General features: G+C 35.8%; 2 protein-coding genes across 12 annotated transcripts; one reads left to right on the plus strand and one right to left on the minus strand.

The window, feature by feature from the left end:
* Positions 1–24,184: 24,184 nt before the first annotated feature.
* PUDP (pseudouridine 5'-phosphatase) lies at positions 24,185–91,728 on the minus strand. Its single transcript, XM_021540951.4, has 4 exons — positions 91,527–91,728; positions 64,390–64,608; positions 50,812–51,041; positions 24,185–24,849 (listed from the first exon to the last, which is right to left on the minus strand). Exons 1-4 carry the CDS (start codon positions 91,603–91,605, stop codon positions 24,673–24,675), a joined length of 705 nt encoding a protein of 234 aa, XP_021396626.1. The 5' UTR covers positions 91,606–91,728; the 3' UTR covers positions 24,185–24,672.
* STS (steroid sulfatase) lies at positions 90,873–199,789 on the plus strand. Of its 11 annotated transcripts, none has more exons than XM_085584015.1 (13): positions 90,873–91,557; positions 92,498–92,675; positions 103,715–103,966; positions 108,640–108,696; positions 114,992–115,144; positions 116,844–116,965; positions 119,822–119,944; positions 125,390–125,813; positions 135,408–135,544; positions 159,368–159,505; positions 168,428–168,587; positions 171,145–171,266; positions 196,464–199,789. In XM_085584015.1, exons 4-13 carry the CDS (start codon positions 108,644–108,646, stop codon positions 196,844–196,846), a joined length of 1,815 nt encoding a protein of 604 aa, XP_085440141.1. In that variant the 5' UTR covers positions 90,873–91,557; positions 92,498–92,675; positions 103,715–103,966; positions 108,640–108,643; the 3' UTR covers positions 196,847–199,789. The 11 variants fall into 11 exon arrangements, with proteins under 11 accessions (XP_085440141.1, XP_085440152.1, XP_085440210.1 ...); XM_085584037.1 differs by lacking the exon at positions 90,873–91,557 and adding an exon at positions 91,658–91,703; XM_085584026.1 differs by lacking the exon at positions 103,715–103,966.
* Positions 199,790–288,358: the final 88,569 nt, after the last annotated feature.

A 288,358-nucleotide genomic window follows, 5' to 3' on the forward strand; every position in this document is an offset into this window, starting at 1 on the left:
CAATAACTTTGCTCCAGTTCTGTGCTGTGCATTGTGCCAGGATTTCTTTGCTCTGTTTATTGAGCTGGTGACACAGGCAATGCTAACTCTGGCATTGCAATTCTGTTTGTAAGCAAAATTGGTTGTTTCAGTCAGAAAAGCCAGGCTGAGAATGTAGCAGCATACTGATCGTCTCTCAATAACTTTTCATCCAAATTTCCTCAGGGAATATGAGGGAGGAAGGAGACTTTGATCAGAAAGCCACTTCCTGAACAGTTGAACCTGAAAAGCAAGTTTTCACTCAGCTCAGCCATGTCATCTCCTTTTAATCTCGATGTGTGTGATGGATTCAATATGCTGGACCAAAAAGCAGTGGCAGTGGAAAAATGCATGTGGGAACACTCAAAAGAACAAGAACAAGATCCTTGTTGCAATTGGTTTTCTGTGTCCTGTTATACCATATGCAATTATGCAGAGAACTAAAACATATCTCAAAATCCATTCAAGCTAATCTAGGCAGGAGCAGTAGTTTATTTCGATTTATAGAAAACATGTTAATAAAGATATCTGGATGTCAACTAGTCCATTCCCTGGCCCAAAGGCAGGGTCCATTGAGAGGATGCAACAGGTGGAGCTGGTGTAGCAGTACTGAGATGCCAAAAAAAAAAAAAAAATTCTTCCTGCTGTTCCTGCATTTTGTTCTTTCTTGAGACGTACAGTCCCTCATCATATTGGTAAACCTTACTGTCACAGCAGCTTATTGTTAGTTAGATCTATCCTAGGAAATTAAATCTGGCAGAAGCATGGTCTGAAGTAAGGCATGAAAGCATCTCATGCAGAGGTCAGCTTGCTTTCAGGCATGGCTGCAGCTTGTGCCAAATAACCTCTGCCTGGCTCCTGTTCAAAAGATAGCACAAGCCAGAGATGCTTCCCAGTATGCAAACAGCAAAACCCGAGGAAACATGAGGGTTTAGTCACAGACACAAACTCTGCTCTGCCAGGGCCACAGAACAGGATTTGCAAGGTTTTCATACATTAGTGCAGTTATAGTCACTTAGGAACTGAACCAAAAATTTAATCTTCCTTCACCTTTTCCCATCTTTGGTGATCTGGGATTGATCACTTCTTACTTTTGGGTCAGATTTATGTATTTACTGTTAAAGAAACAGGGCTATGTTCTTGTCCCTCTTCCAACACATATTTCTGGCATCACAGAATTCAGCAGTCACAAATTTTTGGTGCTTAGACCATAAGAAAATGAGGTTCCCAGGCAAACCTGAAGTTGGGTCCATTTTCTTTGAATTCTGTACTAATTATTGAATCTCAGGACTGTCCTTTGTGTTACCTAACAATGTTTACTGTTTGAGTCTGTCTTCATGGAATTTTATTACAAAGGTGATGTTGCATTTTTATCCCAAATCCCTTAGTGCATTCTGAAATCTGTCAAATGAGTCGTGTTTCCACATTCATAGCATGTTACAAACAATGCAGGCCAGTTTGATGAATGAATTACATGCCAAAAGAGCACAGTAGAGTCACCATGACATGAACATAACATTGCACCCAAAATTGACTGTAAACTGGATGCAGGCATAGAAAAAATGCTTATTTGTTTTTCAGGAGAAAAGAAAACTATGCCTTGGGATAAAGAGATTGTGCATTGGGTATATTATGTGCAATATTTATGTTACCATTTGAATCTGTTCCAAGGAATTCCATTTTACACTTGCAAAAGTCCTTTAGGTCTGCCATAGCCCTCTGAATTCTTCATAATGTTGACTTTTTTCTACTCATTAATGACTCAAATACTCAAATGACCACCATCAAAATACAATTATATAGCATTACTATGACAAATGAAACAACTGCTCACATGGAAAATTAATATTAGGAGATAAACAGATTTTTTGCCATCTTCTAATACAATTTTGCTTCTGGAAACCTGCAAGGAAAGGTACCACTGTGTGCTGGTGCAGGTCCTTGTGGCACAGAAAGAACTGTTCTTTGAAACAGAAGACTACTATGTTAAGTGGCCACTAGGAGCCTAATTAACATTTTCACTCAGTACTGCTTTCTTAATCTGAGAGCCAAATCAGATTTCTCTTCCAAGGCATTGCATCTAAAAAATAAATCAAACTGAAACACTGCTTGGCCATCTTCCAATGAGCTGCTAAATGCTAGTTCCTCTAAAAACTAGAGATCAGAATCACTATCAATGCAGGAAAAAGTATAAGCTTTGATCTGTGAGTATATTGTCTCTACCTATCTGCATTTTATTGTCTCTACCTATCTGCATCTTCCATTCTTTCTTACTGTCATAGCCATTTTCAAATGTCTTGAAGCACTGCTGAAGAAAAAGCAACAGAGAAAGATGCTGAGTAATTTTAATCTAAAACAAAATTCATTATTTTTCAGTGACTTCAAGACATTAGTCCTCGCACAAAACCCTCCAACCAGACTTTGTATGTGCTGATTTGGCAGCATTGTGCCAATTTGCACTGACATCTAGTGCATTACTCTTGGCAAAATTTGGGGTGCATGCCAGCCCTGATGTGGAGTAGACAAGTATATGTCTCATGTAACAAATTGTAATCAGTATTTTTGTAGGTTTTTTATTACCTAGTATCTAGGCAGCTCAGAAACTCAAACATTTACTTTATCATTTAGGAACAGCTTTTAGATTTGCTAGTCTCTAGAGGACTTGGAGTCTTCTAAATTAATCAAGTATTTATGATAAATAAATAGTGTATTATGCCTGTGATAGATAATTTTTCTCCCCACTAATGGTCTTCTGGCCAGTCTAGGAACTGAGGACTGCTGTTGGATGAAAAATAGATATTGCAATATGTTGCCTGAAGGAGGTTATACCAGAGGATGAAATGAGAGAGGACCTTTTCCATGGATAGTCATAAAACCATATTTTTTTTTAGCATTCTTATTGTGGGTGCTTATTCAGTTTTGAATCTTATTAGAATTTGAATACTAAGAACATTTCTTTCTTCCATAACTTTCTTACTTGCACAAAATTCTACATTCCATAGAATATCTCAGGAAAATATTAAAATCTTTAATTAATATAATAAAGCTCCATTGCCATGGATGAAGTCACAGTGGTTGACATCAACTGAGAATCTATCACAGAAATGAGATATGGCTAATGGTTGTGAAGTGCACTTCTTTTTGCAAATTGTGGAAGACAAAAATGTGATATTTTTAGAAGAAATATTGTAAGAGACAACTTATGCATGCATGATATTAATGGCATAAGACATTAAGCTCTGAATGATTACTTTTCCTTGTGTGCATACCAATGCATTATTTTATACTTAACTGATATCTCAGATGGCTATCTCTTCTTCCACTCCTTTATTTATGTAAGATGTTTACTCCTTTTTCTCTTTTGCACATTTTGTTTCTCTTGCTATTTTTAGGGCCTGAACATTTATTCTGGGAATAAGTTTTGTCTGTTACAATGAGTCATGCCCTACCTCTTTCTCTCATCCATACAAGCACACAGGCGGAACTGAAATGTCCCTCATGTCTTCAGAGCATGAAGAGTGTCTCTTGGTAGCATGCAATTTATTTCATATAATAGAGCTTTTATCACAGGTATACAGTGAACAGCAGCTACTTTTGACTTGTTTACAGATGAGTTTGGTTTTGGTTTGTTTCCTTTTAAATCCCAGTGGAGATTACTAGAGTCACACTTATGACCTGCAGACTAATACAAAACTGTTGGGTTCCTTGCTGTTTAGTAAAACTCATACTTATTTATTCCTATATAGTTTTCCCCTGTTTCTCATATTTTGATGTCAATATTCAGTTCATGGCTATACATTATTTTATATACAGTGTGTTTTATAGCTCCATTGAGAACTTATTTTTCATGATTTTTGTTATACCAGTGAAGTTTTTGGTATCACTGTACATTTCCTTTGTAGGCAAGTAGCACTGCATTCAGTTGCATCTTTGTATTTCCTTTAAGCTGAGGTGTGTTCATTATGGCCATCAGATATATGGTAATTATATTATGTCTTGCAATTAAGCTAGTGATCCTTTTGCTTCCTTGACACACACTCTCACATGTGATGCGTTCATATGCCATATATATAGAGAAGTGGCAATTCCAAAAGAAAATTTATTGGAATATATTTGATATATTTTATAAATAATTGTAGCTATTTTAATCAGAAATATTGCCTTTTTTAGATATATATTTATGGATAAACCCTCACATTAAAACTGGAGCTATTAAGAAGAATTAGAAAGTAGGTTTCTTTGAATAATTATATCAGCATAACCACTGTAAGCATAACTTACTCTTTTTTAAATTTCAGTCATGGCCACAATATGTAAGGTAATAATTTTTGTTCCTCTGTCAACTCCCACACTTCACTCAATTTTTCTTCTTAAATTGGATTAGAGTCTCTTGAGTAGAAGCAATTACCTTGATTCCTTAGATTCTCTGTCAAAGAAAGAAGATCTTTGAAACACAAGGAAAGAACAATCTTCAGGATTGTTTTTCCTGTGTTGTAAAATCTGCCAATCACTTTCCAGGGAGGAACTGAAAAGAAGAGGAGGAGATGAGGAGGAAAATGAAAAAACATGTCAGAAACAGTACATGCACTTCTGTTTGTATTTTACATGTTTAACTTTATGGTCAAAAGTCCAAAACTATATTTATTTTAAATCTGAATAATTGTAATCTTTTAGTCCTTTTACTTTGTCTGCACAGATCTTTGTTCTTGAGAACATTATGCTCAGCATGTGTAAATTGTAAGAGTTCCATAATAGATGCATGAAGTTTGTAAACAATTATATTTTTGGACCTTACACTGAAATAACAGGCATGTAGGGAAATATAGCTTGTAGATTTCTAAAATATAAGATTTGTTCAGTGATTCTAACTGAACTTGAGACTAAGTTTGCATGAACTGCATACAGAAGGATCAAGAGAGAGATGTAGAAGGCAAAGCAAATGTATAATGCATATGCAGCAGTTCAATGCACAAAAGGAATCTGATGAATACTTTATAAGCCTAATTTATAAGTGCATCCTGACTCCCTCAGAGTGCACTGTTTAAATTAAAGGTTTGTATATCCTGTATGGCATTCTCAGATTGCACCAACACCTCAGAGTGCTTTACTCCTAGCAATGGAACATGGGTTTGTGCACATTTTGCAAAGTAAAATGAGCCCCGATACTAAGATAAACAAAGAGAATGTGGCTGTGAACTTTGAAAGTGTGTTGGCTCATTACCTTCAATTCTTCTAATTGCTTATAGATCTAATACATATGGGAATCTTTGTTAGCTTAGTTATAATGCTACTGCTAAACACTTGATGTCACACACAGCTAATGTAGGCCAAGACAGAGTAGTTGAGTTAAAAGAACTACATCAATGGGTGTATGATAATTTAGACTTACACTGCCTTCTCAAATAATTGTTCTGCAAAGTAAGGACAAGGATAGAGATCATTTGCTTTCTCTAAGTGACAGAATGAACATCTGTCTTAATGGAAGAGTGATACTTCCAAAAATCTTAGCTTTAGAACACCTCCGTTAGAAATGGCATGTTCTAAACTCAGAGTAAGTGAATTTTAAACTCCTCATCCAACAAAAAAAGCTTAAGTAGTGCCTGGAAACTTACAGGTACAAAGCCTTTAGCAGGTATGATAGTAGATTAATTAGTTACATTGATTTTCAGGTCAAAAAGAATTAATTATGTATTGAGAAGGATTCTTGTCTTCTCAAGCTGAATCATTAAAAATTGTCATCACAAATGCATAAAATGCACCAAGGTAAGGATACACAGTATTATGAGCAAGTCTATAAATCCGTACATTTATCAAATGCCTGAGTTTAGGTCTAGACATGTGATGAAGGAAAAAAGGACCATGAAAACTATGGACTATCACTGAAGGTAACTAGTGTGTTTACAAAAGCACAGAACCCCATCTCTTTTACTAAGCAGATATTGTGTCAGCAAGAACGACCAACAAAAGTTACCCCTTTTATGCATTGAAGAACATATTTTCCAACTGCAACATACTATTATAATTACTTTTAGATTTAACTTCTGTAAACTTGGGCACACCAAAATCTAATTTCTTTTAGCTTTCCAATCAAATTACTTTTTAAAGATTTCATACCTTATTTTTTTTGCTATGAATTCTATAAATAAATTTTATCCTAGGAAAATTTCAAACCCTTGTTATCTTTTTTACATTATTAAAATAATTTCATAGAGGGTTGTTTTATCTTGCTTTCTAGTGTCTATATCTTCAACCAAATTTGCAAATATAGCCTCTTTTCTAAGGAAACACTGAAGAATTAAATGCTTCATGGGAATGTTACTATAAACTCAAGTTTATATATTTCAAATAAAGCATATTTGATTGTGAATCTGTATTATTTCAGTAATATAAATCAGCAATAACACTGACTTTTTTATCTTTCTTCACTTTTAAAGAATGAACAGCATTGTATTAAATGAGGGTGGTTTTACTTAGGAAATGTAATAATGGGAGAAAATGCAATTATTTTAATTGCTGAAGCATTGTCTGGCTAGTAGAAATTTAGCTGAAGATTTGGGCAAATATGGGGTATCTGTCACCAGGAAGGGCAAGATTAGTGGTGGTATCTCTAAGCCACATGATTCCCAAAGCACAGATTCAGATCTCAAATCTCTCAGTTTAGAGAGTTACGAGCAATGAGGATCTTGTAGCTGGTTTGGACCCATGAATATTCAAGCTGACAATTCAAGCACCTCAAAAAAATGTAGATCTTAGAAGATCCACTAGAGAAAGTTATATTTTATGTTTCCACTGGTGAGACTAAAACCAATAATTTCTATTTCATCAAAATGTGGAGAAAGATCCCTCACCTGAATGTTTTTGAGTCCTTAGCCTTTTGGAGGAAGATGACATTTTCTATGGAAATCTGTGTTACACTATTAGATTAAAATACATGAGGCAGGTACGTACTGAAGACATAATGTATGCATGATGGAATAAAAGAGAAATGTCACTGTAGCACAAAGAGGTTACTAGAGGTTATTCTCTTAAAATCTTTCAATCTGGAGGAGGTGGAGTGGGAGGCAAATTTTATATCAAAAGGTCATTTTGGTCTAGCAGTCTAGAGCTATTCAGCTAGACAATCTGTTTTTCTCTCAGTGTTTGTTCCATTCTTTCAAGTCTATATCTTTAGCACTCAAAACTGTCTGGAATGAAATGTTTACTTTTGAAAGTCCAATAATTGCTTTTTTCATCTTTAATAAATATGGAGAAATATGCATATATATATAGATGCAAAATTGGTATAATATGAAAACACGCATAATGGGTATATTATGAAAACACACATGTATATAATGCATGCCTATATACATAGAATCACTGAGTTGGAAAAGACCCTTGAAATCATTGAGTAAACCCAGAAATGCAAGTCCACCACTAAGTCACATCCCTAAGTCCCACGTCTGTGAAACACCACTAAGTCACATCCCTAAGTCCCACATGTCTGTGAAACACCTCCAAGGGTGGCAATTTTACCACTGATCTGGGCAGCCTGTTCCAGCGCTTGACAACCCTTTCAGTGAAGAAATTTTTCCCAATATACAATCTGGAAGTCTTCTGGCTCTAATTGAGTTTGTTTCTCTTGTGTTATCACTTATTACCTAGGACAAGAGATTGACCGTCCAGTTCAATATGTCCTCCTTTTACGTAGTTGCAGGGAGCAATAAAGTCTCCCCTGAACCTTCTTTTCTTCAGCCTAAGAAAATCCCAGCTTCCTCAGCTGCTCCTCTTAAGATTTGTGCTCCAAACTCCTCCGCCTCCACTACATTTTTCTGCACATGGTCCAGAGCCTCAATGTCCTTGTAGTCAGGGGCCCAAAACTGAACACAGTACTAGAGGTGGGGCCACAGCAATACTGAGTATGAGGGGATGATCATTGCCCTGGTCCTGCCAACCACTCTGCTTCTGACACAGGCCAGGCTGCCTTTGGCCTTCTTGTCCACCTGGGCACAGCTGGGTAATGTTCAACCACTGTCAAACAGCACCCCCAGGTCCTTTTCCACTGAGGATCTTTCCAGCCACTCTTGTGACTTGTTGTGACTCGGTGGAAGGACCTGGCTCTTGGCCTTGTTGAACCTCATACAATTGGCCTCAGCCCATTGACTCATCAAACCCTTCCTTCCCTTCCACAGAACAAACATCTTTGCCCAACTTGGTGTCATCTTCAAACTGACAGAGGGTTTGCTTGACCTCCTTGTCCAGATCATTGATGAAGATGCTAGACAGGACTGGCCCCAACACTGAGCCCTGGAGAACATTCACCACCACTTTCTGGGCCTGAGCATCCAGCCAGTTTTTTAACCAGCAAAAAGATTGTCTAAGCCATGGGCTGCTCGCTTTTCCAGCAGCATGCTGTGGGAAAGAGTGTGAAATACTTTACTAAGGCTATGTAGATGATAGTTACAGCCTTCCCCTCATCTATGAAGCACACCACCCTGTTGTAGAAGGAGATAAGGCTGGTCAAGCAGGACGTGCCCGTCTTAAACCCATGCTGGCTGGGTCTGATCCCCTAGTTGTCCTGGACATGCCATGTGACGACACTCAAAATGATCTCCTCCATGACCATCCCTGGCACCAAGGTCAGGCCTTTAGTTTCCAGAATCCACTGTTCCACCCTTATTGGAGGTTGTTGTCACAATTTTTAACATCCAGTTAACTGACACCTCCCCAGTCAAACAGGATTCCCGGTAAATAATGGAAAATGGCTCTATGGCACTTACACCAGCTTCCTCAGTACCTCAGGGTGGATGGATCCCATCCATTCCCATAGATTTATTGGATTATGGAGGTTTCATGCTGGTCCCCATCCATTTCGTTCCAGCTCAGGGGCAGGGTAACCCAAGAACAGTTGCTCTTACTGTTAAAGATTGAGGTAAAGAAAGCATTAATTAAATCAAGCCTTTTCCTCATTCTTTGTCACTATGTTTTCTCCCACATCCAATAAAAGAGGGAGATTTTCCCTAGTCCTCCTTTTTTTTTTTTTTCTGATGCATTTATAGAAGAGTTTTTTATTGCCTTTTATGCCAATAGTGAGATTAAGTTGTAGTTAAGCTTGGGCCCTTTTAATTTTCTCCCTGCATAATCTCTTGATATCCTTGTACTCCTTTCAAATTGCCTGGCCCTTCTTCTAAAGATTGTAAAATCCCATTTTTTCCCCTAAGTATATAGATAATATTTTGAACTATGAATTATTTATTTAATTGATGAATTATTATTTAATGTTATGTTAACCTCACTAATTTGAATACAATACTGTGAATTTGATAATATTGAGAAACAGGTTTCCAAATTCATCAAGAGTTTAAAAATCATTGTGGATGTGCTAGACAAAATATTTTCCTTTTCTCAACAACTATTTAATGACCTTCTAATGTATTTTTAAATTATATCTACTGTAATAGAAATAAATAAGAGGTTTGGGAGATTTTTGCTTTTAAGCAAAATAAGAAAATTATCCCTGGAGTCTTTGCCTTCCCTCCCTTGGGTCACACTTTTCAGATTTTGTTAACATCCTATTAAAAGCAGCAGCAAAATGATTAATATTTTCATAGTGCTTTTATGTTAGTACTTGCATGAGATCACTATGGGGGCAACTCATTCATTTACCTTTTTATTTCTTTCTCTGAACTGAGAAAATAATGGTTTGTTTTTCTCTAGGAAGGCAAAGTTGATGGTTGCATTGCCACCACTGTTCTCAGCATTCTAGTGAGAAGGGGTGTGTCTGAAATTCCTACTTAGACAAAGAAACCCCACAAAACCCCAAACTATGAAAATTCATTTTCAATACACTTCCTGGGAGAATATGTTTGACATATTATACCTTTCTACCTTAGGAGATTAAATACTGAATCAAATTTGGAAAAGTGAGATTGTACTTTATAGTGAAAATTTCACAACAGAGCCATATGTCCCTAAAGTCCTTAAAGAATGACAGTTGTCCTGATAGCTATCTTATGGTTTCTAAAAAATGATGAATTGCTTTTGAGATTTATACATCGGGTACTAAAAATGCATGAAATGTTATGTCTGGCTGTTTTTTATTAAAAGAAAACCCTTCACGTAGCAGACCTGGACACAATGTAAAATGATATTGCAACTCAATGTTTCAATGGCATGAAAGACTGGAAGCATTTTTCAGCTAGGATCTAACAGCTCCTAAAGCTTGTCTTCACTAAGTACAAGGCAATGTAAAATTACCATGGTCTTCACATCCTAACTTCTTTTTGACAGACAATGAAATATTTCCCCGAATTAGGTCTCACATGAATTAAGCATTAATTAAAAACAACAACCACCATACAAAAAAAAACCCAACCCAAAACCAGCCACTGATCACTGGAGAGACCAGTACTGCTCCTCTGCTTCCCCTCTTGAGGAAGCTGTGGACTGCTACAATGGCATGTTCCTAGTTCTGCCTCAAAATTTAACATGTCTGAAATTAACTTGTCCAGACTGAGGATATGGTCTGGGTGTGTGATAAACTGTCTTGTGGGCAACCCAGCTGTCTAAGCCCAGCTGTGGGAAAGACCCTCAATGCTGACATATATTTCTATATTCTCAGCAGCCAGCCCTCACCTGCTCAGGCAGACTGGGGCAGGCAGGCTGAGTTGCTTGGCGCTGCCTGTGTCTATGTGAGGCCTCTATGTGTCTGTCTGCACTACCTGTGCAACTGAACAATAATGTTTACTGAACAATAATGTGCTGAGCAATGTGCTGTGCGTGTGAGGCCTGCAGGCACGCACACTGCTGGGTGGAATACAGCATATGCCTCCTGTCTGTAAGATTTTCCAATTCCAAACAAGCATTATTTGCTTCTGCCCTGGAAACTCATTTCCTGTGGACTCATCCTGTATGTTTCCAAGTATTTTCAAATTTCCAAGTATTTATTCCATGTGAAAGGACTCCTTATGTTTAGGAGTCACTTTTAGTCACTTTTGTTACTGATTGGTGCACAATTCTCTCACTTTTCTCTCTAAGATATAGTCAATAAAATATAATGCACATGCCCAAGGGAGGAGTGGTTGTATCCTGAATGGGGGTAAGTTTGGGATGGAGGTGTGCCTTGATATGACTATTAGGTTACAAAGAACCAAGCTCATTGGGGGACAGCGATTTCACCACAGCTGCAGGCTCACAAGCAGGACATCTGCCCTGCCTGCCCTGGCTGACAGGTGCTGGGCCACTTCTCAGCTGCAAAGCACCATCGAGTTGCCCTCCCTGCAAGGATTTCAACAGAGCCTGGCCATGGTGTCTCCACTCTGCTCCCCTCTCTATTCCATCCCCCTTGGCAGGTGCTATGGATGCAGGGTGTGAGGAATTATCATGGAATAGCTTTTGAGCATGCCAACTGCATTCCATCCAGAGAGCAACAACTGCATTTTACCCTATAATTCCTGTACCATTATAACTTATGTTAAGATGCAAATATAGCTTCTCAGTTTCCTCTAATTTATCCCCAGTCCCATACCACGAATTTAATTAAAACAAAAAATATTATGACAAGCTTATACTAAATAGGTTATTCTATTTAATCTTTTTTAATATATTGGCATAACATTTATTTTTGTTCCAGATGTTTCCTGAATATTCTTCACGTTTCAATACTTTTGAAAATCAACCTTGACAGTGTAGGGAATTCCTCTGATAATTCTGTTATAATTCTTTGATGCAAATTATACAGACATGCTGATGGTACATCCAAATGAGAGGGAGAGCTAGAGTTTAACATCCTTCAGAGTAACTTTTGTAATGGAATTTTTTTATTGTGAACTATGAAGGGACTATATTATCTGGATGTTTCCCAAAAAAGAACACAGATACTGAAGGAAGCCTTTTACTTTGTCCACTTATAATCATTGTGGATTCATTATATTTTATTTTATTTCATGTTCAAACACAAAGAAGCCATGCCTCAAAGAGAAAAACTAACCCCATCTTTTCATTGTTTATTTGCTACCCTGGAAGCTTTGGGTCCATAACTTGGGTCAGTGTGTTGAAACAGGTTTTCCATAATGGGCATGGATGGGAGGATTCCCAGGAGGCCTCCTGATGCTCTCTCTACAGCTACATTAACTCAAGAAAACACATAACAGGAAAAGGCATAGAGATATTAATTTCACTAAGTAGCTGAAGGGTTGCTATTACATATTACATTTTACTATGTCCTTACTTTTACATGGTGATTGGTCACATTTACACGAGAATAAAAGTGAAAAAGAAGCAGAATCAATAATCCAAACAAAATCTACTTGATGGATATCTTAACCCTATTCCATACAGCTTAGACTTGATGTGGCTATTGCTCTCATCCACAGTGTGCAAAGATAGCTCAAAAACACTGCTTCCACTTACTCTGGCTTAATGTAGGGAAATTTTTTTTTTCTCTGTAATACTTGTTTATAATTCTGAGTTGCTGACTTCTTACTGTATTGATCAGAGGGAATACACTTAGTAATCCTGAGTTATTAAGCTCCATATTTGAAGGGATAAAAGAGAACAACAGAAAAAGAGGGATAAAAGAGTGGATTCTTTTTAAAGATAAAATGGACAGCTAGGGCTTAATGTGTGTTCTACTCAGAATCCACTTTTTTGTTTGCTATTACAGGTTTGTTTTACTTTATTTTGTCTTAATTTTAGATCTTAAACAGAAATTTTTATTTGTAAAATTTACAGCCATAATTGTAAAATTAAATAGGAAAATACTGCATTTTAGTAGATCTGACATCTTCTTTTCAATGGTCATTAAGTTGTGAAGTTACAGATATAATATTTCTGATACTAGTGGTCTTATAAAAATAATTGCAAACCCTTTGCTTAAAATATAATATAATAATATTAAAGAAACTTTCCTTTTAAAAGCTGAAATGCATCACTGATATGTTTCCAATATTTCAAATGTTGTTTGCACTCTGTCTTGTAAGTTTTTAATTTATCACAGGTATACTTTTATGTTTGTGTTTTGTGATTAATTTCATCTGCAAAGCTCACATCTGCTGATTGTTTATATCGCTTATCAGCTGTGCAATCAGACATGTAAAAGAATTGAATAACTCAATTAGTTTGCAAGCATTTCCAAAAAAACCTTCAGGTATGGGGTGGGGGGAGTAACATCCTATCAATTAATAAATGATAATTGAAGACTTGTCAGCTCTGCGTTGGACTCTAGAAAGGGGTAAGGCTTTGCAGTGGTGATGGTGCTTACTGCAAGCATTTTGAATACACAGGCAGTTCTGCATTGCTGGTGCAAGGTGCTCTGGGCACTGAAGGAGGCTCCTGACACCAAAGGGGATTCAGTGAGGTCTGAATTTCCATCTGCACTCTCTGCAACTGTTACATGATCACTGTTTATATGCACATTTTGTTCGCGGCCATTGATACCTTTTTCCTATCTTTCCCTTGGGATAACGTGATTAATGTCAGATACTTTATGTCACAGAAGCTCTCCTAGCTTACAACAGTTTAGTTTTTAATTCTAAATGTACATGGTAAACATGATCTGTGCAATGGGTTGGCTTTGCGTTTCAGGAATCCCAGTGAATTAGCTTTAATCTTTAACATCAAAATGGATTTTTGTTCAAATCACTAGTGATAAATGTGTCAGCATGCTGGCCTGTAAACTGAGAAATACGAGGATAAGATTCACTGTAAAACAAAGATCTAGGTGGTGTTTCCCCATCAAAATCCTTGATGGGGTGATAAATTTTACCTTTTGACAAATAAATCTCAGGCTGTTTTTAATTTAATTAGTAGAATGCACATTTTCCCTCTTCACATTTGAAGTAGCTTGTGTTTTCCCTGGGTAACTTTTAGGTCAGAGTCTGTTATCAAAGATGAGGATTCTGCCTAATTAATAAGTCCAAACAAGCATGGCAACTCAGAGTTCTTGAACTTTTTGATTTTGAATGGATTATATAAAATTTTATCAGACATTTGTTTGGATATTTTAGTTTTAAGAAGAAAAGTTACTGAGCAAAACAGATAAGAACAACAATTGTTTGCTTTTTCTGTGGGCACAAACCTCAACTATTAAAATAATATTAATTTGGCAAGAACAGTTGAATATTTTCAGTTATCAAGGCAAACAACATTAATTCAGATCTATAGCCATATACATTTGAAGACAGCATTTATCTTATTTCTTTTTATATAAACCTAACAGAACTTAAAGATACCATACCAACAATGACACCTCAGTCATGAAACCCAGCAAGGATGATGGTATTTAATCACCAGTATTAAAGTAATATATGTACATGTTGATGACCTCTTTTCTTCAAAGATGAGCTCATATGAAGCATAGTGTTCAATCTTGCCAAATATATTAACCTATTGTTAGGAGTTTAAGCATATATTAGTCCTTGCATTTAACTTGAAACACATGCTAAGCCCAAATGTTTTTACCTGGTAGGGGGATGGGAAGAGGAAGGTAACAGGGGAGAGAGATGGGCTAAAAGGAGATTGCCTGCCTATACTTGTGTGATGTATAGCCCATTTAACAGAGGATTTTATGAGCTGCAATTACCCATACCTCTCATGAGAGACATTTTTCCTTCATTCTAGCCATCCTACTCAAACAAAAAATGTGTGTGGCACACTTTTAGTCTTATCACTGCCACCAAAGCAGGTAGGAAGATGCTATTGTAATTTGCTATAAATCATTATATTTTGCAGTATTTTTTAAAATTTTCTATAGAATTGTTCACATCAAATAATTGCTGATGAACGTTGCCTAGCCTGATGGCACAAAGTGGATTGGCTACTTAGCTATATAACAAATTCAGTGCACAGAACTAATGGAAGTCCTTCAGCAAATCACAACCCTCCTAAAGCCAGATGTTTTTCTAGTCTCAAATGTTAATTTGTCCTTATCAAGGTCTTAGAAAAAGCACATCTGGGAAAATAGTTTTATTCTGTCCTGGTTCCAAACAAGACAGCGTTAATTTTTGCAGTACCCAGGAGGGGGCATGGCTGAAACCCACCTCATGTTATTGCTGGGGGCAGGAGGAGAGGATTCTCTCTTCCAGGGAGAAGGTGTTTTCTTCCGGTGGAGAAAATGTGGCAGAGGGAGACATCCAATATTGTCAATTATCAGGGAGTTCTGTGTGAATAATTCTTTTTCTTATACCATCTGTTATTAATACTGTTGCTGTTACTGTTTGTTTTCTTGTCTCATTGTTGTTGCCAGGAAATTGCTCTTATCTCAACACACGATCTTTACTTTTTGTGCCTCTAGTTCTTGTCTCCCACCCTCTAAAGGAGAAAGGGAGGAAAAAATTGGGTGGAGTGAGTGGTAGCATGAGTTTAGTGGGAGCACTAAATTGGAGAATACCATTCCTAAATCATGACCACTTGCATGTCTCTGAAGTGACTATTCTGTTTGGCAGTTACTTAACTTGGGTAACCAAATGCCAAAAATGAACCAAATAACAGCAACAAAAAACAGAATAAAACAAAACCAAACCCCTCACAAAAAAAAGAAACCAACTTATACGCCTATAAAAAAGATATTTTAATAACAACCAGGTTTAAGGTAAGGAAAAGTGCAAGCAAAAATGTTTGTAAATTAATGAATTAAGAATGCAGGGTATTGTGTAAAAATAACAGGAAGACTAGAATCAATAACTGTGAGAGTTCCCAAAGGATGGTCTCAGTCACCTTTGTAAGAACACATCTCAGATATCCAGTATGCATTCCCTCCCATACAGGCAGTCCTAAATATGCAATTTAATTTCTGGTATGCTAAATACATCAATTAGAAGCAGATACAATAGAATTACAGATTATTTATTATTTACAGATTAGTTATATTGGGTACTGATACTACCACAAAAGATTAGAGGTAGAGGTACCTGTGAATCTTAGTCCATGACTGACGTAAATGTTAATGCAGTCAGCTTTCTCTGCATAGGATACTTAATGTTGGGTGCTGTTATTTGCTAAACATCAGTCTAGGTAGTCTACACCTGGAAGTGCCACCTACACTATCACTGGAAAAGGAAATGTAAACCTCCCCATGGAGTGTTCACACTGTTTAGTCATTTAAGCAGTGTCTCTTTAAAGCAGAGTTTTCTGGGGAAGGTTGGTAACCTAAGTATCACAGAATCACAGAATCACTAGGTTGGAAGAGACCTTCAAGATCATCGAGCCCAACCCATGCCCCAAGACCTCAAGTAAACCATGGCACTGAGTGCCACATCCAGTCTTTTTTTACACACATCCAGGGATGGTGATTCCACTACCTCCCTGGGCAGACAATTCCAGTACTTTATCATTCTTTCTGTGAAAAACTTTTTCCTAATATCCAGCCTATATTTCTCTAGATGCAACTTGAGACTTTGACCTCTCTTTCTGTCAGTTGCTTGGTGATAGAGACCAACCCCACCTGACTACAGCTGCCTTTCAGGTAGTTGTAGAGAGTGATAAGGTCACCCCTGAGTCTCCTTTTCTCCAGGCTAAACAACCCCAGCTCCCTCAGTCGTTCGTTCCTCACAGGGCTTGTGTTCCAAGCCCCCCATGAGTGTTGTTGCCCTCCTCTGGATGTGCTCAAGCGTCTCAAGGTCCTTCCCAAACTGAGGGGCCAGAACTGGACACAGCACTCACAGTGCAGCCTCACCAGGGCCGAGTACAGGGGGAGAATGACCTCCCTGCTCCTGCTGGCCACACCATTCCTGACACAGGCCAGGATGCCTTGGCCTTCTTGGCCACCAAGGCACACTGCTGGCTCATGTTCAGCTGGCTGTTGACCAGTGCCCCCAGGTCCCTTTCTGCCTGAGCATGTCCAGTCAAACCACTCCCAGCTTATAACCTTGCAGGGGTTAATTGTGGACACAATGCAGTCAATAGTAAAAGTAAATATCATTGAGAAATATCCAGGTTTTAAAGCTCGGATGAAGAAGAGCCAAACAGACCTTATAATGAGAAATGTCTTCCACATTAATGCAGTGAATAGGCTGGCCTTATGATCCCTTCCTTCCTTCCTTCCTTCCTTCCTGCTTTACTTCCTTCCTTCCCCTTCCCCTTTTCAAAATTTCACACAGGTGTGAACTTCACTTAAGGATACAGCAGTCTCTGCTGAGGTCATAAGGGGTATTAATTTCCTATCAGATAGAGAATTGGCTTTAAGAAGAGCACAGATGACAGCTGTGCACCAGCTCCCTTCATGTAGATGTCAGAAAGTTCCTTTGTAGCAGAAGAAGTTTGCAACCTGTTCCTGATACTATTGAGTCTTCACTAGAAAGTCAGCACTGAAAGGACCTGTGCCCTTTAGACAATTTTGCAAACCAAATTCTTTCAACCAACATAAATAACAATTATTTGATGAATGAAATGTGTTTAGGATGCACGGAATGTGTTTAGGACATGTGGAAAGTATTTAGGACACTCCAGACAAATTAATTAATTTCAAACATGGATTTCAGTCACATATGTACTCCATAACATTGATAAAATCATTACTAAGAGTTATATAACATAGGTTAAGGATATATGACAGGATGAAATTACATTATTAATACATCTCCTTACAGTGAGATTTGCTTTAAAGAGATGGAAAATCCACCATGTTTTTCTGTCTCATATTACACCAAAAAACATAAAATCAGTTACCTAATATGTTTGATCTGAAAAAACCAAATTTTTTTACAAAGTTTCAGATGCAGCCATCTGAAATAAGAACAATGTTGAGGGCTATAATGGATCAGTTTACAAGGCTGCAGTCATAGGCCTCCAGGAAATCCATTTTTACTTAATCAGCTTTCCAATTTTTCAGGTAAAATGTAGCAGTTCTGGATCATGTCCAAGAATGAAGACATAGTAATAAAAAAGATTCAATACATTTTGCATAGTCTTCACAATTTTAAATCAAGATGGTATTTTAGCAAGCATTAACACTTGTTTTCCCTCATGTTCCCTGTTCCACCCCATTTTTTTGGGTACTATAATGAAAATTCTTCTCTCCATGCTTAAAAACAGGTTATGATATCTTTGTCTCTGCAGATATTATGCAGCTCGTTAAATACATGAAATATTTCTATGCCACAAAACTGGTGTTTACTGAAATTACATTCTGCTACAGCAAAAAGACACTTCCCAAGGTGCAGCACTATTGAACATCTTTCAGCATTTTCTGAAAAGGAAAATTATTCCCTAGAGTAGCACCTACCTTCTCTTTCTTCAGCACAACTACCATGGTCCAGTGCTCAACCATGTTTCAGCTGATTAACTCAGGAGCATGAGAAGCAGCAGCTGAGATAACCTCTGAGAAAAGCAGATGTTCTGGTACGTCACAAAGTCACTTCTCTGTATTTCTGGCAAAGTTTACAGAGATTTTTCTGCAAATTAAGCATAACCGCATTTCACATATTTTTGTTTACCTCTAATGTTCATGTACAATAGGTAAAACTGAGAACTTGTGCGTTTCTGAATTTGTTTGGTTAACAGCTAGAATGACTCCTCTTTTTCATGGTCTCAGGCAGAGAATCAGAGGAGGCTCAGAATGATTGATCTGTGTTTATCTTCCCCTTTCCCCACATGTTTCTATCTACTCTACCTCTGGAAATAGTAATTGGAAATAAAACTATTTTGTAGAAATACCATATTTACATTCTTCCCCAAACAAGTTGCATTATTTTGTAAGGAGCTGGTGGCAAGAGTATTTTTCTATCAGTTGTAGATATGTGTGATCTCCTACCAAACACTTCCTTTTCACAGAAAGTAAGATGGTTATCCGAGCAAAGAACCTCTAGTTTGAAATTCCTAATGTTTATTTTATCACATTGGAGAGTAAGATAGCAGTTGTACCTGCAGGCATATAGTGATTTGGATTAGATACTGTTACTATTAGACACATTGCCCACACTCTAGGTATATAGGTAGAAGTAATTAATTCAATTACTAGCAAGACATTGAGATGATACAGTGGGAACTGCTTTGTCAAATTTACAGGAAACTTAATTAACCTTGGTTATCCAGCTTCCAAAGTTCTCTAAATGAGGAAAAGTTGTCTGTCAAAGAGTAGTCAGGAAGACCAATATAATACATTTTCCTTAAGTAACCATGATAGCATGGATGAAATGCAGTAAAAATCAATATCGCCTCCTATGGGCAAATTGCTCTAGTTGCCATTGGGGGCGACTCTTATCTGTAGAAACCTGTGTTTCATAACAGAGTGCCTTTGTGTATGTTTTTGAGTTGAGTTTTGCTTCCGTTAATGCAAAAAATTCCTGTCATAATCACTGCTTTTACAGTTTTGCTAAGGACAAGTGGAAGGTTTTACTGTTTCTCTTCTTTCATTTCATTGGAGTGCTAGGTCCTAGATGGCTTCTATCATGGATCAAGCCCTGGTCTCCAGCTCCCTTCTTCTACCATTCTGTTCTTCTCCACTAAATAATGCCCTCTCTGCTACTTTTTGAATCACAGGAACTTTGGATATTAGTAATGATCCTGTTAATGTTTTATTTCATATTCCAGTTTCATATTGGAGATATTCTGGAGAAAGAGCCACAAAGAGAGAAGAGAGTTGGAAAGTGCTCACTTTCTGCTGAAGCTCATTTTAATCACCAGTGTGAGCCAGCACCTAGCATTTTGAATATGATTGCTTAGAGCCCATAAATCAAAGCGCTGAAGAGCAGAAGAGATCAACAGATTTTCTTACACTGCCCCTGCCCTCTAGTATATACATATAATTTTTTTACACTGAGCTACCTGGTGTAAACACAGCCACTGGCACATGCAGTGAGCCCTCCTGCTAGAGATGGAGCCAAGGCTTCCTTGGCTCTTGAAGTTCTGGAAGGGGTTTAGTTTGAGACCTTGACCTTCTTCTGTCCTTCATCGTAATATGGTAATTAGACCTACAACTTAGACTTGTTGGCCAAAGGGAAGATTAAAAAAAAGTGTTGATGAGAGTCATGTTTCCCTTGGGACAGAGAAGTGTTCTGAGAGAACTTGTTTTCCTCCATTCCACTATTTCCATTTATTTTCATTAGTTTTACAAAAAAAGCAGTCCTACCTTCTCAGTGTCAGTAAATTCAGTAAAGATACAAACTGGTTAAATTAGGAACAAATGTATGGAAACAAATTAATTAGAAAAAAAAAGGGGTTGCTAAATTTTTGTTGTTTAACATTATTCTAATATTAAAAAATTAGTAGTAAATTTTTGATATGGCCTGTGGAATTGTGGAATTTACTGCCTAGCTAGTGTTTTTGGCATCTAAATTTATCTAGATTTAAAAAAATCAGATTTCTGTATGGATAACCAGTATCTAGAGCTAGCAAGAAAGCAGCAAAATTCAAGCTTCATTCTCTATTTGTTAAAGACACATAGGAATTTTAAAGTAGTAGAAAATAATTGCAATTTTTCTTATGAATTTTCTTATAATTATTTTTGCTAATTTGGATTCTACTGAAGATATTTTTTTTTTAATATATGCAACATGTGTGATTCTGGGCAGAAGTTTCTTTAGTTTAATATAACATTCTTTAGAAAGATATCCAATCCAAATGAGAATGAATATCTGAGCTTTTTCTGATCTTTATTTGTAGAAGGCAAATGCCAAGCTTCACAGAAGTCAGACTGCATTTTAAAATTAATCCTGTTTCAAGGCAATGAATTTTTATTTGAATATATTCAGTGAAACTCCATTTATGTAGATCTTTTCAACCTGGAAATTCTAGCAAAATTAATCCTGTTGAAGTTCCAGTAAAATGTAAATCTTAATTCACTTGTGAGGTAGAAAGAAGTTTAAGTTTCAGTACAATAGTTTGTACATCAAAGGCTTTTTTTTTTTTTTTTTAAATTTATTTTCATGACTGAATTTTGCTCCATCTTGTTGCACTGATCCTATTTTCCAATGGTAAAAACTTGGTCATGAATTTTTGCCTTTATTTTCTGGAGGCTGGAATCCTTGTCAGGATATGCCTAAAGCACATGTTCTATATTATGCCAAATAAAATGAAATCTATCCTTAAAATTAAGCTGGTGCTTATTCTTTGCTTAATAAAAATTAATTAAGCATGTGTTAATTATTTACTGGGATTGAAGTCTGCTTGCTGAGTTAGAGGATAGACTTTTTGGATTAGTTTTTAACAGTCCTCTTCATAAAAACACAGATGGAGCATTCAAATGTCCTGATTGCTCACATGTTCTCATGATCTGTAGCCAGGATCTGTTATGGATTTTTTTCAGTTCAGTCAGAACAGGACTTCATCTGGAAAGCAGCAGATGGAAGGAAGGGAGGGGATCCAAGTTTTTAATCCTTTTTTCTTTTTTTTTCTTTTCTGAACAGATGTTGTTGAGATGATCGAGCTACAGAGCCACAAATCCAACCAAAAACTGGGTAAAGAAATATATACAAACATATGTTGATACTTGGTACATGGTTAATCAGGCAGTCTACAGTCATCTACTGCTGACATGAATATCTCCCTTGCACATAATGGAGATGACAGGATTTTTAGGGCTACGTTTTGTAGAAACAGCTCTGTTTTAGGGCTATGTTTTGTAGAAAAACATTTCATGTGTTGTTTTGATTTTTCATTTAGTCAAGAGAAAAGCTACCAAACACAGTGAAAATTTCTTTAGTAACAGTTAAATGGTTCAGCACAGGACAATAAGCTGAAAAGTATGTGGAAGAAATTTTAGAATGAATGATGGAATGATTTTAGAACCGGAATGATGGGAAGGTTATGGCTTATGGCTCAGGTACACAGACTTCAGTTTGGGGCCATAATTTCACTGATAACTGTCAGGTGGGATACTAAATAAATGGAAAAATAATTGTATACAATAAGATTTGCTGATGAGTTGAGGAGCAGTGTTTTTCTGATTAGTAATTTTCATAAAGATAAGGCTATTAAATTAGAACTATGCTGATCTTACCATGGTGGTCATGATGAAGTAATTCTGATTTTGCATCTACATCTTTAAAAAAACCAAAATTCATTACTTTGATGGCAATTCCTTCAAATTAAAGTATAAATGAGACGTCTCACTGTATTTTTTAGCAAAACTCACCAGTTAAATTAAATATATGCAAAACTTTGATAAAGTTACTAATTACAGGTTATTAAAACTTCTTCTGCATAGTAACTTCCTTGTTGAAATACAGTAGTTATGAATGAAGGGGATCCCAACAGGCACCTGTTTTACACTTGAAATCTCAGTATTATTGCTCTACATTAAAACATTCTGTTGTGAAACGTAAGTCAGGAGGAATTATACAGCAGTAGTTCTGTTATCTTGTCTGGGAAGATCAGAAACGGAGTTCAGGTTGGATGGGACAGCTTGTTGCCACTATGCAAACAGTTCTGACTGCAATATCCATGGCCAAAAGAAACAACATAATATGGAGAATACTTACACTAAATCAAAATTTACTCTTTTTTGAAAAAAAAAATGCCTCTAAATCCTTAGAATCAAAAGCATTTAACTGCAAAGCATTATACTGTATGTATGAAAAGATTCTGGTATAATCTAGCTCATATCTGACTGACCATATAGAATAAAATGTCCTTAATTTCTTGACGTATAAACAGACAACTATAAAAGAAAATAATAACAGTCTACATAAAAGATGTAAAATTTTGAGGTTTTTATAAATACAGAAGGAAGAAAATCTAAGGAAATTCACCATGAATACTGAAGAATCCATAACTCATTAATTTCTGTTCCTGAATAAACACCCTTAAATCTAAAACAGTTTAACACCAGGAATGCCTAGAAAATATTTTTGTGAGGAAGATCATATATAAACATATAATATTAAAAAAACCCAAGATCAGAGCAGCCTTCTCATAATACACGGAAATTATCTGATTTGACATATTTCAGGCCTCTTGTCTTATTGGAGTTTGGTATTTTACCAAGACTGTGAAGTACCTCATGGATATTCACTAGAAATGTAGGGATTTAAGTGCTGAATACAATGATTAATTTTATAAAACTGTCATAAAGCTACATAAATACTACACCTTTCTTTAAACAAGGTAAAAGACACTTCTTCCATCATGTCATACATGAAACTGTGGACTCCACCAAAACCTGTCTATGTATCTAGCATTTTATAAAGAGGCCCTTACCCTTGTACTGACAAAATACCAGAAAGAGACAGATGTAAGGACAGCTGACAACATAAATATTTAGTGGAAATGATGGTAGCCAAAAAAAGAATTTTTAAGTATTTATCTAAACCAAATCTGAAATTTCTGCACTTTAAAAATACATAGCAAAACTCTCTGTAGGAAAATTGGTGAAAAACAAGGACTCACAGACAAGGTAAGATTGGAAATTAAGACAGCCTACTGAAAGTTATTTGGATAAAAGAGTTAGGGCCATAACTTTATCAGAATTGAAGCACAAAGACAGAAAACATTTATTTCACAAGAATGAAAGAGAAGGCTACATGACACATGGACTACAAGAAGGATATAAGGAAATGAAAGAAACAAGATGCAAAGCATTTTCAATTCTAAGATGATATAAACTTGTATAGCTCCTAGTAGGTGATCAAAATATCAGAAAATATAACTACAGAATTACAGAATAATGGAGGTTTTGAGTGATGTCTGGAAGTCATCTCATTCAATATCTAAGAAAACAAAAAAACACAGAAAGTACAACAGAATCCCTGTTGCAAAGGAGAGGAAAAAGGAAAAAAACAACACAATACAAGTGGAATAGATGGGCAAGTATGAAGTATATCTAAACTTCATATAAAGTGTCAACTACTATCTTCACAGTGTGGTCAGACAAAACTATTCCTCTGGGCCTGGCATTTAAGGACACCCTACAGCCACAGGCTCCAAAAAGTATAAACAAAAGTGAATAGGGGGGGAAGAGGGGATGGAGAATGAGCTGGGAGAATATGACTTCATTACCTGAAGCTGGAATTGGACAGTTAACCCCTGATATGCATAGACCAAACTTGTATCTGTCTGAAAAACACATGACTGCCATCCACCTTGGGTGTAGCCCCTGTGTGGCTTTTGACTGTCCAAGGTTTATTTTAGATAAATAATGGATATAATAAATAATGGATACCCACTTTATTTTCTTAACTTTGTCTAGCCTCTGTTTTAGGTAATCACTCCAAGGCATCAATGGGAGGAGAAAAAGGATAAACATACAACAATAACAGTATCAAAAATATTTTAATGGAATAAAAGGCAATACAGAACAGATTTCTGATTAAGATGTAAACAGTAAGTAATTCAAGTGGAAACAGAAAAAGAAGCTTCCGATGCTGTTATTGTCTAAATAGTTCCATAATAGTTCCATAAACATGATGATATTAATAGGATAAGGCTGGATTCATTTAACAGAAAGATTCTGCTTTAATTTTGCATTTATCAAAAGGACTAATCATAAACATTCCAGATAATTTATCAAAGGTAATGTTTAAAAGACTAAATGTTAACAGACTGAGTGTATTTTAACTGACAGTTTAACTGACTGTCTTTTAACAGCCTTTCAGAATGTTAAAAGACTGAATGTTAACAATGTTTTGTGCTCTAGTTTTGAGGAAGAAAGTAGAAGATGAAAAAAAATCATAAAACCAAAATCAAATTTCATTTCACTTTAAATTTATCTCCAGCCAAGAATATGCTCATAGGCATTAGGCATCAATCATATGCTGGTAAACCAAACAGTTCTGGTTTGAAATCTTCCATGGACTTCAGCACCAGTGTTGCATCCTTTTTAAGATCTGGACTTAATTGTTCATCTGGAATCATAACCACTTGCATTCCTGCTTCCAGGGCTCCTCTGACTCCCTGTGGTGAATCTTCAAACACAAGACACTGAAAAACAAGAAGGTGAGGAGAAAAAAATAATTATAATGTTACTATGAACTTCTAATAGCTCGTTTTAAAAGAGAGAATGATCCTGAATGAAACTTAGTAGGACAACTAAATTTTGTTCTTGTCTTAGACACCCCTAATTAGAACAAGAGCAAGCCCCTCAGTTTGAACATCTGCATGGTAATTAACCTTTAATTAATTTCAATTCAAAAAACATCAATACACTTAGTTAAATCCCAGAAAGTGGTTATCCAGATGTTGCTAAGTGCTTTAATAAGGACATGTTTAATCACAAGCTTAAAGTAAAATTAAGCAAGTGCCTAAATAAGCAGGCAATTTAACTTTTCCAAACCAACTTTAAAACTAGAAAAATGGCAAAAGCAGTGTTTTTACTCTCTGGTATGGCATTTCCTATATACACAAGATATGGGGAGCACTAAACTACCTAGGTAAACAGTAGAACTTCAGATTAGTGGAGACAGACACTACTTATCAGAAGAGTGCTGTCAAAGTCATACTCTATTTACTTAATTCTTCCAAATCAATGATGAGAAAGAAAACAAGCAATTATATTCTAAGGTTACATTTAGAGAAGAAAGAGTTTACTCAGGTAGAACTTCCATGCCTTACAATAGTCAGAATCATTCCAGATTGCAGTTTGGAAGCACAGCTAAAATTGTTAATCATACATTATTTATGTGGATTTTTAAATTTAATGTCAGAATAATGAATAATAAATAAGATAAACTTATAAAAATCATATGGTCTGAAATTTTATATAATGAAAGATAATGTTTCTGTAGTTCATTCCAGAATTTATATAATGAAGCATCTCTTCCTACCTCTTCCTTCCATGACCTGCAAATTCAGTTTGGACTTTTAGTCATGGATAACCCAAAGCAACTTTTGGCATCCAAGGATTCTGACACATAATTTTTAACACTTCTCCAATTCATTCTGCATTATCAATATTATTAACACTGCTACTTCTACTAATGCCAAAATTACTGCATCAAGCAAATTTAGTAATTGAAAACAGATGCTGGGATGGTTGGGGCAATTTTCCTTGCATCTAGTAATCAATGCTCTCAGGCACATGGTGTGATTCCTGAGCCTGTCCTGTGCAGGGCCAGGAGTTGAACTTTGATGATTCTTGTGAGTCTTTTCAAATCAGAATATTCTATGATTCTATGAACATACAACATCCTACTGTACCTTTTAGGTTCTGAAACACACAACTATTTCACTGTAGAACATAAAGAATGCACAGTGTTTGTTCTGGCTGTGCTCTAATGGAACCAAGTTGCAACTTGCAAAACCCTTATTACATTCAAAGAAAAAAATTTTGCAAGATGTATTAAATGTCTGACCTATAAACATTCATCTATGGTAGATATGGGACTGTAGAAGGTATATATGGACTGTGGAAGGAGAAAAATGAAAGAACCCTCTCCTGATTTACTTTCTTTTAAAAATATTGATTCTTGCCTTTCAACATATCAGCAACACCTTGGAGTCTGTGAAGTGAAAAGTAAAAGGTACTTTCTACCTTGCATGTAATAAAATAAAACCTAATTAATAATTTCTAGTGAGCCAAAGGAATCATACCAATCTCTTTTGTGCTCATTTCCTTCATACAGTCATTGCATTCCTGTTTGAACAATGTGATACTTTCAAAAGTTGATCATTGTTACTATTACTAACTACAAATATGTAACCAGCTTATCCTGGAAAGCTTCATACAATTGCTATTAGAACGGAAGCATGGCTCTGTTTATAGGTTTTTTTTTTTTCAACAATAGCTTAGTTCATGACCTTAAGCACTCTGAGAACAATAAATGAAACTCTGACAGGCTTTGCTTTTTGAAGAATAAGCTTAAATGTTGCACAGAAGAGCATTATCAAGGCCTTTCAGAAACCTTTTCTGATCCAGCTCTTACAAAAGAATGTACTTCACTGCTCTGCCTTGAAAGACCTAATTGACTTCCATGATGTCACAAAGCTTACTGTATGAGAGGAGATGATGGTTATGGAAGGCAATATGCATAACGAAAAGCTTAACTAATTCCCTGGAACTGGACACAATTAAAACTCTTAATTACCAAAGAAACCAGGCAAATGACCCATAATTACAGCGTCTTGCATGTTACAGGAAGTAAGTGAACTAGGTCTTCCTTAAGTCTTTCTTTTTACTGAAACTTATTGTCAACAGCACAGTCACATTTTTAATGGATGATGAAAGGTTTACAGAGGTTCACACAAAAAATGAATTTATTAATACATAGAGATGTTATAAAATCTTCACTGTCCTGGACCACCCAAACACTAAATTTAGAGATATGAAAGCAGCCAAGTTCTTTCCCATTTTGCATAAGTATTGCAACATCAGCATCATTCCAACTGAGAGACAGATGAGATTTATACAGACTTCAGCTGAGATTCTGGCTGCTTCTGTGCATTATTTCTAAAACTTGTGTCACTGATCAATACTACTTCTATAAGATCTCTCAAAAGGTCATACTAATATAGGACAGTTCTCACTTTGGAATGAACTAAATGCTTAAAAAAGTATAGCAAAGTATATTAATTTATAGTTCACTCTATGAATCTAGAAAAGGAAAGATTAATCATGTAACCAGAAAAAGAAATAATATTTCTGCAGCACCTCATTACCTCATCCTCCTACATTAAATGCACGAATATAAGAAAAAAGTGTTAGGCACCTGGTATGTACAGCAGGCCCTCTCTACCCTATATACAGCAAGTCTGGATGGAATAATTATGTGACTAACAGGGATATCTGTAAGTGTTACTGCAGTTAGTGATAACCACGAAGGCTGGAAGGATGAAAGATTAAAATCAGTTTTAAAATTAAGATTTCGGAAGACCAGTGAAAATAATATATATGCATAGGGACTGCTTATCTAACAAGTATCCTTGACCACATATGACACTACTATATCAGCTCTAAAACAGACTGAAGGATGAGACTAAAGATGCCATGATTTATATGTACAGAATTCATCTGCAAGTTTAACATTACCATCTATTGTTCTGTAAGGAAAGAATGAAAATAAAATTTTCATCACCTGTCCTCAAATGACACAGAAACATTTGGTATCAGAATGTGAAATACTATGTTTTGGGCTTCTTATGGATTGCACCTCATACTCTGTAACTTCTTAATTTTAAATTGATGTTTTCCTCCTTCCTAATCTAATCAACTGGTCAAAAGCATGATGGGTGATTTGTAAAATTTGCACAGTAGAAATATTTGGTACCCGTATACATTACTTTATGTATATATGCACAATACAGTCTTCTATAAATGTTTAAAGACTAATTTAAATTTCATTATATCTATTAAAAAAGCCCCAAGACTGCAGAAGGCTGCAGGAAGAAATTTGCCAAGCACAGCCAGGTCACATGGACATCAGAATGACACTTGACTTCTGTAAACCAAAAGGTGCTCAGGCCTTTAATTTCTACAGATAAATTGCTGACTGCCCATTGCCAGAAGTGTTTTTATTATTTTCTTTGTGAAAAACTAGCCCATAATATATGGTTAAAATTCAAAATGAAGTAGCATCTAAGAAGTATATTATCAGTCTGAAAGGTATTACTACTGCAATCATGGTTTGTGGTTTGTTCAACAACCTTTGTAATTTTCCCTTGCTCAATTTTTTTTTAGATTTTCAACATAATTCCAGTACTAACCAATTGTGTTAGTCATGTGAGGACCTATACATTTTTAAGAACCATAATATAATTCAGAATACAACACAGATCCATTCATATCCCATACGAAATACTGAGATGCTTAAAAGGGGCTGTTTGTCATTTATGGGAAGTAGTGGAAACTCACAAAAAGAGAGAGGAAACAACCATTTTAACATCATAAAACAGATGCTGGGTTATTTTTTAACTCAACTTATATTTTCTTTTTTCCATTGTCCAAATACCTGGGAACAAGGGGAAAATGTATTTCCGGGTGACCCATTTGACATCAGAGTTACTTAAACATTATTGAATGAATCCATTTTAAGCAGCTGCATTATGTGCAGCTTTGGTCTCCTCCTGTGTTAATTCTCTGATGAATTAAGAAAAAACCAATAATGAAATAATGTATTTAATGTTTCTCTCCTAATCTTTGGACTTACACTCCTTCCAGAAATAGTTGGGAAAAATTCCAATAGTGAAGACAAATAATAAATTAAATTTCATTTTATTTTAAGGACGTGTTAATTTGACCATGTGCCAATATGATAACAGAATCATAATATGCTGTTAAGAAAGTAATGCAGTTTACAGCCCCACAACTTAGTTCCATTAAGGAAAATGAGAAGTAAGCCAAGATATTTTTAAATTCTATAACAAATGAATAAACTGGAAACTAAAAATCAACTTAATTAAGCACCAGAATATTCAGAACACTAACTACAGCAACGATTCTTTATGAGTCAATGATTCATATTAAGAACTGTTTGGAAATTACATACACATATGCTTTTTAATTCAGATTTTTATTAACTCACTACTAGGAGTATATTGCAGACCAATATAAGAATCAAATTATTTACCATAAAACATACAAAACAAAAAATCATTAGCATAATTTCAAAAAAGAAAAAAAATGTTACATCTGCACATAATTAGATTACTCTGGGTTTCTAGCTCTCACAAAAATGCCATTTTACATTTCAGACCACACCAGCAGTTCCTATCTCACAAACCAGTTCACAGAACATTATCTCAAGGAAGGCCAGAAGGAATAAAATGGTTTGGATGGAGAAGGAGGAGAAATTTCGTATTTCTTGTTTTCAAGACTTGATCAAGTGAACGAAAGTGTTTCTGTGAGTGACAGTCAGCCCCAGACACAGTGGCTCTGTGAGGCAGGGAGAAGGTCACATTTACATGCAGGGTTACTCTGATCATTCCAGATGGCTGGAGCACTCTTTTCACAGAGCACTGTGTGTTTAGAGGACAGCACACTGGGAACTTTGTATGGTAACTTGTGTTACAGGACTCAAGAAATTCTCAGGCGTTTCTGAAACAGTGTCCAATTATCCCAGCAGCAGAAATCTAACTCAATCTACTGCAGCTTGGGTTAGCCATAGAAAGGTTTTGTTCTTTTATGGAGAACACAAGGCAAATACTCATGATATTAGCTACTGAGGCTACTCATATTGTATAACATGCTGGAGTTTTATGTCACTTATCTCTAAAACTGGCCTAAAAAGTAATTCTATACAATGAAATAGTTAATTTGTTCTGCCTTCCCTTCCACAGAGAACTATATCACATGCACTGACTTCCTTGACATGCAATTTTTCCTTGACACAGCACATTCAAGGAATGCAACTTGCATGCAGATTTCAGAACTGTAGGACCAAATACACTGAATGGATGCCTGAAGACCATTTAGAAACACCCTATTCAACACATATCCAGCCAAAGCAGGCTGCTCAGGTCCTTGGCCAGGTGAGATTTGAGGGCATTTTCAAGCATGCAGATTCCACACACCTCCTGGACACCTGTTCCCATACTGTGGAACCATATGGTGAAACCAGCTCTATGGTGAAAATGGTTTTCCAAGAATCTAGGAATTTCTTGTGTTCCACCTCCAGCCTGCTGCCTACTGCACAATCACTCTACACCTTGGAGAAGAGGCTGGGCCCATCTCATAGCAAACATATCAGAGATACAAGCCAGGTACACCCAAAGGAGGAACTGTTTGGATGCATCCAAATTTTAGGTCTCAAACTGAAACTGCAAGTAGGCACCAAAAGTATTTCCTGAATAAAAGCAATGAACTTTTTGCCACAGGGAATGTGGATAAACCCACAGGTGCAGGCTGCCAGAGCTGGTACCCTTCCTGTTTGTTTTGGGTAACTGGACATCATCACTTGCCTACAACTGCCTCAGGCAGCACTGCAGAAGGCACTTGATTCTCATAGAGCAAGCTAATTTTTTAAAAATCTATTTTGGCAATAGTTTGTTCTATAATGCCTCCTTGACCAGTGTTATTTTCCAACACAGAAATATCAGCTTGCATAGTGAAATTTAGATGAATTTGATCTAAACATTATTTAATGTTTGTATAATCTCTGATGGAAGTGTTAATAACAGCCCACATATGCTTCAGACATAAGGTCATTTCCTAATTTCTTCAGTAAAGAGAGAAAGAGTCAGAAAAGGCATTAACCTTTAAACAGGTTTTCATTGGGAGTGCAAAAACATCATGGAAAAGATCCTTTCTATCCTATTCAGTACAAGCTTCTCACTGAACTGTACAAAAGAGTGTCACCGTTCTGGAGTGACTTGGTGAGATATAGCTGCATTACAATTTAACTCTTCCTGAGCAGGAAGACAAGAGCCTTTCCTTCAAAGTTCAAAGCTGAAAGTTATTATAGAAAATATTTACAATTATTAGCATAAAAGTCCAAGCACAAAACCAAAAACTACCACCTTAAAATAAAACAAACAAAACATTAACAAAATTCCAATAAATATTTTCTATGTATTTCAACTACAGAAAAAAAACCCCAAACCTCATAAAAAATGGCAATTCTCTCTTCTCAATATAGATTTTCATAGGAAAGTGGAGAAGAATGTACAAAACTAAGTTTTAAAAAATATTTACTCCTAAAGTTAAGAGGAATATAAATGTTCCTGTTGGGCAGTATCTGAATCATACAGGTTCATCCCTTTAACCTACCGTCTTATACTTGGCATGCCTAAAGCTGATTGTACAGGTAAACCCACAAAACTTATGAACGTGCTCCTTCAACAGTACCCCACCTGTGGCCATTGAGTTATAGTAAGGAATGTCATAATTCCACAATTTATTTTTGCAACATCTGAAATGAAAAGTCTCATTATATCAATAACCAGATCTGTTTAAGCAATGGTTTTGTGATTTCAAAGGATGATTTCTCAATCTCTTAGATTGTAAAGCTGTTTTGACTCTGCAAGAAAATGAAACTCAGAACTCAAAATTTCTTTTGTAATTCTCTTTACCTGAGAAATTATTTCTGTGTTTTAAATACAACATTTCTAAAGAATATGAAATCTACCACCAAAAGTAAAAGAATTCATTACAAAACCCCTATTTCTACATGCACTACAAATGATATAGGACTTTTTGGAACTATTTATTATGAGAAATAATTAATTCAATGGACCCACTCTCCTAACCCTGAATGAGGGATTAACTGTAAGTGCACTCAAGTTCTACTACAATTCTTATTATTGGTATTATTTATTTATTTATTATTTACCAATTATTATTGGTAAAACCAAAATTTTTAATAAGAATGTATTATGTATTAAGAGGAAAGTTTTAAAAAAAAGTAATATTTCTTTTTTTTTAGATTCCAGTAGAGAAGTTGTATTTCTGACATTAATCTCTAGCTTGTTTTTATCAGCTTCCTTTGTTTATTTTAGGGAAGCAAGAATTACCTAAGTATTTTGATCTAAGAAAAATGCAGAGAAGAAAAGCCAGTGAATATCAACCATTACAACAGACTGCTCCTCTAGAAAATTTCTTTCTACTGTAAACTCCAAGCCCACATATTTCTGTAAATAAGAAAATTAATATACTCTTAAAAATGAATTCACATGTAGAAAGTTGTCTTAACCCCAAAATCTTTCAACATGCTTTTGTTGAAATTCCCCTGATATGATCTAGCTATTTTATATACTATATAGAAACACTTTTTAAAATGCATTGATGACACAGTTATCAAGCTGTCCTTATTTTTCTATTAGACCAGCTCTACCAGATAAGGGAATGCTAACAGTCACTTCAAGGGCTCTCAGTTCTTATTTTTGACTCAGGCACGCTTATAGGAAGAGTAACAGGTCATTTTCCATGAAAGGAATAAGGTGTGCATATAAAGGAATGCATAAGAGTAAACAATGAATGAAAATAGCAAAACAGGTTTATTTAACTCTGTGTTTGTATATGTGTGGATAAATACATGGTGTATATAATCTCCATACAGATATCTCTCTCTCTGTGGCATAAGGCTTATTCAGTTTACAAAATACATTAGATCAGTAACTAACAGAGCCATGACACTGGCTTAACATTAACATTATTTTGGGAATACTAGCCATGGTATCAGCAACTCGTTACTATGCTTGTCACACAACTTCTGCCCTAACTTCTTTTCGGTACTCAGTTTTTCAATGAAACAACTTTATCATTATCTTGTTTCTCATTAGCTTTTCTTAATATAATTTTTATCTAAAAAACCCTCCCATTCTGTATAGTTCAGCCACAAATAATGTTCAGTTTCAACAGGGTATAAAACTGACAGATGGCAGACTAATTCAAAAGGAAAACTACCACATATTTGCCTGTAAAACAACCTCTCATGGGCAAAGTCCCCAAAACACTTCATCAGGACATATGCCTAAGTGAAAACTACTTGCTCATCCTACATAATAATGACTTCATATAAAAAGTAAGAATCACTAAATGAAACTGCTGATCTGAAATATCCTGCATTTGCTGACCTTAAACAGTTTAAGTGAGTCTTTAGAAAAGGGATGAGGGTGGCTAATTTCCCATTTAAGCTGCCCATGTCTCTGAAACTTTTTGAATCATTACTTTAAAGCTTGTTGCCTTTATTTTGCTATGCAATCATTACCTAATAATTGCTTTTTAATGAACTCCACATAAGAGACATGTATATACACAGAAAATGTGGAAATGATATATAAGTATTGTATGGGCTCAGAATCACATGATTCCAGGATGGTTGGTTATACTATGGTGTTAATAATGCCAAGGTTGTGTGTTTGATCCCTGTATGGGCCATTCACTTAAGAGGTGAGCTCATGTTCCTTATGGATCCCTTCCAACCCAGAATATTCTGTGATTCCATGACTGAGATTGGAAGCAACCTCTGAAGCTCACCTGGGCCAACTTCCTGCTCAAGCAGGGACCCCTAAAACCCAGGACAAGCTCTAGACAGTGTCTGAGGAGCAAGACTCTGGCCCTCTCTGGGTAACCTGCAACAGTGCTCAGTCAACCTCATGGTGAAAAAGTGTTTCCTGATGCTCAGAGGGAACCTCCTGTCTTTCAGTTTGTGTCCATTGCCTCTGACCACTAAAGAGTGTCTGGCTCGTTGCAGTGTCCTTTCAGGTGAATTCAATTACTTGCATTAATGTTTCCCTGAGCCTTCTATTCTCCGAGCTCACTTTGCCTTTCCTCAAATGCAATATGCTGAAATCCTTTAATTATCTTGGTGTCCCATTGCTGGACTCCCTCCAGCAGGTCAATGTCTCTTGTACTGGGAAGTGTAGAACTGCTCCCAGTATTTTCCATGTGTGGCCTTACCAGTGCTGACTAGAGAGGTAAGATCAATTCCCTCAATCTGCTGGCAAGATTCCTCCTCATCAGCCACCTTTGCTGCAATGGCACATTGCTGGCTCATGCTCAACTCAGTGTCCACCAGACATTGTAATTACCTTTTTTTTCTGACCACAGGAAATAAATCAATTGGGTTTTCTTTCCTGTTCAAAAGTGTGCAGTCAGATTCATTGCAGAGACAGACGGCACTGTAATGGAACTTGTAAATTTAAATGTCTGAATGAAAAATGTGCAAAAAATACAGACAAAACTTAATGCTAAGTGACCATTAGGAACCTATGATGAGAATACAAAGCACTCCATTAAGAAGTGTCTCAGTCACCCCAACACTGATATAAACACATTTCTTCATAGTTAAAGACAAATTGCCTTCTCTGCAAATGCCTGCAGTCAAATTACAGAGAAGCACCTGAATGAGAGTTAATGTGCTTATAAGACACACTCCTTTGGAAAAAAAATCTGAGTTTTCTCTGTATAAACACATGACCTGAAAGAAAGTACCAAGAAAGTACCTCTAATACACTAATACAATCAGTTCAGAGATGCTGGATGAATTGATAAGCAACTGAGTGATAGAAACATCATTTTAGTGATAACTTGGAAGCTTCAGCCCCCAGACATTATATAAAGATTCCCTAGGGAAACCAGACTGCGGCAGGTGTGTCAAGGTGAAAAGTATCACTGCCACCATACAGTCCACTAAATTATATGTTCTGACTACCATATGCTGTGACTAAAAAAAAAAAAAAAAAAAAAAAAAAAAAAAAAAAAAAAAAAAGAGGATAGGCTGCCTGTCAGATGAACAAGCAAAAGAGAATCTTTTTTTTTTTTTTTTTTTTTTAAGAAGTTGCAGTGGTCCATTATATTCTATTTCTATTATATTTCAAGTCTTTGCTAATTGATTCCAGCTGCTTCTAGTGAGCTTATAGAATGAAGAAAATTGATAAGTCAAATAGCAAATATGTCTAAAGATTGAGGACTGAAAATCTCATCCACACATAAAAACTGAATCTGGGATTTATGTTCTGGGTCTGCAGGTCTTGAAGGTGAGGTTAAAATATCTGTTTTATAGTCTTCAAAGGTTTATTATTTCTAGTCTTAGCAAGCAGAACATTGTGAGAAAAGACACTAAAAATTCTTATTTCTCCACTGACCACTTCAATGCTTTTAAAGCCATAGAGAAAAGCCTCCCCATTGACAACAAAAGTAGGGTTAGGTACTTCTACTGGATATTTAGGTGATGAATTAAAACTGGAAAGAAACAATTACTCTGTCTAGAAACACTATTATTATATGCTCAATTAGGTCACATTTTAACTTTGTTACAAAAAGTAACAAGAAGAAAATCTTACAAAATCAAGTGACAATTAACCTTTTGAGGGAGTTCACATAGATACCCAGTATCTTACATTTCAATGAAAAGTGACAATGTTGCTCATGACACTCAAAATGTTTTTCTAAATCAGATGTTCCTGTGCTTTGCAAAGCTAGTGCTGCAGGCTTCCAGCCAAGGTTCTCTTGCCATGTTTTTCTACTTTCCCTATAAACAAAAAAAGTTTTCTCTCTGCTTTGGTTGCCTTACTGACTACCTTCCTTGAAGAAAAGAAAAGTTCAGGTAAGCTGATCTTAATTAATAAGAATCTCTCCTTCAAAATACTCTGTGGTTATGAAACATATTAATACTATTTTCAAAGAGCATGTACGGAACATAAGCACTTAAAATTGACAAGATTCTACGGTGAGGGATCTAAACATTTGCATATGCAGAAATACATACATATATGCACACACACATTAGTTTACGTGATAGAACTGAACAGGGGAAGTAGAATAGCAGAAACAAGGGCAGATGGGGGCAGTTTGAAACACCCTGCACCAGCTGCTTGCAGACACACCCCATCAGCCACACACCCCATCAGCCAACCAGAAATTCACTCCTGTGCTGCCTGATGGGGCAGGGTGAGCCCCAGCAGCCTGTGAGGCCCTGGTCCAGCCACTCCTGGTGCCACAAGGCCAGAACCACAGAGACCAGTCAACAGGGGAAGCTCCATGGCACCCTGTGGGAATGTCAGATAGAAGGGGCTGGTGGGGTGTCAGTAGGGGCCATCCATCCTTGGCCATTCTTGCATCACTCTGTTAGTCTGTCCTGTCTCCTCCAATTAAATTCCATTTCTAACAGTTTTTGAGGGTAAGGGCTTACTGTTGTGCACACACATGTGCATGGAGTGTCAGTCCTGCCACGGGACCAGGAGTCCCATGTGCCCACAGTGCAACAGCGCGGTGATGACAGGTGGGCAAGTGAGGGTATGAGGGCTAGCAAAGAGCATTCTGGAGCAGCTGGCAAGCACGTGAAGGATCCTGAAAGCCAGGCATGACCCTATGGGCAAGAGCACAGATAGTCCAGCCTTGGCCAGCTGCTGTAAAGGTTGTGGCATATGGGGCTTTCCAAGAGATCTGTCTGTGTGTGCACAGGAGAGACTCTGCAGAATGACGGAAACACAAGACTGGGATCCAGGGACAACTGAGTACCTAAATCTAGCTGCTGGAAGGATCCTCACTGCAGGGGGAATATAGGGTAGACTTGTCTAGTACATCTATGCATGCAAGTGACATAACAGTAATCCCACAAGAACAATGTAGGCATTGTTTTGAAAACACTGATTTAAATTCTCTAAAATTCTTAGGCTTATTCATAGCTGCAAAAATTAATGGAAGGTGTCTACACCATGCACATGGGTACTTTTTGAAGAAATACAGCATTTTAAACATTTGCCAATTAACTTGATTTTGGTTTATGTTTTCCATACCAAACAAACAAAATTCACTCGAAAATGCCACACAAATGGTGGAAGACCCACAGAAAAAGGCTTTGCAAATACAATGAGAGCCATGGTCAATCTAAATAATACTGATCCCTTTGCTGTATTTATAAAGAAATGCAAAAAGATGGTTGGCTTGCTTGGTTTTATCAGGCAACACAAGCTTTTAATATCTCTAGTCATTCAGACCTTTGACTAAGATTTATTAACCCATAAAACAAAAGTAATTTTATAACATATACAACTGCAGTTCATTTCAGAACATTTATTGCTCTGTAAACAGAAAATCCAGATTCTGCTTAAACAATCTATTCCTTTTCTTCCTCTTGAAGAAAGAAGGAAGGCACGGTAGTAAGAGAAATTCTAAGTGAAAAAGAAAGAAGTATTTACAAATTTATATTCACAAATATATAAAAACCATAAAGTTAGAAATTAAAATAGACTTTTATGGTGACTACCTCAAATGAGAAAACATCCCCAATTTTTGGTAGTATAGAGAGGGGAAGGGCAATCAGAATAGGGGCACAGCTCCATGCTGCTTTGCATATTTTGTGCTATGCAGCTCAGCTCAAATGGCTGTGAGAGATGTTTAGAAAGGAGGCAGTTCATTAGGAGACTGAAACAGAAGGAGCATGATACCTACCTGGAACACAACCAGGTTATCAAATATCCCTTTATAGAGAGAAACATGTGATGCTAGGGAATAGGTTACTGCTATTTGGGGATAAAGCCTCCTCTAATAGCCTGACAAAGGGGAGGCAGCCACAGCTCCATGCCCCCAGACCAAACAGCAGCAAGACTGGGCACATTATCTCCCAGCAGACACCAGAAAACACATACATAAATATATACACACACACACACACACACACACACACACACACACACACACACACACACACACACATAAGGCTAGACACACAGATTAATAGTTATACTCCCAAGAACCCACAGGATCATTCAGTTGCCTCTTCTCTAGTGCTCACAGTCTTGCACTTCAGCCTGGCCACTGGCTCTGCAGATGCCTGGGCTGGGCCCCTGTGACCTGCAGTCCCAGGCTGTGGGCTGGCACCTCATTTTGCCCAGTTGCCAGCACCCAGATCTGTGCTCACTCCAGCTGCTGGCACCATGAGCACATGGGCCTCTGCCTGGGTCTGGCTGCTGGCCACACACACAGAGGCCACAGACTCGATGCCCTTCAGCCAGAAAGGGCATCTACACTACACTGGTAAGGAGCTGTGCATGGCCAGACAAATGTGTCACACATCCAATGCTTTTTGTTCTCTTATCCCTTTACCTCCCTGTAATAAATCCTAATGAAACCCCAAATTCTCTTCCTCTGCATCCCATACTGAGTGCCACACCCTAGGCAGCATCTCTCCTCAGTCCAAAAGGCATGGTCCAGCACTGATTTACCTTCATAGCGCTTCTGGGACAGCTCTGGGAGGGCCTGAACAGGCTGTCCCTCCTTTAGAGTTCTTAATCTGAGCTTCTGTCTACCTTTGGGACTCTGTGCTGCTACCATGTGGAGATGGATGATGACTTCTGTGACAGATGTGGGAACTGTTGGGAAGGTGTGACTGGGGATCCCCCACCTGCTGTCACCTCTCTCAGCTCTTTTGTGGGTCTGCAAACAAACTCAACACAAACCCCAACATCTGCATCTGGTAGCAGGTCTTCCTTAGGATCCATCCAACTCTGTGCAAGTTTATGCATCACATGCTGCTTGATTCCTAACATGCAAGACCAGGTATCCAAGTACTTTCTTTTACATGTCTTTATAACCAGGGCTTGACATGCCATCCACTATGCTAATTATAGAAATCAATAGAAGAAAAAATGATGCTCAAATCAGACATCCTATTTTTCCTTTCTTCTCAATGCTGCTATTATTCCAATGTTCAGTTTGATCCTAAAGCAATACACCACAGCATGTCACACGCATTATTATGTCTTTATACTGCCGAGTAACTGAAATCCTTTTATTAAAATACAGCATTCTGTGATGGATTTCTTCATCCTTGGACTGACATTGAGCCTGAAGCTCTTACTAGTAATCACTTTACACAAAGCCAGATCACATACTCAACTCAGACAGAGAAGCTAAGGATTCAATTGACAGATTTTTAAAATGGTGTGAAAGCTGGTGAGACTGAATTGTTCTAGCAAATAATAGACACATTTCAAAATTTGTGAGAAAAATTACACTTAAGGCCTTTTCAAAGTATCCTACTTATGGAACATTTTATTCACCATTCATTAGCATTGTATTATTTAAACAAAATCAAAGAAACAAGAAAGTTACTGCACTAAATATTAATCATCTTAAAGAAAATTAAGGCTGACAAATATCAGCTACAAAGAGGAGCTGTAAATATGAAGATATCACTAAAACAGTCTTCCACCAGCCTACTTAAAGTCAACAATAATTATTTAAGCATACTTGCTCTTCAACTAAGATTGCTAAGATTATAAGGGAAAAAAAAAATCAATTTTCCCAAAGAAGAAAGAGAAAGAAATAAATTGTCCAAACACTTCAGAATTACTAGTTAATGCAATGAAACTCTGTCATCAGTGTTTCTAAAGAAAACTTCTTTACTTTGAGAGACATGCCAAAGTGCACATTTCCAGCTGATTATTCTTTCCACTATCTTCATGAGGTTTTATATTCAGACATGTAGCATCCTAAATATTTGAAGAGTTTTTGCTGTAATGTTAGGTCTGTCACATCATCATTGGTAAATCCTCATGAGACAGAATGCTTAGCCTCAAAAAGGAAAATGTTTCTACTATTTCAGTATATACATCATTAACTTATAGACTATTTCCTCACACTTCAGCTACACTCCCTAAAAATGCTTGAGAAAGCCATAAGGACAAATGGGCTACTGCACAGTATTAACTCTTTATTATTTATAATGAAGGTATATAGATTACTTAGTGCAGTTACAAATTAAAGTTTTTATTTTCACCTTCAAGGCCCTATATTATCTTACCTACAATTACTTATGTCTTGCTTTTATTTCCTTCTACTCCCTAGACATCTTCTATTCTTTCACTTAATTGCATTTTTTATCTCTTTCTCCCACTTCCAGCTGTATGTCTTATATCATGCTGACCTCTGTGCCTTGCACAATCTTCATGCCTACATTCTTCATCCTTCTCCAGCAGTGTATTTAAAAATACACTCTGGAATCATTGGTACGTGCTCTTCTTCTTCCCTTTCTTATTGCTGGGCTATTAGCTAAAATTTATCTTGCTTAAATCACTTTTGCTCCTTGTTGGACCAGGGCAGAAGAGAACACAGATGAAAGCAGATTTGTCTGATTTCCTTCTCATTTCTATTAGGAATGACCTCTGTTAACTCTCACTCTGAGGAGATTGAGGGACAATACTCATTTGCCATCTAAAATATGAAATTGGAATCTTGCTCACTAAAAAAGCCACAATATTCATTAAAAATTTGCAATCAGTGTGTGCTTATAGTGATGCCTGTGATCCAGCATACATGAATATGATGCTTTTTATCCCCTCATGGTTTAATGTGCACTTAAGTGTAAATATGATGACCACCCTGAGCAGCACACAAACATCAGGAAACCAGGGAAGCATTCCCAGATGCAGTATTAGTCATAGTATGGTAGAGTCATAGCATTACTCCTGCCTTCTAGAACACCTGACTACAGGAATTACACCTTTCCAAACTTCAAACACCTACTCTACACAATATAACTCTTCATGGAATTATCATATGACCATTGTACTAGTTATTACTACAACTGAAAAAATATTACCTTCTGAGGAACACCTTAAAAAAAACGCAAACTTTTTTTGCTGAAATTTTAAAAAAGTCCTCACAATTAAAATGTTTGGCCTGAAAAATTTAAAAACTCACAACTGTTATCAGTTTTCAAATTATTTACTATAGCTTATCTAAAGCTTGCAAATGCCTTCTACCTCAGATACATGATCATTCTTCCTAAAATGAAAGGTTCTGGTTTAGTTTGCTTGGGATAACTGCATTACTGAAAGTGAAAAGCAGTAAGGTGGGTTACATACTATTATGCTAAAAGTGCCCATGTCACTTTTTTGAATCAGAAGTAATTTGAATCTTCAATAGTTCTGAAGTTCAGGACAATAGGCATTCTGTAATATCTCCAGACTGAGCTACAGGAAGAAATAATATTTTCTGGAGACAAACTGAATAGATCACTGTAACCAGATATCTGTTCAGGAGAAATAAGATAATTTCCTAATGGAAGAAAACATGTTCTGTAACAGAAGATATTTTCAGTAATGGATGAAATCTCATCAATGACTCTATGCTACTCAGCAAAACCTTAAGGCTTTGAAGCAACTTACCTATGAAGGAGTCACTAATATCAAAAACCATTTCCATTACCATGCCACTATATTAGAAAATAGTTACAGTTGTATTTTAAAATAATTCTGGTGCTATTCAGGGAAGTATTGACTAGTAATCCTTATCTCTATATTTAGTAAAATCTGCTGATAACACAAAATTTTGTAGATCATCTGGGATAACATCTGTAAAAACTTTGGAGTGACAAAGTAGCTACTAGGCAGTCAAGTGTCAAATTAAATGAAATGGTCAAGAAATGTGGCAGTACACATTAGCTGGAAGAAAATAAATTACATATACATTTTCTAATATTTGGTTTAAATACTGGACATCACTGTTATCAGCTCAGTGAAAACTCAGGACTAGGGAGACCAGCTCAGTAAAAACTTAGAGCTTGGCTGATATTGTTTATATTCACAGATATATATAAAATGGTCTTATCTGAAATGCTCTATGTACTATATCCCACAGACATTATTCTATGTTAAAAAGTCTGAAGAAATGCAATCAGAATGCGTATGAAGAGAAAAAACCCAAACAAACAACCATATTACTGCCTCCACCCCCACAAAAAATCCCAAACACAACCCTTTCAGATAAAAAATAAGATGTGACAAACAGCATTTACAATACTGAGTGGCAGATCAATTACTTCTTATCTTTCTCACTCATAATGTATAAAAGCTGACACTGGAACATATGCAACATATACAGAATTCATTGTCCCAGGCACACATCAGTATAAAGAAAAAAACGCAGATCCTGTGGAAGGGTTACTATGGCCTATTTTTTGTCTGTTTTTGTTAAAAGCAACTTGATATGGGAGCAATTGAATTTAAGTGGATAAATTAACACCCACTAGCTAAAAGGTGATTATTAAGCTGTGATTATTAGCTGTCATCAGAGATGGTACCAAATAAGCCAGACACTGAATCTGAGCATGAAGAGCAATTCCTGTATTTAGTATCATTTAGGCAAAAATTAAAAAGGTTTTTTTTTGTTTTGTTTTGGTTTTTTTTGGGTTTTTTTTTTGTTTGTTTTGTTTTGTTTTTTTTTTTAATGGAATAGAAGGGCAGCATTTCTACCATTGCTTGGAATTGTATTCTACTTTAAATCAGAATCACTCCAGTCTTACTGAAGTTTAACTTGAACCATTTTCTTCTTGGCTTTGAATTATGCTACTATGCTAAGATAAAAAGATGCTGAAATGGAAATGCCAAGCATCCTTTTTTAGCGACAAGTCTTCATATTTTCAGTTCTTTTGTATACTACAAGGTCTTTTATCTTGATAACACCTATCACAATAATAATGAAAAAAAAATCTCCAGTACTGCTTTATGGAGTACACTTTGTAATCACCTTCTAAGCACAGTTATTTGTGATGCAGCAATCAGTCTGAGCAAAAAGCTTTGCCCTGTTTAGACTATAAATAATTTACCAGTGTTAATTGATGGTTCTATATGTAGGTTTTCTGCAATCGTGCCAAAAAGACAGACTCTTACAAATTCTTTATCACACAACAGAATGAGAAGAACCCTACCATGTAATACCAGCTCTCTGAAATTTGCCTACAACCACATCTACACAAAGAACAAGTAATTTAAACAAACTAAGTGCAAAAAAAACCCAAAAACAAAACAACCAAAAACCAATGTACCATTCCCTTGCCCTAGTGCATTAAAACAACACATAGCTAAATGTAGTCTTTCAAAGGTTTCCAGAGGTTCCCCTAGGATATTAATTTAAAAAGAAACAACCAAAAAATATTGCCAACAATGCAATTCCTTCTTTCAGTCTTCATTCTTTGTTCTGAAATGGTTGAAAACCACTTTTACAACAAGCTCTGGATGATTACAAAGGTAACTCCAGATACAGAGAAAATCAGTGCACTAGATCTTATTGAAAGAGGATTTATTCATGCTTGCTATAACTCAAAAGACTATAAAAACATTTTTTGTGAAAATTCTTGTTAATTAAAATCTAATTATTCAATGACTGCTGTTTGGCATCTCTAAGAAAACGCTCAAGGTCTTGAATGAAAGAAAAGATAAATCAGTGAGCAAGTTATCATAAAACAAGGATTTTCCCCCTCTTTTTTCCTACTTACCATGCATAATTATTATGTGATAATACCCATAATGAGTTCCCTAAAACAATTAGCAACACATCTCCAGTGACCTGCTAATCTGAATATAATGCTTTTTGAATTTGGAGGTGCACCAGCCTTTTTGTGTTTACACACTCACCTCACGTAGAAGCAAAGAAGGCTGCAGAGCATAATTTATTATTCTGCATCACATTTCATCAAGTCCCTTAGCAGCTACTTGATACATTATCAAGACAAATGCAAGGAAAAAAAAAAGTATTCCTACCTCTCCACCCTCCCAAGTAGAGTACCCCAAAGACTAAGAACTAATTATAATCCTTCTTTCCCCTTCCAGTCATTAAGATACTTCTAGGGAAAGCAAACCTTGACCAGGTTACTTTTTGCATGGAATTTCAATGACTTTTTTCATCTCCGTAAGACAAATGCATCTATAAATAAACATGCACTGCAGTAACAAGGACAATGTCTGGAACACTTAAAAGTTAAATTACTTGCCAGCCATACAACATCTCATTTTTCTTCCACAAATATATAATAAAGACTGCCAGCATGGGGAAGGCTCTGTTGGGCAAGTGGGTGAGTGCATATGTGAATACACAAGTAACACATGCTTCAGAAGAAAAGGGAGGGAGTAAATCAACCATAGGAACTGAGAGCACGATAATTGAAAAAAACCTGAAAACAAACAAAAAATCTCCTTCCTTTAATTATCTTTTAAGTACAAAATAGTGGCTTATTATGAATTTAGGGAAAATATGATTGTGTATAGTAGTGTAGAGGACCAGGCCTAAGCCTGTTTTGTCTCAAATATTCAGAGTATTGCTACAAGAAAGGTGATCAGAGTAGAGAGTCCCATGGAGGTGTGGCAGTTCTGTCCTGAGCCACCTTCCTGCTCCCCTTTCAGACTTGTGCTCAGTTCCCCCACCTCAACCCATTACCTTTGTGTAGTGGTGTGGTGGCTTGTTTGTGAGCCAGCACTTTATTAAGATGTTTTTGTGGGAGTTGTGAAGTGTACTGTGCAAAACTAAGGGCTTGTTAGCTGATACTTTTTGTGGAAATGTATTCTATGAATTTAAGGGCATTTTAGCCAATACCTTTTGAGTACAAACATTGGGCTGGTTGCCACAGTTAAGACAACTGTATAATAAAACATAAAAGTTTCCTGATATGTGGTCCAGTGCCTTTGTCCCACCTGACAAGAACCTATAACCAACATCACACCCTCTACCCATGGGTTGTGACAAGTAGATCTTCAGAAGTTCTAGACTGTGAGACATGATGAAATATCTCATATTCTTTTCTCTACAGCTGGAAGACAAGCTTCCTAACAACAGGCTTCATCATCCAGCCTGGAAGACACAAGTAAGGGCTACATGCTTAGACTACGTAGCAGCTGAGGAAGGTGCAGGATTCAGCCAACCAGCTGTTCACCAGTAGAAGTACAATAGAAGTACATTCCACTGGAGTGCTGTTTTCTTTGCTTCCCAAGCTGTAAAGCTTCTAGAAATGGATATAAACTATATTGTTTGATACCTAATTGCTTTAAATTGCTTAGTACACAATTTAAAAGTATGATTTATTAATAATTTATTCCTTCAAATTTCTCCAGTGTTTGTCTGATATCAATAGCTTCTCCAGCAGGGAGAGGAACCCATTAAAAAAATTATGCTCTTTATTATTTTCCAGTGCCTCATAATAGCAGGAATTCAAGAACTAACCCAGCAACATATACTAATCAAAAAAACAACTTGCCATTTAGAAATGCCTTCAGCACATTGAAGAACAAGAAAAGTAAAGGCTTCAGTAATTCAGGAAAATGTTCTAGCCAAGAACCTTTCTGAGCAAAGAGCTGATATATCATGTGGTAACTAGGACAATTCCCAAGGAAGCAAAAAAGGTTGGAAGACTGAATTTCTCAGGTTCAAAAGTATGCAAAAAGATGTTTTCCTCCATTCTTTTCAGGAAGTGGTCTACACAGCGGACAAAACAAAGATAAAATTCTCTTCTGATCTTCTTTATAAAGAATATAGAAGTTCCTGTTTGCTGTTATGTTCTCTGTGGAGAATTATTCTTGGCAGTGTAGAAATGTGCTGGAACCACTTTTCCAATTATGCTTTACAAAAGACTAACTGCTAGATATTTTTAGTTCCTGATAAAAAGACACAAGCTGCTAAGACTGGGCAATTTTGGGTGCATACATAGAAGTAAAAAACACCATTTCTCCAAAAAGCTACAAAATCAGGAAAAGGGAGGTTCCTTGATCTTAGCACCTCACCTTGGTTAGAAGGCAGACAATTTGAAATATTCTCTTCCCTAGTCCATGGATACACCCTTTCAGATTTCAACTACTATCCACTTTCAACATTTCAGGGCATGTTTTACATGACAGAACTCAACTAATCTGGGTACACAGAAATGCTAGGACATAGTCTATTTGCCTTTTAATCACTTCATGTACAATAAGAACAAAACCTATGTAATCTATATTTAATCTGTAATTCATAATCTATTTTAAGGGAGTGAACTCTACTTTTGCTGCAAAACACTTAGGTGAGGTGTGTGTACTCAGGAGCAGTGGTTTCAACCTCTCATGGCACTGAATCAGTTGCTCAGCTGTCCTCCCATCTCCCAGGATATACCATCCCCAACAGGACACACTTCTGTCATGGGAGAATCCTCTCTGCTGTGTTTGGAAGCTGGTCACTGTGTAGCACAGTATGCAAGGCTAACAGGGACACTGACAGATGAGGGACAACAAGAAAACACACTCCAGGAGCACTCAAACATCCGAGACCTTCATTCAGTCTACTAACCATATGGCTACACTGGAGTTAGCATCAACAGATCAGACAAGGCATAAAGTTCTTTATTGACCCTAACCCATCAAATGCCTAATTAATTAATGAACTGTAATACATAAGTAGAGACAAGAAAGTCCAGTGGCTTCTGAAAAGAAAGACTAAATTCTGCTTTCTACCTCAAGATGCACCTTCAGCCAGAAAGAGTTGCGGAGTAACATTGATCACTCTTCATAATAAGCAGCCACTGGCCTGCGCTGTATCTGCCTCTGTCAGACCACACTGTCTGAGAAGAACAGTGATCATCTACAAATTCTTTGTCATCTCTCTTCCTAAATGCACCCTAGCACTTTATACTCTGACAATTACCATCACAGGTTATATCCACTGGAAAAAACCAAATATCTAACAGTATGCTAAAACAGCTGGTAAGAAATGTGAGCCCAAGGAAATAAGACAGCAGGGCTTGGATAAATCAGAATGGTTTATACAATGAACAGCTATTTAGAAGGTTGTTTCAGGTGAGAAAAAATTGGTAATCTAGGCCTATGCAAAGGAAAACTAGAGCCAAGCTTGAAGAAAAAGCCATTGATGTATATTTGAACTAAGCTCAAAAATGTCAGTGGTTTTATACTTAATGTCTTTATTTCTAAAATAAAAGATTTGTGAATTGCAAACATTCAGGAAAGTGTATAAACCAATAAAATTGAAAAGTGACAGATTTATGGTGACTAAAACATTTGATTTGAACAGCAGGGATTCCAATTTACAGCTCACTGCACCACTTAGAATGGTCTTCATGTCTGTAATTTCTGTACTTTAAATAAAATACTCCTAATACATTCAACCTCCAGGTATGCATAAGGAATAACAGCAACATCACTAATTAAATACCTGCTTGTCTGAAAACCAGAGTAAAATATATACACTGCATGCATACAGCCAAAATGAAGGAGTTGAGTGGGGGAAAAAAGTAGAAAAAGTTTAAAAATGAAGCAGATAATACAAAAAACCAGTTTTAGCATCCTTTTTTTACAAAAGCTCACAATAACAATGGTCACATTAAGTGCTAAATTAGCCTTCTTTATCCAGTTTTAGTTGTAAAATATAGAATAAAATCACAAAATATTTGAATGTCATAATGTTCTGAATCTACTGTTCTTTCCTTATATCTTCTAGAACAAAAAAGGCACAGAAAATTTCTCTTTGAACTTCTCCATTCTATGACAAAATGCCCACTGAGACTCATAAATCCTAATGCCATTTAATCAGTCTGAAAAAATTTTAATGAGCTCTCTCTAGATTTGGTACAGAGATTATTTGTAACTATGGGATCAATTAATTAATTAGAAATGGAAGAAACTGCAAAGAAATAGTGTTTTAAATTAAGGCAATGATTTACGTCACTTGGAACTTTTAAAATAGAACAGATTGATTCTTCATAAGAGAGTTACGGCCATTTGTATTATTACCATCTATCCCTCTTTTTAAAAAGTGAATATAAGTGGATTTATTTGCTCTTAAGCTACTACTAAGGTCCCTTATTTTACAGAAAAGCTAAAGGCAAATCAACCAAAATACTGGAAAGAAATGCCTTAGCCTTCACCCCTTCATCAGGAAGTTAATTAATCTGTGCAGTTTTGATAAGAGAAGTATATCAGAAATATGTATAAATGTTGGCATGCAGATGTTAGAAACCCTCTGATTCAGAGCCATATTTAAAATAAATTTATTCGCATACCATTTTTGCTATTGTGAAACAAAACTTCTTCAAGATAGCACTGAAAAGTTATAGTTGATATACAGATATATGTATAAATTATAAATATATTCAAGAACACCATAATTTCTACACATGTACAGCTCCAGATAATTTTCATATGTTTCATAATTTTCATAAGTTGAATCTGTGCATTTGACAGAAGAATTTGGAATATATTTAAAAAGTAAATTTTCTTAAAATACAAACTTTCTAGTATTTAATTTCCAGATCATATTTTGATTAACTGACTGATTTAATTAATTAATTATATATCTGTGCATTGTTACTAGTGTTGGAAGATCATATGATGCTTCATGCAGCACAAGATAGGAGACACAGGCTGAATTTGCAGAGTGTACCTTTTTTGAAATTCCTGTGCTATCATTTCATCATTATGCTTATTAAGTTCCTAGTTAAGCAAAGACAGCAAATCAAGAGGTCAACATTTAAGAAATTTAAAAATGTATATTTATGACATCCTTCACTGATAGCAAAGAAGATATCATATCCATTTATGTATCACTTAAATAGTGGTCTACTTGCAGAAGTATCATATGATTATGATACTTCTGCAAGTAGCAGAAGCAGTAGCCACTGGCTGATATGATATGACAGCTAAATTCTGGGTTTGGTTTTCTCTATGTTGAGGTTTGGTTTTCCCTATGTCGACATTGTACTTATTTTTAACAGCAGCAACAAAGTTTTGAAGCAAACTTGAAAGTTCTCACTTTCTCCCTGATAGTTCGTTGTGTAGTTTCGGTATGTACTGGGTTGCTCTAGCCAGCAGCTCCGGTGAAAATTCCCTGCAGGCACTCATCAAGCAACCTCCAATATTTAAGAATACATAAAGTTCCAAAGAACCTTATCTCAGCCTGGGATCACAGTAAAATCCAATGGAAATATATAGCACAGATATATGGGCCTAAGCACTACCTACTGTACTCTAACAATCTGTTTTGCTTGAGTCCAAATATTTGCTTATGTAGACATTAGCTTTACCTCCTGATACTTTGCTGCAGCCTTGCATGTTAATAATTGTTGGCATGAAACCCAAACCTGTAGCTCTATTAGTTCACTGCTTGGGACAAAACACTGCAGATGACACTATTACACTGCAACTGGTCACAAAAGTTTTGGATAGTTTCTCATGCACTGTTTTCACTTCCTTCCTCTTGAGAATTCTGGGCATTTATGAATTTCCCACACTTTAACATTTGTGGCTTTTGTAGATGAAACAAAAGTAAAAGTTCACCTGAATTTTCTGCACTAAGGAAATTTGATGCTGTAAACTTACAAAGGAAAAAAATGGACTCAAACATGTATGCCCCTCTTCATAGAAAAGCTAACAAAATTAAAAATATACAACTACTATTAACGATCCGTGACTTTGTCTAACATACCTTTAAAGTTTAAAAATATTAAGTGTCATACAGATGCTACTATTTCTTAATATATTTTTTTCAATGCTAACACAACTAAAGAATACAAGTATCTACACAGTGTCACTGGTTCACTGGTTTTGTTGCTTCCTTTTGGTTTGGTTTTAAATTTTTTATTCTTTTTATCTATTACCATCCTGTGGGTTTTCTAAACTAGAACCACATAAACTAAGAATTTTGGAAAAGCTGTCCTGCTCCTCCCATGAAATTATAATTTAATTTGCCATTAACACAGCTGGCATTCAATTTCCTTGGTTATGAACATTTGATGTATCATTTCTGAACATGCAAGCTTACAAATGAAGCAGATTCATACATACAGAACATCAAGATAAATTGCAAGAAATCAAACCAAACCAAAAACCCAAACCCAGTTTGGTTAACTGCTCAAAAGTAAACCATACTGCACCAAAATTAATTCATTTTGTATTCCCAGGCAAATAAAAAACTATTTAGACTCTGGGTGAGAACTTGAAGTATGAAAGGTTATGAATCTTAGCTAGTAATTCCATATGTACTTGTGTAGCCTTTTTTTTTACCTGAGAGGACAGTAATCACAGTCTAATCTACCTAAATTTCTTCCTTAAAATTAGCATGAAACACATTTTTCTGCAGTAATGAAAACAACTCCAAAACTTCAGAACTTGCATTCCACTTGGGACAGAGAAGAAGTGAGAAAAATATTCTGAGGATAAAGGCAATTTAATTTAAAATATAAATGAAGACATTGTTTTAATTCTCAGTTTACGTGAACTTTTCTCCCTACAGATTTCTACTTCAGAATAGTTTGTAAAGTTATATATAAGACAGGAAAAATAAACACATCTACTATTTGGGAAAGATTGCTCAAACTGATAATTTTAAATTGGAAACAAGGACTATAATCTCAGAGATTTAGACTGCTAGGGGAAAGATATAGCTTCAGATGTATGTCCTCATCACAAAGAACTATACTTAATGATTCTACATATAAGAGGTAAATCAGCCGTGAATGTGTCCAAACTCTGAATAGTGAAGTTAAGCTTCCAGATTTATTTATACAGCAGAAAATCATTACACTTTTCTGTTACTGCATGCTACCAGGTAGCAAATCAGAGCAATCTGCATAATGAACTCTAGATGCAGTGGATGGAAATTCCTCTCTTTGATAGCACAAACATCTTTGAAAATGGGGCTTGCTGATTTTAATAGTGCTTATATTAATCTAAGTCTTTATCACATTAAAAAAAAAAAATCCTTATATAGCCCAAACAGAAAATTCCTAAATTTGATTTGTGCCCTCCCCCTCTTACCTTCTCTGGTGGTGCAGGAGGTTGAAATCTCTTTGCACAAAGTAAAAATGGATCAGGATGTGGCTTGCCACGCTTCAACTCAGGATCCTCTCCCAACACAATATGATGAAAAAGACTAAATAAGTCTTTGTGTCTGGTTGTTTTTATCTCAAATGACACAACACTCGCGCTGGTGGCAACACCTATGGGTATCTTGTGTTTGTGTAAATGATGGATCAGCTTATTCACTCCTGCAAAACAAATATACACATTTTAGTTTTTATAAATATGCATATAAATTGGTATATGTATTAACCTTTATACCTAATTACAAAGCATTTACTTCAACAATGCTGTTTTACTGAATGTAATAAACCTATTTCAAACAGCCAGTGTAAAAGAAAATTCTTGCTATATCTGAAATGTTCCTTCTATACTCAAAAATCATGGAACATTCTGTAAAGTTATATACATACATTTTCTGTTATCAAACAATGCTTTTCTCAAAATCTGTCAAAAATGTAATTAAGATCACTACATAATGAGACCCACTAGAAAATCATTAAGCAATGTCCCGACATTATGTAAGTTTATTAGTTAAAACTCCAAGAGTTTGGGAGAACATTTTCATTCATACACAGTTATACTCCTGGGGAAAAAAAAAAAATCAAAGAAGTATACTCTTCTCACTGGATTGCAGAGTTTTAATTCCTGAAGTAGGTATGCAGCTGGCTCAAACCAGTCCATAAGAGAGCTCAGTTTCTCTCTTTTGCAATTACTAAAGCAAGTAACACTAGGCAGAGGAGAGCAGCTGTCAATCACAGTTCTTAATACTAGAGCTTTATCTATTGATGCTGTGAACCCAGAGTAATGAACACCTCAAGCCTAATGGGCAGAAACTTCAATCTGATCCAGTCTTCTAGGGAAGGTTAATGCAGTGAACAGTGAAAACACAACCACTCTGTGTAAGAGGGAAACATACTTTGTTATTCAGCGCATGTTTTGTGTTTTCGCTGAAGGGGTTTTAATGCTCCTTTGCTGAAGCATCCTAAGTGATGGATACCTTCCCCAGACAAAACAATTAGCATTATCTTATGAAGAACAAGTGTGGATGTCTGGTCTTTATCAATTCCCAAGAGAAAATCCTCCATAGCTGTAAAATCATTTCAGCTGTGCTTTTGGCATTAATCCCAACTGTACCAGACACAGGATATTAGTTTCAGGTAGTTTAGGTTCAAGTAGAGTCCAGTGGAATTTTGGCTCCTTGAAACAACTTGCGCACAATTCTATTTTCATGTTCCAACTACATTAATTCTTATCCTATTTTTTATGCCTGGTTATACAAAAATAATCTTATTCCCTTCCTCCTGATTCACTGTCATCGTTATAGCTGGTCTCCACTCCCTTAAGCCATTCCTACTCCTCCTTTGCACCTCAGCACCTCTGATTTGTATTTCCCTTTTTATCCAGCCATTCAATTCTATAAACAACCTGTTATCTGCCATACATTTTTCCCAAGTATAGTCATATGCTCAACTTTGACAAGCTGTATGTACCACTGATAAAAAAGTGTGTAGATTAGTGAATAGGTGCAGTAAGTAATCTATCTGGAAATAGGACCTGTAGGTATGACTCTCTGCAGATTTCTCATTTACTCTCCAGAATTGAATCAAACAATTAATAACTGACATTTCCAGCTCCGTGCTTGTATTTGAAGATGGCCTTTAAACTTTAAATACATGCACTTCTCTAATGTTAGATTTTGAGATGGCCAGATATAACAAGCACTACTGTTCCTCTAAGGTCAATACATCAGCTGTTTAAAAGCCTTCTTATGCTCCGTTAAGTGGTTATGCTAAGCAAGTGCACTTTTTCCCAAATGATGCTACTATGTCCTCTCAGTAAAATACGATGTTAAATACAAGCCAGTTTTTTATTCCAGATCGTTTATATCTTCATTCTGAATCATGTGAAGTAAGTCTATATTACATTAATAGAAGCACTGATTCCTTAATGTAAAGCAGTAGTATAAGTGTCTTTTCCCTAAAATAAAATGCATTCATTCTAAGAAATTTAATAAACTGGGATGTTTAGCAAGGCTAGCATACATAAATGTTGTAACATAAAGTAGTCCAAAGATTACACAAGCAGAAGACTCTTCCTATCTCCTATGCCCTTGCTATGATATGGTTAATTTTCTCTAAAGCTGTGCTCTTTTCAAATAGCTAATTTTCTTCAGTCCCACTGCATCACAGCTTCAGTTCATCTCTCACTGGGTATGCTTATTCTATGTTTCTATTGAAGGTAGCCAGCTAGAGAGAAGCACTGTTGCAGAAAGGTTATTTCTCCAGGGTTCTCTCATGTATTCCTCGAGCATGCCATGATTTCAGTGTGTAAATGTGTATGCATGTGTGTTTGATTTCTCTTTTTGGCTTCCCTCAAAACAAGGGAGCTAAAATGCAGTTGTCCCTAATATCTCCAGAGAGAAAATATTTATATTATTCAGAGAAGATGCCACTTAAAAAAAAGTATTATTTGCATACATGTAAATAGAGCAATATAGAAAAAAAAAAAAAATCAGGGGCCAAATCAACTGCCCAGAAAAAAAATTAAACTGCATTTGGAAGAATAGCTAGCATAACTTGACAAGCTCAGAACAGTAGCAGCTGAAAAAATATTTTAATTTCATGTTTGCTTTCCTCTTTGTAAAAGCTATAGATTGGGAAAATCCATTTTTGTTTGCATCAATTACCACCAGTTTAGTTCTAGACACTTTGCCACCACATCAAATTACTGAGAATTATTTTACTAATTCAGCATATAATTCTTCATTAAGAAGATAATATCTTCCTTAGTATCTTTCTAATGCTATTTTTTTTAAAGAAAACATCACCAGAAGGGGAATTGAAGAACTTTTTTAAAGATCTGTAAGAAACTTCCCCTGGAAAGTACTATGTCATTATATCTTCTATAGCTATAAAGATTTTTCAATGAAATGACAATCAAAACCAACCAATTCAAAACTCAATGGCAATGAAGAAGTATAGTGAAAATTCCCATGATCTCCCTAACTTCTAACTTACTTGTGGCAACATGTAAGGGATCATGGCCCACCCATCCCAGAGGGACCCCTCTGCTAGACTTGGGACTCCCTTCCTCCACTCCTACTGAAAGCTTAGTAATATAGAGCAAGAATAAAAATTCAAGAAATATAAAAAGAAATAAGGTTCTCTGTTTTTTTTCATCATAAGAATACACTCCAAATGTGGCACACAGGCAATAAATATGCCCACAAGCAATAAATATCTTATGCAGAACAACAGAAATTCTTCAAATAGTTAGAAAAGAATTAGGAATAAATATCCCACATTACTATGATTTTTCTTCCAAATGCACTTTTGCTTTTAGATAGTAAAAGAGGTAAGTACTGTATCTTTACACTACCTCTTTAAATAAGAAGTTTTAGATTGACACAGAACCTTAATATACACTAACTGCTAGTTTAGCATCAGTGACTGTTGCACAGAAAAATAGGTGAAAAGAATTGTAAGCAGAGTTTTGTTACAGAAACTGCAAAGAAGGAGGATCAACTTTAAATATCAGAATCTTTAAATCACAATTAATGACAAATGTCAATGAAGTTATCAACTTTGAGGGAAAAAAGAAAACAAATTAAACAAACAGAAAGGACCCATTTCTTCTGAGACCACAGACATATTTAAAAGAAAGAACATGGCTTTTTTGTTCTGAAACTTGCAGAAAAGCATATACATTTTTTTTTTTTTTTTTGAAAAATGAACTTTTATCCTTCCATTAGATTCCAGATGTGGTGTTCTCCTTAGGTTCAGCTGATATCATGGTGACTAATGCACTGGATCAACTGCCAAACTAAAAATAAGACTTATAATGAACAACAAAACCCTTGGGCTAACTGTCACATTTTCCTTCTAATTGACTAATACATACATGTACACCAAGAGTTTGGGAAATCAAATAATGTTACACTAAAATGATCTAATGAGAATCCCTAATTATTTACAAGCTATTACAACACTGTTTGTACATTATTCCTTTTAAGCTATCACATTTTATAATCAAATGACATTATTGTTCATGAAGTGAAAATTAACAAGATGAAATTCCTGAAAGCTAACTCAAATTGATTGAAAGCAAAGGGAATTTTTATTTTCCTTTTAGCTTCATATAAACATAATCTCTGTGTCATGCACAATAGTTCAGAACAGTGAACAGCACATACATTTTTGCTACATTTCATTTTATATTATTTCAAAATTTTGTACTATCCCTTTTCTTGTATATAGCTATGCCTGAACAAAACACTGTTCTTAACTTGTACCACTTCCGTATATACAGAATCAGATTTATTTATTTTAAAATGCTTTCAGATAAAGAAGGAAAGACTATAAAAGCTCTTCTATTTTTTTCAAATGTTAATTTCTAACCAAACTTTAATCTATTAACATAATACAGTAGTATATAAGAATGCTTTTCAAGATAAACAAGAAAGTGATCTCCACGATAAACTGGAAGAACACATGAGATTAGGAAAAGAATTATACACATGACTTCAGGACTGAACCCTAATTTCAGTTTCCTGTGTTCCCCAACTGAATGTCTCTTGTGTTGCATGTTGGTAAAACCTTACAAAGGGAAGGCCTTGTAAATTCATGGCTCAGACCTGTTACTTTGGCTAAATAGAAAAGGACTGAGGGAAAGACTCAGCTGAATTAGGGGTAGAAAAACAAGCTATGTAACCATGGCGTGTTCACATCCTGGTGTATGGTGGTTGGATTATGTTTAAAAGTTTGCAGCTGATAATGGGCTAACTGCTTAAAAAGGCCTGGTTTTTGCAATTCAGCAGTTCTCCTTTGCACCTGCCTGGAGACTCTGTGTCACTACAGACCCTCGCTCACCCACACTGGTGTTTATATTTCTGCTTGCAGTTGATTGATTTGAAGGCAGAACACCATCATACAGACAATCACACAGCAAGCTCTGACAGTACCTTAGCCTGAAAATCCACTGTTTGATGTTTTATACACACAGCTGAAGTCCTGTAGTCTTCCAGCTTCAGGAAAACAGCTGTTTTGTGTACTGTCAGCACAGAGTGCAGGAGCACATAAATACTCAGACTTAAACAGACAGCCCCCCTGTCTTCTCTAATGCCTCAATCCTAAAAAGATTAATATAAGCTATGTAAATGAAAATAAAAATGAACTTCACAAGACCTTTTCTCAAGAAAGTATACATTACAAATAGGACCATAATAAGTCAAACACCTAGCATTTATAAGGTAGATTCTATGAAAACTAGGCTTTGAAATTACATTGCAGGATCTCCTACATGGCTGAGAAGGCCTCAAATAAACAGTGTAATTTTTAGTGGCATATGCTTTCACAAACACCATAGTGTACTATACCCCTCTTGCCACTGCTTAGTTCTTTCCCATTTGGCACCTAGGTACCAATTACATCTTATTTCTGATAAATAGTATTTTATTCACAATGCAATCTCAGAAAGAAAGCCAAGAAATCAACAGGAAATTGAGAAATAGCAAATGTGTGTCCATGCTGCTGCTCTTAATTTATCTGAAAGCTAGCACTCTCTGCTAGGAAGAACATGTAGCAGACATATCCACATTTTCCCACCCTTAAACAAAATCCAAACAGCTCACAGGGCTTTCAGATCTGCCCCAACTATCATACATAATATTGCTTTATAATTTACAAATAATTTAGCTAAAGTGTTAAGCAACTGAAAAACATTTTGAGCAGGCTGGAAGAGAGAATCATCATATACAATAATACCTCATATTCTTCTAAATGATCACTGTCCTTATTAAAGTAATTACAGTGTCAGACATCTAATAATCTAAGAAACAATATAACATAGGATTATTTTAGTTCAAGACAATTAATAGTAATATTATTATTAATAATAATAATAATAATCCCATACAAACAAAACACCACAAATACAATATATTTCTTAACCTAATTAAATGCAAGCACCAAGTAGTCGATGAAATCAGATTATATGGTGAAGTTTCCATAGATTCTGTGTATTCTTCAGAATTCAAGTGGAAATTCTTATTAAATTGTTACAGAAAGCAAAAGGCTACATGTATGGAAATAATGAAAACTTTAGGTAGGCTTAGGGTGAGTATTCTGTGTCTTTCTCTTCATAGCTGTTTTTCTTAGAAAGTAAACACATGTGTTCTCTGAAAACTCAAAATAGAAAATGTGTATTTTAAAAGTGAAATGAAGATGACTTAATATGCTCAAAAGTTTCTCCACACTTTAATTAGTTTAATAAAAATACTACTTCTCATTTCACAAAATAAGCTGATTTGGAAGAGTTCCACAAGGATCATCGAATCCAACAACCTTTACTCACACAGGCCTCAAATAGTCATGATTAAAGTAACAACTTTAGTGCTACCCACTGCTGCTAGGTATCCTTTGACATAGTTTTGGGGTCTACAAAAATACTTCAGAAGTGAGGTATTTAGGAAATTTTACAGATGGTCTTATCCCTCTCCCCATGTAGTTACTGGTATCTGGTAAGTGATCCAGTCACAATCCTGTGCTATGTTTGTATTTTATAATCACAATCATTTGGTTCCCAGTTAATTTTCATTGTTGAAAAGATACTCATTCTCCTTATTTAAGTTTTGAAGATCACTTTTGTTTGTACTATGTACTAATAAATATTATTAGTCATATTTATTTTAATGTCAACTGTAATTATAAACCAAACAAAAGGTTTTCTTTCCAAACTTTTTCATAAGAAATGTAGTGGTTTGAAAAAATAGAGTATGGAAATATATTACAAAGTTATTTTTAATAGAGAACAAAAACTGTATTTCATAAGCAACCAGATCTTTCCTTCTGTATATTTTATCTATACATGCTTATGCTTTCTTGGGAAGAGTATCTGGGGGTAGTGTAACTTATGTATTTAATCTGACTTCTTACTCTCATTCAAAAAACACAATTGTTTTTATTTTTATTTTCATATCATCTTTGACTAATCTGTTAGTCTGCTACCTCTTTTATTCAGTTTCCCTTTTCCTTTGCTGATGTACATGTATGGTTTGTTTCTGTTTCCCTACTATACTTTTGGAGCTTGTCTACGCCATGTAGCTCATGCTAATACAACTACACTTGCTAAGTCTTGTAGCTGAGATGCAGCGTATTCTGAAAAAATGGCTACAGACTTTTAAAAAGAACACAGTATTAATAAACAGATTTTCAGACCTGTGCACAGAAATATTTATTATAATAACTGTACTGGTCACCATAGTCTTTCCTCATGTAGTTTGTGCACAAATTTGTATAATGTTTTTCATTGGAAAGGACCTTGAAGATCATCTAGTTCCAATCCCCTGCCATGTGTGGGTCAACTTTTGTTAGGTCCTTGTAAAAAGTCCTGGTCCAGATTCTTTATGAGATACTGAAAGGTGCTATCAGGCCTCCCTTAAATCTTCTCTTCTCCAGGCTGAACAACACCTATTCTCTCAGTCAGCCTTCAAGGAGAGATGCTTCATTCCTCTGATCAGATCACCACTGGTCCTCCTCTGAACTCATTCCAACATCCTTCTCATGCTAGGTGCCCCACAGCTGGATGCAGCAGTCCAGGTGGGGTCTCAAAGACAACAGAATAGAAGGGCAGAATCGCCTCCCATGACCCACTGGCCATGCTCCTTTGGATGCAGCCCAGTTCACAGTTGGCTTTCTGGGATGTGAGCAGACTTTGCCAGCTTGTGTTGAGCTTCTTGTCAATCAACACCTGCAAGCCTCTTTGTTAGGCCTGCTCTTAATCCATTCTCTTCCCTGATGCTTGGGATTACCTCAACTAAGGTGCAGGACCTTGCACTTGGCCTTGTTGACCTTCATGAGCTTTTCCTCAACACAACTCTCAAGCCTGTCCAAATCCCTCTGGATGGCACCCATTCCCTTCAGCATCCTGACTGGGCCACACAGCCCAGTATCATCAGCAAATCTGTTAAGGGTGCACTCAATCCCACTGTCCATGTTGCCAAAAGAAATGTTAAATGGCAATGGTCAAATACAACTTTGTGCTTGTCTCACATTGAGTACTCCCACATGTACATCTATCACAGCATTGCTCTTCATTCACCACTGTGTAGATACAGTTACTTTTCTACTCACACTAAGCAGCACAAGAAGAGAAGACACCTGACCTCTGTGCCAAAATCAAGGCTCTTTAGACACACATATTCAAGTCCACTTCATTTTGCTGTAATGTTGCACAAAACCAAGAGTGTTTGGTGTATATCCAGAAGAAAAGATTTACTGCTGAGAAAAAGACTAAAGGAAACCAAAGTGGTCCATGCAGTGTTTAAATTAACTGTGCATACATTATGCATGTCTTGATAATTTATGTCCACTTGTACACAAATGGAAATCTCAAGGATAAATATATCTTGTGTATTAAAAAGACTAGTCCTTCTTTCCAAAATCATTTACAGTTCCCACACTAATATTTACTGAATACAACATTTACTGAATGTGGTATGTGGTAGAGCTTTTCAAGATTTCATCACTTTCTTTAATCAAAGAAAAGTTAACATTAGCACTCAGCTCTGTCACGTTGATCAGATTTCTAACCAATTCAATGATAACCCTTAAGTTCACAAACAAAAGAAACCTCAGCAGCCTCTGAACACTAAGAGCACTCAGCAAAACAAAACAACCTCACTTAGGAAAAGAAGATGCTGTTTCTTAAGTAATAAAATTATTAAAAAATATTTTTATGAAGTCTGGTGTGCTACAACAATGGCAAAGCCATCACCAATGTTATTGATTTTATACATTTGCTCTCAATCCTCAGATGGAGCCAGGATTGCTGCTATGAAGGTGACACTGTGACAGAGGTGGGGTTATCCACAGCTTGGTTTAATTGTCAAGAATGCTTTAAATTGGTCAGCCCTGAACAGGCATTTGGACTAGATGACATTTGTAGGTCCCTTCCAACTGAAATAGTTCTATTCTACTCTATTCTATTTCTAAATCTCATGAAACTATGGAAACACAATTCTCAGATCAACCTGCTTCATTATTTGTTATGACACACTATTTAAAAATACTTTTTGCAATGGTATAGCATTCTTTCATTAAGCTACAACAGTGGAGGTGGGAACTACCAGCCTACCTCCTCACTTTGGAAAACCATGACTATTAATAAGAAATTTTGTCTTCTCATTTTATTGCTCCCTAAAAAGTATCAGAGACCTTCTGATCAGAGAGATTTCCTATTCATCAAATTATTATTCTCACTTGAATCTGGACATATGACACATGCATGACCATAGAAGGAACATAAGTACTAAATTTTACATAATTAAAAACCTGCATCAAATTTGTTGCTGATTTCCTGCTAAAAGCATGTTTGGGATGCAGTCTTTTAGGACTTGATGTAAAGGTCAAATGTTTGATATCAGCCTAACAGGAAGTATCATTCCAAGTTTGCAGCTAACTGGCTAATCTCTAGGGGTTACGGGCTCACTGAGCCCAGCATGGACTCACTAGAGTTTGCTACCATTAAAACAAAAACAACAAGGAAAAGAAAAGATCATGGTAGGAAGTCTGTTTAATTGTCAAGGGCACTATATGAATCAAGGAAGAAATGGTTAAGCAAACTAGACATTTGGTTGAATTTAACTGTTCAGGAAAAAAGAAATTTGGAGTGAGTAGCCATTGACATTTGAATGGTTATCCTTTCTTCTCTTTTTGTGCTTTCTGGCTCACTTCATTTGGTCCTAAAATTGAGGTATGAAATTATCTTCTCATGGCTGCAAAGGACAGTCAACTGTACTTGAACTGGAAAATAGTTTGCACATGACATTCCACACTGGCTAAAGAGGAAATGCAACAACTAAATCCCAGTTATCATGAAAATGGCCCAGGAATGGAAAATGTCTGAAAGGCATACACAGGCACACAATCCTTAAAGATCTGTGCTTTGTGATAATGATGATGAGCCAAAACCCAGAGACTGCAATGAAAGAATAACAGTAGTTTTATAATCCTGACATGATTATAGCAGCTGTTGGTAGTTGCATAATTTGGAGTTCAGTTTTTCTCACTCTGCATATATTCTAGGTTTATGCAAAAGCATACACATATATGTATAGGTAAACATACATATGCATGGTTTTCTTCTGTTCTGCTGGTCATTCCCTTATCTTCTGACTAAGCAATTCCCTGCAACATAAAAACACTCAAAAGGCATTTGCAGAAACAGAAAGCCTACTGCATTACTCTTGTAGATAACAATGTCTGTACTCTGACAGAAATATTTAGAAAAGCAGCACAGTGGCAGGTCTGTCATTTTTTTAAGTGTCATCTTGGATTAATTTCATTCTACATGAATCAAAATTACCATTCCTAAAGATTCTTTCAGAACTAAAAATAAATCTAACTGTGAAAAGGTCTCATATAGTTACCAGAAAATTCCACATTAGAAATGGATGCTGCTTCTTCTTAAATGAAATTTGTATTTTGACTGCAGCCTGATGTATTGAAGCTAGTCTGTCAGTTTGGCCATACTGAAACAGCCCAAATTCTGTCTTTAGCCACTTTTGTCTCAGAGGTGTTATACTCTAAGTGGTATGCCTGTCATATAGCCTATGCCATGGTTTAACCCCAGCAGGAAACTAAGTACCACACAGATTCTCATTTTGTGTGTGTTCCTACCTGGTGGATCAGGAAGAATCAGGAAAGAAAACAATTTGTGGGTTGAGATAATAACAGATTAATAATAAAAACAACATAATAATGATAATATGAATACTACCAGTTATAAAATTAAAGGGAGAGGGGGAGAAACCGATAAAATCTAAGAAGGGTGATACACAATACAACTGCTCACCACCTGTTGACTGATGCTCAGACCATCCTCAACCCACAGCTGGTCCCTCTCCTGGGTAACAACTCCAGTTTATATACTGGGCATGATGTGCTATGGTATGGAATATCCTTTTGGCCAGTTCAGAAAAACTGTCTTGGCTATGCTTTCCCCTGGCTTATTGTGCACCTATTCACTGGCAAAGCATGCAAAAATGAAAAAATCCTTGATTTGGGGTAAGCACTACTTAAACATCAGTATGTTATCAACTTTATTCTCGTACTGAATCCAAAACACAGCACTGCACCTGGTACTAGGAAGAAAATAAACTCTATCTCAGTGAGAACCAGGACCAGCTTCCAACTTGTCAGATGAAGAACTGCTTTGCCAATTAAATGTTCGTTCAACTTCCACACTATCCTTAACCATCACTGACATACCTGTAATTTACTTGATTTAGGAATTTACAGACTATCATCTTTGGCAAGATCATGTGCATAGCTCATCCAGAAACATGTGTCACTTTGTTTGAATCACTTCTTCAAACATCATTGGCCACTGTTTAAAAGTGTTTCCACCAAATAAAATTTCAATCCAATTTTTTCCACAACTTGTAGAAACTGATTGAAAAATAGAACATCACCCATCTATTGACTGTCAAAAGATGACCAGAGACACAGCACTTAAGAATCCTTTTACACTGTTAATATGACAATTAACTTTCACTTTCCTGTATTTACCTGTAACCATCTGAAAGATCAGTTTAGTCAGAGAAAAATTGGCAAACTCAAAACATTACCACAATCTTACATTTTGCACAACACGTGCAAGAAGCCCATTCTTAATTTAAGAACATTAAGTGACTGTAGAATAAATCCACAATCCATTAGTAAACATCCTCAGAAGATACAAAAAGACAGAATTTGATTAAAAAAATCTGGTTAACTGGAGAATAGTTCTTAAAGTAAATAGTAAGTAGCTGGAGACATTTCCCTCTAGCTCATTAGCTATAATCAACCAGGTTTCCAAAAATTCATGGCAATTCAGCTTGTATCCTAGTTCACATCAATTCCACTTTAGAATATGGACTGAAAAAAGTTATCATGTCTATTTAGTTGAACAGAAAAGATAATCAATTGAACAATTTTGGTGATGATGAAAATGTTTACTTGCTTCTCCTAGTTTCATCTCATAATCCAGCTTCAGTAAGGACAAAATTCCCTTCCTAAAGGCAGGAACAGTAGAAAACTTCATGTTTCCTTTGACTAATCTGTTCCATCACCTTTCTAACTCCTTTCAAGCCACCTCAGCCACATCACCACAGTCTTCAGCAGGCATGGACTATCTCCTCCATGCTACCCAACACTTTAACAGTCTGTTCATCTGGCATTTTCTAAACGGATGCAATGTTTTTTTTGTTTGGCTTGCAAAAGATATATTTGAAAAGTCAGTCCCAGAAGCTTGAGATAAAAAGCAAAAACCACATCAATCCAACTTTCTTGTTTTTCTGGGAAGTTTAACTAGGCTTACAGTGTCAGGTGGATCTATAAGTGAGAAAGATACAATTTGAAAAATCTTGCCTAAAAAAGACTAAGAGTGAGAACTAAGTTGGACACAAAATAAACTAAAGTTTTTTAAGCTGCTGAAAAAAATCACACTTTTTTATTTTTGCTACTTGTTACTTACTCCTAACATATCACATATTTTTAACTTTTATCTTCTTAATGCATTATGAAACCAAGTATAAAAAAATTGGTCTAAAAATTAAAATATTAATGCACTGTAGAAATTGTCAGAACAAACAAGCACATGTTCAAAGAGAAAAAAATGTAACTGTTAAACATGTACAGTGGCATGCAGTTATTTCACTTCTAATACTTTTTTTTATAGTTCATTCCTTCTGTTTTTGTTTTTTCTTCCCATCATAAATTATTGATACTTGCTCCATAAAGTTATATACATAAAGTTAGCAGCAATCCTAGATTTAGGTACTGATAGTGTTGAATAGCTGAAGATTTCTCTCTAAGCATTTCAAATCTAAATGTAATTCAATACAAAAGAATGCATTCACACTACAGGTAAGATTCATCCTCTTGCTTATCTTGAGTTACCTCATTGAAGCTACTCACTTGAGCATCATACACAATCACTGTTAAAAGATATAGCTTCAGCAGCTAAGGAAATTCCCCTGTCTTAGGATAACCTGAAAAATCCTCCTTCTCCACTGACACACTCAGACACTGCACTTGAATTACAATTTTTGGGTTAGGTGAGAATAGTTCCAACAGAAAGAACCCATGGGCTCACATACTTTTATATGTGCAGGCAAATGCATCTGTGCTTAGCAAAGTCAGACTATGCTCATAGCCACGTAAGACACAGCCGACAAAAACAGTTACAAAAAATGTCTAGTTTACCAAATAGAATTCATGCACAGGTATCTAGTCTTTTTTGTTCTTTTAAAACATGAAAAAAAGCTTTTCTCCAAACAAACAGGGGAAAAAAGAAATATGTCAACTTTAATAGGCAAAATATCATAAGAAACAGGGAAATAAACAGGTAGATTTAGTAAATTTTCTAAAACAAGAGCAATGAAACATAATCTGTAAGACTGACTGCTTTATGAAAGGCAGATAACAAACTTTTACCTTGATTAGCATTTAAATAATTCCATAAAGAGTTTACAAATGCTGCAATGAAACATACCTGGCATTAACCCAGCAGTATGGAATACCTTCTCCAGCTTTGTTTTACTTTCAAGGAATAATTCTTCTTTGGTTATTGGAAGATTTAGAGCATCTCGAATAATCCCTGCTGCTTCTGGGGCTTGTCTGCCTAGAACCATGGATTTCACATCCCAGGTATAGGACTTCCCATAACGCCTGCAGATCTCATCATACACTTCTGTATAGAGATTCTCAGTATCTGAAAAGAAAAAAAAAAAAGGAAATTTAAACCTATGTACAAACAAGTAGGCAGCTGGTCTTGCTAAGAGACCACATAAAAGTTCAGGGCATGAGCTGCCAGGAGCCAGAGGGCATGTAGCAGAGTGGATAAAATGCCTCCCTTTATTTGCAGGAGGGGACCAAGGCTTCTACCATCACCTCAGAGCTACCTCATTTTTCAAGCTGTCATTTCTACATTAAGAAAATGTATCTTAGGGCCTCAACAAATAACTATATGGACCTGCTCTTTCATCACCTTTCTTCATTATCCAGGTTAGCAAGCAGTGTCTTAATTTAAATACTCTATTTTATGCTTTTCATGAAAAAAAAAAATAAAAAGAAAGGAAGGAAGGAAATCTGATACTTTGGGGGCATGTCATTCCATATTCCATGTAAAATGAAAAAAGAAAAAAGATTTAATTATTTAAGAGTGTCTTTGAGAGGAAGTTTCTAAGTGCCTTCAAAGACATTATGGTCATTATTACAGAGCTGCTGGCACTACTGCATTTACAAGAGATTACTCAAGCAAAGCACACTCGTATTTCCAGTGGATTTCAGACAAGAGCAAACTTCAGACTGAATTTTGGCAATGATGCTATCAGCTTATATGTTAAAGGTGGTTTTTGGTTTAAAGCTATTTTTTGCATATAAACAAACAATTCATCCTTTCCTTCCCTCCTACCCCTACAAACTTTTTAAAAAGAAGGTCATCAACATTGCTAATATGGGGATGACATGTACTTCCAGCTCTTGTCTTCATTTCAAGAAAGATGTCAAACACTGGCTTTTCTGCCAGTCTGTTTATATTTTTAAGTAGTCTCCTCTGAAAAGCCAGCCACTGCTGTTAACCATGCTTTAATTTCCTCCTCAGGCATGTCTCTGCCTTCTGGATCTCTAAAGATATGTCTATTGCCATCACTTTAGAAATAAAAGGCAAAAGCAAGGAAAGAAAAAAGTTGCTCTTACGAGATTTATTTAAACTAGGGACTTCACTTACATGTCCTTTGCCATGTAAAATATTTTTAATGGAGATAATAAAATAGTGAAATTATTCATGCGGATATTGTGTCACTTTCTGAATACATAAGAATTATGCAGGAATGATTAAATGTTAAGCTTTAACAAAGATATTATGGAGAACACAGTCTGAAGAAAGAAGCACAGAGCCCATGACTACAACAGATGCCAAGATCTTCCCTGCAGTCTGACAAACATTCCCTCCTTCACCACAGTAATGTCATCCTGAGATCAGTAGATGAGTCTCATCTGAAAGCAAATAAGAAACACAGGGGCCATTTCACCATTGTGTGAACCTCCAGCAGTGCAGAATAGATTCTCTGTCACCTGTCAGAGTGCTCTAGTCCATGTCTCCTCTCAGTAACTAGAGGGGATGTTGGTCCAAAAGATCAGATGACAATCCAACATACTTGTCAGGAATATTTAACAGAGCACCAAAGGGTTCACAAAAACCTCTTACCTTAAAAATAGAGGCAAAAACACCTGTACTACTCTTTGTGAATGCTCCTTAAACAACTACACATAAGGGAAAAAATTATAAGGGATCTTGGAGACCCCTCGAACACACAGGAAAGGTATCACAACAGAAACGCAGGCAAATGGGCTCTGAAAAGTGTTAAGCTGGCTGACACAATAAAGGAGAAAAGAAAAAAGAACAATAACAAAAATTCCTCAATTTTGCTTAAAAATGCCATCTGGTACACTGCAAGCTAGGAATGTAAATTAAGAATACAATTTCTTAAATTCACAGCTCTCACTTTCTTTTTTTATTTATAAACCAGTTTTTCTTCTATATCTTAGATTCACCAGGTGAAGGACATAAAATTCTTATACTAAGTTTAAATTTGAAACTGAAAATCAATCCTCATCCTATTCAATAGTACAAGCTAAGTAGAATTAAATCAAGGAAATAAAAAATTCTTGGACATGAAAATTTTCCTATGGGTCTCTACAATAATTACAAGTTAATCTATTTGATGTGAAAAGTTCAACTTTATAGCTAAATATACTACTTTAATAGTGTCCTGCATTTTAAATATTACATAGCTGACTTTTAAATGCAATTTAATTTATTTTCCTTAAAAAAATCGATATTATTTTTATTTTCATGAGTAGATGACAAAAGCATGGATGTAGGCTTTTTACTTGCTCAAATAGACATGCTTCACTACAGTACATGAATAAAATCTGAAATCCGAGGAAAAGGTTATGTACACATACACTGTAAAATCCAACTGGAATCTGAGAAGATCACTGCTGATAAAGCTGCATTTCCTACACAAATGTATAACAGATAAGAACATGTTTCTTTTGACTGAAGACAAAGGAAGATCTATATGTTTCCTTAATAATTAAAGAGCATTAAATTAATACTAAATAATATAACTTCAGATTTCTTATTCCTATTGGAAAGGAGCAATCTCAAAATAAAAGGCTAGCTTTTTCACCATTGTAACAGGAAAGAAATCACACACAGTTCAAAGGACTGATCAGAGTTTATCAGTGAAGTATAATTTCATACTGCTATAAATCTACTATACAAACCAAACCATATCAAGCTCCCATACATGAATAAAACCCATTGATGAAATGACACAAGCAAGAAGAATTAGATGTTCAATTCAAGTACCTAATTACAAGCACCTACTGGTATTATTTACTCTGGTATGTCCAAGACATCCACACACATCTAATGTTAAAAAGGTAATTTGGGCAAGACTCACACTTCATGGCATAAGTAGCCAGATGATGTCCTACAGCATCCCAAGTGTGTCACACTAACATATTTCAGCAAGTGAATCCAGCCCCAGCTGCTAGCCTCCATCAAGAATACAAACTAAGGACACAACAGGACATATGTGGCAGTGGCCTCATCTAATAATGGAAAGGAAAAGCAAGAATTCTTAGCTCCTGCAATGCTTAAGTTTTCAAAATACTCTTTTTATTTCTAGCTCTCATCTCTTGAAATATCTTTTACATGGACATTATCAGCACAATGTACTGTCCATCTGCTTGCTACATTTCACTGGGAATGAGTAATATTCAGTCCCTAGTCACATATCATCTTCTAGTCATTTTTATAGTGACCCTTCTTCAATATAAAAGCACAGTCAGCTCCACTGGTGTTGTTTAGAGTGTGTAAAAGCCAGCCACAATAAATACAAATAAAGTGACCAAAATGACAGAGGCACTGGATGATTCAATTTGTGATCTGGCACAAAAATATGCTGACATGTATTCAGGAAGAGCTGTGGGTCACTTGGAAACACCTCACAGTAAATATATGGAGTGCATGATCTGCTCTGCAGAGTCACAATTAGATGTGCAGATCTAGCTAAGCTGGGGGTACAGCAAACATCAAAACAGTATGTAAGCCTCACATTTATCACTTATAAAGAGAGTTTAAGACAGAAAATTACAACTTCATGCATACAGAACATTTTTTTAGAAGGCTATACACCTTCTAATTGAATATTATGTTATTGTTATTCTAAAATAATCTCTAGTTTATCAAGTAGATGAGATTTGTAGGCATGAAACCTCCTTCTAGCCATAGCTCATCTTAATCACTAGTTTTGAGTTCTTTGTTTGAATAACTCATCTCAGTTTTGCACTAAGCTTCCCAGATGAAACACACCTATGACTTATCCTTCTGCTAGAAGCCTAAATCATCTTAAAAAGAGTTTTAATTGTGTGCATTCAATATATTTCAGTAATTCAAAACCAGACCCCTGACAACTAAATGGCAGGATTTTTTTTTAATTATTATTTTTATTTTTGATAGAAAAGTATCCAAAGAGAAGAATTTTAAGTTAAGCAACAGGTTTCTTGTGTCCATACCTGTGTGGCAGATTTCTACTCACATGCAGAATTTTCAGTATTCAATTTAGCCAAATTTAGACACAGTCAGTCATTTTCACCAACATTTTGGCCCAGGACTGAGAAAGACTCATTAGATTTTGGCACCATCAATACTGAATGAATACACAGGTGTTAAAAACTATGATTTGGCTTTCATATCAGTCTTTCATATTATTCCAATAATCTCTTTAGAGTATGCAACAGTGTAAAAAAACATACAAATTACTAAAATGCTCAGCTTTGGTACAAGAAACAAATATAATCACAAACCAGAATATAATTATAGAAGTGTGAATTTTTACTTTCCTTTTTGCAACTAATTTGGTGGTATTTAGTACAGTAGAAACTGTTAACTTGCAAACAAATCTATACAAGGGATGAAATGGGGACAACTGGGACTAGATCAATCAAGATTAGATATTTCCTCTACATATAGACTTATAGTAATGACATTTACATTTTCTCTCACTTCTGGATTAGGATATAACAGAGGCCTTTGTGTTGTATGTTTATTCTCCGCATTGTATCAACTGAACAATGTTAAAGAACATGGGATTTAAACACAGCAGAGGCAAAGCTAAATTAGTGACAGGTTTCCCATCAGAAACACTAGGTTTGTCTAGTTCAGAGCATCATGTGCTCAGTCATTGATCCTTTTGCCCACCTGTTTCAATATCAGCAAAATCATGTACTCAGAGTTCTTCTTCCTCGCCCTCTCCCAAGCACAAAAGACACAGCTGAGTAGCTCATGGACCAGTTGTGTCAAGTCTGTGAAACTCAGGAATAAAAAAATGCTGCAGCACTGCATGAAAGCCAGGGAATGGACGTCTTTTAGCTAAGCCTCTGTACTTTAGAGAGATCTCTCATCAATCTTCCCATTCTACAACCTCTCTACCCACAGACAGTACCTGTTCTTAGCTCATTCAGTTACACAAATGAACCAGTTCTTGAAATACATGGATTTCAACAACTGAGGATGTGAGTATCAAACAAAACAATGAGCCATTCAACACATCTCCAAATGGTATGTGGACTATCACAAATTTTAGGAAGCATCACTGGCAAGATAAAAGCCACATGGATATCCACAGATTTGCAAGATTCTACTGGTGATTTTGATAAGCAGGAAAAGAGAAAAGAATGGGAAACCAATGGCCTCTGAACAGCAAACTTAGAACAGAACAAGGAACATCCTCTCAACACAAAGAAGTAGTCATTATCCACAATTTATAAATGACAGCTCCATCTCAAAAAAGACCCAAAAACCCACAAAACCAAAAATGGTCACTGAGGAACCAATAGTCTACATCACTGAATAAAGGTTTGTTCATAACTCATTCCCCATTCTTTTTTTCTCCCTTATTTCTTTCAGAGAGAATCTGAGACTTTCCTCTTACAGTATCAGTGGTCAAATAAGACAGATAAAACCAATATGATCAGTGCAAAAGAGTAGCAAGCATACAACTGCTGCCGAAACAGGTCCGAAATTGAAAAAGTTAGTTTAAACCACCAGAATCACTTAAGAATTAGAGCTGAAGTTTCCTGATTAGCCAAGCAAACAGAAAATAAAGGAGGTTTCTTTTTTTAAAATAAACAATCTGTAGCTGACAAGTGTCTTGCCATTTGTGTCAAAAGGTCAGTTTTGAACTTTCCCCTCAACATTCTTCCATTCACACCTTCATTACTTTGAAACCTAGTTTAAAATGCATGACTATGGTCACCCATGATGGTTAAAAGGAAAAAAACCCAGCAGTTTTACAGCTGACCTCAAAATCACTTACAACAGCCCAGTAAAAGTAGAGATGAGGAAGGCAGGCAACAGAAATTACCTTTTAGCCTAACTGTTAGAGCACTAACTCAGAAAATGAAACTTAGTTCTTCAGTCCATCCTAAGGGCGTATGGATGTTTTTCTAACATACCCTGACATTTTTATGCTATTATGTTATGTACATACATACACTTGTATACAGATAAACCATTTATTTGCTTGTACATATATATATATAGAGCATACAGGCATTTATTTTTTATATATTTACTTTTATCTGGTGTATGTATAGAACTGTGTTTTACAGCAAAAGTGTCCTTTAAAGAATGAAACTCAAGATGAGTACTAGCCAATTAATACAAATCAACCTGGAGCCTCTTGACTTAAAGGCTCATTAAAGGAATGTGGTTCAAAATGTTTAGCACTGAAAGTACACAAGGAAAAGGAATGTTCAGTTCTTTACTGTTGTATTCCCCCATTTCTTCCATGAACTTTTTTAGGAAGAAAAATGTAATCTAAATTTATCATCTTAGACATACCCACTTCACTGCCACAGGAGGAAATAAGTGCTGCTTTCATACATACAATCACAGAATAATGAGATTGGAAGAGACCTCTAAGATCATCAAGTCCAACCTATGTCCTAACACCTCAACTAGAGTATAGCACCAAGCACCATGTCCAGTCTTTTTTTAAACACATCCAGAGATGGTGATTCTATCACCTCCCTGGGAAGACAATTCCAGTACTTTATTATTCTTTTGGTGAAAAATTTGTTCCTAATTCCAATCTGTACCTTCCCTGACGTAGCTTGAGACTGTGTCCTCTTGTTCTGCCAGTTGCTGCCCGGTGGAAGAGATCAACTCCCACCTGTCTACAACCTCCCTTCAGGAAGTTGTAGAGAGCAATAAGGTCACCTCTAAGCCTCCTCTTCTCCAGGCTAAACAACCCCAACTCCCTCAAACGTTCCTCATAGAGCTTGTGTTCCAAGCCCCTCACCAGCCTCATTGCCCTCCTCTGGACGCACTCAAGCATCTCAATGTCCTTCCTGAAGTGAGGGGCCAGAACTGGACACAGCACTCAAGATGTGGTCTCACCAGCACTGAGTATAGGGGAAGAATAACCTCCCTACTCCTACTGGTCACACAATTCCTAATGCAGGCCAGAATGCCATTGGCCTTCTTGGCCACTGAGGCACATTGCTGGCTCATATCCAAACGGCTGTCGACCAGTACCCCCAGGTCCCTTTCTGTCTGGACACTGTCCCCAGTTTGTAACGTTGTAGGGGATTTTTGTGGCCAAAATGTAGAACTCGGCACTTAGACTTATTAAACTTCATGCTGTTGGACTCTGCCCATCTGTCCAATCAATCCAAATCTATCTGCAGAGTCCTCCTTCCTTCCAACAGATCAACACAAGCTCCCAGCTTAGTGTCGTAGTGCAAATTTACTAATGAAGGATTCAATGCCCTCATCTATGTCATCTGTAAAAATATTAAATAGAACTGGTCCCAGCACAGACCCTTGAGGGACACCACTGCTGACCAGCCCCCATCTGGATGCAGCACTGTTTACCAGCACTCTCTGGGCCCGGCCATCCAGCCAGTTCCTAACTCAGTGAAGGGTGCTCCTGTCCAAGCCTTGGGCTGCAGCTTTTCCAGGAGTATCCTATGGAAAACAATATCAAAGGTCTTGCTGAAGTCTGAATAGACAACATCCACAGCCTTTCCTGCATCCACCAGTCAGGTCACCTGGTCATAGAAGACCAGGTTGGTCAGACATGACCTACCCTTTGTAAACCCATGCTGACCTGGGTCTGGGTCACATGCTCAAGTGAAACATTTAACCCATACCTAAATGTCAAGGCTGATGTACCCAACCAGGCAAACTGAACCTAAAGGCAGTCTGGACCACCAAACCAAGGGAAATGCTGCTGTCATATTCATGTCTTGTACCTTTCCACTCTCAAAACCAGTACCACTTAAATTCATCTTACTGTTACCTGGAAGTTAAAGGATGAAGTATCTATTAAAATAAACATCAAGCACCAAATAATGGCTACTTCAAAATCATAAGCTACTTACAAAGAACAAGTTATTTATGAAACCATTTTACATGATTGATAAACCATAACTTCCAAAGATACAGAAAAAAAATCGCTGAAAATTAAAATTACTGCTTCCAATTTTACTGAGTAATGATTTGTAAACCATTACATTTTTGATTAGCACTTAGAAAAACTCATTGAAAAGATCCATTATTCATTTTAGTAAGAAGCAGGTATACAGCTATTCTGGAGCTTTAATTTTTGCAAACCTGCTTCTTATTTTTCTTGCATTTGCATGTTAATATTAGTACACTCCAAGGTAGACAAACATGTTGCATTGTGATTACTTTACTAAGTCTAGAGAAACATGTTGCTACTGGCTAATTCAGAGCTGTCAGTCTGCTTGCCCTTACCTGAGAGATCCTACCATGAATTCAAGTTATTGCTAAGCAGTTTAAAAAGAAAGTAAATTTGATTCTCAAACAACAGCAGCTTCATGAAACTGTTCCCAAATGAGTATCAAGTATTTCCCCTGGGGGGCCTATATTTCTAGGAGAATTTTTCAATGGCAGCTACAGAGGAAGACAATTTCTAATTTTACAAGCAGAGAAACATGGTACTTCTATGGGGAAAAGAAAAAACTTCTGAACAAATTCAAAAGCCTTTTAGTTTACATTTATACTGCAGACATATCTTAATGCTATCTTGCATTCATATATACACCTTATCCTTCTTTTTTAATGCCACAGTGAAGTGAAATAAACAGTTCACAACTAAAGTATGCAAATTTTTTTTATGTGGAGCTGTAAACAATACTCTGGCACCAATGCAAAACAACATATGAAAACATAAGGAGAAATCTGTATTTCCATTCCAGAGCATGAGGGAATCAAATTTTGAAATATAAAGGCAATATACATGACTTAATACAAAACATTCTAAAACCGTACTTATTAAGCATCATCTATGTGACAGCATCTCATTATTTTAAAAATAGACAAGCTATTGATTCATAGAAACTGCCTGATACACTTTCTTAGGCTCTTAACTATTAAAGACAGAACTGTGCAAACAGCACTTGATGTGGTGCCTGCAAAACCCTGTTGGGTGGAAATCTACAGTTTACAGAGACACAGCTTCTTAAAATGTGTTTGGTGAGACTCAAGTCAGGCAACAGCTACACTGTCATTAGTATATGTGCTACTGTATCATGGAAATTTATGCAAGCAATGGTCTCAACCAGGGGAGCAATTACCAGCTCTGAACACCCTATCAGTTTATAGCATATTCACAAGGAAGTTTGCCTTTCACCAAGGGAGTACCTCATCTTCTCGAGATGTTGGGGAAAACAGCAGCTGTTCACTGGCCCAAGGAATGCAAAACAAGGTTTAAAAAGTTGTTTTGAAATTAGATGCTCCAAGGTGTTTCTATAAAACCACACCCCCTCAAGGTAGATGAAACCGGAACGGTCACTGTGCTATCAAAGTCAGCAGAAGAATAGCTAATTCTTCTTTATTAAGTCTGATGGGTTGGCCCTGGTTGGGCCAGGCAGCCAGCCAAGCCCCAGTCTACTCTGTCATTCTCCTCCTCAGCTGGACAAGGGAATGAAAATATAATCGAAGATTCACAGGTTAAATGAGAGCAGAGAGAGATCACTCACCAATTACCATCAGAGGCAAAACAGACACAATTTGGGGAAATTATATCTAAGCAGAGGAATAAGAAATAACATCACATTTTAAAAAACCTTCCTTTACACCATCCCATCATCCTGGGCTTAGCTTTATTCCTAACATCTCTACCTCCTCTCTTACAGCAGCACAGGTGAACAGAGAAGGGTTGTGGTCAGTTCATCACACATCTCTTCTGCTCCTTCCTCTGCAGGAGTAGGACTCCTTCACCAACCTTGAAGCCTGCAGGCCTGTTTCTCTCACATATTCTAGCTCCTCTGTCCTAGCTGCTGTTGTTCAGCAGGTGTTCTTCACCTTCTTAAATCTGTTATCCCAGAGGTGCTTTCACTGTCACTGATGAGCTCAGCCTTGACCAGAAGCATGTCTCTCTTGGATCTGGCTGGCATTGGCTCCATTGGACATTGGGGAAGCTTCTGGCATCTTCTCACAGAAGCCAGCCCTGTAGCCCACCCTTCCACACAACTCCTTTGCTACCAAAACCTTGCCACACAAAGCCAAATACAAATACATACTTTCTCTGGGAAGAGCTATCTATAAGAAACATAACCTTCCTTAAACAGACATCCCAGAGCTGTTCTGTTTAACCCACAACCTGAAAGAGCAGAAATGGAAAAAAAAAAAATTGTTATGAAAGGGGAAAAAAACAGGTCAGAAAACTTTATTCCTTCCTCAAAAAGAAATTCAACAAAATGAGGCCATAGGGAAAATTCTCTTCAGCACACGACAGGTCTCTCCTAATACCAATTTCCTTATTCTCAGAAAGCTTTTGTCTTTCCAAGAATATATACATATATTCTCAGAGAGATTTTATATATATATATATATATATATAGACTTGATCAAGCTGCAAATTCAAGATGTTTGACTTTCAGTGTTACATGTTTCTAAACCACTTTCTGTAATACTTTCAAAATGTCTGTTTCATCAACAGTGGAAACATTTTAAAAGACAGAGTGACTTCAACAGAAAAAAAACCCAAAACCAAAACATTACATTTTTACTGTGGCCTTGGACAATGTCCTAAATTTAATGGTGGCAATGTATCAAACATACTACCACAGAGAAGGCATAGAGAACTACAGATTAATAAAGACAATCTCTACTTGAGTCCACCACTCAAGAATGCCTAAAATTTTTGAGATAAATCTGTTGATGGAGTGATTTCTCTGTGGTAATAACACTAAGAGAAGAAAACCACACATCATCAAAATGCTTGGTTTTCCAAGACCGAGGATATTTCATAATGGTTATCTACATACAAGAGCAAAGTGACAGAAATACTGCAGAAGACCTGGTCACAATAATTCTTTAGTAGTTGCATACTAAGCACTCCTTATACCAAAATCCAAAAATTACTCCATAATCCAAAATACACAAAAAAGAATCAGACCTTTGAGATTCATGAGGCAAGTATGATACAGTTAACTGAAAATTGTTTTATGAGCTGCAATGACTGGTTGAAAACTGTAGAAGAAAATTCTAATCCATTCTATAGATACAATAAAAGGAACTTCCAACACAACACAACAGGGAACTTCCATGCAGGAAAGCCATAGGCTTCTCTGAAGATGTGTGACCACAGCCCTCACTTCCCATGTGGGACTGAGGATCAGAATAGAGGGCTAGTCTCACAGAGTACTCAAAGGCCTCACACAACAGCAAGAGTTGTCCTGCCTCCAGACTCTGACAGTAAACCAGAGGCAAGTTCTAACCGAGTCTTAGATCAAATACAGCCTATAGTCCAGAGAAAGACCACCCAAAATTAAAACTGTCATAAATGATGGCCTCTTTGCTTCCCAACACCATTGGTAAAAGCACAGAAATACTAGAAGACTGCAATTTGCTTTAGAATGTAATTAGCTTGCTTAAGATTGGATGAAATAAAACTTATATTTGGTCATATAAACTTTTAACTAAGCCCTATTGAACCCAGTGAGAGATAGGTACATAAACCATAGAATGGTTTGGGTTGAAAGGGACCCTTCAAATACAACCTGTTCCAATCCCCCTGACAGGGGCAGGGACACTTTTCACTAGATTGGGTTGCTCATAGCCCCCATCCAACACACAATGCTTTTGTGCTTCTGAGGAAAATACCATTTGTACTCCAGAACATAAACCACAGGCTGGCAGATGCTGTGCACTGAGAACACCTCATATGGCAAAAAGAATGTCTGTTCATAGGAAATTAGGCCAGTCACTCAAGTGCAGTCACAGTGTCAGTACTAAATCTTTGTAACAATATTCCCCAACAAACTGCCACTTCCAGAGTTTGGTACACAATAACAGATTTTTAACAGCATTCATTTTCTTCATGAGTATTTACACACTAGTTCTCAGTCCCAGTGCTGAAGAGCTGCATAGTTTTCCTCACAGTATGTATCTGAAATTTTGCTGAAAAGCTTTAGCCTCTCTGCAGACATGTTTTAGTCTATAGAACTTATCCTAGTTATTTATTAATCTTAATTCTAATTACAGTTCTATAGTGAGAACTACAACTAGTTTAGGTATTACATCACTAAAAATAGATTGAGTTATTTTTCATTAACTAGAAAATTTTACCAGATTAACTGGAATATTTTACCAGAATATTTTAAGTTAGCCTTCTGTCATGAAAAAAAATTACTACCCAAAATTTTTACCCACCATCATATAAAATATCTACTTAATACAGCAGATGTAGATTGATTAGGAAGCCTGAAAAACAATAGCAAATAGCATCAACTACAGTTCAAGTAAGTGATGGAAGAAACATTTCAAAATTAAATATCAGATGTAAAATACCTGTGAAAGGATTCCAAATCACCTCCATTTCAAACCATCCCAGGGAGATTCATCTGCAAAAAATTTAATCAACCTCCATGCTGCTGTAAGGATTTAAAAATTTTGGTTGCCTGCCTCAAACAGTTATCACTGAAGGACTTCACCCATTGTGGCAAACTGTGTAAATAAGTAAATGCTCATCTGCAGCCAGTGAAGGTGTATCCCCCAAATATACCTGCATTGATTCCTGGAACTTGGATGGTAAATTAAGCCACCTGACAGGGACTTGAGAAAAGATAAAGGTGGTACTGTTGTCTGAGTGTTATCTCAGACTATAGGGAGGTAAAAAAAGCTGGAGGAGAAGACTATATCACTGGTAATGGACAAGGAAAGCCAACTGAGCAACACTGCTAAAATCAGCTCAGACTAAATCCAGCAGGGGGATATTAGAACCCACTGACTCAAAACTCAGAAAGATTGAGCATGAGATTAATTAGCATTAGAAGTGAAGGAATCATTTAACCTATAGAATAAGAGGAACTATGTAGCCAATGAACACCAATTCCTTTGTTTGCTAAAATGTATAAATAGTGAAAATTTTTCAACAACTTTGGGACCCTCACCACCAAGAAGCCCAGGATGAAGAAGGACCAATGAGATGATGCTGGATTCATGGGCCACCACCCATTTTACATTCTGCTTAATCTGTCTGTAGGTCTGTCTGTCTCTCCCTCCTCTCTTTTTTATCTTTCTACCTCACATTTCACTGTTAAATAAAATTCATGCTATTGATTTGGGTGTATGATCCTGCTTGCACCTTAATTTGGATAGAGGTATCTCTCAATAATCAGATCTTAACAACTGCACACAATTATTTTATTGTAGAGAAAGTGACACAGACAACACTTAAAAGTTTGGCCTGTGTCAGGTACTTAAAGGATTAAATACTGGATCCAATCACCACTTTCAAGTAAAATACTTTAGCTTTTAAAGCTTTTCTGAGAGTGTCCCTTTCTTGGCAAAGAGGAGATGATCAAGAAATCTTGACTCCCATGCTTGCGTCAAACTGACCTTGTATTATTTTAGCACATTATGAAAACTTTGAAGTAGCATAAGGTGTTCAAATATCAAAATGCATTTAACCTAAATACTACTATATTTTGTTTAAACTGGAAAAAAATAATAAAACAGTATCAAAGATGTTTTACACAAAGACATAAAACTTATTTACAGTATAATCCTGAAAGAATACTGTAATTACAAAAAGGTTCAGAGAGAGAATCTCACTAACATGTCAGTGAACCCAATTCACATGAGGACTACAGAAGAAATGGAAACCTAGAAGGAGACTCTGACAGTAGCTCTTAGGGTTACATTTTTAGGTATCTCAAAGGGGAGAGGCTGAATCTTCTTTTGGAAAGAGTGGTTCTGGGCATAATGGAAATATGATATGATTCTGTTTTGAGTGAGAGCTTAGAGTTACAAGAAACGCTGCTGTGTATCCTACTAAATAAAATTTAAAAAATGTCTTCAGAGACTGAAAAAGTGCAAGAAATTTCAGTCCATTATTTCATTCTTCCATATGAGTAATGTGACAAAAATAAAAAGAGATACTGAGAACTGAACTAGAAGTCATTCCATTTCCCCTCAATCTTTCTTTCCTTCTGCCTCAGTTCTGCAAGCTGAGGTGCAAGTCTACACCTTGAGACACAAACAGCTTCACTCTCCAGTGGCTGAAATTTTATAAGCCTGACACAGGAGTTACTACACTGGGGTGCTCTTAGTTTCACTGTAACATTGCTTGCAAAAGACAGGCTGGGAAATTATATGCTCAATAAGCAGATAGAAGAGACTTTTTTACTTTATTTACAAAAATAAAGTAAAAAAGCTTCACTCTATCTAAAAACTAAAGAAGGAAAAAAAAATCCAGTACCTTTCTCCCACAATCAGCAAAAGGAAAAGCATCTGATTTATTTGCTGAATACATTCAACTGAGCCACTGAACTTAATGACTTTTAGATAAAAAGTCCTATACTTTTTGACCCATTATGTTTTTAAACTGTTAGAATACATCCTAGGCATATAGTTAGAGCTGCATGACCAGTTAAAGAGGGTAGCTTACATGTTTCCTAAATGTAAGGAAAAAATAACTATGAGGTGTACAGATTCAATAATAATAAAACACTTGGTCAGCCAAAGACCTTTATTTTCTGCAAGAGCTGCACAGACTCTAGGCCACATCTTTCTAACAACCTCTGGGTAGTAGTTTTCAAAGAGATTAAGAACTTTGCACAAAAAGGCAAATTTGGTAATCCATCAACAAACAGAAATATCTTTTTTTTCTTCTATTTTCTGAAAAGCAAATCTAACGATTAATAAAATAATCCAATTGTATAGAGCATTGCAATCAGGGAAAAGAGAACTACACACTGCTGACTACACACTGCTGTCTACACTCTCTAATCCAAAGGGTTGCTTTAGTCATTGACCTTGTCATAAGCAAGGAGATTGGAGATTTTCTCCTTGTGTTAGGTTGACACAGACCATGGTGGTATTGCTACAGGGCTGTCAGGCTCTCACTTCTGTTATGAACTTGTGTTCTATACAAGTTTTAAATCTTTCCACTAACAAATAAAGTTGAAATTACAGAAAAAATAGAGCTGTTTTCTTCAGGACAGGGGTTTCTTCTTCCCATTACTCTCTACCCTAATTATTAATTATAGAAAATCTAGCACGTCTCTTGAGATTTTAACTCCCTAAACTAGGCTCACAGAGGAGCTTAAGTAGCTCTTGAACTGGGAATAGGAAGCATCTATACTGTCAGTACTAAAGCGATTAAATTGCATCATGATCATTATTCTGTGAAAAAATAATTTCTTTGGTAGTCTGCAATTGTTTCCAAGGCTCCACTATAGACAATTAAAGTGGATAATACATTTTCTAAAATTAGACTGCCATTAAATACAGTTATACAATAGCTGTAATCACAGATAATTGTAAATTATTTTGTTGAATATATGATTTGTGCTTCTGGGCTTACATTATCAATACCATTTTTTAATAGATTGAAAGAAGGGAGTAGCTACTGTTATTTAAGCAGAACTACAGGATATTGTAACCAATTCCTTTACTTCTACCCATGGAAAATGAAGCATCTGTAAGGTACTCCATATTACACCTTGGATATCCTACACCACCTAGATATTGGGCACTTTGTAACGAGTCATAAATAAAATCTTTATGAATTATGTATTTTTATGATGCTCTTCTCTAAAAAAAAGAATGGCAGAAAGAACAAGGGATTTGGGAAAAGTTATTTATATGCACTATCAAGTCAGCTGCCAAATCAAGATGACCCAGATAAAATGAGAATTTCAAGATAGTAGTGAGAATAATTTCTAGGAAAATCAGATCAAATCTCAGTTGAACCTAAACTTATAGAGGTTTTTTTGTTTCTCTAAATCAAGCCTGTTTTTAATTCACAACACAAGAACACTTTAAAGGAACAGGATGAAAGAAGAAAGGTACACGTAGGATCCAACACTGAAAGAATGAATGGGTACTGAAAGTATTTTTCACATTTTAAGTCTCCTGAGCCATATTTAGGAATTTTAGACTATCAATGTAGTTTCTCATACATAGAATTAGAATGTAGAGCAGAGAACTGACACTCACAATTTCAGTATGTAAGATAGTATGAAGAGAAAGGTAAACTAAATATCTACTGAAAAGTACCCAGGGGAAAAAAGGTACTATGCCTTCTTTTTTCTTACATACAAATACAGAAACATCTGGATCAAACAGGAATACTCACATTAGTCCCTGAAAGCTGAAATTATAACAGAACAAAGAAAAAGGAAACATTAATCTCTTCCATGTTGATCTACAGTATTAGAAAAGGGAATGCGTTAAGAGAGGAGTAACTTCCACAGTTTTGTGATAAAGAATACTGTTCCCTTTTTCTCCACTTAATAGAAACTTCTAGGTTAGAACATAGAGCCACTTCTCAATGAGCCAGGGGAATAAGGAGAGAAAAAATATGCTAACACATCTTGCATTATTGCCTATGGGAGAGGCAGGGTATTTACATCAAGAGCACTTTAACCAGTATAATGCAGACAGGTACCAGCTACAGATCCTGAAATGTCAACTCTTGAGGCCAGGAGTTTTGATTAGGGAAAAACAAGGCCTGGTTTAATAAACATAATCCCTATAATCTAGTTTTACTGTTAGATCTCCACTATGCTAAGAGACTTCTTCAACAAATTTTTGACATATCTTTAAGGCATTTTTCTTTGACAACTTCAGAGTTACTGAAGAGCTCCTCATTATCTCAAAATTTATTTAAGTTGAAAGAATCCTGTCCTTTATATACATTCACACACATGAAAAGACATCCCCTGTATCTCTAAAGCTTTAAACAGGAATTGTAGGGTTTTGTATAGCACTGGAAAATTTCCAAACATAAGGAATATTATTTAAAAAGCTCTAGAGTGTGTAAAAGAAAGAGATACCTAGAACAAAAAAGGAATGAACAATATAGAAAACCTAACTCTATAATGAACATTTCAAAGACCTTCTATTTTTGAAAAGTATTTGAGACAAAATCCACACTAACATAACATATCCAAGGAGTGATATCCATATATCCATATCTAATAACTGTAGAATTTAGAGCAATCTCCATAAAAACTTAACAATAAATATAAAATTTAAAAAAAAATCTGATGTTATGACACCTCCCAAGAAGCAAGCAAAGGCAAAACATTCCCAAGGAGACCAAGATGCCATATGAAAACTGCTGTATAAAGTATATTTGCATACATGTGGAAGTATAAACTCTTAAGACACTTAACACTGCCATTACTAAGTGCAGTTACTCCTTGGGGTCCAGTGTATAGATTTTGGAAATCACAGGCTATATGTGCACCCTAGGACCTAGAAACATTCACATCACATGCTATTTCAAGTCTTCTCCCAATATCTGTGCAGACTGCCACCTTTCTCCACCATCCTGCTTTCCCTAGGAGAGGGGTGGTCAAGACAGCAGGAGTGGTGCCACAGCAGACTGCAGGAAGCTCTCCTTTGACAGCAGCTCAGGGGCCAGCCTGGGCCAGGGAGGCTGTGTGTGACAGGTCACAGCCACCCAAAAATTTTGCAGTGGTACAATGTGAGGTTATTGAAAGATACAGATGTTTGTAAAGGTATGAAGACTCCTGTAATAGGCAGCTAAATCATACATCAAAAGTTCTTTAAAACTTAGAATATAATTAGGAAGTAAAGCTGTTTTTTTTTAATCCCTAAAATAGAACTCTTTTTTTATTATTATTATTTTTAAATAGTACAATTGACACTTTATGAGAAAAGGTATAGATGCAATTTTTTTAACCTAAGAACTTAGAATTTTATCTTGTTGCTGTTAATTCCATATACTCACTACCTGCTCTCTAAAACAACTTGCAAAAGAATGAAGGGGAATAGTTCACTTCCATTTTGAGAAAGGCAAAGCCATAATAAGCAGTAAACTATGCAAAATGAACTCTGATTCAAACATTACAAGGAATTAAATTTTGCAGTACTCTAGAACTTGCAATCAACTGACACATAAAACATTTGACATCTTGGAATACACAAACCAGAACAGCAACACCTCTTCTTGCTCTTTACTCCTAGATGCCTTCATCCATGAAAAACAAAAACATTTAAATTAAAAATGGTAGAAGGATAAATATAATAAAAATATGATCTACAACAATAATAACAGTGAAAGTTATTAGGCAGCAGAATAGCAATTAGAGAGACTACAATACCTTAGTGGCCCAAATACTTTCATTTTCCCCATGAAACACTGTTTTTAATTTTTAAAGACTAGAAATTTATTACACTGTGATAAGCTCTTTATGGCTCCATCTCCCCTGAGCCATAAAGCAAAGAACATTTTGTTAGCCCAGTAGTAATATAATGCTATGGAGAAGACTCAGTCCTAGCATGAAAAGTTCCACCATTTCACATGGTGTAATTTTTCCTAATAATGATCTTGTAGTGGAATGCTGACTTTATCCAAGGTTATGTCACTTTACAGGCATGCATGATTATACTCTTCTGCCCTGAAGAGATAGCTGAAAGGAGGTTACTATATGTAAATGACAAAACAAAGAAAGAAAAATATCTTTACCATAGAACAATTTATTCAAATGAAATATATCTCAGTATACTCATGCTCCACCTTAACCCATTAATTTCTTGTACTTCAAACTTTCTGATACACTATAATCCTATTATTGTCATTAAACACACATTATCTTTCACTTTATCCTTCTAGTACAATTTTTTTTTGCTTGCTTAGAAATGTTCCCAAATGACCGGTACCAGTGTCAAACTCATAAAACATCTCAATCCAAAAAATATAATCCCACTTATTACTAGTCAGTAATCAAAGAAAGGAATATTCTATTAGTTTGAATAGGTACTCCGTGTCAGCTTACATTAAAGACAAATGCAGCAATTAAAGCAGAAGATAATTTTGAAGACACAATGTTTCAAAAGATGCCCTGACATAAACAGGCTATTTTCTGTACACTGACAGTGTGAAAGAGAACCTGAGTGAACTCATTTATGCACAGCAGACAATCCATGCCCAGGGCTGAGCAGCTTGGCAGCAAACCCAGTGAGTGCAGCACGTGCAAGCACAGGGCTGCTGCAAAGGGCTAGAACGAGCCCATCCTGTGGAGAGCAAAGGTGACACGGGCCCCTATTACAGCAGGTCAGAGAGCACACATTAATGAGCTGGAAGAATGAGACACTGTGACACTGCCCATATTATATAATGACAAAGGTCATGAGCGCATTCACATCGATGTTAGACAGAAAGACTGGACTGACAAATAATAAAGTGGGCTTTCCTCTTAAATGCCTTACATTACCCTGAGACAAACTGTGAAACTTATCCAAAAGAACCACACACAGGCAGAGGCAATCCAAAAAACAAGCAGCGGAGAAAAAAGCAATGTTTGGAGTGCTAACCCGTAAGTGGTGCCCTGTAACAACTGACGCATGGACCCAGACCGACAGGGAATCTGAATCCTTTATTCAAAGAAACAAGCTGGTTTTGTACACTTTGTCAAGGCACAGTATCTCCTTACATGGTAATTCTCACTATGTGACTTAGCCTATGTTGCCATGTCAGCAGCACACTTTCCGAATGTCCTTCTATGGAGTGATCATGTGCTGTTCACCCGTCTGTCAGCTTCTGGCAGGCTCCTCTCCATAGGGCTCTGCCGTGTGGCACCTACTCCCCCAAGGTCAGGTGGAGAAAGCCTCTCTGTGCCACCCTGTGCTCCTTTGTGCCACCCTGTGCTCCTTTGTGCCACCATGGCATTCTGCAGGCACGTGCCACAGCATGTAACTCAATTCTATCCTATCTCTTCCCACAGTGCCCAAAGGAAATAATTCAAGAACTAGAAATAAACTTGCTTCATGAGACACAGTCTATCAGTATTTATTTGATGATTTTTACAAAAATATGTCATATATCTCTAAAGAGAAAATGGAAGAGGAAGAAAAGTAAGAATACATTTTAACAAGAAATCAGCTATTATATATAACAATAGTTTGGAAAAGTACATGAGAAAGAGCAATGTATGCTAGATGAAAGTTTTTTAAAAATGCAGCATCAGATATATTGCCAAACTACTACTGAATATGATATTCATTATAAGAGGAATAAAAAGATTATTAAAAGCTGCACAAGAACAGGAAACATACATAGAGACAGCAACAATTGATACTGTCAACAGGTATGCAACCCTTCAAGAAAAAAAATATTGCTTAAAAAAATTCAAAAAAGTTTTCAGCCATTAAAAAAACGAACTACAAAAGATACATTCTTCACCAGTTATTGAAGCAAAAGAAGCAAAAAACAGAGATTAAAAAATACAGGATGGTTTTCCCCTAAATACAAAAAAATCTTGATGAAGGTTAACACTACCTCAAGAAACTTCAGGTCAGAACGATTTTTTTATTATTATTATCAAAGGCAAAAAGGGATAAGTCAAGGTCAGAAGCCTCTGAGAGAACCACCGTAAGCCACAAAAATTATCTTGGTTATATAATTCTCAGTAGTCCTGTGAAGGAAATTAGTATCAATACAAAGATGTACATAAACATATAATAGGAGCAGCAACAATCATTAGCAGTATCTACTTCATGCCAAAGATGTCCTTAATGAATGCAAATAAAGTTTGAGAGAAGATATTTGACTTAATTGCTTCTGTATTTTTAGTTAGCATAGCTCCTGGCCTTAAAAAGAGCAATGGTCATAGTGTGAAAATTATCATCTCCATTAATGTCTGTTGCCAATATAGAAGAAAAAAAGATAAAAATAATAGCAACCACAATCACCCTTCCTCATCCTCTATTAGAAGCATAAACAGCAGTATTGAAGAGCAGGATTGTGTCTCAGAGAAAATATACCAACAGAATTCAGAGACCAGAAACCACCTTGCCCAAATTAAGATGTTCTGAAAAATTCCACTCTCAAGAGTCCAATTAGCCAACTCACAACAAGGCTACATAAATGAATTACAGCTACTCAGAACAAGAGCTGCAGAACTGGGTCCAAGATGGTACAGAGTATAACTCTTGCCAGTATGTAGAATAATAAATCCTGGGTTGTTAATGCTGTTTTTCTTCTTAAGTAAAAAGAAAATTGGAATACAGCAGCTAGAAATTGTGTTATTATAATGGAAAATTCTATGCACCTTTTCTTTGTGTGAAATTGTGTTCCCTTTATGACACCTTATTATTTACATTCAAAGCAAAATAATTGGAACTTTATACACATGACAGTTTACGTATGCAACAAATCCTTATCACCTACAAACAGATTTGAAAATCTTTTAAGCATAGGAAGAAACTAATTTTTATAAATGGTCAAACTGCTGCATGCACCTCTAAAATCACTAAACAGAACCTTTACACTCCCAGCATTTTCAACACATTCCTCTCCACTTACTACAGGCTCTCTATATAATTTCAGGTGTGTAACAGAAAACAATTGAAAGGGAAATTGGAAAATTCTTGGTATTAACTTGTTTGGCATGCAGTTTCTCTTTTTTATTTATTTTTGTTCTTACTTTACAACCAAATATTTTGGGTCTGGGGCAACTCATAAACAAGCACCAAAAATACATTGCATTTGTGTGTAATTCCTGTACACCATTAAAACCAAATCAATGATCTTTCATCTTGGGAGCATTCCTTGGTTAATTTCTCAAGAAAAAAAAAAAATCATTGTTAATGCTGCCCATGGCATTTTGAAATGTGGTAGCCACTACAGAAATCAAAACCAAAATCCCAGAAAAAAAACCCTGTAGAATGCTGAGCTTACTCTGATTCTGGATTTTTCTAACCACAAACAACAAGCAACCATGTGGACAGGCAAATCAATCACGGGAATAAGAGAAGTCAGACGCTGGGTTAGTATGTTTGTTATGTTCTTGCTGTTAAAATGTTAGCTTTCAAGCATTATGACAAATTTTATTTACTGTATTTATGGTTAGTTAATTCTCAATGAGGAGTTGTTTTGCTTATGTCCAAGATTTGATCATGAAGCATCAATAGGGTATTCTAATCCAATAATATCATTAATCTCTACTTTTGCAACAAATTTCAAATACTGAACACAGGGGCAAGAGAATATTTCCCTTCCCTCTTTGTTCCCAAAATCAGATGGTAAGTGAGAATGACAGGAAAGTAAGTTTCCATTACACAGAAGCAGAAAATAGGCTTACAAAGATTGCCAGGTTATAGCCTAAGAAGGTTAATTCCTGCACTTATGGCATAACATAGATCAATCTAGAGAGGAGTGACGTTTAATTGAATTGGGGTTATTTGCTTGGATGAAGAAGAAAAAGAAAGTTGTTTTAAATAAAAGAGAGGATTCACATAAGCAAACTCCACCATGGAACTCTCATCAGTTTTCTTGTAACAGCCATCTCCTAGGCAACGTGCAATAAAATGAAAGTAAGAGTACATTTTTGACTTCTAACCTTGTGACAATGAGTAGGTAACACTGGGGAGAAAGAAAACATGCTGAAATTCTTCTGAATCTCACAACACTACAACAAATTTAACTGCAAGCTAATTTCTTCTGTATTATAGACCAGAGATGACCTGTCTGGCCAGCCATGCAGAAGTGCCTTAGAAGTGGCACAAAACACAGCAGTCTTCACACAAAGGAGACAGTGGCTACAAAAGTAGCAACTTCTGATCTCAGTTGCCTTAACTACTTTTCATCCCTCTGGAAATGGTCACAAGCTGGCATATCTGTGCCTGTGCAGTCCAACATGACTTTGAGTTATGGTGAAGCTATCTTGCAAAACTAAGCTACTTTAGGAACCATCTCTCATATTTGAACACACTGATTTTTCTCATGTAAAGATACACTTTTCCAACACTAAGGGGCACTGACAAGTATAATAATTTACATTAAATGATCCCTACTCCAAAGAGAAATTTAAACAAAAATAAACACATGAGTAAACTTCCTATACTAAAGTGTCATGCTCATTGCATGTTAGTTTAGCTCTAGCTAAGCTTTAAGCATAATACTAAGAAATATCTTATCTTTACAGCCATTTTCCTAAGTTCATTTGTCAGTTGGGAAAGGTTAATACTACACATGTAGCTTGTAGAGAATTTTAAATGTTTTCAGACCCCTATAAGTTTAAGCACTGATCATCAAAGGCAACATTCAATCCTATTTGTTTTTTGATACTAGGGTAGCTATTGGCTACAAGTATATAACAAAACTACTTTTCATAGCTTAAAAATAAACCAATGCAGTAAGTTTATACGATAGATCCTGGAGGGAATTACTATTTATTTGTATATTTTATACAAGTTAAATAGATTTTTCCTTCTATATCTTTAGCACTGATTTTTTATGCTTTTACAATATGCTAAAATGCCAGGATCTAAACCGTACAACTGTAACAATAGGGTTTATTTAGGAATCAAATATCTCTAGTTGTTGTTGTTGCTATTATTATTATCTGTTATCCCTGCACTATGTGTTGGATAAGTGCATAAGTAGGTTTAATATATTTAATATTATTAAATATTTAATTATTTTTATTTAATTTATTTATTATTATATTTAATTTATTAAAATTTAAAATATTTTAATATTTTTAACTATACCACACACTAGCAGTTAGAACAGTACTCTTCTGTAGGAACAGACTACTACATTTTAAGAAAAAGCAATCTACTATTCTCAGCATTTAATGTCATTATTTGCTGTAGGAAATCAAGTAGAAAATTTACTTAAGAAATGTAATGCTTTAATTGAAGTGCTGAGAGGTTTTGTTGTGGTTTTTTGTTGTTGTTTTGGGTTGTTTTTTTAAAAAGTACAGCAGTACAACAAAATTTAAGAAGTAGTTATTCCCTTTCCTCTGATTTCTACTACACAATGCACCACTAATCAACTATGATAATTAATGAAGCTGCATGAGAGGGTGATCAGTCACTGGAACCAGCAGTCATCATGGCACCAAGGCTGTTAGAGTACAAGGAACATTTGGACAATGCTCTTAGTCCTCTGTTCTAGCTTTCAGAAGTCCTGTGAGGAACTGGACTCAATGATCCTCATGTTGTGGGAAGAGATGGGATGGAGCTGAGCTGCAGGCTGAGGCATGCACCTGCAGAAGCACATGGCAGCACAGAGCTGACCTGACCTTGGGAGGAGGTATCAGACAGACCCTTACAGAGTGGAGCCTGCTGGTAGCTGACAGCCGGGTGAACAGCGCGTGATCACTCCTAAGATTCTATCCGAGAGCTCAAAGGGAAAGATTAGGTAATAAAAAAAAAAAAAAAGGGAAGGGTAGATTGCATTGATTAGAAATGCAGAACAAGGCGGCTGACAGACGGGTGAACAGTGCGTGATCACCCCTAAGATTTCATCCAAGAGCTCAAAGGGAAAAATTAGGTAATAAAAAAAAAAAAAAAAAAAAAGAAGTGTAGATTGCATTGATTAGAAATGCAGGGAAAAAAACAGTGTTAAATAACCTTTGAAACAATGATACAGAAGGACTCTGAATGGAAGGGTTGAAGGAGTTCCACAGGCAGTTCAGAGGCAGTAACTTCTGTGTTGAAAGCAAGCTGATACATCAAGGTGCAACTCAAGGACAACTTAATCAGCCTCAATTATGTTATAGAGGGAGGGGGGAGATTAAATATCAGCTGATCAGACTCAGTAACACTTTCACACAGATAGGCTGCAGGTTTTATACGGTAACACTTGGGATTGTTTCCAAAGTCAGAACCTTGTGAACACCTCAGACCTCGTTTAAGGACTTGACACTGACAAGGATTTTGGAAATCTTTCTATCAGAAGATATCCTACCTCCCTTAATCAGAAGGAAGTATGTCAATTACAGAAAGCAAGTTCATGGCACTTTACATCATGATGCATTTAATGCTCAATTTTTCTCATTATTTATAGATAATTTTATATTTGTTCTGTAAAATCAGTATGGTTTAGGTAAAAACATCTAAAAATAGTCACGTACATTTGCAGACACTACTTTGTTCAGAAAAAATTTTGCCAAACCTGAAGTTTCAGATTCTAAAAATTGCAATCAGATTTCTAAATTTGATTCTAAACTATGCAAAAAACCAACCACTAAAAAAGTGTCATAATAGATATTCAATACCAAAACTTTTATTTGTGCCCTTTGAAAGGAAGTACATTTGGGCCATTTCTGTAGCATCTTGAAATATGTATGTTATTCATTTTATCACCACCAATGTGACACATTAAAAATTTAATAAGAAAATTATGGGGTTCTTACACAGGTTAACATCAATATGAACATTTGTCTCATTCAGATGATTTACAGTAGGAAGGTTGGGCAGAGGGAATCTAATTTGTGTATGTCTTGTATCACTCTTTCTCCCAAATTATTCCAAATTTCTTGAAACATTTAGGCATTTTGGGAAAGTCCAAGCAGTCTCCTGACTGCCTATTTGCCTCCCAAGTGTCACTGCTCATCATGAAACAAATAGGCTCACCAAGATTGTTAAACATTTCATAGTATTCAGAGGCTGAAACATACTGAATTCCTCTGAAATGAAGCGCACATAATGAAAATCACCAAGGTAGTGTCGCTTTTACACCTCTGTACTGGAAAGTACTTGAAGAGTATTTTTAGTCTAATTCCTAGCAGCTGAAAGATTTCTGAAATACAATATATACTTTATATGTAACTTTTTAAAGTAGAAGAAATCACATACATGTATCATTGTCATTACTGTCCTGTTAAGGTGACTATTGTCTGCGTGAAGATGATTTCCAGCTTCTGATAAAGAGCAGCAGTAACTAAAAAAAAAGCTTCCCTGAAACTTCTAAGAACAAAATTAAAATAACTGGTTCTAGATTATAAGATTACACACACGTACTCCCAGGCTGTTTGAGATTTCAGTGATTAAGTTAAAAATGCAACTAAAATCTAAATGCAAATCACTCACTGTTTTGCATAGCATAGCCATTTTTGTTTTAAAAAGTAAACGTAGATGACCTTCACCTCTTATAGCCCTGAAGGAGGGAAAAGCTCACGTTTCTTGGAAACACAATGTAATTCATCAAACTTCACAGCAGTCTTCAGGTGCAACAATTGTTGCAGTTCTGCAACAATTCAGGTTTCGCAGAAAGAAGGCACACATTTCACACCTTTTAGGGATTCACCTATATCCAGAACTGTTTCCTGTGTGATAACTCACATTAACTATTTCAAAAACTAAGTCCCATGCCTAAATATTCCATTATTCCTCACCAGAGAGTTCTGATTCAGCAAATAGTTAAGAGCAGACTTAAAAACTGTCCTAGTTATAGCGACTATCCAAACATCAAGATCTAATCGAGCTGCAGCACGGGAATCATCAAGCTACAGAGTAACCCTGCAAAGCAGAAAGTCTACTGATACCAAAACTAAGAGAAAACTATCAGAGTGGTTTACAGGCTCATCAGCTGGAGAAGGCAGCGCTACAGGCTGCCGAGCGCTGTCCTGCCCTCCGAGACACGCTGCTCCCGGCCCGGGGGATTCTCAGCCCCACGCTTCATGCCCGTCCTGCTCCCTGCCCGCTTTCCCTGGCTCTCAGCCCCACGCTGCACGCCCGTCCTGCTCCCTGCCCGCTTTCCCTGGTTCTCAGCCCCACGCTGCATGCCCGTCCTGCTCCCTGCCCGCTTTCCCTGGCTCTCAGCCCCACGCTGCATGCCCGTCCTGCTCCCTGCCCGCTTTCCCTGGCTCTCAGCCCCACGCTGCACGCCCGTCCTGCTCCCTGCCCACTTTCCCTGGCTCTCAGCCCCAGCCTGCCCACGGCCACCCCCGCCTCGCTCAGCCTCCGCCAGCCAGAGCAAGCTCTCGCTCAGCCCCGGCTCCGCTACTCTAAGGCGAAATCTGCCCCCGCAAGGCAGCAAGTAGCGGAAGCAGGAGAAGGCATTAACTGGTTTCCTGTTGCTTCAATCCCTTCACTCTCCTTTTAGCAGCGCCGCCCGGGGCGTTCTGGCTGCTCGCCCGGAGCGGGGAGGCCGTGAATGAGCAGCCACAGCCGGCGGGAGGCGGAGGGGAAAGGGAAGGGAAGGAGGCTGCCCGCCGCCAGCTGCAGCCCCTCGCCGTCGGGGCGGGCGGGCGGGCGGGCGGAGCGGAGCGGGACCGGCCGTGCAGGGGAGCGGGGTTCGCGCTACGCACCCAGCAGCAGCCCGTCCATGTCAAAGATGACGTGAGTGACCGGGCGCAGCGCGGCCGCCGAGCAGGAGGAGGCGGCCATGGCGGGCGGAGCGGGCGGAGCGCAGCGGAGCCGGGGCGGATGGAGCCGGGGCGGATGGAGCCCTGCGGGACTGGCCAGGCCGGGAAGCTGCCGGGGAGGTCGGGCTGGGACTGCGGTTTATAGCAGCACCCGGGGCGGGCCGGGCCGGGCCTGCGGGACCTTTGTTCTGGCTTGTTCTGCTTTTTAAGCAAAGTCCATTGTTCTGCTTTTTAAGCAAAGTCCATTTTTCTACTTTTTTAAGCAAAGTCCATTTCTCTTCTTGGGGCCTCGTCTCTTGCAGAACAGCGCTTCTTGCCCAGAGAGGTTGTGGAGTCTCCTCTGAAACATTCAAGAACCATCGGGATGCAATCCTGTGCAGTGCGCTCTGGGATGACCCTGCTTAAGCAGGGAGGTCGGCCCAGACGACCCACGGTGGTCCCTTCCAACCAGACCTATTTTGTGATTCCTAAATCCTATTTGGTGCTGCTGGCAGGAAGTACAGAACAGCTGCTCTCAAGTTGACCTGTTAGGCAGTGTCTCTTCTATGTGCCTGTGTAGAGATTTGCAGGCGTGCTATTACCACCAGGCTATAGTTGAAACAAAAAGATGTAAATCTGTCTAAAATTGCGAGGGAAGAGTAAAGTAATGGAGAGAAAAAAATCTGTGAGGAAGAAGGAAATCTATCTCTTTCTTACAGGCTGCTGAGTGCAAGAATGGTTAATTGAAAGATGGTTTGGGTGTTGTATGTTTTTTTCTGAACATTCAAGGAATTCTAAAGTTCAAGAAACAAGACTGTTCTTAAATTGAAATAAAATCTTCCTGCATGGACACATAAACCGATTTTTACTGGGCAGTTGGGAGGGAAAGAGGGCACCTACTGCCTCAGTTTTCCCTTTTGTATTTTTTCATGCAGGTAACTATCCACTGGGCATCAAGATCATTGAAGCAGCAGTTGCAGAGGCAGACATGAAAAGAGCAGTATCGGGCTCCCAAGGTGACATACTGGCTTGAAGATGTGTACTGCCATGCCATTCTGTGTGAGGGCAGTGGTTAGTTGCAGCCTCACATGGGGAGTCCTGTCTCATTTGTAGGTAGGCCTTGCAGCAATTCCTTTTTCCTAACAGTGCCTTCATTTGGATTGGCAATGCTTCATCATTCTATCATTTAGTGGGGGCTTTGAAAGCCTTAACTATAGGTGTCACGTAGCTATATTTGAATTTTAATTTAGGCTTGTTAAGCATCTTACCTACCCCCAAAACCTATCCCTTGCAAGTACATTCACTCCACATATATGTGAAATGTAGATACAGAATTCTCCTGACACCTTCTCCTATTTGCGAAATAAGACAAAACATCCTTAGCCTTTACTTGTAACTTTTGAATAATAAAACTTGACTTTCAAACAATATTTTTTGAGCTTTGGGTTGATTTTCTCTTTCTTGTCTCATTCTGTAATGATAATGCTGCTTAGGCCATGTCTGTGTAGGGATAGGAAGAGGATTGTGCACAGTACCTTCAATGTCTTTTAAAAATTCCGTGTGTAGTCATGAAATTGGTTCCTGTGTAGATTTAAGAAAATGGCTTCTGAGCTTTGAGGGGTTTTTTTTTGTAACCTTACAATATATGAGTGTTAAAAATGCCTACGGCTGTTTTGTTTCTGCAATAAACACTGTGCAACAAGTCAATATTCCAGTTTTGTTTCCAGCAAACATTTATAGTTTCTTTTGTAGCACACTTAGGTGGGAGCATAGCTAGAATCAATAGAGGTAAAATCATAAATACAGTAGGTCAAAAAAGGTGTTAACCTCTTAAAGATAATTAAAAATCAGTAATTTTGATAGTTATAATGGTATTGTGCTGTCCTAAGAAAGAATGTGAATCTGCTCTAAGAGACAAACATTTAAAGAGGATGGGTAATGATGTTGTATGACAATGATACCTGAGGTAAATTTATTAACTTTCTAATTAGCAGGTATTCTAAAAATCTGTTTTTTAATTGTATATGTGGTGACAGAGTAAAACCTTTATTTGTTACTCAACAGAGTAGATTTTTCTTGTTACCTTTATCTATTATTCTAATTAGAAAAAAGTATTTGATCACAACTTCCATTGCTTCTAGCTCCTAAAAAAGGGGAAAAATCACTATTTTTAGCATGTAAATTCCCAGTTCATCTGAGAAAACAAGGGTTTTGCAAAACTTTTGAGTATTTACAGTGGAAATAAGTAATAGGCAATCTATGTGAAAGTAGCCCACAAAATTAAAGTATAATACATAAGCCAAACATTTTTAGGGTTAAATGGTCTGGGTTATAAATTCTGAGGTACACGTTTCAAGACTGTCACATTGCTGACAGGCTGATGACCTCAATTTGCTTTCCTTTGCTCTGGCTCATCAGTGATAATCAGTGTAATGTTAGCTTACTTGATTCTTCAAAGCTGTGTTCAAACACAGGAAAATCTTCCCAAGATAGAAAACTGTTTAGGTTTACTCTATGTAATTAAGTCTTTTTACTAACAGAATGAAATGAAAAGTCCAAGCAACATGGTGGAGCATAATTTTCTAAATTCATAAGAAATTGTGCTGATCTAAGTTTTGTTTCAGCTGTCTTAAATATCTGTATCTAATGACTCACTAGCAGTATTTTGTTTTCTTGTTATTTTTTTTCTTGAAAGGGAGTGAAAATTTGATTTTGAGACTTTGATATTAAGAATTGTGGAATTGACTTTTTGTTTACTACCGTTTTGTATTACTTATTTGAAGCTGACTTTGAGTTATGAGGATTTCAGTAACTTTAGAGTTGTGGGAAGCATATTGTAGTTGAGGTGCAGTAACCATGAACACCAATAATTAATTATATTCCTACAAACCTGATGTATGCCTATTGAGAAGAATGAACTTGGATGCAATAATTAAGATGTAATTCTATAACTAAACTTGAATCCTGGAAAGTCTGAAGAACACAATTTTAACTTCATGTACATTTTTAAAATTAATGTTGCTGTCTGGGCATACAACAAAGCAGATATATGCTGTTGTAAGATACATATATATCTGGATGTCCAGGTTTTTAAACACCTGTAAATTAGCTGCCTGTAGGTAGCCCTACTTAATGCCAAACAAGTCTATTTTCTCTGGTTTTGTAATAATATGCTAAAATCTCACAGGTTTATTGTTCTTGAATGTGAGATAAAGGGAAAATACTCAGGTGCTGTGGGGTTATTAAGTACTCAACACAGTGTTTTATGTACTAGGTTCTCTTAACCATTTTTTAACTTCTATATTTGTTTGAGTTTTCTTTACTTTGAGACTGGAAGTTTTGTACCTTACTGAAATTTATGTGACTGTGTTCTTGGAGAGTAAAAGCTTCAGAATATGCTTAAGTGTTTTCATAGGTAATACATTTGATTCAATAATTGCAGTTTCCTTTTTCACTATTTCTTATAGTGCTCAAAGCATGGATTCACTTACCTGTTTTTTTATGCCATATGCCATTCATAGGAGCATCATGCACTATGTGTTTCACACAGAAATGACTGATTTTATTTCTCTTTTTCTGCAGGCACCTTGACAAAGAGAATAAACAGATTATAATTGTTTTGGTTTGAATATTAAAAAATAATCTAAAGATTTGAATGAATCCACTAATTTAAAAGCTTTCATAATGATTTACATAAACAGCTGTTAAACCCACTATTAGTAACAAATTACTTAGAATTATTTAGAATTTAATGTAAAATCAGTATCAGCTGAGATTCTCAACAGTTGCTATAGTTAAGCCTATAAGCCTTAAGAAAATGAAACCCCTCTCAGTGCTGGATATCACCAAACATGAGCTTTTGACCTTAAGATTATGACTTAGGTAAATTGTATTGTTTCAGTTCACGTTTTTATAGGTACAAAATGGAAGATGACCATATATCTTAAAGCAATTAAATAGTACCATGGAACTTCTGATCTAGTTCATGTTTTATTGATTACATAAGTTAAAAGGGTGTATATGCTCTTTTAATCAATCACATGTGTCTTCTCTCAGCCAAGCAAGCAGGGGTAGGAGAGCCATCTGTTTTCTAGATTTTGATATTGACAACCATTTACAAGTGAGATAGTTACAAAGGCAAGGAAGATGATGTGTTATGCTGCAGGAGAATGAAGTGAAGATATGTGTTACTCACATGTGTTCATCTCAGTAAATTTAGATGAGGCACTGTTCATTTTTATGTGCCTATTGCTGTACTTATTGGTGGGATTGTACAACAGAAAAAAGTTTCTGAATCTGGGAAAGGAAGCCTTAATATCCTGCTTTAGGGCCATTATTGCTTTTGTTAAGGTCACTGAGAACCATTTACTCTCCTTTATGGATTGTGATTTAGCTTGTTGACATACTATTTGGTATTCTAATAAAATATTGGCTGCACACAGGCAAACTTCAGGTAATTAGCAGTGTCATTGTAATGAAAATCCTAAAGTTCCTAATGGCTAGGTTCTGCTTAGCTTTAAACTATCAGAAACATTAGGTATTATATGATATGAAGTATTGTATCCTGCTTTATTTTTCCTGTGATATGGGTTTGCTGTAACTTTTTTTTTGTTATGGTGCAACTTTATTTATCTAACCTCTCATTGTTTCTGGAACCTGAAATATTTTTTATTAACTTGGTTTTATGTCTTGTCTGCGTGTGGATTTAATTGCTTTTTTGTTCATTTTACTAGTTTGATTGTTACAGATTAATCAAAATGTTTTGTATTTCTGCTGTCATGTTCATGTGGAATGCACATTCTGTGAACCTTTCTGAGCAAGTCATCTATCACTTGGTTGCTGGCAGTAAAGGTGAAACTGAATGCAGTCACCCTTCCAGTGGTTCCTTTCAGCCTTGGGTTCATAAGCTCAAACATTTCAAAGGCTGTGGTAATTAGATCTTCAGATGGAGAAAAGAGAGAAGTAATTGTGATTCTCAGGGTCACAAGGTCTCAAATCCACTGATCTGTAATCCTGCTTGCTTCATGTTTGGGTTTCATATGCATGTTCCCTGCTTGGGATGCAACAAGCTGGGGAGTTGAATCTGCAGAGCTCAGACATTCTGCCTACTCTGGGGCTGTGTGCCCTTAAAAGTGTGTATCCATCGAGATGAGTTGAGTAGAAAAAAATGAACTGGCTGACACTCAGCCCAGAATGGCTGCATGATCAGGAAGAACATGCTGACAGCCTGGGAAGTGCAGGGAGGCAGCTGGAGGCCAGCTATCATACAGTACTCTGACCTTTCTTTCTTTGAAGTATTTCTCGGCTTCTAGAGTTATCTAGGCAGAAAAGCAATAGTACTGTACTGATACGTATGAAATAGCAACTCTGATCAGGAAGCAGAAATGGTGCAGAGGGGCAATGCCAAGCAGAGTTAGCCAGCTTCTTGAGTCCCTATTGCCACAGAATTGTATTAGACATCCAGGCTGTTCCTTACCGTGGGAGTTGGGTCTTCTTTGGCTCCTGGAGCTAGTGTGCTTCCCAACCCAGTCATAATTTAATTTTTTGAATTCTCTTGCCCCAGAAGCTACTGCCCTTTTCTCCTCCCATGTACAGACACACAAATGTACTGGTAGCATACCTCAGAACATGCTCTTGTGTACAGGCAATGGCAAATAGGCTTTGTGACCACTATGTAAGGCACTGAATAATTTTTGGGTGAGTAAATAGTTCCATTACTAGGCTGTCTACTTACTTTAAGTTCAGCTTATGCTTACTTTTCTTAAGGAGTGAGGTTCAGTGTATTGTAGCAAAACAGATAAGGAAATGATATAGCTTAATTTCTTATTTTAGACTTTAAATTGAAATGTTCTTTATAGAAGACCAGTAACAGACACTTGTTTTCATAAAGCATTTAAAAACAAGGAATACCACTTGTAAATACTGATACAGTTAGATGGATAGATATTAGGGATACCTAGAAGAATGCAATGAAGTGCAAGTATTGTCAAGCCAATCAGGCCCTGACTTTTTCCCCTAAGACAGATGGCTCCACTTAATCAGGTAATCTCAAACATTTCACCTTGATTTCTGTATGGTGAATGATTGCTTACACTGATACTGCAGGTTTGAAAGAGTCCTATATTTCCATTTCATGTACTTACATATAGGTAAGACCACAAGAGACATTCAAGATCTAGATGAATTCTTTGCAATAGAATTGTATAGGCTTAAAATATTTGTCCAGACATTATGCTTAAAATTTTCTGAATCTTTCTGAATCTTTTGCTCTGTTAGGATAGCCTGTGTTTTTCCTCTACTCTTCTTTTTTTTTTTTTTTATTTTACAAATTTCATTTCTTTATTCTCTTGTTGTAAGTTACGCTTTCTGAAGCTTTTAGTAGTTTGATTGCTCTTCAGCATTTTAGGTTTTCTGTATCCTTGGAGCAGTCCTGCATGTGGGTATATTTATTGTAGCTATGGGGTTTATAAATGACAAATAGAAATTAAATTTTTGCTATTAGACTGCCTTCTTAGTCCCATCTAGATCAACATCTTTGAATTAACATAAGAGCTGAATTACTGTTTTTGTCGTAGTTTGGTTTTTACTGCTGATTAGTCAGGTTGTTCCCCGTGTTGTGCCATGCCAAAAGCTCAAAACTTTTGTTGCTGTTTGTCCCATTTAAAATTTTCTTTATGGTTCACTTCTATATGTAGTTTCACTAATTAAGAGGAGTCAGTATCATGCTTCAGTGAAAGAGATCAGGGACAGTATCTCTAGCCCATTAAGAACTTATTACCTCTTCATACAGTTCAAAATCTCTTTGCGCATTTTTAAGTATGAAAAACTACTATCTTGTAAGCCTAATGAGGCAGATATCTACAAGAATCTGTGCTACAAAATGAAGTGTTGTATCCTTGTTTCAGAAATGTTATATGTGTCATTTAGACCAGTGACTGCTACAAGCAGAACAGAATAAGTGTTATATTAATGACTATGTTTGACAGCCTGGCTTCATAATCTGTTTTTCACTGACTTTTCCTTTTTATGCTAATAGTTATGCTCTCATCTGGAAAAATTAGACTAATACAATTTTTCAAAAGCCATTAACAAGACTTTTAATATTAAGATGGCTATGTATCCTAATGTGCCATGCCAAAACTAAGCTTTTGTTGTGGTCATGTAATGGGGCATGGTTAGGATGTATTCTGGAGTTGCAGATCATGGAGGAAAGCCTATAGGTTTCAGAGGGCATAGGGCTTCACTCAGGATGTGGCATTTTTGTCAGCAAGCATCAACTAGGTGAACTTTCTGAAGTTGGTGGAAATAAGCTAAAACCTTGGCTGATTTCAATTTTTCAGTATTCGGATGATTGTTGATTCTTGAAGGACCTGACAAAGTGTGGGGAAATTAATATCAGTGTGCTTTTTCTGACTTCATTACATCCAGGAAATAAAATAAATGATCTTGTAGATAAATGAAAAATATTTTTCCTACCTGTTTAAGCCCATATTTGTTTAAAAATCTTGTTCTGTTTATGACTCACAGTAGCTTAGACCAGTATTATTTGATAGTCAGAAACTATGGTTATAGCAACTAAAAAACCTGCATCTTTATTCTTGCATGGCATAGCCAACACGTTCTTCAGCTAAACTCCCATATGTAAGTCTTAACAAAAGTTAATCACAACCATTTAAAAAACCTTTAGACCAAAACCTTTAGACAGTGTCATAGAGTTCTATGTACAAAAGCTTTTGGGACTTCCTCAGACCTGTATAAAGTCCTCTGCAATCCACTGATTTCACAAGTTCATGCAGTGATTTTCTATCAAGATACCTACATGACTACACAATTTTCAAAGGGAAACTTGCCAATGTTTTTTTGGACTAAGCTGAAGAATGAAGTTTAAGCATCTTTTCTCACTGAAGGTTTTTTTTTAATGTTCTCTAGAATTCTATAACCCTATTTGTACATAGTCCCTAGAACAGCAAAACTGTTATGTTATGTTAAAGTGTCTTTCAAAAATATCCTTTGAAATTAGCTTTATTCCTTGGGCTTCGCTATGATAAGAGAAATTAGCAAATACCCTTTGTTTCATCTTAGCTCTGTTGCTGCTATGGTTCATTTCAATCTAAGTAAAATACAAGTTTGTATTAGATTTATGCAGAAGCCGAAGCATTTACACATGCACCAACATCCAAGCAGGCTAAGATAGCAGTGTATCATGCTTTGTTTTTACCAAGACTTTGTATTGTACATGTAGATGAACATTTAGTAGTGTGGTAAAGTTGGATCCTAAACTTCTAAAACTTTGGCAGAGATGTTTTGATGAACTGAAACAAAAGGTCTGACTTGATGCAGCTCTATTTTACCACTAAATTCCAGTAAATTGAGTCATGCATCCTTCTCCTCCTTTTCATCCCAAACACTAATTAAAACCATAATTTCCTTTACCTGTTCAATGAATTGAACTCTTTATACATATGAAAATTTATAAATAAATCACTAGATACTGACTCCCAATTTGTGACCAGAAGTCTGAAGTACCTTAAAAAATAATGTTTCTAACATATTATAAAAGAAAAAAAAAAAATTGGACTCTGTTCATATCCGACTCTGTGTGTGTTTCTGTGTGGAAAAAGAAACCCAAACCACAAAAACACCTGTTGGCCAAATTGGAGAATATAATCCATTAAGTAACATGGATCATTGGAGAATACATTATTGGGTATTGGGTGACATAGTGCTCTGTTGGCCATGCCTAAATGCAGCCTCCCTGTTGGCATTTCAGTTTTCATTCCTGCTTACACTTTGAAGTCAGCAAGTAATTGTCACTTTAGCACCCTTTAGTGATGTTTAATCAAACACAGAAAAGAAACCCAAACAAACAAACCCCCTCTATTCAGTCTTCATTCAGTACTCAAATTTAAAAATGAGAGGATGTTTTTGTACTCATTACCTCATTGTAATTTTTTGCATACTGTTATAGTTAGAATGAATAGATCTTTATACACTGCATTTTGGTTTTCCATATCGAATGCCTTAAATTGTCATGCTAATTCGCATAGACAAGTCCGCTTTTAATTAATTTTATCCATATTTTGTCATACATATCCTTGTTTTGTCATTATTTTCTTCTAATTTACAAATCATAAGGTTTTGAACTAATGTAAATAATAATTTGTTTTAATAAAATTTACTGTAAGTAGTTATTATTATTCATTTAAGAGCTGCAGTGTATGTATGTAACAAATGTGTTTTGTCAGTGGATGTTGCTTCTCATCTGTTGTATCTCTAGTACTGCTCCTTTTGTCCATGTACTGGGATTTTTTAATACCTTCTAAAATATTATTAATCTCAAAATAGAATTAATCAAAGGGATTAAAAATTAATTGGCTGTTTATTTTAGAGAGAGTGAGAAGATTTTTTAAAAATGTTTTTTATATTCACTTACTAAAGCTCTGAATAAATTCAAGACAATAGTGCAGTTTTTCAAAGGCTTAAGATAGGGCTAGCATTTCCTACCAGCATTTGAGATAGAGAAAAGGTTGGCAATTTAAAATTCTTTTAAATTTGTTAAAGTGGAATGTTATTTTAAAATAGAAGAAAAATGCAGATGAAAGCTCAGGACAAGCTGTACTGATTTCCTGAACCACAGAAAAATATAATTTAAACTTTGCATTTAAGCAGCTCTTAACAAAATCTTCATTCAATTTGATTTCTCACAGTTATCGTGAGCTCTTAGGTTTTGTCTGGAAGAAAAGTAAAATTTCATACTTTGGTTTTAAGGCTTGGATTCCATTAAGTTTCATCAACAGTGGTTGTCACACATCTTTGGACATCCATCTTTCTCTTCCTGATCAAATTTTCTCATGACAAATACATAAATTGGGGTGAGGGGGACAATAGCTGAGAAGGAAGGTAATATGTCAACTAGGTAGGACTTTTTGAAGTCCTTTAATGAATGATTTTTCACGTTAGGGTCCTTGGGCTTTCTGGAAACAGTCAATTTCTGGGTGCACATATGGTTTCTGAGACAATGCATATTAGAGAAACCAGGATGGGCTATAGTGTATTTATAAACAGACAATCTCAAAATATTCTGTGCCTCCAGTGGAAAAGTTTGAAAAATGCTGCTCTGAAATTATACTTTAAAAGGTGTTTCAGTGTAGTTTGTATAAAATTGCTATTTAGATATTCTGTAGGAATGCTTCCCTTGTGTACAGAAGGCAGAAATGTACTTGAGATTCTGGTACAGCCCTTGTTTTCTGTAAGAGACAACTTCTCACTTGGAAAATTTAAAAGGTTTATTAAACCTTAACTAAAATACAACAAAAGGACTACATAAGGAAAAAATTTACAGTGCTGGGAACTGCCCTTGTGGGCACCACGTGGCCGGTTCATCCTTAAGATGGATGCTCAGTCTTTTCCACTCCTGGAGGTTGCATCAGCCAAACTTGACCCTTCCTGAAGTCTGTCAGGCAACTCTTCTCTGCCATTTATCAGTGGAGTCTGCTTTTCTGCAACTTGATTGGAGGGTTAGGTGTTGTCATGCCATGCCCCCCCAGCAACAAGCTTTTCTGTTCCCAACTGTCCCTTGTAAGGGGCACATGTGCACACCTTCCTTCTACCTGTCCTAGACAGCCCAGGCTGTCTGATGGCAAAAATACAGAGGAGGTGGAAAAGGGAACTGTGAGGAGAACAGAGGACAACTAAACAACAAACTACAGTAATGCAACTATACAGCAATAAAGCTTCTCTTCATATTTACACAATATTTATCCCTTAATTGTGAGAACCAATCATCTCACTATCCATCTATAACAGTTTCCAAAAATACAGTGCAAATTCACAAAGAAGTCTTACAGGAGATCTTCAGTAACAAACTAAAACAAGCATCCTGGTTAGGCATATCAATATATCCATTATGAGAACATGCTGAAATTGTTTCGTACTAGTGAAGCAGTGTCTTAAAAAGAAATCCTGTCAGTGTTGTATAAATTGTCTTTTTCAGTGTAGTCCTTCTTCCCCTCCACTCTTCTGTTTCACTTCACATGACTGGACTTTGTACCCATATACTGATAAGTGCACAGCCATCTTGTTTGTATAGGAGAGGCAAAAACTGAAACAATTCTGTGCTGCAAGGTAAAACACCCTTTCTGCCCCAAAGTTTGTCACTTATGTAGCTTATATTGTAAACATTGGGGTAATGTATAGTTAGAGTTCATATTCTTTCACAGCTCAAAAAAATTCTTCATGGAAAGAAGTTAGCAATTATGAAAAATAATAACATGTTCAGTGTTGTCTTTTCTGCATTAACTTAATACAATGTATTTTTTACAATGAAGAAGAGATTGCTGAAACCATACACTTATGTCTATATTTTGTACCAGAATGCACTTTGTTATTGGGTATTGCAATGGAGCAGAACATTCCCTGCTTTGAACAGATTTTTAAAGAGTGTAAGCATTACTTTAATTATGAAAGCATTTTGAAGAAAATAGGAAGCAGGGTCTTTATGAACTGGAAGATTTTCCAGTTGTGCCACAGCAATTTTATCTTAGCACTTGAGGTCTGGCTGTTTAAAAAGTAATGTTAAAAGTGTATGTAATTTTGATTATGGAGTCTGTTTCAAGGATCAAATGGAAATGAATTGTTAAATAGTTTTGGAGGGGGGTGAGTTCTGAAATAAGCTTGTAGTTTTGAAGTGACTAGTTCATGTGCAGTGTATGTAATCTGGAAAAGTCCATTCTGTTCAAAGGTGGAAGTAACATTCAAAGGGATATTAAATAACTCTAATATTTTTCTTTGTAACCTCATATGCATTCAACTTTCAAGCTGGGAGTAAACACTAAGCTACTGAGGGGACAGTATCTGTAAGAGGAATCTCTGAGAAAGAGGGGAATGGCAAAGAGTAACAGAGTAAGGGAAAACGTAAGAAAAAATTATCACTACTGGATAGGTTGTATCTGCCAGGCTTAAACAAAGAAAATTACATTTGAGCAACCATACTGAGACAAGAAGGAAGATGAAAGAGAAGCCTGTGTAACCAAAACAAGTGTTGGAACGGAACCTGACCATACGTATTACTGCAGTTTTGTACTGACTCATTAATAATATGCATTCCATACATCCTGTTTTCTCACAAAGATATATTTTGCTTTTGCCCTCAGGATGCAGTGTAGGTGGCTTTTAGTAACTCTGTGTTAAAGCCCCGTCAGTCCTACAGCTGAGGCAGTGCTAACACAGAGGAGGGCCCCGTTGCCAGCAGGGAGCAGCTGCTGGCCTGTGGAAGAGCCCGTGCCGAGGGGAGGCAGGCAGCGAGGCACAGCCGCTCTGGAGCAGTGACCAGTGCCAGGGAGGCAGGGACAATAACAGCACCTGGGCAAGCAGAATTGGAGGAGTCAAGCCACTGCATCCAAAAGGTATTTAGCTTCAGTTCACATCGATGGCACACTGATATGGGATTCTTGAGTAAGAAGGGATTTGAAATAGGGTAGAGCATGGTTTAGAAAGATTAGGATTGCAGAAGAGCTTGTGGGGTGGCTTTTTGGTTGTATGAGCAGATGTTTGGGGATGAGGATGCATGAAATAAAAGTAGTTTAGATGAGAAGTTTAGTTGAGAGCAGGACTACAGGACAGTTGAGATGGCTTTTTAAGAAGTGCTTAACAAGAATTGTGACTATGGCACTCTAGGCTTTGAACACACAAAAGTTTGAATAGCTTCAGGTATGCAGTGACGCTGATTTGGGATTTTTTTTTCATCGTTGGCCAACATTTCAAATTTGGTGCAAAAATGGCCTTTCTATCTACCATGCTAAAGAATCAGATAACTAGTCATACTCATAAGGAAATCTTAGGGTACAGATCTCAAACAGATCTGTTTTTCTCTGTTATTGTTTATATTCTGCACTGCTGACAGAAGTGACTATATGATGAAGAAAACTAGAAGCTATTGACATGAGTTAGTCACTTACAAGAGTAACTCTTAGCATCACATCTCCAGGTCCTCTATTATTATAATAGACAACTGGGTATGTTCTCTAGTATAGCAGTTGTTTAATAGTAGCAGTATTGTCCTGAAAAAAGGCATTTTGGACAGAGGAATTCATACGTTCTTTCTCATTGATGAGCATAATCCATCCTTTAAAAACATAAGGTTGCGTTGTACCTAACAGCACAAAGCAATGAAAACATCTTTTCTTACAGACTTATTTAAAAACATCCTCATACAGTTGGAAAAGCACATTATTTGCCAGAAAAATTGGCAGCATGCTCTAGACCAAGCCAAAAGATAATGAGACCCCTGGAGCTATTGCTGAGAAACTTTCAAATGTTAATGGAAAAGCTAATGGTGGTGTACCACAAGAAAAGGTGTACCATAAGAAAATAGAAAAATGCCTTTTCTGAATGTCTTTTAGTTTATTTATGATTTTAAAATGTCGTACAAGATAAGGTGAAAATGAAATAAATTCCTATAGTTTCTAGCTACTGATAATTTTTGTTTTCTCATGTTATGATTTTACCTCACTTCTATGTGCAAAAATAATGCTGTTCTAACAGCAAGAATTTACAAGTTTCATAAAATTCCTATGTAAGCAAGGAGTAAATAACTAGAGAAAAAGAAGGGGAGGAAGGAAGAGAAGGAACAATAATTTCTTACTTACACAGGACAGAACAAACCTAGATACCTCTGGCTTAAATTGCTACTTTTCCTATATTGCTGTACTACAATATTTGCATTTATACAGTTTATTCAGGTATTTTTATTTTCTATCTCTAAGAATCCACTTATCCTCTTCTTGTACAGTAGACATATTTTTTGTCTTAGAATTATTTGCTGTTTCAGTATAATTCATTTTAAGACATTCATTTTAATGTTTACTTAATACTAAAAAGTATTTTTACTAAATACTAAAGGTCTATCCCTCAAGTATTTTTGCCAAGATAAGTATAGACACAATTTTTTTAATTTATAGAAAAGTCAGTTATTCTTTTGTAGAATTATTGAAATTAGTAAATGATAAAATCATTGGAATTGGGGTACAGATTTGGTTAATATGTACATGTCTTGTTTTGTAAATGTCTGCCTTTTGTCTGCTACATTTCTGAGCAGACTCTTGATCTATGTAGTTTGCAATTAGACTGCTATATAGCCACTGTGCAGATCATCATCCTTCTTTTATTAATTAATTTAATTAATAAAATTAATAAATAATTTAATTAATAAAATTAATTAATTAAATTAATTTTATTAATTGTATAAATGTTCTTTCTAGGGAAAACATTTTCCTGGTTTGTAAGACCTCCTAATTTCATGATCCTTACATATTGTTTTCAATTTTGTTTTGCAATAATTGCATTTTATTTTTAAGCTGTTTTGTAATTTTATTTTTTAGTGAATAATGCTAATGGAGTATCTCATCATTAAAGGTGGTTAGAATATTACTTACTGTCTTTCTCCCCCCCTCCCCTTTTCTAAAGCTCTGTTTTCATTATGTTATTTGTGGGGAAAATAGAAATTGTGAATGCATAAAGCAATTATCTTTGTTTTAATTTTGCATTAGGTGCTAAACATTGGGTATATTGAGAGTTAATCTTTTAACTCAAGTCAAAATAATGTAGCAAAAATATCTCTTAGCTTAAAAGAACAAAATGATTGGTTTGTTTTCACATTGTAAGTGTTAAAGAGGCTATTTTTCATATTTGAAAGTAAGGGAGAGTAATTTCATTTTTAAATTGCCTCATTTAAAAAAGAAAATACTTTTTTTTTTGTTTAAACCCGCTTTTTTTTTCCTGCTAGAATGACTTTTGTAAAAAAACATTAAACCATTTAATTCATAACTATTTGCAGAATGAGGACAACATTCTGTGAATATTAGTTGTAGGACAGAAGTAACACAAACCAGATTTTCCGGTTTTAGAAACTGTAGGGAAGGAGCTTGGTCTTTAATAAGCCACCAGTTTTCTATTTTTAATGTCTCTTATCCATGCAAATTAAGAGGAAGGAGAAGATGTTTGTTTATGTCCTGTGAGCCTCCTGCTTGTGGCAGCAACACCATAAGTCAGTTGGTCTGAAGTTTTTTTTTTTTTTTTTTTTGGTGGGTTTTTTTTTTTTTTGGTTTTTTTTTTTTTTTTCTTAATAAACTTTGTCATTTCTCTCCCTGGTAAAAAATTCACTTTTAAATCTAGATGGATTCAGTAACAGCAAAGAAATTGCTGGCTCCTGGTAATCAATGAAAGTAATTTGCCATTGGATTCATCTGTTCCTTTTCATTTTAAATGTGGTGGGCTGTCCCTGGCTAACAGCCAAGAACTCACACAGCTGCTCACGCCTTGCCTTCCTTCCCCAGGGATACGGGGGGGAAAAATTAGTAGGAATGTGAGTGAGAAAACCAGTGGTGAAATGAAGCCAGGAAAATCCCTGTAATAGGCAAAACCACTTGGGGAATACAAGTTAATTTATTGATAGGTAGTATAAATATTTAATTAGTTGGAGTATTGGGAAACAAAACAAAACAAAAAAAGGACAAACATTTAATTTTACAGGAAAAAGTTTTCTTCCCACTCTCCCAGGTTCAGCTTCAGATTCCTCTCTTTCACTTTCCTAGTCTTCCCATAGTTCTTCTAGAACTATGTCAAAATAAAGTTTATTTCTCCAATCAGATTTGTGACTTCAATCTAAACATGTTGGCTATAGCTGACTTCAATTAGAGAATTGCCAATATTCCAAAAAATAATCACTGCTGTTGGATCAGTCACTCTTGTCTCTTTTGTTTTAGAGTAATGAAAGAATAAAATATTTCAGATAGAATATTTATCATATTGCTATACAGTCTAGAAAGGAAAAATACTTAAATTAATCCATTTGAGGAAAATTTTGCTACTAATACTCCTGAGGAATTGTCCCCAGTTCTTAGATTTCTAGTAGGAATTACTACTCACAGAATAAGAAATCATTGCACCAGTAAGGTTGGTAGAGTACATAATGCTAATTGAACTGTTCATGTTTTTTTATTACAAAAAGGGTTTTTTTTCATATTTCATGCTGACAGCATACAGACAACCCATAATCAGGGTGGGATTTATTTCATGTAACTATTATTTTTGTATAAATCTAGTCTAAACTAGGTCTAAAGTCTTTCTAGTCTGTGGGAAAAGGTCATGAGCATTCCTTCCAAAATTTCTTCATACCAGTCTTAAGAAAACACTCTTAAGGTGCTTGAATCTTCCTATTAATTAAAAAGAAAGCTTAGGTAATTAGCTCAGACTAAATGCCTAACTTGACGATGAATAAATTCACATGGATTTTCACTCATGGTTTGCATCGTGAGTGACTATTTGCTGTGGGCCTTATAGGTACTTAAATTCTACATGGGTAAAGTCTCTACTGGTTGAATTTAGCCTTGTTGTAATTTTTCTATCTGGTACAATCAACAATATTGAGAGTCCTTAAGTGTTATCATGATGAAAGAATAAAAAACAATAGAATTGGTATAAAAATAATAACAAGCCTTTGAGAACAAATTCAAATGTCTTTTTTTCTTTAAATGAAACATTATTTTGGAAATAGCATAACATATCAGGTCATTTTATTGATGTATTACTTGCTAGCCTTCTGTAGCAAAGAAAATTAACTGGCCATTTCCCTGCAATTTTCTCTGGTAAACCACTCTGTCTAGTAAAGTGATTGCAGGTAGTGGAATATGGTGTTATAAAATCCAAAGCTTTGATCTTGACAGACTCCAGAGGATTCCATTAAGTAATTCAGGGGAGAGAGGTGGGTTTGGTTGGGGTTGTTTATGTTCTTGTTTTTGTTTTTTTTTTTGTGTTTGGTTTCATGTTTTCCTCTGATAGACATTCAAAGGCTACCATTTCAGTGAAAATGGTTTAGAATCTGCTTTCAAATTAAAGGAAAATAAAATTCAGTGTTAAGTGGTTGGTTGTGCTACTGTCCCTTCAGTGACTTACAGCAGGGCTTAAATACCAACCTTCAGATCTGTGCACTATCCCTATGAAGGCAGTGTGTTGGTGAAGTTGAGTGTTTTAGTCCAATACTACTTGTAATTAGAACTTTTATTTATTTTTTTTTTAACAGTTCAATGAATATGAATGGAAACTCAAAGGAGACTAGTTTGGCTGCAGTTGGGCAAAGGTGAAGAGCTGGTAACCAGTCAGTGAGATGAAGCTGTGGTTTCTACATTGTCCAGTTCATCCAAATGGATGAAATAAGATTGTTAATTTGATGTGTAAGAGTCACAGTCTTGCAGAGCTTTACAGTCCTTATCTGCTTGCATAACTCTAAAGTGCAAAATTTGAGGCACATAAGTTCTTCTGCATGTCCATTTGACCCTCTTGAAGAAGGCATTTTCAAAAATAGTCATTTCACTCATCTAGTGTTATTAAAAAAACCCTGACTCAGCATCTTTCAAAACTGCTAAGTAAGCTCAATATAATGGCAGAGTTTAGCTAAGCCCTCAAAGTATGTAAGAAAGATTTCTTTTAATTGGTTTGGATGCACTTCCTAGTCTCCAGGAAGTGCCATAACATAGTCACAAGTAGTTACTCACGATTAGCTTTTTTTTTTTTTTTTAATTTTTCATTCTGGGGATGGTGCATAACTGGCAAATAAGATTACTACCTGTTTCATCTCAAAGATCTTTTCCTTATTGCTGACCAGAACCCATAAATAAAATCAACTTTTCAATGAGCATTTGGCTAATGGAGAATATTGTGACACAGTAGAAGAGTAAAGATGTATGTGCTCTAATATGTGTATCTAATTATATAGGATTTTTATTACAAATAAAATAATGACATATCACAAAAAATATATTTTACTCCAGGTTATAATTTGCTATCAGAAAAAAATGTTTATTAATTATTAATACTGTGTTTAAGTTCTGTAATTTAGTTGAGACAAAAGTAGAAAATTCTTGAGAGACCATTTTAGAAAGATATCTAAACTAAACTTAGATCTGGTAGGGGCTGTGTAGCTTCATCTCTATTTAATTCAGATTCAATAATTATTCACACTTAAGAAATGTGATTATTTGTTTTAATGTTTTTCCCAGCTTATATAAAGTGAAATTTCTTTCTTGCAATGAGAAAACTTTTAGTCAATTAATTACAGATTTTCAAATATGTATATAGTCAAGATGCATACTGAAATATAATGAAAAGTTTCAGAAAAACAGTTATATTTCATCAAAGATTGAACAGATATTACCAACTTGTAAGAGAAGAATTGACAGAATTTAGCAAATCTGAAACTGATACCAGAAAATAATAAATTATACATAATATTACTTTGCCATTTCCTAAAAGATACAAGCTTATGCTTTTTTTTTTTTCTCACTAAGCTGAAGAATTTTCTCTACAGAACCTTATGGAGGGCAGGGCTTTCTCTAGTTTGTTTACATTGTGATTTTTATGACTTTTGAGAAATTTTTGTAGTTTGAGCATTCCGTTAAGCAAGGTAATTTTGTTCTTTTTTACATACTGCTTAAGGATAACACAGCATTTTTTAATGAGGTCAGTATCTTTAAAGGTTGCTTATTTCATCAGAAAATACTGTACCTTCAAGGATAAAGTATATTAAGCATTTTCTCAAAGGGTTCTGTTACATTAAAAGAGTAGTTTGCAGATAAATTGCTTAATCAAAATTAGTAAAAATGCTGAGATTATTCAGTTGGGAAGAGATGTTGGAAAGAGTTTCATCTAATTGTTCTTGTAAAGATGCATGTATCTGTAGTAGTCAGATGGTTATCCAGCACACAGCTGGATAAACACATCGTGTGACAGGTGAGCAGCTGGCTCAGGTGCAGGTGCCAGGGGTTACAGGGAATGGAGTAACTGGTGACCTGTCAGGGCTCCATTGTAGGCCCAATACTCTTCAACATCTTCATAAACAATGCAGGACTGGAAAGTATACTAAATGATGCTAAACTGGGAGGAGGTGTTCACTCCTTTGAAGGCAGAGAAATGCTGCAGAGACCTCAACAAATTAGAACACAGGGCAATCACCTGGGCAAGCATATGAAGTTCAATAAGGGCAGGTGACAGATTCTGCACCTGGGATGGTGCAGTCCTGGATGTATGGACAGACTGGGGAATGAGAGGCTGGAAAGCAGTGTCAGGAAAGGGACCTGGGGGTCCTCGTTGATGGCAAGCTGACCATGAATCAGCAGTGCCCTGGCAGCCAGGAGAGCCAACCCTGTCCTGGGGGCATCGGGCACAGCATGGCCAGCTGGGCAAGGGAGGGGATTGTCCTGCTCTGCTCTGAGCTGGGGCAGCCTTACCTCCAGTGCTGGGGCAGTTTTGGGTGACACAGTATAAGGAACACATCAGAGTCCACAGGAGGGCAACAAAGATGGTGAAGGGCTTTGAGGAGAAACCGTATGAGGAGTGCCTGAGATCACTTGGTTTGTTCATCCTGAAGAAGGGGAGACAGGGCAAACCTCATTGCAATTACAACTTCCTTCTGAGGGTAAGAGTAGGAGCAGGCTCTGACCTCTTCTCTCTGGTGATCAGTGACAAGACTCGAGCAAATGGCCTGAAGCTGTGCCAGGGAAGGTTTATGTTGGATATTAGAGAAAGGTTCTTCTCAAAAGGGTGGTTGGGCACTGGAACAGGCTCCCCAAGGAAGTGGTCACAGTATCAAGCCTGTTTTGGATAATGCTCACAGGCACATGGTGTGACTCTTGGGGATTTCCTGTGCAGGGCTAGGAGTTGGACATTGATGATCCTTGTAGGTCCTCAGCTTAGGATATTCTATAATTCTATGACAGCCATATTTTAAGTCAGTTATCCTGACTTAAGAAGCACAAACAAACAAACAAACAAAATCCACAAAAAAAACCAAACAAAAAACCAGTCTTTGACCAGCATTTTTAAATGAAGGAAATAAAAACGTAAAAGAAGTGTTTGGTGAAATAGTGGATTGTATCTATTTGGGACTTTTCTTTCATTCATTTATTCTTACATATTTATACTTTAGGTTTTTTTAATGCTAATAGAAAATATGTATTAGAATCCCAAAAATACAATTTGGAGATATGTAGAAAAAGTAGGACATTTGTAAATGCCCCCACATACGTGTGTATATGTGCATATTGACATATCTGTGTGTGTATGTATTCATGTCTATAGGTTCCTATACAGTGATTTAAGTATTGTAGGTTGAAATAGGATATGTGAAATACAAATCTTTATGTGGCTATTTTAATAGGACATTAAGCACCTCTTGAATCTATTAAACTTATCACCCACCTTAGAAAGAAAGAAACTACTTTTAGTTCTATTATATCATGGGGAAAGTGAAGCAGAGGTTAAAACTTGCACTTACGTGTCCCACATGTAAAAAAGAAGGAAAAGTGATGCCAGATGAATATGAAAAAAACTTTCAAAACTGATGCCTATTGAAGGAACATCTAAAAAGTGTTACAGAACTAAAAAAAATAGAATCAAATTGTTTCAATGCAAGAAACCAAACCAAACCACAAGTTAATAAATTAAAAATAGACTGTAACAAATCCATGAAGGTTAAAAGATCCATGGAGAGATATTCATTACAATGTTCTCTTCTCCAAAATGCCTTTAATGCTGACTGCCAAAAGTTAAAAGGCTAGTGCTAGTAAAATAATTTTTTGCCAGGTTGTTTTAAATCTTCTTTTAAGCATTTGAATTTGCTGTGGACAGAGAGGAAACATTAGTTAACTGGAAGCTTCATCTAATTTTGTGTTATCATTTTTCTGTTAGGTTTACACATGCCTGTGTTTTCACCAGGAGAAACCCTGGTGTAATACAGACAGCCCTCAGCATTCTCAGAGCTCCATTCTTCTCACGTCCTTCCCTTTTAACTCCTTTGAATTTCTTTGTTGTTGTCTGTTCCACTCAATTTCATCCATCTGATTTTTCTTGCTTTCTATGCACATCCTTTCAAGACACATGAAAATCTGCTGCAGAAGGAGTACACCAGAGAAATCACAGTTGTTTGGATTATTTTTTTCCCTGTTTCCTTGTTGATTTCATTTCAGGGACATGATATCAGGTGAAAGCAAATAGTTCAATGTGTGAGAGTATATACAGATATTCCTTCACAGTAGAGAAGTACCAGCTGTTTCATAAAATGAGAAATTGATGTATTAAATGAGGCTACCTTTTGCTGGTCTTGCAAGCTTCCATGCAACTCGCTACATAATGTCACCAACATACAATGTTCCCATTTTCAACATGCCCATTGCCATTGGCCTTTGACACCTTTGCAGTCTGAACATAACAGTAGGAACATAAGATCTGGCTGCAGTTTGTTCCTGTCATCTTGGGTCAATTTGGGTGTTAACTGTTCTCTTGGAATGCATGGGAAGCAAATCACTTTTGTTTATCTTTTCAGGGAGGAAAGTAAGTCTGCACCATAGTAGGGGCTACGCTACTAGTAGTAGTACTACATACTAGCTTCATTAGTATGGTTATTTGATGAAGGATGAATTAGATGTATCCTGTGCAGAAATGCATTTGCTCTTTTAGACTTACAGTTTGTGTATTTATTTTCCATGTCTGAAATGAAGTAGATTGCTTTGCAAGGGATAAACAAGAGAACGATTTACTGTAGTGATAAAGCTGGGATCTTTAGAGACTTCTGGCTGAAGTCTAAGCCAGAACTATGATCACCGAAGTGTTTATAAAATGTATCTTAAGCAGTAAAAAAATAGCTAACATACTAAAAGAATTAAAGCCCTCTTTGTACCTATACTTTCTGACAGAACAGCAATAATGAATTTGGGAATCAGAAGTCAAAGTCTGTTTCGGTTGATCCCTACTATTTTGGTCTCTTCTCACTTATGTTAGTCCCAAATCTTATCTTCCCAGGTTCTTTCCAATCAGTTCTCTTCATTGACCATAATCATAACTTCTCTTTCCTCTCAGACATTCCCAGTTCTCTTTCACCTCTGTTCCTCAGTTTTGTTTTCCTGTTCACTGTCATCCCTTCCAGTTTCTTTATTACTGTGACATTTGCCCTCATTTCTGCCTGCAATTCTCATTCCAGCTGATTAGCAACTTCCATTCTTGCTTCTAATGTCAGAGTAAACTCTTCTAGTTCTGTCTATTTTGTCTCCTCAACAAATAATTTTACCCACCTCATTTCTTTGTGAATCTGTCTCCCTTAATGTCTAGTCTCTTCGTACCAGGTCTTTCAGTATTGACTTCTTTATCTTCTCTTCAGTTACATTATCTACCATAACTCATTGATTTACAAGATTATTCTTTCTTGACCAGCTATCCCCATTCTCTCTGGAAAATATTGTCTCTAGCTCCTTTTTCTACTCTTTCACTTAGAAATTTCTACCTTAATCCTGGTTTCTTCCACTTCTTGTCTGAGAATAATGCAGAGTGCAGGTGTGACTCATGCCTTGCCTGCATTTTAAAAAGATGGGAATCTTACTTAGAGACAGAAGAGAGTCTCTGTTCTTTTTAATGTGTGTGCCTGGCACAGTCCATTACAGCCTGAAGGCACTCAGTTTCAGCCAGGGTAGGGTCAATGCAGTTTAACACAGGAACACAAGTTCTGATTAAGGTAAAACAGCATTCATATCATGCACGTCTGCAAATACTCTTCTTTTACTATAAAAGTGTATAGTGGTATGTTGTATTGTGTATAATACATCCTTCTTCCTGTTTTAGGTTGGATATGACATGGGCATTCTCTATAGAACATTGTGATATGATATAAAATATTTTTAATTGATTTTGCTATCGACCCTGGCATTTGTAATGTTTGTGAAGAGCTTTTTCTTAAACACTCCTTACAATAATTTCATAGTGTATATCTTCACCATCTTTTCCATAGTATTTATTCCTTTCCAGAAACTTCAGCTGGGGTTTTTTTTGAAAGGAGAAATTGTTGAAGAGAAAATCAGTAATTTACTTCATTAGTGGAATTGATTAACTTTTTTTTCTTCAGTGAACCTTGGAGGTTTAGGTCCTAAATTATTTCAGATTCTGTGTTCCTCAAATAACATTTGTAGCTGAGAAAAAAACCCCAAACAAACAAAAATACCAAACCAAACAAACAACAAAAAACCCCAAACATACAAAAAAAGAGAAAAAAACCCCAGGCATTGTCAGCTCTTATGATTTCTTGCTAAATAGTGCATTTACATATGAAAAATTGCCACTGAGGTTGTACCCAGTTCTTTATTTGTCTTTATTTAAAGGCTTCATCTGTGTAAAGGAGTGAAAGGAAGGAAAAAATAGCCATATACTGAAATATGTATTTTTATTTTTAAGAAGTATGAGAGAAAAAATGCTTTAAAAACTTCCAAGAAAAAAAGCACCTTCTAAAAGCATTCAATCTTTCTTTTTTTCTGTTACTATGCAAAGCATAGTAATAAGAATAAAATAGATTAACAATCTATTTATTATATTTTCCACCTGTTCTTACACACTAGGAAGAAGATGGGGCTCCTTTTACTTCTAATAATTTGCCAGTGTGCCATAAACATTATCAAAACACACAGTGTTTCAAAGCCCAATATAATTTTACTGATGGCTGATGATCTTGGTATTGGAGACCTGGGATGTTACGGGAACAGAACCTTAAGGTAGGATGATAATTTGGTGGATCTTTATACTTAGTTTTCAATGGATTTTTAAAATTAAAAATACTAGAACATTCAGAGGTTTGATTAGGTTTTTTTTTCTTGAGTAACCAAAGTTAATAACTTTTTGGGAGATTTGAATATTCAATCCTTATTATTTTCCTTTTTTGACCAAAAATTTAGCAAATGCACTTACCCTGCTGAAAAGTTGCATTATAAACAGAGGACTGAGCAACCAACCAAGTAAGAGTAGCTCTAGAGAACTAAAGTATAATAAACAAATTTCTTCTAGAATATATATGACACAAATACTATGAATTAAATGTATTTTGAAGTGCTCGTGATTTGGAACAAGCTTGTTGCTAACTAATTTGAAATAAAGGGCTGATATCTGCCCTTAATTTATCTTCATACAGTAGTCAATCTATTAACTAAAACAAATGTTAATGTACTTGAATAATGCACCAGTGTGCCCTGGGATGTTTCTTGATACCAGCTTAGATGTGATGGTTATATAAACAGAGCAAGTGATATCCAGCCTTTGTGTTTCAGAGGTGCAAAGTCTTTGGCAAAATTAAATCAAACATTCAGACTAAAAGCACTGTCTGTCAAATGTTAAATGCTCTTTTTCCTGCTGATGTTATTTAGAAGTAAAATCTTCTTGTAGCTCAGAAAAAAAATGCAAATCAAGTTACAGCTTCTGGTTTTAAACCAGGAAAAAATATATATCCACTGATACTTGGATCACTCCCCTCACAGGCACCAGAACAACCCCAAGATCTGTGTTCTCTGCTGAGAGAATTTGGAATTTGATTTTTGGAATGTGATGAATTTTCATCTTAGTGATTGTTATCAGTAGGTGACTTTACAGATAGAAAATAATTCCATTGGAAATCTAATGTTTCTGACTATTCAGACTTAGATGATGGGAGCACTAGTGTGCCTTGAGGTCACAGTCATTAATCTCCAGGGTCAGAGAGCTATTAGAGCATGCTGCAGCTGCTGGCCAGTCTGCATTAGTAAGTTTTATCTGTAGAACCAAGGACACAGGATTTCTTCCTGCAGGATCCAATTTTAATCTGCATGATGAGCCAGGTCAGAGACAAGTTTCCCATACAGATATGGAAGCTAGGTTGTGCCCCTGGGTCTAATATAGCAGACATAATCATGTCAGACATGTAGATATTGTTAATATAGAGCATAACACAGAGTCATAATAATTTCAATCTTTTCTAATGGCTTATAGCGCCACATGACATTATCCCTACCCCAAAATCTTTTGCTGGAGAGAAACTGAAGAGGCACCAAGTAGGGAGCAACCTTTCTCTAGTCTTCCTTACCCTCATTACTGAAGCAAAAATGTTTTAAAATTACAGTTCTAGTTAAGGAACACATTAAAAAGTGTTGCAGTACTATATGTCCAAAGGTTGCAGTTTAATACTGGCCATGAAGAATAGAAGAAAGTGCAGAAAAAGATTTTTGCTGCAATGTTTTGGTGTGTCTGTTCAGACACCTAATGTAAAAATATTTGACATGATAGTATTTGGAACTGCAACCCACCACACTTTTGATAATTTACATACAGTAAATTTTAACTGGATTTTCCTGATAGTTCTTGTCTCAGGTGCCTTGTTCTTACCATGCATCTATCCAAATAACCATCTTTGGTTTGTTTTTTTTTCTCCTTCTTGTGTTTTTCCAGAACCCCTAATATTGACAGGCTAGCAGAGGAAGGAGTGACACTTACTCAGCATATAGCAACATCCCCACTTTGTACTCCAAGCAGGGCAGCTTTCCTGACAGGGAGATATCCTATAAGATCAGGTAAAATCCCATCACTTTATTTATATATAAATATTTTATTTTATTTACAGCACACGCCTGTATGCAGGTATTTTGTCTGGCCTTCCTTGATTTGTTTATCATTTCCAGATTAAGTAATGGTAAATTATCAGTCCTTTCAGTGACTGATCAAGCTCAGCAGAGCTGATCTACATTAGAAGTATTTCATATATATGGGGAATTTTCACATTTCAGAAGAGTTGACATAAAGTTTTTTTTAGTGAGTAATTTTTTAGTTTAAATAGCAACAAAGCAATCTGACTGTGGTTATTTAATGCCAGGTATGTCCTGGGCTGCATCAGGCACAACATCACCAGCCAGGCAAGGGAGGGGACTGTCCTGAACTGCTCTGTGCTAGGGTGGCCTTGCCTCAAACGCTGTGTGCACCAAACCTGACAGAGTTCAAGAAGTTTGGACAATACTCTAGGACACATGGTGTGACTCCTGGGGATGTCCTGTGCAGGGCTGGATGTTGAATTCAATGATCCCTGTAGGTCCCTTCCAACTAAGCATATCTTGTGGTTTTGTGTGATTCTGTGAAATTACTTCACAGTTCAATGACTCCAGGCTCTTTGCCTTTCTCCACAGTTGCATTCAGGCTGCTCTCACTATGTTGGTGGACAGCCCAAGTGCCACACCACAGAGATGCATCTAGAAAGACTCAATGTAAAGAAACCAATGTAAATATTTCTTCTCAGACATTTCTATTTCTGCTAAACCTTTTGTTTTGACAAATTGTTTGGTTTGTGTTTTGGTTTTATTTTTTATTTTGTAGGGTGGAGGTAGGGGCAGGACAGTTCATTAAGGTACTCAAGTTGCCCTGGAAACTGGGGAGAAGACAGCAAAAAATTTCTCATCTATTTGAAGTGTTATTTCATATCTACCTATACATAGCATTAAGTACCCTGTGAATACATGCATTTAATTTCTCTTACTTTTAAAGTACCTGATCCAAAGCCTGAGTCTATGAAGATCTAGTCTGTTTATTTTAGTGTGCTGGGACTGAGCCTCTCAGTGCTTAGCCATGCAACTTTAACATTCCCTTAACATAATTTTTAGCAAGGATCATTATACATTAATCAGATCACTTGTTCATTAGTGATAAAACATCCTGCCCTTGCTTCTGGGAATGAAAGCAAAGCAAGACTCTGGAGCCTACTTGGTACGTTTGTGCTCACTCAAATCAAGTAACAAGCTTCTGCAAAAGTGCCAGCTAATATAACTTGCTAAATTTTCCATTACATTCATCTGCAAAGGAAAATTTTATATACCTGTTACAGATATATTGCTATTAATATTTACTGTAGGTAAAGTCACAAGTCACTTTCCATTATGTTGCTTGTTCTTATTTCTGAAAAATTAGGACTTGAACTATTTTTTTTTCTTCACTGGTCAGCTCTCAGACATACTTAATCATTTCCATGTAGTACAAAAATTGAACTTCATCTTACTTGAGTTACAAAATTTCTAAATATGGATTTCTTCCAAATATCAATGAAGAGCTAGTAAAGGCTTATTATAGACAACACTAGAATCATGATGTTGAAAAAATGTTAGAAATATAAGTCTCCTGCTAATAGAGCTGAAGAAAAAGATTCCAAAATGCTGTATTGGATAAGACACAAGCTCAGAGAAAGGTAATGGGGGGAAAAAAAGAAATCATGCTTCTGTACTTTCATTCTGATAACCTAACAGAATTACACTGATTTCAGTTACAAGAGCTTGAAATATGTAAAAATAAATATAAATAAGTAAAATATAGATAAGTATATGACTAAACTATCTGAAGCGTTGATCAGCAAAACTATCTGGGGTGAAAAACTGAAGTCATCATTTGAAAGGCAGGTTGAGCTCTCTTTAATAAACCAGTCTAACGAGTCATTTTCTCATGTAACCACAAGGGCTACCTGAGGGAGGATTCTGGTTGTCTACATCAGTCATGTAACTTGGGCACTGTAATCATCCAGTTGCATAATTTAGACTTCCTGAAGATACATCTGCACAGATTTGCATAGATATTCTCTGTTCTTACTATTTTCAGTGCCAGCTGTCATCCAGAATCCTAGTAATCTAATTTTCATGAACCTGAGCTCTCAAGTTCCTCATCCTGAGAGCACTTTGTAAGCTCATTTGTGCTTCTCAGACTCTTAGCATATAGAAATTACTGTGCCTTATTTAGCTGTTGTCTTGTTAGCCAGTACATGATGCTCCTTTAGTGCACTCACTCAGTCAGTGTACATTGGATGATGTGTCTTCATGCCACTGGAGCACCCCATTAATGCTGACAGCTCAAGTCACTCTATTTACAGGGTCAGATTCCCTCTTGCTCTTTCTGACCTCATGTCATTTACATGCCCAGCAGCAAGACTGCCCTATTTCAATATGCCTTCTCTCAAAAAACCTTAAAGGCTTGTAGAAAACCATATATGAGGACAGGGGAAATTCTCAAAGTAGAACTTGGGAATGATCTCACGTAGTCCTCATCTTCCTTGTGTACATCTTCCCTGTGTACAAGAAAATAAATTATGCAAGCTCAACTTCTTAAAATGTTGCTATACCTTAGAAAATCTTCACAAGGGGCTGCAGCTGTTTATGTGATGGCTGGGCCCATGGTTATAAGCTCAGATTTTTTTTCTCCATGTCTGTTGCTGGTGTCAATACAGGAAAGACCTCACTTGGCTAAATGGATGATTCTATCTTCCACTTGCAACACTTAGTGTCTGATTGTAATGTGTCATTTAAGTGATACCACCAAAGGCAAAAAAGTGCATGCAGAACTAATGAATGGAAATTCTTTCTTTGTATTATCCTGGTCTCATTAATTTTTATTGTATTCAGGAATGGCTGCCTTTTCACGAGTTGGTGTCTTCTTATTTTCTGCCTCTTCTGGGGGACTTCCTTCTGAAGAAATTACTTTTTCCAAACTCCTGAAGCAGAAAGGTTATGCAACAGCTCTAATAGGTAAAAACTGCAGATATGCGCAGCACTTTTTTCTTTTATTTCAATTAAAAGAACATTATCTTACCATATAGGCTTTTAAGAGCATGCATTAAGCTTTTCTCCACAGCATAATGAATTTATTTTTCTGGAACAAAGCTGAGCACATTCCCATGCCTGTGTGAAACACTAGTCAGGTAAGTATATCTAATTCACTTGTGTAGTTATAGTCTCATTTTGCAAGGTACAGAAGAAACATGATGAACAAACTGAAAATTAGTCAAGCTCTTGAAAAGTTTTCAGTATAAGTAGGAGTTAGATTACATCAGAGAGACAATGAGGGGTTGATCACAGGGGTACAAGTCAGCACTGTGATAGTTTTAATTTCACCAGTATTTAAATTCCCATACAGTAAATAACACTGTACCTGGGCTACCATCTTAGTCATCAGACAAAAATGAACATTTCTAGGAAATTTTTCATATTATTTGGTAGATACTTCATAGAAAATTTTCATATAAAAATATATTTCTCTCTCATTATGAAGATAGTTCAGACAGCTGATTGCAGCATAAATATCCAGTGATGGGGAAAAAAATCATATTAGGTTAATATTTAATAGAATTGGAATTAATGTCATAAAAGTATAACATTAAAGATTTCTGATTTTTTTTTTTTCTTAATTTGGCCACTGACTTATTCCACCCTGCTAATATTTAAGAAGATACTTGAGAAGTTCAAATTGTATTATATAATATGTTTCTTTACTGGAATTGCCAGGGAATAGTTGTGCAGAGAACATCATACTGGAATATTACTAAATTAAATTAGATGAAGTATGCACACAATTTTTTTTTTTTAATGAAACAGAAACTTGCATTTTTGAGAGTAATTTTTGTTTAAAAAATCCAGGCTGTTTAGAAAGGCTAACAATTCACTCCACTGTTCAAAAAACATCTGTGTTATGTAGATAAACCAGTGTCATCATTCTAACTAAAAATCCTACTTAGCTATACCCCAATCTTATAAAGCATAAAATACCATGATGTCCTAAAAGAATGAAAATAGAAAACCAGAAATTCTTATCAGAAATTTATTTTATGTAGGTGTATGTGAACCCTAGTACAAAAAAGCTGTTCAGAATTTGTCATGTTCCTTGTGGACTTGATTTCTATTTCTCCATATTCAGTTAAGAGCTGTTTTTTTTCTGTTTGTGGCAAGCACAGTAATAAAACTCATTTTCTGGAGCTGACCCAGTTAATGTTCTTTTTTTAACTACTTTTGCTAGAACATGACAGCTTGCCACTTAGATCTCCAGAAGTTCTCTCCATGATGCTTAATGAACAATTCTTCCAAGTGGCCTGAGTGATAGCTATGAGACCATAAAATGTAATATTACCATATCCTTAGAGTATAATGAAGGTTTCCAAAAATCAAGAAGTGCATTAAAATTAGGGATAAAGCATATGTAAATGACAGAAAGAAAAATTATGTAGATTTGAAGACTAGATAGCCAATTTGATTCACAACCAGTACATTTTCTGCTTTTGCTGGTGTTATTATCACATCATATTGGTCTAGGTCAGGGAGTCTTTGCTTGGTTCAATCTAACTCAGCAGTTCCCAAAGAATTAATTGTCAAATCCTGCACCAGTGATGGATTGGCATGAGGTTAATTTGAAGCCTTTCTGATCCTCAAGCCTGTAGTGTCATTTTTATCTTTTTTGCCAGTCTCCTCTCTGAGGACATTATTTTTCTTCCCTAGGTGCATTTTTGTTTATTTTTTATTTTTTTATCTTCTGAATAAATAATTTATTTTGTTTGATATGTCCCAAAATATATTTTAGCTATGAACCTATTTTATATATACACTTTTCTACCATCATTGTTTTCTCCTGTGACATAAAGAAGGTGACAACCAATATATCTGTCACGAAAGCAGACAATCAGATCAACAAAATTAAGTTCTAGCAAAAAAAACCCAGATGCATAGAATATGTAATATTTCACCAGTGGGAAGAAATACTGATGTTTTGTTGTAAATATCTATTCATAATGCAAAAATTTCCATTCAATTTGATAGATAGTATTTTAATTACTGCTATACTCAATTACAGTTGAGTAAAGGTTAATTTTTCTTCACTGTTGCTATCCAGTGTGTTGTCCAGCATCCAGAGAAGTTTAAAATCCACCTATGGAGCTTATCTCCAAACCTAAAATACTAATTGGTAGCTGGTACTTATTTATTTCAGAATGAAGTATTATAATGTTTGGGCATCACAGTAGTAAGGTGTTCAAGATTGAATGAGTCTATAAAGTGGAGATAGTACAACAGTTACTCAAAACAGCCTAAAATCTGTCCATGTTAATACCATATGCACATACACTTTTTATACATTTTGCTATGTACTTCAAATAAATATATTTCCTAAGAATATAAATATTTCTGTTTTCATCTTGTCATTTATCTGAAAAGCACAAAATCTTTCAAAAATAAATATATCAGTATATAAAAATCAGTCTGTGCCAAAACCACTTTGCTCCCTTTTCCACTATCTGAAGGAAAAATCCAGGGGAATCATGGATTTCTGTAGTGTCCTCAGGATTCTGCATTTTGAAAAATGGAGTTTCAAGTGAAATTTCTTGGCTGAATAGGGCTTGCCTCTCACTTCCACTTGCCTTTCATTGCATAGCTTTTGCTCTGCAGAAGTCTTAATTGTGGCTGATGGAGACAGAAATAAGCCTAGGTCTCAAATTATTGCGGTACTCATAATTTACAATTAACAGCATAAATTTCTCTCAAAAGCTTGGTAGAATCTGTTGAAATGCTTATGATGCTTGTGTGAAGTGTCCATTCTATGAAGCATCACTTGGCAAAGAGATGAGAGCATTTTGCATTGCTCTCAGATTCAAAAGGGCCCCAGAATCTAAAGCACATTACAGTAATCTGTTCAAGCACTAGCTCAAGGCAGGGGTTATTGTCACAAGGAGTGAAACAAAACATGCATTGTGGACCCAGCCATCACATGCTTTTTCAGAGTAGTGCAGGATCTATCAAAACCATCCATCTCCCCAGCCCTTTGAGAATGGCAGTTGTGTCATCCTGTCACAGGTCCTGATATAATTTGAGCTGGGGCGTCCATTGCTTTTCCTGCTGACCTGGTCTCTGCTTTGTTTGGCTTAAATTGCTTCTTACCAAATATTTTTCTGAGGCCCAAGTTTGTCTTGATATTGAACAATTTTGTTGTGCTTGCTAAAGAAGCCCTTTTGATAAAAATAGAACTTATATTTTCCCCACCCTAATTTGTTATTGCAAGGTTTTTCTATCCTGAACTGTAGTTGAGATCCAGTTAAAAAATCCACTACATAAGTGATCTTGTAGATATACTTAATTTGTTTGAGTTTCTTTTTCATATTTTCTTACTGAATTATAGGTGCTTTGAGATTAACACGTAATAGCAAAAAAAAAAAAAAAAAAAAAGCCTGAAGAGCATTTATGTTCCTGATTATATGCCTCTACCTTTAGATCACTTATCTAGCTTGATGACAGTTGTTTTATTCTCACTCTGTTACACATCTAACTTTATGATTATTCCATTAAGACACTCATTCAAACATAAGAGAAAAATTGAACCATTTCTTTTCAAAAATCTGCATCTTTGAGTGCTGGGAATGAAAATCAGAGTTCCAGCCTTACCTAGCCCTTTTATAGCACCATTATAACTCCTGAAATTTCAGTACAATGGTGTGTACTGCTTGTTTTTTTAATTGACCACAATAATTTTTACTGGACCATGTCAAAAATAGTGACCAGAACTATTCTGTTCAAAATACCACCAGCAGAATACCTCCTCAGGTGAGGGGGCATCTGACAGGAAAAAGTTCTGAATGGAACGAGAAGGGTGTAGAGGCATTCGTTTCACTGGCACAAAAGCAGACCTGAAAATGTTTCATACCTGCTTTGATGATACACAGAAGTTATTTTTAACTTAGGACCATCAAGAGACATATGAGGACAACTGGACTCAACTAAGCATTCAGATTCAAGATTTTGAGTTTTTTCTTCACCTTTGTTGACAGACAAACTTAGGCATATATGATATTCTCACCCTCTAACTTAGTTGTGTTATTTGTGGAAGAGAAATAAGAACACCCAGCTAATTTGCTAAATTTTTAAAAAGCAGAACTTTCTGGGATGGTTTGAAAAAGGGGAAAATTCTGTGTATGCTTTTTTTCTATTTTACACTTACTGCCATGAGTATTCTCAGTTCTCTGAAACAAGTATTTCAAATTTCGTTGGGGCAAGTTATGGGAATGAAGACTTACCGGGTTCGTAGATTTTCTTGTTTATTTATTTAGCAGTCACGACCCCTGAATTATGCTGGTCATGTTTAGGTGTTTGATTCAGAAAAATAAATAAAGTTTATCCCAGCATTATATAAAGCCATCTGTTTTGTCAAGGCCAGCATGCTTTTTAAAATATTCAGCACATTTTCTTGCTGAGAGCAAAGGCATAGCTCTATCAATAATCCATCTCAATAAGCTTAACTGAATTTGAATTTTTTTATAATTATGCATTTTGATTCAAATAACAGCTACCAATTAGGTCTGTTATGCTAAGCAATGCATAAGCATGTGGTAAGAGGTTGTAGCTGAGTCATAGAATGAATTATCTAGATACTTACCATAATCAGCATGAATATAGATTGTATTAGTATAATGCAAATCAGGCTCAGTGGTTTCTTATGTCAGACAGTGTCCAACATTATTGCAGAATTAGAGTGATTTCCTAGTGGTACAAAATGCTGTGAGAGATTGTATTTGACAGTAATTTACTTGTTACTGTTGTTTTTAATTTATATCTATGAAATATATAAATACAAAATAATTTGCCTTACTCTATATATATATGGGTATTTCAAGGGATATTGGCAATTTCAGAGATTTTGCAATCATTTAAATAAGAAATGCTTTAGTAATTTCCATAATCTTGATTTATTTTCTATTTGTAACTGTTTTCTGATTCTTTGTGGTTTTTTTAACTAGTCAAATTATTTGCCAGAAAAACTTCAGAAAATATATTTTGTACTTCCATATTTGTTCTTCCTCTTCAATCAGTAGCTGCTACAAAACAGTATTTTCTTATGACAACTACACATGCTTAATTTCCAAAGTTAAATGTCAGGACTCTGTTGCTCTTCAATGACCTGTTAACCCACTCAGAATTTAATGATCTTCAGAGCAGCCATGTTAAGCTATTTCTAACTGAGATGAAGAGGGAGACATGAAAAAAAAATCTTTGATGAAGGCATAAAGAAAGTTTAAATAGAAAATAGGGATCCACACAATAAATTCTGGGAACAGTTATCTGACTATCAGTCAGATAGTTTTCATGTTTGAAGTAATGCACATTTAAAGTATGTTTGATGATTTAACTATGAAAATACTCCCTGTCCTTCTCTCTTTTTAGGAAAGTGGCATCTTGGGATGAACTGTGAAAGCAGTAATGACTTCTGTCACCACCCCCTCAGTCATGGATTTGATTACTTTTATGGCCTTCCCGTGACCAATTTTAGAGACTGCAAACCTGGCCAAGGCAGTGTCTTTTTAAAAGGTGTTCAGAAAGTCCTTGTCCTCCCAATCCAAATCACTGGAATTGCCCTTGTGTCTTTGGTAGTAGTGCAGTACATTGGCCTTCTCACAGTACCCTTCCAAGCACTGGGTTCCTTCTTGTTAATAATCACAATTTCACTTGTGGTTTTGATTTTTTTCTTCTATAATTTTCGACAACTAAACTGCTTTTTAATGAGGGACCATCAGATTATCCAGCAGCCACTGTCCTATGAGAACCTTACTCAGAGGCTGACAAAAGAAGCTATGCAGTTTATTGAAAGGTAGGTTTCTAACTGTGCTGTAAGTTAACATTGGTATCTCATAATGAGAGTGCTTCTGAAAATGAGCTGGTGAGCACAAGGAATATGTCATTATATATGATTGTAATTTTTTTCCTTTAAAAGATGACTGAAATTAATCTTGTTGGTAGGAATGACTGTTTGGTTTCCTCCTATCAGGTATGTTATTAATTTCTCTATAAAAAGGGAAATGTTTTATTATTACAAATTTCATGTTACTTGATGTGTGAAAAATCTTTTGTGGTGTGACTCAATTCTGTGAAAGCACAATGCAGAGTCATAATTCATTACTTTTTTTGGAATGGAGAGATGTTCTTCATCACTGAGTTGATGCATCCATTAAAAGGCATTCATATAGCTAATGTTTTAAGATACTAGCATTTTAGATGACTCCACTTTTATAACAGTAATTTTGAAATATCTGATTTTCAGAAATCAGGGTGCTAGCTTCTGCACCTGGGACAGAGTAATCCCAGGCACCAGGACAGGCTTAGAGTGACCTGCTGGAAAGCATCTCTGGGGATAAGGGCCTGGGGGTGCTGGTGGACAGCCATCTGTCCATGAGCCAGCAGTGTGCCCTGAGGGCCAAGAAGGTCAGTGGGATTCTGGGGGGCATTAGGGAGAGCACTGCCAGCAGGTCGAGCGAGGTGATTCTGCCCCCTGCTCAGCCCTGGTGAGGCCACAATTGAAATGTTGTGTCCAGCTCTGGGATCCTGAGGACAGGAGAGATGCAGAGCTTCTGGAGCAGGTCCAGCATAAAAGAGAGAGCAATAAAGTTGATTAAGGGACTGCAGCTTCTGTCTTATGAGGAAAGGCTGAGGTGTCTGGGTCTGTTTAGCCTCAAGAAGAGATAATTGAGAGAAAACCTCATCACTGTACATAAGTATTTACAGGGAAGTGTCAAGAGAACAGAGCCAGGCTCTGCTCAGTAATGCCAAGCAGCAGGACAAGAGGCAATGGGCAGAAACTGATGCGCAGGAAGTTCCAGCTGAACATGAGGAAGAACTTTTTTCCTGTGCCTTGGAACAGTTAACCAGAGGAATTTTGTAGTCTCCCTCATTGGAGATATTTAAAAGCTGTCTGGACATAATTCTGTGCCATGTTCTCTTGGATGACCCTGAGGGAGGTTGGACCAGATGATCCCACTGTTGTCCCTTCCAACCCATTCTGTATTCTGTGATTCTGTGAAATAAACAGGTGTTTTGAAAACTGTTTTTAATAGCCATCATATTGGACTGCCTAAATATTGGGTTTACAAAACTCAAGTCATAGTTCATTTTTGCTAAGTTAATTACTTTGCCATAATTGTCATCAAAGGGGCCTTAGTGGGATTAAATCAAAAAAGTATACATCTTTATATTCTAAAATAGAAATAAATATATTTACATTAAAAAAATAATCAATTTGACTTCTGAAAAAAATATGTGTATGTATTTTTCTCCACCACTTTTGACACAATTTGCAGCATTTAAAAAAATACTAAATGAAGGTAAAATCATATTCTAAGATATTGAATTACTATTATCCTGAATTTCTATTCTACGTCCCTGAATTACTAGTCTTTAAAGTATGCAGCATTAGTTTCTGTGAATGCATGCAAATGGTGTCATTGCTGGATGAAAACACATGCCATGAATCTGCAGCTACATTTTGTAGACTTTATGACTGTACAGTGCAGCTGCTTCTAGCTATTAGCAAAAAAAAATATTTATCTAAAATCATACTGCAATTTTTTATCATTTCCATCCTTATGAATATTTGATGTGGCTGTTTCTTTTCTACACAATATACTGAAAAATGGTTTTTATAACAAATTTCCTTAAATGAGTAAGTCTTCCCAACAATCAACATTTTTATAAGTATTTATAAATTAACTAAACCATCTTTATTTCCTACTGGTGATGGGGATAAAGATGTCTTCTCAGTTACATTGTATCTAATTTAACAGTGAAGTACTTTGTTATTACAAACACAAGAACAAACATATTTGAAAATTATTGAGAGATTACATGCTTAGTGACCAAACATTTGGTGATTTCAAAAGACTCTCAAGTATATTAACTATATGTTGGTATATTCTTCCACTATTTACAAGTATATAAAGTGCCTGTAGTGATACTGTTTTGCGTATCTATGAATGTTTTGCTAATTTCAACGCCATGACAATCAAATGGCTGCCTCAAAATAGGTGAGTTCAAGATGGAAATCAATGATAGAAAGCTAGTAACTCTTTTAACTATATTACTATGTATAATGTGCACAGTGTTACCATGTAGATTAGTGTTGTTTGACCCCAGTGTTTAGAGCTGACAAAATAATGTATAATCTAAGTCAGCATAGCTTTGTTGACCCAGCTAGAGGTAAGTGGCCTTACATCATTTAGGCACTTGGCCCCAGATGTCAGTGTAGTTTTCAGACAACACTGATGTTAAATTGAAGTTGAGGTTAATAGCACATATTCATAATTTACAACAAACTTTGTAACAGGAGTGCTGCAATTACAGTGAGAATTATAACCCAGACTCTTCATAGTCAATGTTATGTTAGAGAATATCCAAACATGTTAAAGTATTGAGAAGCAATTAGAGCATTTAAGCAATCTTAACTGTGCCCTTTAATGAATGCACATGCAAAGTATATGACCATAAACCTTACTCCTGGGGATATGACTAATTGGATTAATATTCACTGAACTGATCTGCCCCATGTCTTAGTGTGAGCAACAAAACCAATATTTGCTTTGACACACTAGTTCTGGCATGATAGAGTTCATACCTATTAACTCCAGAGCACCAGTAGACCATTGCTTTTGTGACTAATCCACTGACTTTGGCCATTTGTAGGTGAATGGCCACTAAGAGCTAACCAGGATGCAGAAGTGAAGGGTCACAAGGTTTTGAAAGTCACAGTGCTTAACAGCATTCTTGTAATTCCAGTTTTTTCAGCCCTTTAACCACATGTTTGAACACTGAATTTGTCACACAGTCTCCTTTTCTTTAGCTGAGATATTAAGCAGGAAACTCAGTCATGTACACTGTTAATACTTGTCTACAATTATACCCAAGTACAAACAATCCTGAAGTTAAAGAATTCAAGCTTTCACTTTACCTGGTTCTGAATACACATTTCATCACCAAACTAAAGATCATCAGATATCATGTGTATTTTAGTTGGTTAAATAACTTTGCAATAAATATGTGATGAAGGTCCAATATTCACCAGCACTGGTATTTCCTGTAAAGCTTTTTTTATACTATATTTATATGCAATGTATATGAATATATATTAATTTTCCCGAGTTTAATCTATGTAAGTTTATTCCCCTATTTTCTTTATTACCTCTAGAAGTTCTTCAGAGTTTAGGTGATGGACTTCCAGACTTTCTCTTTTCTAGCTGTTTCTCAATAATTTTCAGTTTTATTACTTGTATAAACATCAAATTCTTCAGAAGGAATGGGCAAAGAAGGAGAGGCAATGGGTAGACCTTTATGTTAAGGGGTGTTTTGATTATCCAAAACTTAATGATGGTAGTGATAAGTTTGAGTGTTTATGGGTAAGGATCAGGGGACAGGCCAACAAAGTAGATATGAAGGTGGGAGTATGTCATGAACCAACCAGACAGGATGAAGAGGAAGACAGAATATCCTGTAAGCAGCTGGGAGAATCTCAGAAGTCCTGGCCTTTGTTCATGTAGGGGACTTCAGCTTACCAGAGCTGGAAATGCAGTGCAAGTACAGGAAACTGTTTAAGTGGTTCTTGGAGTGTATGGAAGACATCTTCCTGACATAGCTGGTGAGTGAACCAGCCTGGGGAGGGGCCCTGCTGGACCTGCTCTCTGTGGACAGAGAAAGAGTGGTGGGTGCTGTGGTGGCTGGAGGCTGTTTGGGCACAGAGGCCACAAAATAATAATTAGAATTTGTATTTTTAAAGTCTTATCATGTCTTCATAGTGTACAGCTACATGCTGTTGTGCTTACTTTGGTCTGGCTTTTGGAAAGGTGGTATTGTATTTTACCTTCCTTAGTCCAGTGCATGCATATTACAATTTTTGTTTGTTATTTTAATAGACTAAAATAAAGCAAATACAAAATTCAATGCCCAAAAATGGCACTGAAGAAGAATGTATGCAATTACAAGTGTCAGATCTGGTGTGTGAAAACAGGTAGTAGTTTAGTTGCTTATCCTAATTGTAAGGGGGCAGGTCAGCTCTGTGTATGTTAATTCTAATTGCTTTTTCCTGAGAGGAAGTGTGTTTACATGTCGAAAACCTAACAGAATGCTCTCTTGCTATTACAATGTATTTGAATGTCAAATGGATGCTACTTGTTTCATGTTAAATTCAATGTGGTTGTCACTCATACATCTTCAGCCTTTCAATAACCAGCTGCACAGAAAATCCAATGTTGCAATATGCCATGGTCTGTTTTCTAGTGTATCAGAAATTAACAACATAAAAATACCCCTCTGTGATACAGAATACCGCTCTGAGAAATTTCTATACCTGATCACAAGTAATAATTTTTTTTTAAAGTCTAATGAAATCTAGTTTCTGGAAAGCAGTATTTAAATACTAACATGATTATATTTAAAAGCTGTGGTGAAGGTAAATTTGGAGAATCTTCTTGCCTAGTTTTACCAGTCATAGATTGCATAAGCATAATGTTCAAAATTTTATAACAGTGAATAGATTATACATTTCCTCTTTATCTATTCTATTTTAGTCCTTGAATCACTGTTGCAACGCCTGTTATCTACTGTAGCAGACTGGTTTAGAGTTTTTCCACATATCACCAGGTCTTAAGATCTAGCAGTTCTCATGTTGTACTGGAATTACAGTTCTCAAATCCAATGTTTTTATGAATCCTACAAGAATTTTCCTTATAGTTTACAGCAAAATAAAAACTATAGAGAAGAATTTGTGTATCTCTGTATACATATAATTATATGTGCACGTATATTAAAAAATTTAGTAACTTATAATCAGTAGCAACTCTACTGGATCTTCATGCCTTTTCTCTCAGACCTCTGATTATGCCTTTTGAATGAGAAGGTAAGAGGAAGAAGGTGTGGGTTTATATAGGGCTTTAACAAATCTTTAGATTATTTAAGAATGATTAGGGTCCTCACTAGTTCTACAGTGAGTGGCAGACTGGTCAGTGGAACACTTCTGAAACAGAAGTTGATCTGTATACTGGACTCCAAAGCTTTGTGGATGAGAGCATTTAGTAATGAGTGCTAGATTTTTTTTTTTTCTCCATGCTCCCAAATATTCTTTAGGAGAGGGAAAATAAAAGGTTATCTAGAAAGGAAATAAAAACACATATGTGAATTGTTTACCTTATGTATTTAAAGGAAGCAATGAAGGCATGAAATTGGAAAAGTAGAAGCATCCTGTCTATTGGCAATAAAGAATTATATAAAAAAATGATACAGTGGTATCTGCAAGTTCTACTTTTAATATCTACTAGAAGGAGTCAAATTTTCTATATATTTACATTTTTCCCCCTCTCTCTGTTACATTTTCAACACCATTTATGGTTCTTATAAGTTATCCCTCAGTGGTCTGGAGTTCTCTTTCTGATTTTGAAAAAAAATGAAAATATGACATCTGTGTTTGAAGTTGTGTATTTTAAAAGACAGGACAGAAACATTCATTCATAAATTCCTTCAGACTAACAAGAATTTTAGCACTGTTAGAAGTCAGAACAAAAAAAAATCCATAATGTAGAACAGTCCTGCTTTGGTACAACTAAGCCAAAATTTGGCTTTTCCTCCTGCAGGAACAAGAAGATTTAATGAAGTGCATTACACTGCTATCACAAAGAGCAGTGTCCTACTGGTGATCTAATCTGGAAGTAGAGGAGGCATCCAATCCATGGGGAATAAGCACTAATTAATTTATTCGCTGGGGGGATACTGAATAAGAACTTTTTTTAGTAAAAGGAAAATTACTGGAAAGGAAATGTTTCTATCTGCTTGTGTTGACACAGTGTTGCTTCACCTAGAGTGAAGCATCTAGGTGTGAGGTTCTCAGCACAAGAAAGATGTGGACCTCTTACAGTGGGTCCAGAGGAGAATCAAGAAGATGATCAATGGGATGAAACTCCTTTCCTGTGAGGACAGGCTGAAAAAGCTGAAGTTGTTCAGCATGGAGAAGAGAAGGCTCAAGAGAGACTTCATTGCAGCCTTCCAGTACCTTGAGGAGGCTTTTAAAAGGAGGGAGAGGGAATTTTCATAAGGACAGACAGTGACAGGTGATAGTTTTTAAACTGAAAGGGGTCAGGTTTAGATGAGGTGTTATGAAGAAATTTATTACTCCAAGGGCTGTGAAGCACTGGAACAGGTAGAGCAGTTGCAAATGCCCCATCCCTGGAAGTCTTCACGGATTACCTGCTGGTCATGCTGGTTTTGTTGAGACCTGGGATACAATTGGCTTTATGGGCTGCAAGCTCATATTTTGCCAGCTAATATGGAGCTTCTTGTCAACCAACACCCCCAAATCTTTCTCAGATCTGCTCCCAATCTATTCTTCATCCAGTCTGCAATTTTTTTGTGCTTGGGATTGACATGACTCAGGTTCAGACCTTTGCACCTGGCTTTGTTGAAATTCATTAAATTCTTATGGGCCAAACTCTTGGGCTTGTCCCAGCACCTCTGGGTGGTGTTCCTTCTCTGCAATGTGTCAACTGTGGCACTGAACTGCATGGAAAAGCAAATGATTGCCCAAGGAGTTTTCAAAGCAGCAAGCATTTAGAGCTGTTTTGCAGGAAAAAAGTTAAAAGACTTGTGTTTGAAGCACGAAGTCAGATTAGTTTTAATTGCTCTCTCACGCACTTTAAAGCTGTTTTTACAGCTCAAACCTGAGCTGAATCCTTGAATAGTATAAAGAAAAAAGAGGAACCCAGTACTTTGCAATGCAGACGAGTCACCAGCAATGTGATGCTTTAAGATGTTTTCAAGATCCATTAAAAACACCCTGAAGAATATCTTATGTCAGATGTATGTAATCTCTCTAGCTACTCAATAAATTGAAAAAACTGTGTGACTCATGTAATGATAAAAAATCTCAAATCTTTTGAAAAGGAGATTCTCTGTGTTTGGGCTGTATAAAAGATAGTGGAAATGCGTTTTTGAAAGAGCTGTTTTTTGAAGTTGTTCAGGATGTTAAGCTGTCATTGTCAAATTTCTCTCCTGCCTACTAGCTGGTATTGTTATTCCATTTTCAAGGTCAGAGTAAAGGTATTTAGTCATGATTCTCCTCAAGGTGTTTTGGCAGGAGATAAATAACTGCCTCTGATCTTTCATAGAGTATTAATAGGTGAGACACTTTTCCACCGACAGCAAGCTGTCAATCAAAAGCTGTCAATTTTACTTGGAAAAAAGAGAATGATGTAGTGCCCTTCCATATCAGTCATTGATCTGATGGCTCTTCATGAAAGTTATATCTTTCTAAGTTCAAGAAACAAAATAAACTTGAATTATTATGTCTTGAATTTAACATTTGTAATGGAAGCTATTGATACTTTCAGCAAAGCAAGTAGGCAGTTATGAGAATGCAGTGTCTCTATGGCATTAGAACAAGGTAGTTTGCATGAAAACTAAATATAGCCTGCAATACTAAAAGTACAAAAGAAATTTTTGTGGCGTTTTACCCTAGAATTTGTATATTAATGTCAATTCAGTTAACTCTGTTTAAGCAATAAATCTACAATAATCCCAGGCATTAAAAAATGCAAGTTGTAAACCAAAAATCATCTGCCTTGCAGTAAAGTTCTCTAGTGAAAGGTCAGTATTATATTTACATATCTATCTATCTATCTATCTATCTATCTATCTATCTATCTATCTATATATATAAATAAAGTAACATTTAAGTATATGTCTTTTTTTACATCAATTGGTGACATTTTCAGCCTTTTTAATTGATTCAGGGATCTCTTATTATTTGCTGCTAAAATTGTGACAATTTCTCACATATATGACCTTTCAGATAACAACAAACTAAGTAGAAAGTGTATCTTTTATGTAAACCATGTCTTAAGTTTTTTGGGTCAGTACTTTATATTAAAAAGTAATACAGGATTGATGCACAAATGTTTGTAAGAGAATTAAAATATTTTTTATTAATTTTCCATATGAGGAATGTTGTTTTTCTTCTGGGTTTCCTAAAAAATGAGAATTTTTTAATGAAGAAAAAATCTCTATCAGAAACAGAAACACACTTATCAGGTGAGTAATATGAATAAAAATTTCCCATTCTGTGTTTATCTACTACTGCATATGCCAGTAGAAAAAAGCTTTAACCATGCAACTTGTGAAAAAACAGATTCAACCAAGGAGAGAGGAAAAATGGATCATAAATATACTAGATTAAATTTATCTTTTTTAAGAGGAAAGCATTGATATCAGATTAGTATCTTCTACTAAAAACCCCTTTGTTTTCAAGTTCTAAATGTTAGGATTTTTTTGTTAAATAAGTGTTTTTTTATGAGCATGCCTGTCTTGGGGCTCTCCTCTTTAAAGGGTGGATGAACCAACTGCTTGAGGAAATATATGGTCTCTTGTTTGAGGTTGATGTGAATCACAGGTGTTATCTACTACAGCTTGGTGAGGGAAAATATGATAAACTAAAAGTAGTCTGCAATTAGCTGGGTGCTTTAAGGTGACATCCAGACAAGTTTTGTGGGTAGTGCTTTTGTGGTTCAGCTGATATTTACAATATATATAATGTACTGCAAGTGCTGTTAGAGCATATAGCAGTAAATTTGGCTAGTATGGCACAATTTTAAGTAAAGTAGTATAAATAATGCATAAGGAGAAGTACTTGTTTGAGCTGTGCTTTCACAGCCTGCTGGAATTGATCATAAATATCGTGTTGACAGATCACATGAACTGCAAAACTTACAGAATCTATTTATTGCACTCTTTCTTTTGAATCTGTTTAGAAAATAGAAGACAATGGAAACTGTTCATTACTCTGAGAACAAAAATGTTTGTTAGTGTGACTTTCAGGTTATGTAGAGTCACATGTATGCACATACAGAGCTCTAAAAGAAAAGAGATTTGGTCATATACCTTATTCCAGAATAAAGACCCAGATCCCCATAACAGTTTAGTTGATCAGCTTCCATATGACTTTGTGAGGAAAGAAATTGTGTTTCTCGTGGATATGTAGTGCTGAGGGTATGTTTTTGAACAGAAATTGTATTCAGGTTTTTAAAAATATACTTGTAAAATGTGGAGAGGTATTTGGATTCAGAAACTGCTAGATTCCTGCCTTTAAACAAGTCCTTTTTCGATATATATCACAAATAGTATTTAGATGGATTTTGCAATTTATTTTTGCTGTCAATTCAGTAAAAGAGTGGCATTTTTACTGAGTCTGTGTTTATTCAGAATTATGCTGTAATCAATTACCTTTTTTTGTTTTGTTTTGGTGGTTTTTTGGTGGTTTGTTTTTTTTTTTGAGAGTGGACAGGGACCCTTTTTTTTTTTAAACTCTAATGAAGAAAGATTTATCTGTAGAAATCTTCTTATAAAATACACTAAGGGTTTTTGGTTTTATTTTGTTTTCCAGGAACACTGATACACCATTTCTTCTCTTCCTGTCTTATCTTCATGTCCATACTGCTCTATATGCTTCAGAAAATTTCAAAGGAAAGAGCAAGCATGGCTTATATGGTGATGCAGTGGAGGAAATGGACTGGAGTGTAGGTATGTTGCATATGCTTCTAACAGCAGTGGAAGGAATTCTTGATGACTTGTGTTCATGTTCACCAAATTGAGACCAGCAATTTGTGTCTATAGTATATCTGTCATACTTGTCCTTTCTACTAAGGGGAAAGAAATAGTCATTTAGAAAGCACAATAATATGAGATTTTGCAATATCTACTTCATCGCCAAATTTATTGTGTCCCACAAAAGCAGGTCCCTTCTTTGACTGTGAAGGTGGTCTATACAGTATGGACTTAGCAGAGATGTGGACATCTGACTGTGGACTTTTGAAGCTGAGTAGTTAAATCTAACCCTCTGAGCTTCTGAGTACATCTGGCCTATTCAGATTATCTTTATAAAACAATCTATTATTTTAAAAGTTACCATATTATATCAGAATCAAAATATTTTCAAATTAGGTCTATAATATGCAGTGTTGGCAAAACTAATTTGCTAATTATTTCAGTGAGTTCTCTGAATCACTGAAATTAAGATGAGGTCCACTTCTGTTTATGAAGAATAGTCCAAAAAAAAAGAATTTTCCTTTCAGAGCCTTCCATTCTCTCTGAGGCTGGAGAGGAATTTGTCCTTAAATCTTTCAACAGGCTTCCTGTATCTCTGGATGTATAGAAGTTTTTCTCTGATTCGACAGATAATCACCTGGGAAAACAAGTGACAGTTCACATTTGTAAATAATCATATGGTAGAACAGCAGTATTGTAAGTGCTAAAGATGACTTTATGGTCCTCCTTCCTGTATACCCCAAGCTGATTCTCTTCTCAGTACAACTCAATGCAAATTGACTTTCTTCAAGAAAGCTTTCTGACTAAGTTGCTATAAACAGATATTTAGCTTTAGTGCATACATAAGTTATGACAGCATGTGCAGTTGAAGATGTATTCTTTGCATATTTTGCATCAAGAATTCTAGTTGCAGAAACAGTGGGCAAAAGGCAGCACAGCATACTTAGTGATTTGTAATGTACTTATTGCAGTATTTACAGGAATGGGGAGAACTGTTGTGGGAAACTGTAATGTGCTTAAGAAGGGTTTAATGTAGGACATAACAGAACAATAGTCTTTTGTAAATTGTGTTTTGTAAAGAGACAGCAGGTTTTGTTTTATTCCAGTTCTATCAACCCTGAATCTTTACCATGTCTATCAGTGGCCGCCAACATTTTGTCAATTGGGTACTTACATTAGATAAAAGAATACATGTGTTATGATTTTTGTTTGCATCTACATTGTCGCAATCTACTGAGCACTAGCTGGTTTTACTCTCTGTGTTTGATTTCCTGTTTCTTTTTCTGTTGTGCAATATTTACCTTATTCCAGTCTAATTGGTTATTTGCTGCTGCTATTACATTTTGCTGTTTCCTTGCTGTCCCAGAGAGCATCTCTAGGGTTTAGCAGCAAGTTGGAAAATGGGGTAGCTGACATGCTGCTGTTTCAGGTTATTTAGTGATGCAGAGGTTGTAACAGGTTGAAAAACACTGCTCTTTTCCAGAATGACCACAGGCTCTTAGGAGATGTGTCAAATAAACCAACTGTAGGACAGAAGCATTTATTTAAAAAGCTTGGGCTAAATCAGACATACAAGTTTAATGGAGATAATACGGGAAATAAGAACAAATTTAGAGAAGATACACAAGATTCCTCAGGTATTTCCTGTTCATTACAGGAGCATCAGGGACAGTAGAGCTAGCTTAATCAGGAAACAGATCCACAGATCCACAACTGTTATTTACTAGTATAAAAGTAACAGAGTTGTTTTTTTGTTTGTTTTTTTTTTTTTTTTTCAGTTGGTTTGATTTTTTCCAGTTTTGGTTATGTATTGTGAGATCTTGTTGATGAGAGATGGCAAATTTGCTCCAGGATGTAGAAAATGTGTTTAGTTCCTCTGATACTTTCTCCTCCATTATTAGCATGATAAAAAAAATAATAAAAGTCATGCCTGTCATCTTGAAATGACTCTGGAAAAATATTATAGCTTTTCTTTTTTTCAGTTGAAGGGAGTACTTATTTCCATTAACCTCCACTGAAAAGTCCAATTTTAATGCATCAGCTATGTCAGAGAAAGTAGATTGATTAACTGTACTGCTGATATCAGTAACCAATATGTTCTTGGAAATGCCTCTGAAGATGCTACAGTAAAAAAATCTTTAAAAAATTGTCTAGAAAAGATGAAAAAGTGAATACTGTGAGCTTTTCAGAAAGGGAAGTTTTATCATCCACTTGACAGAAATTAGTATTTACGCATAAATGAATGTAACTTGCAAAAGCAGTAAGAACAATATAGCCCATATACAACACTATGCTGCAAGACTTTCTAAGACAACACAGCATATGAAGAAAATATGAGTGTGTTCAAAACTACATAATAGAACAACATAATAAATCTTTGACCTTTAGTAGGAAGAATACACTAACTTTCACTGAGTTCTAAAAGAAATTTACAGTGCTTTCTGCTGACTGAGACATGTTGAGGAAGACCCTTGTGAATGACTTAAAAAAAAAAATGGAGTAGAAAGGGAGTAGAAGTTGCAAGCAGAAGTACTACCAGGTACCAGTGATGAAGATGACATAAAGATTGAACAATGGAATGCAACTGAAATATTATTCCTCATTTGAGAGATCAGATGGAATCAGAAAGACTTTAGGTGCCATTTTCAAGAGAGAAAAAAAAGCTTTTCTTGTAAGATGGAAAAAGTCCACTCAAGACTCAAAATTCTAAATACAAAACAGTTCAATTTTCATTTGTTTATTTATTGAGAATCAATAGCAAATTGGACAATTATTCAATTGAAAGGCAATCGTCCTACTAGGAAGAGAAAAGCCCAAAAGATGAATGAATAAAATACTTCTTTTAATATTTCATGCTTGTGACTTGTTAAACCAATACTGAAGAGTATGATTACAGTTCACGTCAAAAATCCAAAATACAAAGCCTCTTGATAAGCTTTGGGACCATGTATGACTATTGCTTTTTCATACTGATGTGTGTATAAGAGAATTTAATGTTGAAAGCATTCACAGTTATAATGTCACTGCATGTGACATGCCTTAGAGAATTATTCTCTGGTTAATAACATTAATTTTCTTTCAATGTAGGCTAAGCACCTTATTAATGCTATTAATTGTAATTCACATGAGAGCAGATGAAATAATCTTACAGTCTAAAAATGGAAAAAGAAATGATGAATGAATTAATGAATGCACTATCATCCTTTTCTTCCTTCCTCTATTCCCTTCTTTCATTCCTTCATTCCTGATTGAGTATAGGAAGAAAAATGGATATGCTTAGAAAGTGTTTTTGATGTAGATTGCATTACAGTAATTTAATCCAAAACAGATCACTGCAAAGAGTTTTGGAGCCCCCTGTAGACTTGCATGCAGGCTGTGTGAAGACACTAATCCAACACCACTTTTGCAAATGGCTGGTTATTATTTTGTTAGCAGCAGCAGAACTACATATCAGGTTTTCTTCCTGATAATCCCAACTGGAAGGCTTAGATGTAAAAATGTCTCGGAAATTGTAATCTGTCACAGGATGGATAACTGTAAAGTGGGGGCCTTGTCTGGATGTCTTTATTATATGAATGTCCTGCAAGCTGAAAAACCTTAACTGCCTCTCTCCCATGATCTTTTGACCTGTTTTAGGATCAAGTTAATACTATAAGTATATATTGCAAGTCATCCGATGTTGGAAGGGAAGGGAAGGGAAGGGAAGGGAAGGGAAGGGAAGGGAAGGGAAATAAATCTCAAAACATCTTATATTTGACTTTCATTTTAAATATCTGAAAAGGTTTTATAGAATTTTATAGGAAGAGTATGGCTCAATATATTCCCAGTACCAGAGGGATAGAGAGCTACTGAACAGTGTCCTGCAAAGGGTTATAAGAATGATTAGAGCATTTTTTAAGAGAAAAACCTGGGAGAGTGGGGATTGAAGCCTGGAGAAGAGAGTATCTTATTGTCCTATATAAATACCTGAAGGAAGGGTGCAAAGATAATAGGCTCAGGCTCTTCTCATTTGTTCCCAGTGGCAAGAAGAAATGGGTACATATTGAAACATGTGAGGTTTCCTCTGAACATCAGGGAAAACTTTTTTACTCTGAGAATGATCACACACTAACACAGGTTGCCATAGGGGTGAGGAATGTGGAGATGGTCTAGGGCTCCAAATGTCCCTGTTTAAGCAGCAGGCTTGGGCAAGGTAGCCTCCTGAGGTCCCTTCCAACATCAATCATTCTGTGATTCTGTGAGATGCTGGAGAAAACAAAAAAAAAAAAAAAAAAGAAAATCTGTTTACTAAAGTCAAATCATGTTTGAAACAAAATCAGATACAACCTTTAAAAGTCAGTGTAGAGGAACAAAGGAACTCTGAAACAAACAGAAGCCAGATGCCTCTGCTCTTCTCTAGTGTGACCCCACCTGGAGTAATGTATCCAGGTCCAGAGGAGAGCCAAAGAAATGATCAGAGGTCTGGAAACATTTTTCTCTGAAGAAAGGCTGGAAGAGCTGAGGTTGGGGAGCTTGGGGAGCTGAGATTGTTTAGCTTGGGGAGAGAAATGTTCCAGGGTTATTGCTGCCTTTCAATATATAAAGGGGGCCTATAGAAAAGGTGGAGAGGGACTTGTTGCCAGTGACTGTATAGACAAGAAAAGAGGCAATGGTTTTAAACTGAAAGAGGGCAGGTTTCTGATTACAAAGTAATTGTTTGTGATGGGGGCAGTGAGACACTGGACCGAGCTGCCCAGAGAAGCTGTGGCTCTCCCATCACTGGCAGTATTCAGGGTCAGGTTGTACAGGGCTTGGAGCAATGTGGCAGGGAGACTGGACTAGATGATCTTTGAAGTTCCCTTTCAATCAGAACCATTTTGTGATTCTCTATTACCATAGTGATTGACAAATTTTGAGGATGCTGATGACATCTTAAGTAGATTTTCCTTACAAGGAAATAATATCCCATAATCTTTTTTGAAGTAAAAGCAGCTCTGTAATTAAACCTTAGATATCTGAAGAAATGGAACCTTGCATGAGGAACATTTATGACTTGTTGAAGCATATGCAATCCTCTGCAACACAACTCTCTGGGGCAACATGTAGCCTGTACTGAAATGTAGCAAGGCAGATGTAAAGTATACTTACTTCACAGAGGAAGGACAGCTGGAGTACAATCTAGTAGGACTATCTGAAAGTCAGACCACTTTTCAACCATTTTTTTAAAATTCATTTAACTGTTATCATTATTAAGAATTTTCTATAAATACATATCTTCACAAAGCAGTTTCAAAGAGGAAGAGAAGGGCAGAAGCTCCACCAAGCCAGCTCCAGACTTCTGTGAAAAACATCTAATTTATTTATTCCCTAATGAGATTTCCTAGTGTTGTAAAAGAGATTTTATCAGTAACATGTGCAGGATGAAGCAGTGGCTCCTAATCTCTATACTACCCAATTATGAGATGATGAAAACAAAATCCTTACATACTTTTTATCTGATGAATTTGTGCACGTTTAAATAGTTAATATACTAAGCATGTGAACTTGATCACATCCTCTACTTTTTATCTTTATTCTACTCTGGAATGATGTAAATGAAAGATCTAAGTGAAAACCATTCCAATTTAATATAAACTATTTTTAATGACCCCTGTGGCATCTTTCTCTCTTTTTAGTAATAGATTTACTACCACTTCATTAGTAAATGAAAATAATGCTTTCAAAAGCATTAACAGAACAAAAATTACTTTGGAAAATGTAATATATTTAGGAGACAGAAAACTGAGCTATGCCCAAAAGACTCATAGGAAGTCTTGCTCTGATGAAAGTAACATAGTCTAACATATTCACAAAGCAAAGAGAAAAAAGAGTAATTTTTTTTTACTTTTTAAAGTCATTGTTTTAAACTTACAATCCTTTAAGCTCTTAAAGTTGACTTACTATTTTTAATTACAAAGTAATTAAAATTTAATTTTAATATTTATTTCAAGCTATTCTGGCCTGAACTTAGATTCCTAGAGGTTGAGTGGGCTTTTGTGGGCTTTTTTAATGTTTTTCCAATACTGAACAGTAACTATCTTACTTCTGGTAAACAGCACAGTATTATTAAATTTCATCAGAAATCAATATTTCTTCTTTTACATATAATTCTTAGTGGTTGTTATTTTGAATTCTCACATCTTCGTATCACTTTGCAGAGTTTGTATACTTTGAATCTTTATTTGGAAAGCTATTCTAAAGGGACAACCTAAAAGTGTACCATAAATCTTCTGAGAATTCTGAATTGTACTAAAAATCAAAATAAACATTATTAATCATATGAGAAGAAAAAAAAAGGTTAAATTCCTATTGCTTTGAGAAAAAAATTAATGAGCTATACTTATTTTTTTTTTTCCCAAGGAACAATCCTGCATATCAAATAAGACTAATTTATAATGACTTTTCACCTCATGTAGTCCTTTGTAACAGTGCAACATCGATTTAAAAGATAAGCAAAGCAGAATGATGCCACATGATCAGAAGCAGCAGATAAGCACTGATCTTATCCAGCTACTGTGAATGTGACATAATGTTGGCTGAGTCTGAAAACCAAAAAATAGAATTAAAAATCTGGAGATGGATGTCTGATGTTAATAGTGCATTCCTTGACCTTGCTTTTCTGAATGTATACCGGTGTAGATCTCAAATCTACAAGGTTTAATATTAGGCTGGTTTTCTTATCATAAAAGATGTTCAGCCAGCACCTCTGAGGAAGAAGCTGTTCAGCCAATACAGGTACTCTGCGACTAGGATAGAATTTTCCCACCCTGTCTTGCCATTCTGCTCTTATCCTAGCTTTAAGAGACCGTTTCTTCAGCTAAGACAGTAGTTAAGCTCTTGAAGCACATCCACTCTTTAGGTCACATCTGTGAAAATTGTCAGTGTGAGTGCAGATTAAAAACATTTGTGGTTCTGCCTTTTATGATATGGATGTGTTCCAGTTACAATCTGCTCTAAAACCCAAACCCATTTCATATGTCACTAAGCAGCAATGACTTTCAGTCACTACTGAATAGGACCAAGTTTAAGAGGTGACTAGGTGATGAAGGGCTCCTGTTTCCACTATGATAAGCTTCCTGATTGTCATGGTTTGACACTGGCACAATGCCAGTGCCCCCATGAAAATGTGATCCCTCCCTTGAATGCTGTGAAGTGGAATCTAGAATAGAGCAAAGCAGGCCCAAGCTTAATAACAGGAAAAAACCTTTATTAAACTACTACTACTAAAGAAAAGAGAAAACTAAAGAAGGGAAAAAAAACCACACAAAGATCAAATTAAAACCTTGCAAAACATTCCTCCCCCCACCACCCAACTCCAACAAACCACAGTGAGACACAATCTGGACCCCAATCAGGTTTCCACCCTCCAAAAAATCGATACTCAGTCCATTGAGGGAACAGAGTCTCTCCTGTGCCACAGACCCCCCAAGAAACACAGCTCCACATCCTGTGCTTCCATGTCACACATGGCACCGCCCGGAGAAAAGTTTGCCATGGTGACCCTTCTCCTTTCCATGCACAGTGCTCTCACCACTAAATGCATGGACGGACAGACTGTTTTTAGGATTTTTCCTTTCAAGGATGCCCTGCCAAGAGGGGAGAAAACAACAGTTCAGTTTTTCATTGTTTGGGACCACAGTCCCCCCCCATTTTCCCCTGGGGCCGAGGGCTCAAGAACAGAGATCTTCTTCTCTTCTCTTCCCTTTCCAGGGCAAGGGGGTGCCACCACAAACCCCCTAACCTTTTCTCCGTTCACTCCACTTTTGTCTTTTTCCCAGCTGAAGCAGGTCTCTTGACTCACTGGCATCCTCCCAAAACACAGTCCCTCTTGAAGGAGAAGATTTGGTTCAGGTTGCGGCTAACACGGAAAAGTCCAGCCAAAAGCCACTCCTTGTCCCCCTCCCATCCAGAATTCCTCCTTCCAACATCCCAGGGTCCAAGGTGTCCCTCTTCCTCTCTTTCAAACCGAGGAGGGGAAAGGAAAATTCACAAAGCTTTCATTTCTCAAGGAAGGGTTAAAAGTCCGAACTCCCAGGATGGCTCGATGCCCGGACATCCAGCAACTCCCACACAACTGGGCACCTTGCAGCAGCTCCCCCCGCTCCTCCTTCCTTGCGGCTTTCTCTCTCCCTCTCGGGAGAGGAACTCTGGGGGGGGAAATGGAGACATCCCAGATTTCTTCCACCCTTCCATCTGCAGGGGCCAGCCCGGTTCCAGTCCTTTCACCACCCTTGGGGCTTTTGGCCTACCTTTCAGGCCATGGGCTTCCCCTCCCCCACCCAGCTCGTGGCTGGGCAGGGGAAGGTCTGCACTGCACGCTGACCGGAACCAAAGAGAGCGAGTTCCCCTGGGAATTCTGCTTTCAACCCCTCTGTGTTCTCAGAGGCGTGTTCACCTTCAATTGGTCAATATCTAAATTGACCTCTTCCTTCCGGAAAAATTCTCTTTCTGTGTCAAACCATGACACTGATCTACCTAATCCTCCTTAAGTACAGTTTCTTTTTATATATCACATCTTTGTAAACAGCAAAGCTCCTTCTCAGAACATTATTTACAAGATTACAAGGCACATCTTAAGTCGCCATTTCTGTAGCACTTTTTAATCAGTCATGTTCAAATAATGTCTTAGTACTCCATGATGGAAAAATTCAGTGTAATGTAGTTTGTGGTAATAGTGCTGTGTGGTTCAAAATTTTCTGCCAGCTGCTTAAGAGGCTTCATTTGCATTTGATATTGCAGAAGTTAAATTGCCAGCACAACGTGTGATAGGGCATTGTGCATTTTTCTTTACAAAAATATAATCATGTAGTGTTCAAAAATGTAAAGGCTTTCTGTTAATTATTAAGCTCTTGAAATTTGGTCTATTACAAAAACAGCGACATGACATCTAACATTGTGTTAGATCAAAATGCTGTAATCGGTGAAAGAAAATTAGCTTTACTCTTAGACAAGCTAATTTCCATTAGTAAGAGAAAGCTCAAAGGCTGTTTTAGATAAACTAGAAATAGGAGAGAATCCTGATGACTCCAAGCAATGCGTATAAGTTCAGGTGAGGATAGGAAGTTCTCTAATGAAATGTGCAACCAACCTTTTGTTTCACCTTTGCCTCTGAAGTTTAATTTTACATGTAAATAGTATGGTTGGATTTTGCTCCTTGCTTAAGGTGGGTAGGGAAAACCATTATCAGTGAGATTAAGAACACAGCATGATTAAGAACAATTGAGAACAATTAAGAGCACAGATTTAAGACAAAATTGACCTGCAGGAATTCAAGTCCATATGGACAAAGGTCTGAGTAAGAATATTCAGATAAAGGTTGCAATAAGGAAACAAAATGTGGCTAGCTTTATTCAAATTGTAGATAATCTCCAAAATACAGACTGGAGAAACTGTTCTAAGGAAGCTGCTAAAGGTTTTGCACATCAAGGGCCTTTGCACAGCAACCTTTTTAGCACAGATACTGTGAAGCTTTTAAGAAAAATTACATTTGCATTGTGCTAGAAAAACTTCATATGAATTTAGTAAATTAGTTATCCAGAGCAAGAGATCAGAAAGACAGACTTTAGTAGCTTTGGTGGAAGTGTTACTGTTGTCTGCTTTAACCTTCAGTCCTGTACTAGGAACATGACTTTTGCCCTCCTTTTTCTTCAATAGTTGGACACTGAAAGCATATCTGTTTAGGTATTTATGGAGCTTGTAATCCTGCTTTTATAAAGAATGTGACTGTGTTAGAGAAGGAGAAGGATGTTGCTGGTAGTAGTTACATGTCTACAAAAAAAGCCTCAACATGAAACTAAGGAACAAAAAACCTGAAAATGTCAAGGATTTTTAATCTGTGTATTTAAACCTTCTCATCCACGCCTCTTTCTGCTACCTTCAGATAGTTTTGTAGTGGATTACCCAGTACCTTACTATAGCTGGTACAGCCCATAAATGCATGCAAACATGCAGAAGGCACAAGTGAACATTGTAAGACTATGAAGTCAATTACTAAAGGTGGAAAAAAAAATCATTCTTGCTATGTTTGTGTCTCGTGGTACAGTTTTTTAACACATGTTTACATGCCATTTCTTTTCCCATTGGAATTCTATCTTCTTATCAGAGTGCCTTCTTAATGAGCAGCTTCTCAACAGTAGATATATTCCTCATTGTTAAATATGAGTTCTCATGTTTTATTTAACACATGCTATTGAAGTTCTGTTTTGAAGACAGATACTTTGACATGTCTCATCTCTTCTGTGTCAGTACTTTCCTACAGTGTATAACAGATTTGCAAATAAGCATTTTCACAAAGCCTTTGTAAGATAGGAGAATCTCATTAATCTGTTTCCCAGAAGAAAAACTGAGACACAGAGATGATGTTCAGTTTTAACTCCTGAGATATAACTTTGTTGCTAGTCATCCACTAATCCAGATCTGGATCTATAGTAAAGCATTAGGACTTCAATTCAGTTGGCATGGGATTTAGGAAGGGGAAAAGATAAGTAATTTTTTTCACAGTTTTGATCCGTGTTGGAGGTTGGAAATGGTTAGAATGTGCACCTGGACTCAGGAACTCAGGTTTTCTTCTGGTCCTGGGGACTTTTTAAGGATAATTAAATATCATTTCCAATATATGAACTATAATGATATGAACAACTTCTGTGATGACTCAGGGAATATCTTCCAGCCTTTTACCATTTTTTCCTAGCTGGCTGCATATCAATTAGCTGAGGAAAAAACCTGAAAACTGATCATGTGCATTTCAGTTTCAGTGATGATACTGAGAATAATACAGATTCTTTTAAAATAATCCACAATGTTTTTTTGGAGAGAGATATGAAACTTTTTCATGCTTCTTTTAAAATGTATGTTAATAGTTTTGAGACTGTGCTGCTTAAAAAAGGTGATCTGAGTGAAAGCACTTTCAATGGCACATTTGACTGCTAAAACAACCACACTATATAATAGGCTGGATGGTAATACTACTAAAGATCATTATTTTTATAAAAACAGTTGTTTATATTGCATTAAAGAAACTTTTTTATTACTTTCTGTATAATAACAAAATGTAATAATGAGATAAATAATGAATATTTTAGGGCTAGGAGAAGTAGTAGAGTAATGATACAGTGATTAGTGAAAGGCAGGCTGGTAAAGTGGTAATTTTGCTCTGGAGCTTTTCCCCTCACCACTTGATTGTAAAAAAAGACATTTATTTTTCAATTAAAAATGCTATTTAAGAAAAACCAAAGCTGAATCTTTAGTTTTCTTTTCTATAATTCTTTTTTAATATTGGTGTTTGTGGGGCAAGGTTTGTGTGTTTCACAGTTATTTTTTAATTATTTTGAATGCTTTCTTTTTGTTTTTGCTTTCTTTTGACTATGTATACACACTTCTATTTTTAAATTATTATCTCTCTATACCGATTAAACTTTCTTTATAACATTTCCTTATGAAGAACACATTTCAGTAAACCTGAGAACACCGAACTGATTTTGTAATACAGTAGTAAGCTCAATATCCAAAGGAACACCTGACCCCTAAGGGCTGGCTTGCTTATTTGGAATGAGCAAAAAAAGACTCCATGATAATCACATTCTTGCCTTAGACCAGCATGAAGTTATATTCTACAGCTTTAGTGGATCTTGCAGGCTTATAATTCCACAAGAGAGGAGGCAGAGCATCTTTCTCTCCCTTACCTCCTTTTTTTCCTAACCAGCTTCCAGAGAAAATAGAAAGAAAGAGAAAGAGGAGAAGAAGAGAGGAATCTTCCTTTTTCAGCAAGTGTCTTTTTAGCAAACTACTGGATGGACTTGTCTGTAATAACACACTTACATTGCCCATAGTTAAGTGTGACTAACTTAGGTCCTTCAGTTAACATGGTTTTATAGTACTGTTGCCATTTCATTGTTGTGAGCGTAAAGGACTTTGGCTCTTTAGGCTCTTGTATCTCAGTGGTTGAGATAGTTATGGGTTAGAAATCAAGCTTACTTTAATTTCCTAATCAGACTTGCATCAAAAAACAAAGCAGGAAACAATACAACAGTAATAATACAAATGTAACTGCATTTTAATCCTAAAGAAAAGAATGGCCTAGCCCTAAAAAACAGTACAAACATTGTCTTTCTGTGAATCCAAAGATAACTTAATGCCAGATGTTTGAAAGAAATTAATAGTTCAGGATACCTCATTATTTCTAGTAAAGTCAAGGAAGATACTAGTTGTGCTAATGTGAAAAATATTGCCAATATAGAGTGTTCAGTGTATATTATATTGCTGTGTAAAAGGTAGCAAAGTGCTTCTAATCCAGAGTTCAGTTGATTTTGACATCACAAAATCACAGAGCATATATTAAGCAAGCAATAAATGAATACTTTTTTATTTATTTGTTTATAATTCAAATACATATAATTTATCCTTTCCAGTTGGCAGACTAAAAATTGGACATGAGGCAGCAGTGTGAATTTGCAGCCCAGAAAGCCAACCATGTCCTGGGCTGCACCTAAAGCAGCGTGGCCAGCAGGATGAGGGTGGTGAATCTGCCCCACTACTCTGCACTTGGCAGATCCCACCTGGAGTGCTGCATCCAGCTCTGGGGTCCTCAGCACAGGAAAGATGTGGGCCTTTCAGGACTGGCTTAGAGAAGGTTGGTGAAGATGAGCAGAGGGCTGGAGCGCCTCTCCTATGAAGACAGACTGAGAGAGCTGGCTGAGAGAGAGCCTGGAGAAAAGAAGGCTCTAGGGAGAATATATATAGGAAAATAAATTATAAGAAAGACTGAAGAAAGACTTGATACCAGTACTTGTAGTGACAGGACAAGGGACAAAAGTTTTCACTAAAAGATTTAGATTGGACATTGGGAAGAAATATTAGACAATTAAGGTAATAAGACACTGGAACAGGTTTCCCAAAAAAGTTGTGAATGCTGCATCACTGGAAGTGTTCAAAGCCAGATTTTAAGTAACCTGATCTAGTGACAGATGTCCCTTCCTAAGGCAGGGAGGTGGGACTAGATGATCTTGGAAGGCCCATTCCAAACCAACATCAAGACAGAATGAGACAATGTGACCAGCACATCCTACAGAGCAATGTTTGGACATCATAGAAGGATGTTATGAGCAAAGTCCTACTATGATGGTTTTTTTACCATCATTTTTTTGAGAGAAACAAAATTGGCAGTTGTCCTTAAAAAACAAACAAACAAAAAAAGCCTAAAACTTTTCTACAGGCCATATCCTTGCCTGTTTAGAGCTGAGGTAGTCAAGCTCCATATCCTCAATTTCTCAGTCCTACTTTTGTGTTATTCTGCTGCAGTTTGCCAATCTTCTTGTACAATAACCCCCAGGTACTGCTCGTAAAAAAATAGATGGCCTAGTTAAAGAGAGCTTTGAGAACTTCCTTGGCAAAATATACTAGACAATAATACCACATTTACCTCTCAGAATGTAAACTGATTTTTGATGAGACATTTAATTATTGCCCTGGTTATATATTATCTTTAGGAATTTGTGGTAAAATAGTAGAAAATAATTGTTTTAAATAGGAGGAATTGGTATATTCAATATATTATCAGGAAATGTATGCAAATACTCTGTCCTACTGTTACCATATTTACTTATTGAATCTTGATAACAATAGAGTCAGTTCCTGTGTATAGCCAGCCATACTGTTCCAGTGCCTTCTAGAGCAGAAATTTATTTGATGGGTTGTACTTACTTCTCTGTGCATGTGATACTGAAACACCGTGTGTTACAGAGCTATTCATGTGAAATGTGAAGATTCCAAACATTTCCTGTTCAAAGACATCTGTTTATATATAAATTCTTAAATTTGATTTTAAAGGTCCAGAAATGATTAGTTCATAAAAACATACATTGATAGGGAGGAACTAACCCTCTTGCATTTGGTTCTAGGACCATATACATATTCAGTTTAAAATGTAGTCTGATATTAGTAAATGTTTTAAGACGTGTCTTTGAAGACATAAGAAAGAGTTTCTTTTATCACTCCCCATTTATGCAATCAATCACAATCAGCATATATTGGAATGGTCAAATATCTGAAGCCTGTCTATCCATAGGAATAGTGCTATTCCCATAAGTAAAAAATATACTCCCCATTTATGCAATCAATCACAATCAGCATATATTGGAATGGTCAAATATCTGAAGCCTGTCTATCCATAGGAATAGTGCTATTCCCATAAGTAAAAAATATACTGCTTGGGGCCTTCAAGTGGTTGTTTTCCATCTGTTCTTTGGAAAGTTTACCTTGGCAGTAACTCCTCTCTTCCCCAAATAGTGTCTAATTACAGTTAGACGAATTTGTTCCATGTGTCTACGTAAATATTTCAGCTGATCTGTGGTGTTTTTGTCAATGATCCTTCCTCATCTCAAATTTAGCCTTCAGATTTATCCTAAAAAACACATCTCACTGTGATCCTTATATGCAAGGCATAGCCCTTTCAGAATTCTGTCTTGCCTTCACACAGGAAAAATATATTGATCCATTTTTTGTAACCTGTCATTGCAAACAAAATAACATATAGCATTCATAGTGTTAAACTTTTGTAAACTCAGATTAATTATTAATTTCACATGTAACATACTCATGTTATTGTTTTATTATTATATGAGAGAAAATGAGAGAAAATGCAAAGAACTGAGCCTAAAGGTCTCAGGGCCCTCTCTGATCTCATGACTCAACCATGTCTTATGGGCATCAAACACATTTTGGTCTAAGCAGAGTCCTCAAGTATTTCCAAACCAATTTAAAACAAGAAAGACATATTTTTCTTTCCAGACCAGAAAAAGGTAGATTTTCTTTTTCTTCCTCATAAGCATCTGCTGTGCTACTGAATACTACTTTGAAACTTCAACAAAAACTCTTTTTGAATAGGCTGTGAATATTTGAATATTTTTTCAAGAGGACTTAGATGAATTAAAGAACCAAAGTGCCATTTCATGAGATAATGAGTAATATTTTGAGCTAGTAATCTATCATCAGTGAGGATGACCTGAAAAATAATTTACCTTCCCTTCAGACAGGATCCTCTGGAACTGAAGTCAGTATATATTTGTCATGTTTAACACACATACATATACCAGGGGAAAAAGACGCCAAATCATAATTTGTGGGTCTCGCAGTATTAGTTTGTATTTTTTTTTCCTAAATTCTGAATCTCATCTAGAGAACACAGAGTAGAGTCAACATTGTTAGTCGAAAAATCCCTTGAGAGAATTTTCATAGTCAGGTTTCCTTTCTTATTCTTAGTAAGAGTATCTATACAGAGATTCATTATCCAGTAACATGTTTTGGAGATGGTGATTTCCCAGTCGGCTTTGAGTTCCTAGTAGCACTTTGGCACAAAAGTTAGAGAAATAGGTGAATTAATAAGAGTGCATGGTGATCCTCATGTCAAGGAGAAAAAAAAGTTGTATTGGAAATGAGTTAATGCACACCTACTTTCATGTTAGATTAGATTTACACAATTAAAATCAGAAAACCAGGAAATTAAATTTATTGAGATTTCATGATGAATATTGTGAGTTTGTGGGCCCCAAGTTAAGAAACTCCCTGGGGGCTCCCCTGGCAGGGGAGACCCTCCTGGAGCAGTTATTTGGCAGGAACGAGAGATGCATTGAACTTTTTTGGTCTTTAGCTTCTGTTTATTGTTAGCTTACAAAACTTCAGCCCACTGTCTGCACCAGACTCTGCTTGCAGGAAAAACGCACAAAAATGGCTAACAATCTCGTGTTACAAGGCCTTTTAAGTCTAATAAAAAACGAAACTACCCAATTAAGAAGTGACACCTAAATTATTTTCCTTTCTAACCCAATAACTGACCCCTAAAAACCTGCAATGTGGATTTTTCTACCCAGTTACAAGATACCACCTAAACCCAAGAAGAAGAAGGAAGAAGAAGGAAGTACAATGAACTCGAGACAACACCCTATATCCTCCATCTTGAACCCATCTATAGTATACTAAAAATCCTAAAGCCTAAATTTCTCACCCATGTGACTACACTATCTACAATCTCTACAATCTATTTCACACTTTTGTGGTTTCTAGTTTTCCTTGAGGCTTTGGAAGTTTTCTCCATGAGTGAGGGTCAAAGTCAGTGTCCCCCTGGGGGTCAGGACACCCTAGAGCAGACAGAGGAAAATTCCCAGTGCCCTGGCTTTCCACAGAATATAATTCAATCTTGATAAAACTCCTTTTAACTATATGGCATGTCATTTATAGCAAGTGTTTAAATCCTTCCAAAGCAAAGATTAAAAAATTTGGCTGCTGAAAGATGATAAATGTTTATGCTCTAATGTCAGCCAATTTTTTACAGTTTGAATTTTACTTAATAAAAATGAAATAAACAACTGGCAAATGCTTCAAAGTTTTTAGAAAAGTGCAGAGGATTAAAATGGGGGGTTAAATTTTTTTCCCTGCTTTATATTCTTCATAATTCTCCATACTTCATTCTTCTCTTTGTCTGGCAAAATGTTGTCATGCATTTGGTTTTAGGACCATATACATATTCAGTTTAAAACTTAGTCTGATATTAGTAAATGTTTAAGCCTTTGAAGACATAGGAAAGAGTTTCTTTTATAACTCCCCATTTATGCAATCAATCACAATCAGCATATATTGGAATGGTCAAGTAACTGAAGCCTTAAATTCAGCTGACAGTCTAATCCAAAACTGAATAGTATCCCTCAGCTGTCACTATGGCTTGCCAAGGTCACACCTAAAGAAATCCCTTTCATAATTTGGAAGAAAACATGGGAGACCTCAAAGTGGGAAATGAGACAATGTCATTTTAAATATTAATCTTAGTTGTATGTGTGAAATGGCATTTTTGATATGTGCAGAAAGAAGATGAAAATTTACCTAAAAAGTTATCACAGCTGTCATGCAAAATGCAAATTCAGTGGACCCTCCTAAAATTGCGTGACCATTTCTCATATTTCAGCATTTTAAGCAGGCTAAATATCAAGATTTGCGTTAGAAATACATTGACTTATGTTCAACAGATGTAAGGTCTAAAAGTGAATTTCAAGCAATGCATTTATTAGCTAATTTAAATACTAATAAGGAAATAGCTACTGATTAGTTATACTTTTTGACCTGTAATAATCCATCATTAGTGCTGCAGTACAGGAAACTTTTTTATCCTGCATTGTCTCTATTGCTGCCATACTTACAGGTCTTCAGACACTTAACTCTGTGCTTCATTATGCACATGTATTGTACATATCTAAAATATCATTCCAACTTTCATATTTAAAAAATAATTTGAGCCTATATGCATAAGAAAAATAAGAGGTGTGGTACTCACCTCTAGGAAAAACCTTATGCATGAGTCAAAATTTGGTTGTTTTATTCAAAGCTGCTAAGCAGTGTGTGTACCTAATCTGCTGTGCACTATGCTGAAAATTTATCCTGAGGGTCTGAAAGACACATTATACTTATAAAATTGTATAAACAGTCACAAGTTATTTGCAAGTTTACAGCTACATGGCAATCCAAATCCAAACAAAAAGAAAGTTCACATTGATACCTTAGCTGACCATACCAAAGTTGCCTTGTTTTCTGTTTAAAAGACTGCCCTTTTCTGAGTGCTTCTGTTTATTTACTTGTCCCACTCTGAGTCTAGAGGAATCTAACAAAAACTCTTGTTCTACAGACTGTCTGGACCTAAGAACTTCTTATCTGATTTCTAGTAGTATTTGGGGCATTTGGGGCAATTGCCTTACCTTATTTCGCTATGAAAAAAATTCAGAATTTTTGGGGCCAAATTTTTAGAATCAATGAACTGTGTATTAAAATCCATACTTTTTGCTTTGTTTACACTGTATGTAGATCCCACTCTCAATGTATCTACAGCATACACAGCTGGAGTTGGACTGTGCCTGCTCTAGACTTCTACTGGAGAATTTATCAATCCTACCATGTTTAAAATTGCCAACAGTGGCAGGTATGAAGTGTCTTCAGAGATGGAAAAAGACTGTCAGCACACCAGAAGAGACTAGAAACCCACTTCAGATCAACTCTACTGTGGTCCCTGACTAAATGCCCATTAGTAGTATGAGTGCCTTAGTTGCATTCTCAGGATTTGTTCTTGAAATTAGACTTGGAAAGAAATCCAGGTCACAAAATCCAAGAGAGTTTTGCTATGGAAACATAAATATGTTAACTGTCCATGACTGGATTTACTGTAAATATGCATTTCTGTTACAAATTAAAACACTTATATAGATGGTTTATTTCAGAACCAGATGCTACTTTTTGACAGAATTTCCTGTTGACATTGAAGACACCACTAAGTTATCATACCAGGAGCTTAGCACACTTGAGACTCCAGCTATGTACTTTTGGAGAAGATTTTGTTGTATGGATTGTTTCCATTGTGTAACTTTAGAAATAGTAGCACAGTAGTACCGATTCAAGGCTTCGTACTGAATACACACTCTACTTTCTTTATGCAGGAAGAACCTTATACATTTTGTAATTAGTTATGCATCTATTTTTTGTTCTCATCAAAGAGTCGTACTACCTAGTATTCACTCTCACCTTTGAGGTTCGTATGCTAATGTCCTCCTTATGAGATCACTTGTCTTCAAAGGTGGATGTGTTCTGCTGACTGGCTAGATAATGTGCCATAGCACATTCTAATGCTTTGTCCCAGAATTTCCACTCTGCAGTAGTTGTGTTTTAGCTCTGAATGTTAAACAAATTGCGTGCAGAGTTTATGTACTGTTCATCATATGTGCAGCCACTTCTTGTGTTGCTGTCAATGGTTTTATTATTTTCCATCTTTACCTCAAGTGTTGTACTGAATGACTAGGTCTGAAAGTGATAATTACTTCCCCACTGCACAGACAAACTGATTTACATATTTATCAAAAGAAACTGGATGGCTCTGAGCATACTATGGGAATATTTGCATATTAATAACCTGAAATGTACAAAAGCTAAAATTAAGATAGGAGTGTCTTGATCTTAGTTATAAGTTTGTTTTAATACAAAGGTTTTAGTCAGTGGATTTTGTAATCAGATCACTGCATTAAAGTGAAGTATCTTTTCTTCATCACAGAAAATCAACACAGAGATTAAAATTATTGTTAGCTTGTGAATGATGGTATGCAGAAGCTGTTTTCATAAGGTGAAAATCTTAGCCTTTGAGCCCTGAAAAGATGATTAACTGTGGCAAAACCTTAAAATGCTGTAGCAGAAAGGGGCTCCCAAGAGGTTTGCTATGTAGTAAACCTATGGGTATATAGTTGAAAGACATCAATATACTTTCTGGGAGAAATATGGTATTCCAAATATTTATGCATGTAGCATTAATTTTTAGGATTTTATGCATTTATTCAAAGGCTTGCTACTCACAGAGGTGAATGCCTGGAGCTGACTACAAGTTGTGATTCTGGTTTATGATGCTATTCAAAGCCAAACATGAGCAGCAGTAGCAAATTTTGAACAGCAAATAAAAACAATAAAACCTCAACATAATCAAATTACCTCTTCTAGGCAGTGATGTCATGGCTTATTTTCCCAGACTGATCTATTGGAATCTTTTTTCAATAATTGTCTCAATACTGATGTAAGTTTCTGGATACAAGAGAGGCATGGGAAAGTTTACTGGAGTTGGAAAATAGTGTTACATTAATAGGAATTTCCTTTACTGTCAATGGTCTTTTCTTGATACAGATCCTTAATCCTCCATCTGAAACATGTTTTTTCTTTGAATCCGGCAAACTGATTTAAAGCTTTCGTCACAGGTAGAGAGAATGTTTTTTTCTAATGCCTATATTACACAGAGGTATTCTATTACCTCTATCTTCTTATTCACAATTTCATCAATATTCTAAATTATTTTGAATTCATACAAATAATATTTCTTTTCCATTGACTTGAAATGACAGTAAACTTTTGAATAAAATGCATTTGTTCATATGCTTGCTTGACTAAACACTTTTCCAAATCGGTAACATGTTTGTAAATACATTATTGTTTTTCAGTGTTTTTACCTTGTTTACAAATGAATAGCCATTTTTTATAAACCCTATCTCTTTTTCTAGATGCATACAGTAGCAGCTTTACATGAGTCAAAACTCAGTAATTATGATCATCATTAGCAAGGCTGGTTCAGCTACCATTCCGGCTGTGCTGGAGAAGTTGAAAAGCAGCATGGCGCTCTGTTTCTTTCCAAAGAACCGAGTCAATTGCTCTTCTCACTTTCACATGGCTATCACTCCACTGAAATTGGCATTTTCACATTCAGAATGAAACAATTCTTCATAATTTTACACAGCTTGAAGCAAGAATGGAGAGCGGAATTCAGAGAGCACTCCTCAGTACATTTCACAAGAAGCTTCATTTAAATTTTGGAACATTGATGTACTCATTAAAACAAGTAACATCTTAGTGCAGTCCTCAATCTGTTTTGTATCTTAAAAATATATAAACATAAGAAAAATGTCCAATGTCCTAACACCTTTGTTTGCTACAATGTTAGTTACCTACATTGCAGAATACATTCCTATAATGGCAGTGGTAGGAGTAGCTTGATCTGAAATTCTAGTTGCTAAATAGATGCAGAAATTATGAAGCTCAGTCAGCTAGATTGATTTGGATATTCAAAAATGTTGTCTTTCCAAATATGTTCTGTTCGAATCAGAAAAGAAATAACTGGTACCATCCACATAGATCAGTATGGCAGTTAATTTTTCATTATGTGGCTTTCAAGCAAGGTATTTTAATTTAAACTCTTTCTTGTGTTAACAGGAGTCACAACATTCAAATGTACTTAAATGCGTCTCATCTCCTGGTAGCACACACTTTGCTGTTTACAGTTTTCATTCAAGTAGGTGCCAGTGTTCAAGATCAAAATAGAAATTGAAGGTTTGTTTGTGAGTGTGTAGTGACTGCCATACTCTGACAGTATTGTTTTTTGAATTACCATTATTAGTCCATCTGTACTGAAAAACAGTACAGATGGATTAATAGTTATACAGATATTGCTGCTAAGATAAATAGCCATTTTAGCATTCATTAGTTAAACCTAATGTAGGCAATCCTCTGTGTTTCAAAATCCTTTTGTAGGAAATGGAAGTTTTACCATTGAGTTTAACAACGGACTAGAATTTCTATGCATTCTAAAATTGGACATGTTTGAGTGTCAGAATTTAATATTTTTTTCAGAGTAAGCTGAGTTACTCAACATCATTAAAAAAATCATATTGTCTTACATTTAAATTTAATATTAACTTTTAAATTTAATTATCTGTGATAGTGAGACAATTTTCATTGCTTCTCATATCTTCCCAAATTAGTTGGGAAATCAAAGTGGTCATTATTGAATGATTACCAATGCCTTCAATCACCAGAGATCATTTAAAGTTATATACTGAGTGCCATTCTCATTTTATTTTCATTTTGGTTTATATACAAGATTAATTTGAAAGTTCAATTTCATCATGAACATGATGTATGTAAAAAAGAAAAAAGTTGTGCACATCACTGCACATATATTTCTTTGCACAATACTATTTATTGTCACTATCATAAAATCATATCTTGATGTAGGTTGGAAGGGAACTCTGAAGGTCATGTAGGCTGTATACCTACATATAATTTACTAATTTATCTTTGTACTCTACGTTTTTATCATCATTGGCACATTTTCAAGAGATATTGTAATCACTTAGCAATATATTCTCCAAACAGATTCAGAAGCCAATGGGAAATTGCCTCGTTCTTTTCTGGCACTAAGTCCATCTACTTCATGCAGCAAACGCGTGGCTTGTCAGATGGATCTGCATGATTTTCCCTCAACCCACCAGCTTTAAAATGTCAGCCTTTGTAACAGATTTTCTCAGCTCTGTTGGGAAATTTCAACTCCCACAAGGCTTCAAAATTTACATAAACAAATTCTCCTACTCTTACATTTCTTCTTTGCTCCTACTTTACAAGCAAAACCAACAGGTATCTACTTAAATTTAGCAGATGATGTTTATTCTTGATCCAGTCATTTGAAAAATTAAGACAGTCAAACATTTTAAAAATACTGTTTTAAAATGATATAGCATTAAGAGGCAACTAGAAATAGTAGCATTAAAGTAAGGTAATTACTCCTTATCCAGAAAAAGAGCATAGCAACAGATACAGTAATCTGAAAACCATTTAGAAGGCTCTGTATTCCAAAGTTCTTATCTCATCCTCTTTGACACAATAATTGGGCATCAGATGATGAATTCATTCTTAGTGGTCAGGTTAGCAAATCAAAATTAACATTCAAATTGGACCATTCTTGGATGCTTAAGTAAAAGAATAAAGATAAAATGGTTATGAAGACAGAATTATCTTTATATGTTCTGAGATCCCTAAAGGACAGGTTCATTGTCAGGCTGATATGAAGAATTATATTCTTAAGCTTTGATCATTTCCCAGGACCAATAATTTTAGGTCCTAATCAGTATAAAATTCACTGGAGCAAGTTACAAAGAGAAGCTTCACTCTAATTCATACAGAAACACACTTCAAAGAATTCAGCCTAAATAGGTTTCAGTGTAATTTATATAACTGCAAGGCCCTCCACAGTGCCAAAGTAGTGTGAGGAGCCCTTTGTGAAAATGAAACATGAGTCCATGGTGCCTAAGAGGTACAAGACATATCCCTGTGGATGCTTCTTTTAAATGTGTGCACCTGGGTGTGTTTATTACCATGAATGTTTTCAGTTTAGTTGATGTTTTTCCATATGATATAAAGGGATAATTATTAGGCTTGATAATGAAACCATACATACTTTAAAGGTGCTACATGCATTCTCTTACTTTTTGTTTTGTCTAATATTCGCACTGAGATTTTTGCCATGTTGTCTCTATAGGTTGCTAGGCAGCAAACTGTGAGATCTGCTCTGCATGCTGACTCTTTCCTCAGTGCTACTAAATATCTTCAGTGGCTTGAATCTTCTTGCTAAGGGGTTTCCTTGACTGGGAGCAACTGCTTCCAAAAGTCAGCTGCTCTCTGTGGATTAGCCCTTCTCTCTGATGTGCACAGATCCTGTCATTCTGTTCTTCAAGAAACCCTGCAGCAACTGAGTCATGGTCCCGATTGCTACAAGGCCTGTGTGGTTGGTCCCTACTGTGTGCTGCATGTGCCAATTGCTGAACATAAGAGAGTTTATGTGAAAAGTGGCCTCAAAAAGGCATAACACACATATTTCTATATGCCAAGGCTAATGAAAAAGTCATTTAAAGTCCCCAGTGTCCAGAGGAGGGCAACCAGGCTGGTGAGGGGCTTGGAACACAAGCCCTGTGAAGAACAGCTGAGGGAGCTTGGGATGTTCAGCCTGGACAACAGGAGACTCAGGGGTGACCTTATCACTCCCTGAATGGTGGCTGTATTCAGGTGGGGTTGTTGTCTTTTTCCAAGCAACAGCTGACAGAACAAGAGGACACAGTTTAAGCTGTATAAGGTCAAGTCTAGGTTAGCCATCAGAAAAAAAATTTTTCACTGAAAGAGTGATTGGGCACTGAAATTGTCTGGTCAGGGAAAGGGTGGAGTCACCATCCTTGGACATGTTTAAAAAATAGACTGGACATAGTACTCAGTGCCATGGTTTAGTTGATGAGGAAGCGTTAGGTTAGGTCATAGGTTGAATTTGATGATCCCAAAGGTCTTTTCCAGCCTAGTTCATTCTGTGATTCTTAAGCCTGTCCTTTGTTTCTTTTCTTTTTTCTTTTTTTTTCTTTTTTCTTTTTTTTTCTTTTTTTTTTTTTTTTTTTTTTCACTTAGGGCAAGTTCTGAATGTGCTGGAGAGGCATAATCTGAGTGACAAAAGTCTTGTATACTTTACATCTGACCAAGGGGCTCATGTTGAAGAAATATCCAGTGCTGGAGAAGTCCATGGAGGATACAATGGCATATATAAAGGTGAATATTCTCTGATTGTTCTTGAAAAATGTAAGAAAAAGCATGTCCTTGGGTTTGCACCAAAACTGTAATGTAGTATGTGGCCAAGGTCAAAATCTTTCATGTATTCAAAATAAAGTAAAAATGTTTGTTTTTATTCTTTCTAATGAAATTCAATGAGTCGTCTTGTTTCTTTATGAGAGATTAATTTATTTTCATTCTTTCACTAGGTAGAGGCTGAGTAGTTTGTTTTCCACTCATATTTCAAGGGTCAAGATCAAAGAAACCCAGCAAACTCATAGTAGTTGAGCCTGAAGGCATCTCCCAAGGTCTGCAGTCCCAACCCCTGCAGAGCAGGGTCAGCTATAACATACTGCTCAGGATTGTATCTAGTTAAGTTATGAAAATCTCCAGTGATGGAAACTTCATAGCCTCCTTGGGCAACTTTCTCTAGTGTTGGATCACACTCACCATAAAAAACCCACTTTTTCTTATGTTTAAATGGAGTTTTGTGTGGTTTAGTTTGTGTCCATTGCCTCTTGTCCTGTCAGTGGCCCCCCACTAAAAGGAGTCAAGCTCTGTCCTCTTTACTCAGATAAATCCATGTAATCCCTACAGATGGATAAGATCCTGGTAAGCATTTTCTTCTCCAGGATGAACATTTTTCTCAGCCTCTCCTCATATATTGAATGCTCCAATCACTTAATCATTCATCACCTTCGTTCAAACTCATTCCAGTATGCCCATGAACCTTGTACTGGGGATTTCTGCACTTGAACCCAGTGCTCCAGGTATGTCTCAGCAGTGCTGAGCAGAGAGCAGGACTGCCCTGAAGTGTTCTTCCTGCTGCAGTGCAGAGTGATGTTGTCCTTCGTTGCCAGAAGGGCACATTGCTGTCTCATGTTCAGCTGATTGCTCATTAGAACCCTCCAGTCCCTCTCTGCAGAGCTGCTTTCCAGCCAGCTACTCCTCAGCCTTTGCTTTGCTAGAGGTTGCTGCTGTGAAGATTCTGGACTTGATATTTCCTTTGCTGCAATTAATGGGGTTCCTTTTGGCCCATTTCTCCAAGTCTATCAAAGTCCCTTTGAAAGGTAACACAATCTTCTAGTCTTGCCAGATTTGTATCACCTGCAAAACTTCCAAAAGGAAAAAAATTCAGGCATCTAGAGAAAGCAGTAACCATACAGAGAGGTTTTCAAGCAAGAGGACCCCACAGTTTTTACTCAGTAGGTATCTGACTGAGAAATGACCCTTACATTTTAAGAGAGCTTCAAAGAAAATGCTACATGAGAAAAACAAGGAATTCCAAAGTGGTGAGGTCTATCAGATGGGTCCCCTTGGGCTAACACCAGAGTGAAATATATCTTGAACATTAGCACATAGGCCTTGCATAGTGATTTAAGTAATTAAGGAACCATATGGTTACATATCTGTAGCCGTAGGCACAGCCTGAGGTGTTTTAGAAGCTCTAAAAAATATTTGCCTTCTAGTGTGCCAGACATAAGGTACAGGATAAATTATAAGGAAGCAAAAAAATACACTTGGGAATATGTCTTCTTGAAGAACTTTGATTAAATGGAGTCTCTCTCGAGCCTTGCAAAATTTTGTATTCATACTTACAGTGCAGAGAAAAAGTTGAAATAGATCTTACCTGGAATAAGAAACAAAATCTGGTTGAATAGGTTTAGTTGGGTAATAATGGGGCTTTTTTTTTGAAAAAAATGAAAAATTGTGTAGTTTGCAGTTAACACCTCTGCTGTGCTGACAAATGGGTTAGAAAATAATCACAATGTAAGAAGCAAAATTATTATTTGATGAGAAACATTTTTAATAAATAAAAATTAAAATATCCATGCAATTAGTTGAATATACTTTTAACATTTTAAAATACAATTAATTCTGCTTTACATTCCACTCCCTCCATCTCAAAATCAGTCCTTAATTTAACAGGTATATTGTGCATCATTTTCAAAAGGACTGAGGTAAAAATGATAAATTAGTTGCATAACTAGCAATTTTCATACATAGGAATTTATTAATGTTAAAAGTCATGTGATGTGCGTGATGAAAATTGTCTGTACATCTCTGTCAGAGTTTATGAGAAACAGACCTGTGAAGCCCCAGAAATAGCAATGAGCCTAAAAAAGCAGAAGGACCATCTTTATGCTGCTTGTGCTTATGTGTCCACACACCAGGAATTTGCTTCCTTTGGTGTGTAAAGACCTGTGAGACACACATATCCTTTCTGCCTCCCTGTCTCAGCTAGTCCATCTCCACTATTTATCTTTTTGTCTCTGAGTGCTGTATGAATGCAAATATGAATCAAGCCACTTGACCCTCTTATCAGAGCTGGAGCAGTATGCTCAGCAATAATTGGTTCTGCCCTAAAATCAAAAGCTCTTAACCGATCTCTGCAATGCTAACTCACTAATTTCTCTTGCTACCTTGCCAAATAAGTACCAATAATAAAATTTAAGAGGAGTTTGGAGAGTTAAGCTAGTGCTGCAAAACTCAAAGTAAAAAGGGGAAATTGCTGTCTGAAGGTTTTATTACTCTGGATTCTAACTACAGACAGTCCACCATAAATTTGGATAGTTAGAAATCAGAGCTAACCAATTGCTGTCCTACACAATCTGGTTTATTTCTGCAGTATTCCTTTTCAGAAGACATTACATAGTAATACTGAAGTGATGGATCAAAATCTCTTTCCAGTGGCCTTTTTCTGATGGTTGGTTATCAGGATCTGTGTAGTAAATAAAATGCCTAAGAAGATCCCAATCCTAGACAGTATGACCTTGGTTTAAAATGTGAATCCTGACAATTTTGATTCTACCAAGATTCTTAACATTAATTATATAATTTTTTATCATATAAAGATGAATTCCCACTTTGAGTCCTTCTAAAATCTGAGCATAGCCTCTAGCACTTATCCATGAGAGCACAGTTCTTTCATTTTCTAGTATAAAATGGGAGAGTTGCAAATTTCATGGAACATCTTGAAGTTTAATAACGTGTTCTCACTGATATAGCATAAAGGAGGGAAAATTTTAATTTTTCCCTAGTTTAGATTTGTTTTGTATACTTTTACTGTGGCTCTTGGCAGAGGCAAAATTCAGAAGATAACTCTCTTTCATTTCTCTTATGATTTTTAATTTATGAGTTTTTACTTGTTCCTAATTTTTTGTTATTTTCCTGTGTGAATTACTTCCCTTTCAAAACTGAAGTAAATATACTAAAATGGTACGTGCAGTATCAAGGTACCTTACTATTGTTTTTTAGGTATTTTTGCAAAAGGCCACAGGCTGTTTGTTTTATGTTTTTGTTTCCTAGTCAGATTTTGATTCATGACAATCCTTTGTCTCCTAACCCTTGATTAATGTTCCTTAGTAACTTTTCCTGAAGGTCTTTGCCAAAGGTCTTTCAAAGGTTTAAATCTAGATACAGATCCTAAAACAAAAAATAGTGGTTATTTTAGTAGGAATTTCTTTGCAACTGAAGGCCTTCTTACATGAACTCATTAGATACTCCTGGGAATTGTACAAGACACTATTAAAATAATTTTAATTAAATTAAAAATATTAACAGCTTAATTAATACATTAATATTAACAATTTTATATTGAAATTTGGAAAGTAATAGGTGTAACTGGAATGTCTTTTTAAAATTTTCTATGCAATTTTTCCAGTCTGTTTTTTTTCAGTTCTGTAATATTTGTCTGTTGAAAGTGTAGAACATTAAGGTACTGCTTGTATAAATGATTTCCAGGATACCTGCACTGACTTCTTCTTAGGTATTTTTCACTAGCTGCTTCACTGAAGCATGTCCATTTGATGTAGTCGCCATAGCTTTTCTTTAGGAGCAGAAGTAAGATTAATTTTTCCAAATACTTTGGATTTCTACTTTCAAATAAGAGGAGTAGAATGAATAAGTGAATAGAATTTCTTCTATATTAACAAGATGTGTAAAGTGGCTGATTTAAAGAAAGCCATTATATTCTTCTTTGATATCCTGAGATTTTGATTCAAAATACTTTGTGGTAATTTCTATTTAGTTTCTTAGTAAGAATTCAAGAAATTAGCCTCAGTGTGCTATCATATATATATATATATATATATATATATATATATATATATACATACATACATGTGTGTGTGTGTATTCTTATATACACACATATACATAATTTATATCAGTAAACAAGGAAGGCAATAGAAACTTTTCTCTACACTTTTTCTCACTATAGTATTTTAGTATTTCACTGGTACATATGCAGATAGTACAAGTCCTCCCTTGCTATCACTTGTTGACATCTGTCCCACTTTGTCAGATACTGGATTTTCTGTTCAATCTCCTTACATCTTACTGTCTTTTGGCTATGTAAATTTTGCATGTACCTCAGACCTGCATTAGAAACAGTTTTTCTTTGTACTTATGAAGCATTTAGCACAATACAGACACTTGGCTACTGTCCTGCTGCCAGAGTCATGAGTGAGTGCAGAGTGGGTCTGCTGATAATGGAAGTGGAGCCAAACACTGATAAAGCCAGACTGTGTGAATATTAATTTTAAGTGCTTTTTTTTTGCCTTAGAAATATATATATCATAATTATTTGTTAATATCCATAAAAATAATAATTAATGTCTCCTAAGGACTTAGACCATGATTTTTTTAAAAATCTGCTATAGGTCTGTGAAACTAAAACAAGAAATGAATACACAGGTTTTTTTAAATGTATTACTGTCAAACAAGTTTAGATATTGCAGTGATAAGTTACTTCAGCAGGATTTCTTAAAGTTGTTAGTAAATATTTTCTTCCTGTAAACCACAGAGAAATCAAGCTGACCATTACTTTGACCCCATTAATCATGCTATGGCATATCTAGTAACATCTGTTGGAGTTTTCTTTTGACTTGAAATAAAGCAGTAGTTGTCTTTTTTTTTCAAATGTACTGTATTTTTATAGTCTCTCTGATGTGATCCAGATTTTTAAATAATCAACCCATATTGTAATTTTGACTGAAACAAAAAGTATCCTCAGAGATAATTTCATTTGACTGGAAGAAATATTAGATGAGAAACATCCAAACAAACCATATCGATTCCATTCACCTGTACAAGAATAGCTCAGATTATCATAAATAAAATTAACAAAAACAGTACATGAAACAAGTTAAAAATCAGTAAGAGTAAAGTTGTAATTGAAAATAAATTGTTGTTCAACCATTTTATAAAGTAAACAATAGTAACCAGTCTTGATTGTTGATATTTGTGGCACTAAGTCCAGTATAGATGGGTAGAGTAATTAATGTTGTGTTTATCTATCATTCAAGAGAATAAATTGAGTTTGGAAGCTTTGTTTTTAGAATATATGAAGGAAAGGGTAGTATGGTTATAATCCAGGTGATTTAAGAAAGTTATTTCAAATAGTTTTTGTCATTGATCATTCATAATGTTAATAGTGATTTACTGCAGAGTTCTCCTTTATATATCATCCTTTGTAAAAGCTCTATTGCCAGGGTTAGGTAATAGCAGTCAATTTAAACCAGAGGGGGAAAAAATATATCTTCTTTTAGCTAAGATTTGAAATGAGGTTAAAATGGAAATTTGACATCATGTTGTGGATGACTGCAGAGAGTTATGTCTGTATTTTGCCTGGTCCTGCAGATTTTTCAGGAAAGGTGAATGTAGGCTATTGTTCAATATAACACTGAAAGGTGCAACTACTCAGTAAGCATAGATGACTAAGCAGGAGAATACAGACTCGTGTATTTTGTGCTGTTTGAGAAACACTTTTAGAAGACTTTAAGAGAACAAAAATACCAAAAAGGTAGGTTGCCTAGATTTTGAAAGCAAATTGGCTACTAGGTTTCAGTCTTTTATCTGTTTCTATGTTGTCAAGTCTGACCAAAATAAAAAACTAATGAACCAGGTCCTTAAATATCAAGAGATTTTTTTTCAAAATAATGATTTTTTTTAATTTATTTTTTATTTTATTAGCCATTCAGATGTTTGCTACATGTTTCAAGCATCAGCAGTATAACCTTGATTTTTTTTCAATAAGGAAAAAATAAACTGATATCTTGAACAAAGTTTTAACAGCTAGAGTTTTAAAGATGAGAAATGTCCAGGGATTTTTAATCGGGTATGAGTATTAAGCACCTGCAGTTGCTAAGCACAATTCTAATAAAAATGAACACCATGTAAGCAGAGATAATAGAAGACAATCTTCTGCAATGACCTGTAATTCCTGCCCTGATTCTCTGCTATTCCCAGTCTCCAGAGATGTAAAAAAAAATTATGCTCCAATTAGCCTTTTGAAAGGGAAACAGCAGTCACTTCTTCATAGACGTAAGTAGGAAGAAAGCCCTGCTGTGGAATCCATTTTGCTTTTCTATCTTACAGCAGGGCATCAGGGTTTGTGGAGTGTTCCTTTGTACTTGGGTAATGTGCAATTTTTCTGTCCTTTTCTGCTGATTCAAGAAAATTGTACTGTGAACCTAAGAACTGTGAAAGTGACCAAATATCTAGGTTTTAAGAATCACAGCATGTGTGAAAATCACATTTACCACTACTTTGAAATTTGTCTGTCTTCAGATTATACAGGAGACAACAGTATATGAAGACTTTATTTAAACATCTACTCTAGCTAGCACTCTTACTTGGTTCAGACAGGCACACAGAAATGAAAGGAACATCATGCCTAAAGCTACCTGAGGCATAGATCAACTCTTAGTGTTGTCTGTTTGTTGATACCCTTCATCCATAGAGCTGCTGTCATGTATACACAGAATTAGGATCTGGCTCGTGAACTAAATCACCTCCCTGATGTATCTGTTCACTAAAAGTATGTTCATTTGAGGATATCTGTAATTTTATGGCCTTATGCTTGTATTTTTATTTGGATTAACCAGCTCCCAGTCAGGATTTTCTATGTACCATAGCTCAGTCAGGTTACTAGTCTTTCCTGCTGTGTAACACCTAATTACCACCAAACGCTGAAAAACTTAATGGCTGTTGTACAGGGGTGGAGGCATCTTTTCTATAGAAGGTGGACACAGCCTATTGCCATCTGCACTGATCTTGACCCAGCAACATTAACAACTGAGCAGCATACTTTTGGGTGAATACTTTTTTCTGGTGACAGGTGTTCTACATGTCCCCAAATAACACTTTATGAACTTAAATCTACATTTTCTTCAGAGTTGTGTTTTAAAAATAGTATTTTTCTAGAATGTAAACAAAAATAGGACATGCATCTCATTCTTGCCTAGGTAATCACAAACTACATCATGAGAATGGAATTGCATTTAACTCAGACATGACAGTAAACTTTTAAGAGTTTTCTAGAAGACAGACAATCTAGTTGAGATCTGATCTTGACACTTTAAAAAAAAACAACTTAAGCAAATATTGTTGCTTGACATAAGGCTTAATATTAAAAAGTTCAACTTTTCTGATATCAGACTAGATGTGTCCCTGTCTATTCAATATTATGAGTTCTGATAAAGCCTATGAAAAAAAATTAAGCAAAAATCTGATATAACAAAGAATATTGACCTAATAGCCTTTTGGTTACAAGAAAAGAAAAAGGTAAACTTATACAAAAAAAGAGTTGTCTCTCTTGAAGTTACTACTTATCTTTACAGTGAAATTCCTGTAGAAAACCAGGTGGATTCTGAACCCTCTTTGCTGAAATGGAAAAGATCATGGAGAAGTCAGTAAAATACACAGCATGTATAACAAGGCCTGGGGTCAATACCAAAGGTATTGACATCTATGAGGGATCTTGGGTGTTTAGGATGTTGAAGAAACAGAACTTTTGAAATATTTTGTTGTAATAATTTTTTTCTTTTCTCTTCTTTTCTTTTTTTTACTTGAAAAAGGGAGATACAGAAAAAAAAATAGTCGTGTAGTAGTTTTGACTGAACCATTAATTGCTATTTGATTCACTTAATGGCAGAAGTCCAACCCATATATTCCTGTTTTTTCCAGATATTTTAATTGTATAAAATAATCTCAATTTATTTCCAAATGGCCCTGACAGTGTTTAACCATATCCAAAACCCATCTGTTTGACAGAGGTTTCTTTTTCAAGTGATATATTAATTTCAAAGGTCACCCTGAAATGCTCTACATAGTCACAACTGTGCAGGTAATAGCATTGTGATGCCTCTTCAAACAGAGCCATGTCAATTATTTATTCAGTAATGGTGAACATGCTGTCAGAGAACAAACCCATTGCCCTTCTGCAAAAGGTGCTGGGAGGACTCAGTAGTGATGGATCGTGTAGAAACAGTAAATGACTGCAAGTCACTGTTGAGTGCAATCAGTTGATAGCACATTTGATGCAATTGTGTTGGTTTAGAACACAAAAAGTTCTTCACAGTATCCTGAAAGTTATCATCACTGAAGTGCATTTCTTTCTAATGCATTGAAGTGGAGAATTCAGTAACATACTTAAATTAGTACTTCCTTCTATATAAAGTCATTAAGCACCATTTTAAATAAAATGTCATGCAACCTCTCTGGGTTCATACCTCAGACATCTAAGTATAGCTCTTTTCTTGGATTCCTGTTTATTGGTTACAGGTTCATATGTCTGTGGGACACACTATCTAGGCCAATTCCTATGTGAGAATTCCAGTGAAGTGCTCTTTAATCTGCTACAACTACTTTTATTTGCTGTAATTTAAATTTTAAATTTATTTTTTTTATTTTGGTGTAATTTTAAATTTTATAAGCTCTGTCAAAGACATATTAGTAAATTTACAATGAGAGAGTACTACAGAAGGTAGAAAATCCAGAAAATTAAGAATAGGACAAATTTGTCTAATGGAAACATTCTAGCCAGACAGAATGTTTAATATTTGGAAATTGAATCTTATGGGGTAGCATTATCAAATAAGAAATTGATTTCTCAGCAAACAAAACTAAATTTTTCAGGTGGAAAATCAACAAACTGGGAAGGAGGTATTCGTGTCCCAGGTCTTCTCCGTTGGCCTGGAGTGGTACAGGCTGGTGCCTATATTGATGAGCCAACGAGTAACATGGATATATTTCCTACCATTGTTCAACTTGCAGATGCACAGTTACCCTCTGACAGGTATGCTCTGTAGTCATCTCTGGTTTAGAGGAAGTGTCATGAGTGTTTTATTCATTCTGGTGATATCTATTAAGATAGAGGTGAGAATGTAAATAAGAAACTACGTTTTATACTTGCAATATTATGTTGTCTCTTTTTCATATTGACATACTGATAATATTTTACAGAAATGTTGTATGTAAATACACCTTAACTCACAGAACAAGCACCAAGCACCAAAAAGATAACAAAACACCATCAGATCAATGTACTGTCAAATCAAACTTGGAATTACTTATTAAAAGTAAAAATGAATGTATCAAAAAAGATTCTGTTCTGCATGGGTGAATTTGGTGGAAAAAGAAACTATAAGTGTAAATTACTTTAAACTTCATGAGTTTAGTCTTGACCTGCTTAATATCACAAAACACATAAAAATGCCATCTAGACTAGGCTTTTCTCACAGTTTTGTTTGGGGTTTTTTGTTTTGTTTGGCCTTTTTTTTTCTCTATACCTAGTTAGTCAAAATAATCCCATACAGGGTTTTGCAGCCTGATAAGAAAGCCACTGGACTTCACAATTCATAAGATGCTTTCCTGATGCTGCTACATCCCCAGGCTTTATCTTGTTTGTGAGATACACAGTCTCAGTGGCAAGGTGCCTCTGCCTAAATGCTGTTGTTATCCAAAATCAGTAAGTAGAGAAACCTGTTGATATGTGTATGCTTTGAACACATTGATCACTCACAAACAGCTTTTGAGCACTAAGTGTCAAGAATCCACATGGGGAAGCCCAGTGGTGAGCAGTCACTCCGCTAATGATTATTCATTGAGTGTTTGAAGGAAATGACAGGGCAGGACAAGTCTAAGACATGAAAAATTAGTCAGGTTGGTCCTGAGAGACGCTCTACAAGCAGTAATTATGTCAAACCTCAGAACTTCTGACTGTTCTTTATGTGGCAGATCTTTTGCATTTTGTTTTCTTATTGCTTGAGTGAATACTAAGTATTGATGTTTTTTTTGATCCCCTTCACAGAAATTCAAATATAGTTGTGTAACTTTCACTTGTAGGTTGCTCCACTGTGATTTTTCTGTGCTAGACTGATGCCATAAGTACTGCTTCATCTTAGATCATGGACTAGCTTGAAGTATTTTTGTTCCAGCAGCTGGGTTCTTATAGCTCCACTGAATTTAATATTCTCTCACTGTGAGAGAGCAGGTTAAAAAGGAATGGAAGAGATGTTCCTAATTAAAGAAGAGAAATTAGAAAGAAAAGTCTCATATATTCCTTTGAATCCATCAACTGTAGCAATGCTAGAGTACTGAAGACATTTTTATGGAGATGCCTTTTTCCCCATCAACAGGCTCTAGCACAGGGAGTGCTCACTAAACATGCATCTGTTAATGAACAAGCTTGCAAGACAAGAGCCTGTTACTTGGGAAAGAGAACATGAAAAACTGAAAGTGGGAAAGACTCTGTTTTAACAGATCCCCACAGACAGGGATTCACCCACAAGGCAGTTATCAGACAAGATAGCTTTCAAAATTCCAGGCAGTTTTCCTGCCAATCCTTTGAGAAAAGTGTTACTCTGAATGGCTTTGTTGCATACAGTTACTGACAAGATTTCAATCATCTCATGTGACTTAAAAATGTAAGCTTAGTACTTGTAGTATTTGCACTAACAGGAAAAATGTTTTATGTAATGGCAATGAAATGAGCATGTATGTAAAGGTAATAAAAATCAACATAGACCTTTTAAAACTTTTTATAAGTTTCAAAAAGATTTTATGGGATGGTACCCAAAATGAATGAGAAAGAATTACTTGCTGATCTTTATGTCAGCAAAAAGTAATTTCTGATAAAACTTATTGAAAAATTTGTAATTCATTCCAGGTCAAAAATGCAGACTATGATTTCTCCCCTGCCAACTGATGTCAGCAATTGAAAGGTTTAATTTAGGGAAACAGCTAAAGGTCTTGCTTATTTTACAACTCAGTTTTTATGTAAATGGACTGACTCCTTCAAAGCATGATCAAATTGTCCAGCAGCATTTAGAGAATTTACATATATTTGTGCATGTGCGTGTGTGTTTAGTTGATAAATACATATTTAAACAGTTAATTTTCAAATTTTAAATTATCACTTCTGTCTTAAATTCTGGTATGCATAATATACTGAACAGAGATATTACCACTGCTTCTGGGGATCCTAACACAGAACAACATCTTTTCTCTAGTTTTACAGTTACTTTGTCCAGACTACTCCCAAAAACTTGAATAGGTATATGTGAAGAACTCTATTGTAGCAATTTATTCACTTATGTCTGTGCACTTTCTCAGAAGTGAAAAAAAAAAAAAGAGTTGAGGGAACTATTCATAATGGCAAAATGTAAAATTGTTTCCTTAGGTAATGTAAAATTCAAAGGGAAGAGCACCTGAAGGTTTTTCTCAGAATTGACCAATTGGAGGTGGCCATTCAGATTTGGGTTTTTTAAGCAGCAGATAAGCAGAATTATCATATCTTCTAGGAAAGTGAGGTTTGATTTATTTTTCTGATTTTGAAATGCTTTCTTACTCAGGATTATTGATGGACATGATCTGCTACCTTTACTTCAAGGAAAGGTTACTCAATCTAAGCATGAATTTCTCTTCCATTACTGCAATGCATATTTAAATGCAGTGCGCTGGCATCCAGGAAACAGTAAGTAAACTTGCCTGTTCACATTTTAAATATTTAATATAATTTTTATTGCAGCTTGAAAAGAACCAGGAGGAAGCCTTGGGCTATAGTGACAAAAAAGTTGTTTAAAATATCTAGCCTTTTTCTTTCTCTTTCACTTTTGTCTTTGCTGTTACATTCCTGCTCACCATTTCATTGTTTGACATTATTTTGTTATGTATTAATGTTAAATATAAATGCAGCACTGAGATCTATGGTATCCGAAAATGTCCTTTTTTTAAATCTTCATGATAGAGAGTTTGTGCAACAGAAGGAAGTTGTCAAGGTTGACTCTTACATTGTCCTAAAAATGCACAGGTAATAGGATGGTTTGCTGAATAACAGCACAAATATGATGTCGGCCTGGCCATTTTTGTTAGTCAGATAGCAAAATGTAGAAGAATCCCTAAGTCAAAGTCACAATTATCCAATAAATGAATATAGTATTACAGAGTTCCTTTTCATGCTTTTTATGAATGACATAATTCTACTTTGTAGGCCAAGGAAAAAAGCATTTCTCACTGATTTGTTCTTTTTTAACTAAGAGCTCACTCTTTCTAGTAGCACCTTCCACATTAACCAAGGCATATTTCCCTTTCTATAGAAATCTCTGTGCTGAATGAAGTTAAACACACATTTTGTCCCATCTCAGTTGACTTTGAAAATGATGACTTGTGTTACAGCTTCAAAATAATGATCCTAAACAATAAATAAGCTTTGGCTTATTTAAGTGTTGTGGGAAAGGACCTGTTTAATAGCTAATATACAAACTTAAAGTATTTGGAAACTCTGTCTTCTTGGTCATCTGTAGGCTGACTCTCTACCTGTCTTGGACTTTAAACTAGGAAAAGGGAAAATATTACCTATAATATTTATTTACCATTACTGTGCCTCTGTGTTTGATAAATAATCATAAGGAATAACCAAGCAATCTGACCTAGAACCATTTTGTATCTGGTGTTGGATGAAGTTATTCTGCATCCTAATGAGACAAGTGTGCAGAGAAGCTGTTTTTCTCAAACATATACCTTTGCAAGATTATATAACCCTTTATTTTTCACAGAAGGGGAATGTGATGGGAAATGATTGTGAGCAACAGTGGGGGACTAGTCTACTAGTCTAGTATTTACTTGATGAGCAGCAGCAATATAGAATGTGATTCATCCTTTCTCCAAGGCATTCAAATGATAAAGCCCACTCAGAACCTGGCAATGACATTTTCATAACAACGAGCTGGCTTTTGTATAGAAGGTTGTTGTGGTTTAATTCCAGACAGCAACTAAGTCTAACAGAGCCACTGTGTGTCTCTTTCTGGGATGGGGAAGAGAACTGGAAGGGTAAAAGTGAGAAAACTCATTGGCTGAGATAAAGATATTTTAATAGATAAAGCAAAAGCCACACGTGTCAGCAAAGCAAAACAAGAAATTCATTCATTATTTCCCACTAACAGGTAGGTCTTCAGACATCTCCGGGAAAGCTGGGCTCCATCACACATAATGATGACTTGGGAAAACAAATGTCATCACTGAATGTCTTCCCTTTCTTCTTAGTTTTGCAGCTTTCTATGCTGAACATGATGTCATTTGGTCTAGGATATGCCTTGGGTCAGTTGGGGTCAGCTGTCCCAGCAGAGCTGCCCCCAAGTGCTCCTGGTGCACCCCCAGCCTGCTCACTGGTGTGGTGGGGGAGAGGCAGAACAGCCTTGTCTTCTCAGTAATAAATAAAATCCCTCTTATCAACAGTGTTTTCAGCACAAATGCAAAACACAACCCCATATTAGCTACTGTGAAGAAAATTGGCTCTACTCCAGACAAAACAAGCACAAAGTGTTTTGCTATTCTGCCTTATCAGCTTACACTGTAGTGAGAGTAGACAATAGCCAGGTATTCCTCTTTACTGTCTTAGGTACCAGTCCTGTGTGAGGGCTTCACACCATGTTCATCATCTTCTGCTCTTCTCTGGTAATGGACCCTAACCCAAATGTCCAACTAGACTGCTCATTCCCTCATTAAACATGTAATTTGTATTAATTTCAAAGATGCATTTTTTAAAGAACAAAGGAACAACAGCTTAGAAGAAAAAGCTTACAACAGTTAAGGAAAATGTGATGTATGTATTTATTGATTAAGGTACAAGGTAGTGGTACATATATTGTGTATATGCACTTATTAATGCATCTATCATGAGATTTCATGCTATAATTATTTTCTGGGAAGTCTTAGTTTGCATATCAGTGACAGCTTGCATATTATGCTATTTTTTCTAGATGCTGAAAGTGTACTATTAGCTTTAAACCTCAGGAAATACTCAGCTAAATTCTGCTTAACTATTTGGTTCCTTTTTAACTCCATCACCCCACATTTCCCTTAGTAACTCCATTTTTGTCACTATTAGATTTTCACTGTGCTTCAATCCAGACCCTGTTATTTTTGGTTTAATTTTTGACTTTTACATATATATATGAAATAGGCAAATGCAGTGTACATTAAAATTTTGCTAGCTGAACATCTTTCCCTTGCAAGAGTCTAGTCTGACTTAAGCAAGCATTTTTCTCTCATCACTGAGGGAAGGTCAGAAACTTCAGAGTGAACAATTACCATTTTGCATTTATATATTTAGAGGCTAAGAGTTCCTCATAACCAAATCAATACACATCTTCATTAAGTTATATTAGTTAGGTCAGTTATTGCATTCACAATGTACTTTCCCCTTGATCAGTCCTTTGAAGGAGCTTTTAGAGGATGTGTGCTATGCAGTGATCTTCTCAAACAAGTCTGCAGAATTTAAACCTTGTGCCTTCTACAGAATTGTGTGGAAAATAATCTCTTGGGGTTTTTTTCTCTTTTCTTTGTCTTTATCAACCACAGAAATAAGCTAACACCATTTTTTTTCATGTCACTTTGACTCACATTTCACCTCATGCTGGAATATAATGCACATAATTCTTCACATTCTGAATTTTAAAAAATGAATGAAATATCAGGCAATTTTCTTGTGCTCTCACAGACTTGTGCATGCTGGTGCTTCACAGAATCACAGAGTTACAGAATAAGTTGAATTGGAAAGGACTCACAAGTATCATTGAGTCTAACTTGTAATTTCCTTGGAAGCAGCCATGATATATAGTCCTAGTTCTTGAAGGATGATTTCCTGTTATTTTGAAACCTTATAAATACTTGTAATTTAATATATCTGTTAAAAAGACAGAGAGGAAGACATGTAAAAAAGTAAAGTGGTTTCCCATTATCAGTACTTCTTCTCCACAGCTGCTTGGTATATCATAGAAATATGATAATAGAAATATACCAATATATAAAAAAAACCCACTGCATTTTCTTTCTTCCTAGTAGGGTGTAATAACCTTGTTTTTTTAAAGCATTGAGTAATTCTTTTAATCATTAAGCATTTATATTGGAAATAAAACAGATGTAGGATCTGCCTTTACTTTCTTCAGCTGAGCCACCCTAAGTTTTGTGTTGCTTTCTGTGATGTATGCCAGATGATGCTTTGGCCTGTTTTAAGTCTGATCACATGTTCTTCTGCTTGAGCAAGTTGACCAGTACTTTTGTATTTGCTAACTTTATAATTTAGCATAACTGAGCGCTAAAAAACTACCAAGAGCTCTGTCTCCAGAATATTACTGGCATATGAATCAGTTCTACTAAAAATGCATTGCTATGACAACTTAATTATAAGGGGAGGATTAATCAGATACACAGCAAATCTACAGTTGAATGAAACGTCATCTTTCAGGTTGCACTGATTGTGTGCAAAATTTTAATTTGATAAGGAGGAAATATATTGTAATACTGCATAATAAATATTGAGAAATATAATGCAATACAGTCTGCATTATAAAGAAATAATGATCTTCACAGTATTTTCATACTGATAAAAATATACTAATGTTTCTGATGAATGCTAGAGTGACTTCACTAGCAGCACTTCACTTTTTCTATTTCAAAATGGATTTAGCTATTCAGTGGAATATGTCATTCAGAAAACAAAAGACAAGGAGATTTTCTATGGGAAGTTCAATTGAAGCAGACTACACTGCAACACCAAACTAGCTTATTGTGCAAATATAATGACTTTTAAAGACAGTAGAAATTCACTGAAAAGATTTATATGGAAATTAACAAACAAGATACATTTCAATTAGTGTTCATATTGACTTTCTTGAATGTTGTGAACTACCTCAATTACTGAAATTATTTCAGTCAAATTCACCAATGAGGGATTCTCTCTGTAATATCACAGAATTCAAAGCTATTCTGATTCTTGGCTGTTGCAATGTTCTCCAGCATCCAACAGTATTTCATGAGATGTATTTTGTTCTATGGCTAGGGGTTATAGGTCCTTCCTAGTAATGAATTTAGCCTTTTTCTACATTTTCAGCTGTAAAAATTGAAGGTGAAAAACAAATAAAAAGTAAATGAGAGAAATATTTTGGTTTGTAGTTTTCAGACTGAATATATAGGATAAATGTACCAGAAAAGCTTTTTGAGTTTTTAAAGAGGTTCCTCCAGATTTAGTTTGACTAAAAACATTGGAATCATAATAAAAAGAGGACAAAGCATGAAAAATCAGAAGGGTCATTTTGTAACAGTTTCTGGTTTGGACAAGTGCAACCTTTCTTGTGAAACTGAGTTAAAATAAGACCTGTTTCTGAAGAAATTAAACATGAGAAATATCTTCCACTTTTCCTTAACATCTCAAAAGCCCAATGTTATTAATGCCTTAAAGGGTAGTAAAGGGTACCTTATAAATTAAGGGGGCTTGCATTATTTATGGTGCCATTCTTAGCTTATTTTTTTGTAATATCCCATTCAGTGTTAATAGTTAAAAATTGTGAAATGAATTCATATGCTTAAAACACTGGCTGGAGAGCACAATATTGTAATCAGAGTAAAAACACAGGAGTTGGAGTTTAGACAAGTAAAAGAAACTGGAAAATTTCTACAAAGCTCTGGAACCAGCTTGAAGTGCTTTCTCTGCTGTCAAGTTCTCAGTGTGAGGGTGGGTGAATCTAGTGGTTGTCTCTAGCAAACAGAAATGCATTAATGTGTATTTAAGGGAAATTTTGGAGTGTTATGTGGTGCCAAAACACTTGTTTGTAAATGCCTGTCCTGCCTTGTTTGGTCCTCTTAGTGCATCTAAGAAATATAATTATGCAAACATCCACCAAATATGTGAACACTTCTCTTTGCTCTGAATTAGAAAATATTAGAGTTTTTCCTTAGTACTTGATATTTTAAAGATATGTCTTAATATTGCTTCAACTTTCTGAATATAAATGAGAAATTTCAAATAATGCATTCTCTAAAGCCATATAAGCTTCTTTTTTATTACTTTCTTAGTAATAACAGAAGAATTTTTCAGTGTATTCTTTACCATAGGTTGAACAAATGCTTCAGCAGCTTCATTTGTAAGATGTGGGATGTGCTTGTCATACACAGAAGACCCATTGGCAGAACCCATACCCTTGCCTAACTTTTTCCTGCTCTTTTTCCTTGCTTCCCTGAGGAGCTTTTTCCATTTACAGTGTATTTCTCTGTGGGGAACAAAGGACTTAGAAGAAGTTGTTACAGATTAGTAAAGGCTCACATTGACCCTGAAAATGCCAACAGTTACAGTTGCTTTCATTGCCTTAACAGTACAAAGGAAGATAAATTTAATAGAAGCTTGATCCAGAAATTTCTTCTTTTGCACAACATCTTCAAAGGAGAGATACTACCACATGACTTCCACTGCTGTCAAGGAAACATTTTGTTTCCTTACAAAGAAACATCTTCTTTTTCATCTGATCACACCAACCTTGTATCTTTTCTCAGAAAATTAGCGATGAGAAAAGATATTACAGAAAGAATAAACATTTAAAGGAGTAAAACTTTCTTATTGTCACAAAAATTCTAGATTTCTAGTTAGAAAGAATAGACCTTTTCATCAGTTGTAGTAAAATTGATTCAGGAATATTTTTGGTTTAGAGGGCTGTTCCCCCAGTGAAGGACCATGGTAAATGACCCTTGACAGAGGCATTATACACATAGATCATATCAGAGTACTTTTTCTTTGTATTAAAATAGAAACCATAACATACTGGTTTATTGAATTCAAAATATCTTGACCTAAATTAATAATGTTTGTAGTGAACATGAAGAGGTTGACAGGTTTCAGTGATCATATAATAGCAAAGGCATTTAAAGTAGATAATTTAGTGCTATTTGAACTTCAGCTTTAATGGTTTGCTCTCAGATATTTTATTATACACTTGTGATGTGTACAAAAGAAAAATTTTAATGGATTTTTTCTGCATACTCCACAGCCAACACTTAAATAAAAAAAGGTATCTGAGAGCAACTGTCTGATATATTTTAATTTATATATAAATTTAGCAGTAGTCAAAACAACAACCATATAAAATACTAGGTAAAAATGCAGTACAACTTTCAAAACTTAATTTCAGCAGTCCAAGTAGCATTAACAGTGAGTCTTTAACAATATCTGGAGCATTATAGTTCCAAAAATATCTATAGCTCAATGTTGGATTTGAGCCTGCAGCATTTTTCATGTTACATTCAGAACATAGCGCTGATTCATCCTGATTTTAAAGTCGGATTCAAATGGCATCTGTTGTCTTAGGCAATGTTCTTCAAGGGAAGTGGTTAATGTATGCACAACCCACGTGGAGCATTCTGTGTACCACAGCCTCTAACCTCATATTAGTCCTCCTAGAAAATAAAGCAAACCATATGTTTATTAAAGAAATTCCCTGGAAACTTGACTGTCAATAGTGAGGTGACTTCTCAGTACGGCATAAAAAGAGCCTGCCATGAAAGGCAGAAGAAATAAACATAGAAGAAAACAGTGAATATTTGCAGGATACATGCACTTGGGCAATGCTATGGTGGAGGCCAGTGTGCAATCTGTGGATTATGTGCACTCTGTACCATGTAATTGCTTCTAAATTTAAGTTCTGATCAGTACTTTGGACCAAAAACACAAGCAGAATTACTCAGTAATCAGTGAAACTGTTCTCAGCCTGAGAAAAGCTCACATCTCAGTAAAAGAGTGGTCTTTTTGTTGCTTTCAGACCATTTTATGTGGTCTCAAAATATTACAGGGTATGTAACACATTGAATTTTTCAAGTATATTAAGGCAATTATAGTTTCCTAAAACTAAAAATAAGGGGGGAAAAAGCCCACAGCAAAGCATCAAACAGATTTCTATGACTTGTTACTTGTGTCTTTCTTAGTACAGAAATTTTGTAGTGGATTTGCATGAAAGCTTTTTGAAACTTCAAGCTTTTTCACTTGTAGTTTTTTATCATAGTTCTTTCAATTACCTCCTAGTAGAAAAGCAAATTAGGTGAAATAGTATAGAATAGGTTCCTGCACATTGTGACATTTTTCACATTTAGTCAGAGTTTTAACCCCAAATGTATTGAAAATAATTCTTCAAATGCATTCACTTGTATTGAGGAGAATTTTATAGTCTCAAATTTGTAGGACTCTAAGGTAAACATTTCTGAGACTCAATTATTCAGTCCTCTTCAAGACTGACATTTTAGAGCCAAATAGGTTTCCAGCATTAACAGTACAAGGAAGAAGTTAGAAATCATGGTTCATTCACAACATTAAAAGTCAACAAGACTATAAAACCTCAATAAAGATAATGAAAATTTAGTACTTAGAATTATCACTAATGCAATAAAGAAAGGGTGACCCTTTTAGTATTAAGAAATATTAGTCATCCTTAAGATAATTTTGTCATTATGTGCTAATTTTTCATGTACAACCTGATACCTGTCTGTTGAACATTTATTTTTAAATGGTATTATATCACAGAAGCAAGATTCTCAATCATCTCACTTGCTCAGTGAACAGTCTTCAAGACTCCACAGAATCTTCAGGATTAACTTAATTATATTATCTGGGCTCTCTTCAATGCCATAGGATGTTTACACGCAATTTTCCAGTCTGAAAGTCTTCTCTTTCTGTATGGTCCTTTTTGGTGACAAACAGAGACTGAATCTCAGTCCTAAAAGATTCTAGTTACCTTAGCATTAGTTCATATCCTTGACAGCAAAACTACTTAGTCCCAATGCTTTATAGTGTGGACTCAAAACCACACTCTTGATTACTGTGTTTTTGATAATTCCACTTTGAACTCTCTATTCTAACTCTTTAAAGAATTGAAATTTTGGAAGATTTTAGTTGATTCACATGGCTTTGTTTTTTTGTTTGGTTTTTGTTGTTGATTTTTGGTTGATTGGTTGATGGGTTTTTTTACAAAGTTCCCCTCCTATTCCTATCCAATGCCAAACTCCAAATACTTTATGTTTCAAAAGCCAGTATTGTCCATTAATCTCTTGGTGAAGCTGCTAGAATAGTGCCATGATACATAAACATAAAGCTAATTAGAGAGAGGTAATAACAAAGTATAAATGGTTTAATGAAGATTTTGACTTTAGCAGTATGAAAGTATAAGACTGAAATATTAGACAAGAAAGTGTGAGTCAATAAATCTACCTGAGTGAAGACTTACTTATTCTCTGAAAATAGTGTCTCAAAACTCTGGAATTTCTTCTGAATGCAATTTTAGAGTGTTCTTGGATGCTCTGGAAAGCATTAAAATTAGGATTCATTAGTTCTTTATGACCACAGTGTCTTAGGACTGCAAATCCTTTAGTTACAGCAGGGTCTAAGTTCACTTTATCCTACAGCTGATCATGGAGGCACTTTCATGTGCTTTCTCTACTTCTTCATCTCTCAAATTATTCCAGTCTAGCAAGTGGGATTTTGTTGCAACTACATTGCTGTTTGCTTTTGATCAGCTGTTACCTTTCTGTCTCAGACATGGTTAGGTTGTTTCACGGAAAAAGTAAATTCTTGTCTACTGTAAATAGACTGTGAGTTTTAAGGCATTGATACAAAAATGGAGTTTGCTGTGCTGTAGGATATCCCTTTCTGTTTTATGCAGCATATCTAAATTAGAAGCTAAAACAACTATTTTGTTAATATATATATATTTGCATCAGGTGCAAATATATATGTATATGAGATCATAGTTTTAGTGTCTGATTTCTCAAATATAATTATGATTCATAAATATTATATAAATATATAATATTATATTATAGAAATATTACATACCTATTAAAAATATTATATAAAAGTTTTAGATTTTGACTTATATCCATAGAGGATGATACTGATAGCTCTATAACACTGAATGGTGGATTGCTTGCAGTATTTTTAGTTGACAATGATTTTTTTATTCTGAAAAACAATGTAATTGTTACTAAAATCAATTTTAGCTGTAGCCAGAGGCTCTACGACCACAGACCTTTATGATTCAGAAACAACTGGAGCTATTGAACATTCTGGTCACTTTTGAAAAGGCAACTTAGAAGAAAGCCAGAGATTAAATAAAACTTACCCTTTTTTTCCCAGACAAAGCCAGTTTCATCAGTGAGGTCTATCTGTATGTATGCTGTGAAGGCATGAGTTTATGTGCAAGTATGAGGACAAATACATGTTTCACAGAAGTGAAGATGAATTTAATTATGAGAGGGAAGTTTTGCCTTAAAGTTGGAAATTTCTTAAAAAAACCTAAATATCATATGGAATCTTTTATCCTAACAGAGCTGATCAGAATAAGAAGACCAAAGGTAGAACCAAGAAAATAAGGGAGAGAGAAAAATGTGGCTATTATATCATGCTGAAACTGAGATTTTGTATAACTGTCTTCTTTTCAAAACAAATACAGAGGACATGTAAAAATGTTTTTGAGTCCTGTTTGCAATGGTCACTCTTAAACTTTGAAGGAAGACTGAACTTCATACATTATTTTAATTTTCCTTCTCTAATTTTATGTTTTGAGTAAGGAAAATATTAGTAATCTGATGCATTCTTTAGTAGCAGAAAATAAATTATGTGATTTTAAATCGGCATTATAATAAAATTAAATCAATTTAAAAATGAATTATGATATTTGAAATATTTGGATAATGATATTTGAATTTTTCAAAATTTACCAGTTTTTTAGCAACTATATTCTATTGGATATTAGACTTTTACAGTTTTCAGATTTATCCTGAAAATACTGCGAAGTGCTTTAATAAACTTATTTTAGCACAAGATTAAGTACTGAACACAAATGTCTCAGCTCAGTTTCACGGTCAATGGAAACATAATCAGTGTGTGGGTAGAAAAGCAATTGGGAATTACAAAAAATCGTACAAGAATGCATGTTGTTTTCTCATATGCTTCAGTTCATTCAACTCTGCTCTAGTGGAGCTGTTGGTTCATTTTAAGGTTCTGGTGATTTCAAGAATGCTGAGTAGCACCAAATACCAGGACTGTGTTGTGGCAACAGAGGGCTGGCTTAGAAAACCATTCTGGTATTTACAGAGAGGCTATAATAATCAAGAAAAAGGTGGCGAAATATGCTTTAAATGAATTTGGGAACATGATACTATATAGATTATACAAAGCCTGTACCTCCTGACAATTATCAAAGGCCTAATTTTTCCCCCCTTTTATATTACCAGAATATTTGAGGTCTCCAGATTGGAAGTGTTTAATATCTACCAGTGGTTTTAAATGGTGATGACATACTGATTTTTTAAAAAAATTAGCCAAACCAAGCCAAACCAAAAAATAACACTGAACTAAGATCTGAGAAGTATATTTGAATGTTTTGCAACAAGTGGAACAGGTGGAACTAAAAAAAATAAATGTGCCACTTGTACTTCAGAAAATATTTTTGAGTATTAACTTTCAGAGCATTTAATCCATAGGAAGTGTTTGTATTTGGAAGATAGAAAATATGAAAAAATCATCATTACTCTCTTTAACACATCTTACATGACAAAAAGTTACAGATTGTATCTCTTAATCAAGAAAATTAAGTATAGATTATTTGAATGTTTTAAAGTATTATTCCATTAGTGGGTATTTTTCAGCCTAAGATGTTGGCAAGTGATTACAAGGACAATGTCTATATGTCAAGCTTGATAAATCTGTCTTATTGCCATGGCATGGAAAAGTCAGAAACAGGTTCTGCCCCATTAACATGTGAACCTTAGAGCTTGGCTGAGCCTGACAATGAAGTCTCTGCCTGGACACACAAGAACAGTTCCCATGATAATTATACTTGGTATTTTCTAAGTAATTTCAGGCAATTTGTTCTCTTTGTAGACCAAACTGACCTCAAATATTTTTTTTTGCCACACTGCATTGTTAGACTTTGCATTTCAGTTGCTACATACTTGCAAAAGCTGTGTGAGGACACGTTGTATCTCAGGGATGTAGAGGAGAATCTTTAGGAAGGCTTAAACTATCTACATTCTTGGACATCTGTACAGCTGTGTAAAATGTCTGTATATGGGTATCTTACTGTTCCTGTAAATTTTCATCTGGTCTTACAGAGCTAGTTGTGGAAGCAGATAGTCTTTTTTATGCTTAACCTTTTAGGTCTTATGTTTGATAGATGAGTAGTGATCCAAAGTTCTGAAGTTAAAACTAGACAAATCTATGAGAATCAGCAGGAAAGGCAAAGTTTTCAAAGTGAGGGTGAAGATTTGGATGACAGGTAAATTGTTTAGCAGGTCCATTTGCCTGGCCTGACTATCACTTGAATGCATTTTGGTTGGTAGATTTCCTGTTCTTTAATCCTAACTGAATTTCAGATTCCTTTTTTTGTCTTCAGAGTCTAAGTGCCAAGACCTGAGTTAGGAATTCCCTCTGAGTATCAGTAAAAAGCTTGAGACTTTAATCTTGGACATGTTCAGAGTAAATGACAGCTAGTTAGAGACTTCTTTGGAAATGTTATAGAAAGTGTGTTTTAATTAATTACAAGATGAAATAGAGGTAAATGACTGTCAGTGTGCAGTGCACTATAGTATGAAGGAAGGATTATTGAAAACCACTGCTGAATGCTAAACTAAACCTGGTTTACAGCTGAAAATAATTAATTTAATCCATTTTCTTTTCCATTGCAATGGATAAGGAATATGTGTAAGGTTATTTGCTTTGTGAAGAACAACATAAAAATGCTTAGAAGGGGCCATGGTAGCGAATAAAATAGAAAAACATTTCTGAGTCTTTCCTGTTGCCATTACTATTCTCACAGATTTTATTAGGTGTATTTTCACAAAAAAAACAGCTAAAATTGAGAGGTGGAGACTGAGTTTGGAAAACTATGAATTAAAAATTTAATGTAAGATTCAACAGTCCAGAAACAGCTACCAGTATGCAGATATTTCTATTTCACAATATCATGTCATCACTCTAAACTGCAGTGAGGAGGGAGGGCATATATAAAATTTATATCTGTCATGTAGTGCCAAAAGCACTTTCAGTTGTTCTGAGAAGGTACAATGTGTAACTGAATGACTTCAGACTGCAAACAGTTTTATATTTTATTTATTTATATCACTTAAAATAAGAGGTTAGAGCCCTTAAAGAAAACTATAATGTATGGCAACATACTGTTAGAACAGTAAAAAGGTGTATTTTATGCTCAAGGATAAAGCTTTCTTTGTTTAACTTGTCTTTGTAATTGTCTTGCTTAACATTTCTTGAACCTCATTGTGCCACAAGAAGTCATATTAGATGTTTGTATTAATTTATAAGTGCCCTCTTCCAAGATACTTTGAGGCTTGTTAAAATCATTACATTGAATTATACAGTTAGTAAAAAATAAAAGATCAAACCAAAGGCAAGAAACATGTTTTCTATCCCCTCATTCACAGCAGTGGTCTACATACTGTGCTTGAGAAACTGGAGGGGAAAAAAATGCCACCAGTATTCCTTTTCCAACTGATGTATCATCAAAACCCCTGGTCCTTCTTGACACTGCCTGAAGTTCTATCACTTTTGTCTTTTTTATACAAAAATCTGTAAGAAAGTGCAGCACAGATAATGAAGGACAGTGGCTGGAGTTCTGAGGTCCATTGCTGCATTCTTCTAGTTTGAGATGAACTCACCCCACAGCTGATTCCATCTCAGCTGAGCACTGTGGGCATTGTGTAGGACTATCCTGTGCTGATGAATCTCTCCAGAAGGCCCAAGAGCTGGGACGGGCTTTGTTCAAAGGCTGCACCCAGGTCCACACATCATACAGAGCAAAAGCACCTGGATTTACCTGGATATATTTAGTATGCCAGGTATACATATAAATGTATATGCCATAAGAAGCAAAGGTAAGAAGATATTAGAGCTGAGTTACTTAGGAATGTATGTTTGGAGGGAGAGGATGTTGCTAAGCAGACATGAGTTTAATCTTCAGGGTAGTAAGATGTGAATGCTGAAGACTGATTTCTCCACAAGGCAGAGTTGTCCAGTGAAGAGGACAGTTAGACTTGGTAAAACTTGATTCGGGTAGCTTATTCCTTTAGGCCTTGAGACAACATTAAATAAACTCCTCACAGTATATCCTTTATTATATATCAGTGTTGCAAAGAAATAAAACAGTTTTTATTAACTGTTTTATTAAGCAATAGCACAGATGGCCAAAAAATAATTTACTCATTATTCTTCATAAATTGTTTGAAGTAGGAGATTTGATGGAAGTTGAGCAGCATATGCACATCCTTGCTTAAACAATTAGTTAAGCACATAGCAGCTTCAGTCATAGAATAACTTGTACTTTACTAAATTTAAGCATGGACTTATTATTTAAGCTAATGTAGGAATACTTTGTTGAACTGAAGGCAAACAAGATTAAATCGTCAGTAAATTCACAGGGATTTTAACATTCACTTCAGTCCACCAGAACTCTACAAAAGGTATGGAAATGGAATTTACAAAAGGTATGGAAATGGAATTTAGAATAGACAATGCAACAGGTAATTGAGGGATAGAGCAAACCAAATAAACTGTGAGACAGACATCTGTACCAAAATCCTTATTTAAAAAGTTTTTGAAGGATTTGTATTTGAAAAAGTTAGTAGATAAAACACCAAGTGAAAGGAGCATGCCAATAAAATGTCTTTGTCTTCTGCAATAAAGGAAATGAATGATAGTAGCACAAAAGTTACAATAGAAGACACCATACATCAAGAGAGCTCTTAGAAAACACATTGTGGAGAACAATTGTGCAGTGGCAGGGGAATGAATTAGATGACAAAAAGAAAATTCACTTGAAATACTTGAAATGAGATTTTGTTCTTATTTTCTACAACTGGAACAGAGGAAACTGTACATTTATATGAGCAAGATACAGCATCTCATAAGCAGTGTCGATGTAGATGTACTGTAGTTAGTGACTGTATTTCAAAGGTCACTGAATGATCATTAAGGATAAGTAAGGCTCAGTTTTAAAAAGCATGCAGAAGTAACATATGAAAAAGGAAGGCAAACCTCTATTTTCTGGCCATGTCAGTGATATTTTGAGTTTTACATGTACTTGAGGGGAGGAAATTTTTAACACGCTATGGATGAACACTGTGGGATTTTCATAAGCAACAGCACCTCGTAGTGCTATTAGATATTTGATAGATATTTGATCTTAAAAATAAAATTGAGGGTAGATGAGGGAATACTGGAGAGACAAGTTCAGCATTATAAGCAGGGTGACACTTCATCCTGAAGGTGAGTCCAACAGAACTGTGAGTGACCCCTGCACTGACAGTGACTTTACTGACAGAGAAATGACTTCCAGCACCTGAGCAGAATGAGCAGAGCAGGGTGCTGGTAACAGACTCCACAATAGCCCCAGTCTGAGCAAAGTGGTGACTCAAGTTCAAGGATATACTCAGGAAATGCAGTGGGGAGGAGGAGGAGATGAGAGCACAGACAGAGCTGGAAGGAGGCTGTAGCCTAGAGACATCCAGAGACAGGGCTGGGAACTGGCCACTGCTGCACCACTCAGGCAGGGACTGATGGCCTTGGACTGAGCTGAAATGGCAATCCTGGTCCATGGGCAGGGTGCACAGATGAGGGTCCACCTCATCCGTGGAGGTCTGAGCAAGGCCAGTGAGGCTTTTTGATGCCTTCAAGACTCATAACACCTTGCTTTTTTTAGCAAACTCTGAGGATGGTGATGACAACATGTATGACAGCATGTATGTGGTATAGATGCCTACAGCTGAGCTAACCTGAGTTGCTCTCATCAGAAGAGAATCAAGCATAACTCTTCTCATCCTAAACACCTCTAGCAAAGTTAAGCAGATAAGTATAGGCTGGTAACTAGCTTACATAAAGACCTGCACGTTGGTTGCAGTGATCCAAAATTAGGTGAGGTGACCAGATTGTCAGATTGAATGCTAAGTAGCAGCAAAGTGATGAGCAAAAAAATCCTATTTTAGTAACATGAATTTAAAACTGGAGATGTCTTGCTACCTTTTTCACAGTCTGAAAAATAGTATTATTGTGCTAAGTGACAGGAAGAATAATACTATAGGAGTCATTTGAAGTTGAATAGGAATTTTAGACTCAGGGAATTAATTTAATGTAATTCTTTTCTTTTAAATCAGCAGAGATTCAAAAATGGGCCTGTCTACATATATAGATAAATAAAATAGCCATTATAATGTGCAATAAAATGCAAAGAGTTAATTGGTTTTGGAACACAAAGCAGCATTTTATTAATTCATTAGTGTCATGAAAGAACTGACAAGAATGGTCAGAAAGATATTAAAATGCAAATCTTGACTTGAGTGGCAGTGTCATAAATATATTTAAAATCTAATTAAGAAAGTGCTACTCACTTTACTTGTTCAATTTTCCTTTTAACACAAGACTAAGATTGTAATTTACTTTGTCTGTTAGCTATCATCTCTCTAAGAATCTTTTTACTTTTTCTTGCAGGTGGTGTTGGGGTAACTCTTATTGTGGAAGCATAGGTGTCCCTACACAAAATAACTTTAAAAAACTTCATTAGTCTCGTTTAAACCTCATTCCTTGTCACCAGTCTTTATTTAATAGCAACACACAGTGGCAAAGTAATCTGTCAAAGAAATTGCACAAAAACTTGTAGCAAAAGGTAACAAGCTTCCATAGATACACAGAAATAGCTTTCACTGATATTAGACTTTTTCATGTTATAGTTTACGGCAAAGTTGTTTCTTGAGGTTTCCTCAAGAACAGAAGACAAATGCTGCAGACCACTTTTCTGGATTTGAATGCTGCCATTCATGAAAAACATTGAAGTGTCAGTGTGATATGGATTAGTGTTTATTTTCCACTGAAGGACTTAAATAGCACCAAGTGTCTGATCCATAATAAAAAAAGATCATGGGAGAAAATTCAGTTTTTCTTCAGTAGTAACTCACAAATTTTCACATTACTTACAGCACATTTTTGTTGGACAGAGAGCAGCCCCTTTCTCCCCTCTAAACTGTGTCCTTTTACAGTGTTTCCATACTTTTCCTTTCTGTTTATTCCTCTTTCTCTCTTTATTTCTAGTCTTACTGATAGAGAATCCTCTTAATTAATAAAATCCTTGTGTGGCTCTCCCTTCTGCAGCTGCAGAAACTATAATGAACTCTGGCCCTTATGAGAGTTTTTCTGTCATTTGCCTTTTGTTTTTCAGTCTCACGAGTTCCTTGACTTCCACTGTTCTCTCTGGAGAAGCCTCCTATTTTAGAAGTGAGTTTGGAGTTGGGTTTTCTGGTTGATGATGATGATTTTTTTTAAGATCTTTATGGTTTTTTTCTTTAATCATTTTGATTGCATCAAAAAGAAATATCTTTTTGCTCTGCATGAAACATCTGAATCACTGACTACTTTTTTTTGCTGTAGTTCATTGCGACCTTTTAATATACTTGATTATTAAAGATATTTTGTCTCCCTGCTTCCTAACTTGCTTTATGAGCATCATCTTGACTCCATGTTTGCCCCCTTTGTTTTTCCCCCCCCCTCTACCTGATCTTCCCCATGACATGGAGGTGTCACAATCAAGGAAAGCTTCCAAAAATCTCAAATCATCTCCTAAATCCCTTCTCTGTGTTCAGTGTTTCAACCACAGCACTGGAGGAAGTGAAACAAGCATAAAGTGTCATTTACCTAAATTATTTCTTTAAGAATTTGAATATGCTATCTTGAGCCTCATCTCAGAGCAGCTGCAGTTGAATTTGGGTGACACAGTTATGGACATATTATTTGATAAGTGTGAAATAACGTGACTGTCAAAAGAGAGAAAAGCATTTCTAGCATGAAGAGACACCAGGAAACAGTTTGTATCAAGCTCAAGAGAGTTGACCTAATCATATGATACACATTTCTGCTCACAATTTTTTAGGTAGGAAAGTGTTCCCCCTGACAAGCATGACAAATACTGTTAAAGTATTTTCTTGCCTTTGCTCTGCTCTGTGTCGGTGGCATCAGAGTTATTGTTAGGCTCAGGCAGAGATATTTATACCCTGGGATTTGCAGTGCTCTGTTCCCTACCAGCATTCCCCTACTTATTCTGGGAGAATGAGAGAGAGAGAGAGAAATAAAGGGAATGAAAATAAATTAAATAATATCCTTTCAAAAAATACTAACTCTACTCCTAATCATAGCAAGAGCATAAAACAAACTTTTTTTTCCCCCTTTCTGCTTCTTGCCTTATTTTCACTTCCCTTTATCCTGGTTTAGATTGTAAGCTAAGGGGCAGGGATATGCTGCAGCCTGGAAAGCACAAGCCAGACTTCCTGTACACCAATTCAATTAATGACTCCTTACTAAAAAACCTGAAAACAACAATAACACAAACAAAAACACAAACAAAAACCCCAAACAACTCCCCTCCAAAAAAAAAAAAACAAACAAACAAAAAGCAAACACCAAAAAGCCCCAGTAAAACCCCCAAAAGACCCAACAAACAAACCTTGAAAATTCAAAAATTATATTCTTTTAATTGAATGACAGACAGACCTAAGTAACCTTTTATGAAAATAATGCTGATATTTCCATCTAAGTCCTCTATAAGGAGCAGCTAAAACATATTTTTCTCATCTGTATCCACAGGATATCTTTCTCTGTTCTTGATTCTCAAAGGAAGGAGATTTTAGCAGGTTATTGCACTTCTGAAGGGTAAAGCCTGTTTTTCACTGCACTGTATACATGCATTTTTAAGTTGAAAACTATAAGAGAGAGTCAGGATTCTTTCCTTTTTCCATTACTTGCTGTCATCTGGAGAATAGCTGGAGATTTCTACATCCACTTTGTATACAACCAAAACAAGAAAATATTCCCATTACTCTACTAAAACTCTTCAAATTCAGACATTTTTGCTGCTTGAAGAACTGTGAAATTAAATTTGGCTTTTGCATAAAGGTCCAAACTGGAGAATTCTTGGATTTCTCTGAAATATCATTACCTTGAACAAGTCCATATGAAAGAGAAAATACACTTCCAGGATTGTTCTTAGGAAAAATTTTTTAATTTGTAATTTTTACCAGAGTCCCTGCTTATCATCTGCAACTGGATGCTAAGGTTTTTAATTCATGATTTTGAAGGGGTTTTGCTTTGTTTGCTCGGTATTAGGAAAATTGCAAATTTATGGTTTAACATAGTTTGTAATCTTTTGCTAGTTTCATATTCTGGAAAATGCAGAATTTTCTAACACTGCTGTCTCATATTTCAGATGCTTAACTGCACATACATCTTTACAATAAAATCAAATTTCAGTCAATGTAATTTGTCTTTTTTTAATATTTAGGACTGCCTGATACTGATATTTTTTGCACCAAATTACTTGCAAATGTTCATTTTCTTCAAACCCATTTTTTTTAGTCTTATAAAAGAAAGTCCTTTGTTCTGTTGTCATTTATGATTAATTGAATAAATTTTCAAAAATTATTTTTTAAAACGTTGTCTAAGCAGCCTAGTAATTTTATGAAAATTGAGGAAAGATAAAGTAATTAAACTAACTAAGAAACTTGTAAGGAAGGGTAATTCACCTTTTTCTTTGACTTTTTAAAGAAAATTATTATTCTGTATTCTTTGGCACAGCACAGAATTTCAGGCAACTGCAGTTCCAAAATTTCTATTTTTCATTTTTAAAGCAACTTTGAACAGTTATTTCTTTGGTTTTAGATGTACATGTGGTAACTTAAATGTTAGGCATGGCAGTAATTTTCATATTAATGATTTTGAGTACTTCACTAGCATACCATGTGTCAACAACTTATTTTTTGACATCTGAATTTTGAAAATTTTCTGAAGAAAATAATTTATAAAAAAATTCCTGGGGATGGGTTTGGTTTTGGCTGACACCAACTTGTATAAAAATACTTGCAGAAGTTGTTTAGGACTTCAATGGCATCTTTGTCCCATATGTTTGATTAGTATCGGAAAAATTGCTCCCTGAATCTTACAGATCTGTTCTTTTCACTCAGAAAAATTGTATACACTTCATGAAAGAGGAAAATTTTTGTCCTAAATTTATTTTCTGTTAGTAAAATGCATTCCTAAAGGACAGGGAAAATATCAAAATACAAAGCACAGTTCTGAATAGGTTTCTCTCTTTGTTTTGTCATCTTTGGCAAAGTGTTTCTGCTTTGTTCCTAAGGGTGTTCTTAACTGATAATTGATTACTGAAAGGGTGTTCTTAATCACTTTCTGACTCTCATGGAAAACCATTACATGAAAATCATCACTATTTTTTTCATAAGCAATAAAATAAGGCTTGTCTGTTTAAAAGGACTTTTAATATAGATTGAAAATGACCAGGTTTTTGGGTTTGGCTTTTTTTCTGGTTTGGTTTGGTTTAGGTTTCTTTTTTGTGTGTGTGTGCCAACATTATCTTCTGTCTTCAGCTTTCCATCAACTGCTACTTAGATGAACTGAAAATTACATGGACCATTCAGCAAGTAAATATTCTTGAAACAAATCTTTAGCAGGTGTCTGGATTATTTCCATGAAACTACCACAGATGGAATTTTTCTTCCAGAGCAATGTGTATTCTTCCATGTTGCTATCACCTAAGACCTTTAAATATGAGGCATAACATTGCATTATAGCACTTCCTACTTTAGCAGCATAATTTCTGTACCCACAGATTCTTCCCTTTTAGGACTTTCTTTAACAAGAAAACACTGCAAATGATTGATCAATTCTTTTTGAAGGTGATGGTGAAGAATTCAGGAAAATAATTCTTTTCATCTACTACAATTCAACATATAATCTTGACTTTTGAACATAATTCAGTGGAATTTCTCATACCACAGCACTTACTCTAGATAATTAACTCAGTCATGAGATTTCTGTCTTCAGCAGTCTGGGCATGGTTTCAGTGTGTCGTATTTTTCCTGCAGCAGTTGCTCAGTAAGATTATTAGAAATTCAGGAATGTGCACTCCTTTCTGGTTTAGTGGATACTGTAGGATTTATTCCAAATATTTTAAAATCACTGCTACTGCTGTTTTTTTCGTGGGGTTCACACAAATACTCTAAATTCTGCACAGTACTTCATGCAAGCCTCTTCTAGCAACAAGAGATTGTTGTAAACCAACATTGTGTCTTTGAATATCACTCAGTTATTCTCCACCTACACTGGGATATGGTGTGCTGTCTTTTGACTGATACAACATTATAATGCCTTAGGATACCCAGACACTTAAAACATATATATATATATATATATATATATATATATATATATGATATAGATATAGATATAGATATAGATATAGATATATATGATATAGATATAGATATAGATAGATATATATAGATATAGATATAGATATAGATATAGATATAGATATAGATATAGATATATAGATATTTTTAAAAAAGTAATTTCCATTGTAGGAACAATAAAGTTACAAATTCTTAAATTCAAATGGCATATTTTTATTAGCTGTTTGAGGAATGCACATAGTCATAAAAATAATATGTATAATTTCATTATAGTAACCAAATGGTATTGCCTTTGCTATATATAGTTCTATACATAGTTCTATATATAGTTCTATAGTCTCTATATAGTTCTATATATAGTTCTACAAGAATTTCACGACTGAAGCCTTTTCTACATTGTTAAATTATTGAAGAGCTGAATATATGTGATATCTCCTATGAATAAGATTAGCTGAGAACTTTAGAGTTATCTAAAGAAAGTAATTTTCAAGTGAGTTGCAGTTTTCATCTGCTACTGTCTAGAAATGTTGAAAAGCATGAGTTAGACTGTGGGAGTTGACAATGGCTACTGAGCACATCTGAGACAGAAAAGTCTGTCTCAGTTTATGTTGGTCTGCTGCACCCAAATGGCTCTCCTCATGGGCATCTGAAATCAAGCAGGGACTAGCTCCCCAATGTACAGTGGAGAACAGCCCTGTTTAACTTGTTCTTCTACAGAAAGAAGGAACACAATAATATATGAAAAGGAAATTACAGTAGCTAACCTATAAAGCTACTGTCATAGATTAAATTCAGTGAAAATGAAGTCCAGGCAATAACCCAACAATAGCTTCTATTCACGTCAAGAACTGCTTATCAGAAAACACAGTTTGCCATCAATGATTAAGAAGGGTGTTTTTATAACAGAGATGGCATCCCTATCCAGTGTGTCACTTCATCTTGAATATATTAATATATCTTACTGAGTGACTTATATTTAATCTCAAGGCCTCCACTGGTCTGTTGGAGCAACCAGTCGGTGTGAGAGGATAAATAGCTGGGTTAAGGATAATACAAGGAGCATTCTAGGGAGATTGAACACTGAACAACTATGTTCATAGCAGATTTGCTTGGAATAATGGCAACCTATCTTAATTTGAAGTTATTTAGCAGTACAACTTCTTTGATTTTTTTCTTACATTTAAAGGAAAGAGGTATTCTGAGAGCAAACTTATTGGGCAGCTCACAGAACTGGAGAATTGGAGAAAAATGGGACTGAAATTATTTGTGGAGCACTTGGACAGGACCTTTAAGGGTGCTGCAGGCTTAGAGCCTACCTGCTGTTTCAGAAGGGGCTTGATATACTTAGCTTTGGGGAAGCCCTGACAATTTTACTACTAACTTCACTGTGGAAGAGACATGCAGTTATCTTTTTATATAACAGGGGTTTACTATCCAGATTATTTGGAGAACACAGGTACTGTTAATTACTGGGAGATTAATTTGGTCCTTGTAGTTAACCTTCTGACAAAATGAGATTTTATGTCAGCTGAGAGACTGAGAGCTCTCTCTTTTTAATATTGTGCCTTATACAGTTCATCAGTTCTACTGATTAGCAGCCTGACAGTTCTTAATGCCTCCTGGAATACTGCACTGGCTGCTCCTCAGCCACAGGCACTGAGAGACAGGCTTTAGTTTTGATAATGCTTAGCAGAGAGGTGTTTAAAGTCTGCTGCTGCTTCTCCAACACAACATGCAGTTCCAGAAACACTGCTGCAGTGCAACAGATAAATATTGCACAGGAACAGGCTCTGCCCTCCCAGAGCTCAGTGTTTCCTGACATTCTATAGCTGCTTATCTGATAAAGTACCACCAGCTCTTCAGAACACTAGCAGTGTCACTCAGACATGAGATGATGTCATGCATGCCTTGTCCCCAAACCCATGCATGATTTTGAAACATGCTGTATGCTCTGCATATAACAGAACCTAAACAAGTTTTTATTTTATATGGGGAAAAAAGAATCATGGTGCAACTTCCTTATCTCTTTCTTTCCCCATTTCTTACTTATATGGGCTGCTTGTTCCAACTTCCATTAATTCGGAATTCCCAATTTTGTACTGATATCTGTAAGCCCTTCAGCTGACCTGGTGCTGCAATGATCAACACCAAAAAAAAGTGTCTGAAAATGTTCTTTTCAATGTCATTCAGCACAAATGTACCATGAAAGACCAGTGTGTGGTAAGACAGCTTGACCACAAAGTTCTCATGTGCATGGCCTTATTGGAATTTCTTTTAACTGACATTTTAGTAGCCATATAATTTTTTTCTGCTGATCTTCTGTCAAGTTGTTATAGTATTGTGAATCAAATTCTCAGGTGTGGCAAGTGTTGCATGGTCTACAATGGCACACAGAGCCATTAATTAATCAAGCCCTTTGGCTTTTTATGTTTTTTATCATCCATCTTGCCAATTAAACGCATCTGAGGAGCCTGAACCAATGCTTAGTACAGAATTACATGCCTTCTCAGAATAAAAATTCTAAATCTCAGCAACTAAGAGGTATATTTCTGGGAAATATTTTGTGCATAAGTTCAAAGAAATTTAAGTATTGATTTTATTTGATTTTATTTATTTTAATTCTAAGAAAACAAGAGACTCGAGTACTAGATCAACTTTGCAAAATGTTACTGGAGGTAGATGAAGGAATGCCATCTTATTCTACCTGGCCTTATCTTGCTTTGCCTTCCTTTAATTTTCCTTTCATTTTTTTCCCAGTAAGACTGTGCCATTGTGGCTCTCACAGCCAGAGCCTTTTAAAACCTGCCACGTCCCATTGTCTGTGCCAGCAAGTCACTCAGCCTTTAAAAGTCCATCCCCTTTGCTGACTTCCAAGAAGCATTTAGAGGGTTCTCCCAGTCTAATGTGTATAATAGCCATCACCTATCCGACCCCGATTGAAGTGGAGACGAAGTGAACTTGTAGTCCCCAGGCTCTGTCATTGAATTGGTTCCTAAAGGTAAAATCACTTCTAATGTGAAAAATGTTGTGGAATAGAAGAAGTTGTAAAGAATCTTAAGGTCACCTAATGTCCTTTATATCCATGCTATAGTCTAGAACTGCAGCCTGTGACTCTTTAGTCTGTTGAAACATTTCTCTTTAAACCTGTTTTGATTCTTTAAAAGCTGAGTGTGATGTAGTTACAGCATGGCATATACCACTTTATCTCTGCTCTACCCATCCTACATTTTCTAGTGCCACCCACTTTGTTGTAGTGATAAATTGATTAATAAATATTAACTACTGCAGCACACATAAATCTTTGAAAGTCTGTTACTAGGTTAACAAGCTTTCTGTGGCCTTAACAAAATTCAACAAAATACCAAAAAGAGATTTTTCACACAGTATTTAAAAACTTGAGGTGATTAAAAAAAAATCACAATAGGGTGCTGAGAAATATAAATTACTGATAGCTACGGTTTTCCAATGTTTTTATAGTCTTAAGTGAACAATTAATATGATAAGATCTCAGTTGTTTAGTAACCTGCTTTTATTAAGAATAAAATACAGATTTTTTTCTTATTCTAATTATTCTTTATTCAATTTCTGAAGAACTATATACTGCATTGGCTGTAGGAGGATGGTGTCCTTCCCTGGATGTTATGTTCTGTCTGTTTCTGCCTTTCCTATCTGTTCTGTGATACTTGAGGAAAATAGTAACAACTTTTTGTTCACAGCTTTCTTGTTAACTGTTTTATGATCCTCCACTGACTTGTTTGAGGGTTCTTCTTGAAAGAATCAACTGATATTTGTCTATTTTTATTCCAAGAAATAACTAGGATTTTCAGACAGTGAAAATACCAACTGAAGTTACATGAGGATGGGCAGTTCAGTTTTCTGTGCACAGAAAATTAAACTAAGAGTGACCAGTCTATAAATGAAGAATTTTGGTTCTTATTTTGCAAAGCAGAATGTACCTAAGAATTGTGCTACTCTAGATGTTATATATAATTTATATTTGGAAAATCATATAGAAGCATAAGACAAGAATTTAGCAGCCATTTTCATATCATCCCATTTAATAAAATGAGCATCCAGGTGTTTGCAATGAACACATGGGGCAGCGAACAATAGGTTAATACAATAAAGAGAGGAAGAGAGGGAAAAGTTAACAATGAAATTATTTAGATAAGCAAAATGAGAAGCAGAGAGGGCCCAGCAGTGGGTAAATGCAGTCAAGGGGCAAAAATACATTTTAATAAGCCTTGAAGAAGACTTAGTATATATTTCTGCAAATCTTCTTAGCACTGTTTATGTAAAACCCAATGTTATTTAAAGTATTCTATAATTTGGTTAATCAGAATTCTTCCAAGGGAATGAAATTATCATAGTCGCTTCATAAATATGTGTAGCGTGAAAATCATGATGTTTTGCTTATTTTTTCTTTGTTCAATCTCATTTTAGTCTTTTGGTATGCTTCAGTTTCTGTTACAGACTGTCTGTACAGTCTTTTTACCAAAAGACTGACTTCCCATGTTGGTGGAGTTTCCTAAGACCAGGGAACTTCCATTTTGTCATTTTATCACTTTCTCACCAGCTGTTTTGTGGCTGTAAATTGCAGGTGAATCTGTCTGGAAAGTCTTCTTCTTCACTCCAAACTTCAGTCCTGAGGACTCCAATGGCTGCTATGATTCCCACGTTTGCTTCTGCCATGAAGGATTCATTACACGACATGATCCTCCACTGCTCTTCGATCTGTCCAGAGACCCTGAAGAGAAAGTCCCACTGACTCCAGAAACTGAGAGCCATTTCTACGAAATCCTCAGGGTCGTACACCAAGCAGTAGACAACCACACCAGATCCTTGCATGCTGTTCCTAACCAGCTGTCATGGGACAACCTTCTCTGGAAGCCATGGCTCCAGCTCTGCTGCTCATCTCTCTTTCAGTCTTGCTACTGTGACTACGAGTCAGGAGGGAGTCCACTGCAGGTGCATTTGGGATAAATAAGCTGCAATTCCCTTTCAGAACCTGGACCAGCAGAGTGTGAGTGTCTGACTTGAACTTGTGGTACAAGCCTTCAGAAGGTTTTGTTGTGTTGGTGGACGACCAGTCTTCAAATACATATTGCAGTAGAAGAGAATTTCAGTCAAGAAAACGTGACAAGAGATGGAAGGCAAGACACACCTTCTCTGTCTTTATCACAAGCATGAAGGACACATTACCATCCTCATACATATGGGCAGAATTGTAGGCATTTTATATGGGAGATAATTTCCTAGGCCTTCAGCTTGAGCTTTTGTCTTACACAGCAAAGAATTTACCTATCAGTTCTGTCAATCACATCTACTAAATGTGCATTTTCCTGTCCTTTTTACTAAGTGTTATCCATTAGTAGGACAGAGCAGTGAGTAATTGCAAACAGAGAGATAATAGTGGAGAGGTCCTCCTGTGACAGTCATTTGGTAACTGATAGATAGGTTAAGAGCAGACTTGCAACAGATCTCTGTCAACAGCCATGACAAATATGAAAAAACTGACAGCCTGCCAACAGTCTAACTTTGAATGTGCTGTAAAAGTGCACAGAGCTATGGTAGTGGAAGACCTTGTGTCCATATTAAAATGATGCTCCCCAGCATCCCTGCTGTCATATTGCATGGCAGCAGCCTTTGTTTCAAAAGGACACCAAGTGTACCAGCTATGTGCTTGAGTGTGTACCATAAGTCTCCATGTACATATATATATATATATATATATATATATATGCATAAATCCTTCAACCCCTGATATAGGCACACCCTTAAGACCATATTCCAATTGAAAAAAGAAAATATTTGGTCCATACTTGGTATATGAGTTCCAAATTTACATTATTCTACAATTTTGTCCTTTACTTATTTGTCATACCATGTCAATTTGTCTTCCATAATCAATGGAAGAATTTCCATTTATGAAGGTAATCACAAATAAATAAAATTTGGTCTTCCTTTAAATATCTTTGCCATCTTTTAAGCTCTCTGAATAGTATCTATAATTTTCTGAAAATAATCTTGGGCTTGAGTACTTACAGCCAAATATAACTGCCTCTGAGTTCTCAGCAAGGTCTTGGGAAATCTACTGTCCTCGAGGGCTAATTTTTGTATCCATTTTTATCTCTGTCTTATTCAGACACATTTTCTTTCCATTCTACAGGCAGGCAAACTATTTTCTTTGGCATATTGGAGCCAAAAAGAAGATATCAGCAAAACACTAAAATGATCTGATGCCTGATAATAGAAGGTGACTTGCTCCTTATCAGAAAGCAGCAGTTAATTCCCACATTACAATGTATTAAAATCTGTTTGGGGCAAAATTGATCTGTGATGATAGTAATGCAGTAGCTTCAGTCAGCCAGCATTAAGGTTGTGACCCAATTCTTGTGAGCTATTGAAGCCTTTCCTTTTAAAATATATTGTGATAAATGGTATATTTCTCTGTCTGTAAAACCTAGGCTTTATTTGATTTTTCCATTCAGTTTCTTTTAAAATTTCATTCTCCACAATACCCAGAAGCCTCTCCTAGGAAATGTATTTTTTCCTTGAAGTCCTATTTTTGATGTTTCACTGTATTTTCATGATCTTAATTATGTCTTCAACAAATTCTCTGTAGGAGGCAAAGCCCCATGACCAATATTTATCACTGGATGTACTACATAACCTTAGGAAGAAAAATACCTCTCATTTGCATACAAATATTGTTTCATGAGAGAGGCTGCCTTTCAATGTCATGGCAGGATCCATACTTCCCAAATTTTTGGTCCTCGCCATGTGGCCCTAGAAGCCCCTGGGGCATGGCACTGGTGCCAGAATTTCCCTCCTTGCAGGCAAAGGGCAGCACTCATGCCCAGCTGTGGCCAGAGTGCTGAAACACCGCGGTGTGGAGGGATGCTTTTCCAGCTCCCACAGCTCTGCCACAGCTGACACAAAAGCTTTTCAAAGAAGTACTCCTGAAGAAAATGGAAAAAGAAATATGTGGTATGTTCGGTATACAGTGCTAACTTAGACAAGGGGTTTGGTGCCATTAGATCTATTTTGTTTCCACAGTTTCTGGCCTGTGACCTTTACAGAGTACTCAATTTATATTCTCAAGGACACCCACATTGACTTTTTTTCATCAGGAAGACACTGTGTTGCTATTATTTCTTTTTCTATCTTTTTTGCAGATGCAAGAATTCTTTGTTCTTCTAGGTACAACAGTTGTTCTGTGCTGTTTGATCAAGTATCAAAAATGATGACTTTTGTACTGCTCTGATTTCTTCTTGACTGAATATGATGGTTTTTTCATAACCCCCTGGGCTTTTAATGCCTTCTTTCTAATCTCCTTTCTTAAAATATCCACACCCCTGAAATATTTTTGCATCTATTTATTTGCCACTCAGACCTTCTGTTTGCTTGTCATATTGATTGTAATGGCTATTTTGCCCTAATCAATCAGAAAATGAAAAGTAGTCTTTGTCATAAAATTTAACTTGTAGGGCTGTTTGACTCTTCTAACCTCCTGCTTATTTAAGATCCAACAAGAATTAACTTTGCATTATGAAATATAAGTAATTAAAATATACCTGGATGTTGTTTAATATAAATAATATGAAATATTTCTTGTTTGTGGCACAAACTTTATATTCTACAAAATATAATTTAGTACAACATTTAATATTTTGACATAAGCAGTAAAATCTGAAATCCATTCTTACAATTTTTCCTTCAAGAATTATTCTGTATGAACAGGGCAGTATTTTTCATACTCTATGTTAATACCATTTCATTTAATATCTAAAATAAACCTTCCTTGGATTGCAACTGTATTATACCTTTCAGTACTATACCTTCCGTTCTGGAGATGGTGTGTCAGATAAGGGTAATTAAAGTAGTCTTGTTTATCTGCAAAATAAAATGTGAAGGACAATATAACATTTGTGTAATGGTACTGCCTGATCTAACAAGGAAAACTTTTGTTTTTAACAGGTTATTGACAAGATATACGTGATTCACAACCTACTAACAAGGAAGGCTCAAGGAGAATGTGGTGCTCTGATACTGGGAAACTGACTTTCAATCTGTCATTTAATGAGCACTGCTCTTGTAGCATGGTGCCTGTTTATAAGATATGTCAGTTTAAACAGGGAGTTCAGCTTCAGAGGGTAGTGTATTCCTCTACAGTATTGTTTAACAGTATCATATCCTAATTTGTGACAGAGTCCCTGTACAGCCCAGAGCGAGTCATTTAACTCATTTCTCAGTTCCTCTGTTGCACTGAGAAAAGAAAAACAGTATTTCTCGAACTGCTGGGAATACTGAAAGAACAGAAAATGCTGAAAGTTGTGAGCTGGTAAAGGTGAACTTTCTAGTACCTTCTCTATAGAAGACACAATTTAAAAACTAGAAAAATAAGATGCAGAAGATCCCCCTGTATGAGGCAGTAGGTGATACCCTTAACTTGAGGTTTGCAGATGGGTTCTGTGTGTAGTTTAGCACATGTGGGATTGTGATCTGGAGGAGAGAGAATAGATGGCTAAGCAAGATACACACTTGGGATTCAGAAAAGTTGTAAGCCTCATTTTTATAATTATATTTATTCTCTTTTTTAGCAGTCCGAAAGCTACATGGAATAATAAATAATGTTTTTCCCTCAGGGACTGGATGTCACAGGTTCTCAGCTCTTAAATATAGAGATGTCCTGACTTGCCTCCAATTATGGTTAGAAAAATCAAAAGTAAAAAAAAGAAGGAAAAATAGGAGCTTTGGAGAGAGGTGTCAGCTCACTTAAACCCAACTGAAAGTTTGCAGAGAACTAAGAGAATCTGTTCCGTATACTTCACAGGTCAGTGAGAATCATCACTTGCCAGCAAGTGTTTATTTCACACCGTAGTAATGGGAAATCTGGGTATTTGGATATGTGGACAATGTGAAAAATTTCACTTAAGATATCACTTGATATAGGAAAAAATGGAAAAAAAAAGAAGAGTGTGAGCATAGCTACAAAAACTATATGTTCTATTAAAGTACGTTTATTAAAAATTGTTTCAATTTGTGGTTTTGACATACATTACTATAATAGTTTTTACTTGCATTAGAACATAATAGTTCTGTGCTTAGGACAGATCTTTTCATCTTCTCTGTCATTTCCCTTCCCTATGGCATTGCCTGTGCAGCATCCAAAATATGCAGTAAGGAGCAAGAGGCAGCCACCCTGCCCATATACACTACAAGCTGTGTGCCAGACATGTGGGCAGGAGGAAAGGCTTAGGCAACCAAAAAGCTTCATTGGGAATCACCAGGAAGCAAACAGTGTCTGGGGATTATCTCCAGTCTGAAAACAGAGATCTGGAAATTGACTGAGATTAGGTCAGTTGGTTAAGCTGGTTAGAGGGTAGTACTAATACCAGACTTCAGGGTTGGATCCCTATAGGGGACATCCACTCAAGAGCTGGACTTGATAATCCTTCTGGATCTCCTCCAACTATGAATATTCTATGATTCTGTGAAATTGCTGGTTCCTCTGGGTCTGTCAGAGACTGCAGGTGACCAGGAGGAATGAGGTCCCCTCTGTGGCCAGCTGGACTGTCATGTGTTCTGTGACAGGGTCCTTCTGTGACAGGATGTCAGGGGGAAATTAGTTTGGAACCCACAGGATGGGTTCCACCTCTTGCCTCTGAATAATTATACCGAGCATACTGCTCATGAATCATCATACGTGAGGTGACAGATCTTAGTCTGACACTCTAAGGTAGCAACAGTCTCACACTTTTTTTGCTGGAGGACCGGAAGACCTGAGCCAGGCTCTAGAGACTCCCAGTTTGCAGGTTGCTAAAACTGCAAATAATTCAGAGGGTCCTGGAAACACCCTGGCAGATAATATGGCTTTTCCATGCTCTTGGTAGCTTTTATTTACATCAAAACTAATAAGAATCTGCCTAAAACTTCACATGTACAGAAATCAAAGGATTTAAAATTTTTTTCTTAAACCATGCCTCCCCCCCCCCCCACCAATAATTTTAACTTGCAAGTTTAGTACTGAGAACAACGAGATTGTACCAATGCAAGGTATAGTAAGTGAAGGTGTGCATTATTATACATATAGAAGATGCTGAATTCCAGACCCCCACTGGAATTTCTGCTATACTGGTTAGTGAGATAAAGACTGGCTTGATTAACTGTGCATCTCTAATTACACTGTCAAGGTTATGAAACATTTCTGAACTTGGGAGATGTGAATTATAGGTTTTGCAATGTTTATGCAGCATCTTCTGAATGCCTAGAAAACATCCCTTTATTATAAATCATGGTAGGTTCCCTATGTATATTAGTGTTAGACTTATCTATTAGAAGATGGTGTTGCAGGTACTTTCCTTGGAAAAGAAAGTATATCTGAAGATAACAAATTTGGCATGTGGGGGTCAGTTCAGTTATAAAAACCCTCCAACACTTTTTATTCTACCTTTGTCCAATAATAAAGCCTTTTTATGCAGATAATATTTTATTGTACCTAGTTTATGTGAAAAATACTGTGAAATAATTTAAATTATAAGGCAGAGCTCTTCATTGTGACACTTATTTTAAGAGAATTTCATATGAAGTTTCTTTGGGTAGCAATATTTATTACAAAGCATTAGATACAAAGCATCTCAAAAGCCTTATGGACTTAAGTTGGGCTGTAAGAGAATAACTTTGGTTTAATCTGGTCTTTCCTGCTCTCAAAATGAAAAACAAAGTAATGAAGATAAATCCTCAAACTTTAAGAATAGTTTGCCTGTGATGTTAGTGATAAAAAGAATACTTGAAGTTTTTGCTATGTGTGAGAATTTTTAATTTTTTTTTTTCCTTAATGTTATCTTTTATGTTATAGCTCCTCCTGCCAAACAGACTAAATACTCAGATGTAGGAAAATGTGCTGATTGGTTTGTAAGTGTCAAGCTTTCACTGTCATATGCAATGCATTGGGAAGTAACTGATTAATGCCATTCTCCTGGTGACTGTTTAAACTTCAGGGAGATTGTTAGAATTGGAGTTTTAGATCCTAGCACTTCCCTGTCTGATACTCATGAGAAACAGAGTCATTCAGTGATGTGTCATCACAGACCAAGCTTTCAAAAAGCATATTATTCTGCAAAATTAGCTGCCTCATACCCTGTCCTTTTCCTCTATGATATTTACCAAAAATAAATGGAAATCCTCTCTGATACTAAGCTATATGCTACCAAATCACAACACTTTTTGATTATCTTTCAAGAAAATTCAGCCACAAAAGACCAACCCCAGCAACTAAGCACTCTGCCCTTTCTGGACTTATGGCAATAATGAACTCTAGAGCTCCAGCAGCTGCAGCAATATGTACTAAAGGAATGCTGCAGATGCTCACTTTTTAAGCAATCAATATCAGGCTATGTAGACAATCTCCATCCTCACATATTAAATCTATGGTTGTTTCAGCTGTCTCCTGTGTTTTTCCTTTTGATCTCCAGATCAGTTTTGGGGAATGTAGAAATCATGATGTAGGAAAGTGTACAGGCTGTCAATGAAAAAAATAACTCTTCATCATCTGATTGTGCCACTGCATGGTCAAAAATTTTAAATGTAGCAAACTAAGAAGAGGGTAAAATTCCCTAGAGGTAAGGACATTCACTTGGGCTGTGATGACAACTTTACTATGAAACTTCAAGACGGATTAAGTGTTTTTAAGCACATAAGGTACACATATTGCCTCTGGAGCAGAGAGGGCAACCTTTTGGCTGTGAAGTCACTCTGTGTCTCCATTACTCACTACCTCACCTGATGAAGGTAGAAGTCTTTGCTTCAGAGCAGCAAAGCTCGTACAACAAAAGGCAAAAAGTGCAAAAGACAGTGTACTTCTCCTTGCCCACCCTCTTTTCACACCCAGATAGATGCTTAGGAATGCTTTGTTTTAGCTGTATGTTCCATCTAGAAAAATGTCAGGGAGGGAAGGCTTGAAAGTATTATCTGTCTTCTTTGATCCCAGGCTTAGAAATGCTCTGCTTGTGGAGAAAGGACCTCATTCTCACACTGCCAGTAGTGCTCTGAAAGTAGGATCAAAGTACTTAGATGACATAGGGAGGATGTATTCTCTGCCTGAAGAAGAATTTAGAAACCACTGTAGGTAGAAATATAGTTATAGATCTGAGATTTATTTAAGTTAAATGGTGAAGATATCTATACTTGAGTTTGTCTCCATTTCTATCCAGGACAGACAAAACCAAAATGGGTCAATCCTAGCTTGTGTGGCTATAAGAAGATTTTATTAGTCTTGTCTAATAATGCTCTGGGTTTTTTTTGGTTTTGTTTTTTTTTTTTTTGTGTGTGTGGTTTTTTTTGTTTTTGGTTTTTTTTTTTGTTTGTTTGTTTTGTTTTGTTTTGTTTTTTTCTTTTTTTCTCGGACAAAATGAAAAAAATGAAATGGGTTACAGTCCAAACAGCTTAAACATTTAAACATTAAACAGTTTAAACATTTAATAAAATCCCAAAAATATCTGGTTTTAGGGAGTAGAATCCTACTTCTTTCTCTTGGAATCTTTGAAATATTTTTTAAGTAGGGAAGTAGATACAAAATTTAAAATGGATCATCATAGTCAGAATTTTGCAACCAAACACCTATTTTTCACTGAAAGCACTTTTTTTTAAGGATTAATGTCCTTGTTTACTTGTTTGTTTCTTTCAGGTTTATTTGCATGGATCTTCTGTTCTTTTTATCTCTACCATGCTCTACAAGTAAGAAAAGAAATATCTTATTGGAAGTATTTAAAAGAAGTGTCACCATTATAGAGGTCAGGCATTTTGTTTTTAAGATTATATTAGTAATTTTTATGCTGCATTAATTATTTTACTGTGGTGAGATATATCAATTAGAATAGAGTTTTTTTAACAGTAACTTAAGATCGTTTCCAATTTACATTTTCCTTTAATTATGATTGTATTGAAAGGACTTGAATACTACTGAACCTCTTTGAAAAAAATGTTATGAAATAAAAATACAGCTTTCAACCTCTACTTGCATATATGCATATGACACATTTTCTATCTTCTTGTATCTTCAGAAATACTTTGCAGCCAAGAAAACATATAAACTGCACTGAATTATGCATGAAAAAATATTTTAAGGCTCCATCTGCCAGGCATTTATTACTGCTTGTTTCTTAAGTTAAAAATGTTTATGCTACATTATATTAGGTATAAAACTAGTTGCAACACCTTAATGGATTTTATTTCCTAGTATTCTGTATTATCACATGACTTGTAAGAACACTAGGAGAAAGATCCTAGTTCAGCAGGACATTTAAACAAGGTTTGCAATTTCCACTGCATTCCGGAATTTTGCTGATTGAGACTGTTGAAGAGAAGATGAAGTAATGTATAACATTTTGCTTATACTATCAATATCTTTAATTTACTCTAAACCAAAATCATTTAGCATGTATTAATTGACAGGTGTTTCCAACCTTTTCTGTTCCATAATTTTAGGCTATGTCCATCAGATGTTTGCAAGCTTGCCTCCACCCTTACTTTTTTTTGAAAATGCAATGCAAGTTAATATTTTTTTCTGAGCTCTACAGCCAATTGCTTCCGTTACTAGGATACTGTTTACCATAAAGATCATGATGTAGAATGTACTGGATAAAAAGAAATAAAAAACTAGCAGAACAATGAAAATCTTTCTGAGAGGATAAATCCAAAGGAATTGATGATCAGCTATAATATGTACCTTTTTACATGGGTCACAAGAAGCAACACAAAATCTGTTAGATTCCATTGTTACAACAGAGGACAAAAATATTTAAATGAGAGGTGAAAGAAGCTTTTTACACATGGAAACAGAAATGAGCTAAGCACAGCATTAGCAACTATTACATTGGCTTATGACTCCACAGATAAAATGCTGTTGAAAAGATATCAAATAAACTAACATCCAGGAAAAATAGATTAAAGTATAAAATGTATGAATTTTTCAAGTAACCACAGAAAGATATTGAAAAAAATGTACACCAGCTCTGCCTATACTTGGATGTATATTGTATATTGATGTATACTTGGAAGTGTGTTTGAGAAGTTGTGGCAGTCTGGTGATGTTTCCACTGATTGGAAAAGGAGGAACACAATCTCTGTTTTTAAAAAGGGTAAGGAGGAAGATACAGGGGACTACAGGTCATTCAGTCTCACATTTTTGCCTAGCAAGTTCATGGAGCAAATGGATTCTCCTGGAGACTATGCTATGGCACATGGAAAATAAAGAGGTGATAGGTGACAGCTGATATCTTCACTTAGTTTGGTGGTTGCCTGGGACAGGGTTACATCATTGGTGGTGAGGGAGTAGTGACTGATCTCATCTACCTGAACTTGTGCAAAACATTTGATGCTGTCCCCCACAACATCCTGGTCTCCATACTGGAGAGATGTGGATTTGATAGAATCGCTTAGCAGGCAAGGGTTTGGCTGGATGGTTGCACTCAAATGGTTGTGGTCAATAATTCAATGTTCAGATGGAGACCAGTGATGAGTGGTGTTCCTGGGCCTGGTGTTCAGACCAGCTCTGTTTAACACCTTTGCTGGCATCATGGGCTTGAGTCCAGGCCTAGGATTGAGTGCACCCTCAGCAGGTCTGCAAAAAAAGAGCAAGCTGTCAGGTGGGGTCAACATTCTGGAGGGAAGAGGTGCCATCCAGAGGGACCTGGACAGGCTTGAGAGGAGAAAACTTATGGAGTTCAACAAGGCTGAGTGCAAGGTCCTGCCTGTGGGGTGGGGCAATCTCAAGCACAAACACAGGTGGAAAATGGATTGAAAGCAGCTCTGAGGAGAGAGATTTGGTAGTGTTGGCTGACAGGAAGCTCAACATGACTGATCAATGTGCACTTGCAGCACAGAAAACAACCGTGTCCTGGGCTGCATCCTAAGCAGTGTGGGTAGCAGGGCAAGATAATGGAATCTTCCCCACTGCTTTTGTCTGGTGACACCCCACCTGTAATACTGAGTCCAGCTCTGGGGCCCTCAGCAAAAGTAGGATATGAACATGTTAGGGTGGACCCAGAGAAGGGTCACAAAGATGATAAGAGGGCTGGAGCAGCTCTCCTGTGAAGACAGAGAGTGAAATTTGATGCTGTTGATCCTGTAGAATGCTCTATGCAAACCTTCGAGCAGCCTTCCAGTCCTTAGAGCAGGTTAAAAGAAAGCTGGAGAGGGACCTTTAAGCAAGGCATGTAGTGATGGGAAAAGGGGTAATGACTTTCAACTAAAAGAGAGCAGGTTTAGATTAGATATTAAAATGCTTTACTGTGAAGATGCTGGGACACTGGAACAGGTTGCTCAGAGAAGTTGTTGATTCTTCACTCCTGAGTGTATTCAAGGCCAGGTTGGATGGGCCTTTGAGCAACCTTGTCAAGTGGAAGGTGTCCCTGCCTATGGCAGGAAGTTTGGAGGTTTGGAACTAGATGTCTTTAAGGTCCCCTACAAGCCAAAACCTTCTGTGATCCTATAAAAAGATCTGTTTGACCTGGACAGCTATGAAGCCCTGAAATTTGTGGAGGAATTCCCTCTAAATGCCTACTTTTTGTACATAAATTTAATGCAAAAATGACTTTGGAGGTTGCCAGAGGTATGTCATATTTGTGTTAATCGTAAACAATAAAGTTAAACTCATAGGTTTCCCCCTGCAGTTGTGCTGGAAGAGAAATTCTCAAAGCTCAAAGCTCAAAGAAGCAATACAGAAGTAGTGGTTTTGAAGCTGTTGTTATCTGGGACAAGGGATGTCCTCCAGCATTGCCAGCAGCTTTTATGGTAAGTCTACTCTTATTCCCTGAATAAAATGAAATAAATACTTAAGTGTGATTTCACCAGACTATTTTGGTCAATGTTACAATAATATAATGTTACCAAATACTTAGACAAAGTAAGTGTTGGGGATAAGACATATAAATTTAAGAAACATGATGGCTACCTCTAGCGATGAAGAAATAATTATTTACTTAACCTACATTTAAAATATGTTATATTTGTACAAGCATCCAAATTTTATTTATGCTTTTTTTTGTTTGATTTTTTTTTTTTTTTTGTGGGGGTGGGGTTTGTTGGTTTGTTTGGATTTTTTTTGTTGTTTTTTTGTTAATGAAAGACATTAATAGAAATTAATTTAGGTTTGTTGGAATAGATGCTGTGATCCCAGACTGAAGATGTAATATATGCTATACATGTTTCTAATTCTGTTTAAACTACATTTGTGCTTTGGGGCATGTAAGTTTGTTTTGGTATGAATCACTAAGACAAGAATTGTGCATTCTCATTTTTCTTCCTAGCTGTAACTCTGCTCTTTACTTACTTCCATTACAGTGTGACATCATGATCCTAAGTACTGTCAAATAATATGTCAAATATAATGCCAAATTGCTACTACTACTAAATAAAACTCTAAAGCCTATTAAAATGAAGCTTCCAAAGGAATAACATCACTTAGAATCATAAATTAGTCCTTGTTCAGTTTTATGCTTACAAGGTTAAACTGCAAAGCAACACCTGGGTAAGCTCATTAAAAAAGTCTCATTCCATCTACATTAGCTGCACCAAAATATTAAGTACAGCCATATTCAAAACTGAAGTAATTTGACATTAGCAAAATATCAGACTCAGACTCAAAGACTTCTCTTGCCTTTCTGGATGAATACTATAAGCATACATATACATTTCCTTGCACTTCTTAATGAAATTTTGGCACTGACTTCCTCTGATAATGCAACAAGATACAATATATCCAAGAAAAAAATATAACCAAAGAGTAATGATTTCCTCTGGACATATAAGTGTCTGAATGGGCTGTGGTGCTGATTGCTTGTTTCTGTTTTTAGCAATTCATAATTCATAGAAGAACAAAATAGAGAAGTTAGCAATGAACCCACAAAATAAAAAAAAAAAAAAAAAGAGCCCAAGGAAAGACAGATATTTCTAAAGATTTTAGCGTGTCAATCTTTTTGGAACAAAAATAGTGAAAAAAAAGAAAAGTTCAGAGTTGAAGCAGAAGACTCTCCAATCTTATGCATTATTAATTGCCTTAACAAAAGTGACATGTACTTGTCAACATTAATTATAAAATTCAAAGCATATTAATCTATTTAAGGAATCATATTAGGAAGCTTACCCAATTTAACTGATTATTTAAAAGAGATAATATGCAATTTTTAGTGGACCGCCTACAACTTTTACTAATCACCTTTGATGAAAATCAAGCCCAGTGATCACAGAAGAGCATGGTTTCTTTATCAATGTTCCAATATTAATTTACATTTTGCTTTGCATAATTGACATGAATTAGAATAAATGTGCATCAAATACTTAAAAAGTCAGTAACCTGATTTCAGCAGAAACTTAATATTTCAGTTTCACAGAAATGTTTTTTGTATTTTTGTTCTATTTCTGTCCATCAAATTCATGTAGTCTTTATTCCATTGCAATTTGCCTCATTTTCATCATCAAAGAGAAGCAGCATTTTCTAAAGAAGAGATGAACACTGTTGCTAACTTTAAAAAGTGATTAGCACAAGATATTCGGGGTGAAAATTCAATGAAGTGGGGGAACGAGGTTTAGGAAAAAGGTTTAAGCACTACTTCAGAAGATACACCAAAGCAAGTAAGTGAATCTGCAGCTAAGCTTCCTTAACTGCTGGATACCTCTAATAAAACACCCTTAAATAATTTAATTTCTTGTAAGTCTTCTCTACTTGCCTAGCCTTGCTCTTTTATTCAGCAATTCTCTAGTCAGGGGAAGTCCTGCTAAACTTAAGCTGAGCAGTGATACTGATGACTTTTAAGTCTTTCACTACCCTGGCATTGGCAGGAGGGAAAGCTGAGGTAGAGGCAGCAAAGGACACATGTGCAGAAGGGATGGTGTAGGCATGGCTAGAGAGGTAACCCACAAGCTGTATGAGGAGAAGACCTACCAGCTGAAATGTTGATGGTGAGGCAAAGAAAGGGTTGAAGGTATGATCAAAACATCAAAGCAAAATAACAAGAAAAACAAAGCAGTAGTATCAGTACTCCTTTCATCAAAGTAGAGAAGAGAGTAATATCTCAGCCCTAAAAAGTAAACTGAAAATTTTGATTGGTTCTCTGAAGGTCAATTTTTATAAATAGACTTGGACTACATGGTTTCCTTGCATACCTAGGCTTCTTATCCCTCAAAGTACATGACGAAAATATAAATGGTTCATGATTAATGCATTCAATGGTAGTCATTAAACACTAAACATTTTGGAGGAAACATTCTAGTGCCTTTCATGCAAAAAGAATTATCCAATTTATTTAAACTAATTTATTGTTAGGAAACCTTTGAAAGCAGGTCCTGAAGCCACTGTGTGTTGCTACATGTTTGACTACATTGTCTGCCCTCAGCTTTTTCTGTGTCCTTGTATGAGTAAGATAAAGTAACACTGACAGTTAAAAAGCCTTGATTTAACTTGCATAGATAAATCTGGAGATCCATGGGAGACCTGTGTTCATTTAAGATGTTGCTTGACAACCTGATCCTTTGAACTCAATCTGTACTTGATCTTGCACCTCTGTGTTGCCATGGCTCCCAGATTAAATAACTAACTATTTTGCCCTAAAGGCACACCAACAATGTACATATTTGCAAAGAGGTCTTCTTGGTTGTGCTTTTGGTCTGGAATACTGATGCACAAAATCTCTTCATTCACAAGCATGCACATCATTAAGTCTCCTTTATAAACCTTCAGAATACCCTTTGAAAAAAAATAGAAAAGGATGTAACTGGAATTTCTAAAACTCCATTAAAATAATTGTTATGGTCTCCAAACTGTTAACTTTTATGATAATATTTTCTGCAGTAGCTGTTAAATTGCTTCCTGAATTATGTCAGAACAGGTGACATTGGCATTATCTTCATTTTGCCACATCCTCAATGGGTAAAAGTGATTCTAATAAATCTTCACCAATAATTACGATCCCCTAAGAAAGTATTGCCCCTATCTTTCTGTAAAATATAAGAATTGGTGAAGGGCTTAACATTCTCACATCACATGAAATGCATTTTGGAATATCATAAACAAAATACAACATCAAATAACAATACATGTCTTGTGTTGGGAATCTAGGTGCATAAATGTATTCCTAATGTAAGCAGCTTTTCTTCACAGAAAAGCATGGTAATTTAAAGAGTAGCAGCAAAACATTTTTCTATGAAAGGCTGGAGCTGCAGGAAGTGATGGAAAGCTTTGTGATGTAGTATTTGAAAAGTCATGATTGCTAGCTACAGAATATACATTTTAAATTATTTTTCAAATGTTTACCACATTAGTTTAGATTCAAACTGTGCAATATGCACTCATGGTGGCAAACAGTTCCCAGCAATCACAATATTTTCAAAGGACTATCTGTAACAAAGCAGAATCTTCATCTGAAATGGGGCATTTTGACTTTTTATTATGAAAATTTTAGTTGCATAATTAGAGAGGAAAACCAGATGAAATAAATTTAATTGGATTATATTTAAAATATTAACTATTTTGAAAAAAATATTTTTCTTGATTGATTCCTTTTTCTTTCTTCCTTCCTTTTTTGTTCTTCCTCTTTTTATTTAGATTTTTTAAGATTATGAAAATTTGGACTTTTTCACCTTTTTTTTTGAGAAAAACATGAATGTGTTTTAATGAAAACTTTAAATTCTGACAAAAAACTCACTACATTTCATTAATGGAAAATACAAGAACAATTTTACTGCTAAGTCAGTGTTGTCATTCATCTGTTTTGTGTGGGTTAATCATCTTGTGTATGCCCTGAAAGCATTATTGCAAGGTAAAAGGAAGAATGTATGTCTGATGCCTACAATCAGGGATGTGAATCCATATATCAACTCATAACTAGAAGGCAATCATTTTTCAATTACCAAGAACTCCCAGCTATCTGTGACTTAACTCTGAGAATTAGGTACCTTATGTCTTGCCATTCAGTATAACATTCTGCTGTAGTTCAACATTGCTTAAAAAGATATTTTTCAGCCAGTTTAGGTTTTTCTTTTCTGAGGAACACAAAGTTTTATCTAAACTAAAGGGTGACCTTTTTTTGTGATATTTATTAATGCACTGTGAGTTTTCCCTGCCCTCTGCCACTGCAAAGTCTTTTTTTAAATTTTTTTTAAGGCTTTGGAGCATGCATTATTTCAGTGTTCAAGAATCTTTATTGTTCCAGTCAATGTTTCAGCAGGATGCTCTGTTACTGCCAGAGCACAGATAGCTCCCATTCAGCTCAGTGTTAGATAACACAGATTCTTGAACCAGATTACAGAAACAGAGAAAAACCATATGGCTGAGAAATTAGTCTCTATCATATGTAGTACTTTTACCACATTCATATCTTTGAATTTATAGGGTGTTCAAAGGCCTCTCACATAAAAGGTCCAAGATAGGGAGCAACCATATTCTTCATGCTGGAGGAGCTCATCAGATATAGTACTGATTCCTAATGATGAGAGAAAAGGGAGTCTGGTAGAAGTATTTCCCAGTGTTTCTGGTGGTTTTATCCGTGCCTTGAAAAGCAAAATAGTACTGAAATAATACCAAAATAATACTGAATAACACTAAAACAATGAAGATTAATTTCCAAATTAAACTCCAACTATTCTGTGTTACTACGGATGCATGTGATCTTTTAAAGAACATCCGAAATTCCATTGTTGATCAGTCTGTGTGAGTTCCTTACATCTGCATTTTTTTGGCTGTTGATACTATTTAAAACAGTTTATTAAGTGTAATCTACTGCCCACATCAATACTAATATACTTAGCATTAATCTTCTGTGTGGTGTTGCAAGAGCTCTGATTCTTCTGCCTCCTCACTAGAAGCTTGTTTGCCATCAATCAAGTCATCATGACATGCCGCTTTTTTTTTTTTTCCCCCTTTACTTCAAACATAATGTACAGGATCCCCTTATAAATGCAACAGTAGGAACTCTGGAACTGTCAGAGCTGGGGTTTCCTCAAAAGGAGAGATCCTTTTTCAACACAGCCATAAAGCCTTAACAAAACAGATAAAAAATATAAAATTGTAGGTTAGGGCATGGGTTTTTTCTTGGGTTTTTTGGTTGGTTTGTTGTCTTGTTGTTTTTTTTTGTTGTTTGTTTGTTTGTTTGTTTGTTTGTTTTTAATAGAATAACTTCCAGCCCTGTTCCACCTGGAGAACCTGAATTGCCAGATCTGTCACTTTAGTAGTCAGTAACTGGAGGCAAGGCTGCTTTTTCAGCCCAAAAGTCAATCTTCAGTCTTGTGATTTCTAGTCCTTCAAACCATCACACCCTTCCCCTGTTTCTTTACTCCCCAGGAGTAGGCCACTTTTGGACACATTCCCCAGCAGGACAGTATTTAGGAGCAAAGGCTGGGGACTTTGCTCTCTCTCTGCCATCATTATACTGAAGCAGGCAGCTCCAGGAATCTCTTGGCTCTTCCCAAAGTTTTAGTGTTCTCTGTTTCACCCATTCCTCACATGTTTCAAGAAATGCTCCATGTGACAGAACAGAGGGATAGGGGGGAGAAGAAGAAGGTAGCTTTAAGGTGATGGGATTTTTCTGGTTTGCCCTACCAGCTGTTTGTAAAAGGTTCAGCTGATACCTCTGACCCTCTCCCATGTCCATGCCTGTCTGCCACCTCCTCAGTGGAGGAGGAATACTTTGCAAGAGACCTTTCATTGGCTATGTATCGCCTACAGACTGGAGAAAGACCAAAATATTTCTCACTGGCAGAGTTTTAAAGTAGAGGAGGTTGGCATTTTCCCATCACAAGGAGCAAGCAGGTCAGCAGGAGATAGCCAAATGGCGTTATTTCTTGTAGTCACACCCCGAGAGTTGGCAAGTTTTAAGTACCATGTTATACTAAACAGACCTGGCATATATTCCAGGGGATGTTTGCATTGCTTTATTAAACTTTGATAGTATGTTTGAAAGGATATCAATCAAGTTAATCAAAGTATGAAAGAAACCTGAAAATGAGGACATGAGGAATAGGAATTGGCTTAAATATAACCATGAGGGAATAAAGAAAAACTATTTGCTAAAGAAGACAACCCAAAATGCTTTATGAAAGGTAAGAGTTTAAAATGCCAGCTTTAGTTTCATCCCAAAAAAAGAAAATTAATTCAGATAGTAAGGGAGGCAACGCAGGCACTGGTGGGTCACAAGGTCTATATAGCAGTTCAGGCTTGTGTTTAACTCCCCTTTCCTCAAAAAGACAGGGTGGAATGGAATCTGTGTGAACTTTAATTACTAGTTGTTTTTTATTTCAGTGGGATGCACTACTCTGGGATGACTGTGTTGTGACTGTCATAATTTGCACTGGTGCTAACCCTAACAAAGAGGGAAACTAGATTTACTGATAAAAGATGCCAGATATAGAAGAATAATTTCCCAGGTGTCTGAGAAGAGGCCATTACCCATGCAATGCAAATTTTATTTTAAGTTTGATCTCAGTAGGAAGGATGCATTTGTATGACAAATTGAGGAAGCAGCAAGTAAAGAGGATTAAACATATACAGAATATTAAGAAACTTTCAAACAGATGGAGGCATGGAGATTTATCTTTCAGTTGTGTGGTTTGTCATTGGAAGTGCCCTAACAAGACAACTGAGTGTACAACAGCTACTGGGATGTGTGTATGCACAAGGAGGTAGTTTTCCTATAAAATCAGAGCAAAATGGGAAGAGCTTAAAAACCCAGATTCTTGAATGGTAGCCTAGAAATGGATGGCAGAATGCAGATGGGAGAGTGTGCTGAAACAGAATGCTTGGATATTGGTAGTGCTTCCAATACTTTTGTCCAGTTTGAACACCTGTGTCATCTGTTTGCTGAACAGTAGGAGTTGTCTGTGATGTTACAGGTCAGATTTCCAATGGATCCTATGGCCTCTGGAGCTGACCAGAACTCACTGCAGAGATGTGATTTTCCTGCATTGACAAGTTTCCTTCTCACTACAAAATCAGTTGTTATTTTACAAGAGATGCATCTGAGGATCTCCAAATAAGAAAATGGATTTTTCTTATAGTGAAGATTTGTTGGAATGAGTAAAAAAGAAAACTGGTGCCATGTGATGTTGGTTGATGTAGTTTTAGCTGAGAAGGAAGTGGGCTGATATCAGAAGTTAGTGATGGCTATAATGAATTCATACTATGGTGGCTTCGTGTCTGCCAATCACCATGTTACTAAATAAGGGACAAAAATGTGGGGTTAGTATTGCTCAAATAGAACTTAACATGTTTCCATTTCCCTCTGTCTCTTTGCTTAATTCACACAACAAATTAATACTGAATCCTATAATACATAACATTTACATAACACAAATAATCTTGATGTGAGGAAATTCCTCTAATTATATCAGATATCTCCAGTATTCCCAAACTAGATGATAAGATGCAATATGCTAACTTGCAATAAAAACTCAGAGAAAGCTTCTGATGAATGGATATCAACAGCAAATACGTGGAGATGATACATAGATTAAAAGCATAGATTAAATATTTTTTATTATTTTTTCAATAATTAATTATATTGGTCTGTATGGAATTGCTCATCTAATCATGGTAACAAAATTGCCCATACCATATAATCTTTACAAGACATCGAAAGAGTCCCAGAATCCTGTGGCCTTTTGGAGACATATGCAGTAAAAAAATCAATAGTTTTTTGTTTTACATTTTTATCTCTCACCTTTCACTAATCTTACTTGTTTTCTGTGCTAATATAACATGTTTTCTGGTATAGAAGCTCTGGTTTTGTGTTTACAGCACTTATAGAAAGTTATAATGGACTTGCCTTACTTGAAAGAAAATATGAATGTAAAACTATATATACATTGACTGCAGCACTTCAATTTTGAGTTATTCTTTTGGTAATATTTGTATACATTTGAAGTGGTAGTAAGAACAGAGAGCTCTGTGAAAAATAAGTCTTCATTTTTAATTTTACAGAGCACAATGTCAGTCATACAGCTCAAGAAGAGCTGTACCAAGGAAACTATGTAGTGGTAGAAGTCTCCTGTTGGACATGTTTTTCTGTTGAAGAGAGAGGACCAAATACCTAGAAGAGTTTTAGACACTTAGAAGTCACTTCATTTCAATTTAATAATAATTACATCAATTTCAGTTCGTGAAACTTTAGCATCTAAATGGCTTTGGGGATGTGAGTGAAAGAGACTCAACATATTTAATAACTATATTCAGTCACACAGATTAACACCTATAAAATGTCTCTGGGCTAAACTTACTCAGCTGCAAAGGAGTCATAATTTTACTTTATGGCATTACTATAGAAGTTACTTTTCTTAATTAAACAGACAACTTCATTAAGTCATAGATTTTTTTTTTTATCATATATGATTTAATTATGCTATCACAGAATCACAGAACAGTTGAGGTAGGAAGGGACCTCCAGATTTCATCTGGTCCAAGCCCCTGATCAAGCCCAGACACCTAGAGCCAGTTGCTAAGAACCAGGTACTGTGGTATTTGAATATCTACAAGGATGGAGAGTCTAGTCTCCCTGAGTAATCTGTGCCAATGCTCAGTCACACTCACAGAAAAAATAAACTGTTTCCTGATGCTCAGAGGCAGCCTCCTGTGTTTCACTTTGTGCCTGCTGACTTGATTTCTGTCACTGGGTATCACTGAAGGAAGCCTGTATGCCTTACACATATATTCTTATACACAGAAATGTACGTTTAGAAGACAAATATATATCCATAATTATTAACCCTAGATTTATGCCTCTTGCTGCCTATCTTGTTTGATGTATCATGGAATTGATACAATTGTCTTAAATGGATATTTTGGAGTTTTTGTTATGGGAAGTATAAATGAAATATAGTTATGATTTTTATTCTTATGTGTTTAATATTTCCTGTTTTGTCTAAGTAATTATTGCAGTAAAATAATAATTCTGGTTCTGCAGATGTTTCCTTAAATTTCAGCTGTTTTTCCACAAATGAAAAATATATATACTTCTATTCCAGAGCTAAAATAGGTTCCAGCTAAAGTAAGGTACTTTAGGACTTCTGTGTATCTTCTGGATAAGATTCCTTCATGCATTCCTTTTGTCTGTGCTGAGTTTGATGGAACAAATTGTTGGTTGGAACACACATGGCAGAATTTCCATACAGTGTCAGTTTATATGTAGCATATATTTCATAAGCATTATTCATCCTATGCATCAATTTGTACATTGCACCTTAACGACTTTAGGATGTTAGATTTAAAATTGCCCTTCAGTTTTCTCTTCTGTTTTTCACTGGTCACATAGGTGGAAGAAAGAACTGTAGCACATAGTGAATAGCAACAGATGCAGTAGTAACAGCACCAGCAACAATGCAATTTTCCTGTCCATGCCTATGAAGAGATCTAAGATTGATACTTGCAAAGTTCCAGCTGCTGGCACTTCTTTTCTTCTTGACTAAAAGTGAAAAAAAAAAAGGGAATTGAACAGATTATTTCTGTGACACACCACTTACTTCATAGATATTTCAGCAAACGTAAGGGCACATTCCATAGCTGAATATATTTTACCCTTGGATACATTCAATTTGTATTAATTTTTAGAATTTACTCTGTTAATTAGAAGAGTTTATAAGATTAATAAGTAGTCTTTGCTAATATATGCAATGGAATATGAGTTTCAGTTGATTTTTTTCCCCAAAGAGCCATTAGAGATTAGTTCATACAACTCATAGTGAGCCATATATCCTATCTTTCAAAGCTGGTCCTTTTGTTGCTTTGTAATCTCTGAATCATTTCTAAAATCTCTGCTAGAAAAGCCAACAAAAATCCAGCAAACCATACCCTATCAACGAAAAATGATACACTGAAATTTTATACACTCTTATTGTAGAGTTGATTTTCAAGGAATTCTTTGTAAATGTATAATGATAGATAGCTTAGAAACACACAGAGAATACTATAGCCTGTGAAATTACTCTTATTTTAGAAAATGTAATATTAACTACAGTCTGGGTGTTTTTTTCAGTTTCAGGGTATTAGACTGACCCTTGGTATGTGTTCCAATCCCAGCCTATGTCATGTTTGAGATTCATGATGATGACAATGACCCAGAAGGGCAAGGTGCTCCCTGTAGTTCAGCAAGATCAACGTGCCCAAATTTCAGCTGACAAAAAAGAAGGTCTGCCAGTGTTCTCTTCTTTGTGACCACCCAGAGCAGGCTTCACTGCAGAATGGTGTCAGGATGGCCTCCAGATAGGTGATTTCCTGATTGGATCACTCAGATATAAAAAAAAGGCTCTTAAGATTCAGAATTTTTGAAACTGGGAGGTGACTCATCCACTACAGATGATCTCATCTCCACTGCAGGTGAAGAAGTAAGAATAAAATTTAATCATCCAACCTGTTAGTTTTCTATGGATGAAAGAGACAGGTCAGAATTTAGCTAGAACTGGAATCTTCTTACATGTCAGTCATACTTCAGTCACTTTAATTTATCACGACATTTTCTTTGGCTGGCATTGTGGGAAAAAAAATTACAGCTTTTCTAGATGTTTATGACCACAGACCCAGAAAAGAGCTTAGAAGCTCATCAGCTCTCTCTACTACTTATAAATTATATAGAGATTTCCTCTGACAATTTTTTATAGAGAAAACAATTATCTAAACCTATCTTTTCTAACCAAATATGTTTATTTCAATATATAGATACCTTTTAGATTTAAAAAAAACAAAATAACCAATCAAACTAATGAAAAAAAAAAGGGAATATCCCCATGCAGACACATAATTGTAGGTGTCAGTAATCTGAATGCCTACTCACAAGTCAGATGTTTCAGAAAATAAAATACGTCTTGGTATGCCCTTTTGTACTCTCCCACATCGTTTTGGAAAATTTGTTGCTGTTGAGAGGGAGTCTAAAGGGCATGTCAAGAACTGTGGGTTTCACAAAATTGAAAAGTAAATTTTAGATTAATTTTTCCATTTTTATAATTTTTGAGTGGTTGCAATACATAACTTTTAAAAATGATGCAAACTAGGATTTTAACTGCAAAAAATCTTAAGAAATTATATTCAAAGAAAAAAATCACTCCTGATCCTTTAAATGCTTTGATATCATAGATTTAACTTGGTTAGAAAATTAACATTAAAAAGAACAAAGGCAAACAAATATTTATGTAATAAATGGAATTTGATAAATAATTTAGCTCCTGTAATTGGTATGACCCATATTTCATTAGTAAACATAAGGAATATTGAAGGCAAGGGAAAACTTCGGCCCAAGGTCTGTACAACATTCAGTGGTACGATAATTAAATTAATATTAAGAAACAATTTTATTTGCCCATTGAGTTACCTTTTATTATATTTATTGGCTTTTTCTTCCTCGATAATAAAACCTGCAGTTTTTTTCTTTACTTTTAGGTGCAAATTATTGTGGTGAAATATAAGCTCAGAAATGCATGAACACATTTTCAGGAATTCAGTCAACGTCCTTTTAAACAAAACACTATCCATCTTTTGAAGGCATAAAAATCTATGTGCATTGTGATCCCTTAAGTGTGCCCACAACTTCATGTGTTAAAATAGTCTTTATTAGAAACATATCATAGTTCTTTATTATACTCTAACCTCTTACTGCTTTATATAAATACAGATTGTAAAACCGTTATATTAGAAATTAAATATTAATACAAAATGGGCTTTCAAAACACAAGCTTCAAAATGCAGTACATATTTTACTTTTAGTGCTCAGCTGAAAATCCTTGTGACTTCTTAAAATAAATCTGAACAACCACTGGAAATTTTCATTTATGAGTAGAGGCCCTCCACATTAGTCTGTGATGACATAAGAGTTAATACACAGATTTTGCAATATGGTTTAAAAGCATCCAAACCTACTGTGACCTGGTTTATACCTCTGCAGTGCTGTGTCACTGGGTATATTGAATGATCAAAGGCAAGGGTCTTTTTAACTGGGGACTAAACTTCTGCAGATTTCAGTGAACGCTTACAGGAATCATCAGTTAAAAGAGCTTTTTTGCAATATTTAAAGGTTTATTTGCATATTTGATTGCAATGTGGTTGCACGGTCATTTAAATGAAAACTTCCCATTTTGTACTGAACACAAATTAAATGAGATAACTAGAGCACCAGCTTGTTTGTAGTGGGCATAAGATAAACTAAGACTGTGACTTGTTTTTTCTGTTTCTAAATTATATTGGTTTTACTCTAAAATTCTGTTTGAAAAAGAAGACATTGAGATCTCATGTAGGTTTTAGGAGGACACTAGAGAATATACATCTGCTTAATCATCAGGTTTAATCAGAGTGTCTGGTCAGGCGAACACTGTTTTCATTGCAGTGGTTGACCCACTTTGTCTTTCACAAATAGCTGTGCAGAACTGCATTAACAGGTGTCCATTTCTCCTGATATAAAAGGTAAGTAACACCACAACATGCAGTTAAAAGGATTAAATTATCATCCCATATTATTAAAAAAAACAAAGTAGCAAGCCAACAATAGCTTCCTGAATGGCCATACTTGAAAATGAGCATGTTTTACAAAAGCTCTGATACTAGAGTTCTGAAAACAAAGGTTTAAGTGAATGGCGAACTGCCTGTACCTACACAGGAATGTGCAGATCATTTTCAGTGCTTAAGAAGCACAGAAAAAGGAATTAAATAATCACATTATAATCCTCTTTTTTGGAGATTATGAATACAAGTTGTGTCATCCGAAGAAACCACTTTCTCTCTGGTTTGAAAAATATTTTTTTAAATATATCTCTGGGGAAGAACAATCAATCTGAGACATTACAAAGAGTATGTGAGCTCACTTCCTTTCTTCCATTGACAATGGAAGAAAAAAACAGGAACAATACAGTAGAAATTAGGATTATGACACTTGTTCCTCTATCATCCGTCTGTCTGATAGCAATAGGAGAGATCATTAACAACCCAGACCCTTAATAAGTGCTCAAATGGAGAGACTCTAAAAAAAGCAGAGTGAGAACTGAGACACAGAGTAGCATTCCAGCTTTAGGAAGGATGTAAAGGAATCCCAGATGCTACATAAGGAACAGACTTAAGGGAGGAACAGAGTTACTGGGTTCACTCTGAAAAGAACAATATTGATTGAGAGACTTAGGGGCAGAATTAAGTGTTGGGCTAGGAGTGAACAGCTCTGTGTTCATTAAAGATTTCTGTCTCTCTTGGTCACATGTACACACACACTTTTCCAATTTAGGTACAAATTATTTCTATTTCATCTTGCTGTCTGTTTTGCTGTTTCCCCAGCAGAGAGTTAAGATTATGAAATGTGGGAATTCGATCTTTTTTGATTCTTATTTTTCATAGTCTCTTTTTTTACTCTCATATTTTCATGTGATTACAGAAGAGTTCTGATCTAAGATAATTCATCTCTGACAAAGATATAAAAACAAAAAAAAAAGCATTGCCTCTCATTTTCTAACAGAAAACAACTGCATATATATTTACATGTATAAAATGTTTCTGCCAGAGGCACTTAAAATTATATTAATTATTCTCTTTAATTTCCTAAAATTTTCCCATACCAATGCTTTACCGGCTTGTAAATAGAAGCTGACAGCGAAGGTGTAAACTGGTCCACCATGAAGCAGTATGGTCTAGCAAGTGTACTTCTTCTAGAGAATCTATAAATGTCAAGATTGTTAACTATTTCACTGTTCATCAAAGCATGTCAGGAAAGTGAGAGAGTTTGTTCTCTGAAGAGGTGCTCAATCAGCTGTGACTGACAGCTCCTTTTTGTGCTATGAAGGTATAGCTTTGGGGAATGTATTTATTTACATTTTTTTTTCTTTCCCAACCATTCAGGAGCCCAGCAGGACTCTGCAAAGCATCTGACAGGACATGCCTCTGTTGTTATGAGATCAGGTTTCAGACACCCTCGAACAAGTTGTTTCCCCCTTGAGTTTGGTCGCAGACATGTGGTGCCCCTTGGAAGACACAGATCTGGAGCTGTTCACAGCTCAGCTGGGACAGCCCTCAGATGGCTGGGGAGCTCAAGCCTACCCCTTTCAGTTTTTGACATAGCTACACTTCTTTTGGAGAAACCCCTGCCAGGTATGAAGCTTCATGAGACACAGTTGTCTGGTGTCAGTGTCAGGTATTTCAACTTATGACAACTCAAGTCTGAGGAGCCAAAATAGGCTTATAAGCATATTTCAGATACTGCTGCTGTCCTCATCCAGAAATTTCTAATAAGGGTAGTCTTTGAGGAATAATAATGTCCTGTTGCCTTCATTTAATGACTGTGCTAAATCAAAGTGCTAATATCTGAAAAATACTTTGAAAATGTGACTCACAAATAGTTGGAGAACAGTCTAATGAACAAGTGGTTGTAGATCATCTAAGGACTAGAAAGCTCTACACAAGACTCCTATGATGCTTTTTGGAGGAAAAAGTTCAAATGTGCCGTCAAAAGACATATAATGTGTTCTGAATAGAGTGCTACTAGTGGCTGCTGTGTGTGCACATACCAACCACACAAAATTTAGTTCTCTAGTTATTAAATGCATGTTGGAAGATGGCAATCTTTTGTAAAGAGTAATTGTGAGTTTGATTCTTACACTGGACTACTGACCAAGGAGGTCCAGTTTTGTGCTGTTTGATCACAATGCTAATGTATAGGTTTGTTTACCACAGTAAATATCCTCAGAATAAGAAATCTGATTAGCAAAAGAAATATCAAGCTGGTCAATAATAATATGTTTCCATAGGAAGAGAGAGTTAGATGCAAACTCTGGACCAGTCAGCTGTGGCCAATGAAAAATGTCTGCACCTGGTATGACATAAATAGGGCAGAGACGATGAAATGTCTTGGAGATGAGATAGTGGCCAGTGGGGCAGGGCAAACATCACAAGGTAGAAGAAGGGAGATTGTAAGGACTATGCAATGATAATAGCAACTTATATATGTTCTCTTTTTTTGTTAAATATTTTGATACTCCACTGGCCATTCCTTTGGCCGTGAGCAAACAGCACATCGTTATGCCAAGAGGTCAGAGCTGTACCCACAGATGAAGGAGCAAAGTCATTCTGTCTCTGTCCACACTCCTTCAAGTGCCCTGTTCTTCCTTCCAGCACTGGATCAGGAAACTGCACCATTCAGTTTTAAATGGAGCAAATGCTTGTACTTTGTTTGGAGAGTTCTTCACAGCCTTTTTTGAATTTTATGGAGATTTCACAGTGACCAAAATTTCCATTATGTCTTTTCTCCACTCACTCCAACAATGATTCCTGTGACACACCTTTTGCATAGTACCACCCAGGAAAAACAACTCCTTTATGCAATGGAAAATATTGTTTCATCTTCACTTTCTTGCTTTGCCAGAGGCCATGAGAGCTTATTATGAGCAGGTGGTGGTAGCCAAAGTCCTAGACTTTGCTTTATTATTTGTGTGCATTTACAACCTTCCTATGTGACAGTCTCATTTAGTCAGTGCTACAGGCAATCTCTGTCTGTACTTAAAATATCTTTAACAGCTACATGTAGGTAACAATCACAGGGGAAGGAAAAAAATAGCATACAAAAGCAAAAGGCAACTTAGAAAGGAATTGGAGCCAGAGGAATTCATGGCTGGGGTTCTTTTATAACCTAAAAGGACACATATTTTGTGGAGCATGCAGAGTCTGCTTTTACTGATTCCATTTTTGTTGATATTTTTTCCATTGCCATTATTTGCTTAAAATAATTTCTCAGGAGATACCTGGTTTCAACTGGCACAAAATTTTAGCAAAGTAGCTCTGAAACTGAGAAATTGGATTATTCTCTACAGAAGACAACTACTTTATAAAGCACATGAAATATCTGCGAATCATGGCATTATATACTGGAGAGTGTGACAAGTTCCTATAAACTCAGAGACACAAACAAGAAATAGTGCTAAGAAAATATTTTGCCTTCTTTTCAAACCTTCAGCTGGAAAGACTAGGGGGTAGTATCCTTTATGTCTTTTTCTCATACTCACTGGAATGCTCACATTTAAAAGTTCTTTTATGTCCTTTCTTCCCAAAGTCCTTGTTGCACTTATTATCTCACAAAGTTTGCTTTATCCCCTTCCTGCCACTCTGTCACCACTTCAAAAATTGCTAAGCTAGGGCTGAGAAAAATCATTTGCTCTATGTAATCCCAAAGTGAAGACCTTAAACTGGCAAACAGAAACCAATTTATAACCTCTTTACAAACTATCCCTCCCTCTGTTTCCATTATTTTCTGTAGATTTTCTGTGCTATAGGTGCTTATAAGTATTTTGACTGAGTGATTAGTCAAAAAGTTCAGTATAGTCTAGTTTGGCATTGGGCAACACATTGGACTGTCTAACAGCCTGCCTGTTTCTGATCCTTATCTAAATCCTGATTCATTTCCTCCTTTCACCACATCCATGCTGCAGCTTTGAGATCATAATAGAAACAAGCTTCAGGATGTCCTAGTTTCTTGAGGGATAAAATTTAGTATTTTCTTCATCCTAGAAGTGTAGGATGGTGAGTAGATTGTAAAATTCATGTTGTTGTCATTTTTAAGGTGTTTTTATTTGTTCAACATATTGGTTCCCTGAGGAACTTTAAGTGTATTAAAAAGGAAAATCTATTCAGGAATGTAGAAAATAGTGTGGTGTACCTCATACCCAGTACAAGAAAGTATTTCATTGTATCCAATGTGCAAAGATATGATCACATTGTATCCAAGTGATCATCATTTTCCCAGTCTTTTTACTCTCACATTACAAGGCAAGAATAGCAGAAATATGTGCATCTTTCCCCTTATGCCAGTGCAAGAGTGCCCACACATGCCCACATATTTTTTCTCATCTTTCCCTTATACATCTTATCTGAATTATAAGAAGCTTTTGCTTTCTCTGTCCCTCAATTTATTCTGAACAAATATTTTTCTACCCTGTCATGAAATCCTCCAGTAACTGGAATGCTATAACGTGCCTAAGTACCTTTTCTGGTACTTCACTAAATAGTCTTAACTCAAATAATTTCCCTCTAATTCCAAAGAGACTTTTAAAAACTGAAACAAAACACCCACGCAGACTTCATTGCTTCCAAGTAATTTTTACCTTACTCATCTCTGGCAAGATTCTTCTAACCTACATTTAAATGTCCATTAAAAAAAAAAAAAATAAAATAAAAGTTATGCTGATTCTCATTGCCTCCTACACTCAGTGGAGGAAATGAGACATTTCTAGACTTATATTCATCTGGCCTATTTTAGCTAATCAGTAAGATTAATCACAACCTGGAATTTCCTACTTCACTCACTTAGCTAGAGAGGGGCCTCAAGTAAATTAAGACATATAGCTAGAGCTTTACATATACTCTGGCAAGTTGTACCTAGAGGAGAACAGAAAGAACAATGTTACTTCTTAAGACTTACTAATTTCTGAATTCCAACCAATCTTGCCTATAGTATCCAGAACCAGCCAATAGCATCACAACAGCTGCTCAAACATACAAGATTTATTTGGTATCTCACAGGCAATTCAAGTATGAAAAAAAAAAAAAAAAAAACAAACAAAAATTAAGAGGAGTGAAAAATAAATAGACATAAATTAAAGATGCCCAAAGTTTTTTTAAAAAAATATTTCAGGACATTAACTATGATGAGGATGGTGAGTAGACACATGAAAATGGGAAAAAGTAAATGAAAATTCTCCCTATTCATATAATAAATGAAATAATTATCTGCTTTTAAATAATCTAGAATATAATTAAAAACTGACCTAAACTAAGTAAATGGACTTCCAGCTGTTAAAATAAATGTCAAGTAAACTTTACAAACATTAATGTTTCAGAGACGCTGTAGTGATGTGAGTGCCTCTACACTGAATGTCTGCACCCTTGGATTTGCCCTTTGTCTCTATTCATTTCACTGTGCAGCAGTAGCACAAGCAGTTCAAGCTATCAGAAAGCAATGTGAAGACTTCAATCAAAAAACCCCTTGGGGGACATTCAAGCCAATGACTGAAATAAAAAGGAAAAATAGAAGACTTGCTTGTAAGTGTCCCTTTCATGCAGAGATAAATTTGCTCACATTTTTTGCAAAAACACAAAATAAATTTATAAAAAAAGTCATAGTTGTCAGTCATGAAGTTAAGCAGCCAGAGATTTTCTTCTTTTTTTATTTAATACAAAAATTCATTGAGTTTATACCTATTTTTTCAAATTGCTCTTTTTCCCAGAAGCCTACCTTATTCAATACAAAAGAGACAAATTATGCAAAGAATTAGCAAATTTTCAACATTTTTGTTTTATGCCTTTAACAAAAGGTTCCACTGTATGAGGAAGAGGCTAGAAGCTGCTTCCAGCCAACATTTCCATTACCATTTTCAATACACACCTTGTAACAAGGTTTGAGGATAAAGCCCATCCAACCATCTTCAGAAAATCTTAGAAGACCATATTTTTTCACAGAATAAAATTTAAAATGAAAAGCACTAATCATGATAAATAGTCAAATGCTTTCAAAACATTACACGCTTACCAGCTTGCAATGTTATCAGGCTAGCTCTACAACTACTTTTTCCTTTTTGTGGGTACAAGATTTGAGCCAAAGACATCTGGGGAGCTCTGGGATAGGTTAATTTTATCTAAAATAAAAATATGTAAGCACAAAGAAGACTAAAGGTAAATACTATATATACTTTAGCAGAACTTGTTGCTTATTATTTCTTGTGGAGTTGCTAAAACTGGGGACTTTTTAAAGTAAAAGGCTTGCGTGTTTTTGCAGCTCACTGTGCTGAGAGGCACTGAGGCATCCTTGAGGCTGTCTACTGGGAGTTCTGGAATATAAAAATAACTAGAGAAGTGTGCATTTGATTAACAAAAATAAACACCTCAGTAACTTCTGAACTGTGAGTCAACAAATGAACACTACTTAGCTGTAAAAGATTGAGTTCAAAATGAAAAAAAATTGCTGAATTTGTGATCACTCAGAAGAAATTTGCATTGCAGATAAGTGACACTTTGAAAGGGTCATATCAATTCTTGTGTATGTTTCAACACTGCTGAAGCTTAATTTATGTACTGTCATTGGAGAGAGGGAGATATAATGGATTTTTAATTATTCCAAGTTTCAAAGAGCAAATGGGAGATAGTCCAGTTTTAGACAAAGCAGGAAGAGAATTAAGAGTTATAAAGAGCAAATTACAGCCTTGTCCTATTAAAATTTTCTTGGGAATGTATCACTCCTATTTTTTAAAATGTTTACATTCATTTCTTGATTCACTCTAGGGTACAATGCTTTATCACATTTTTTTTAAATGGTTAACAAGGTTGCCTGCACCAAATTAACTCTGGTTCATTTATATTCCCACATACCTCCTCACTTTTGGATAAGTAGGTTGAAGGCAACAAAGCTCTGCTATTACATTTAATATTTTGGGGTTTTTTTTCCAATTCCTTGACTAAAGAAAGTAGAAAGTATTCACGTGCTTTGAAAAAAAGTTCTTCATTCTCAGGTCATGAAATAAGGTACATCATTAATGGGATTTTCAAGCTTAAGTTCTTTCAGCAACTGCTAGCACTTTGGATGAGAATTTAAAGAGCCAGATTGATAGTCTGGTTCTGGAAAATGATTGTATTGGTGTGGTTTTGAATCTTAAACATTTTTGTTCAGTAATAGCTCATTGATTACAAGGTAGATAGCAGTACTTTTCTATACCTTTTTTTATTTCTTTCTGTTCCCTAATAACATGATCCAGCACCTAAAAAAAGCCACAAAAAATCTTAATAATTTTGATTTGCATTTAAACCATCACAACACACAGAACATTTTTCCTTCCTAAACCTACCAGAGCTTTATCACTAAAACTAATATTTAGTATACTCATCGCTCCCCCAGTGCACATCTTTCCAAGTCTTCCATGCCTCATTTTTTCTCTTTTCGTCCTGGTTGCCATTGAACATACATTTGACATGGGCTTTCATTAAAGAGGTAAATTTCTGTATGTTCATTTTTAGTTCCATTCATCTAAATATAGAAAATTTTGATGTTTAGACAGAGTTGGGTTGAAATATTTGAATAACTTGAGCTTTAGAAGATATCTGGAGATCTTAGAAGAAAATATTTTCTTGGGAAATTTAGAGCTGTTCTGCTTTTGGTTCTGAAATGCTGCTACAAACCCTGTTGGTCTTTGATAATTTCTAGTTCCATCTGGAACCCATAAGGCAAATTTGCATACATAAAAATAAAATGTTATTTGAATATTTCAGACCTTCATTAAAGGCTTGGTAATTTCAGGTCTAATCACAGATGAAATTCTAGTGGTGTTGGGGGACATTTAGATTTGGACTAGTTCATATCTAATTTTCATCATCAAGAAGACTGTGTTCTCTTGGGAAAAGGCAATAATTAAAACTTTGCTGCTTTTTCTCAAGATTATTGGAAAGTGAAACTAGAAGTAAATGAATTGGATTCAAATACTTGTTAAGCCTTTTAATAGTCTTTGAAGGACTACAAGTAAGGGAAAGTAAGAATTCAAAGTCAAAAGTTTGCATGCGCATATTGCTGATAATTCATATGATTTAGTGCAGAAAATTCTCTAGGAGAGCATAAGACTAGTTATGGACTCTCCAAATGAGTCTCTATATGGTAGTGACAGCTATGCTTCAACCATAAAAAAAATAAAATATGTTTTTATTACTGTGTTAAAATTTTTGAAATAGATTGGCTTCATTGTTTTTTAGAACATTACTTCATTGTGTTTCACAGCAGAAAAATTCACACTGGGACCTTTTGAACATGGCTGGTGTCTGGAGAGCTTGGGCACAATTTAGAGGGCTTGCAATTGAGTTGTCTGGGAATCCACAGAAGGAAACCCACTACTTCCATTATTTTGAGTTATTAGTGTTTGGTTCTTTATTTTTCTAATACATACACAGTGTGTAACAGTTGATTTCTTTTCTCAAATTAGATTTAACAGTAAATGATAGCAGTTTCACCAGAAATGTTCATATACCACAGAGACCATGGCCACATCTGCTATCAATAACATAAAGTAATATCTGGGACACTCCAGAGGCTACTAAAAGTGGAAACAACGTCTAGAGTATCGAGTTCTCAAACCAGAAAATTATGAAATAGCAACATCATAAAATCCACTTTTACAAGTAATGGATACAAGTCTCAGGCTCAGCCTTAAATATCATCTATTACTTCTGCTCCTGCCATTCCCTGATGACTGCTGCTGCACTCTGCAGGATGGAGAATGCAAGCTACTACAAATGTGTGTTTGGTACTGTTAGACTGTGAGAACAATATATAAAAAGGGAAATCAGACATGTGCCATCCTTCCTGGGGAAGTTTTTCAGGAGGTATTTCAACTTGCTTTGAAGGAAAAATATGAGATGACATCTCTCTATTTAGGAAATAATACTTGAGTTTGGGCCTGGTGAAGTTCTTTGGGAGTAGAAAAAAGAAAAATAGCTAGCTCTTTCTAGGGTTCAAAATTATATCAGATAAGTGTGGTGAGGAGTTACTAGTAATAGCACATACTTCAAAAATTAAATTTTAATCAAAATAAATATTTCGTATCAAGTAAAACCACAGAATCTGAAAGTGAATGTATTTATCCTGACTTCTGAACATTTTTGTTATTTTCTGCAACATCACAACTAAAAAAGATACTTTTTTATCTTTGGTTGGTGATTTCCCAGCCCTGTCAGCTGAAGTCCAACTGTTACTAAATGCATCAAGAATTTACCTTGCAGGTGCATAGGAAACTAAAAAATAAGGACCAGAATAATGCTATCAGTATGGACTATTAAAAACAGTAGCACCTCCTACCACATTGCAGCTAACCCAGCCTCAGAGAGGTGAACATTTTTTTCCTTATACAAATACTTGTTGCTACAGAAATAAAGCCGGGAGAGATCTGTGAATTACATTACCATCATGCACAAGGTTTAAAATAAAATCACTTATGAATAATGAAGAAGCTCTCTCAAGTCCTGACTTGAAAACCCTGAACTTCTGTGATGCAGAAAATAAAAAGGACAAATGTTGATGATGCTACAAAAAAAAAAAAAAAAAAAAAAAAAGATGTTACAAAAGTGTACAGAGAGATACCATAGGTGCTGAATACTGCTCCCAGTACAGTGATTTAACTGGCTTGCAAATGTGCAGTTATCCTATAAGGAGTTGCCAGTGAGAATGAGTGATGAGAACAAGTCATGAGAATGAGCAATGAAGAATTTAATCAAGATTAAGCTGGTTTTTTTTGAGATACGTTAAATGTGGTGGACATACATTTTCACCAGATTCCAGTTTGGTTTCCTGATCTGGTGTTTTTCAGGCAAAATGTGACCACTTGGGTATTGTTCTATCAGGAGTAAGGCTCTCCTTGTAAATTTTTATGGGAAAAAGCCTTTGGTGTGGGTCTTCCACACCTTTTATTTACACTTGGTTTACTGGGTAATGTGTACTGAATATTTGTGCCAGTTATCTTCAGAAATCATCCAGTCTGATCCTGATGATTTCTCCTTTGGAAGCCAGTAGAGTTCCACTAACAGGCGTAGTTGTGGCAATCACTCATCGCCCCTGGTTATATCACAGCCATAACAAGTGCAATTCTTCTCTTTTCAGCAAATTGACAAGGTTCATTTTCCTTTAACTAGTCTCAACCTAGTTATGGTACTTTAACTAATAACTGAGAGTTTTCTCACTGACATCAAGAAAATTGATGAGTATTAAAGATAAATTAAATTGCAGATGAAAACTCTAGTGCCTGTTACATCCACAGATTTGCTATCAATCATAGCAGGGTTGAGACTTCATGAATAAAAAGAAAAAAGAAAAATAAGAAAAAAAAAAAGAAATAAAATAAAAGCTTGTGGAAATATGTCAAGTAAAAAATATGTTTTAATTTTCTTTTTGTCATCACTGGGATATTGCCATCACCAAAGGCACCAAAGATCCTTATGACATATGATTGACAAAGTTATTGTCTTTCTGCTTGTACTCAGAAAAAAGAAAAAAACCAAACACCACAACTGAATTTCTTAAGTCTGCTTTTTGGCAAAATTTACAACATCATCTGAAAGAGCGTTTACTAAAAAAACCAAGATGATTTTCTGACCAAAGTCCATATCCCTGCCTGAATTTCTTTGTTTTTCTGATCAGGACATTATCACATCAAAGCTGTTTTCAGTGTGTTGCAATTAGAAATTCAAAGAGTGATGCTATTACAGAAGAATATATTTAATAATTTCTATATCATGGTACGAACAGAGAATACACTTTAAAAATCACTTAAATGAAAACCTAGAAGATCCGGTAATCTACAGAAATACTTACAAACAAAAATACAGACATTACAACTTGTAATCAAAATCTCATAAACAAAATTTTGTGAGAAATTGTTTACCACCAGAAACATGATAAAGCATGCTGAAAGGTGGGATTAAATTAATTAAAGCATATTAGAGACCATTTTGTGTTTTTCTCTACTTCACTGGGGTGAACCTTCTTTGTGCCACATCTGTATGTGTGAAGCTGCTGTAGAAGGAGAGAGAATGCAAGAAGATGACCCTCCTTGCAGCTCAGAAGGCAGAGACCGTGGTGGTGTAGAAGCTCCAAAACCTGGCATCTCTGCTGCTGTCCACACAGAAGTTTGATGGCCCTTCTGTCAGTATGATCTGTTTCTGTCTCCCCCAAGAAAACTTTATAGTAGGGCAAAACAAAAAGAGCCATAGAGTAAATTTCCCTGTGTTCTGACTTTTCTGTCTGTGGAGTGGTGTCCTCAGTGGATTGGAAGGGATGTAGATCCTGGTTTATTGAGATTATGGTCTAACACTAACCAAAGGATCACATGGAGGTGGCAGCAGCATTCCTTCACTAAAGGAATTCCATGAAAAACACATGGCTCTGTATATTAAAATTTAAAGTTATATGTCAGTGAAACGGATTTAATGCAGAAAGTCTCTAAAAGCTTTCTTAGAATTAAGAAGCAGCCCATTTCCCTTGTTTTAACATAATCTGACAATAAAATTTTGTATCAAACTGAAATTAGAAAAATTTAATCAGAAGATATGAACAGAAATCTGGTTCTTGAAAGTCAGCCATGATTAAATAGATGTTAGAGAGCAAAATCTTTGAAAATACCTCTGACAGCTAATTATTATTTTGCTTAAAAGTTTCTTCTTTCAAAGCAAGGTCAATGCAGGAGGACATGTGAAAATTAATAAAAAGAATGAGTTGTCATTTGACATTCTTTGCTATAAAATTAACAATATACATTTATGTCAAGGTTATAGCAGCACAAATTTAGTATATTACATAAGCAACTTGGTTCATTTCATGATAAACCTTGCAGCAAAAGTGTCTACCCCCTAGAGCATAACCTGCAATCATGAGTAACATTTATGTTTTTTAGACTGTGGCATAGATAGGAGTATAGTGTAATGTGTAGCCTAATATACATACTAAAGTAGTTAGACAGTGTTTATTTATGTTGTTGGCATTGTATAAGTTAAAAATAATTAAAATTTGTAATCACCCAAATGTGTACTCATATTCAAGTGATACAAAGGAAAGGAGTAAGTATTTTACCCTACCATAGGTTCTCTTGAGAATTATATAGGGACATATTCATGTATATGTATAATTCCTTCTAAATGCATGGACTGAATTCTTTGTTCTGTGACATCATTGAGTCATAGAATTATTAGAGCTGGAAGGGACCTTAAAGATCTTTTCATTTCAATTCAGCTGCTGTGGGGATCGAACAACTAAGACTGGGTTGCTCAGAGCCACATCTTGGCCTTGAACACCTCCAGGGATGAGGTATCCCCAATCTCTCTGGACCACTTGCTCCAGTGCCTCAATTCCTAACGAAAAACTTCTTCCCTATATCTAATCTAAGCCTCCTCTCCTTCAGCTTAAAACCATGCTCTCTTGCTTTATCACTGCATGCCCTAGTGAAAAGCCCCTCTCCTAAAATCATTAACTATTTTTCAATTTTAACTGTGTGTATATATGAATTAATAAATCAGGTCAACTTTTACCCATAGACTTCATCAGCACCCTGAAGAAAAGAAAAATGCCTTTAATAATATGCAGAATTGGAATTATGCATTTTTTTGAATTTTTGTACTACCGTAAATTCTGTAAAGGGTAATATAATTATTAGTCCTATTAACATAAAAAAATTTTGAAAGAATGCCAGCAAACAAGAATTGGCAAGAATTTTCCTTCTCATGGATTGAAGCAGTTTCTCTTTGTTTCATTAACTCTGTTGATTGAACAAGTGATGTGATATGTTTTCAAGCAAAAGGATTTATTTCTTTCCATCACTGGTAAATAGGTTGCTACCTTCAAAAAAATTTTTTTCTAAATCATGAGAAAATAGCAAATGAGTGATTTGAATCCTTTGCATACCTGACAAATACATCTTTATCTGGTGCAAAACAAAATGATAAATAATTTATTTCATTAAATATTATGTCATCATATTATATAGAAAATGTAAGAATGAATAGTGAAATACATGCTACTAATGAATAAAGATATAAGCTGCTGACCCACCAAAGCAGCATATCTATAGAGTTGTGAAATCTTTTGGCATTAAAATTTTGCCCATCTCATTCAGAGTGGCATCGCCTCACCTTAAGGTATCTCCAGTTTAGGTTTATTTAAGGATATCTAGACCTTAAATTTATTCAGTCACTTATTTAATGGCATCTGTGGCCTCCAGAGGTTTATTCATTCCACAGTAAAGCTGAATATACATTTGATCAGATAACTGCATCCTAATCTCACATGCCTCGTTAGTCTGCTGTGGAGAAGACCCACATATGTTACTGGCATATAAAGGTCTGTTTTCTAAATGGACCTACCACTCTTATTGCAGGGATCATAAGATCTTCTAAGAAAGTAAAAGTGGAATGCAGAGAACACCAGATTTCTTTTTTTTTTATTTTTAGCTTTTTGACAGTAGCCAAGCATCATTTCATACTATTAGTCATCTTGAGAGTGACAGTTGACAAAAAATGAAAATACATGTCTCTTTGCTTTAGTGCTAGTATACATCGATGCATTAAAGTAGGTCAACACCTGAATTCACAGTTCAGACTGATGAATGTAAAGAAGGGAGTAAAATGAACTCTAGAACTTTAATGACTGACAAAAAATGGTTTCAACAGAGAGAATAAAGAAAAGTTTCAGTGTAAGGGCATATAAAATAGCTATTATGTGAAACTCTTTTAAAGTACTTTTTCTTGGATTTCTTACAGCTTTAATGGCAAACTATCTTTTGTCTTAGGTAGTGACAATATATAATTTAGGAGAATGCTTCACATCTCACACCAGACGTAACAGATCTTGTCAACCAAAGCCATGTGAGGCCAGGAGTACAAAGGTCTGTATCATAAATAGCAATCAATTAGCTTTTATACTTGATGCTTTGTGCTTAAAATAAAGGATAATGTTAGATTAGAACATTACATTTTTAAACAAATACAAAATATAACCAGCTTAAAAGGAAGACAAATACAATGAATTTATCAAATTAATGGTTATCCTGCAGGAAGCATTTTACTGAAATGTGTGTAATATTTCTCTCTATAAATATCCTTTTTCTGAGAATGTAAAGAAATTTAACAATGTAAATGTAAAGAAATCAGTAACAAAGTAAAAATAAAAATGAAAATGAAAAAAGAAAACATTTTCAAAAATACTTACTAACATATCTAGGACACAAGGTATTTAATGCTGGAACACAATCACATATTGTACATATTTTATGTGGAATTTAATAGAGGTATGTGTGTTTCTGTGTATGCATACTTATTCTTCCTTGGATGTGCCACACAAATTTCATCCTTTTAAAGTCTATGAAAGACAGATAATGGAACCAAGAAAGGAAATATATACATTCATGGAAATAAATGAAGCAATGACTAAAACATAATGAGGCATTAAGTCATAATTCTTTTTGCTGAGACAAAAGTTTTCCCAAAGGAGAGAAAACATCTGGTACTTAAGAAGCATGGTTCTTGATTTTAGCATCTCTTCAGACACTCAGAGATCTTTTGACATCTCTAAATGACAGAAAATGATCAGGAGTGACAGACTGACTATCCAGAATCAATATATACTGTCAGCAGTGAAAACTACTACAAATGAAATAGAAGCATCCCTGCTTACAGAGGAACCAAAGAAAACTAGATTGAAGAAATAACATTTGCATTTACTTTATGATCACATCTGCATTTTGTCCATTCATACAAAATATCCTCCTGGCATCCTGTTCAGACTCTAAAAAAGAGAGAAAAGCATGGATTATTTTAGGTTAGAAGCTAGGTTTCATAGTTTGAGAGAAAAAATTGCATTCTGAGTAAAGAGGACTCATTGTAAGTGTAACTACATAGGACAGATCTACAGTTTGGTTCTCATTTCTGGTGTGAATAGAGCATCAAAGAGGAAGAGGGAAAATAAGATTTCTTAGTCAAGAAAGTTGTCTCCATTTATGATTATTAAAGACAGCTTATGAAGAATCATTTGTGAACTGTATGGTTATGTCTACATAATTTAATTACAAAATAAGATTGTTGTGCTATTTTTCTGTTTGGTTGTCTCCTATTATAGGAGCAGTATCTTAACAGGGAGAGCTTTTCTTTTATCTGAGATGGTTATGAAAGGGAAAAAATCCCAGTGTAGTGAAATGATGCAAGTCCTTCACAGCTGTGGGCTAGAGATAGTCTAGGAAATTGCAAGTAATTCAGACTGTTGACAGCTGATCCAATGATCCATGAAATAGTCCAAATCTATGCTAGTGAGATTCTGTATTTTCAGTGAGTAGACATAACCAAGCTATGAGTGGGCTGTGGTCCATTCCCGTTGTGAACCATGACTAGAAATTGTTTAGGAGACCATTAGTGGACAGTGTCTTTCAGAAACCAGAATGGACCCAGATTCCTGGGCTTGGAGAGGAAACTGTTCCAGGGACTGTTCACATGGACATACCTCGAGCAGCTTTCAACACTTATGAGTCTACCCTGTTTGCTTTGTCAAAGTCCCCCAGTCTGCTGATGTCTTTTTTTTTTTTACCTTCCTCCCATCATCTGGCTTGCACATAATCTTTGTGGATCCCTTCTCCATTTCTTCAGCTCTTCTGCAAGTTTTTGTACGATTCCCGTTACCTTCCCACCCTCTCTATGTGACTGTAACATTACCTCTTCTGCTACTGCTTGTGATCATTTGCCGCTGATTTTTGGGTTGCATTCTTAGCAGAACTGCACCACCATGTTGTGACCCTGGATGATACTGAGACACTCCAGTCTCTACACGAGTAGTCAGTAGTCCAAAGCTGCTTCTGGCCTTATATGAAACAATTTACTTTTAATCTATTAATTGAAACTATTTGGTGAAGTTTTATGTTGCATCACACTTCATGTCAAGGCTAGCAAGGAAGGACCTGTCTGAAAATGTCTATCCTAGGAGAGTATTAAAAACTTAACATTGTGATTTGAAGCAGTCTAAATAAACTGGATATCTGAGCAAGTGTAACAAACTGAGTGCCTTAACAGTTCTAGGAAAACAAAAAATAGGAATAAGCCCTTCCTGTGTCACATGGTTTTTTGGCAGAAGATATACCCCTAAGTCAGCTCAGCCATAAACACTGGGTTGATGAGCCTTAGATCTCATTTATGGGCTTTCCCAGCAGGGTGACTCATTGGAATCTAAGTTGTTCTTTTTGATCTCAATAGATTTGCTCTGTCTTTAAACTGTTAGATTGCCATTTTATGGTATGTACTTATGTGATTTAGAAACAGTAGCAGGGAAAAACAACCAAATCTTATAAAAAAGCCTATCAGATTGTACCAGTGAACCTAAACTATCCTGGGGATGCTGTTGAAATAAACTGGAATTTTTGCTCTGCCTTCTGCAAAATTGAAGGCTTAAAATGGAAGTGTCTTCTGCAAATAACAAAAAAAATAATTTACATGAAATGACATGCTTTTTCTTATCCACATAATCCCATTTGTGCAATACAGAATATGACAGAAATAGAAATTGTAAGGCAAGAGGGTAAAGCTATCTATCCACCACATCAATGTTCATGTAGTAGGCCAACTGAAGTAGCACATGAGTGATGTAAAGCTTTGCCTATTTACTTGGTGGGTGTGGTGGAACATATTCTGTGCCATGGATGGTCCATTTCTGTATTGATTTTGAAATAGTGTCGCAGCTGAGTTATAGTCTTGGTTATTCTGTACTGTAGACTGTGCCTCTGGTTTTTTTTAACATAGTTTATCCCACAGCATGCTAATATGGACATAAACAAAGTTAGAAAGGACCCTTCAAAGCAGCTTTCTTCAACTAATTGCAATTAATTCTTATACAGCCATCAGAAATCTGTCATCTGAGCTTTTTATACCATGGACTGGCACCAGGCTGTCATGTTTGTGGTTATCCAGGGTCATATCCATAGAGAAGCTTGAGGAACTCTTTTGTTAAATCATAATTTGTGGAATCATTTTGTACATGACAAATTACATAAATCCAATATTTCCCTTTCCTTTGATATTTATCTTTTGTGCCTATTATGGAACTAGTCTCTGGCTTTCACTCTTTTCAGGAGTAGCACAAGAATCCCTTCATATGTGTTCTCTGAGTGGCTGAAACTGGAAGAAGGGCAGACCAAATGGTAAATTTGCGCTAAAGCTTTTGGCTCCAATTGTCCATTTGGTTCTGCAGATCAAAAGAAAATAATTTTTCTCTCTGTGTTACAAAATGTTCTTTGACTTGTAGGGGACACAGAATTGCAGTTCCAGAAGTAATACTGTATGGCAGCAGCCATTTACCAATTCATAGCACAGACCATAGGACTGGATGTTCTGATCAAACTGATGATCTTGTTTGTTGAGGTCTCTCCTTCAGGCACAGAGTATGTATGATCATATCTTAACTGTTTAGACACACAGACAAAGGATTTCTAAAGTCTGTTCCTATTGTAGTAAAGGCATATACTTTGAATTTTACTTGAAATAAGCACTTCCTTTTGAGTTTGAAAATGGAATGAAAAGCAGTAATTTTTTTTTTTGTCCTGCTGTGCCTAGTTACTATGCCAAACATCTAGTCACAATCCCCTGTATTTTACTATAACAACAGAGGCAGACATTCCATTTAAACAACATGATTTCCTAGGAAACTTGTTTTATTTCATAATTTGAGTGCCTTCAAACCCCATGAAATATCTACAGTTTGTACAATTTAACTTTTTGAAGAGTCTTGCGACCTTGAGGCAGATCTTCAATGCTATGTTTTGTGCTAGAATTGCAGTCAATTTTAAATGTCTTACATTCTAAGGATAAAAGGAAGTATTATATTTTAGTAGTGCTATAGTAGTTTAGATATTTATAGTTAAATATATATGAGCAGAGATTGGATTTTTTACAGGGTAACTGAATATTTGTGTGTTTGACTTAATTGATGTTACCAGCAATTCTTGTTTTAGCAAAACAGATGTAACATGATAATTGAACAAAACAATGGTGAGACGATAGTGTGGAATTTGTTGCCATTTTCTGAGTAATGAATTACGTTTCTCAGTGCCAGAACAAAATAGAGTCTAAAAACCAAGAGTGTATTTTTCTTCTAAAAACCTCACATAATCCAGAGACCTAATGTGAACTATCAAAGAGTAAGCCATATGTTTTGCTTATGTCAATATGTTTATTTTCTATCTTTTTAAATAGCAGATGTGATCACATTGAATAATACCTTGTGTCTGAGAAACCCATCTATGAATTTATTTATGGATGAATATGCTTACCTACCTATCACTCAGTTATTTTCTTATTAACCATTACATGATAACACTTCCTATTTATTTAGCTTCTAATTAAAATACCCATAAGTTTATAATCTCATTCTGAAAAAAAAAATCAGAAAAACATCTCTGTATAATCACAGAATAAACTAAATTGGAAGAAACCCTCAAGACTCTTGGAGTCCAGCTCCTGGCCTGCACAAGACCATCCCCAAGAATTGCATCATGTGCCCCAGACCATTGTTCAAATTCTTCTTGAACTCTGTCAGTGTTGGTGCTGTTGCTGCCTCCCTAGGGATCCTTTTCCAGTGCTTAACCACGCTCTGAGTGAAAAACCTTTTTCTAATGACCAGCCTAAACCCCCTTCGACACAACTTCAGGCCATTCCCTCAGGTCTAGTCACTGATCACCAGAGAGAAGAGAACAGTGCCTGCCCCTTCTCTTTCCTCAGGAGGAAGTTGTAACTGCAGAGAAGTCTCCCCTCAGTCTCCTCCAGGCTGGAAGACCAAGTGACCTCAGCTGCTCCTCCTATAAGCTTCCTTAAGGCACATGGAGCACTGGGATGTGATTTGAGACAGCCAGTGCTGTGTCACCATGGACAAGTCCTGTCTGAGCAATCTACTGGCCTTCTGTGATGGGGTGACTGCATCAGTGAACAAGAGAAGGGCTACAGGTATCATTTATCTGGACTTCTGTAAAGCCTTTGACACAGTCCCCCAGAACATCTTGCTCTCTAAATTGCTTGCTTTCTGTGTAAGTCTCTTCTGAATTTAGTTGATTTTAAATGTCAATGTGGAAGATATATTTATTTTCTAGAATTTAAGACTCTGCTGAAAAATGAAAACTCCACTTCCAAGATATATTTTTTGTCGTAGTGTTCTCTTGCATTTCAAGCTAAACTTGCCTTGGCCAGAGGCTTATTTGTCTCTCCTAAAGTGAACTTTACATTGTATCCTGGATAGCATTTTACATCAACCTTTTACACATATAGATAAAAATAAAAACATGCACTAAATTACTTCAAAGCTTCCCAAAATTCTTTCATCAACCCATTTGTTCACTGCACAAAGGTACCTTAAGCATTTCCTATTCTTGTCTCAATGAACTCAGAGGAGGAGAGTAGCTACTCTTTTTCAGAACAAAAATATTTCTTTTTGTCATTTAGGCCTCTTTCCGTAATTAGTGGTGAGTACTTTAGGAAGATGTGCCACTTCTGAGCCTCACTGCTGTTGATATAAATGTTTCTGCCCCTTGGCTGCCACTGGAAGCAGATGGTAGGCTGACAAGATCTATTTAAGTTCTGAGTGCCTTGAGGGAAGTAAAAGCAGTAAAGGAAGGTAATTTGAAGCATGGGGAGTATAAATCATACCTTCATCAGCATAATTGTAAAACTAGGCTTTGATCCTGGAAGCAAGACTTCACACACAGAAATCTGTACCTGATACCATCATATGTGGTGGTACTCTGTCAAAAAGTCTCTAGTGCAGATCCTTTTCAAAAAACCCCAAATGTTCCAAGCCTTTAGCCTTCCTGAGATTAAAGACTGTGAGTGTGCATAGCATCAACAGTCCTTTCAGCCCAGTATGACAGTTTTGACAATGATCATAAGCATAAGAACAAGGGAATAATATATAGGGGTCTTCCCCTGAGTACTTCATCAATAATCACTTATTTTCATAGATTCCACCAATTGTTTAGGTATTTCTTAATGCTGGCAGATTTCTGTTCCATGGTTCTCATAGGAGCCACTGCAATGTGCTGTTGCAATCATACACCTCTTAGAAGACCACCTTTATAATTTATTTTTAGGGCTGTTGGACAGACAGTGATCACCACATGTCAATGAAATGCAGTTGTCTGTAAGATACCCAGATATCTCCTGTGGATACAAGGAGAAATCAACTTTGCATGGTTTCAAACACTGGTACTTCAATTAGTCATCTGAGAATATTAATTTTGTAACTGACATTTGCTTTTAGAAGACAGAGTACTGCCAAGTGTTGAGTTGTCTGTCAGGGGAATTTACAAAAGAGACAGGAATAATATTATTTAGTGTTATAATAGTTGGGTATATGCCCCAGAAAGACTTTACCAAGATATGCAAATTTTCCTAAGGTTATGACAAGCAGCAACAAAAGCCAGTTTCACATTTGAAGGTGTCACTACTAACAGACTAGCTCAAGTCTGATATCAGAAATCCAGAACAATTAACCTGAATTTTCCAGCATTCAATTAACAGTTTTTTGCCTTTTTCAGAAATTCTTTAATTAGCTTAAAAGCTAAAATATTCATCAACAGGAGAAAATCCAAAAAGGTAAACAGGATAATGCTACCTAATTCCCCATGCAATTATGAATTTATAAAATTTCAGTCAAAGTATAATATTTTCAGTTCTTGCTGGGTAACAAAGCCCAGTTTGAGCCAAACTGCTGTTATAGTAAGAGTTACTTCTGCCCATGGTTTCTTACACATGCTTCAGTCATGCTGTTCCTTTAGCCATTCCTTGTTCTGCTTCTTCATGCTGACCGTGTGAGATAACCCAGCAGAGACACAAAGAGATTTTTATTTTGCACCTGACCAAATGTGTAATTCTTCTGAATACAAAATGCAGTCTGTTGGCCTCGTCTAATATCCTGGTTTAGATCAAATGAAACACACATAGGCAAAATTCTTGATTTCTTTCAAAATTCTTACCACTGAACCTTAGTTCCACAGACTATTACTTGAAGGTACATGGCCAGTTATCCCATGTACATTTAGATATTGTTGATGGATTAGATTTCTCCATGAAATTGTAATTAGAAATTTTCCATCATATCATGACAGTGTTCTTTTTAAAATGTATTTATTTTTTTAATGATAGCATTGTCTGTTAATCGTAATAAAAATCAAAATATATAAAACAGACATACACTTTTATTATCTATTGTTTCATCTTTCTTCTCTAGTCAAAAACAACACTCCATCTTTGTTTGATTGTCTCTGGAATTCTTGATGAAGAGAGCAGAGGAAGCCTGCAAATTTTGTTCTCATATTAGAGCACAGCTATGAGCCTACACAAGATTCTCTTCTTTGATACAATTTACTCATTACTCTCCAGTTGAGAATACAAACAAATTGTATTAAGTAATTTTTATTGAGTTTGAAAGCTGGGGACAGTTATTATTATCAAGAAAAACTGTTAATAATATTTGGGGAAAATTAAATAAGCATTGTCATTAGTAGTTACTCATAAACTGAGAAAAAATAACAACTTGATTACATTGCACTATGTCTATATTTCAATTTTTGTCCTAAAAAAGGCAAAAACTAACCTGAGACAAAATATATTCTGGCAAACAATGTAAATCTCTGAGAAAAAAAAAATAGAGAATGAAGCTGTTCCTTGATTTTTATATAAAAATCTTTTCTACCTAGATATATAATTCATAATAGTTATCAAAGAAATAAAAGCATTAATTTTATTTTAATTTTTATTTTTGGAAAATATATGTAATTATTATTTTAATAAGAGAATATTAAGAAATTACTGAAAATAAGATTGAAGGAAAAACAATCTCATATTTTATAAAAGATAAAATAGTATGAAGTTTCAGAAGATAAAAAAATATGTTTAAGCATATTTAACATGTACATTACTTTTTATTACATAAGTATACACATATATTTATAAGCCAATTTTAGGTTATGTGCCAGCTTGACGAGTTACCTGGAGACCTTGCTAAAAGATGGAAGAAACCTGGGTCATAGAACTTGTTCAATTATAGCAATAGTTTCATTTCTGTAGAAGAAAAATATTTTACATAGAAAAATATTTTACTTTTAATTAAGTTAAAAGGTCAAAATTCTAAGACTACATCTAAGATCAGTTGATAAAGGTCAAAAATATGTAACATCAAGGTACATACACACATATAAGACAAAAGTTTGTTGAACTGTAGTAAAGTACATAAAAGTGGTGCCTCTGACATGTGTATACTCGGGGAAGGAACAAGCCTTTCTCTCATCTAGGTGTCCATATGACTCCAAGTAGAAAGGATCTCCACATACACTCCCCAGTAACTGCCTTAGATGGGCACATTTCATACTTCACTGCTCACTGCAAGCGTGATGTGGATTCATTTTCCAAGTGTAGGTTGTGTGGCCTTGCTCAAGGAAGGAAAAACCTCTGCTTTTTGTTCTTGCATTAAGGGAGCAGGATGAAAAGGCATAAGGAAGTAAAAATCTGGTTATAACTGAGCTCTAAAATATAAATTTGTCCTGTTGAATCTAGCCTTTTATAGTGACCTGGAGGTAACTGGACTAAAACAAACATTTATTTAAGGATGATTTTCACTTGGAAATCAAAGTATTTTCTTTTGTTGTAGTCATTACATGAATCAACCACTGAAAAGTTAAAATAAATCATGAAAACTATTAGAAATACATTACAGAAAAGAATTTGAGTGACACAGGGCATTGCTTAACCTGGTCAAAATGCTGTTTAGTTGAATAGAACTTGACAGTCTGGGAAAAAATATTGAGAATGAGGTACAGTTCTTGAGACTAGAAAGAACTAGTTTAGCTAGTAAAATTTTATGTGATTATAAATGTACTCAGAATTAATTTTCAGATAGTTTTTGTTGAGAAAATTTTATTGGAAAGGCTCAGTAAAGAATCATGCAAATTTTTGGTTTAAACTGCAAATTTTGAGTGCATTGGAAACAGAAGTAAAAAACCCCCTATTGTTAAGAACTACTTACATCTCTAGCTGTCAATTAGGCTGGTAAATTGTATCTTATTTTAACCCCAGTTTTAGAGTCAGAAGGCTACATGGCCAACTATTTAAAACACTTAAAATCATAATTTATTAAAAAAATCTTGGCTCGTACACTTTTTCAATGTTATTTCATTCTAAACAGCTTCCACTGTGTGCAAATAACTCCTTAAATACATTTTCCCATCATATGCACCACCTTCCTATATGTCTTGTGATGATTTTATGATACTGTATCCTCTACTTTTCCTTCATAAGAAAAAATCTGCATTTCTTAGGGGTATTAATACAGATGAGATTTTTGCAGTTTCCAAGCCTCATTATATTATTATTTAAAATATCAGCCAGAACCATGCTTATTGCAAAATAAACATCTAATGTATAATTAGTAGACTGTTCCAAAACTCTCTCCTACTCATTGTCATGGTTGATTATCTTGAAGGAAAAATAGTCTGAATGGAAGAACTGGCTTAAACAAAGTCAACAGCACACCTCCTTTTGACAGGATTATGACCAAAGTTTCCACAGGCTAAACTTCATTGAGATAAAATGAGATTTTTTTAAAGCAACCTAGACCCCCAAACTGCTTGCTTTTGACTAATCACCAAACCAGTTCTGACAACTTTGAAAATCACAACTGATACACAAACCTGGCAAACTCATATAATCACATTTAAGTGAATGTCTTCCAGTGAGGAAAAATCAAACCCCAAGTTAAAAAGCAATAAAAATCTGTCACTGCTGTCTAACTTTCAGTCCCACTCTCTAGTTTTGAGGCCTAGACATCTTCAGTTGCTGTAATGAAAATTTGTCCCAAGTAGGTAAACTAGAGCGCGTTAAGGTAGCAAAATGAAAATGCTGTCAAATAAATGCCCCTTCCTTGCAACTCAGCATGTTTTCGATCCACAGAAATTATCTTTTACACTCAGGGATTATAGTCTGTAATTTCCAAAAATATTTCATTGGAAAATGGAGACAGGTGAAGCCATGGAATTTTTTAAACCTCTAAGTATAAAGTACTAGATTTGAATACAGGGAAAAACATATGAAACTCCTTCTTTTACCAGATCTTGTCTTTCCCTTCACTGGATAGTTCTGGAAATTACAAACTGGACTCTATTCAGGGTGCAAGGATGCTGTTAATTCTAAATTCTTCCTTTGAAGGCATTCTACTCTCCAAGAAAGCACAAACTGTTGAACCTGCCAGAGATCAAGAGCATGTGCAAGACTGACTAGACCAATAATTAAGGCATTCATCTGTCAAGGAAAATTCAAAGGTTCTGTTTTATAGTCTCAGACTTTTATCATTCATCTATCTAGTCTTTCAGAATCAAAGGTAATAGAGAAGGACTCGCTCAACCCAGGAGAAAGTATAGCAATTTTACAGTCCCTAGCAAGCTAACATCAGCAAACTGTGAGCACAGAAAATGTTTATGAGATTAAATACATTGTTCAGTTAATGATCCTTGTTGGCAGCAGACCCAGAATGAAGAATGCTTAATGGATGTAGGTAACTCCTGCTGACCAGCTCTGTGAAAGATGTGTGGTGATGACAGCCCTTAAGTGAAAGTAGACATATGCATAATTTTCAGGACCTAAAATGCCTAATGGGAAACCACACCAGGGAGGATAATTCTCATGATTGTAAACTTGTTATGTGAACTTTGCATAAGTAAACCTGAGGGACATAAAAGACATATTAGGAAGATTCTGTAAATAAACAGCAGTAATGGTTATGGTTAAATGTTTCCCTCCCTCTTTATTCCCTTATTCTGCCAGAAGATACCTAATGATGTATATTTTATATGTTTTGCTAAGACAATTCACAGTATAATTGCTACTCTGTGTTTCAACATTACAATAATTGGCACCAGTCTTAAAATCAGTGTTCTTTGTGGTGTCCTAGATGTCCTACTATTTAAAGTGTCATACTAAATCAATTTCATAAAATAAGAATAATAGAATCACAGATTCACAGAGTGGTTTGTATTGGAAGGACCTTCAAAGATCATCTATTTCAACTCCCCTGACATGAGCAGGGACATTTTTCCCTAGATCAGATTGTTTGAAGGCCACATTTAACCTGGCCTTAAAAACTTCAATGGAGGAAGCATCAACTTCTCTGGGCAAAATGGCCCAATATCTCACAACTTTTACCAGTGTTTTTTTTTACATCCCATCTTTCAGACTAAAATCCTTGCCCCTTGTCCTGTAACTAGAGTTCCTGATAAAAAGACTATCTCCATCTTTCTTATAAGCTTTCTTTTAGAAATCAAACATGTCAATTAGGTCTCCCTGAGCCTCCTTTTTTCCAGACTAAACAAACCCACTTCTCTCAGCCTTTCTTCATGGGCCTCCTCTGGGCCTGCTTTAACAAGCCCACATCTTTCCTGTGCTGAGGACTTGGAGCTGAATGCAGAATTCCAGGGGGAATCCCACCAGAGCAGAGTAAAAGTGCAGAATTCCCTCTGTCACCCTGCTGGCCATGCTGCTTTTCATGCAGCCCCGGGCAGAGCTGACTTTCTGGGCTGCAAGCACACATTGCTGTTTCATGACCCAGTTTTCATCCACCCATCTCCAAGTCCTTGTCTGTAGGGCTGCTCACAATCCATTTACCTCCCTGCTTATATTAATATTGGGGATTGCTCCAGTGAGGTGTAGATCTTTGAACTTGGTCTTGTTGAAGTTCATCAGGTTCACATGACCTGCTCGTCAAGCCTTTCAAGGTGTCTCTGGGTGGCATCTCATCCTTCAAGGGTATCAGTTGCCCATGCAGCCACCTGATAACTTGCTGAGGGTGCACTCAATCCCACTCTCATGTCAATAAAGATACTGATCAACATCAATCCCAATATGCTCCCTGAGGGACACCACTTCTTACTGATATCTCTTTGGACACTGAGCCATTGATTGAAACTCTTTGATGTGGCCATCCAGCCAATTCTTTATTAACGTCTGTTTCTTGAGTGACTTTTGAACTTGGTTATGGTGAGGTAAACCCATGTGATCAAGATTAATAAACATTATACTTTGAATATTTAAGTTCAAAATGTAATTTCTGCTCTAATATTTGCAGAATGTTATCACAAAATTGAGATGCAACCACAGATGTGACATTTTGAAAGAAATATGTCAGCATCATCACTCAAATGTATATTTAAAATTAAATGTCTTTGTACATTTTTATAATGCTTGCACATACATCTGCATTTTGTGGTTTTCCATCTTTATGTATGTCCTAGTTTCAGCTAGAACTCATTTCTTCTCAGTAACTGTTATAATGCTGTATTTGGTATTCAGAATGAGAAGTGTTGGTAAACGCTGATGTTTTGGTCTTTTGCTAAAATAAGTCAAGGACTTGTTTTTGTCTTGTGCTCTCTCAGTGAGGAGGTAGCAAAAGAAACTGGGAGGAACCATAGCTGGGACAGGTGACCCAAGTTAACCAAAGGGATATTCCACACCATGGAACGTCATGCTCAGTATATAACCTGGGGGGAGTTACTGAGAAGGGAAGCTGATCTGGGTTTGGGGAACATGGGTCTGTCATCAGTCAGCAGATGATAAACGATTGTATTGTACATCACTTGGTTTTCCCCTTATTATTATCATTAATAGCATTATTACTGTATTTTTACTTTGATTCTCCTCCATATCACTGTGTTGGATGAGGGGAAAGGCAGGATGAGCAAGAGGCTGTGTGGTGCCTAATTTCCAGCTGGGCTTAAACCACACAACAATATATGATAGGCAAGATTTCATATAATAGGGTCTTGAAGTTAGGATGCATAACTGATGTTTAGGCTCTTAATAATAAGACTTGGTTTTCAAGGAACTTTCATTAAACACTAACCAGTAAGATGCTGGCTCCTCACATCAAAAAATGTAGCAATCCAATAAGCATTTCATGTAAAGTAAGTTTTAGAAAATTGTCTCTAGAACTCCAAAATGAGTTGCATACTGAAATTAACCTATCATGACTAAATTTTAGAACCACTGAGCTAAGAAACTCAAAGCTAGGTAATGCCTTTGTAAGAATGCTTGTGCACTGAGAAAAAAAGTTGTAATAACAAGATCATATGCTATATATTGAGTGGAATGTGTTTGTTTTCCACCTTTTACAATCAGCATATGCTTCTACCCCTTATTTTATGGTTCCTTAACCAAAGTTTTCTTCTGCATTTTTCTTTATCATTCATCTCCACTGGATTTGGGAATGTAAACCTTTTGTAATATATTACCCTAACTCTTCTGTTAAAGCAGTTCCATTTTGGACTGGAAGAGAAGAACAGGTAAGTGTGAAAATGTTGTGCAAGATCAGGTCCCTGTTTTGACATTTCTTGTGTCTGTTATTAGCAGAACTTATCACTGAATAGCACTTCTTATGTCCAAAAATTAGCTCTTACTCACTGCTGTTTATTACTGTTACTGAGTAGCAGGTCCATCAATTAGATACCAGATCATAAAGCTGAGTATTCAGAAAATAAGTAATACATAATAGTGATCATCTGTGAAGAGGCAGATTAACTGACTTGACATAGGAATTTTCCATAGAAGCATTTGTTTGCTTTGACTAATGAGACCTTTTCTCTCTGCTTGCAGTCACATTAGTCACTCAGTATGCTCTTTCTAAATTCAGCAACAAGAAAGAATTCTGCAATCAATGGCTTTCTTTACCACAGATGCTGACTTTTTGACACAGGAGATATACTCTGCACATCCAGCGAAGGAAAAAGAAAACATAAAGTAGAAGGCCATAACATACAGGGAGGTCATGTAAAGGAAACCTCTATTCTGTTATACTTAGGAGATCATAATGTCCTAACAGGATGATGGCTGAAATCTCTACTCTGATATGCTTTGCATGGGTAAACAAAATTTCTTAATACACCTAAAAAGCAAGCTGGAAAACTAAAGGTGTGATCAAATCTGTACCTATTTTTAGGCAGAGAACTTGGGAGATATGAGTCACCTTTCACAGGTTTCTATAGTCTCTTTTATTTAGTCATACTGAAGAACTTGGAATCTAGGTAAAATGCCTTTGTTAAGTCCTTGGAGAGGAAGAAAAATAAAAAAATATTAAAAATTTTGATCCTCTATTTTGATAATGCCATTGTTATAAAGTCATTATTATGAATATGTCTTTTGATTTTTCCATTTGTGCTGTTATTTCTGCTGTTGGGCAAAATTATAAACTTGTGTATTTGTATTGTTATTAATAACAATTTGCTCATAAGTATAATTTTCTTACTGTCGTTCTTGTTTTCATTTCCTTACTGTGCATACTGAAAGAAAAGTCATAGACATCCTTTGATACTTTTCATTTTTGAAAAGCTGATACATTAGAACACTCTTCTGTTACAGAATTGATGAGACTGAACATATCTAAAAATAAGACATCTAAATAATACAGGACATTCTTGCACATACTTGTCTCCCACAGACCACCTCTAATCTTATTTGCCAAAAGCTTTCATACTCTTGTCCAAATGATGAGCCCCATTTCAGAGCTTGGTCTCACCAGACAAAAATACAGTGCAGAGAAGGAAAAAGAAAGAAGTCTGATATGAAATGTGAGGGTACTAGGGGGTAAGAGGAAAGATAGATAATGAGATCTTGGCAAACTATGGCAAATATCCCATGGAAAAAAAGTCTTAAATTGGAAGGAGACAATCTTTTTCTTGCAATCATTTATGTATGTTTAGACAAGCTTTTGCAGGTGAAAAAGAGCCCATCCTACTTAAATCTTGAGCTGAGTGGAAGTGGTGTGGGTGCATCGCCACATAGCCGAGCCTGAATAAACACATTGTCTTGTCAGCAGGATTTAGCACCACACTGAAGCAGGTGCTATGGCAACTGCATAGTGTAAACACCTCTCTGGACTAAGCAAGCATTTTGTAGAACAACCCAGGGACTCAGGGACTCAGTTACTGCAAATTTGAATATAAATCTCACATTTATCTTCTCATAAATTTATTTGTGCTGTTAATATTTTATCTACTGGTGGGAATTACCTACACAAGTATAATCAGTGACCTAAGGTTTGTGGGCATTGATTTCAGTACCTTCCTTCACCATTGATTTTTCATGTGGTCATGGTCAATTCACCATGTTTATATTCCTCTAGAAAATGGAGAAAATAATTGTATTCTGCAACTCGAGGTAGGAAGAACATTGAAGGTTTGTGAAGGTTTAAAATACTAAAAAGGGAATTTTCTAATAATTTAATAGGATTTTCTACATTTTTCTTAGTATCCTTCTGAAGAATATATATTTTAGGATGCCAAAAATATTGGAAAGGAACAGACACAAAACTAATGTTACACAAATCATTAGGAGAAAATGTATGGTCATAATAATAACATGTGTGATGTTGTCTTAGTGGTGGACTCCATCCCCATATAGAGGGATGACCAGCCACACAGCCAAGGCAGCATGATGTGATACAAATGTGTGATGCATGACAGAAGGGAAGTGGTGGCAAGACAGAGGCTGAAATTCCTTGGCTCCTTTCACTTAGTACTGTAAATGCAAGCTTCCACTTGAGGGGGTGAAGCCTAGGGAAAATGCTCATCTGACACAACTTTAACACCTTTTTGTATGATATTGCTTATTGCTTCTTGTGTTGCACGTATCACTGTTTTTTTAATTTGTTTTGGCTTTTTCCTTGATCGAAGAAGGTTTTTTGTGGGTTTGTTTGTTTTGGTTTGGTTTTTTTTTCAAATAATTCTTTTTCATAGTGGTCAACTGTAACATTCTCATTTTTTGTTACTTTTGAAACATTTTCACTTGATCCATTCTCTATATTATTTGCAAATACATGAAAAAGTATCACATATGGAAATTATTTTTTAAGGATAATGCTTTAATTCAGACACTCCTTGGAAGTATGACCTTTTAATTGTTGCAATATGCTGTGGTTTTGATTTCTTTTAATTTTGCTTCCAAGAAAAGAGTAGAATCCAGGGTTTTTTACAAGTCACATAGAAGTTAGATGCAGTATCTTACTAAATTGAATATAATTGGTACACATTTGTCCTTTTAAGACTCTCAAAAGAACATTGTGCCTGTCAGACGCAGCCTGCAATTTGTCAACTAAACTAATTTTATTTCTCATTAATGGATTTTTTTCAGTTGTTAAATTCCATAAATGCTATCTTCATTGTTTTTTTTTTTTCTCAGGGAAAAAAAATATTAAAATAATCTTGGTCATTTCCTTAGATAATTTTTTATTGGCAAATAAAAAATAATACTTTTTTTAATCTACTCATTTAACAATGCCTTTTTTTCTTCTACAGATCCATTTTCTTCCTTTTGTCAATTCCCCTTTTACCCTGTGTTTTATTTTCTATACATGCACTCCTGCTAAGACTTCTTCAACTTTGTTACTAGGTTATCCATCACAGCTGCCAGTGATTCCACCTTTTTTTGGCAGTTGGCCTGCATCCCTTCATTCTATTATTAGATACTTTTGCCTTCTGAAGTCCTAGGCACTCTCCACATCTAATAAACAGTAATGTACTTAGCAAAAGAAAACATTATTATCGCTGAGATTATTTTCCTGCAAAACAGAATAATTATCATAAAATCCAGAAATTCCTGTTTATTCCCATGGCTAAATTTTCCCCATAATATTATATATATATATATATATATATATATATATATATATATAAAATAATTGCAGTCTGTTTTTTGAGGAAATTAAAAAAATAAATCAGAGCATAAGAACAGAGCAAACAGAAAAGCCTGCAGCCGTACAGGCATAGTTACCTTTGGACAAATAGTTACTTGCAATCCCTCATGAAGAATAGCTATTCTCTTTGATATCGACCCTGATCTTGTCATTAAATACTCAACACAAAATCAAACACTTCAATAGAATTCACAGAAGAAAGTTCTTCTAGAACAAGGTGGAAGAAATAGAGATTTTTTTTGACAGACAGACACTCAAATCCAAAGCTGAAATTGTACTCATTTGACAGTGTAACACCATTCAGAAGCTGTGATAACTCAGAATCTGCTTTGCTGCCAGTGGCTACCTGCCCATTATTACTGTGCACCACAGGTTAAAACTCTGCTTTCACCAACTCTGCCTCCCTTGGAAAAAAGCCTCTAATATCAAGGACAGTTCTATTCACTTCAAATCCTTTTGGCTATCTGCCTCAAGAAGCTGGCATCTCTAACAAAGTGCATTCCACCCAATAAATGAAATATACACTGCATCACCTGCCAGCAGATCTCAAGACCTTTGTTACTCATCCACATGCATCAGGGGAAAATGTGAAGAAAAGCCCAACTGTCTTTGGAGAATTCCATCTTTGATCTCTAGATAAGGACAGGTAAATAAAGGGATATGAAGGGATCTTTAAGAAAAAATATTGTGAGGCTCTAGTAATGTATGGGATATTGTTTTTCACTCAGATAATCTGAGAAAATGGGTGTCAAATATCTTACTTACAAAATGTATGTCTTTTCACCATTTCCCTCTAGCTTCCCATGACTCCTTATCATCAGTTTTAGTTCAAGTCTGGCATCATTCAGGATACTGCTGCTTAAACAGAGATGAAAATTCCTTTGGTACATCTGCAAGTTTTTCTTGTCCACTAGTAAAGCATCAGGGAAGATATAATTGCATTGCTAGTATTTTGTGTTCTGCCTCTGATTTATTTAACTAATTGTTAGGTACTAGTTGTTTTTACTTAACTATGTGTTAAGTACTTAATTTGTTCATTACCTTTATGAATATTTTCTAAAAGCAAATAAGGAAAGAAAAACTGCCAAGAGTGTGGCCAATATGGCTTACCTTTTTCATCAAAATAATTTTTTTTCTGGAAAATTTCTCATTCTTTTATGAATTTAGGGACCCCAATAAATATACTATTAAATTATGTTTACCAAGATTTTTTTTTCTTTAGCATAGCCTGACATAGATTTGCTCATAAGAAGAAATAAAAATGTCTGCATAATCTTAAATATGAGGAATGTTAAAATGGAAACAAGCCTTTAGAGTCATTCCTGAGGATCTCTACTCCTTCTACTCTACTCTCTTCTAACACCACTAATACATGTGGGCTGCTTCATCATATTACTTATTTTATTATCTCAAGTATTTACAAGAATTCAGGTTAAGACAGGGTTTCAAGTTCATCCAGGATTACAGAAGAATCCCTCAATAATTTATTATTGAAATATGATCAGTATTTCTCAGATTAGACATGGTTAGGTGTTTAAGCAATTAACATACTACGTGTCTTTTTCCTTCCTGCATTATCTGATTTGTATCAAGAAATGTTTCTTGGTTACATAAAAGTTCACAAACTACATCTCATAAAAAATCAATGAGATAAAATAGGTGATCATATTACAAATTACATAACTATAGATAAAGTAGTAAGTCACTGATATTATTACACATTAAAGTAACTTGATGAGATAACTTTAAAGAATGCTTTCCAGTGTTGATTGATTTAGAATTTGGAGCATACATTTTGCTTCATATCTCTTTCAGATTTGTAGGATCAGTCTGCCACAGAGTGCTGTAAGAACAAAGAGATTCAGTGCATGTAATTTCGAAAAGGATTTTTAGTTTGCAGTGTCTGGGTGTCTGTGAAAGTATAGCCTCATAAGACCTAAAGGTTAACTTTATATCATACTTTTCTGTTAAAATAACCTTTGGGGTGCTGAGAAGTTGGCCATCTCTGTGCAGTAAAGCTGCCTACACATGGTCATTATAGCTATTAGAATATATTTCAGTAGTATTTCATTGCCAAGAAAAAGTTGATTTTTATGAACATTAATAAAAACAGTCGCAAGGCACCCCATCAAACTGATTAAAATTTATCATGCAAGAAGCATTCTTCCAGATTCCATGTGTTCCTTGTATATACCAACATTATCATCAAGGTTTCTCAGATCCAATGAAAGGAAATCAATAATTCATTACACTTGTAATCTGGTGTTTGGAATAGTGAGGAACACTTCTCTCACATTTCTTTGAAGAGAAAAGAAAAAGCTGGTTCAGGCACTGCAACACCTTTGTACTGAGTCAACACAGAGCATTAATGCATGGGCTGAAGAAGTTCTGAGGAGAAGGACAAGTGCATATTGTATGTGAAAATGAAGGTTCGTTGTCTTCATTTGTGATGCTTGTCTGTGTAACAGATTTTTCTGGATGCTTTCACAGAAGTCAAAAAATGGGTTTGTGCTTCATGTGATGTAGTACCCATATAGACAATAACATTTAAATTCTGACAGTTCATGAATGGTCCTTTGAGACTCATGGGGAAGTGTTTTTTCCCTTCTCTCTTCCTTTATATGTTTGGCATGCCAAAGTAATGTATATCTTAGTTATTTAAGGTTTTACTACAACAGTGTAAATGTCCTTGTTAGCAATTACATGCAACTGCTTGATTGTCTCATTCAGGAATTCTTTAAGATATAGCCATAAGTTAAACCAGAAGCTAAAATCTGGAAATAGCTTATACAATTCTGTGGTACAGATAAATTACAACTGCCACTGTCCTTGGTAATTTTCTGAGATGTCTCACTGTGCCATTTTTATGGAGTTCTAAATTGCTCATCAATTCTTCTTTTTTACTGTATGTTTTTAAAGTAGCTTTCACTCTCTGTTAAAGCAGACAGATTGGAACATGTAGATATTTTTATTTTAATCTGTCAAGTAATACAAGGAAAGGAAATTTTTGCATGTGACCTACTGCCATGATTTGCCCTGATGATGAGACCTTCTGTGAATAGATGAAAGCAAATTGTTCTTTAGTCCCATTCTGTCTTATTTTCTTTTTGCACTGAGAAAGCTAACCAAATTTTTAACAAATGCAAACTGCTAAAGTATTTTCCTTTTTATTTTTTTTTACTCATTTTCTGATGTGGAAAATTAGGCACTAGAAAACAGACTGAGATCAATGCATTTCAATATGCAGCATGAAGCAACCTTCTGAAAGTAATATCTCTTATTTAATAACTTGAGCTCAGTGGTGGAAAGCTGATGTCTACTTTTAGAAATCTTACTACTATCCCTGAAGCAGCTATGCAATCTCTGATTTAGAACATAAAAACATTTCCAGATATAAAGATTCCTGAGAAGTAGTCTAACCCTTTGTGAGGCAGCCTTTGAATGAACACTGGTGCCATGTCTCAGACTATTAACTATTTAGCATAATTACATTTTAAATTGCCACTCTTCTTAAAAGAGGCAGCTAGTGAAAGGACATTTTTTCCCAGCTTGTAAGGTTTGTTCTTGTCCTTCACTGAAAAATTAGATAAGAATTAATTAAATATTATCAAATACTATCCCACTTCCAGATAGCTGTTGCAAATTGTTTATCCATTCCCCAGATGTAAGGCAGAAAGTAAACATTGCTTTTGGATCAGACTGACATAGACTACAAGGATTGATTAAAAAAAAAAAAATACTGTCCTTTTTTTTTTTTCCAGAGATAGACTTCCTAGAATCATCTGAGGACCTGACTGTGAAGCAGACAGTATTTTCTATTTTCTTTCCAGGGCACAATTTGGCCTTTGGGATAAAAGATTTAAGAAGCGAAAAGTAGCTAGTGTGGGGAAGAAATTGCAACCAGAGAAGAGAAGAGTGAGAATCTGTGAGAGAAACAGCCCAGCAGACACCAGCCTTGGTGAGGACCTTGGTGAGGCAGCTGTGCCCCTTCACACTGGAGGCCCACGGCAGGGCAGAGCCACCTGCAGATGGAGGACCGTAGCCTGGAGCACCTGGATGCCTGAAGTTGTCACCGTTCTAGGACAAGCTCCTGGCAGGGCCTGTGGCCCCATGGAGAGAGGAGGCCATGCTGGAACAGGCTTGCTGGCAGGACTTGTGACCCTGTGGGGGACCCATGCTGGGGCAGTTTGTTCCTGAAGGACTGCACCCCACAGAGAGGACCCATGTTGGAGCAGTTTGTTCCTGAAGGACTGCACCCCACAGAGAGGACCCATGTTGGAGCAGTTTGTTCCTGAAGGACTGCACCCCACAGAGAGGACCCATGATGGGGCAGTTTGTTCCTGAAGGACTGCACCCCACAGAGAGGACCCATGATGGGGCAGTTTGTTCCTGAAGGACTGCACCCCACAGAAAGGACCCATGCTGGGGCAGTTTGTGAAAAGCTGCAGTCTGTGAAGGACCCATGCTGGAGTTCGTGGAACACTGTGTCCCATGGGAGGATCCCCATGCTGGAGGAGAGTAAGACTGTGAGGAATCCTCCCACTGAGGCAGACTGAGTGACAGAATGGGGTGAGGAACAGACAGCACCCCCCTTTCCCAGCTCCTCAAGCCTATGAGGGGAGGAGGTAGAGAAAACTGGGAGTAAAGTTAAGACCAAGAAGAAAGGAAGACAGGAGAAAATATTTTTTTTTTAAAGTTTGGTTTTATTTCTCAGTATCCAACTCCAATTTGATTGGTAATAAATTATAATAAGTTGTTTAAATCAATTCTGTTTTACCAGTGCCACACGAGCCCAATACATGTATATGCTATTATCTACATGTTAAATTGGCTTGCATGTCTTCTTAAAGCTGATACCACTTAGAAGAAAGTAATTCAAATTAGTAAATAATTCTGCACTGGGTTTTACAGTTTGTAGTTTGGTCATTAGAAAAGGACACATGACTAAAACCCAGTGCTACTGGAAAAAGTGAATTATGTCAACCTTATATTGAAATCACTTCAGGATGTGAATTCAAATAATTTCTAGCCAACCACATGCTATCTATATTTAAATACAGGTTTCTTTTCTTAAATCTTTCTAAGCACTAGAAATACAAGTTAAGTACTCTAAAGTGTAGATTAAGGCTGCTGCCGGTTCTGAACCTCATACATGATCAAATCATATGCTTTATCATTTTATGGGAAAATAGTAAAAGCAGATGTTCTTTCTATTACATATCAAAACATTTTCTGTTGCACTGTGAAATGAACTCTGGGACTGAGATTGTTTCCCTCTTACAAACAAAATATCCAATTTCTCTTATTACAGGAAAAGGATAACATTTAATGTTTTTCATTTTGCTATCCTCAGGGTAGCAGATAAGAAAGGTCAACAGTGAAACCACTTTCTGATAAAAGGGTGATAAAATAGTCAATAAAAATGGAAATCAATGAAGGCCAGAGCACTTTCTCCTACCCACTGGTTTCTCTGAGCCCATAACACTGTATCACCTACACAAAGTTTTCAAATCTTCAGGAAGCTCTGCATTGGCCAGAAGTGGGTCTTTCTGTGTTTGAGCCAGATGGTGTTGGGCCTGCTGGACATGGGGGAAACTTCTGGTAGCTTCACACAGAAGCCACCCCTATAGCCTTCCCCTGCATCCCTCCTCCAAAAAAAAAAAAAAACAAGCTTGCCATGTAAATCCAATGCATTACAACAGAAATGCTGAAAGATATAGTGAAAGAAACACCTGTTATAATGAGAAAAACACTCATTGCAAGCAGGACGCATTTGTCTGCTGTGCTCCTGTGGTCTTTAAGGCTGATTGTGGAACACTTACTCATCTGTCTACACCACATCTGTGGAGAACCTCATCTTAATCATCAGGTTTTCTCTCTGGCTTCACAGAACAACCAGGACTTGTGCAGAGCAACTTGCACACTCGATCACTTGTTTTCCACCTATTTCATCTTCCTGTGTGCCAAGTCCACTTTCCACGGCGTCTTAGAGCTGCATCTCTACCCTGTTCATGGTGACTCACCAAGTCAAATCTCTCCATGCCACGCATAAGCAGTGGGATTTGGACAGGTAATTTCAATGCTATAACAGCTGTGGCTGCATAGGAATCCTTTCAGGCAATCCAGCTTTAGCTCTTGAATAACACGCCATGAATTTCTACCCAAATGTTATATGTCACTGTTAAGAATATCTAGGCAGCAAGTGAAAAATCTAGCATTGATAACTTCTTATCTTTTTCCCTTATATAGCCACAGTGAGTGGCTGTGAATTTCAGGCCTCTTTTAGATTTGCTTTAAAGGTGGAAATTGTAGGGGGTTTAAGATAATAAGCATTTAGAATGCATTGCAGTCTACAACAGCCTTAAAGATCATATGTCAAACTACCATAAAATATTTCAAGCTCCTCTTCCTCCTTGCACCTCATAGGATTATCTAAGAGAAAAGTGGAGGGGAGAGGGAGTGAAATTCCAATCAAAGATGACATTAGATTACATTCATGAGAGGAGTATGTGCTGTCATATCAAAAAAAGCAAAAGATTTTGCAAGTATTAGCAATGTCTGGACTTGCAAATTGCACTTTCCTTTATGGCCACTGCTTAATGACATGTTTGCATAGAGCAGTTCTACACAGCAGCACACTTGAGGAATGTAGGTGTCCTGCTGTAAAGGTATTGCAGAAAGAAACACACAGAAACAAACTGAACTGCAATAGTTATATGCTAAATAATTGTCTTTTCCAGACAGAACACCTACCTGGTTAAAAAAAAAAAAAAAGTTCTATTAGTCATAAATCAAACAATGCTATTAGAGGATCATTGTTCAAGTTATATGGCAGCTATTGAACACCACTATCTTTAAATTTTTCTCTTCTTCTCACTTGTACTACATTGGATAAAATAGGGTCTTCTGGGCATATTTTACACTCTATGAATGTATTATAGTCCTTATCAGCCTGAAGTCTTGAGATTTTTTTTTCTGTTTAAATACATTTACTTCATTTTATTTAATTTATCCTCCAAATCTTTTTATGACTGCATGGTAACATCCAAAGATAAAAAGTCTGAAGGCTAAAGCTTTACTAAATCCATGGAATAAATAGAAAAAAATAAAAATGATATTTTATTTTTTAAAGAAAAAAGAAGATGTAGTTGGCAGTGACATCTCAGTACAAAGGATCATTTTAGTGGTAGATATGATCACAATATTGGAGATTTTCTACATTTGCACTGATTTTTAACAGTTCTGCTTCAAAAGTCATAAATTTAACATCTACCTTATCTGTAGATTGTTATGCATTACTTTCTTTTTGTCTAACAAAATGTTACAGTTTTGTTTCAGTCATTGAAATTTACTCATGTGAAAGCACTTTTTACCACAGTCTCTGAATTTACTAGCTTATAACATGCTGTTTACTAATACTTCAAAACTGCTAAACTTTATGATACAGACTTTTTATTACTTACTGTGTTGACAAAAATGTACTACAGACACCTTATAATTTAATGGCATTTTAATGAGGTATCATGCCATGAATTTATGTTTGATGCAGGTTGCCTCAGCATATAATTAATAAGCACATAAATACACTTTGGTGAAAAGACTTTCAGACCCCCATAGGAATGGCCACTTACAGGTTGCAGCCTGATAAACAAGAGCTTCCTTGTTTCTGCTTTTCATAAATGAAACAGTTTTCACAATAAACTTCAAGTGATTTTCAATTCCAGTTCAATTTCTCACTATATTACATTTATCAAGCTTTCTCAGCATGTTCTTCACCACAGAGTCAATCTTAAATGTACAAAAGCAGAACACTGCGGTCTTCATGGCACTTTTTAAATGACTGGCATATAAGACTCCTACAAGTCCAGTGTATCTCAACCCTGTTTTCTCCACAGACTACACAGAGAAAACAGCTTTGGACCCATATTGAAAGATTTGACTTCCTGACCTCTTACACCAGTTTCTGAGTCTGCAAAATACCAAAACACTAATGGTAAGTGCTGTCACGAGTGTAAAAATGAATTAAACTGAAATCCATATACATTTTTTTATAGGGTCATGAACTCAATTGAAGCTTTCCTATAGCTGGAATATCTGTGAGATCTTCTCTCCATATGAGTGTAACTAAGCTGTTCAACACCATGAGAGTTTCAACTGTAAAGCCTCCCACAGAGCAAGGAGAGAGGAGTTTTCCTCAGTGTTGCTGTCTTTTACTAGTTGTTTCTCAGTGTAATTCACAATGTGAAGCTTCAATTGAGTGGATTTGGATACTATCAGGTTCAACAGTTGGCCTACCCAAATATGCTTCCATTTCCTCCCACTTCCCCTAAAATGCCAACCTCTCCCAGTCATATAAATCTCATTCTTCTGGGAAGACTGGATTAAGGGAAATAAGTGAGCCTGTTTGAAAGTATCTTTAATAAATTAGTCTGAAGGTAGATAATGGTACTGTCTAAATTGCTTTCTGTTGCCTATGGTACCTCATGCCTAGGAATGGAAACATAAAAACTTAAGATTACTAAAGATTGCTTATTAACTGGCAAGCAGGTGGCAATGGAGTAGAATATAATCAAAGATTAATTTCAATAGCAATGGAGTAGAATATAATCAAAGATTAATTTCAATGAATTCAGGGCAGGAAGCAAAGCCCATTTATTTTGTTTAACATTTGATTAACTAGTTTTGCTTGGTTCTAATTTTGTGTTTTAATTTTCTATAATCAGCATTTAGCTGTCAGGATGACAGGTGTGTTTAGGAACTAGAAAATTAAATTAATAAACCAGTTGCTTGGACTTATCTGTTTATCTATGGGATATCTGGCCCCAGAAAGTACTGTCTCCTCCAGTACAAAGAAACTGGGAAGATTAAACAGGCTGGAAATAGCAGTGTACACTTTTTCATGCTGCCTGAAAATTCTACTTTTTTCTTATCTAAAGTTTAAGGCTTTTTGTTAAAAAAACCCAACAACTGGCAAACCAATGGCCAAGTAATTTAAGAATAGAATGAAAATGAAGAACAGTGTTCTCACACAGTCCAGGTTTTTGACTCACAGTTTTTCTTCAATTTCTTCAAAATAGGAGTTTACAACCTTACACTTTCAAGGTCTTTCATTATAAAGGAAGGGAGACAAGGACTTTTGTTTCTCAAAGGCTGAAAAACCTATGAGAACAGATCTTTAAAATTTATTGGGTTTGAATAGTCTCAATAAAATGTTTTCAATTTGATGAATGATAAAGATGCTTGCTTAGAATTGGTTTTGGAACAGTCTACTGAGGATTGACTGTTCTTATCAGATGGATGGTCTATTTATTCCAAATTTTTGAAAGACAAGTATAATTTTACTACTACGTACACACAGGAAAAAGTCAATATAATTGTTGACTATATTGAAAAAAAAGTACTTTCTCTGTCCATATGTTTCTACAGGTATTTGCATTAATAATGCAAAATTTAGTGAGATTGGGACCCTATTGAGTTACATAGCACAAGTGCACATATTTAGAAAGTTTTTTTAAGACAAGAAAGCATTTAGAGTAATATTAATAGTCTATTACAGGAAATTACTTCTTTTGCTTCTGACATGGTCATCTCAGCTCAAATTTATCAGAAAGATCACCTATGAACAGGTCCACAACCTGTCCAGAATGTGATTGAGCTTAAGTATAAATCAACATTTCTCTGCAGACTGAACTAATTTGTTATACTTCTGCTCCCATAGCATGGTAACAGTTCAAGGTATGCTGTTGGGAATGACACAGAAAAGTCATCCTGGGCTGCATTTTGGTTAATTAAGCAAGAAATCCAGCAAACTCTTTGAATGGTAGTTCTTTTCCTGGATACCATTTACTTTCTATAAATCCTCTAGAAAGACATCCTTGAGGGTCTTGAATGTCTCATTACTGGAGAAATACATTTGGTTTTGATAAAATTTAGTGGAAATAATCTCAGATGAAATTTAATATTCATTAGAAAGCAGCTGTCTTCACCCAAGGCTTTTGTTAAGGGTGATTTAAAATGTTTTTGTTTTCTAAAATAATATGGCCAACATCACAAGGCACCTGCGCTTGTGATGGTGCAGCAGAAGGAAATGCTAACAGAAATTCAGGTTCAATATTGCTTCTGTTGTGGCAGTAGCTGTTTGTGACAGATGGCTATTTCTGAACATCTGTGTTATGATTCTAAGATTTGGTCAGGGTATTTGATACACCTTTTGACAGACTTGTAGGAATCTGTGCTTCTTTTGTGCTTAGCTGTGCTTCTATTGAAACAGTTTTTTCAGGGGACAATGTAGAATATTCCCAGACAACCTCATCTTCCAGTAGACTGGGCAGAACTAGAGTGCTTTGAAGCTACTCTGAGCCCACTGGTTGAAACATCTGAAACTGAAGACACCACTTTAAACTGAGGGATGATGAACAAGGGCTGACTGAGCCTTTGTCTGCACTGCCTTTTGTAAACTGGCTCAAACTCAGGCTTGATTTTGAAGGAAGGCTCCATCAGGCTATGCCAACACATCACTGGGTGCACAAATCTTATCTCTAACTCATCCACAGTACTCCTCTGCCCAATTCACTACAAGGCAACTGTTCCTCTCCTCCACCCTTGGCCTGGGTTTGGAGGTAGAAATGCAGTGCAGGTGGTCAGTAGATGGGGCTTCAGCACACAGCAATGTGGTGCAGCAAGCTCCAAGATTGTGTGGTAGAAGAGACATAACCTTGCAGCCTGTGCAGGGCATAGAAGGGAAAAAACTAATGGTTTCATGAGCCAAATAGGTCAAGTAATGTATTAATAATGGATTTTAAAACTAGCCAATGAGGTAGATGGATGCATTAAATAAAATCATTGAATGCCTCTGATTGAGAAATCTGAAGGCTGGCTGATACAGAAAAAAAGATCAACAGAACTTTAGAGCCATGGTGGAAGGATACTTCATTTTGTCTCCAGGTTTCCAAGTACATGATATTTATGTTTACCCAATCTAATTTTTTTTTTTCTTAGAAGTAAGTGGAATTTTACTTCAGAGATTATTTCAAAATAAAAAAAGGAAATTGAAAGCAGTAAGTAAGAAAAGTTTTTCAGATAATCAGGGAAGATAAAGACAGCAGGTCAAATTCAAATGCAACAGAAATTCCACATAATGTGTTTCTACTGTAGCTTTCAGGTAAAGGTGAAGCTAACAGAATGCAAAATGGATTTATATAGTACTATGTCAAGCTGCCAGTGAACCACAGATAAAATCCCATTAGTATAAAGAGAGGATACATGAACTCCTAGGTTTTTAATGGCAGGGTTTCTGATCTTGGGCAATGATCAAATGACATTCTAAAGCTGATTTAGTAAATAGATTTATATGAAATAGATTTAGTCAGAAGCATTCTTCCACTAGTAAAATAAATAATTCCATTAGCAAATGCTCACTCACCTTTATTATGTACAAATTGTTATATAATCAATACACTCTGAACTAAATATTCATCTGCATTGTCTGGCTAATAAAAATTCTTCTCCACAAGTACAGTGCTACAGATTGCAAAGAACATCAGTCAGTAGAAGTGACTTACAAATCAAACCTAGTGGGGCAAAACAGTTTATTAGTGTGCCTCTCATTCTGTGGCATGTAGGATTGCCCACATGCAACACTGGAGCTGTAAACATTTCTGTTTGCAAAAGGTGATGAAAATAACTTCAGTAATGTATACTACCCATGCTTACTGCACCACTGTAATACTCAGCACCCTCATGTTTAACCTCATGGCATTCGATAGGGCAGGAACGAGTGAGAGGACATAACTGAAGCACAAATAGCTGGAACAGCTTCCTGCCTATGTTCTGGTAGGGTGTGGACATTTTCCAACCCAGAAAATAGCCTTATTAATGCACTTAAAGGTAGGCTGACCAAAGCCCTGGTTAATGCACAATCAAGAAAACTTCAGAATGAACTTAATTAGATTATATAGTTCTTTTCTATTTCAAACATCCTCAGCTTTATGGGCATTGGGTAGAATTACTGATCTTTTAGTAAATTATTTCAAACATGCCTTGCTGCATTTTTCATTTTGCAAAATATAGCTCGTGTGGCAGTGCATTCTATTTCAGCTCATTAATTCAGGATCACTTTAATAGTAGGAAGGATTTTTCTCCCCACCAGTGAAAAAGAAATACTTCCACTTTTCCCAGAAGTAGGCAAAGAATTGGATTGCCAGTTCATTTTTTTTTCCTTGTGCAATTCCATAAATACCCATGTATTCTTTCTGTCATGACTGTAGGGATTTTCTAATTTGTAGGGGAACATTCTCAAATAATATTTGAACATGGGTTTCCAATGATGAGGCAATAACACAAATTTGAGATAGTAATTTTTGCTTATTACTGGTTTAAATTAATAATGTGGCAACAGTTTGTTACATTGTTTTGCTATCTTTCTCTTTTGTAGTAATAGATGTGCGTAATGGTCTGTGGCCTCCTACAAGCAAATAATTTGAAGGAATATTACTCTGCTAAAAAAAAGGATTTTTAGAAGTTAGTGTATGATGATTCCCTTTGTTATATTCTTTTCTGAGTTCCTCCTAACAATGAATAATTACAGAGGACTGGGAGTTTGGGCCTTATATTTTTTCTACTGAGAATTTATATTAATATTTGAGAATCTTCTTTTGCTTTAAACCTTTCACCAAATTTTACTATGGGAGCAGCAGATACCCATTAGAATTTGGTTTGGTACAGGCTTTGAATTAATCCAATAGGTATTAAGCCTAAATAGCATATGTTTTATTAAGCTCATGTAGGGTATTCCAACTGACATGTAGATACCAGAACAGAAAGCCTAAGTCTCCTATAGGTCCTGTGCTGCATCTGCCAGACTGTACAAACTTCTTGGCTGGCACTGCACCCATGTGTTCAAGTCTAGATGTCCATATGTGAGCTAGAAGTTCCCATCATACCCACCACAGGTCTGGTATATACAGTCATTGGATTGTAGAAAGTTATTCAGCTAATTTTTCTGTAGATGCTTCTATTTCACTGCATAGCTCTCTTGAGTTCATTAGTCTCAGTTGAGCACAGATGTTACCAGAGAGTAGTATTATTTTGCTTTATGTTATACTGGAACAGCTGATTTGTAACACCTGCTTGTCTTCATACTTTCAAAAGAGAAATTTTCATCAGATGTACTGACCTCTTTACTTGATGTTGGGTTTAGTATCTGTTCTTTTTAAAATATTAAGCAGAATTAGGAATCTTCTACAAACTTGTTTTTCTGGTTCTGATTTGAATCCAGCCAGGATGCTGTTTTCTATTATACATCTCTTGGAAATACCTGTTCCTACTTGATTAGCCCAAATAGACTGATTTGTATGTTTTTACCATCCTTGCATTCTGTGTAAATTTCCCATATTAAATCGATGCTGGCTCTTCTATCTACTGATCCGAGTTTGTTTTTCTGGGACATTATATTGTAGTTTCAAAATGTGTGATGGTAAGCAATGTGCTTTAATACCTTGCAGATGTTTCTGGTTAAAGTTGGGATTTTTCCTCTTGAATTTATGACAGGTTTAATTAAAGCACTTTCCTTTGGTCTAATCATTATAATGTTAGTAATTCTAAGTTATTGCTTGAGCTCCTGTGTCATGTTCTGCGGACTACTTAAAAAATGTATCCTTCCATTTATGGAATGAATATAGGGTTTATATTTTACAGCTACTTGCCATTTATGATTTTAGAGGTGGTGGCTTCTATTAACTCTGGCTTCTCTTTATCATCATCATCCTCTAATTTATTTTCTTAGTTTGAGTTTGTGCAGCTAGAGCATTTATTTATCTTTCAGGTGTTTTTCTTCTGACCTTGAAGAGTCAATAAAACACTGTTTTAAAAGTATGAAAACATTGCTTTAGACTTCTGTTCCAATATTTTCTGACTCTTTTTCTTTTATATTCCTGCTTTTAGTGATTACATATTTGACCATATGTTGCTACTTAATTGCTCTTTTTTAAACTTTTATATTTGCATTCCTTTTTGCTTGTAAGCAATAGATAGTGATTTAAGATGATGTACAAGCATTCATAAAGAAAACCATCCAGGCATTCACTTCCCCACATTCTTCATGTCCTTTTTAATACATGCAAGCATATCCACTGTAATGAAAAATAAACTGTTTGTTTGAAATGGGGACAGGGCTTTGGTATGTTAGTTTTTCTGCTCCATTAGTCAGCTGAAAAAAAGGAACAAACAGGTACTTATTTACTTCCTGAGCTGTTCTTTTCTTGCACTTCATATGTGGATTGACTCAAGGCTTCCAAATACATTTCTATCCTGTAGTGTCCATTTTACAGTGGTAACCTTGGGCTGCCTGGAAACAATTTGTTAACCTCTAAATTTCATATTTCAGTTGTCAGCAGTAGTATCAGTTGATCTGCTGAAGTAAAATTCTGTCTTGGTGTTGGCTTACCAAAAAGTGGGACAGGATAAATGGAAGAGTGTTGTAAAGAGAAAGTGGAGCTAGTTCAAAATTATCATGGAGAAAACAGCCTTTCCCTGCCCTCACATTTTTCCAGGCTATATTTAGCAATTTTATGTAGTAATCCTACTTGTAAAATGTTACAGAGAACCTGCCTTATGGGATCATAAAGTTCAGGAGTTTAGGTGATTGACTGAATAAAGTAGAGATGCTAATTCCAGAGACATGCATTGTGGCACAACTCCAGAAGAACAGGCCAAGGGGTGGGGTGCAATACTGTGGCTGGGCAATTAGCCAATGAACTGCATCATTGTAATTGCAGATGAAATAATAATTATTTGTGATAGCTTGCTAATCAGTGAAAGCATGGAAAAGGCTGCTGACAAGCACCATCAAGGTAATTAAGGTGAAGCATTGAATTTGCATAAATTTACACTTTGATCACTGTTCACAAGATACTGTCTCTTGAAATAGACTTGGCTGGTTTCAAGATGAGCAATAAATCAAAGCAAAGGAGTGCAATAACTGCACAGCATCAATACTGCTTACAAAATACAGATGCACCTTACATAGGCAATTACCTAAAGAATCTATTGTCCTCATTCAAAGGATGATACTCAAGTTACTTTTTCAAATTACCAAATACTCCTAGTTAACATTTGCCATTCTGTTTATAGCTCTTTAATGAACACAGAAAAATCATGAAGATGAGATCTTTGGAAAAGACAACATTTGATTATTCACTTTCCTTAAAAAACTCCAACCTCCTAAATGAGAACAGCTGAAGGTATCATTCCTCATATTATTTTGACATGCATATGCAAGATGTTTTTGAAAGATGTATTTAATATATTTCTTTAGGAGCTGCAAATGTGATCCTCTCATGATCTCAGTCTCAAAGTCACCACCTCTGAGGGAAGGTTAAGCTCTAGTCCTTCTATTCAAGTTTCCTGAGTATCCGCTGCCAGAGTAATTCTGGTGATCAGGCCTGCAGCCAGAGCTCTGTGGTCTGCCTTAACTCCAGTTCTGTGATTCTTTTCCCTCTGGGATAGACCAACTGGTCTCTTGACAGTTCAGTCTCCTAAAGGAAATAACAGTTTATGTAAAACAAAAGACTTTGAACTCTCAAAGTGTGTATACAAAGAGCAAAAATCTGGAGTGTACACATCCATTCACTCTTCTTTAGGGTTTATTGCTTACTGGAAAAAACCTACTGAGACTTCTGCAGTTCTGTCTGTCAACATTTCTCTACAGATCCTTCTGACAAGTCATTTCCACTCCCTTTTTCACACTGTTTTTTTTAAAGTTTTTTTTTTTCTTCCAGATTTAGGAGGATCAACTTATTAAAAATAACTATAGGTTTTAAAGTAATAATATGATGAATCATAATTTCTGAATATTCGGATTTATATTATATTGCTGTTTGCTCTGATTTTGACTAATATCATCCTACAGGAAACATCTTTGCTGCACATTTAATATTGATGCTCCTAAGTATATATCAGAACTGATATATCGTAATGCAAATATTCTATATGTGTCATGTGGGTAATCACATATACATATGAAATAATAATTTAGATGCTAAAAAATTTTAGTTGCCTGTTCTAGAATTTTTTTTATTGCCTACTTGTGTTCTTACCTCATTTTCTATCTACAGTTATGCTGCCTAAAATTAAAAGGCTACTAAAATTGCAATCTACTCTAAAGTTTTTGCATCTTATTTTTTTATTGCCTTTTATTTCTGATTTCTGCATGATCATTCACTAAGAAAGTTGTAAACCATGCTGTCGTGTTTCTGTCTTATTTTTTCTTAATTTTTTACCATGCAAATTCTTTTTTACTTCAATAATAATTTTAGTAGAAATAAAATGTATTTGTCTAGTACAGAATCTGCTTGGCATGTTTTTATATTGTACTTATTTAGAAAGATGATCTCTTAAAACTGTTGCTCTGACACAGCCATGGAGCACAGAGAGTTTGTTTTTGCATTGCAGCAATAAACACATGCACTTAGGTACCAGAGATTTTACACTAAGATAGATCTCTTGGCTTGCTGCATTTGTATTCTAGGCAACCTCTACACGCCAATGTAATTATTTGATTAAGAGTGAGTCTCATTATTGTATATGAGAGTGTTCTATGCACAACTCTCCTGGTGATGCACACACTGTACACGTCTTAAAAGTGTCATCTGGTCTGTCATTGTTTTTCACCTGTTTATTAATAAATAAATCAAGTAACTTTACAGAATGCTAGAGAATTAGGACATGAGATGCATACCAAATGCTGAAGCTGCCTTCCCTACTATAAATCTGATGATCTTATCATATAAATATAACTCAGGAGTCATATCTCAGATGAATGTAAAACGTTTGTAAGAAATTTGATAACACTAAAACTATTTTGGAAGTTCTGGTTTGGATGTCTGGCCCCAGTAAATCTATAACAAATACATACTGGTTTCAGCATGGCCAAGGTTTTCCTGATGGTATTCTGAACTATTTCTTTAAAATTCATTCATTTAGCTTTTTGAACTCAGGATATTTTGGTCTTTTTTCTTCTTTTTCCCTTTTGCTACTGGAATGAGATGTGGCAAGGAAAAGAAGAGAAGCTAGCATAAAATATACATAACAAAGTGTGCGTATTTTTCATAGGGATTTTTTAATGAGGATTAGTTACATAGGAGCTTTAGGGATTAATTAACCAATACCTAATTAAAGCAGGGTTCTAAAGTGGATTCTCTGTAAATCTGAAAGTCATGTTGAAGGAGAAAAAGTAGAAAAATGATGTGCAGTGATGTAAAGTAATGGGTCATTTTTAAACTGAGGCAATATGTTACATCAAAAGAATGGGAAAAAATAGGAAAATAATCTAGAAAAGTGTGAATAAGAGGTTGCTGCTGCCTCTCTATTGATTTTTACTTTAATATGTAAAATATCTTATTTGTCTAACCCATACATTGACCTATGTTTACAAGCTACACTTTGAAAAGTCATCTATTTGTACAGTAAGGCTTCCTGTAAGGCAGGCCAGTGTCTTGCTGTGTTTCTTCTTCACTCACTGAGGATGGGGAAAAGACACATAAGATGAGGCACTGATACTGAAGTCTACTCTAATAATTGCCCTTGATGATATGTTCATTCTCTTCTGAATATTATCTGCATTCTTTTATCAGTTTCTCTGACATGATATTTTCACTGCATATTTATTTTCTACACTCTGAGGTCTGTGGCTTTATTGAGAGTATTTTTGAGCACAGTCAATTAGAGTTTCACAATAGTGAAAACAAGATGTTTTCTTAGAGGAGTAACATGAAAAACACACGGACTTTGTAAAATAACATCCATTTGTATTTTGATTTTTTAACTATTTTCCCAAGTAGCATGTAAAACAGAGCCAGTATTTTTGGGGGGAAGGGAGGAACCCTGCATTAAGCTTTTTATTTGAAAAGTAGCTTCAACAAAAATTATAAATCCAGATTATAGTGTGGGTCCTTTATTTTTCTCCTTCCACCAATCTTGAGGTTAAAATGAGCCTTAATGCTTTTTTATTTAAAGCGCCTATATAATATTGACTATAAAAATTCACCTTGCAATGCCTTCAATGAATCTAATAATTTTTGGATGAATAAGTACAGATTTTACAAAGATAGTCTTAGCTCAAAAACTTTTATGAAGGTGCCTCCATCATTTCTCCAGGGAAGTTTCTCAAAAGGTTAATCACTGTTAGAATATGTCCTTCTTCCCTTTTGAATTTGTCTACCTCTAGTTTCAGCCCTTGAATTTTTTAATGGTTTTGAAAATTCGTGGTCAGGTGCTTTTCCACCATGGTGAAACACTAAATCTTTGTCAAGGTCATTGCTTCTTCCCAAGATGTTCAATAGTCTTTTGTCCCTCCATATTTATGTCTTTTCATCTGACTCTAGGAAAAATGGTAGCAGACAGAGCCCATTATTCCTCTTTGATTGTGAACCTCTTACAAATAGTTTGCCTCAATTCAAAAATACCCCCTGCTTTTATCTGTCATTTCACCAGTCCTCTGTAGTCTATAAACCTTGATGGAAAATTGCTTATATTTTCTTCACATCTCTGATGGAAACATTGAGCTTTATTGGATTGAGGCTCTGTGTTCATTCTGTGATTTCCTATTAGTGATTACATTTTGTTATCCACCAGTTATCACTTTGCCATCTATTGACTAGGTGCTACATTGATCTTGAATAGTGCTAATTCCTTTAATCAGCATGTTGTGTGGAAAAACCCAGTTTTGCTGACCACATCAAAACCCAACTAGCTCTTTTCATCAGAATTGACTAAACCAAAATATATATAATCAAAGGAAAAATCTGTTGTTTACTGTAATATTTATCTGATTATATAGAAAAGCCTCAGGAGTACTGTTTGTACTGAAAAGACAGCCAATCCCAACAAAAGCTGCTGTGATTGGGCTACTGTCTAATGTAATGTGTTATATCACTCTGGAATCCACACAGCACAGCCTTGCCTGACTAAACACAAGAGGAACATATTAATCTGTGAGAATATGTTCCATAGAATTAAAATTAGAGAATATATGTATGTATGTATGTATGTAGTTGAGAAGTAATGCCAGGTTGTGTTCTGCATATCTTGTGTTGATAAATTTCACAAATAGAAATACAGTGGCAGTCGCTCCAGGAATCTTGTTTACCTTTTATTATTGTTACTTCAGAAAATGGGATTTTTAAAAATTTTCTTTGCAGCAGTACCTTCTAGTGGTGATGTATGTTTCAAAGACCCAACTATCCTCCTTCAGCTGAATCAGAAAGCTCAAGATATGGCACTTTTCTTTTAAATCCTCTTAAATAAAACTGACTTCAAAACAGGAATTAAGTGACGTTTTGTCTATTGATTTAATTATTATGCTGCCTTAGAATTCAGAATTAGAAACAGTATTATAATTTTCTCCATAGTCAATGTTCATATTCATAGTCAAAAGTTCATGTTTAGCATATACCAGTGATAAGTACAATTGTTACCTATCTGGCTCAAAAATGTTTATCTCCTTTTACACAGTGCAATGCCAAGATTACTGGTACAATCCAACCATGAATAAGCTAAACACGTGATCTTATTTCCCATGCCTTAGAAGTGGACTCTAGAGTTATACTGAAGTACTTTTCAAAGGCATTGTCAGTACTTGTCTCTGACAGAATTCCTTAAATCAATATACACATGACAATATAAGCATTAAAACTGGTTGAAAATTCCCAGAAAATATTTTTTTCATTGATATGCAGCAACTAAAGGAATTTAAATACTCCATGAGTATGTATAGATAGCATTTATTTTAATCCATTATTTATTTTTTCTAATCATATCAGTAGGAAAATAAATACATTATTTACTAAGTTGAGTTTTTACTGTTTTATTTTATCATTAAAGAAGAAGTCAAAACAAAGCCAAATTTGCCTTTTCAGGCTCACTAAAAGTGTCACAATTGCAATGGTCAACAATCAAATGAGGTTAAGAGGGGAATGTACACAAAATTAGAGAGAAAAAAACTCTTATCGCTTCTCTGAACACCTCCTGGGGGTATATATGTATTTTATGACTGATTTTTCATCCCACCATTTAGAGGAGCTCAGTTGTCTAAATTTAGTAAAATTGAGGGAAATTATCAATGCTAAAGTTGCTCTTTAGAGAATGTTACATTTCAAAAAAACAATACCTTTATAGAGGAAGTAATACTCATTCCCTCACCCACTTCTGGTAACTTCCATAATCATAGTGTTAACTCTGTCTTTGGTGCTGATTTTCACACTATGAGGCCAAACTGCTCTAATTTGAGATGGATCATTTGATGAATTACTTCACAGACAGAAAATTCACTCTAACATGCATGATTCCCAGTTTCCTAAATTGACAATCCCACAGCTGAGTGAAGGACTCCTTTGAAGGTACCTCCTTCTGTGCAAAGTTTTCATGAACTTCAGGTTAAGGTGTGCATGAAAAGATGGCTGAGGGTAAAACTAGAGGACACTGAAAAGTTATATGTGCATCCTGAAAGGAATTGTAATGGCACAGAAATTATAGGGTAAAATGCAGTTGCTGCTCCCTGGATGGAATGCAGTTGGCATGTTCAAAAGCTATTCCATGATAATTCCTCACACCCTGCATCCATAGCACCTGCCAAGGGGGATGGAATAGAGAGGGGAGCAGAGTGGAGACACCATGGCCAGGCTCTGTTGAAATCCTTGCAGGGAGGGCAACTCGATGGTGCTTTGCAGCTGAGAAGTGGCCCAGCACCTGTCAGCCAGGGCAGGCAGGGCAGATGTCCTGCTTGTGAGCCTGCAGCTGTGGTGAAATCACTTTCCCCCAATGAGCTTGGTTCTTTGTAACCGAATAGTCATATCAAATATCAAGGCACACCTCCATCCCAAAGCTTTATATTTTATTGACTGTATCTTTACAATAAAAGTGAGAGAATTTTGCACAAATCAGTAAAAAAACATATACATGATTAGAGGTACTCAAGCTCCACCTAAACACAAAGAAATAGCATAAAAGTAAGTTGATAATGGGGAAAAGTTAGAGAAGACTCCTCATAACTGCTGGGATCAGTCAATGGACTGAACCAACTTCTCACCCATAGGGATACCTATTGAGTAAAAACCATACTCTTTGTATTCTGAATATTTTATTGGGGATTACTGCTTGTGTATGTCTTACTTTGAATATGTTTTTGCAGTCAGATATTGTCACCAGTAATCCTTGAATTGTGACCTGTCACAATTTTCTATTAATAAAGAATGCTATTCCACAAACTATTGTTGTGAGTCCTTCATAGGTGTTGGCAGTTGCAGGCAGTGTGTAATGTACTTGAATAAAGTGGAAGACCCACTAAGGGATCATAAATTGGGAAGACCTGCTAAGAAGTTTTCCTTATGTTGTTGGTGCATCCCTGAAGAAGGCAATCAAGACATCCTCTGAACCATCAGGACTATTTAGTGAAGGGTCCCCATCATGGGATGCTGAGAGCCTGGTCAGGCACAGGGATCTCTGCTCCCCAGAAAAATCAAACACTAAGGGTTGAGTAAATCTCACTATACTTAGCATTGAGGTAATCTCTCCTTTTCATGTGACAGAGTGTAAATGAAACACTTAAGTATTTAAAGTAGTTTGGGACAAGTGGAGAGAGAAGTTCAAACCTGAGCAATTGTGTTGAAATGCATAATTAAATATATTTAGAAAACTTGGCTTCAATAAAGAGTTAAGGGAAAACCAGTGATTTGTTATACATGTATCAGGACATGTAAGGGGTTAAATGAGTAACCATGGTAATGCTGCAATCAACAGTAAAAAGCACCTTTTCCTAGAATACTATTTCAAGCAACTGTAAAGCTATTTCTAGTTTTAAAAATTATGTCAGACAAGCATACCTAAAAATAACTGTTATCCCTGGAAAATTTGTAAATTATAAGATGAAAGAAACATTGTTGACATGTGAAGCACCTTCCATGGATTTCTCTAAAGAGTTCTGTCACATCTAGTCTTCAGCTAATATGAGCTGGGGACATGTGTTCTGTTCTAGAAGAAAACACCATCTCTAACATGATCAGTGAACCAGATTTTTATTTAAGTACAAAGCATTCATGGTCTATAAACTAGCAAAGTGCCTTTAAATTACCAACTTGAATAAGTACTTTACAGAAGCAGAGTTCCAGCATTAGCAGCTGTTAGCACAATCCGGATGAGCAGCTAGCAAAAGATTAGGCCTATTTACCTGTATTGTTTCCTGTTTAGAGTATCATTGCTATTGGTAATTTGAAGGAGCTTAAGGGAAGTGAGAGAGAGAAATAAAATACAAGCATAGAATGGAATGAGAATAAAATAATGTACAGAAAATACTCACAGGGCAGAAAGCTATGGTGATGGCTTTGAATATTTTTTTATTGTTTGGAGTTTTTTTTTGTCCAGGAAGGACATCCAGTGCCCATACTAACAGAAAAATAGTTTTTTAATGAGTCAAAAAAAACACAAAACCCAAACCAAACCAAAAGCATTACAAGGATTAAAAGTAGATGTCACAAAGAGACAGTACTGTAAAAGATTTATTGATCTTTTTACAGTAAATGTCAGAAAAACATGACTGAAACTGCAATCATTCAGAAGACATAAACTAGATATATTTGTAGAGTTATGTGATGTCATATTTCTAGTTCATATGAGGGGGCAATCTGCAAATAGATAAAGGCTTTTAGAATGTTATGAGGAGAACTAGAAGGCCATAGATATGCTCTGCATTTCTTCACCAGCCAGGTGAAAAGAGTGAGTAAAACTGAGGTATACAGAACATTATTTTCCAAGTTGTTAATTTTAGAATAGGTGTTTTCACAAAAGGCATCATTAAAAAGCAATTAATGTTAACACAGTATTTTGTTTACAGTAATAAGATTGCTATCTACTGAACAACAATTGGATAATTATACCAGTTATAATTATTGGTTGCACAGATGGGAGGGTTTAAAAGAAAATTACCTGATCAAACTCTGTTATTGTATTTTAATTCAATTTGGACATTTTTATTTTCTGTCTGAAACACATAACCTTTGTTACTCAGTTTACTTTAAGAAGGTAGGAGCTTATATAAACTTTAAAGATTTGGGGGACAGAATGGGGCTATCAGTCAGTGAAACTTATTTGTGCTTCGTATTACTTAGCCTAACATGCACATCCAATAATGAGGATTTTTTCTTTGTGAGACATATCAAGGACAAAATTAAAAAAAAAAAAAAAAGAAAATCACTGACTCACACAGAATCTCAAAATGATTGAGGCTGGAAGAGACTTTTGGAGGTAATCTGGTAACCAATACAAAACAGGATTGGTCCTGTTGATCAAACAAGGCTTGAAGCACATTGCCCATGACCATGTACACGCAGCTTTTGAATGTTTCTGAGGAGGGCAACTCAACCACACCTCTGAGTAAATTGTACCTGCTCTCTGTCATCCTTGCAGTAAAAAAAAAAAGAAAAAAAAAAAAGAAAAAAAAAGTTTCCTTATGTTCATAGGAAACCTTCTGTGGTTAAATTTGTGTCCATTGCCAGTGCCTGGCTCCATCTCCTTTGCATCCTCCCTTGTCTCCAGGCTGAAGAACCCCAGCTCTCTCACCCTTTCTTCACATGTGAGGTATTTAATGATCCTTGTGGCCCATTTGCCTTCTTGCATCAAGAGCCCATTACTGATTCATATCCAACCTGGTGTCCACCTCCAAGTCATTTTCTGCTGGGCTGCTTTGCAGTTGGGCTGCCCCCAGCATGTATTGGTGCCTGGGATTGTTTTTCAGACTCAGAACTTCCTGAGTTTCCTGATCCACCTTTCTCCAGCTGCTCAGGTCCCTCTGGATAGCAGCATGGCCCTCTGGCCATGATATCAGTCACTGCTCCCAGTTTGGTGTCACCTGCAAATTTGCAGAGGGTACACTGATCCGTCACCCTTACCGTTTTGAAGATGAACAGGACTGGATGCAGTATTGACCCCTAAGACACACTGCTGGTCACTGGCATCCAACCAGATTTGTGCTGCTCATCACCATCATCTGACCTCAGCAAATTCAGCTAATTTTCAATCTCCTTCACTCTTTGCTCATTCATAAATTCCTTTATATAGTCATTATTCATCAATCTCCTTTATGGGACTGTTATAGGACAGAGTGTCTGTCCAGTGTCTGTCCAGTGCCAGAGGACAGGCACTGCTGGAGTTCAGGTGGACAATAACCTCTGCTCTCACCATGTCCACCAGGACAGTCACTTCATCAAAGAAGCTTACCAAGCTGGTAACACAAGAATTCTCATTAGTGAAGGAATTCTGAATGGTCCTCGTGGTTTATTTTCTTTAATGAGCCTGGAAATTATTTTCAAGGTTAGCTGCTACAGCACCTTTGTAGACATCAGAGTCAGGGTGACCAGCCTATAGCTCCCTGGGTCCTCCTTCTTGCCCTTCTTGAAGAGACCAGTGAAATTTGCTTTTCTCAAGTCTTCTGGTGTGGTGCTTCTCCAAGTCTCCCTGATGGATCAAAGATTATGGACAATGGCCTTAAAATGATTTCTGCTATCTCCCTCAGTGCTCATGGATGCATTCCATCAGGGCCCATGAATTTATCTACCACCAAAAGTATGTGAAAACAAAACTTCCTGAAAGAATAAGTTTACTGGCTTGTACATTTTCAGGATTATGTTTCTTTTACTGTCTGTGAAGATGTGTCATTAATTTTCCCTTGTTATGGCTGTCTAGTAGAATTATCTGTTTCCCAACATTGTTTACAGACCTCAGATTAGGTCATTTGACCCAGTGTGCCAAACACTGAGCAGAATACAAATGAAATACCTGCATTTTTCAATCCAGGAGATCTCACAGTTCCTAATGTATATAATTCTAAAAGTACTAAATGGTTACAAGTATTACTGATTTCCCTTAACTTTTCATTTTGGTATTGTTTCAGTACTGTAAAATAATATAACATTCTTAAGAGAACTGTCATACCAAAATAGAAAATTGCACATACTTAGTCCTCATTTGTGTCTTTATTTTGACTTTCTGAAATTAAAGTATTGTGAAATAGGAGAATTAGATAACAAATTAGATAAATGAATGCTTATTGTCATTATTACCAGACCAATATATTTTAGATAACAAATCAAAATTGACAATTAAGATAGAATACTTAGCTATACTATAGCTAGAAATATCAAATGCACATATTTATTGGTTTATGTACAACACTAATTGGTTAGTATTTCATGAGTTTATTGGGTGCCAAGCTGGAAGACCTTCTCAGTGTCACAAATATGTCCAGCATTGCCCAATTAAGGTAGCATACATTTTAGCAATTAAGCCTCATCTATGTTTTTAGCTACATTCATACATACATAAGGAAGACTTAAACATGTATTTTTAACACCATAAATTGTACATTCATATTTTCAGTAGCAAATAAATGGCTCAGAATGAGTAAGAGTAATTCTTAGTGGTTCAATAGGGAAGAAAGCAAAACAACCAAAGAAAACAAACCAAAAAACTCACTACAAAACAATAGGCCATAAAAGCAGCACAAGGTTTTAGTTACACAAAGTGTCAGTCTTTGGAATAACCTTCCACACTTTCATATAAGAATTGTATCTCTAACATGCAGCATCTAGTTGAGGTTTTGGTCTTTTCTTGTTTCTGAAAAATAGTCTTCTGAACAAAATACTGTAAGCAGATCAAAACGCCTAGAAGTCATGTCTTTCACTACATGAAACATTTTCAAAATAATTTGGTGTTACTAGGAAGTGTTGGCATTCAAAAACAGATAAAAATGTCTCAGATATTATTCAAGATGCCTGTTAAACACCTGCATTATTACATCATAGGTGTTGCCTGTAGAGAGCCACCAATCCCCAGGTCTCATGGATCACAAGCTTTACAAAACAGTATTTGATATGGCCATACCAGGAAGCCCAAATGGAGAATCAAAATGATTAAAAGTGAAAGAATGAGAGCATTTGTTCAATTCAATGCTCAGCTGTATGCAGATCTGTCAGTGTAATTGTTAAAACTATCCTGTCTCAGATCCAAATGGTTAGGTAAACAAAAACAGAGCTCAGAAAGACACAGGAGGTCTTTCTTTGTTCTGAAACTTTCTTTATAATAAATGTGAGATGAATAATAGTGATAATGGCAAACATTAGAAACACTTTATGTGCAGTGTGTAGAGTGTGGGGGAAGAGAAGAGACACTAGTTCAGCCATGTTTGGAGAGACATGAGCCAGAGTTTATCTTTCATCTTTGGCTCACTAATTGCTTTTCCACATTGGCAGTGAATAGAACTGGATTTCAGTGTCCTACATCTGAATACTGGGCTACTGAATATAAAAATCAGCTAAGTCTCCTCTAATCTTTGTTCAAAGCGCTCTTCTCACAACCATGAGAGAGATCACAGATCCCTGTCCTTCTACAGAAGCAGTGTAAATGAGAACAGAAAACTCTCTAGACTCTGGATTACTTTAGCTGTCTGGGTGCAGCCATTTCCAAAAAAAAAAGCCATCCAAACAGCATTGAAAATAACGCTGGCTGCTCTAATTGATGAAGGTTCATATGCCTGAAGATTTGATACAGGGATAAGAAGCACTTAAAGAAGTTGTGGACTTTTTGCTGTGAAATTGCAGGGACATAAAGTCTAAGACTTAGTCAAACTTAACCATTCTTACATGCTAAATCAAGGTCTAAAAATATGTGATCCACTATTCTGAAGACATCTCTCCATAAAACTGTTTCTCATCAGATGAAAGTTCCTTTGAAACCTGATGCTTGGCATCTGCATAGTCTGTCCATGTGCATTGAAATGTGAAGGGGTGACACTTGACCTGATGTGCAGTATGGAAAAATGGACTATGAAAACATACTATGGATAGTTTTCCATATTGGCAGACAGGCATGGTCATGGTAACACCTTGGTTTCTTCTGACTTTAAAATGCTAACCCCAGAACTGAAGATGGAGATCAACTCACTCTCACTGGACTAGAGATTAGAGCAATATCCCAAGGCTTTTTAAGACACTATGTTGCCATACATTGAAATAAATGTTTTTGGCACGGAAAGGTGTCTTAAGAATAGTAGCTAACACTTCATCATTTAGATTTCATAACACCCCTAGAATCAGATTAATCATTTTGCATTGATTTTTCCAGGATGCAAGCATATATGTATATATGTGCAACTCTCAACTAGCCTAGAGAATAATGGGAGGCAAAGTGGCTGCAGGTTGACTTATTTCTGATAAACAAGAACAGGAAACTTATGTCAAACCTCTGTTTGTTTAAAATCAAAGTCTATTTGAATAACACCATCATGAATCCCCAGAATACAAAATGGTGCCGTTATTAGCGTAGTCCATATAACAGCAATTGTTAGTTCTAAAAAAATCAAATTTCTTCATTTGTTTTCCAAATTCTTCACTTTCAAGTCAAAGGAAAAAAGTATGTGATGGTGCACTATAAAATTTAAGGCAGCTCAAGAGCTAGCAGCTAGTCAGACACACTGAAACAGAAAAGTAGCTATTGAGGCAAGAACAATATTTTAGAGAATACCTCCATCGTTCTGTGACCGAGGTATTAACCGGGTGAATGGGATTGATCAGTGATGAGATTAAATGCAAATTGCTACTAAAGGTCTGCTACCACCTAAGCAACTAAAAGAGAGAACTGTGATTAAATGGGTATGGTTACCCAGCTGAAAAAAGATTTGGGTCCTGCTGCTGAAGACTACTGATATATTTGCCCATTTTTCCAGGCATATAAAAATTACTGAAAAAAAGCAATACTACTGTTCCCTCATGGACCTGGAAAATGAGAACTTCCTTCCTTGTTGTGAGGAGTAGTAGGGGATTATAGAGTACTGTAATTCACAATTTCAGACTCTGTAATGCAAGCATAGAAATCAGCAGCTATGAGGGAGAGCCCAGAGGTCTCTTTTTACATAGATTCCAAATAAAAATTTCTTGTCAAGGAAGATAATAAAAAATCTTAGTGCATCTAACCACACAAACACATGAGTTCCTCAGGTTCTTGTGTGCCTCTGAAGAGTCATCTTGCCATATTCCATGCCATGTCTTGCCAGTCTGCTAGCTGACCTGCTTCATAGACTTTCAATCAAATGTTTAAACTAACTTGGCCTATTTTCCCCTGAAGTAGGTTAGGGAGCGATCAAATTATGTATCAGCTGGCAAATGTGAGGCAATGGTCACCCTCAACCATTCACTCTCAGGGGAAATCTAACAAGTGATGGCCTGGAGCTGATAAACTTCTACCATAGAGTAGCTGGAGCCAAAACACGATATGTAGTTTCATCTTAGTTATAAATATATAAAATTAAAAAACAACTTAAACCTTTATTTGGAGACTTTTTCTCATGTGCTCAATTTATAAATTAGCCACAACAGAAGAAATATGGAAAACAAACAAAATCTTATGTCTGAAATCCTAATCTGATATTTACTGGGAACTGCAAAGAGGTCTTCAGCCTTAAATTCACCATCTATGATTCACTTTAGTTTTGATCAATACAAACAGATTTTCTGCAGAAACTACACAGAACTGGATGGACAGCAGATCTTTTTTAGGACATTTACAACATTATTTTATCAGCAAATGTATTAATCATGAGGACCATTAGGAGAAAGCTGTGTCACATTCAAGATAAGTCAAGGGATAACAGTTGAGACATCCAGAGAAAAATTAGACAATGAGTCCTCCAGAATGACAACAGTAATTGGGTGATATAAGATAAGCCCCTATCTAGTAAAGCAAGTATTAAGAAGACTAGAAAATAATTTTTTAGAGACTCATAAATTAATTTTTGTTTAAGAAGGAAAAACTTTGAGTGATTTAACTATTTTGTCAAGAATAAATATTTTCTTCAGCACTGGGAGACCTATTCTAGTGATCAACTATTATGGTAACTGAAAGTGCAACATCTCCCATAACTGAATTAAAATAGACAATTAATTGTATTTCTTTCCTTCCTAAATATTTAGAACCTGTAGCATCTTAGACCATAAAGAACTGAGTTCTTGTCTGATTTGTCTTAAATACAAACTGTAATAGATGACTGTAGACAGAGGGAAATTGGAACAAGTATGTATGTCACTTTGGAAAATGAGCTAGAGATGTAATTACTATCATGAGGAAGGGGGCGCTAAACTCCAAATTTGAACCACATCAAATTGAGGCTTAAAAAAGGTACACCGATACAGCTGATTTATTGTCCATCCAGTGTAATATGCTTGCAACTCTCGTTTTTTATCTAGGATTATAAATGTTGAATACACCTGAGGATATGTGCAGCATTGCAGAAAGCAGCATACATGACAACACACGAAGAAACAACTCTGGAAGTAGATTCATAATGTCTGTTGCCAGTCAGTTACAGTTTTTTAAAAGTAAACAAGTAAGCATGTTGCAGAATTTCTTTGTTGATAAGTATCATACAGGTTTTCTGAGCACATGCAATTTTTCCTCTAAGAATTTGTTCTATACAAATACGCAGTCTTCTAAAATTAATTTTAGCATTGATTGTATAAAAATCAGGAAAAAGAAAGCCCCACAAAAAAATTTGCAGCTTGAGATGAGATATTCCTTCCAGATCCATCATATTTTTTTCTAACGTTATACAAGAGCAAAAGTTGACAAAACATCATGCAACCTATACTGTGTAAGGCACAGACTATAACATACACACCCTCCACACTTTCAAAGTAATTACTGCTATATATAATTATATAAATAGTTTTCTATCTATACCTCATTTTATATTTATACAAAAATGTATATATATATATATATATATATATATATATATATATATATATACACATCACCTATGTATGCAATAGACAATAGATTAAACACTACAAGTATACTTTATTATTGTGGGGTCCTGTATATCTCTAGCTTTTCTCCCTCCTTTCTCCAGGAATAACCTAGTTACTACAGATCACCAGTGCACTAGATTAATAACAAATATCTCTTTATCTCATTAGCTGAAAATCTTTTATCTAAAGAGAAAATAGAATACAATTAAACAAAAAGTATGCAAGGAATTGAAAGCAGATCTGTGGCTAAACCAGTTTATCAGAGTAAGATATTGTTTTCACAGTGATTTATGCCTCAGAGCAAACACTGAGACTGCTTGCTGTGCTCACAGCCCTTTAAGGAGACGAAAGAGAAAATCTGCCAATCTAGTAGTTCTGTGACTATCATGCATGGAGAGTTGTTCTATTAGATACAATTTCACAGCAGCTTCCAATTTCTGTTTTATATGGCTGCTTAATGGTTTGTTGGGTGGTTTGGGGTTTTTTTTGTTTGGTTGTTTTTTTTTTGGTTTGGTTTTTTTTTTTTTGTTTGGTTTGGTTTGGTTTGGTTTTTTTCTTCCCAGTTACTTAGCAAATACAATATAGCAGCTATATTTTGAAATAGAATAGTTTAAAGAAAATGTTTAATATATTTCCCCTTTGCTAATAAAGAGGGGAAAATAGTCAAACTGAAATAAATGTATGTTCTATTGAAAATAAAGCCAGTTTTATGAAAAGAGAACAGAATGGAAAACTGAGAGTATTAATCTAGCATAGACATACATTGGTACTGTTTAACATTTTGCTAATAAGAATAGATAAGATTTGATTTTTCTCATTTGGTTTGGGATGTAGGGGGAAGTGGCTGGTTCAAAGAAAGTTTGTGTCTTACCCTGCAGCTCTCCAGCCAGTTAGCATAACTAGTAAACTGGGAATGATGGATGAAGAGAAGGCCAAGGTACTCAAAAGTTTTGCTTAAGTCTTCCCTTCACACTTCTTGAGTGGTTGAACTCCAAGACAATGGATTAGGAAGCAGAGTTATGCCCTATATAAGAGAAGGTTGAGTTCATGACCACCTGAGTAACCAGAACATTCATAAGTCTATGGGATCAGAGTTAGCTGATGTGGTCCCCGAGCCACTCTCCTTGATATTTGATATGAGCTGTTCAGCATGAAAAACAAAACTCCAGAGAGACCTTATTGGGGCCTTTCAATACCTAAGGGTATTGAAAGAGAGGGGCAGATTTTTAGCAGGGCCTTCTGTGATAGGTCAAGAAGCAATGGTTTTAAACTTAAAGGTTGTGTATTTAGACTAGATGTAGGGAAGAAATTTTTTTATGATGAAGGTGATGAAACACTGGGATAGGTTGCCCCATCCATTGAAACATTCAAAGTCAGATTGAATGGGGGGTTGTACAACCTGATCTAGTTGAACATGTCACTTCTCATTACAGAGGGGATTGGACTATGTGACCTTATAACCCTATGTGACCCTTCCAACCCAAGCTGTTCTATGTTTCTATGATTAAAATTAGACAACCTTTTGTGGTTCAGGAGAGGTTTGTACATCAAAGTGGAAAAGTAACTATTACTAGGTGGTCTGGCTGACACTAACTGATTTTTGTGCATATGTGATCACCACCAATATGTTTTATCTATTTTCCTTTAAGAAATGCTCTCATAAAATAATCCATTACTTGAAACACCCAAGGTAATCCCACCTTTCCTGGTTCACCTACTTGGCATGGAACAAGTTGCATCTCTTTTTACAGTGAGTTTTGAAATGAGAAAACAATATTTCCCTCTATATCTGCCTATTTCCAGTGCTCCAACACAAATGACCACTGATAACAGGATGAAGAAGCCTTTGGAGTGAACCCAGCATGAGATGTGAATATAGGCCACCAGAGCTATTGCTATTTATTGTGCCTCCATTTCACTCTACTAAGCATGCTGACACAGCATTAATTAATAATCTATTCTGAATACAAAACCTCTGATACCACTTACATTATAATATTTTTATATTATGTTATATGTCATTAGAGTTGACATAATGATAATATCCACTTTGTAATGGAAATAATTTTAATAGAAAGAGCATTAAAAAAACAAGGTACATGAAGAAAGTGTTATTTGGTATATATTCACTGAACTATTGCCAGGAGGCAGAACAGAGCAGGATGAGTAGAAGGCTACAGATATAACTACTCTGACTCCATTAATAAAAACATGATAGCTATTTTGGTTAATGTCTGTCTTACTGTCTTAATTCTTAACTTTTTCATTAATCCTCTTCTCTGCAAGTTGCTGGGCTTTAAAATACAGGTTTGTGTTCTTATGAAGCTGCATACAATGCACAGATATTTTAAGTGAATTCTATGATTTGGACTTAATTTGTGAATGAAGAAAGATGACTGGACCTTCTCATTACAGAGGTGACTGTGTCAGGACTGTGTAATGTAAGTGATAAATTTCCAGGGATTCCCACAAGGAATGAATTGCTCCATGTGATAAAACATACAAGATAGGACTAGGACTATATCCCTTCTATTACAGTAAGTCTGAATTCTATAACCCATTTGCTGTTTTCTAAGCTGTGCAGGCAGTTTTGCAACACTGAATGTCCAACTCTTCTCAAGAAGATAAAAAGAAGTTGTTCTTCTATTTCAGTCCTTCATTCAGTCTGTAGTATTCAGTAGGCTTTATTGCAGTTCTTTAATATATAAATATGTTTCCTGTGTAGCTAGTTGGTTGCTGCCTAAAGGGGGTTAGGGCATATTATGGGATGCACAAGGAAGAGCATAGCCTTGCAGTCCAATAAAACCTGTGATATGGCTGATTGTGGTAGGTAAGCATGAATCATTAACCAATATGTGTCAAATCTCTGTAGATGCAGAAGAATTGTACAAATGATGCTGACAGTTTGCCGCTATTTGATAATTTTAGCCCTGTCAGATCTGGCAGTGGGATAACAAGGATTACTCAGGGTACCACAGTCACACTTTGCTCTAACAGTCACTTATCTCTGTCTTTCATAGGACAATGAACAATAAACTTCTGACTGCTTAAGTGTTTTTGCTGTGCTCAGTGTGTGGCTTTGTGCACTTCTGCCTTTAGAAGATTATTTTGTGCTTGTTGCTGTAAAGCACAATGCAAATGCTGCAGTAGGTGGCCATAAACACCTTGTGCTGAGCATGTCCAGGTGTCGTTTCTCTCTTTTGGCCTCAATAACAGAGGCCTCCAAAGCAGATACACCTAAATGACAAATGGTTTGGTTAGTACATCTGACAGCACATATCCACCTGCATCCCTTCCTAGTAGAAAGAAAAATGTTTGCAATTTAGATTCATTAGGCACTTCTCATGGGTTTTGTAACAAACACTATACAAACAAACAGTAATCTGTATAAATAAATTATCCTGACAAATAAAATATTTTGAAATATTATTATATTAAACATAATTTTCAAAGTCAATTGAAAATACTGTGTTTACTGACCTGCTTTGTACTAATTTCCAAACCATAAATACAGAACTGAAACATCTATTTTTGTCTTCAGCAATGTAAAAAAATGGTTAAAAATAATTGTACTCCTACTCCTTAATGCTGAGAACTGGGAATATGGAAATGGAGGAGCTAAGCTTGGAAATCTGGATGCAGTTTCTCATTCAGCACAGATGCATCATGACCTTTACACATTGGCACAACAGTATAGGGTTGTTGCTACACATTTTCAGAGAGACACTCGTCCCTATTCCTGTTTAGTGAAGAACAAAACAAATTTGAAGTAAATTTAAAAAAAAAACCTCTGCTTGAATCCAGAAGTACCTTTTCTTTATTTTAAGGTATATCATTACAGTAATCTGTTTTATAGCAACAACTAGAAGCTACACCCAAGATCAGAATAGAAAGATGACTTATTGTTTCACACTGATTTTTAATTATCATTCATTGCAACAGTAATTTAAGTTCATTAGAGCATGCATTTCTTAAGAACTTGAAATATTTGAAATACAAAACTGTTGGTATAAAAGATAAAAAAAAGACCAAAAGTGAAATTACTTTTTCTCCTCCTGGGTAAAATAATGCCTACTTTAATAACATTTTGTACAGGTGTAAAGGAGTTAAAATTATAATTTTATCTATTATACATATACTTACATTATGTTACCTGACTTCAGCTAGCTCAAATTTGTTAGGGGTAACAGATGGAAATCACCCTGAGGTTAATATCTCTTCCCTTCTGAACTGTCAGCTTCCAGCAGGTTTTTTATATCCTTAATTTTGGTATGCTGCTGCTTGCAAATTCACACTGTAAGCATTTTTCTTCCTCATTTCCCCCCTACTTTTTTTTTTTTTTTGTGTATATGTGTGTGTGTGTGTGTGTGTGTGTGTGTGTGTGTGTATAGTGTATATGTTTATTTTCTTCAATATATATCAAGGGCATTTTATGCCTTTTTATTCATTATATTCACCATAACTATAGTTGTATTCTTGTCCTCATGAGTCTGCTATTTGATCACTCTTAGAAGCATTTTCTATCAGCTTTGCATTTTTCACAGTAAGTACTCTGAACATATCTGTTCTTTGCAGTTCATCCTTCAACATTATTTTGTTTTTCACTAAAACCTTGCCAGAAATCACATGACAGCTATTTTTATGTGAAATGCTGAATGTTTAATCTCCTGTGTAAGATATTCAAGGTATGCTTAAGGCATAAAATGTGTGTTCTTATACTATGCAAGTATGAAAACTTCAAGTAGCTGATAATTTTGTACATCGGGGAACTGAACAATCTGCTGAAGACCAGGAAAGGGGTACACTGGAAAATCCCATCCCTTTTTTGTAGTAGGGAGTTTGTAAGACAGTCATGACTGCATTTTATCACTATCTAACAAATACTTAATATATAGTGAAGTCAAAAACATTTTTAGATACACAAATTTATACCAATGAGTACTTAAATGAAATATGCTGCAAACTTCACAGATTATCACAGAGCAAAAATTGAACATGATCTAGTTAATTGTACACATTCTCAGACTCTCTTTTCCTATTAAGAAAAACCTTTTAGACAGTAGTTCTTTAAAGGCCATGGAAAAAATCCTGAAGTGTAAAGCCTAGTTTAAAGTTGCCATGCTTTCAATATCTCATCAAAACAGGATAATATGTATGTGTGTGTGTGTGTGTGTGTGCCTGTGGAAGATGAGTATACTTGAAAAGTATCAAAATTACTATCTTTCTGTTCTATGGGAAACACACAGAGAATTGTATGTCTCTGATAAACTTAACCTTCATTATTCTTCTCAAAAGAATTTACCACTCTTGATATTGCATACATTTCCAAGTTACCTAAAACTAGTTATTAAATGTATGTTCTTTGAGCTACAAAGTTAAGTGCTCAAAAGAACCCCACAGAAGGGTATCATTATGCATGTTAGTGAAAACCTCCTCCTGTGCATGGACATTTTTATATAGTCATTAATTACCCAGGCAACATTAAAATCTTTTAACACTTGTCTGCAACACCAAGATTTACAGGGCAAACCCTGTAAAATTTCCATGGTTGAATCAGACATGAAACCACACACTGAGTATTAAGTAGTTTGTGATGCAGCGTTCACTAAACACATCTTTAGCACCTGAATTACTAGAACAACAGGTTTATGTTGTGATTATCTCTGCAGACTAGGATTAAATGCCTTAGCATTTACATGAACACATACTGAGAGCAGATGCATGATGGGAAAAAAAAAATTTAGGTAATTCAGGTTCTGATGAGAACAATATGCTGGTGTTCACAGCTCATTGCAGCATTTAAAAAACTTTACCTCCACACCTCCTTTCTTCTCAAGCCTTTTATCCAGACTCTTCCTTTCTCAGTTCTTGGCTTAGTCAATCCAAGACCAGATTTTTATTTTTTTTAGTTTAAGTTTCTACACAATTTTTTCCCATTCTGCTTATATTTGTTGGGAAAAAAAGCATCACAAAACAAACCAGGTAAAATTAAGATGTTAAAAAAATGTGGTCTACACAATCAGCACAGGTACTTTGTGGGGCCCACAGGAACTCAGCTATAGATTCAAGGACTCTGTCACCAGACTGAAGCATGACCAGTAGGACTGAAATCTTGGAAGATATAAGAATTTTAAAGTTAACAAGTCTTCCAAGTGTATGTGTGTACTGAACTATAAAAACAAACAAAAAAAGTTTTTAAATTTGACCTACTTGTGCAGGTTTTTGGAACATAAAAAAGAAGTCACATTTCCTACATAGCTCTTTCTCTACTGCTTTTCAAGACCTTTTACTACAGGAGAAAAAGAACCAGAAATATCAGAGAACATGATATTTTTTTCTTTTACTATGGTAAAAAAAGTATTTTCCTGCATACCAATCTCTAAAAATGCTAGAATAGCTTTAGTAATTTTTTTCTTTTCTGTTTCTTTTTAGTCAGCCTACAGGCTGGGAAATTTCAGTCCAGATGGCCAAAGTTTGGCAAATTTATAAACAAACGAAATCAGGGTCTTAAAATGGAAGTGATGGGCAACATTTCTAATTAGGCATTCTATATTTATTTTGCCCAGCTGCCTCTTCCTTTCCATCTCCAAATAAAATTAACCAAGAAAACAGAAACTTGAATTTGGTAAAAGATTATGGTTTGAGGCTTTGTTTTGGGGGAGGGATTAATGAAATCCGGTGCATTATTATCTAAAGATACTTTTAAGTAGCTATGTCCCCTGGAAACTTCCATTTTTTCACACAACTCTAAAATAAAATTGTTTAAGTTATTCAAATTATGCTAATTTTCTCTCTGTAGGTGTAAATGTTTGACAGCTATGTGCATGCTAAGAAGTGGGCATTCTTGTCCATTCACTGTTGTGTCTCAGCTCCAGCTTTATAGGTTTACCACTTGTGTTCAAAGTCAATGTCAAAACAAAGGGAAAAGTCATGTTGGTGGCACTCTGAACTTTCTGATCCTGGTTTCAGATAACTCATTTTACCATGTTCCTGTATTTCTGCTTTCTCTGTAGAACCTGGATCCTGACTGTAAGCAGTCCATCAAGCACCCATGGTACACTGACAGGCAAGCACGACTCTTCCTCAGGCCTGAGCGCCTTGCTGCTGGTTGGCTCCATGCTGGAAGCACTTTTGATATTATGGTCTTTATTTGAACTTTTGAGGTCTGTGTTTGCTGGAGAAGATTTATACTCTGCATCTCAGATGTGGTAATATGGAAAAGTTGGAAAAAGACAGCCATGGAACCACAGCACCATCAAGTGACAATTGCCTCTGACACTGTAAACTCTACCTCATGAGCAGACTTATAGGTCATTTCACTTTTGTCTCTCACCTTCTTTTGGCCAAGGGTAATGAAAAAATACATTTCTAAGTTAATTGTAACTTTC

Source organism: Lonchura striata, chromosome 1, assembly GCF_050655825.1.
Source record: "Lonchura striata isolate lonStrDom1 chromosome 1, ASM5065582v1, whole genome shotgun sequence".
Taxonomy (NCBI): domain Eukaryota; kingdom Metazoa; phylum Chordata; class Aves; order Passeriformes; family Estrildidae; genus Lonchura; species Lonchura striata.

What these genes read in the sequence shown, in the direction of transcription:
- PUDP (XM_021540951.4), bottom strand. Translation starts at nt 91,605, where the DNA reads ATGGCCGCCTCCTCCTGCTCGGCGGCCGCGCTGCGCCCGGTCACTCAC. An exon ending in TACTGCTGGGTTAATGCCAG is followed by an intron (nt 51,042 to 64,389) that starts GTATGTTTCATT and finishes TTTGTTTTGCAG; the next exon opens with GAGTGAATAAGCTGATCCAT. An exon ending in CTCCTGCACCACCAGAGAAG is followed by an intron (nt 24,850 to 50,811) that starts GTAAGAGGGGGA and finishes CTTGTTTTTCAG; the next exon opens with TGTCTTGTGTTTGAAGATTC.
- STS (XM_085584015.1), top strand. Translation starts at nt 108,644, where the DNA reads ATGAATATGAATGGAAACTCAAAGGAGACTAGTTTGGCTGCAGTTGGG. An exon ending in GAGATATCCTATAAGATCAG is followed by an intron (nt 116,966 to 119,821) that starts GTAAAATCCCAT and finishes TATTGTATTCAG; the next exon opens with GAATGGCTGCCTTTTCACGA. An exon ending in GCGCTGGCATCCAGGAAACA is followed by an intron (nt 171,267 to 196,463) that starts GTAAGTAAACTT and finishes TGTAAATTGCAG; the next exon opens with GTGAATCTGTCTGGAAAGTC.